The 262,472-nt window shown below is 36.2% G+C and overlaps 2 protein-coding genes across 2 annotated transcripts; one reads left to right on the top strand and one right to left on the bottom strand.

Moving 5' to 3' along the window:
• Positions 1–108,284: 108,284 nt before the first annotated feature.
• On the bottom strand, positions 108,285–203,164 carry METTL15 (methyltransferase 15, mitochondrial 12S rRNA N4-cytidine). The gene is made up of 6 exons (XM_082762272.1): positions 203,021–203,164; positions 202,326–202,605; positions 162,911–163,047; positions 120,499–120,690; positions 117,944–118,122; positions 108,285–109,817 (listed from the first exon to the last, which is right to left on the bottom strand). The coding sequence occupies exons 1-6, from the start codon at positions 203,131–203,133 to the stop codon at positions 109,372–109,374; spliced, it is 1,347 nt and encodes a 448-aa protein (XP_082618398.1). The 5' UTR covers positions 203,134–203,164; the 3' UTR covers positions 108,285–109,371.
• Positions 203,165–203,499: 335 nt separating this feature from the next.
• On the top strand, positions 203,500–238,698 carry KIF18A (kinesin family member 18A). The gene is made up of 17 exons (XM_082762450.1): positions 203,500–203,545; positions 203,689–204,069; positions 204,835–204,992; positions 206,121–206,225; positions 207,281–207,391; positions 210,872–211,069; positions 214,753–214,929; positions 215,822–215,896; positions 216,158–216,267; positions 219,284–219,446; positions 223,280–223,444; positions 224,606–224,727; positions 225,781–226,019; positions 233,416–233,896; positions 234,223–234,330; positions 236,326–236,435; positions 237,834–238,698. Exons 2-17 carry the CDS (start codon positions 203,742–203,744, stop codon positions 237,980–237,982), a joined length of 2,799 nt encoding a protein of 932 aa, XP_082618576.1. The 5' UTR covers positions 203,500–203,545; positions 203,689–203,741; the 3' UTR covers positions 237,983–238,698.
• The last annotated feature ends 23,774 nt before the right edge of the window (positions 238,699–262,472 follow it).

Raw genomic sequence — 262,472 nt, 5'->3', positions numbered from 1 at the left:
GTTTATGCAGACATTTGCTTCTGTTTTGGTCTCAGTTGGTTTAGACTCTTTGAACTTTATCCTCCAGTTGCTTTGCTTCCTGTTTTTTTTTTTTTCTTTACAAAACTTTAGATCATGTCTAACACTCAAACCCACAGTGACTAGCACTTTTGCAAATGTTGACCAGCTTTCTTTCATTTAAAAGATGTGCTGAATTTGTCTGGTTATTGATTAAAAGCAAACCTAGGCTGTATTTCAAGACTGTAACAATATCCAATGGAGTACTATGCTGTTTCCCATTTTGTGAATGTTTTGCACAGCTCAACTTACGATTCCTATCTTCCTGACCAGTGTTTTCCATTTCCTTGCTTAAATCTCCCATATCACCAATTTTCAATTCAGTTCAAGGTTCATAACAATTAACCTCCCAGAAGCAATTACCCCAACCCAGACTGTAATGTTTAAGAGAAAGAACTGAAAGCTACCTTTATATTCTAGCCAAAAATTTTAGAAATATTTCACTATGAAACCTCTAGGTGATTTCTAGAGTTCAAAATGCTTTGCTACCTTTTCCTACGATTATCACTAAATTCTTCCAAGTTGCTTAATGTTCAGCTCTGAGGACATGCTTGTAAGATAGGCTGAAAGTCAGCAGAGAAGACAGACAGCTCATGGATCGAACCTTGAAGTCCATTGTCTTCACTGATGTAACGGACTTAGTTTCTAATACAGTGAACTTCACCCCAGATATTCATTAAAGTCAAGACAAATGAAATCAGATGTTTCCAGTCCCCCCATAAATATGGACCCTAGATTCTTATCCTCAAAACAGGACAGGGACTGCATTTATGTAACCTGGTTATCAGTTAAAATGCATTAAGAGCACTGGAATTACAGATTATGATGCAAAAACAGCCCCGTGCACCCTTCATTTTTTAATAGTCTAATTTCAGATAAAGGGACCAACCTTGGATGTACAATAACCATTGAAATACATTGGAATATTCCTGGGCTGCAAGAGCTCTGAGCATGAATAGTCTCAGAATAACAGTGGCTAAGAACTCAGGTCTCCTCCTGAATGAGTATAATGATGACAAAAACATAACCACTTTCTTAACTGCACACCTGCCTTCAGAAGCAGGCATTCACTACAGGTCCCTAATGGCTGGAACTGGCTAGCACACAGCTCTGATTTAAGCATCTATATAGTCTAGAGCATCAGATATTCAGAACACTCCCTATCCATCACACACAGACCCTTATTCAGTAATGAAATAACAACAAACTGCTTTTTCTTCAGCGAATCTGTAAAGATCCTAAGTTGTTAGCTGGGAAACCTGGCACTCACATAATCAATCTGTTAACAGGAGAGGCAGGGTTGGAAAAAACAGGAAGACTGGCATGCCTCAGGATGCCCTGTGACAAGAACAGGCACCATGTACTTGCATATCAGTAACACTACTTTGTTTCTCCATCATGGCTCCGCAAGGAATACACATAGACTGGAAACAAAGACAAATGTCAAGAGCTAATTACCATCCCAGTAAATGGATGCCTCAAAAATTCCCATCCCATGCCTCCTCCAGCTCATGCTAGACTTTTAATGTATCCCAGCACTCACAGAATATGTTGAACATGGTGGACTGAATCTATTTTGAAATTTCATTCACATGATCTTTCTATTATCCAGTGGGAGCTTTTTAATGGAAATTAATTTATTGAAGTAAGACAAACAATTTCTGGTGTGGCTAGGTCTACACTGCAAGAGCTAGGAGCACTTCCCAGACCAATGTTAACTCCATGTCAGAACAGGGCAGGAGCTCTGAGCACCCCTGTGTTCTTCATATAGCCACACTGACTCTACTATCTCTGAAAGTAATAAACCATCTCTGCCAAACAGTCTAAACCACACAGAGATGTTACAGCATTTATGACTAAAATCAAACTCATTTACACCTGGATTTTGTTAAAGCCCCTAATACTGTGGCCTTACTGTGTAACAGTAAGGACAGTAAGAAAATGTTGCTATCTGCCACAGAACAAAAGTCTCCTGTGGATCGTTTTGTCACCTTGCACGTTCTTTTGATACAATCTAGACTTTCACAGTGAAACACGTGAATATAACATTCATTCTTTTTCATTATATTATTTATTATAATATTATTCATTAAGCCGAACAAATTTTGTGTATGGGATTTTTTAGACCCTCTAAAGTGTTAAGGCGTTAGCTAACAGTAACTTAAAAGAAATACAGTAAGTCAAACAAAACAGGGAAGTCTACAGCACCTGAGGACATGACAAAAATAATGTAAGGAAATTGTGGTTTTGAACCAAAGACCCTTTAGTAGTAAGCTGAAATCCTATTTTACAGGTGTAACTTTCAGTAAGGGTCAGGAAAATTCATTCATTAGAATTACGGGAGGTAAGAGTTTCTTATAAATATTACAGGGCCATTACAAATTGTCATCAGTTTAAAATGGGCTTAAATCATATTCATTAATTATTAAGCCTTACTTTGGCTTACTGATGTTTTTAATGGAATGAAGTTTCCTCAACTGCAGTAACGTCACTGCTCTCTATTGACAGCTCATCTTTAGGTATAGAAGTGCCTTTTCATGGTGGTATCAAAGCTGGTTTTCCCTCTGCAGCAAGACTTCTAATCTTAAATGAAAGTAATTCATTACTTGGTGAATGAAAGAGACAGAACTGAGTATACCTGTGAATTTAATAGCATCCCAGGTGCTCATTCACAATACTATTGATAAAACAAATTCAGGTTTATATTTTTTTTTTAATCTGCTAAAGAGAGAATACATTCTCTTTGTTTAAATTTGATAAGGCCTAAGAGATCTGAACAAATGATGTCCAGAAAAATAACCTGTTGCTCGCTGCCAATCTTTCCTCTCAATTCCTCTAGGCTATTGACTTTAAGCATTTGCAAGCGTCAAGTCCAGCTTCATGAATTTGTTCATTTTATTTTTCCTTCTCCTTTACCTTAAAAGAATGGTGCTTCCTGCTTATCTTATTCTTTCTAGTTGTTGGCTGTTTGTACCTTTACCAAGAACATTCCATCATATTCCTGAATTTCCCACTTGCCGAAATGGAAAGACCGATAATTTCCCCCCTCCTCTGCCCCCCAAAAGAGATTTCCTCTCTGAAATAACCTCAAAAACAGCCCAATAAAATGGCTACTAGACAACCTGCAGATAGTTTATATGATCACTATGAAACACTAAATAGAAGTGCTATCTTTCTGAGCAAATTATGATTTCTGTATCTCACTATTCCTACGTGTACAGAAGCAAGAACTGCAGCCTTATCAACTCCACCACTATCTATTCACAGCAGTCCAAACCATAGCCTAAAAATGTTACTTTCTAAGGATAGAAAGTCTTCCAAAGAAAATTCTCATTTCAGCACTGCAGTTAACATAGGGTTTGTTTAAAAGGATCTCAAAGTCACTGTATCATATTGCCCAAAGTTCTCCTCATCACCTGAAATGCTACTGCTTTCCAGAAACATCTACTATTAAGAAAGTTACCATGATGAAAAGAGGTAAAATTTAGAACTCACTCTCCAAGACAATGCATTTATCTAAAAAATCCAAGCAAAATGTATCTGTGGTCTTAGACCGAACAGTTCATTCTTTGGGGAGACTAAATACAGAGCTGTTATGTAAGAAAGTATATCAGAACAATTCTTCTGGATTACATGCACATCTAGAGGCTGAACTCTTTTTTCCATAGAACACCACAAACAGCAACCTGAAAATGAAAAAATAACAGCTACAGCAACATAAGGCAGCAACCGCAGCTTCAAAAAAACTGCCGGAGGTAAAGTCTCAGTTCCTTCAGCTTTATGCCATCTTCAGATAAAACAGCTTTCATTCTGACCTCAGCATTTGTGTGCGTCAGCTCTTCCAGTCCTATTTTTGGTTCACTCATCTAACAATATCAGTGTCCTAGAGAGTTCTGCCTGTTAAATCTAAGTGTACTCTCCTCGGTGTTTTAGCTTTTTGTAGTAAAGAATCCTCTTCATCATATGCAGATCTAGGGTGTAACCGTGGGTGTTGAATTGCACTAGGACAAGTTTTCAGTTAAATGTCTAGCTTTAATATTGTTATTCGCACCAATTCAGAATTAAATTGCCATTTAACATCATAGGACAAAAGATTTATTGTTTTCTGATAGAACAAACTGCCTGGAAAGCCCAACTTAATATTACGTGCTTTCATGAGCCTCAACCAGCTTGATTTAGGTTTTTCAATGGAAGAGACATTTGAATTTGTAATCCAATGTAGGACAATAGCAAAAGAGATAGCAAGTGTTTAATTCAGTTAAAGTAAAATACTAGTGGAAACTCATGCCCAGACTTGCAGTTATTTATTTCCCAAACCTAAATATTACCACACAACAGAAAGGTCAATGATTATCCAAAATAAGAAATAGAACTAGGCCGCCCTCTGTCAAGCAGTAAAATCTTCAAAATTCTTAAAATTACTACAGAAATCTTATTAGCCACCAGAAATAGATGGGACAGGAGGTCTTGTAATTGTTATGTGAAGCCTCCTACCTCCTTAGATCAGCAGTTACACCAAGCAACAGAGCATCCCAAAGGTCCCTTTCACAGCTACACTCCGTTGGTAAGTGGAAACCGCAATTCTTCCACTGCCAAATACACATGTGCACTCCCCTCGTGAGTCTTCCATTGCCAGAAAGTACTGCTGATAGTCAGATAGAAATTTCTGTGGACAGCTGTGTATTTTCAATTTTCTATTAGCCACTATGTTCTTTACGTAGACCATTCCTACCCACCAGGCTAGATGCCAATCTGCAGATTATAAATGCCTTAAAACATCTTCCAACTGCTTGTGAAATGCTATGGATCTCTAAAGACAAGAGATTGATCTGTCTCTTCTTTCAAATGAGGGAATGGTGTCTCTGAGGCTTAGCATAAACTCCAAATGGCTCCTTATCATACAGCTCCTGTATGATGGTACTCAAACTCCTGCAGATGGTACTCAGACTGAAGTTCTGCCCCACAGACTCTGAGGAAGCACCTTCAGGTCTGTTACCAGGCTGATGCAAAGGGATGAGGCGAAAGCCTGGAAACATTCTCCCACCAGACATACAGGAAGAGCTCTTTTCAAGGCCAGAAAGGGACATCTCCTGCCCCAGAGTGAACAATCTGATGCCGCAAAAACTAGCCCTTTAAAGCTAAGCATTTCTCACTTTTCCTTTTAATTCAGATTCACTTTGGAAAAAAATACTTCGCACGTTTTCTTTTAAACCATTGGAAATATAGGAGACTTAATTGGTCCTTTTAGTCTTGCAATGCAAGCTGTGCTGCTCAATATAAGAATACACATGCACAAAGCAGTGTGGTTTTAAGTTTTCACAGAATCACAGAATTTCTAGGTTGGAAGAGACCTCAAGATCATCGAGTCCAACCTCTGACCTAACGCTAACAGTCCCCACTAAACCATATCCCTAAGCTCTACATCTAAACGTCTTTTAAAGACTTCCAGGGATGGTGACTCCACCACTTCCCTGGGCAGCCTGTTCCAATGTCTAACAACCCTTTCAGTAAAGAAGTTCTTCCTAAGATCCAACCTAAAACTCCCCTGGCGCAACTTAAGCCCATTCCCCCTCGTCCTGTCACCAGGCACGTGGGAGAAGAGACCAACCCCCACCTCACTACAGCCTCCCTTGAGGTACCCATAGAGAGCGATAAGGTCGCCCCTGAGCCTCCTCTTCTCCAGGCTGAACAAGCCCAGCTCCCTCAGCCGCTCCTCGTAGGACTTGTTCTCCAGGCCCCTCACCAGCTTCGTCGCCCTTCTCTGCACCCGCTCAAGCACCTCCATGTCCTTCTTGTAGCGAGGGGCCCAAAACTGAACACAGTACTCGAGGTGCAGCCTCACCAGAGCTGAGTACAGGGGGACGATCACCTCCCTAGCCCTGCTGGCCACACTGTTTCTGATACAAGCCAGGATGCTGTTGGCCTTCTTGGCCACCTGAGCACACTGCTGGCTCATATTCAGCCGACTATCCACCATCACTCCCAGGTCCTTCTCTGCCTGGCAGCTTTCCAACCACTCATCTCCCAGCCTGTAGCTCTGCTTGGGGTTACTGCACCCCAGGTGCAGGACCCGGCACTTGGCCTTGTTGAACTTCATGCAGTTGACCTCAGCCCATCGGTGCAGCCTATCCAGATCCTCCTGCAGAGCCTTCCTACCCTCGATTTTGGTACAATATCGTTAAACTCCTATAATTGCTAGTATTTCATGACATCAACTACCAATAGACTGCACTGACATAAAGTGAACTTCTCTAAGACCATGGCTATTGCAATCGTTACACTATCTCCAATATATACAGAAGACAGAACTGATATACACAAGCAAACAAAACTTGTCTCCCAATATCTCACTTGACTGAAGTAACTCAAAGATTTGTAATTGTTCAACCCACCAGTTATTATGAATTCCTGTCATACAAAATCCACTGCAGAATGGTCTGTGAAACCTGAAGGAAGTGAACCTTTTCACATTAGTAGGATCATGAACAAGCGGCACATACTGGACCTTGAAGTAACCAGCCTTACCTGAACAGTGTGAATATAGCAGAACTGTGGATGGGCCCCAAATGGCCTAATATCAAATGCACATTTCTGAAGCTATCATATAAAGCAGAAATCAACTCTGCAACATAACTGGTCATATTCTGCCACAGTACTGTACTTTTTTTTTTTTAAGATAATTCTATTCCTATATCACCACAAGCTGATTTTATTCTTAGCAAACTTTTCTATAGAAAGGTAAACCAGGCCACTTTCCACACATCAGTGTGGAATTTCACCTGAATGGCAACAGCACATATAAATAAGAGTGCAAAACGTTATGTAGGAATCTATGACTAAATGAGTCAAGTTCTCCTTTCCAACTGGAATATACTCAGGTCAGAAAATATTTTAAGCTCTTGCTATATAACATTTGATAGTTATATCAAATCAGTTTCAAGTAAACTGTCTGTAGCCAGACGCAAGGTCTCCAGAAACTCTCAACTTTTTAAGTTGGTAACTTTTGAAACCTGAAGCTTAAAATCCCACTGAACTTCAATATGAAGCCCTAAAATTGAAAATTATCAAAAATTCCTAAATTCAGGAAGTTCTTTGGGAAGAATACTGTGGTTATCACATATCTTGTGATAACATCCTGAATGATTATTCATGGTGCCACCCATCCATGAATCTCATCATTAACATATGTAACACAAGATGGAAGAAATTCCTTAATGCTACACCAATTGCCCACGTAGCAAGATACCGATGACAGAATCATTACAACCACTTCAGCAATTTCTGAGCTAACACTGATGACCCAAAGTAACAACGTTGTTTAAATACAATTACACTCAGAGCTACCAAGTTAATGCAACAAATGAAATAGAACATTGGTAATGGAGGAGAAATAGCAAATTAAACTGCAGCTTGATGAAGTGAAACTTCCAGTTTCAAACCACAGATGTTTCCACTTGTAATTAGGACATATGTTTATATGACCTGTCCCACATAAACACAACTGGGAAGGCTCCCAGAGGCTCCATGGTAGTTTAGTCTTAGCAAAGTAGAATATCACTGTATGACTTGAAAAGCAGAATTAAATGTGTTTATTGAGCTGAAGACATAGTAATCTCCTCCAACAAGAACACAAACTGCAATTTATCCCCAGGCCTCTTTTAGGAAACATGCACGTTGGTAGAATTAGGCCTTACCATGTATATTCCATTTGGATATTTACACAGCAGAAAATGCACAATGCCGTTTTGACACCCATGTGATTGTCATAACCAATAAGGCACAGATTTCATTCGGTAATATTTCAGAACTTCCAGCTTAACACTCATCTGCAATTATTCCATACTTGCAATATACTGAAACATCACTTTTCATTGTAAAATGAAACAAGTATTTTCAACAGCTTCTAGCGACATGTAAGTAGCTCGTGTACTTACATTTTTTCTTTTGTCTTCTATCCCCATAGCCACCAGTTTATTTCAATTAATTTATTTCCTTTCTAAAGGTATATATGAAAAATTCTTCTAAAACACTTGCATAGCTGTGTGCCTAAAATAACGAAGCCTTGAAGGTTTGATCCACTTTCAGAATTTTCTCACACTGTCTAGCAAGGTAGAAACTACAAACATGCTAGCACTATTAGAAATATGCATGAAGCAGATAGGAAAGTTGAATTTGACAGCACACATTTATGAATCTCCAGGGGTGAACATCATTTCATCCACCTATTTTGTCTATTTTGTCTATATTTTTTTTTTTTGAAACAAGCAAGGCTATCTTAGGATGACATCAATTTGCTAACGCCAACAGTATCTCAGACTTAGCTCTTAAGAGGACACCTGGAAAAACTAAGGAGCTTATGTCTTTCCTAAGGCCGCAAGTATGTTACTGTGCTGGATCCATCTCTTAATCCCTCTTTTAGTTTAGACAGATCACAAACACCATGCCACATGTGTTGTAGTGCTTGCTTCTCTGATTGATGGCATCTATTAAGCTATCTGAAATTCCTCTATTGCCTCTCTATGCTTATCCAATTGTTTCTGTTCAGTCAGATTGCATATTTAGTTCTTTCACAACATCGGCTATTTTGTTTTTAAATACATCTTTTGGCAGACTACAGTGAATGGACCTCTCATTAAATTCATCATTAAAACTATCATGCAAATCTTATCAGAGAAGGAAACACTTAAAACAATGCAAGCTTCCAGTGACTAGGACAGTTAAATTTCCTGCTTTCATGCAGCATTCTGCCTTTAGAAAAATATTCTAAGAACACAGACTCTCAACTTACAGATATTACTACATAAATTTAATGAAGGACACCACAAGAAGCTAAACTTCAAAGAAAAGCAGCGACTTAAATGATTTACAGAAGATAAACAAACAAAAGAAAACACTCCCTAGACTTAGTTCTTTAACTGCAGGCTTGCTGCTTACTCATTGCTAACAGGCTAGGAGTTCTTAGCTCTGTTCCTTTATAAATTAAATGCTTTAGCCACTTGCTTGTATTTTTTTCCAGGAACTCTACTCAACATTACAGTTTGCATCTGCATTTGTTATGCTGACCAACCATAAGAATTGTATGAATTGCTATGAAAATGTGACAAGAACTGTTCAATTGCTAAGGTTTGGGACATGGAAGAGCACTCCACTATGATAAAATAGAGTGAGCGAGCAAGAAAAGTCATTGCAAAAGGTTTTCCATACTCAGATAGAGTTGATATTATAAGACGCAGAACTTTCTGAAACAGATTTAAAATAGCAAACCTTAAATTGTGAATTAAAATTAGCAATTTTTGAGAAATTACTGCCAAGTAATTATCTCTTTAAAAAAGGAAAAGAAATTCCAACAGCGACTTGTCCTTGCAACTGTGTTGTAGTTGTATACTTGTATTCATATGTTTTATACCTAACAAAATTTAAGGCTTCACATACATTTACCTTACAGTGGTTTTCATTATTTAAGAGCTACTAGAATGAAGATACCTAGTCTTTCATTGCATGTGGAAAATATGGAAGATCGTTTATCTTATTTCATCCAAACTAATATACATTGAAGAAGGCTTTATATACATCAAAGTATAGGGGGGGGGGGGGGGGGGGGAAAAAAAGTACATACTTTTTTAAAGCTTTACTGATTTACCAGGAGTTTATAAAGGAGCAATGATTCCAGATCATATCCATCTAGTTGACCCTTGCTCTGTTATATGAATAGTTCCAAGTGCTAGAGGAAGATGAGAACCCTGTGCATGGTCTGTATGAAACCCCTTTCTCCATTAGCTGCTAAATTTTTGTCGCTGCCATAATTCACGCTTTTCTCAAGAGCTCATCAATACCCAATCCCATTTCAAAGGTTGATTAATACTGGAATCTAGCACCTACCTATTGGTTAGGTGCCACTTGTGGTGAAAGGACACAAATCCAGTACATTTCACATGTACAAATACAAACACGCAATGGTAAACTTCCTGTTTTTCAGATTTTTTGAATGATAGGGTATTGGAAACTCCTGGTTAGAGGATAAGCTCTTCATTTACACAGTCTTGCTAGCCTAGCCCAGTACAGACTGCTAACTGGGTGCTTTGGACAAACAAATATTATTTTTGTTCTAATATCTTCACATCTAATAAAAAGTCTCATTTTCAGTCAGATTGTACTTAACTAAACACTAGCCTGGAGCTACAGATTTGAGTGCCAGCCAATGAAAATGAGACTGAATAGGAAATATAACAATAAAATTTCTTCTGAAATGGGGGGTTACAGAACAAGTATTTTCAGTTTTGTGGTGACCTTTAAGAACATATTGTATTTGCTGTTATAATTACCTCTCGTACCTTAAGGCAAAACTGCTCTTATGATCAAGCTGGCAAGCAGCTGCTTGTGTACAGTGTTTTCAGTAATAATTGCTATGTTTAGGAGTTTTTGTATACTTATTATTTAATACTACTAAGCTGATTAAAATTGTTTCAACATAAACCTGCATTTCAACATTTGTTTTAAATTCAAAACAATCCAAAATAATTATTTTTTTCATCTTCTATTTACAAAATGGTATCTATTTCTGAAGCACTCACGTAAGAATTCTTGTACTTTTTATTTTATTCATATTCCTTTGGGATATATCAAAAAATCAAAACTTCTAATTAAAAAAAAGGGGGGTTGGGTTTCTTTCCACAAAATAAAAGGTATCAATCAATATCCAACAACTAGTCTTATCCTTCAATGCTATAAGAAAAATGAGACTTTCTCTATTTAAATAACCATTAAAAAAGTTTAAAATGTAAAATACCAAGAGTACCAAAGCTTCAAAAATGATAGGTGTTACAAACATATTTTATACACATGCACAATGATCCAGTCTGTTGACCCATATCTCAATTTCAATTGGTGACTACAGAGTTATACTTAATCTTGTTCTTAAATTTTTTGGCACCATTATTGAGTTCTGTCCTAGACAGTGGCATAACTTCAATACTAGGTAACATGTATAACGCCTTGCTTTTTTTTGCAAAAGACAGGCTGGACTCATCTTTGCTCCTTGATATCATCTACACTGTAGGAAAAACTAGGAAAGCTCTCTGCATAGCCCATAGCACTGAGGTAACAGCTGCTTTCTGGCTTTCATATACCACAGAAAAGAGCAGCTCCTTGCCCACCTGCCTTCAACTCATCTCTCACCAACTGTAGCCTAGCTGGTTTTTCTTCTGGATTTTTCTTCTGCACATTCACGTGAGTTTAGGATTAACTGGCACATGGTCCTCCAACAATAGAACATATTCCCCACTCAGGGACTATTTTTGTCATACAGAATCATGGAGATAATTTACATTGCACAGACTGAGTGCAAGTCAACAGTGTCAGACATAAATCTCAAGGGGGAGGGATGATGGGATAGTCTGTTTCATTAGTTTGAGTTATTTGAACTTTATTTCAGTTTACAAACAGGTTGCTGGTCAAAACCAAAGCGTAGAAACACACTTTAGAATTCTTCCTTACTATAACCAACTTGAAAATTTAGTCTCAGAAAGTTGCTCAAACCTTAAGGGAAGCTCAAGTAACCAAGCCTTTCTGTTACAAGGCACAATTTCTTACCATCTGACAACGTGTAATTATTGTTATACTGGAAATTCAATTTTAAAATATTTTAAAGAAGCCTCAAGATTTTTTCTTCTAGATAAATCATTACTAAGTTAAATTGCAGCTTTCCTAGAAAATCAGCTTTCCAGAAATTCTACATAACTTAGAGAAAAACTATACCATGCCCTCTACTGCAACATAATTTTAACCAAACTAAAAAAAAAAGACACTTCACAATAAAAAATAAAAACCAAACTTACTTATCTCCCTTTTGCTGTTTTTCTTTTGTAGTAAATGACCATTACATGCAGACATAGCAACTTCCCAATTTCTGTCTGCCACTGGTGATTTCTACCAGGTGCAAGAAATTAATGATGCTTCATGAAAAACATGTGTGCGCTGTAGATTAGCAATGGGACTTGAAGGCAACTAGAATCTGTTGCAACACAGTAACAAAAAGGATCACATGTAAAATTAAATTAAACTTAATTATTATCAACTCATAGAAAATAAAATAATTCATACAAACACAATTATTTTATCACTATCAAGAGAAAATTTTTTTCCAACAGGTATTGTTCAGCATATGTAGAGGTATCATTCAAATACTGAGATTTTTTAAGTAAAAGTTTTTCTTTTGAATTTTTTGAAATATATGTACAGAGTGACAAAAATAGACAGAAATTGCCTGTTCCTAAGAAAGCACCCTCCTAAAAAAGGGGGGAAGGATAGAAAAAGGAATTCATAGTTTCTGATTTGCATTTAATATAAGAGTTTCAACCAAGTCCATTATTAACATTCTTTATCTGATTCTACAAATAAAGGTTCTTTTGTGTTAGCATATTTTGCTAGACTTCAACATTTGAAAGCAGATCAATTTGTGAATTAAGTTCTTGAAACAGATACTTTTCATGTCTAGGAATAGAACAAGATGAAGAACTGAAGTACCCAATTGCAAAAGATCTGTCAACAATTCTTTTTATAAAGCCCAGTTCTCAAGAGGTTACAATTATCACTGCATGACATTTTTCAGGAAAATAATTTTGCCCTAGATGGCTTTCTGTTGTATAGTTGTTGTTGTTTTTTTCCCCTTCTCTTTAAATGAATAATGACAGTTCCCATATCTGTAAGAGGAAAAGTACACATTACCTAACAATTTACACTTCTCTCAACAACCTGAAAGAGAAAGGACCTTAGGCTAGGTTTGGACTATACTCATTTCTGCTTCTCTGATGCTTGAACTGAAAGTTTCACAATCATAAAGTCTTAAAAAAAAACAAAACAAAACAAAACAAAAAAAAAAAAAAAAAAAAAAACCAGCCACAAGTAGCTTTAGAGTAGCTCTCCTAAACTAGTTAAATAAAATGTTGTTTGTTTTTTGTTGTTTGTTTTGTTTTTTTCACACATCCATATACTCTCTCAAAATTTTAATGCCAGTAATGCAAAGCATCCACTGTTTGGGGAAGGAAAGAAATGCTACTTGACCTCTTATTTCATGGCTTAAATCAAAATTGACAAGAGACAAAGATAAGCCATTTGCATATTTGCATTCTAAATTATCAAGGGAAACGTGGCAAAGCTTTCTTGTTGCATGTTATAACAACTATTTTTATAGACTTCTGCAAAGGTTAGAAATAATAACAATCAATTTTAAGTTGCTTGTCATTGGTGGAAATTTAAATAAACTGGCATATCAGTGGTGATATGCAACATTTTCCATGTTTCTGAAAGTTCCTATTTTCTAATTTGACTTTATCCTTTTACATTTATGGGGTTTTGCCATACGTTCTTTAGAAAAAAAAAAATAAATAGTTTTTCTAGTTTAAAAGAGGGGCCCATAGCAAATGGTAGAAATACTCTTGATCATCTGTGCTTATCTGAAAGGATTCAGAATATTAATTATTTACATCGTGAAACTATTGTACTTCTTTACAAACACAGCTTTTTAGACAATCTGGGGCTGAAGTACATAACAGGTTTAAAGAGTTACAATTTCTAGCAACTTCCTTAACTCACATCTTTTTTGTATGCTGTAGACAACTTAATCCATCCCATACATAATTCTCAAGGTCTTTTTAATATGCAACAGCCATGAAGCCATTTTTTCTTGTTATTTTCTCCTGAATCATAAGTGCACTTGGCAAGAACTCAAAGCATACATGGCTGCTGATGTTTCATATGCTGGCAGAGAAGGTGAAGGTTGAATCACTCTAACACTTAGGAATCGATTTGGAATAGCTCTTACAGGTTTGGAAACAGCTACTCACTCTCCCAGCTACAGAAATGTTACACTACACCCCTACAGACTGAAAGAGATACAGATATACAATTGACGGAGAAAGCTATTGTACTTCATCGTACACTCTATTCCCTGAACCTTGGCAACAAAGGAGGAGTTGAACCTCCATTGTGGGAGGATGATTATTGAATTGTGCACCTGGCATGCACAAGGCCTTTCTGTCCTTCATTGATTGCTGTGGGCATCAGAAGTGAACGAAGGGAGAAGATAAATTGTTCTAATACTCAGTTTCCCAGAAGATAAGCACTGAGCTGGGGCACTTTCCTGGCTTCAGGTAGACCTTCAGGTATTTTTTGAATTCTGGAAGAAGTTTATTTATATTCAGAGCCCTTAAAATAAACATTACCTCACTTTCAGCTGTCTTAGAGTAACTTCATCTCTCTTTCTGTAACAAAGCAGTAAATTCATTGTCTTGCCCGGGGCCATAAACTTCTCCCTTAGCCCAGGGGCTTTACAAACCTCCTGTTTTAACTATTATCTTGAACGACACCTTCCTCCCCCCTCAGAGCTGCTGCAGCCTGATCTGCAACCCCCTGCTGAGTCCCCACCTGCCCCCTCCTCTCAGTGTTCATACCGTCCAGCTTGCCCAGGGGCATCTCCTAACACCAAACATCTGGGTCTCAGCCAGCTGGGAGAGGAGCTCTGCCTAGCCCGCTCCTTCAGACTTCTACTCACAGGCCTGAAAGAAATAAGCAGTTGAGTGTGCTTTGGATTACTTATGGTGATATTAATTTCCCTTCTCTAAAGATTAAGGAGCTAAGAAACTAAAAGTTTGGGAGATTCATGTGCAGTTCGAAGTACTACAAAAAGGGCTTCAGCCATAGAGAAAACAATTCTTAGAAAACTAACAGAATTCCTAAACGTGTTTTCTGAGAAGATAAAAAAAAAAAAAAACAAACAGTATTTAGCTCACTACTTAGCTACTATAGGGAACTGACTGGTAGACATTGAATTTTTTGTTTTATTATTGGTTAAAAATGGCCTTCATTCAGAAAAGAAGCTGTTTGGAAAATAAAAACATGTATAGAATAAATAATAGAATCAGTTATAGAATCAGTTTAAACAATGATTTATTTTTTTTCCCCACTGGTGAACCTGTTTTTGCTATGACTTCTTTACCTGTTTCTGTATCATTCATTTTGCCCTTGGGAAATACCGTGGAGAGTATATAATGTGAAAAATGAGCACTTGACAGGTACTGTGATTTTGTTTTCTTTTACATATTTGGACAGTCAAAACCTGTGGAGGTTGTTGGGTTTTTTGTTTGTTTGTATTTGTCTGTTTGCTTTAAATCATATGCATACTAACTTCTGTCTAGCAACAATATCTGATCCAAGCAGCAAAGAACACCTTCTCCTGCACATCTCTGTCCATCTCAGCCCCATCCTCATCTGCTATTAGTCTGTAATATAGAGGGGGAGGAACAAAGCCTGCATTCCAGAGCTCCCAAGCTAAACTCGGTATTTTACGTGATTCAACTGCTTTAGATTTTTGCAGCTTGGGCACTTTTCTACCATAGAAATCTGAGATGTACTAAGGATACAAATTCACTTTTCTTAATTAGATACAGACAGTTGCTTTTAAATGTTCTCTTTGCTCCTCACAATTCAGAAGTGGTCAACTAAGTTGCAATGTATTTTATCATCAGTTAACAAACAGTAAACTGTAAAGGACAAACTTTAACTTGCATGACTGCTTTTGTTCACGTGCCTAACAAGTTATTGCCTGAAGAAAATCCATTCCTCATAGTTCAGTCAAAAAAAAAAAAAAAAAAGGAAAAAGAAAAACCAAAAAAGCCACCACTGTTCAGATTGTGAGGAGAGATGCTTGCCCTTTCTGTGGTGAGAATACCTGAACTATTCATACTGTCATACTATTAACACCTGCATGAAAAGCTCACTGTAAGTTTACTTTATAAGTAGAAGGACAGCAAGCTTCTGGGGAGGGCGGTATTCAGCTGCTACAGATCAACTCGCTACCCATAATTCTCCAAAATTTTCTTTATCTAATCTTTTCTACTTTGGCTGTGAAAACTGTATTAGAACACGCTTTTGAACAATTACATTTAAGCACATGGCTGCCAAGTTTTACTACCACTTTGGGTAGGATGGGGGGAAGAAGATTCTAGAAAAATGTTATGTAATGACTCACATGGAGTTGTTAATAATATGGAGGTCAAAATTAGGTCAACTGTCTCATCACAAGACCTTTAAATCTCACTTTTTTTTTTTTTTTTCAGGTAATTCAGCATTGCATTAAAGGCACGCAGCCTTCACACTGTTATGTTTTCTTGTTGTTGGTTGGTTGGTTTTTGTTTCTGAATTGAGAAGACTAAATAAGACACCATTTATTCAGGACGTAATTCTGAACAAGATCTTGCAGACTGGCCCTGGTATGTTCCCTTCTAGAAGGTACGGAAAAGCACAGCTGACAAGAATGTTTGTCAACAAGTACCATAGACACAGAACACTATCAGTTATAAACTTTTATTACGTGCTTTTTCAAGTACCCACAGCAGGCAACACAGCAAAACCAGTTTTGTTGAGATGGCCACAGATCTCAAGAGCAGTAATACCTTTGCCTGTTTTGTTAACCATGTCCCAATCATCTAGTGACTAATCTTTTTGTTTTGATATTTTGTCACTGTCCAGAAGCTCTACAAAAGCTTACAATAAAATACAAATACTAATAAAAAAATAAAATAAAATTTAAAAAGCCTGTTGCCACTGTGCTTTTTTCTCTAGCTGGATTGTAGATTATGGCTGTATTGTACAACTTGTTCACACTACTCCCCCTCTTCCCCCCCAAAAAAGTGAAGAAGAAAATGAAAACAAATACTGCTTAGCCAACAAAAGCGACCTAATTATTCTCCCCCTGTGCCACAGAAGTCTTTGTACCCAGCATGTGTCGCACAGTGTAATAAAACCACGGAGTTAACTTCTTGCCACAAAAGAGCTGTGACTGTCTGGGCTGTGTGTGAGTCACGGCACGATTTCCGCCCCCCTGGTTTGACCTAGGCTATGGAGTCCTCCAAGCTAACTTAGCAGCCTCAACCAAGGTATTGAAGAACTGGAAAGAAAAGAACTTGTGTCACCCTGTTCTCATCCAACTACCACCTGCAACACAGATTGACACGTAAGGAACTCTTTATCCTTAAAGAATCTTCTTGGGATTTGGTATGTGAGTGTGAAGTGCTTTCCCGGTAGGCACTGAGAGCTACCATTGTCGGACAGACTACTCAGACCTCCAATTACTTCTGTCTGTTCATTGACATTGGGTCATGAGATGGATGTAAAGAGAAAAAGTTTTACTGGTGGGAAAGGACCCAGGGAATGTGTTTCCTAGCAGGGCCCTTTGAATCTCTCCAGGCAATGAACTGAGGTGCTGGAGGTGGCATAACTCTGTCCCTAACGAGGCACAATGCGGCACATGATATTAGAGACATAAACAATGCGGCACATGATATTAGAGACATAAACAAAAAGTAAACCTTACTTTGAACAGGTAAATGATGGACAGCGACCTATTCCTTGAAGTCCTCCTTTTTTTTCTTCTGATAATCAAAGATGTTCGCTTGCATGTCACTCAATAGTCTGTAGTTTGCTGTTTGTTACATTTTGCATTCATAATCATTATAATAACATAAATTTTTATCTTGAACTCCAATCAGTTTTCTACAATTATAAAATGTAAACACCTGTTTATACAGTCACACAAAATTACAGAAATTAGAAGCTGTTAGTACCTTCCAATTAACTGTAATTGATATTGTCACCATTTTCCCACCTTACATAAAATTATTCTGCATCAGAAAATAGGAAAAATAATAATTTAGACAAAATGAGAGGAATATATTGTCTTGAAATGACAATTTAAATCAATGTGATATTAAGCTCAACAAGTGCATTGACTGTTTATCCCCCCATACACAAAATATGAACTTTATTCAAATCCTATGAAAACCTAACACGTAATAAATTTCCATCATTTTAGCTGATTATTCTGTAACAACATATAAAACGAACCAGATTTGTGAATAATCCTAACAACAATGGAGGGGAAAGAGCCTTTTAAGTATTATTATATCATTTGACTAACAATGTTTCCATATGGAAAGTGTTTCCACACTTAGAAAATACTTGAAGACAAATACTGTCAGATAAACAGTACTTGAGAAAGGAATCCTGACATCTTCCATGGTACCCCGCAGAAAAGTCCTGAAAAGCTCATTCCTGAAAACCATTTCAACAGAGCACAAATGTGATACTGACACCAGTTTAGTAGAGACAGCGCGGAGAACAAAAACCTGGGTTACTGAGAGGGCTTTGTGAACTTGTATAACACTGTAGATTTCACAGAATCATCTTGAAAAGGTGACGAATACTGAGTCTGTCACCATGCAAACTCCATGACATATGGTCAATAGATTGTTGGTAAATATTTAATAAAATGAAACGTTAGCCTCTGACACAAAGCCTCTAGTATTACAAAGAAGCAAAGGTACAGCAACAAAGCACGTGCTCTTTTTTGACAATGGTGCTGTGTTTCAGGTTGCCCCTATCTACAGACTAAAATTAAAACTCAGTCTGTTACCACAGAAGTGGTAACAAAAAGAGGCCTCTGTAGTCTTGCTTTTTAGTTAAACCTGGTTTCTATGCTTCAACAGCTTGACAGCAGTGTAAGAGTATATTGTTTTTGCTGGAACATCTGTCCTTTAAGAAACAACTATTCCTACCTTAAAATCTTTACGGTAAAGCCATTAGAGTCAGGGCGTATTTGGCTATTTTTTCCCCTTATTCTATTATCTTCTAGCTTGTAGCAGGTGTCAGATGGACACGTAAAGCAGGATTGGTGCTTCTGTGTTAACAGAAAATTATAAAACATCTGAATTTCCCAGTCACAACTGCTGGATTTTATAAAGGACTAATTATTTTTTTTCTTTTGGAGCTGTGACTTAAAATCAGAATCACAAGTAAAAATAGGTTTGGCAGCTTCAATTCCAGTGGAACTCCATCGGTAGAAAATAACATTTTTGGAAGCTCCATTTGCTGGAATGCAAAATGCCCACATTCAGATATACCTTGCCAGAGTTATGTGTGATATTGCCAGTACTGCCAATCCAAATCCCCAAATCCTTGACACATTTAAAAATCTTTACTTTTAAGAACAATGAACATTGAGTGCTTTTTTTCTCATGTTTTCCTTTTTTTTTTTTTTTTTTTTACGTATGCAGGGTCACACTTGTTTCAACACACCTAATTTAGCACCAAAAGGCTATAAATATAATTTCTTCAGTGAAAACCAAAACAAGAATGTCATTTCCTGATATCTACAGCTGAGATTTTAAGATACCAAGTTCCTTAACAAAAAGTTAAGAAGCGGCAGAAGATAAAAAATACAAGAGCTGTTATGAAGACTGACAAAGCCACATTGTACATGGAGAGCATATGCCTGCCAAATTTCTGTGATGGAACTAATCAGCCATCAGAAATTTTTATCTCGGCCCATTTGCTACAACTACTCCACTTCCCTCTAGAAGCAGGAACCTACTGCTGTACAGACCTACTATGGAATGGATGCATATGAGAATGGATAAGCTGGATAAATTAGTTTTAGTGACTGGCTAACAATAGGTGGAGCTCAGAACATATGCCTCAAAAGCTGTTATCCAATAACACTTTTTTTTTTTTTTTGGGGTGGGGGGGGGTGCAAATTAAATTAAGCAAAGGACCGCACATTTAATACCAGCATTTTATATTAAACATTTCTGAAATCTTAAAACTCTCCTTGTCCGAAGAAGAGGCAGAGTTTTTATTCCCATTAAAAGAAACAAACAACAAACAAAAAACAAACAAACAAAACACATCCTTTTTAAAAAAATAAATTCACCCTGCACGTCAACAACATTTCTTTAGGACAGTCAAATCCCCAAACTGCAATTATGCCTCTTTACATAATATTACAATCCTTAAACACTTCACCCAGTGTTATCTTGCTGCAAGTTATTTTCTGGTCAGCTTACTTATTTCAGTGCTTCATTATTCATAGTCAAAATTTCAGCCAAACTAAGAACAAACACATATGTAATACTGAAAAAAAACCCTGGCATCCATTCAAATTAGTAATAACATTTTGAACATTTGTTATTTAAGTTTGTTTAATTCGTTCCATCTCAAAGTGTGTAACAAGGCAACTTGTCCTATGCATCATCATGAGATCTTCCATTACCCAATCACATATCAAGAAAACATGAAAAAGTCATACTGGAATAGCATCTGTTATAGTGGTGAAAGTTCTGCAGTTATTAAAGCTGATACTGAGCACAAATAAAGTCCACTAGATGGCATAAAGCAATAGATATCATGATAAAAATCATAATGAAAACACTTTGTCATGACATTTATTGATTTTTTTATGATAAAAAATGCAGTGAGAGAACAAATTTATGTTTACTGGAACATTAATAAATATAAATAATTGGTTGCCTTCTACAACAAAAATACTATAAATGGAAATGCTGAGGACACAAGCTTACATACGGAAAAGTCAGGTAATATAATGAAGTCAGGTAATAATAATGAAGATTATAAATACAACCTTAACTCTGCCCTTTGAGATCACATATTCTAGTACAATAGTACAATATTATTACACGATCACATACTTCAAAAATAATACAACACAATAGTCTGTTTTTTTTATACACAGCTTTCTTCTCAAAGAAAAGAGAGAGAGAAAGATAAGAGAAAGAGAAAAGTAACAATTTTCTACTTTTCAATATTCAAAGTGACTATGCCTCATTTTTGTTAACCACTGTTAACAAGACATCATCTTTAAGAAGGAGACCTGGCCTGGAAAATTTCATCTGGAAAAGTGAGTACTTTGGTAAATTATGGGTACTTCTGAAAGGTAGGTTTAAAAATGTGTACATGTTTTTAATCATAACAGTCAGGAGTACTGTAACCTTTACTTAGAGGCTATTGCATGTTTCCTGCATGTAAAAGACTACAATTTAATGCTTCTCTTTTACACTTCTCCACAGCTCTGTGAAGCACAACACAAATATTTAGTGGTTTAATTTTCTGAACAGCTTTGCCAGATTGGTTGTTGTTCCCTACCTGACAAATGTGGAAACTGAGACAATGACCTGTTAAATGACTTTGATTCATGGTCATACAAGAGAAGACAAGAGAATTACAATACAAGAATTTTGGAATCATCCATCTACTTGCCTTTATGCTAGGTGTACGGCAGACTTCAGTGTTCTCTCAGAGAAGACAATAAACATGCCTTTAGTATTTCTGAAAGACTCATTTTAAATTCACAAAGGACATTTATATCTTCCAAGGCCCTACACGCAATGCTTTTTTCTAACATTCACTCAAATACATGTATTCAGTTACTAGATTCTAAATAACTTAAAAAATATCTAAGTTCTTCATTTACTTACATTATTGGAATTTAAATGCAAAATCAAGTGAAAGGTACAGTCCCACAGGAGAATGTCAGGTAGTTGTGAGGGGAGGCAGAAGGTTTACACCTCAGGGAGGCAAAGAGTAACCAAACAGTAACGTGCAGAAAAAGGACTTCATGTATAAATAAAAGTCACTTGCATATATTTCTTTTTCCTCAAATTAAGAGAGAAAAAACATTGTCTCCTGTATAGGCAAAGAGAGAATGTGCTTCTGCTTTTAAGACAAAAATTAAGAACAAAGGCTGGGCTCTGACTACCACTCATCATAAGGAAAGCAACGTGTGAGCTGAATCACAGAGTGGCTAAGGGTGGAGGTGGCCTCTGGAAATCACCAAGTCCCTGCTCAGAGCAGGTTAGGGTACAGCAGTTTGCTGAGGGCTGTGTCTGGTTGGGTCTGGAATCCCCAGGGGTGGAGACAACACTCCCTCTAGGTTACCTGTACTTTGAGTAAAAAACCTTTTTCATGTATCTGAACAGAATTTCCTGCATTTCATTCAGGCTGAGCCCATGACTTTTTGTCCTCTCACTTGGCACCAACCAGAAAAGTCTTCCCCCGTATTCTTTGTTCTACCAATCAAGTATTCATATGCACTGGGAACATCTCGCCCGAGCCTCATCATTTGCAGGGTGAACAGTGTCCCAGCTCCTTCAGCCTCTCCTCCTGACAGATGCTCCATCATTATGGTCCACCCTGCACTTGCTCATCCGTGTCTTCCTTAGGGAGGCCCAGAACTGGACTCAGCACTCCAGCTGTGTCACACCAGTGCTGAATAAAGAAGAATCCTCTTCCCTGACCTGCTGGCAATGCTCTTCCTAATGCAGCCCAGGAGGCTGCTGGGCTTCTTTGCTGCAAGGAGATATTGCTTGCTCATGGCCAGACTGCTGTCTGCCAGGACCTTCAGTCTTTTTCTGCAAAGCTGCTCTCCAGGTGGTTGGCCCCTAGGCTGTACAGCTGCATGGTTGTGTTTCTCTTCAGGCACAGGATTTTTCATTTCCCTTTGTTGAACTTCATGAGATTGCTCTTTGTCCATTTCCCACAGCCTGATGAGGTCCCTCTGATCAGCAACAGATCCACCTGGTCTATCAAGTACTCCTCCCAGTTTTGTATCATCTTCAAACTTGCTGAGAGTGCACTCTGTTCCATTGCCCATGTAATTAATGAAGATATTAAATGTTATGAGCCCCATTTTATCCACTTCTGGATGCACAAGAGGAAACAAAGATCAGGAAATTGATTTACAATCCAAAAAGATGTCATTTGCAGACAGTTGGATAAAGCCTTCTGCATTAAGGAATGCTACAAAGCAGGCCATTTGTCCTCAGCGTAGTGTTGATATCTATTGATAGTTTTTCTCTTCAGCTTTCCAACCAGACTGTTCCACAAATGGAAACCTATCACTACGTGGTGGCCAACAGACCCAAGCATTAGATGTTAATTACTGGTAGCAGCCAAATTGCTACACGATTTCAGACAGAAAGTAGTCTAACAAAAGATCATCTATGTCTTTGTTTCTTCTGCTGTCATGTTTCTAGCTGTGTAGATGCAGCAAGCTTTGCATGTTGTCCTTCACTGCTGTTTAATTAGCTATTCTATGTACCCTGCGAAGCCATTCACTGCGTGATTTCTCTGCATGCTTTTGCGTGCTTGTTCCTTACTTACCTTATGTTGAAGTGTTCTTTAACATCTTACGTAAGACTTTTCAGCAAAGGGGTACTGAAGATGTGACAACAGGATGACTTTCCTTGTGGATAATGAGTCAGATTTGGTACCTTTGCATTAGTCATTCAGGCTTAGTTTTCATAAGTGCCCCAGTCACCAGGATGGCTTATTTTTGTTCAGTACCTTCTTGATGTGCTTTTACACAACTTCCAAATTAATTTGAGCTTCTGAGAAGCATCAGTCTCTTTGACGACTGAAATTAAAGCCTATTTGCAATGGAGTATTCTTGGGCCATAAACATTTTTTAGCTAATTATTATTACAAAAATAGCATATGGCTGAGCTGTCATTCTGCCTCTAATGTGGTCACCTCAAAGACTGTGCCTAGAAAGCAAATTATTATATAATGATACACGGCCTTTCACAACTGCTACCCATAAGCCAGTCCAGTTATGAGCAGCAGTGGGACATCTATTTAGGAAGCATAAAAATGTTAAAATGTGTATATATTTATTCCTTCTAATACGATTTTAAAACAAATGTTGCTTCACAGTTAGTTGAATGTAAAGGAAAAAGCAGATGTTACTTTACTCATTTTAATCCTTACTGAGAAATATGTTATCTTATTAAAATCCTATTGGAATACTAGATGATACTCATTCTGCCTGAACTCATATCCCACAATAGCCTGAAGTTGTTTCAAGGGTTTGGTTTGATTTGATTGTATATTTTAATGCTTAAGCAGCAGGCTTATTTGTTCATGTAAAAAACATGTTTGGCTTTCCAACTTTAAAATTAAAATTCACTCTAATACAACTTGAATGCTGAGTTTCCAGCATAAGAAGGCTGAAAATAATATTTAAGCATTCCTAAAAAAGACAGGTTACATGGAGAAGCCAAAAGCTTACTAAGTTCAGTTATTTGTACTCTATCCTAACTAGTAACGTGTAACACAAGGATGAGAGTATGAGAGAATGCCAGTCTTTTTCAGTCTCTTTATAAAAATGAGGATCAATGATACAATTAAAAAAGCCCCTTGAAAAGTCAGGTGTCTGTTATGTATGCATGGCTGCCATTAAAAATAAAGGTTTTATTCTCTGCCAGAACAGAATACCTTTAAACATAAGCTTATGGCTTAGATAAATTATGCTAGAACAGTAAAGTTGGTCATAAAACAGAATTCTATCAGAAATTCTGAAATCTTTTTCAAACTTGTTATAAAGAATCTCTTTCTCGCCCTCTTTTTAATATTAATCAGAAAAGGACTTGTAACAAATGTTCCTAAAGCTTCTGGAAGCAACAAGTCAACTTATAGAGCCTGCACACTGGGAAGCCTGGAATCTGAGAAAGCTGAAGACAATGCGGTCTTCCTACAGGCTTCCCTGAGGCCTCATTATCACATAGCAATTTTTGTGAGGTATTCCATACAAAGATCACAGCGGATCAGTTTCAGTACTGAAACTACAGAGTCTACTATAAGACTTCTTTCTTCTTTTTTTAAAGTATTTTTAAGATCTACATCTTTAAGGTATTCTAATATGTCAAAGTGAAAGTTGCTCTAAGTTCACGTAGATAGTAAAGAAATGGAAGGAAGAGTTAATATTCCAAACAGAAAATATCCTTCCCTATCTTAAAACTCAGTATTTTCTACCACTCAGTATGTTCTACTACAAAAGTCTGCACGTGCCCTGGCATACCAATCTTCACACAGCATTATCAGTGCCATCCACAGCTATAGGACTGTAAGTAAATACTAAGGTGTTGCTTCTCTTGTATTATGTTTGGAAACTCAACGTCAAAACTGCACAGCATGAGAGACCTCATTCTCCCTCTCTGCTGTAGGTTCTCCCTTCTTGTTCCTTCTGGTCATAACTGACTCCAACATATAACATGGCATAGAAAATTACTTAGAAAATACCTTAGCATATATATCATAGCTATCAGGATGGTTTGTTTCACACTTTGCATATTTACAAGGGCTGAAACTGATTTGTTTTCAAGAGGCATGAGACCTACTTGAAATTAACAGGCTATTTACCAACTCTTGCTGTCCATAGTAGGACATAACTGTCACATGTCAGAATGACATAATGGAAACTATATTGTAATACATTGGAGGTACTGATCAATTAAGAAAGCTTGATTTGTATCACAATGCATTACTAAGCAGACACCACAATAAACATGGTGATTTTTTGTTAGTAAAACATTTTCTCAATAGAGTTGTTGGACAGTGCAAATGTCAGAACATGAAAACAATCTGCATAAAATTGGTAACAGTTATTTGATCTTCTCAGTTACACTGGCCAAAAATCAAGCATTACAAAGGAATGCTGGAAAACAGAAGATACACTACAGGTTAGCAAAGGCCATTCATATCTATCACATAGATGAACTACTTTCAGTCAGGGACTAAATTGAGCACTCATTCGCTACAGAAGTTGAAGATACTAATGAAGTACCAAGTCACTGCAGTATTAAAATTCAGAGATCTCATCCATGTCTATGATGAAAGCTATCCTGTTCTTAATAACCATAGATTACATTCTCAAGGGTATCTTTGTTGAAATCTCCCTTCTGATAATAGTTTTAAAAATAACTATGTAGAACTCTTCATATCAGTCAGCACCCATCAGCTGTGTCTGAAGCATCTCACAATAAGTATTTACTAAATTCTTGGATTAGACAACTGCTAGATTAGATTAGACAAAAGGTGGAAATTGTATCTCATGAAAGTATGTTGTGGAAACAGAGAATAGCAGTATTTGTTTACACTTGCTACTAACCATTTCGTTAATCTTAAGCAAATATTGTTCCTAACGTGATCAGAGCCTGCCAAACGAAGCACTACATCCAGCCTCATTAGGTAAAACCCAGTTTCTTCTTCAGGCAGTTCAACGAACAACTTCATTTGTTGCCAGGTTACTCCAGCTCTAATTGCATTTGCCAAAGGAAGGTCGGAATCGGCATGTATCTGAAGATGCCACAATGGAAACGGGCTGGCACTTTTTACTAAGAAACTGCTCCCATTTCATGATGAATTTATAAGTCAAAAATCAGTTTGGGACAAAAATCTGCTCATAACTAATATGGGGTTTCTCACGATACTCTGAGAAACAGTCCCACCAAAGTGCCAAAGTGCATGCTTTAAGAAGAGAAGAGAATACAGATGATCTTCTGAGCTTTCAATTTAATTGCTGTCACTGAATTGATAAGATTAATTAAGAAAACTAATTCTGAATTTCCACCTTCTCTGTCAGAACAGATTTCTGGTCAAGTCATAAAAGATCCAGTCCATGCTAGGGATATTAGTGGTACTAGAAAAGCATCTTTGAAAAGTATTACTTTCCAAGTATGTTGTAACTCTAGAAAAGTATGTAAAACTTTGGATTGAAAGGCAATCTTGGGCAAAATGTTACATTTTATTCTGACTCTATTTTTCTACTGACACTATTTTTGGTACAAAGAGTTCTTTCTATTGCAGAAAATATATTTCAGACCCTTTGTCCTTGCCAGACAGCAGTAGAGCAAACAGCTCCCCACCACCACTTTTTTTTTTTTTTTTTTTTTTTTAACTTAACAAACTAGGAACATACAGCAGGGAGATGAGTAAGCAGGCAACAAAGGTATGTTTTCAACTTCCCAAAGATATAGCAACTAAATCTACTTCATTAAAAGAGAACTGTTCCTTTATATTCTTCCTCCCTATCCTGGCCACTGGCAAAGTTGCATTATTATCCTATGAGTCATTCCTTCTTCAAAATCTCTCTCTGGGTAGTACTTGTTAATTAAACTTTCTCATCCTCTCTTTCTCTCTTACAGTTGTTGGCAACAGTCTTGTATCCTCTCTTTTGAATAGCCATCTATATGTAATCTCCCATTATTAGAGTGGTAGGAAGGAACTGACTATCTTTTACCATGTGTGCCTGTTGAGCATACAATTACTAATTATATCAAGTATGCCTCGTGAGTGCTACTGGTGATTTAAATAGTACATTTTCTTCATCTCTTTAGGACAATGTCATCTATTGTACAATGCTTCTATCTGATTCTTTGGTGGCATTTTAGCTACTGAACTTGAAAAGTTCTTCAATTGCATAAAGAAAAATGTGGAACATCTGTCCCTTTTCTGTGGATGTGACTCTGCAGTAGCAAAAGCAGCCTGCTGTTCAGAAATGCAGAGTAGGAAATTAAATGTCATTTGAATACGTGTGGTAATAATAGCCTGGTGGCAGTGCCACAGCCAAAACCAATACTCCTCAGTGTTGTATCTAGTAAAATTATATATATTGATTTCTTATTTCAATTTCATGAAATGACAGGAAAACATTTTTCACAAAAACTAGGAGGTTTCACTCCCAGCCATACAAACATACGTAGATATTTCATGATGTCTCTGTCCTATAAAATACACGGAGAAGTAACTGAGCATGAATGAATAACCTGGGTGCGAGTGAAAGGATAATATAGCTGTTATTTATACTCAGTGAAACAAATTCACAGGCTGGCTCTGTAGGTGTCCAAGAAGGTAGAGCTTATATCTTTACCCAGTCATTTATTGCATTGCTCTGTAACAGCTCTAGCTCTATCCATATGGCAGGGTAGTAAAGGTGAAAAACAATTGAAAAATAGCTGATTAATTGGAAGAGCAAGGTAAACAGAGAAGTAAAAAGGCCAGAATGAAGCCTAAAGATCATCAGCTGAAATCAGACCTCCACTTGGAGGCTACTGTGGAAATGAATAATTAGAGAGAATGAGAAATCTCAATTGGAAGGTATACAAATTTAGCGGTAGTGATTTAACCTAGGCCAAGGAAATCCTGGAGCAAAACCAGGGCAAGAATCTACCTCTTGGAAAATTCAGTCCAGACCTCATCCAGAAAACCATCCCCTCCATAAGCAGAGACAAAACAACACAGATTGCTGTGCCCTGGGTAGCTATGAATCTGCCTTAATGCTGATCTGGTAAATCCTTGAAGGTCCCTTTGAGACTTTCGTTTGTATGGATTTAACAGTAAGATAAAGATAAGGAGAATGGGCCATTATATGTGTGATGTTTGATCTTTTTATTTCTGTCATGTATGAACATCAAAAGCATTTGTTGGGACTGCAGTTGTCAAATTGTAAGCCAGCATGTGAAAACAGCTGTCTATCCTCAGCACCAACAAACATGAATAGATCTGTCATCATAATTACAGCTCAGAGCTGGATTGTCTTCAAATACCAACAACAGTCTGCACTGTGAGCGATGTCAAATAAGCCTGACTCAACTGGTTTAGGATCCATTTTTCTAGAAAACGTAATGACATTCTCTTCTACGAAAGGTTGCAAAAGTTTCTGTGTAACAAAGTCTGTTCTGTCTGTTAGTCTCTCACGCTAAATGTTTCATGACCTGCTAAAAGAAGTCATTCTAGAAATCATAAAATGATTTACACTTTTAATAAAATAATTATGCAGTTTATTTATGTGCACATAATTTTAACTTGATTACACTCCAACAGTATTATTTCCATATTACAGCAGTAACTGTCTTCTGATATTACTCTACAGATCTCTTACAAATGTTTATTTATATGGACACAGTAGCTGTAGGGGGTTATAACAGAATACTGAGACTCTCATCCCAAAACAGCTCTACTTTGGCAAGAAGTGACTGAGAGGTGTCTGAAAGTATCTTGTGACTTAGCAGTGATCTAGACAAAACTGAATTGGGAATCCTAGAAACAATAAAGTTCTGCAATGTAAATATCACACTGTCAATACAGCTGGTCAGCAGACATATCATGAATATTACACTTTTTAGTGACAACATGAGACAGAAATAGGCTTACTCCAGGCAAAGTGCTAGAGTCAGTCATTTCTCTTGGGACACATGAGAAAAAAGAACCAAAAACATGACTATGTGAATCAATCACCAGTTGCTGTTCTGAACCAAATGTTCAGAACCTATGTGACAGGCCTGCATACTGACTTTCCTCAGGAAAGCAGATTACAGTTTTCAGATGTGCAGATTATAACCTGACATTCTGTAATTACAACTTCTAATATCTTCCATTGCTCAGTAACAAACAAGCTAGGATACTCAGCTTTCCAGCACACATTACTCCTACATTCTGAATTATTTCAACTATCATAACAACCTACCATACAGTTAAAGTCTAAAAGTATTCCAGTGAAGTGAAACTACTGACAACTGGAATTACAGGTCACTAATATTATTATCCATATAAATCAGTCTGGCTATAAAGAGACGGCAAACACTTCTGCTTCTCAATCTTCTAGCCTGGGGGATTGCACATATTTGACATGAAGTTTTGTTAAATGTGCACTTTCATAGAAAGGGGTAGTATTTTCAATGTGGAAAGTAAACTTTTATTGAATTACTATATGGGGACATATTTCTAGAAGAAATAGACATATTTGTAAAAGAAGCAAACAGGGAAGAGGGAGAAGAATTCAAGAAATGAAAAAGAAGGGTCTCTTTAGTTGGCTGATAATTTACTAAAAGAATAAACTAAAAGAGGACTCAAGTCCATTGTCACAGGATCTAGATATTAAACCCTGTGCTTGATTTGAATCTATACATGAGGTTAATTATATAAAAATGATGCACAGAATCTTAGAATCATTTATGTTAGAAGGGGCTCCAGCAGCTTTTTTAGTCTATACTTCTGCTCAAAATCCTGGGAGCATCTCTTAATTTGATTCTATTTTTAATATGTGTATGTATTCCTGGAAATAAGAAGTATGTTCTGTTGAAAATTTTAATTAGAAAATACGTAGTCATTGTTTTATGAAGACAGGTCAACTTAAATTAGTGCTAAGCAATTTTCTGGAAAAAAAGAAAAAAAGAAAAGAAAAGAAAAAAAAAAAAGTAAAGGTCTTAAAAGTCAGTAACTATTTTAAAGCTCTCCCATCCTTAGAGAGTCAACAAGGTCACAATTTTTAAAAATGAAACTCTGGATTTTGGCTCTGTCATTAAACGTAGGCACATTGTATAGCACTTACTCATGTAAACTGAATAGCTGGAGAGCTATGACTTGTAAACTTGCCTACTGTAATAAATAACAAAGCTCAGGCAAAAAATTACAAGAAAGGTTGAGCCCTTTCTGAAAGCTTGTTTACCAAAACTTAGACCAGGTTGTAATTTAAGCAAATACTAATGGTATTATCTAATGGTATAAGCAATTACATAGTTTTAACTAGATAAAAAATACTTACATTTGAATACAAGCATTTTCCAACAGATATTTTAAAACCAAACAATGACTATTTGAACTTGACATTCGTTCAGGAACTTGGCCTGCTCAAGCTTGATTGAGGTTGTAATGATACAACCTAGGACGACAAAATATTTGAGGTTTTACAAAGACTAATTCATACCAGACTTAGTGCAGTAACACAGTTAAACTAGAAAAGTAGTGGTATCAAACTGAGAGTTACCAATGAGGGAATCTGACTGAAATAAAATCTGGTGATGATTGCTGTCTAAGCCACAGCTTGCATTGTATGAGTTCCAGCCTTACTTCCATATTACTGTTTGTGTGGTTTTTTTTTCCACTCCTTTATCCCTGGCAAGCCCAGCTATATATACACCATTGGTCACCGCACATGGGAACCAAAGACAGGTAAGGCAAGCTGTTGCCCATTTCATTTCATTTGTATGATACAGGTAGAGGGCTTCTCCCTCTGCCCCAGGACTCTCAGAATAGGATATGCACAGTTTGGTGTTTATAAATGCAAATATAACCATGCACACACCTAGATGTGCACACACATTATGTTGCATAATGTAACATAGAAAATATGGCACAAGGCATTAGCTTACATGTAGATTCAGATGAGCATTAAAGATGCGAGTGTACGTTAAGCAAGGATGTGCATCTAAAAAGAACTCACTGGTGCTCTTCAGGAGTGACTTCCACAGATTTTTGTAGTTGCTGTATATACACCTTGTAGATTGCATCAAAGAATTCACTGGAGCTTCTAAACACTTAGAAGACAATGCAATAATGATATACAAGAAGGAATAGAAGCAATGTAGGACTGTACACCTCTTGGCCTTCTGAATAATTAAATAATTTATTAATTGTTATTAGCTCATGCTTAAGGTGCCATCACTCTACAGAGATGATGAGTGAGATGACAGGAGTTAATTCATGTTTCTAAAGGCCTTTTTGCTGTTGTTGTTTTTGTTTCTGGGACATGTAGGATCTCAGAAAGATAAAACAATGTAAACTCAGCATAGGTTTACACAGTTCTTGTTGTTTTTAAGGTTTCTTCATAATTTATAGGTTACAAACAGCAAAACAATTTGTACCAGTTCAAGATCTACTGCCAAATGATGATGCAAAACCATCTCAAAGGCACCTGTATGCAACACATAACATGTTCATTTTTCATATTTGAAAAACTCAGGTAATGAATCCACAACAGAACTGAAAAGTCTGATTGGTTCAGTCAGAAGCTTGAAAACTCAGGAATGGGGAAAATGAGGTTTTCTATGAAATAGTAAATTCCTGTGTACCTTTACAGTACTCTAGAACCACAGTGACTGAGGGAAGGTGATTACTTTGTATGCCTGTATTCCAGAAAAGAGAACTTGCATTTCAAAGAGGCATTCTTGTATAATATGCTATTGTTCCCCATGACTAAGATTTGCAGAATCTTTTTCAGATTTCTCACAGGCGTATGTGAGCAATGTGCAAAGAACAAAGAACAAAATACACCATCAAATCTGCTAGTGATGATCTCAAAGTCAAGAAGTATCACATTACTTGTAGGTATGAAATGAGCCAAGGGAAGACCTTTGAAAAATCAAAGAAACCTATTGTCTGTGACATAATAGGCCACAATCATCACTTTGGACTATGCTACATAGCAAGAATAAATAGATATCCCTAAGAAAGAGCCCCTGAAACTCACTCATCTTTTCTGTGAGCCTGTAGAGGGAAAGAAAGAGAGGATATGTTTTAATTCCACCCTGACTAAATGGAAAATACTTCTGTAACAGTCACTAATGTTTCTTAGATATTCTCTTTAATCACACACACACTAATGTAATTAAAGGTGCAAAACACTGAAAAATTAAAGGCTTGTCTAAAGAAATGGTGATTCACAAAGAATTGAATATACAAAACTTGGTTTGAGTCTGAGTCATGTGGAGCTCAGTGTACTACTGATTTTTGCCAAAGGCAATTGTAATAATGTTGAAAAAGATTAAAATTTTAAATATGATTAAACTCATTAAGAACTTGTTTTGAAGCTTAAGTGGATATGGCAGTAGAGAAGAGGCTTGGATGCAAATGTGAATCATGCCAATTTCACTTTGAAAAACTGTTCTCCAAACACTTGAGTTGTATTCTGTGGTTAGGAAAATGAGCTAAACCATTTCCCCAATGTAGTATGCCTGTAAAAGTGAGAAAGTTCACTGACCCATAAATACTGTTTGGTATAGCGCCTTTGCAAGTCCTCTCTCCTGCCAACCGTGTAATAACCTGAGACTGTATTAGCAACTGGTAGGGAATGAAACTAAGGAGGAATGGTTGAACAAATTAAATAAGAAGTTTTTCAGTTTAGAAAGTTATCAGAAGCTTGTAAACAGGTATTAAAGATGTGGTATGAGCCACATTCTGGGAGTGCCATTTTCTCATTACCTTCTAGACAGCTTATTTAGATTATACAATTTCTAGACAGTTACATACAGATACAAGGATTCCCATTTCAATTAAATAAAAGAATTACAAAATTAGAGAAATTGATTATTGCTTGTACGAAATACCATTATGATTCTCCAGCACAGTTTCTACTTCCCCTGATAAAATTCATAAGCACTTCAACTAAAAAAAAAAAAAATCTAGTTTTCCTGCTTTTTTGTATTACAAGTGAACTATTCAGAATTATTCTTTCCTTTACTGCTGCTAAAGGAGTAGAAGCAACAAGTTGTCCATAGTTACGATAACCTGCATTTGCCTTTAATAATTACAACTGCATTTAAGGCTTCTATTAAAAATGCTGGTCACTGTCATTTACTTCCAAAAAGATTTAAAATTTAAAATATGAAAAGTATTTCCTTACACAACTGAAAAAATGGAACCTTTTTTAAACAAAATTGATTTAGGTTAGAAATAACCAATTACTTTCCTAAGCCAAACACAGTAAAAGAGAACAAGGCAAAGAGAACAAGGGAGGTCATAATGGAGCTGGATGACAGCCCCAAGGTTTAACTTTTCAAACTCAGGCATCCACATCTAAGAATGACACTTGGGAAATATTATTGCACATGAACAAGTTTCTATGTCCAAATTAGCTACTACTTTTGCTTCCCAAAATTGGCTTTGGCTCCCAGAAATAAAGGCTTAAACCCCATCATTTGTATTTTCATGTTTGAAATAAAAACATTTGTCCAGAGACTAAGATAAATATTCAGTGAAGCTGTAGTCAAAACATATCCACCTGGATACCAGAACAGTCTTGTGGAATTTCTTATCTCGTGTAATGAAAATAAAAAGGCAGAAACATAATATAGGAATTGTATCTGCCCAGGAAGATTTCTTTCCAATGTAGTTCCCATTGCAGATGAAGAATCAATAGAACATCACACACTTTTCAAATTATATATTTAAACTATCCTTCCTGTGAGCTTCTTTTGATACTTCAACAAAATAGCACAAAGACTACAATCTCTTTGTTATTTTCAGAAAGGCAGGGAATGATTGAGGACTCCAATGATTTATTTTTTTTTAGTGATTCAATTAGAAGAAATATTCAGGATGACTTTATTAGAAGTCCTCAGAAGTTATCTGCTTTCCATTGATCCTATTTGTGCCACAAATAACACAGTCCTTTTCAAACAACTTCCAAGATATATTAAATGAAATCATTTTGCTACATCTTTAGATAACTGTTAAAAAGAAACATCATTTTTTGTAGAGCTTTGTTTGCTGAGGGAACTGAAATTTCAGGAGATTCAACAGTTTTTTCTTGAATGCTCATTATTTTTTCATTACTTAAAAATTAAGGAAAATATACAGATGAGCAAATTTCATCAAATCCTCAAAAAGATCAGTTTGTTTTTTGGATATTATTTTGTCTAGGAAGAAAATCAGAAGATATGCATTGTTCCTCACATTTAATGTGTCAAAATATCAATATACCTGCAAACTTGTTATTCTGACCTTTCTAGTTTTTTAATAAGTATTATTACTAGGAAGTACCCCTTATTTTCACTAAGTTTATTAAGGAACGTCTCTTAGTAGATGAAATCCCCTTTTCAGAAGCCCAGATTGAGTTATATGCACCATTCAAACCCTACTTAAATTCAAAGGGTTATGGGGTTTTTTGTTTGTTTTTGTTAGTTTGTTTGTTTTAAAATGAACCTTGAAGTAGTAGGGCAACTATGCCACAGTTGTATAGAGTCAAAACTTTGGGCTTACATTGAACTGATGTATACACATTTCATACCAAGCTTTTTTCCCAAGGCAAAATTGATTTAAATGTCGAGCCCTGAGACATCACAAATTCTAAAGAGTATCTGTAATTTCTTAGTTACTATACCATTCATAAAGGAAAGAGTTCTGACCTAGCAAACTGTGGTGAAAAGAGTGCTGTTAGAAGTGGACAGTTTTGCATAACACTAGGGAAACTTTTTCTGTGAAATTGTGTAGGTTTGAGTCTAATTAATGGCTATCTTCTCATGGTTTTCATTGGAAATCAGATGAACACTCACTAGAACAAAGGAGCAGATCCAGCAGTTATATATCCAGTTGATTTCAAGTGACAAAATGTAGTGTAGAACAGAATATTTCTAGTATTGCAGTTGACTTTTTCTAGCTCAATTCAAATCTACCTGTACACTCTAGAAAGTATCCCATGCGTTTCAATGTGTTACACTGAACTTTCAGTGAAGGAATGAACTGTAAACATGTATTACTGAATTGGGGCCTGAAAATAAAAATAGAAAGATGCCCAATTATCTCAGGAATAGTAGTTTCATGGAAAAAAAATGTTAAACCATTTTAACTGAATAACTCTTTACTTAATTTCTAATAACCAACAATTTGGTATATGGAATAGACCTCAAAAGAGAGCCATTATGCTAATGCCAAACAAGCTGTGCACACCTGCAAAAGAAATTTCCACTTTCATACATAGTTCTATTCAGTATCTTAAAACTGATCTGATGCAAATGCACGTCTTTCCCTCAGCATCAACCAGCTCTGTATCAAGCTCCAGGTTTCCTAAATACCTTCAGGTAAAAACAAAAAGCAAAGAAAAGAAAGAAAAAAAAATCATCTTGCCAATAGATATTAAAATGATAATGCTTCTTTTTTTTTAAAAAATAGGATAAATCAGTGCTAAGAAAGATGATTATTTCTGAATCACAGAATACTGTAGCAACAACATGCTTGTCAAGAATACACTATTTATTTTCCCTTCAAGAAGTTTCCTTTGGTGACAGGAAACTTTGAAATGGAAGTATTGACTTCACCTACCCAGATGTGTTCCTACGCCTGCCTTCTCCTCCCAAACTAAAGTTACTACTGTGCAATTACTCAGTATTTTACCAGAAAGAAGTCTGGAAATAGAAGACATTGCACAGAGTGAAACCATTTCTGTGCAATTACATGTAAGTATAAAATAAATCCTGAACTGCCCGGTTAGAGGAGCTGTACGTGCCAAAATCTGACCTGTGTTCAGAAACAACACATTGGTGTATGTCAGGCCTGTGAAGAGCCAGGGCCTGCTAGCTTGGAGTGGTTCACTTTTCCTCTTGTAAAATGTATCCAAAATACAAGTAAGGAAAACTAATAACTTGAGATACCACAGCACTAAGTACACCTTGCCTACAGAGGTTTTCTATTCATTGTTTTTAGGACTGTCTTTGTATTTGTCCTGAAACTTCTTTCTCCAAGTGAATGTCCTTAACACTGCACTAAGCAGTCTCCTGGTTGAATACTTACTCTCTCTCATTTCTTCTCAAAGCTAAACAGATCTACAATTATAGGCCATTGGCATGATGCAGAGGAGCTCTATTGTCCAAAACAGATGATAACCAAGTTCTGACTGCCTGCTTTCCAGAAGCAGGACGTCCAGGCATCTTTCCACCTGAATGAGTGCACCATACAACGGACTTGTTTATAGGAGATGATCACCAGTTTAAAAGGAGGAAAAACTGTGAAAAGGATTCAGTTCTCTGAGATAAAGATGGTCAGTGTTTTACTTTTGGAACAAATTTACAATCCATGGATTCCTCTTTCAAGTGCTGAGAGAAACACTGCTGAAGAAGGAGGAGTTCAGAGCCTACAATGTCTTCCGTATTTCCTTTACAAGCTGAAGCAGGTCCCACACTGGGATCTCCTTCTTGTACTACTACTATACAAAATTTAATATTCTGCATACCATTTACACCTAAATGCTAGGGGCTGCAGTCATTAAATGCTTAAATCTCTATGCTTAAATGCTTAAATGCTTAAATCAGTTGCCCATCTGTAAAAAAATCTATTTTCCTTTTACTCTTTGTCTTCTCTGATGCTACCTCTGAAATTTCTTTGGGTCAGCCATTGACCATTACTACAAGCTCATTGCAATGCATTTGTAGGTACTGTCACATTACAGATAAGTAAAATAATACATAGTTGTCAGCAAACAAGTGGTGGTCCATACTGATGTCAATGCCTCCCTGATCAGGCAGAAAGCCTGAATCACCTTCATATTAAATATGACATTCTCTACCTCAATGTAGCAAAGGATTCATTTTCCTTACCTGCTCTCCAGTCCAACAGAGAACTTAGGAAGGACATGCAGCACATGATAACATAATAGAAATAAAAAGGCAGAATATATCAATGGAACCAGAAGCAAAAGCAATTCATGATGCTGACTCCTTCATAGTTGCAACAACTCAAAAAAGTTGCTGTATATGAGTTTGTAAAAGAAAAAAAAAGAAAAAAAAAAAAAAGTTGTCTATTCCACAAGCTGTTTTGGCCCCTGCCTCATGGCTGCATGACAGTAATTTAGTAATTCTTGATGTGAAAGTTTGTCAGATGCATATTCCAGGCAATACCTCCTCCCCCTCGTTGAATCATACAGGCTGTGTCCTAATCAAATTATATTTTTGAAGTGTTTCCTCACTGAATCCCACAAGATTGTTTCTCATATTTTCCCCCACACCTGCTTTTTAAACCAACTATCCTGAGGCTGCCAGCAGAGCCTCCTTTCTTCTCTCTCTCTCTCTCTCTTTCTCTCCCCCCAGCCCCCACTTTCCTTTTTTTGTAGGGGGGAGGCAGGAAGAGAGTCACGTAGTTATGTTCGTCATTTTTCAGTCCTGCACAATCTGCCCTGTCAGCTGATAACATCTAAAAATATCAAAAAGACCAGGGCTTATTTCTGTCCTTTCACGTTTATACTCATGTTTTCTATATGGCTGAGAAGGAGGAGACGCGATCTATTAATGGCAGGAGAACCGTTGTGTTTAGATCTATTGTGCCCTGCCAGTTGGACTGTCACTGACATTCCCTAGTACTCATGAGGAGGCTCCTTGATCTCCTTCAGCAAATACAACTGGATGGCTTCTGGGAGAAGCTGAGGATATGCTCCCACTCACAGGCCAGGGACAGAAGGCTTGCTGGAGAGCAGCACAGCAGGGACACAGGATGCTGACCAAGGTCAGACATGTGGCAAGTAACCTATATTTTGCCCACGCTGCAGCCGTCATCATTGCTCAGTGCTTATACACAAGGATAAAGCATCCCATCTTTGGCTGCCCACTTGGTACCCCTGCCTTTCCCTAGCTATCTCAAGCTAGTTGCATCATACCTGGTTTTTCATTTACAATGGTCTCATTGTTGTCTTTTGAACAGTGCATTGTAAAAACCGTGTGCCACCTGTTTCCTCACAAACTGACTTGCAAGGGGACATTTATTTCACTTGTGCCCAACCATTTGCTGAAGCAGGCCCTATTTCTGGGCTACAGCCTAGAGCTTTTCAGAACTCTTTCCAACACTGGCAGCATACAGCAGCTGATAACAGCTGGTTGTCCAGATTTGCACCCACAGTCCTCCCATAGATCCCGGCACAAAAGTACAAGGGGAGACAGGCTCAGAGGAGAGGTGATTAGGGAAGGAAGGCTGAAGTGCAGCTGTTAATAGTCTTGTGGGGTTTGGTGTGCAAGCACTTGGGTGTGTAACTCAAGTAGGACACATCCAGCACATTGAACACAGCGGGGAGAAGGTATTGCCAAGCCTCTAACTGTGCAGCACAGGGAACAGGTGACGTAAGTACAAATTAAAGCAAAGTTAAGAATGCCTTCATTAACCCTTGGGCTTGAACTATTTGCCACACACCCTGAGAAAAGTCAAAGGCAGACAGTTTCCATTGACTACTTCCCTAGCATAGGGCTGGTAACCAGTCTCTCAGTAAACATGCCTAAAACACCTACCACTACTGAGGGCTGCTCTGCAGCTGCCACTTCAGCTCAGGCTGGTTCCAGCTCCTACTCTTTCTTCTCACAAATTAGTATTGCTGAATAGAAATATGCCATACAAATGATTATCAGTTAATAGATCATATCATGCCAAGGAAACATGAAATCTCAGCTCCTGCACCTAGACCCTTAGAAATAATAGGGTGTCAGAGACAAGCTGAAAGAAAACATTTCTTTCCAAAGCAGAAATACCAGTGAATTATCTGAAAATCCTGATTGTCGTGGATCACAGGAAAACAATCCCATTCTGTTGGTGGAAATAAACTACCTCTCTGCGGCAAAGACAATGCAAACAAAGGAAGACAGACATACATCATATTAAAGACCCTGAAGATGGACTAGCAGCTTCATTGAAAACTTTGCATATTCTTTATCAGCTACTTAAAAACAAGCTGTACGCAAACTGAAGCAACCTGGAGATTTAATTGCCACATTTATTTTTAAAAGAATATCCATCTAAGATGACATATGAGACACAACACAACATCAATCATTATCTCAAACCAAAGGAACTAGATTTTAATAGGAATTGGCCAGGAGAAAATGGAAAGGAATTTTGAACAGAATCTGAAGCCTTTTTACAACATATATATAGCAAAAGGCATAAAACAAATCTATAAATGGCTATATTCATTCTCATTTCTGAATATTGTTGACTCTGGGTCAAAATCTGCAGTGACCTGTATTGGGCGCGCATTTCTCTTCGTTTGTTTTTCTACAGTTCTGGGTTTAGGACTGAGGGATGCAATTTTACAGGGCCTACTAAACCTGCTTCACCGTGGGATGAGCACCAATAATAATGATGGTTCTGGCTTCATGCTTAGGGGATAGCCTGATGGCGGACAACTAGTTTCCTTTACTTCAGAATTCTTTAGTAAGCAAAGCCCACTGTGTCAGGATCACACCAGTGTCAGGAAGAAGCAGAGTGCACGTATAATAGTTTTTTTAGCCTTTGCACTTCAAAAAGAGTTAGGCACATTTCTAGAGCTCATTTGAAAGTTACACTCTTGAGAAAAAGCCTTACGGGTTTGCCAAGTACTGAAGATGAACTGCCAGAACTTCTAGAGACTCTATTTTCTGATCTAGCAGTCAGCAGTGAACCCAGCTATGCTGTCCTGATTACTGGTAGAGAAACAGAGTAAACAGGTCAATGAAAAATTTGTCAAGCCAAATGTTTGTCTGGACATGATGGATAGTACTTGGGATACCTCAGCTAGACTTGTGGGCTGCCATATAGCCTCAGCAACAAATTCACTCCAGCCAGAGTACTACCTGAATCTATCTGTACAGGAGAGTAACAGCATTTTTCTCCTCCCAAGATTTTTAGAGATAAAAATCCAAAACCAGTACTAAGGAGTTCCTATGATAAATCAACAGTTACTAAATATCGCATATATGATAGCATTAGATGCATATCAACTGGACTTTTACCCTAGCTCAGCAGCATAACTGAGATTAAATGTCTGAACATTCTTCCATTTCATTTACCATGTCTTCAGGATCACCATGTCTCAGTTTGGTAGACATTTAGAATTACACACAGACAGAGGCCATCACACAGCCTTTGTCACAAATGTACACAGTTCATCTTCATACCAGTAATAGCTCTATGCCCTTTGACTGAGTTGAGTTTTGGTGCATCTCCCTCCCTCATATCTACTTCATGTCTGAGTCCTACCATGGACATCTCTTTTTCCAGTTAAACACAGAGCAGGTTAAGCCCTCCCAAAAATTCCAGGGACAGTCGCAATTACCATTGCGCGTGTACAAAAAAGACACAGATATGCCCCATACATTCATCCCGATTGTTGGCTAACACACTAACATTGAAGAAAAGGGAAAGTTGGTGAGACTGGTCAGTTTGTCAGCTACTTTTCACTGGTTCCTAAGCAGCTGAAATAGGGACCGGCAAGAAAGCAGCGTCAGGGATATTAGGTGGATGCTAAAGAGCCAGTTAGGCACATCCAGCCTAAACAGAGTCTGTGGGAGGATCCAATAGCAGTTGTATCATGGACAGAAGCTGAGAAGAAGGGAATACGTAATAGGGAGGCCAGACAGGGAAGGGAAAGTAACTGTTCAAATTACTGATCATTGTGTGTAATAGGAAACATCATCTGGCCTACTGAAGCTGCACCCCAACTAAGAAACAACCAAATAATTTGGAGAGATTGACAGCATTTGGATGGTCCGGCTTAGGGAAAAATCTGTGCATGTCCTAAAAAGAAAGAATATCTTATGACGAAAGGATTCAGAGGTCTAGTTTCAATAACAGAATACAGACTCCCTAACGACTAGAGTATACCCAATAATAGAAAGTAATGAGAAGAGCATCAACTTGACCAAGAAAAAAAAAGAAAAAACTATGATAAGGCAAAACAAACAAACAAAACACCAAACAACATTTAATCCTTATACATTTTTTTCTTCCTCCACTGCTACTGCCCACCTCCCTACAACCACTAGTCACTACAGATGTCATCATTTTTTCTTGACTGTACCACATTAAGTTACAAGTATATATGAAATATACTCCATACACTGTCCATCTGAATAAATATGTCCAGCCAAAACTAGAATAGAACACACGGTGTAGGGGAAATATTGGAAATACTACAGGTTATAAATCGGGTTTAAATACCATGTGTTCTTGTCTCACAGTTGCCATCCCCAGTCCACTCCACTATGCTGCCTCACTCAGTTATTACATCATTCTATCAACCCTTGAGTCAAGTTATCTCATTGAGTTAACATTTGCATATTTATATCTCATCTAAAAATACCTGTAAACATATGTATATAAATACTGTATCCCACCTGCCCATCAGCCCCAGTCACCTCCCACCTCCTGCTCACTAATAGCACAGTCCTGCATCACCTCCCACTCAGCCAAGCAATCCTGTGCTAGCTGCTTTCGACATACTCACAGCTATATATATTTATGAGCACGATAAAATCCTTCTGCAAAGATAACATTTTTTGCAAGAGTTACAATGCATTTTAGAGTCAGTGATGTTATTTTTTTACACCTTATTATGTGATACATTTACATATAGACATGTGTCTTAATAATACATCTAGTTATGGAAAAATATACCACAAACTATAAAAGTCAGCTGTATTTATGTAGGCAAAAATATTTTTGTTATCCCAATAATTAAATCCTTAATTTTGAATTACCAGTAGATCTTAGAAAGAAATGAACACAATGATGTTTTATTGTATTTCTAAGAGCAATTATAGTCTGGTGTGGAAAGACACTCTTCTGATTACTTTCATTTGACATGTTCTGTACCAGAATCTAAATGAAACCATGGTTAGGAATTCCTAGTGTTACTATGCCATCTATCCATTCCTAGTACAGTGCAGGTATTTTCCAAACCTATCACAGAATGATTTTGTCATGATGCAAATACTCAGTTTTCTCCTGCTTTTGTTGTGAGGCTCTTCAATTGCATAGTACTTGATTTCACTATAAAGAATTTTTCAGGATTCAAGCTGGGTTTTTTTTGTTTGTTTGTTGTTTTTTGTGTGTGTGTGTGTGTTTTGGTTGGTTGGTTGTTGTTTTTTTGTTGTTGTTTTTTTTTGGCTTCATTTCATCCTGTTACACTATTCCAATCATTCTAAAATAAAAATTCCCCTGTTTTGGTATTTACTTTTTCAAGTGCATGTTAACAAAATATCTTTTTGCTCTATTATTTTAATTTGGTCAAGTTATACATAGCAGTTTATATCCATGGTCAGTTAATTCCTTCTCTCTAGTGAGCTGAATCAGGGTCTAATGCATCAAGGTTTAGAAGCTACTCCACTCCTTCAAGTGAAAGAAGCAAGTACTCCCAATCCTTATGAATTTAAAAGATGTTCATAGTTCATGTGGGTAATATCTACACACATGAAAAGTTCATCAAATTCTCAGTGCAAGTTATACATTAGAGTCTCTCAGAAAAGTTTGCAAATACATGTGGGCTACAATATGGCTGTGTAATGCAGATTTACTTGATACAAAATTGCGCTGTTTATAGAGAGTTTAATGCTCCATGACCTATGGAACATCAGTAGTTACTTGCCTGATTGACTGTCAGATGAACATATAAATATATAAAATATATATGGGTATATTTATATATATGAAGTGCTATCACCATATTGATAAACACTCTTTGGAACCACTCTGATGGCAGGGGTAAGCACAGGAGTTGGCCTGTTAATACCTCAGCATTTGTGTTTCCAACCAATTAAAAAAAAAAAAAAAAAAAAAAAAAAAAAAAGAGGCCACAAGACTTCACGCTCACTCAAGTCTGGAACATCTCTTCTGGATCCCTGCACTACCTATGGAGTACCCAGAAAATTTCTTCAAGCTCTGGACTGAAATTTTCCAAGAGTATAACATTTATGTATACTTGCAAATTGACATAAAATACTTTTTGGTGTTTGGCAGAAGGCAGCAAGGAACTTCTTCCTCCTGGGGTCATTCACTTGCAGCAGTCCTTTTGGCAGTTTATGGCATGACATGCAGCATATTCTAGGCAGGAATGACTCCTTAAAAGATCTATTTTGTCTTACAAAGAGAAGTTTACAGAAACTTTTGACACACTATACCTAGTAACTTGAAAACACCTAGATGTTTTCTGAGAATGAGGCTGGAGCCAGTCTTTTTCCACTCCTGAAGAGTCAGCAGCACTGTTCAACTGAACATTATATACATTTATATAGGTTTTTTTTCATTTTTTATATTCATTTATATTCATTTTATATATACATTGTCAAAAACACTGCTTATTAGCTGTGTTCTCCTATTACTCACCAAAAGCTGGTTACCAACCAGAGAGCCTGTAATAAAGTTTTTGTTTGGAATGTTCAGGTGTTAAGCTTCTAGGTATTGGAAATTACCAAGAAAGCAAGCAAAAATGTAATGTGATAGTAACGCGTATAGTAATACTATAATAATACTATCTCCAGTAAAAGAAGAAATAAAATATCCATTTCCAAAATATCCAGGTCCTTATTTTAATCCTCTTCCTCCTTCTCCTTAGAGCTCTACTAATTAACTTCCTTTTGTAGGGGTCCAAGTGTATGTCTACAGGATACCAAACCTGATGAAACCAATGTTGTGGGGTACTTTTTTTTTTGTTGTTTTTGTTTTTCAATTTCCCCCAAAGATCTGAGCCTGAATCTTAATACAGATTGTCTTACAAAGTGGCATGAAAACAAAGTACACATTCCAACGTAGGAGGCAAAAAAAGTCTAGGAAAGCATTTTAATTATGTTTATGCTTTTCAGTGAGCATAATAATAAGTACAGACAAGCAAGTAGGCAGCAACAAAACTCATGGGGATTATTTGTAAACTGCTGTAAAGTTAAACTAATTAATTAAGTGCAATTGATATTCAGTTGCATTATCCTCAATAGGCTAGAAGCAGGATTTAGTTAACATGGACATTTGTTTGAAATGTATTTCTTTACTATATCAAAGGATCAAGACCTCTCTTAAAAATTAAAAGTCGTAGTTTATCTGCACAAAGGAGGCATTGCAATATAAAATAGTAAATAATGACACTTAGTTCATTTTTAGGCAAGTATGTTCACTCAGTTTTAGGCAAAGGAAAAATAATTGTTTAAACAAGTGAACCCACATTTCAATAGCTATAATGGCAAAAGGCAGAAAAGGCAGGTTTCAGAAATTATAGCCGGAGACAAAACCAAGGAAGACATTCTGTTAAAGGGGGATACTTAATTCTGCCACAGTGCAAAACAGCCTATTTTCTGTTGTAACATTTTGCACCTTCTCTTGGCACCAAAAAGTTCTTGTACATCCCAGAACATTCTACAATCACAGCAGATGACCAGAAACGCTGTGTTGTAGAGCAGCACTTTCCCCAGAGGTACTACAAAATGTTGTAGAATTCAGTGTACCAGAACTACTTTAAGAACATACATCATCCTTGACGTTTTTCAAGAGCCAAATGTTAACATTAATTAATTCTCCCAACACAGGGAGAGAACCATGATCGCCACTTGACTTTGCAAAAAACCCAGGTGCCACACTCATAATCAAGAATAAGTGACTCGAAGTTAATGGAAGCCCACGCGTACCAAGTGACAATAAATTTACAGACTTTGTCATTTCTTTATCAGGCCATATTTATACCTGCTGTTCTGAACGCCACATTATGCCCACTTTTGCTTTTCTTGGTTGCCATCCTTTAAAAGTCTCACTGAATGCCAAGATTAAGCTTATACATATCAAGAAATTCTGTCCATAAAGGATAGTGGGAGTTCCATCTGTAAGTCTTCACTAACTACTGTGGTAATCATTGCTAATCACCCATGTTTCCAATGTAGTCAATATAAATAATTCCACAAACAACATTTGCAAAGTTCTGACATGTGGCAAATGTTCAGTAGCTATGTTTAGCACATGCTGGATAATCCAAGTTCTTCATACACATTAAATTAGCAATTTTGACTCATGATAAAAAGAAAAAAATAAGATTTTTAGAATCTCTTTCAACTATAAGAGGAAGAATGTGTGTCATGCAAAAGTGATCATACTTGCAGGAAGAGGTGCCTCTTTAATATAACAAGCAAGATACTTTTTCTAGTGTTGTACAACCAATGTTATCACTAAAGCTATGCTGTTGTTCAGCACAGAGGAATCCTTTGGTAGCATATAGCTGCTATAGTTGTTCCTACATCATCGTCTCCTCAGCTAATATTCTGAATACTGAAACAGTAGAAAGGAAACTCATAAGTTGATATCCAACTGTCAGAATAGTCCCTTAGGGAGAGAGCAGACATGCTTAATGTTATTCCTTATGAAGGCTTCCATACTTTTTCCAAACTTCTGCAGCTTTTATTAGCAGAAATTCTGGTATTCGCGCCCTTTGGGGAGGAAATGCTCAGTTTTTTTCTCTTAGAGAAAGTATTATAGTTATATTTATCTTCTGTGGAGAAAGTAGAGTGGCTGGAAAATGGAACGTCTTCCTACTAAAACTTCAGATTTTGTCGCATAAATTTGAATATTTTATTTGCTAATGCTACTATGGTGCCTTACGTTTCCCAGCTCGGATGTTCTCTCCTTTTACACAACACAGCCACTCAAACACTAGAAGACCAGTGTATGATGAGAACTGTCACCTGCCAAAGATCACAGGGAATGTAGTTCAAGGAAAACTTCACTAAGGGCAGGAAGAATCTCCTCAGCAACACTACAGCAGAAGAGTCACATACAAATTTAAAAAGACTACAACCGCATTTGGCTGAAATACAATGGGTGTTAGTATGTTTTTTGGTTGGTTGGTTGGTTGGGTTTGTCTGCAATAAATAAATAAAAAAATAAAAAATAAAATAAAAAAAAGAATGCAGAGAGACTTTTGAAACTGTAAAAATCTGAGAAGTGAAAAAAGCTTTATTATTTTAAGATTCAGGTGCATGGTAGTCATATTATCTCTGTGATTACTAACGTGGCATTTGACAAAAGAAGAAACCAAGTAACTAAGAAGAGTACTACCTCAGGGTCAACCACTGAAGCAGTGACTAAATGGAAAGCTGAATCAAGTAAGAACATCATCAGAAGCACAGAAGAGGGATGGAGGGTTGGGTAGAGGAGAAGATTGTCTGAGCCACAGCTCTGATTGACCTCAAACAGCAAAAAAAATACATCATAAACTTCACCTCTAGAAAGAGCCACTTTACCTCTGCTCAGACTGTGGCAACTTTCCTTGCTGTTGTCACTTTTTACTCCCAAATAATACATTTATTCTGAAAGGAGAAACAGCATTATGTGTCTTTATTCCTCCAAAAAGTTTTTGTCTTGATCTTTCTTTTGTCCAGCTTCTATGCAGCTATTTAGATGAACAAAAGTGCTCAACAGAGACACAAGGCATACAAGATTAGCATTCATCATCATTATATATATACATATTATCACAAGACTCTTTCTAGATGACTACAAAAAGGCAGAAGAAATGCTAGGTCATACTACATCAAGGTAACTTTTTGTTCTGCAGTGGGGCAACCTAAATGTTCTATAAAAGATTGTCTTTCCTTTACATATAAGTTGGATACTGGTTCGGTTCCTTGTGTCTGATAAAATACAGATTCATTCCAGGGGTATTCAGCTGTGGAAGAAATTCCACAGATTCCCCTCTCCTGCAGGATCTCAGAGTGTTAGTAAACATAACAGACAACCAATCAGTCAGGCTACAGTAACACACACATCTCCAGAAGGCAGTGAGAAAGCCTTAAATAAAACATAGTACCAGCCTTCAGTAGAGTGCATTGAGACAAATGCCAGGGATGTGAAAGGTGGCGCTGGGATTACCAATGACGTGCTAATGGCTGTTCAAGCAATCTCTGTGCCTCCTTCTCTCTGACTCACTGTCTCCCTTTGGAGGCTCCTCTCACGTCATTAAGGGACTGCGGGTTATTCACAGATCACTGACTAAACGCAAGCTTTAGCTTCCCGCCTGCATTCCCCTGGTCATATGAAAAGGACTGAGGTCACTGCCAAGCAGCCTTTGAGCTTTTTATCAATAGAACCAATTGAAAAAACAACAACAACAACAACAAAAAACACCAACAACATACAAAACAAAAAACCCACACACAACAACAAAAACTTGGGTACCTTCTGCTCTCTTGTTTATCTTTTCTCCCTCTGAAAGCAAGACTTGTCTTTCTGTATTGTGCTGTTTTCCCCAAAGGGTTAAAAATTCCTCTGATCATGGCAAAAGTTGTTTTATATTTTCGAACTCTTTTTAGAGGCTTCTGACTAATAATGCAAGATGAAACGCATACGTGTATATAAAACTCCTAAATTTTATATGAGAATCCAGTTTCAGAAAAGTTACTAGAGAAATCTTTTGTTACTATTAGAAACAAATGAACCACAAGTCAACCTAAACATTTTTCTTGTACTTACACACCTGTTTCCAATTACTTTTTACAGGGTGCTGTGATGCCTTCTCACATGCTTTTTGTACTACCAGTACTTCAGTAGGAAGCGCTGCAGGCACTGCCAGCGCAATGCCTTTCACTCAAGCCCCTTCCAAGTCTCTATTATCACTCGCTTAAGTGTTATACTGTTGCTGATTTTTTTAAATTGGATTCCAGGAGTTAGTCATCATTTTTCTTATAACTGTTAGGTTAAGGCATTACATCCCTGAATGAGACAGGCACAACACAGTACTGCCCCAGTGCAGATACTGCGGTATTGCTTTAATGGTCGCTTACATCGCCCACGGTGCCTTTTCTCCTTTCCACGTGGGAATAGTCTGTACTACAAAAAGTATGTTTATACTAAGTTAACTGCAAGGGTATTATGAGAATGGAATTTGTAAGAGTATTATGAGAATGGAATGATTACAATTAGAATCTACACAGCAAAGTGGTATAACACTTGAGTGCAGAAAAAGCATCAGTAAGAAACAACTATTTTATAGAGGACAACAGAAATGAAGGACTCAGATCCCATGTTTCAGAGAACACGAGCTACCAAGCCAGTTCAGCACATACAAGCAGCAGCTCACAAGTGTGACCCACTCACAGGGCTTTTACACATCATCTTCCTGACAGCTTCAAGGGTAGTTGTCCCAAATCACCTACTCCCCATACATGTGCTCCTTCTGCTGCTTTTATCCAGGTACCAGTTTTTCACCACTAATCCTCGCCAGATGTTGTACCATTCCAAAAGTCAAGATGGCACCTTTTTCTGCCTACAGCCCTCTTAAACAGAAGTGAAGAAGCAGGTTTACTCCATCACCCTCTGATATTCCCAGACTGCTCAGCTAATTCATCAGAAAAACCTATTCCATCACACTTGGTATCACAAAACAAGATTATAATTTTTCTCCAGAGATAATTTCTGCTGGTTGCCAGGTTCAGGAGGCTTAAGCCTCTATTGTGCATAAGCACCTCACATCATAACAGTAAAATGGGTTGGAACGAGGCTGTATCAACCCAAAAATCAGGGAGAGCCTGGGAAGTAGGAAGTGTAAGGGTAGTAACAGACTTGATCTGCTTAAGCTTTTCTGTCTGCTAACACTGAAATGGAGACGGTAACCTAGAGATGAGACAGTCAGCAGAAAACACACTCGGGACTACAACATGTTAAACCACTAGAGCAAAATTTTCCAGACCGTATTTCTTCGCACCCCAGCATAGCCCATTAAACGTAGTCGTGGCAATGAAGCAGACTGGGGAGGATTCTATTTTTCATCTCCTCCCCAGCACTCTGCGGAAGGAAATACCGCGCCAAGTTCTCAGTTTACATTCTGTGACAGGGTGATGCTCTTAAAAATTAGCTGTACCCTCCACTGAAAGTATAGTTTTCTGCTGTCATGACTAAATCTCCTGAAATAACAAGTCAGTTTATTTTCACACCCCACAGTTCTCCGTGGTAAAGAAACTCCAATTTATTTTTGTCTCTCTTCTGCCTATTTTCAACATTTGTGACACTTTTACTTTATAAGATAAACATTTGAAAAGGAAGACGTCGCTGCACTACAGAAATGCACTTTTATCACATTGGCTTTTAAAATAAAAGTTCAGTTCTGAAGAGGGGGGGGGGGGGGGAATCACATCATCAGAAAATGACTTTGGATAGTTCTGTATATGAATAATTCATATTCTACTTTATAGTCCCCTTTATTCTCCAAGAAATATCAAATGATTCAGCAAGCCTATGATTTTCTGTTAATCAGATGTCTGACACTATAGTCAGGCCTGATGATGGGCCAAAAGAGAAAGAACTTCTTTATGTGAGCTAACTGTAAAGACTCCCGACGAATCCCACTCAGTTACATGTCTTCATGTAATAAGATGTCCAAATGCGACTTAATTATATTAGTGACAATGGCAGATTCCATCTAAAGATTTATAGCATGACCAGTAAGACATCAAAAAGACATCATGGCTGCTATTTTGCTATTTCCACCAGAACCACTACGTACAAAATGAACTACAGCTTTTTACAGGTTCTTTTTTTTTTTTTTTTGGTGGGGGGAAGGCAGGTAACAGGACTCACAGGAGACGTTCTTCTTTCATTCAAACCCATTAATATAGCTTACATGCCCTATAGTTTATTTTTCCAATGCATTTCAGGTATCATCACAATTTGTGGAAAAAGATATAGAAACACAAATACTCCTTTTATAGGCACATATTTGGAAATAAAATGCCTAGATTATCTTTCTAATCGTTCAGAAAAACAACCTAGACAACTTTCTCTTTAGTTTGATGAGGGTCCTCATCAAATTGATGTGATGTTTTACAAAATCTGCAGTAACACAGAAATGGAGAAAAATATAGCATATTTGTCTGGCTCAACACAGAAAAATTGTAGGATGGCCAACACTGCATCACTTCCAAACCTGCTAGTCTTAAGACCATTCTTTCTCTCTCATTTTGGCGGCTACAAGAAACTGTATCACCACCTCTGCCAATACCTTGTACTAATTCTTTAGCTCTGTTAGTAACAAGTTGTAAGCAATATTAGACCTTAAACTAATGAAGAAAAATTGCTATTCTTACCAACAGAAGCACAAAATCAGATAAAAACTATAATTCTGACCAGGGATTGTTTTTTCTGTGCCACACAGGAAGGTTTCCGATTAACAAGCAGAATGAAACCAGCACCCCCACATCAGAGTAAAAAAGCTCCATGTTAAAATTCAACTTATCTAAAGCTCAATGTGTTTAAGGAATGATGTTCTTCTCCAGGCCAGTTCGCCCTATGCACTTCTCTTGTTTTTCTTCCACCTGACCAAGCAGCAGCCAGGTAAGCCCACTCACCATTTTGATAATAGCACAGTTTTACATTAGCTCAGCTGTAGCACAAAACTGTAACCTTGAGTAGGTTTACACAGGAAGGCAGACTCCATAAAAGTGTTCAATCAGCTTAAAACTAGTGGTCTAGGTTTTATATAAATAAAAATATGTCCTTATAAAAACAGTGCTTTTCTAATATTGCTGTCAAATTTAACATTTTTACATGGTGAAAACTCTGATACATGTATGACAGATCATACACATTTTAAAACCCTGCTGAAAAAAAATATATCTCCCTTCGATCTGAATTTAACCCAAGTGCTGCAGTATATGAAGTTTCCCATATTCTATATGAGATAAAACAGCAATACAACAACCTTGCTATATTTGAAAAATAATAACCAAAGCAATGATGTATTACTGCAAAGGAAAAAAAAAAAAAAAAAAAAAAACACTATCCAGTGAGATTATCAAGTGGAGTTTTGTTGTTGTTGCAGAATTTGCTGGCTATTAAAAATAATTGTTGTGATTACATTTTTTTTTTTCAGATTAGGATTAAGATGTAGACTATAAAATACAAGATTAAAAGGAATAAAACATTTTCCATTGTTTTCAATAAAAATAGGCTCTTCAAATTTTCAGGGCCTCTGTGCAGATTCTATTTGATTTTATCATTATGATCTTTATGCACTATCAAACGTGCTTACAGAACTAAAAATTACCAAAGTAAGTCACCACATTAAATTTCTAAACTAACCCTTAAAATCTGACTAACCCGTAAAACACGATTATGGGGAGCAATGTAAGGTAGACATACGGACTGTCTGATCTAGACAGATTATACACCCACATGCAAGGGGTGGAAGAGGAAGACATGGAATACTATGTGGCAAGAATAAGCTACAATAAACTAGACTCTATTGTGCATACCTCAACTATAGCATTCTTACTTGTTTTGCATCTGAGATACTACTCCAGGAACGAGAAGAGCAGGAAAATCAGGCACTCTAAGAATAAGAGCCAGTCCATACTAAATCTTGTACATTAATTTTTGAATCTGCACCTTCTTCCTGTTCAGTGGCTGAGCTCTACACACAGCAACTGTTCCAGGACCATCCTAAATGGCAAATCTTCTATCACAGGCAGAGTAAAGCGAATAAGGAACTAAAATACAGTCAAAACCAATCACTTCCTTGCTTAACTTGCAAAGTTGGTACAACGGTTGCATTGCATTAGTTACTGATTCATTGCTGGCTGGAGGGCATCATGGTCTGGGCTAAAGCTGACAGAAAACAAACAAGTATGCTGTAGAACAAAAGTTTGCGTTAGTGGCTGGTAAGTGTGCCTCACAGCATTAATTACCTTTCAGTAGTATGCTATAGATGAAGAGGATGCACAGGATAGCATCATGATAGCATCATCAGTGATGAGCAAATCAAACATGATAACAAGTGGCAGTTGTGAAGGAGAATAATGAGAACACGAGATACGCATACAATATTTATTTTCTATAATCTTTTAAAACAATCACTTCTCTCCAATACTAGCTATATTATGTTAATTAATGTTACTAGAGCTCACAGCTATGGCATTCCTTGGCAAATTGTATGAAACAGATGTCTAAGCCTGAAGACACTGGCTTCTATTTTTCCCCCAAATAGTGAGCTGTTAACATTCTTTCTGCTACTAACATATTGAAATCTGCTGCCATTTTCTCTCCTGTTGTCTACTGTTAAATCAGAAAATACATTGTTGGTTGGGTGAGAGGGGGTAGGTATCTTATTCAAAATTGAGAAGAGATTTATTTAAAAAAAAATAAAAAATGAATAGATTCTATTTCACAGCATTGCCACCTCCAAAAGAATACACTGTGGGAGAGGATGCTGGAAGTATTTTCAGCAATCAATGAGGAAAAAAGGATAGTGCGTAGTAAGCGCATGTAATAGAGTCAGGAATACGTCAAAAGAGATGTTCTGTTCCCTGTCTTGTTAGTTTCTTTTGTTACTGCTAAAGCTAGTTAGAAATTGAAAGCCTGTATTCCAAAATTTTGATGTTAAAGATTGCTATTAGGAGTATCCTAAGGAAATCTTTTGATTATTTTTCCAAATAATTATGATTAATTATGATCCCCACCCCCCCCACCCCCTTTTCCTTTTTTTTTTTTTTTTTTTTTTTACATTCAGAAAACTGTATTTACTAGACATTAATTCTGTTTATTGAGATTTGGCATATACAACAAAAGCAAAACATGACAATTTTGATTTGTATATCAAATCTAATAATGGTAAGTCCTTGGTTCTATTCTGAAAGCTTAGGGATCATGAAAAACGAGTTTACAGAATGCTTTGAAAGAAAGGGCAGAGGGAGTGTAGATGATTTGAAGATAAAAACAGCTGGGTAGTATACATTAAATCCTCTGCACTATAATGCAAAAAAAGTTTATTTTTTGATATTATTTTAAAAAATATTTCATTTGGCATTTGGAAAAAATATTTCTGATGGCATTTCTCCAAGTAAAATCAACAATTGCCAATGAAATGTCTGTTTTATGAAATGTCTCTCAAGCTGAGAGGACTACATCATAGTGAGAATTAACCTCAGAAACAGTTAGTTCTGTCACCATTACCCTTATCCAGGTGGCAGTAACAGTAACTGTTCCTTATTGCCACTCATATCAGGTCTGTAAATGCAGGTCATCACTCCTTGATGAAAAGCATGTTCAGCAACTTCACACAGTGGTCAACTGCGGGGATCAAGCACAACATGGAAAAGCCATAAAATGACAATAAAAGAGCCAAATCTGAACTCACTCAGCTCAGCTTTTTCCTAGATCAGGTCTGAGGAAATTCAGCACACAAACTGGGTTCTCAGAATATACATTCCCAATTCAATTCTTATCCAGCTTTTCCAGACAGAATAACAAACATGATGTTGGTAAGCCCTTACTTCTCCATCAACTACCACAGAAAGAACATGCATAACACTGCCTATTTATTATTGAAATTACATTCTCAGATGTGTTTAATGAGGAACTTTTCTGTGTCTTAAAATCCAGCGTCAGACAAGAGATGATACAGATCACCATGTCCCAGAAAGAATCAACATCTTGCTAGAAAAGCCTAACAAACAAAATACATCAGCAAAACAAGACTCATCAGTAGTACTGAATAGATGCTTTCAACTATGTTGGCCAAAAAAATCAGAGGAAATACGTTTGTTTTTAAAAGTCTGCAAACTTGACATGCTAGTTTTATAACACTAAGCTGTTTGGAATCATGCTGCATTATTTTAGCTTAGATTGGCCTTACTGGTCTTTACAAGACAGAGAAATATTTGCAAAGAGAAATATTTTCGGTTACAGAATACGTGAGAAAATGATTACTTGGAAAAACTAAAGCTAAGTCAGTTGTTTTGTAGAACTTTGGCAGAACTGTCAGTAACACTGCATTCAATTCTGGGAATTTGGAATTAGAAAGATAAAGAAAGATATAGTGAACTCAGAGATGAGCCACTGGTAGAGAGAGGGAAAAAATAAAAGGAAAAAACAAATACAGTTTGGTGAACAATACGGGGCGATTTACAAAAAGTATGTTATCTGATGTCAAACATCTGGCTTCAGATGTTTGACTGTTCTAGTCAATGAGTAGGGCTATTTACTATTGGGAATTGCATAATTCAGAGTAATCTGGTGAAATTTATAAATCCCAAAAGAGGCAACAGATTAGAGAAAAAAAAAAATCTATTAGACAAATCCTCCCAGGTCAGCTGACTTCAGTCAATTCAAAGATAGGTTTCTAGGCTAGGCACAAGGCTAGAACACAGCAGTTTTGGACTTGCTTACCAGGTCTGCTACACATATCACATCAGCGTGTCCCAAAGTGGCTCATCTCTCCTTGCTCCAGTTGTGCATTACTAAAACAGGGATAGTGATACAGCCACTTCCTCTTTCTTTGTTTCATCTATTTAAACTGTAAACCCTTGAGGGGTAAAATTACTTCCTGCTATATGTTCATAGAAAACCTTGCACAGTGGGATCCTAATTTCAGTTGAGCTCTCCAATTGCTGCCATAACACAAATAATAAATGATAATGTATTAGACCACCAATGAGCAGCCCTCCAGTTTAATAAATATAAATCCTCACTTGAGATAGTTAAATCTACTTCGGACTTTAAAAATATATTTCAGGGAATAATCCTGTACCAGTAGGGGCATAGCTGACCTATTTTTATCTCTATCTCCATGAATCACAGAAGTTAAAATGGACGTATTACAGTATCAAATGTCTATTTTGAATGATATAATGGAAGGAGAAATCTTTTGAAGTTCCTTTTCTTTCAGGCACAGCTCTACATATTAAGCACAATGTAAGGTGCTTATCTTTGAAATATGGAATAAAAGCTGTTGACCTTTTAAACATGAAATCTTGGGGAGCTTTAGTATGGCTTGGTCTAATTATATTACAATGGTTAGAAGGTAATCTCTTATGTATGCTGTCTAGACACATCATCTCTTATCAGAAATCTCAGGGAAAAAATTGCACCTATAGCAAAGCAGTGATATAGCAATCTTTGTTGAAAGACCAGGATACCATGGCTTCACAACAGACAACAAGAGATGCATGACATTGCTAAGCAACGCTATGAGCTAGTGAGGTTTTCTCTGGCTTCATATGGTGTGGTAGTTAAGGAAGAAAGAGCAAGGAAAAAAAGGACAAAAACAACCAAATGAAGTGAATAGTGTAAGAAAGAAAGCAAAATAACAAATGGGGAAAAAGGCAAGAAAAATAAGTGTAAATTAGTAAAGTAATTGTATAATATCAAAACTGTTTTTCTAGGAAAATCACAATGTTATCACTTTCTAATGAAGAAGTCATAAAAATCAATATGTTCATCAATGGACCTCTCCAGCTAAACTTTTATCATCCTATTTTCCTCTAAAGTTTATAATCTCATACGGATTGGACAATGCTTCTTAAAGTAAACTATGATTTAAAGGAAATCACCTTTTCTTAAAGCTCTTCTCCTACAGGTAGGCTCAAGAATGTTTGAAAACTAAATAAGTGGGCTCAAAAGTGATTGACAAAAGGTTTAAGCATTTCAAAGAATAGAACAATCTGATAAATGGTGAAAATGTTCACCATTCTTCTGCAGCTCGACAAGTTATTTGCACTCCAGAAAGCAGAGCTTTTAATTTGTCCCCATCTTTTCCCTGTTTCAGGTTAATTCTCAGATGATGATAACAGGTTTGTGTCTATGAATAGACACTCCCAAGTTTTGTTCTTCTTTTAATAGAAATGTTTGCTACTGCTAGTTTAATCTCCATGCAGTCAGTGCTGTTAAAAGTGTTCCCACAAAAACAAAAATACAGCAAATAACTTTTGAAAGTATGGCTTGAATTGTTCCTAAATATAATCAAATGCATGTTCACTTGCAAGAGAATCTGTTCTAGAGCAAAGTTATTATACCATCATGCTTTCAACTGAATTACAGTAGTGCATAAATTCGATTTTCTAGATGAAGTCTTCCAAATCCCTTCCCCCACTCAGATTATTCCTCAGTTCTTTCTAAGATCCTTAGTCCTTGTGCAATTGTTGTTTTCTGCCAAAGAAATGCCATTTGACAAAAGATTAATGAACAATTCCAGTCATTTCTCTCTTATTCAACACTGAGCAGGTGTATTGTCACATTCTCTACATACAACTTCTTTCAGGAAAGTTGTATCTCAGGAGTTGGAAAAGAGTGGATACTCGAGATTTACGTTCAGACTTAATTTTCCGTTGACTAATTCCCAAATTAGTCAACTACAAGCTAGCACAAGAACTATAGAATTGTGATCTCTTTACAATAACTTGATAATATCATGCAAAAACTGATGAATGGTATTTCCCGTTGTGATCTAAAATTGGTAAAAGGACTATCCAAATTAAACTATTTAAGATGTCATTATAACTATTACATCTATAATCATTGCACCAGACAAAACAGAACCATGTCTCACAATTGCTCCCCCAGCTGACAAACATTTTTCAATAAATAAACAACTAAGCCATTTAAAAATAGAAACCACAAACTAGAAAGCAAAGTATCTATTTGACAGAAGAGTTCATGCCTTCCTATGCTATTTTAATTCAAAAGTCTAGAGTTTCTAGTTTTGTAGTGTTCTGTAAATGTAGGATAAGAACCACACAAAATTAACTTCCTCAAGGAAGAATATCAAGTGCAGACTAAATAAACCCCAATTTCAATGTCACTATACTTGCTTTTTGTCTGATTCATTAATAAGAGCAAAAGTAATCTTGGTAAACAAGCAAAAACCATAAGCAGACTCTGGGCTGCAAACCTGTAAAATAATACTGCTGATGAAATTGTCACTTCCTGACTATTATTTTTGTGTGGGAAGACTGTTTTTCTCCACAGTTTTCTAAGAATTTTCAGTCTTTATTAAGTGCCTACAATGAGTAGCTTATTTTGCAGTGTCTGTCAGCCCAGAAGTTGTTTAAATACTCTTTCCATCTTAATGAAAACATGCTTCTTATCTTGTTGTTAATGGCTAAGAAGCCTGTTCTGTTAGACTAAAGACTCTCCACTTACATATCTGGCATCATTATACACGATTTTAAATATGATGCAATTAGACAAGCTTCCGCATTATAGTGAGAATTGTTGTCAGTCCTGTCCCTCTTTCTGCCATGCTTCTAAACCTCTCCTTCCCCTAATACTGGGGGACATCAGGAAGTTATTCCTTAATAGAGTCCAAGAATTACATAAGAACCTTGCAAAATATTTTAGCCACTTTTTTAAAGGTACTCTCATTCAGTTTTGTGAATGAGAAGTGGCTTTCGACCACACGAGGGAGCTCATATTGTTCTGTTATGTGCAACTGCAACTGTGGAGTCTCACAAGATAATTGGCTTTAAATCCATTTGGTTTAGAAATGAGAAAGGTCATCAGATATATTTTAATAACCAAGTATAAATGAGAGTTTAAATTTAAATCAGTCTTAATTAGAGAATTTTTCAACAAAACCACAATTGTTCCAGATTTTGTTCAACAATACAAAATGCCACGTTTTAGCTATATTTTTGATAGGAAAAAGATTTATGGTTTATATCTGCTGCTCTTCTATGAGTAACTCTATAGTTTCAATGGGACTGTTAATGGAATGGTAGATCTCCACTGTTATGAATAATGGCTGTGAAATTCACCCTAGCTTTACATATAATAATAATATACAAATGCTAATGTTCCTAGAAGAAATCTCAGACTCCCCATCAAGCTCTACCTCGTACTAAATGCAATAGTATTGACAGAGTTCTTTGAAGGCTTAGAATACTCTGGAGCCTCTTACCATCAAAATGGAAAAAAAAAATACCAAAAGAGCAAGGTGAAGAAGAAAAATGAGCTTGGTCTTAAGACAGAAGGCATCAGTTGCTGTGTCTACAGCCAAAAAAGACCTACAATTGCAAAACCCAAAACAGAGAAGCTCCAGGAAACTGTGAAACAAAGATGCTGGAAACACATGAGAAGTTAATTATATTACCAGAATGTGTCCTCCATGACTGGACTATTTCCTGAAGACTTTTTACTAATACTTAGGCCTGTTGAGTTCTAAATGTCCTGAACTATGTGGCATTCATCAGTTCCAATGTTCTTCAACTCCATCATTTAAAACGTCAGAGATTTTTTTTTTCTGGAACTCAGTCTTCTCTCTTTCCTTTTTTTTTTTTCTTTTTCTTTTTCTTTCCATTTTCATCTCATTACTTACAGGCTCCATATCTTGACAAATAATCCCTCTCACTTCTTACTGCTTACCTCTTTCAAATAGTAAGCCTTGTTATTTTATCTGTGCACATCCACACAAAAATATACACACACACAGTTGAGGGGCCCTGGAGCTGACGATGATTACAGCCAGATATTATAGCCATGAAATGTCAAGAAACTGATTCAAGCACAGAATTAAGTAGGGGAAGGTTTTTTTTGTTGTTGTTTGTTTGTGGTTTTATTTGTTTGTGGTTTTGTTTGGTTTCTGTGGGTTGTTTTTTATTATTATTATTTTGGTGAAAGAAAGTATTTCATGGATGGCTTGAGGTTAAAAACTTTAAAATTTTATCTGAGATCTCAAGCATTGCTTATGTTTCACTGGCAATAGTTCCCCATGCAATCTAACCAGTTGCATATGTGTTCAGAACAAAACTGCAAACATGCATCCTTTACATCAGTATATTTTAGATACTTGCCTGTAACTACTCCTTTCTCACAACCATGTCAACCACTACTAGAGTTTTCAACACGATAATTTATAAAGAAGGAAAAATATCACTATATTAAAATAACTTTTTATATTGATGTATGCTTTACTTTGAAAAACAGAGAAAAATAACAAGACTGTGGTCTACTGTACACACAGGCTTAGCCACAAGTTGTTCCAACAACTTGCTATAACATAACAAACTTTCCTGAAGCATGTATGTAGATCATTAGTGGTTTAAACTAAGTGCTGTTTATTGATTTTAAAGACCAATCCTTTCTGCACACAGCTCTTGGCATATTCAACCACAATCCATTTTATCCCCGATAACTTCCCTGAAGAAAAGTGTACCACCTCCAAATTTGTACTATTACCATTATGGAATTGAAAAAATTATTAAAGACATGAAGATATGTAACTCCATGCAGATGACTTTGTGTGCATCAAATTTGTGCAGAACATTTTGCTACATTGCAAATCTATACACGTTACTTTGTTTTATTGTGATACAAATGAAATTAAACCCCTCAGCATACTTCTCAATGTTTTGTGCTAATTTACATTTCAATTCTGTTGATGTCTTCTCAGTAAACTGCAGAAAATCAGATTTGCTTTTTTTATAGCAATGTAAAACATCATTTGTAACTTAATAAAAGTGATGCACACATTAAAAAAAAAAAAAAAAAAAAAAAAAAAGAGGGAGAGGGAGCAATAAACTAGCAAAGAAGTCTCCACTTTCTCTTCACTCCAAATTAAAACAGTAGTTGAGGAGGAAAAAGAAAAATCTTATTAAGGTTAATGCTATACACATTTATGTAATAAAAGCATAGCTGACCTTTTCAAAGTCCCCAAAACTGCCAGCTACTGTAAGGCTTTCCATAAAGTGCCTGCCAAATTGACAGAAAAACTGGCCACCTTCCTACAGTTCACATCTGTGTTCAGTTTGCACGCAGCAAGAAGAATGTAAGACATCAAATATATTTGATTTGCGCCAATCTGTAACACTATTTCTGATGAGAAACCTACTTTATCATGGGAAAGCAACAAAACAGGTGATCAGTGTTCTTGATTGTTAAGGAATATTTTATGAATAGTAGAGCAGTTGAAAATAGAGCTCACTTCTGCATATTAAATTCAGTTAAATCACTTAACAATGTCTGACACAAATATTTTCAGTATAGCAAGACTAGAAAGTTTCACCTCCATTTTTTTACAGTCCTGCGGCTTGAAACCCAGTCCAAACATGGAAAACACTTGCAAGGCATGGCTTCATTATTAATTAGCATTTAATGACACAAGCAAACCACAGCATGAGCTGGCAAAAGAGAAAGTCTTCTAAAGTAAGGAACAATATTACATACAGTAGTCTACTGTGGAGTACAAATTTTGCAGTTTCTGTGTGAAATCTTCATTACAAGACATGATCTTGAAAAAAAAATCCTGATTTTTAAATGAATGCCTTTGTGTTAGCTAACCAGACCTTTTCCTATAACTACACAGCAGCAAAGAATCAGTTCAACCCAGCGTCTAAAGCCGTCATAATATTCCTGATTTGCTGTGAGACACAGCTGTTTAACACAACTACCATGACAGCCCTTTATGTCTTCTCAGAGTTCCCAATTCAAATCTAACTACATAGACAGTCTCAGGACTCCTTCATCACATCTGGCTTTAAATGTGAGTTTACTTTCTTGCAAAAGGAAAAATGCTTGTTGAATTTAGGTAAACTGCTGACTCAGGATGAAGAAGTTGCGTCATGGGTACAATGCAAAGACACGATTCAAATACATGATTCAAAACCCTTCTTATAGCCAAAAGAGCTATGTAAGAACATTTAAAGCATTCTTTTACATGTTTTAATAGTCTTAACTATTGCTATCTCTACAAAGACCATGTTTACTCTAAAATGTTTTCCGTATCTAAAAGAGTGCTTGAAGCTTGACCAACAGTAATACAAGACGATAAGCAGTGTAGAGTTGTTGACACTTGATTGTTTGACATAACCTTATGTTTACTAAAGTCAAAATTGCCAAAGAATTGTCAATTGCATTTAAGATACAGGGTTAATAAATAAATCAGCATATGAAGCCCTTACCTTCCCTGCCCTAGAGACACTCCATACCACATGTAACATCAGTACTCTAATCCCAGATGTCTTTGGCAAAGCTGAAGAAGTTGCACTCTTCCTTCTGGGTCTCTTCTGTCACCTGAAGAGAGAGACATAAAATGAAAAAGTATTTCTGGTTATGGGTTTTCCACTTGTGATATCCTAAACAAAATTTCCCACTATTGGGTAGGAAATCACCACTTTTTGAAAAATGAACTTCTCTTACCATTTCCCAAACTGAATACATTTACATGTACATTCACTAATTCCACATTTGGAGTCTAGCCACCACTACCAATGCTAGTGTTTAAATAAAACTATAACACTTTATTTATGTAGGTTTATCATGAGAATTAAATTTTCTATCTTTAGTGAAGTGATTGAAATATCAAAGTTCCAACAGCATTAAACAAATAAACATGAAATAAAAACAATGTAAATCTATCTTGATACCAGCCTTGACAATTGAAAACTGGAAAGATTTGTTTCAATGGTAATTTCTTGCCCTTTGTTTAAAAACTTGAATAGAATACACCCTGCTCTTGAAACCCATTCTTAAAAGATTTAACAACAACAAATGGAAAAGCACTAAATTAAAAATTAAGTATTTTCCTGAAATCTCTGTTTTCTTACTGCATCAAAAATGAATTAAGAATAACCCTTATCTGTGGAAAGAACAAAAAAAAAAATCAGCAAATTTTCATTGGAAAGTAATTCAAACACGAACGTGTCTGTATGCCAATAAAGGCTTTCATTGAACACTTTTTTTTTTTTTTTTTTTAATCCTTGTCCTAGCTTTAATAGTTTAATTGTTCTCAAATAAGTTTTGTCAAAGAACAAAATGAATGTCTACACTTGCCCTCACTTCAAAGGATAGCTGTATATTCTTGTTCCCATGATTTCAATGCTATTCTAGGCTAGTGTTTAATCTAGAAGAGAGTATGAACATAGTCAGGATATCTGACTAGTCTCATATGAACATAGTCAGGAGATATTCATGTTTTCATATGTCTTTAATGGAGAAAAAATGAAAAATACTGTTATGATTTACAGTTTGAGGATTTCATGTTGAACATGAAATCCTCAAACATGAACATGAAGCCGACAAGCTTTCTCATTGCAATTTAAATATTCCAAGGTAGGATTAATTTCCACACCTTGTTTATTTTCCATAAGGTTAGCCTCTACTGCTCTTTGACAAAGATTTTTTTTTCTTCATCTCCATACAAGAAAAAATAATAACCAAAGCCTCTGAAAGAAGTAGGAATATCAGTCTGTCTGTCTGGGACTCATATCTAGGCAGAGGATAGAACCAAAGCACATTAATGACAGCAAACTCAAGGCAGGACACCAAGAAGCCAGACAGGAGGAGTCTACCATACATCTAAAGAAAAGGAACAGAACAAGCACAGTTATTTTACTAGTTAAGGAAATGCAGATATTTTCCAACTTATATTTCTCTGACACAGTGGTCTTGCTCCCACAACAAACCTAATTAACTATCAGGGAAATATGAATCAGCTCACATTTTCTGTGACCCTCAAATAGATTGCAACATGAATCTGCCTAATGTTAAGTTTTTTCCCTGTGGCAGCATACATCTCTACATATCCTTGTTATGTTCCAGTGCTGAAGTAAAAGTGGTGTGAAAACGAACAAAATGAGTTCATTTCTGGCTCTGCCATTCTACTCTCCACTTGGGAGAAGCTTGAGGCTTTTTGCTTTGTCTGGTTGGGAGAGCTTACTTTCTATAAAGTAAAAACTGCTGCCAATTAATAACCAGGACAAAACTTCACAAAAGTAGATAGGTCAAATAATTTTTTTTTTTTCATTTCATCTCAATTATTCTCATCTCCTTCAGCTAACTCTCAGATCTTACAGGGTACTTCAGACTCAAATATTTGGTATGGAAGGGCAAAGAAAGAACTGAATGTGACCTACCAGCTTTTTCCAGACTCACTCCTGTCCTCACTCTTGACTCACTGCTCTTCCTATACGACAGTATTTTCACCTAGTTTTCCCATAAACTCTTGCACATAGGCACGACTGCAAGCTAGTGAGTTAGGAACTTAGGAAGCCACAGAAAATGAGGCTAGTGCCAACATTTGTGCTGGTTTTTAAATGCCAGAACACAGAGAGAGGCAGATTGCCATGTCAGGCAGAAAGCAAATAAGTCCCTGGGGAGTATTTGACAAACATTAACCTCGGTGAATTGGACTACTGAAACATACTTTTAAAGATTCTAGCATCTGTTTCAATGGATATTTGCATTTGTAATATGGATACCATCATAAACATAACATAGTCCATATCTGAAACAGCTAAATAGCTGTTTTTAGCTATTATTATTATTATTATTATTATTATTAGCTTCACTACAATCAATAAATACAAAAAAACTGTAAAAATACATAATAATATTTTTATTTTATAATTTTAATAACCAAAAGTAAAGTGGTTTTTTTTTGTTTGTTTGTTTTTTAATAATAATAAAATAAAAAAAAAAAAAAAAAAGAAACTAACGTTACTTCTGGTATGTGAGCGAATGATGTACAAAAAAGTAAGCTTCCTAGGCCTATACAGTACACCCAGCAGCACTGGCTTCGCAGTGCAGTCATATTGCTCTGGAGAGATTGGTTCTTAGTATGGGACAGGATCTGTCTCTGTGTTCACTCATGTTCACTCATGACCTGCAAGGTGAAATTAGGGATGGTAGGGCTGCCATCTGTGTGCAGCTGCCCTTCTTGGACTAAGAATAAAATGTGAATTTAGCAAAGAATAAAGATGTTTTGAAAAGGTTTTGCTGCATGAATTTGGTTCAGTTGCCTTCACTAAGACAGGGCTGCTTCACAAAGTCAATTTGACCAAAGACTATTTGCAAAAAGCGAATCTAAAATTTATCTTTTAAATATTTCCCATCATTTAAATTGTCTGATGCTCACCTGACACAGATGAACAGCACTTCATGGCTTAGGCTAATAACGAGCACAGTATGAACATAAATACTTTCTAGAGAAGTGGAAAGTCCTCCGTACCCCTAAAAAAATAAAATACATTCCTCTCCTCACACATAGACAATTGGCCAACTTAGAAACAACTTAATTTCTTTATCTTAAAAAAAAAAAAATCTTTTAAAGAGGCAAAAAAAAAAAAAAAAAAAAAAAAGATTAAAATGATTAGAGGTTAAAAATCTCAGCACACTTTCTCTGCTATTCTTTCCCCTTGCACCTCTCACTAAGAAACTTTAGAAAGCATAGGCTGGAGAAGGAGCATTGCCTCAAAGTGCAGTTACTGAGCAAAGATTCTGGAGAACTTTGATCATTTCCCAGGTATGCCACAAGGCTTTTGCATGTCCCTAAGTCAGTCACTGTGTTTCCACTGACTTCAGCTAAAAGCATTTCTCGTATTTTGACTCTACTCTTTATATATAAACTTGAACTACTACCTTCTCTATTTCTTTGCCTTTTCTCTGTTCTGCTATTTCTAGAACCAAAATTAATCAAGTTGGGTATTTCCATTATTGTCCTTTTGGATGTTTTCCAGTAACAAAGTATTGTGTATAAACACTCATTGGTGTTGGTGGCTCATAGTGTCACAGTTTAACACAAGGCCCCAGTTGCCATAAAATCCTGTTACAGAAAGCACTATATACACCAATAAAGGTGTCTAACACACTGTAACAAGTCAGCAAAAAAAAGGATATAAATAGCTCAAAGGATTAACAGAAATTTCTTGTATTAACCACAAATGCATACAAAAAACATATGATGCACGTCTCACATAGGGGGTGGCACGTGCACTCACTGACTGTTCATCGCTATCGCTTTCAGAGATGCTGTTGGTAGACTTGGCAGCAAGTCTACTAATTTTTCCTTTGGAAAGCTGACTTTGCTGGACACATTCTAGAAAGTTTCCTGGGTTTTTGGTTGTTCTAATCAGAGATTTCACTCCTAGACATGTTCACAAGCAGGTTCGTAAGCTGGAGACCATACCTGAAACAAGGCACTTTCTCACCATGACGTATCATCTCTTCACGTTTGCATCACATTTGTATTTTTAGCTTTATCCTAACATGCTCATTTAAAATCAGCTGTCATCTTTTCAGATTTAATATTATTCAGGTGCATAATTACCTATAGCGGATCAGGTCTCTGGAGTCCTCAACATATTTATCAACAATTTCCACAAGGCTTGGGTTGTTGTTTTAATTATATTTTATAATTAAAAATGTAGTAAATATTTATATTATATATGTACTTAAAGGCATGGAGGACATTTTGGCAGAAACCAAAGGTTTTTAATGAATATTTAACATTAATTTTGTACTTAAAAATACATGTATCTCTTAGTAGAGAAATCCATGCTTAACCAAACACACAGCATTCTAATTTACTAGAAAGTGTTTTGCTTCATTTTCTGTATGCGTGTACCAAAAGTGGTCAAAGAGCTCATAGAGAAAATAAAAATTATGTACCTATAGGATGAATACCTAACGTATAAAATTTACCTATTTACTCTGAATAACCATAAAAGAAATACACAAATGCATTCAGATGAACTAAAATTTGCAGCGGCAACCAAAATGGATAAATAGGCACTTAGGCACTGATTTTAACAATGACACTCTAACAGAAACATTTACCATGCCAAAAAAAAAAAAAAAAAAGTAATTTTGTTTTATGAAAGCTTAGTGTAATAGCTACTTGAAGAAGATAAATGGAAGGTGGCTAAAGAAAAGTCATGTTAGGCAGTACTGGAATGGATTGAATGTATTCAATTACTGTATCTATTGTTGAAGCAGCAATAATTTTTCTAAATTGATTAATGCAAACTCTAAAACCCAGTAATGTCTAGATAGCACCTGAACAGCTTTATTTATCTGTTTGTGCAAACATGTGAAGGCATGTTGCCAATATTAAAATATAAGCCTTAAAGAATATTCTCAGTTCAAACCGAATGATCACTAATACACACAGACTAAATATTGGACAAAATTGTTACAAAAGTTATTTTCTATGACTAGCTATGATGCACTATGAAGTTTCTATGAAGATTCAAACTCTTTCAGTTTGTGGGAGTCAGCAGCAATTTTGAAACACTGGGAATTGGATGTGCACAGGGGGGCTTGGATTATAACTACCTGCTTAACTTTTGCTCTGTGTAAACAGCGCACTGCATCTCTACTAATCCTTTGGTCACTTTGAAGTAATCCATTTCTTTTTGTTGCCCTTGAGATCTGGAAATACTTTTGACATAAATTTTCATGAGAAGTAGCGTAATTATTTTTTCAGTGCAGCGCATTGCATTTCAGCAAGCCTATTTACATTCTCAGAAGGTACCTGCATTTAAATCCTTTGCTATGTGTGGGCCTTGATCAGAATCATGTATCTAATTACTGTTGCTTCACAAACAGTTCTGTCACAAACCCAGCAGAGCAAGCATTGTCTCCCATCTGTTAATCACCATAACATCTTCATGCAATATGCTGAGGTAGGGTTTATGTCTGGAGATGACTCTAGCTCCCTTGTCATTTAAAGATTTAGGTTTTCAGAAACCTTCCAGGAGAGATGTTGCTTGGCCAATAATGTGTACCTGTCCTCAAAAATAAGGAAATGTATCGCCCACTGGGGTCTTTGCCAAGAGATTCTTTTTTCTATTTATTTAAATAGTTCTTATCACTAGATATGCAGGATGCACCCAAATGAGTACAAACAGAAGCCAGATATATTAGATTATTTTCTTGATAAACCACTGAACTTTTAGTTAGGTCCTTGGCTCTGTATTATTCTCTTGTGTAACCCTAGATGCAGAGCTTGAGTAACTCATGTGTAAAATAGAACAATACGCCCCTTTCTCAGCACTTAGCCTATGCCTGTTCACTTCAAAGAAGGAACTGTCTTCTGTTCAAAGCCTTCTTCTCCCTGTATTAATAGTGACCTGACTGTCTTAAAGAAAATATGTCAACAACATTCACTATCCATATTGCATTACACAGCACAAAAGTGAGAATCAAACTTCAATCACTAATGCATATATGGCTTTAATGTGCTTTACTTCTGTAGGTCAGAATTATTATCCTCATTTTACAGATGGAAAATCAAGATGAGGAAAGGGAATGTCATCTCCTTTGCAAGGTCACTCAATGTGTCAAACTTGGTATGAGCTCAGGATTTTTTTGGGTAGCACTCGCTACTCTATTAAAGAAGGCAGCACTGATTTTGATCATGTGAAGAATATCCTTAACAGAACTCATGAAAATCAAGATTCAGTGCTTTCCTAACCCAAAATTCTATCAAGAAACACTTATGTCACATGATAATAGCAACTAATCATGAAAATACCGAAGTGACAAAAATAGATTTTGTCATAGTAAAGAAAGTCAAGCTGTATTGTAACAATTGAGCACTTATTTTTGGAGACATTTCAAAAACTACTCTCCTTCTTACTGATGTCATTGCTTTTCTTGACTCGTGGGATGCCATGGTAGAAAAAAAGATAACTAACTGAAGCTTCAACTGTGATGGTGCCTTAAATTATTGATGCATGGTTCTTACTTCTCAAAGCTCCCAGCCAAAATAAACCACAATGGAATATATTTGTAACAATAGACAAAATACAAAAACTGTACTGTGCACATTAGAATTGCTTTGTACTCAAAAGAGACAAAATGCTTAAAATTAAGGATTTCACAGTCACAATATTTGTTTATTTCTTGGTATTCCTCTTACAAAGATACAAACAGATGAGAACATTCATGATTTCCCAATTCTACCATCAAACGCTTTGCAGAGACCTTTGACTATAAGCTTACGTGGGAGTAAACTGAAGAGTTACTTAAATAGCAGTGCTGAACTTAACAGCTCAGCGATGTGTGAACATTCTTTAATCTTGATCCAATAGTCAAATCATGGCCAAGATAATAGCAGCATGGGTTTATTTTGTATTCATTTAAGGTTTTACACTAGTACTGGAACAAAGCCACTTACAATACTCTACCGCAAACACATTCTTTTTCCCTCAGTCTCAACATTCACCTCTCCTACCTCTCTAAATTTTCACAGAAAAGCAGAACTTTCATTACATGCCAAGAATAGGGCTCCATGAACCTCCATCTTGTCCACCAGTGTCCTGTGAAAGACACCATGATGCTGTGGTCGTAACCACCAATACTAAAAGAAAATGGATTGAGAAGGAAAGCAAGGGAAAAAAAAAAAAAAAAAAAAAAGGAACACAAAGTTGCCATTTCACAGCAGGATTCCAGGCACTCCAGGTACCACTCAGCACATGCCATGTGGTAAGTGATAAACATACTTATGAAGGGCATAAATATGGATGGGGATTTGGAGAACAGTGTCATTAAATGTATTCTGCCAAACAAGTGATAGTCCAACTAGGGAAGAAAAAAAAAAAAAAAGAAAAAAAAAAAAAGGGAAATCTTTAATCTTTTTAGAAGTCCTGAGGAATAACTACAATTTGCCAAAAATCAGACTTCATGTGAATCAATTGTCAATCAATTACAACAATAACTGAATATGATAAAGCAGATGACTTTTTCTCAATCTATCATAAATTTGATACATAATTATCTTCTTATGAGAAAATGGTGAAAACATCAGTCTGTAGATAATTCAAAATGTGTCACATTCTCTCACCATGTTCATGTATAAGTATGCCCCGTAACAGTGTTTTTCAATAATGTTGGTGTGTCCAGCTTTATCAAAGAGAAAATACATACCCTTATAGTACACCCAGACAGGCCCCGCTTTGCATGCCAATGATTAACTCATACCCAAACTGAAAGAAATTCTGTTGTGAAAAAGCATGCCAAACTTTTTTTCTATTACATATACACAAGACTATAACAGAAGGAAAAAAGAAAAAAAGAAAAAAGAAAAAAAAAAAGGCTCCACTTCTTGAGAATGTACTGCCCTAGCTCTATTTAACAAATTATTAATTAAAAGTACTTAGTAAAAGTGCAGTGTTGTGCACTTTCCTTTCCCTCATGCTTTTTCTCCACAATATTGGAATAGTATCAGATTTATACTTGAATTTTTCTTACACAGAATAGATTCATTTATGAGATCACATTTTTTTCCATAGCAACCAACCTTCATGTGAGAGATTCAAGATGTGTGAGCTTAATGACAGGTGAATAGGAGCAGGAAATGTTAGCGATGTTGAGAAGGAGAGGATGGCATAGATCTGTCTAGTCCTCTAACCTAAAATTGCTGTGAAATTCTGTAAAATATCAGCTTTGGTAAATTGAGAAATAAAAGATACTTTTCTCATATTCATTATTCACATAATAAGCCAAAGCATGATACATGAAGACAGAAACCATCTCCCAGCTTCCAGAACATGAGGAAATTTGACATCTCATGTGTTTTCCTGTGGTGTCATTTTAGTCAGTGTTAAAAATCAAGCTGCATGTAAAACTACTTTACACAAGTGGAAGCCACAGACACATTTCAACCAAAGTAACCTTTAGTGACTTTTTAGTAAGCAGAAGGTCCCCCTGTGCACAGGGCCCTGGCTGGCAGATGAAGGCCTACATCTAAAAGAAGGTGACGTCTTACAGACCACACCAAAACAAGGAATACCAGGGAAATGCAACTACTCCTGAAACCCCAGTTTCTCATTTAGTAACTTTTATTCATGTGGGGCCTGTCTGGGTGCGTAAATGCTACAAGCTGAGCACAAACACCGGGCAGTGCCGCTGACATTTTGAGCACAACAGAACTCTTCTGGAAAGTTCAACAATGCAACAAACTAAAACAAGCCTGAAGAAAAGCTTCTAGATCAGTACCACTGATGAGACAGATATATAAACTGTGGAAATCAACAGCCAACAAACAGGAAGGAGGACTCCAAACTGTTAGATATGTAGAGAAATTCACTTACCATTAGGATGCCTGTCATGGCGCACGATCGGTGCTCCATACAGCAACAAGCCATTCCAAAGGACAAAATAAAAATTAAAAAGTATCTTGAATTACTCTAAAAATGTTTCCCCCAACGTACCATAACACTTCCTCAAGACCAAAGCTTCAACCTAGGCAGCGGCACTGAACGTCCTTGTGTGCCGCCAGCCCCAGGACACCTGCCTGCAGGTGAGGAGGGCGCCAAGATGGTGCCCGGCCGGCCATCTTCTGCCTCCTCAGTACCGGGCAGCATTTGTCTGAGCTGCAGGCCCAACAGCCTGCTCCATACATGGCCTCTGCACAAGCAGCTGGCAGGCCGCTTCCTCTTTTGTTTATTTATTGTAGTTTAGCGCATTTTTAGTGTATTCACTTTTTTTTTTTTTTTTTTTTTTTTTTGGCTTCCAGAACCGGAAGCACGGGATAATCACAGAATCACACAGAATTTCTATGTTGGAAGAGACCTCAAGATCATCGAGTCCAACCTCTGACCTAACGCTAACAATCCCCACTAAACCATATCCCTAAGCTCTACATCTAAACGTCTTTTGAAGACCTCCAGGGATGGTGACTCCACCACTTCCCTGGGCAGCCTGTTCCAATGCCTAACAACCCTTTCAGTGAAGAAGTTCTTCCTAACATCTAACCTAAAACTCCCCTGGCGCAACTTTAGCCCATTCCCCCTCGTCCTGTCACCAGGCACGTGGGAGAACAGACCAACCCCCACCTCGCTACAGCCTCCTTTAAGGTACCTGTAGAGAGCGATAAGGTCGCCCCTGAGCCTCCTTTTCTCCAGGCTGAACAAACCCAGCTCCCTCAGCCGCTCCTCGTAGGACTTGTTCTCCAGGCCCCTCACCAGCTTCGTCGCCCTTCTCTGGACCCGCTCAAGCACCTCGATGTCCTTCTTGTAGCGAGGGGCCCAAAACTGAACACAGTACTCGAGGTGCGGCCTCATCAGAGCCGAGTACAGGGGGACGATCACCTCCCTAGCCCTGCTGGCCACACTGTTTCTGATACAAGCCAGGATGCTGTTGGCCTTCTTGTTTTACTTCTGCAATTGTTCTTTTTCTTTGCAATGGGCTGAAAATTAAAAAAAACCCTGACACAAACAGAGCCAGTGTCAGCTCAGTTACCAACATTACCCTGCTGCAGTTTGAGGTCCCATACGTTAAAGAGGCTTATAATGTAGGAAGTTGGGATAAGATGAGCTCAATTTATGGCATGTTAATTTAATAAAGATTAAGTTTTCAGAAGCCTGGGTTGACCTACCCCTAATCTCGAGCTGGCCAGCATGAGCTGCTAGGGCCTGCTGCCACATTCACCAACCTTTCCAAAACAAACAAAGCCAAGTCTCATTCTAGTAGCACAAATGAATCAATGAAAACTACTGTGCTTTGTTGCTATTTCTTACAAAGGTGTTACAGATATGTTTTAATAAATATTGATGTATCCACCTTCCCTAAAACATAAATGGAAAAAATCCTTATAATCAGTCCCTTTAAATAAGCAACTAAATTCTAAAGCCAAATCACTGTTTTCCTTCCAGCCATAAGCAGAGCAACTGACACATTTCATTAAATAGACAGAAGGAGAAGAGAGGGTGAAGTGACAGATAAAATAAAATGAATAGTTTTCAAATTTATTTAAAACTTTTGCTCTTCTCTCATGCCTGTAGAAGGTGAAAATAAAGGAGATGTAAAAAGAAAGAAGCTGCTTAGTATCCTCCCCAACACTATAGGAAAATTACATGTTTCTTCCTGAAGAGGTATTTTAGCACAGTAGGATGTTCTTATGTTGTGACAAGATAATGTGTGTGTAAAGCACTCCTATAATTTAGCTGTCACACAGATGCGCCTACTCAAATGCATGTGTGTCAATGGAGAATTAGCTTTGATCTGTAAAATACATCAGATAGTTTCTATTCCTTACTCTGAATCAACTCAGTTTGATAAGAAATTAATCTGACCATCTTTCTTATAGCTATTGTCAGAATGTTTAATCTCTAGAACTGATGCTGTGACTGCATGCAGCTGTATATAGAGTAAAAACCTAATGTCAACACAGATAAAAATCACTTATTTATTTATATATTTATTTATTTATGATCTCAGCACTTCATCTTTAGAGCATACTTAGAGCATACTTTAGAGCATATTTAAGGGCCATCAGGGTAACAAACCATCCAGCAAATTTTGGGGCAGAGAAAAAGTGTAAAATTTAATCCTGAGCAGACACTGAACTGTGAAACTGAGAAATATATTTTCAGTAACTTTTGTAATTTCAGCATTACTGAACCAGATGTGAAAACTGAATGATTTTTATGACTATTCCTGCCAACACTATAAAGACTGACTTAAATTTGCAGTCATGCATCTATCTCCTCTCTCATCTAAACATCTGCAAGTTTAAAGAAGCAGGCAGGTATGTATGATGATATGGATCCTTAAGCACACCAGCAGAATGCAGCTTAAACTGCACCTGGTACCAAGCTTTTTCAATATAATGGTTTTTCTTGAAAATACAATTTAACTTCAGCCTGGACTTAAGTTCTTCAATATGTGCTTCTTCAGACAGTCAACATACAAACAGAAAGCAAAACTGACTAAAATTTCCAGGAATGAGATCACGAAGAAAGGAAAATGATATGCACACACTATAAAACTAGAGTGAAAATTTTCATCTATTTTGAAGAGTTAGTATCCTTTGAAGTTGACATTTGCTTTGAGGGACTGGAATCTGTCTTCTACTTTCCTCATTTACCTCCTGCACATGCTTGCTTAGATACTCAAAATGCTTACTTTAAGAAACTCCAGTGCTCTTTCTACATTGAGCATGCTTCAGTCTCTGAAGTTTAGCTGCTGATGAAATTCATCTGTAATTTTTCATTTGGCACATGGGAAAAAAAGGCTAAACATGAAATCTGATAAAAATATCTGCTTAAATAGAGTCTTAATCTCAAGTATTCCTCAATGCCATGTGCACTGTAGTACTCCAAAGTCTTACCTCTAGGCACAGATAAGTCCTTAATTAAGAATCTAGTGCCAGAGATAGCCTTCAGTCATTTAATGCAGCACAAGAAAAAAAAAAAAAAAAAGAGAGAGAGAGAACCCAGGATGACAAATGAAAAACATGCCCATACTTGCTTTTAAAGGTAAGCAAGTTACATGTTTGGTTCCTCCTGTCTGAGCATTTGCTTATTTTTAAAGAATATTTTTTAGAATGAAAACATCAATTTTGAGGAATATATAAGTCCTTACTGCTAGTACTCCACTTCTATAAATAAATACACCTATAGTCTCACTTAACAGATATTCTAGTATCAGTGAAGGAAAATTTAAAAAAAAAAAAAAAAGAGAGTGAGTGAGAGAGAGAATACCTACACATAGATGGGTTATTTCAAATTCTAGTGAAACCCAGGTGATAGGACAGAGAAAAATGAGGTAGTGATTAAAAAAAAAAAAAAAAAAAAAATTAAGCCTCAACTTATGGAGTGTAGAGAAGAACAAGAACTGAGTAACTGTGGTGAACAACCAGAGTGAAAGTCACTTGGACAGGAGACAGGGAAGCAAGCAACTGAGTCTCTTCTCAGCCTACCCATGTCCATGTATGAGTGTGGGTAGCTATTAATTGTACTTCTAAGCAACAGTTACATGTCTGAACATAAAAATAAATCTATTTCTGACATTTGCAAAATATCTTCTAAAAATGAATCTCAGACATGAAGAGGATGCAGACAGTTACGTCTATAGTTTCAGCCAGACAAGTGAAGGAAGAGCAGTGTTTCACGATACAGCCTTCAAGATTTGTTGCAAAGCCACAGGAATCAATAAGCTTTGTCATCAGCTCTTTGCTCAGGGAATCAGCTCTTCTCCACTGTTCTCAAGTCAGTTCACCTCTATTTTCCAAGTGATACCAGATTCTCCTAACTGCTTATCTGCTTTCCCTCAGGCATCTGTGTACTTCCTCCTTCACTTAGCTAGGAAAACCCTCCCTGCAGAAAATAAACTACTGCCCCCTTGTCTTCTTCAAGTCCCCCCTTCACCATCAGACAGGTGGCAAATGCATAGACTGTTGGTGGTTTGTTGACGACACTTCTCTCCCTCCTGGGAGGAAATAGCTATTTTACTTTTCTTGCCTTCTTTTTTTACCTAAAACCCCAATCTCCTTTGTTCCTTTGAAAACAAGGGAGGGAAAAAAAAAAAAAAAAAAAAGCAACTGGGGACAAAAATCCCAAGCTTTACCTTTTTTCTTTCTTTTTAAACTATCCTCCTGTTTCGGTGGTCTATCATCACTGCCTTTTCAGATTATTCTTCTGAGATCCTGGACCTCAGACATATGCTATCATTATTAAATGTAGTATTAAATTTATTATGTATAAAATACAGTAGATGGGATTTCAGCTTGATCTGTATTCCTGGTGGCAGTTGTTTTAAAGGACTAGTAGTAACAGGTGTACACAGAACTAAATTTGAGTAGGATGAGATTTGTTGTGAGAAAGAAAGTACCAAAGTGGAATGCAAACCTGATAAAGACTACATTTTTGGCTTAACCATGAACAACAAAAATAAGATGGCTAAAAATGCATGCACGGACTTTTGAGTCCATTAAAAATGCAGCACTGAAGTCTGCAGAAGTTTATTATATAGAAACTGTAGGTTTGTTTCTGGCTTGAAAAAATAGAAATTTGCAAAGCCAGAATGTGAGTAGGCAGAAAAAAATTAATAGATTTGTCCTCAGAATACATTCAGAAAGAAACTTGTATACCTTGTCATATAAAGAGTTTAATGGCTTTCAGATACACAGTGCTGTCCAATAATCAAATAGAATTAAAGTGCAATTAATTACACAGTTTGAAATGAATGTATTAGTTACTTGATGGTACCCTAGTAGACTTCAAGCTGTATAACCAAATTAGAAATTGGAACCACAGCACAGCACGACTTGCTGTATACACAGATAAAAGACAGGGGCCATTAACTGCCTTTGCTGGTTTACATAACAAGAATTCACTGAAGAAAGGGCTACAAGTATGTGAATAATATACTGCAATGAAGGTGAAAATAGGCATTCCTTACTCCCCGATGGAAAGGTAAGTGCAGTAGCTGAAGAACTAATTCCTAGGGCAAGAAAAATTGGGCTAACTACCAAAGTATAGAAAACATCAAATAAGCACTGTTCATTTGATGAATGTTTGAAGTAACCAGATGCAAAATGAGCCAGTCAATATTTTGCTTCAGAATGTGGAGTGTCCTGACACATTTTTGTTGCTTTAAGCAAAATAACATACACACTCGGCTATTTTATAGCCAATAGTGAGCAAAGAATGATGTTGACATTTCCAAATGTTTCATAGCATCTGATGTGCAGAGAAATGATGCACAATACCCATCCAGATGCCTCAAAATAAAGCAGACAGACATGCAGACTGTACAGAAAAGCTCCTCAGGACAGGGGAAAAGAATGAACTTCTGGGACACGACTTGAGAGCCTTACAACAGGCCACCACTTCTGTGCAGCCAGGAAGCAGCGTTCTGGTACTCATCACACTATTTATTTATTACTGTCATAAAATAGGATTCAGAGGATTTAAAATTTGACGGGGTTACATACCACAAATCTTTTACAAGCAGCAATATGGTCTATAAATTTCCTTTACTTACACAACTTTTCTAAAATAACACACAAACAACACCATTTCGATGTAACTTGGAGATTGCCACTCAAGAATGTCCTTCAAAACAAATGTTTTGAAAACAATTAGTGCATTAGAAATACTAATTTTTAGAAAAAGGGTAGACCTGTATCAAATGACTGAAAACATTAATAAACTAGATCAAAGTATATTCCTATCAAATTTAAATGGACAATGGTATAGAGACATCTCATGATATTGTCATAGTATTTGTGGAAGAAACATTACCGATTAACATGAAAGACCACAGTTTTCCTGTAAATGGATGACAACAAGACTATCCATTTCTAAAAGCTGACACCTAGAAGTGCACAAAGAAATAAATCTTCAGTCATCTTCTAGGCAAATTATCAAGGAATCAATTAGGTAGGCTAAAGCTATTCTTCATTAAGCATAATTAATTGCACAATTCCATGATACTCATAAGCAACATTAGCTAGTAAAATAAGACTGCTATGAAAGAAACTTCTGTTCAGCATCTAGCGTTGTGCTAGACATATCTGCAGTGCCAGCTATCTTAATTAATAATTATAATCTGACCTTAATTCACATCATTATAGATTTTTTTCATTAACATAAGAGATAGAGATTTCTTTCTGACAACTACCTTAATAAAATTACCATACTTATTGCTTTTATCCACTAGCTACACTATACACAAACATTACATCACATACTTGGCTTGTATCCAAGTCTTTATGCCATATCTTTATGTAAATGAGCTTTACTTATGTCAGTTATCATTACATTAATCATTTCTTAGGTTGAAAAAAAATAATCAACCAACAAAATCAGGTTGATGGAAAACAAAATGGAGAACCAACTACTGTGACTGCTACCCCTAAACCTCTGCTTGGCACCACTGCATGTTGTCCTGTGAAAACCACTGCTTAGACCTGATTGTACAATCAATAAAAAATGTGACAACCTGAAGTCATTAAAAACGCAATGTGAAACTCGCAGAATGTGTGAGGTTGCCAAAGATAGTCCAATCCTGTAAAATGATGCAGTTTTGGAAAGTCTGCCACACTGTTTGTGGAGCTGCTATAGATTTCAGACACTGGCTAACCTTGGTAAAGCCTGCCATTGCTGCACACGCTTCTGTGGTGCAAGTGCAGGTTGCTTGCCTCTCCCCCTTGGCATGAAAATACCGAATCAACTCATTAACAGTGTTGCTCTCTGGGTAAGAGTGCTGTGGTTTGCTTCATGAGGAAGGGATTTCCTAATTGGCCTTTGTAACTATCTTGGCTTGAAGACTGACCTTTGAAAAGTAATGTACACTGGTAATGTGTCTATGCCATAGCAAGCTACCATAAAAGCAGTGAGAATGCTCCTAGACACACTTGGAGAGAAAAAAAAAAGAGAACTGTGGCCTCTCTGACTGGACCCATGAGGTCGTTATGGTAGCCCCTGAGAGGACCACATAGATTGCTCTATGTCCCCTGTGAAGGTGGAAAAATAATTGAAAGAAAAGTTTTCATTCTTCACATCTTACCTTTAATGTACAGTATGTTCCTACTCAGGAACGAGTTTTCACTTTCTTTCAGCTGGCTCTGTTAATCTTGAAACTTAAGTACCAGAGTACAGGACACTGCTCAAACTGTAACACTGGGGTAGTGCTGTGCTGGGGAACACAAAGGGGCCAGAAACTTGTTACAATAGTGCATCAAAAAAGATTTACTGATGCTTTTTTTTCAACACGAATACCAGGAAGCAACATAAATTTCTTCTATCTTTAAATATAAGTATCAGGCTTAATGTCCTGTACAGTTTTTCCCTTCTGCAAACACAATGTACTAGTTCTAGGGCTTTTTACACACCCCCACCTATGAATCTATGTAATTCAGTGCCTTGGACAAGTGTGCCACTGGATCTAGCAATGGTGAAGTTAAAACATCTTTTTTTTGCAAGCTTTCTTTTGACCAGGTCTTCTGTTGTGAAAAGAGAAGGGCAATTCTATCTGTAGAGAGGATTATAAAGAGATCCTTCTATAATTTAGGAGTAAACTTTGCTGGCAAAATTGCATGTTTCTGCATAGCCCCAGTGAATCAGCTGAAAAGTAAATATACCCAGTGTAGTTCCAATGGTTTGAATTTGCCACAATTATTCTCTCCAAGTTTTAAAATCACACTGAGAAAAAATATTCATCCCAGCCATGTGCAAATAGGACAGATCTGAAGTGATAAATACATGTTCTAAAATACCAGTTGAGCATTGTTTTAGCAATTTACAGCTGAAGTACTGGGAAAGAATGACTTTTAAGCAAAGCAGAGATACAAACATCAGTGTCCCCTTACCATTTTCAGATTTGGTATCTACTGAAGTCAACAACAACTTGACCTTGGATTTCAGTTGGCATTGATCGGTTCTTTGCGACTTCATTCCAAGCTGGAGACTGTTTGTTGATTTTTTTAATAAAAAATTAAGAAAGAACAAAATGAATCACAGTGACGATGAGATAAAAGAAATAAGTAGCTTCCCAGTTCAAAAATATGATGAAACAATTAAAAATAAATTAACAATAAATTCTATTACTAAAGTTTTTTCATTATCAGCAACAAGCTTTAATAGCTAGAAATATTTATTTTATTCATCGTCTCAATTTAAGTTGTTTTACCTTGCCTATACTTCAGAAGATTCATATTTTATCAACAGTTTTATTGTGAATCAGTGAATAGCAGGACTCCCAGCTGGACTCTTGCCTCTTCTCTTCCTCTGGATTTGATCTGACTCTCATGAGCTCAGTGTTGCGTCATTCAGACAAAAAAACATTCAAATAACCTAGCCTTAAAGTGCTTTACTAAGAAGTCTTTTTTTTTTTTTTTCTTTCCCCCTCTTTACGCAGCGTATGAGCTGTGTTCTTATTAGCATAGTGTTCAGCCAGCTTCCTGTCTCCCCCCCACACCTCTTTTACATTTAGGGCCAAGGTCATTTTTACATTATCTGCTACAGCCTCATGTTTTAAACACACCAGCCAGATGTTATTTACTTTTTAAAAACATAGCTATAGAAAGTGTTTCAAGTAATAACAAAAGAAATCTGAGGATTTCAGAATAACTTTTAACTAATTCAAACTAGGAGGGGAGTTCACACGATGCTGCAAAAAAGCAGTTAATATATCATGTTAAAAGTACAGAACTCTAGAGAGCAGCAATCCTGCAAATTCTGCAAAAGCAGATTAAAGTCTTGTGAATGAATGAAATATGATGACTGCAATATTAACAGTGTTATTTATGACATTCTAAAATGTCTGTCCTAACAACAACTTCAGAAGCATCCCCCCCTCACTTGCAAGAAAATGTCTACCATAAGTTTGTAGCAAGATCTATCTCAATACAGTGAAAATCTTCTTTTGCTCAACAGTGACAGCTTGTCTCTTGGGAGATCGCTAATGTACACTATGTATTTACAGCTCACTTTAGCTGTCCTGGGAGATTCTGGGAAGCTAGTCACATACACCATCTCATACTTACTTAACCAACAACTTAAATAAAGAACTGAACTCACATTTTAATCTTCTGCCACAGGCAGCCCATCTCAAAGGTGCCCTGGTGAAACCATCTACATTTTAGTCTATCGAGTATGAATGGTATTTGCTTTCTTGCACCATACAGACACAACCTCACAAGTCCCTTTTTAATCGCACATTTTTTGACCATAAAAGTCCACCCCTAAAGAACCAATGGGCTGTAATCACAGCAACTCCCACAATACTCAAGCTAATGCCATGTGTTGAAACCTCAGCATCATGGAAAGCTTTGTTTTTCTCTGCAAGCTAAGAGGATAACTTTTCTCATTTCTTCCTTTCTGTTACTTGTCCTCCCTCCCTATTTAATGCAACTATATTTCAGGATGTTCATCTTAAGATCTTTTCAATGCTACGGTCTAAAAAAATTTTCAATTGCACTTTCTAAATGGTAGCAATTCTATCCAAAATTTAACACTTGAATTTCCTACTGGACAAAACCGTCCAATCCCAGGAACTGCTGAGAGCATTAATTCACTTAAAGGAGACTTAAAGGGGACTTTTATACAAGAGTCTTCCACAACTAGCTAAACTAAACACTAATAGAGCTTGTTTTCTTTCCCCATGGCCACTGGTCTTTCTGCATTTATACAATTATATTATCTTTTTCCAGAAAATGGATTGTTCCCAGCTGTCAGCTGGAGTGATCCCTGGCCCATACCAGCTTCTTTGTATCCAAGAAACTATAGGGGAAAACTCTATCTGACCAGGCCAAACAGAAGATGGAGGGCTATTCTAACAGGAAACAGCACAGGCAATCAAGATTCAGTGCTGGGAAATATTCCCTGTTACTGTTGGACAGGAATTACATCTTGGCACTGCCTATAAACCATAAAACCCTATTTAGTGCAATGCTAGCTATACACTAAGTATTTCAGGGCCAGATAAAAGCTCTTGTTCTTCTCCCTTCTCTTTCAAAAATGCTACATGCAGTGCTCTCTCCTTTCATTAAGATGGCAACAAACAAATACACAGGAAAAATATTACCTTCTTTTAAAGTTGACTTTTCTCTTGAGTCTAGAACTTCGGAAAGATCTGAAATAACTTCAATTTTGCTGTTGGCAGTCTTGTGTTATTCTCTGAGATAATACAGCAGGGCAGGTTGTTCCAGCTCATTCTTCTGTTCCAAGTTCTCTAAAATGACAGGAGAGTTGGGTTTTGTGATGGAATCACTGGGGACTGAATGGCAACATTACCAGCTCCCTGTGTGTAGTAACAGTGTAAGCTCCTTTCACTAAAGAAACAGTCACATAAAAGATATAAACACATCATGAAAACACATATCCTTGCACCAATGAGTTTTTTTAACACATGAAGCAGACGTGCACCTGGTTGTGAGGCCCACATGTTTTACGTTCAACATTTGGAATCTTCATTATCCCAGTGTACAGCCTAAACACAATCTCGTTTATGAAAGCCCTAATAAAAAGTCAGGAGGCTGCTCCTCTGAATCAGGTCTTCTACCTTTTATCCTTTCATTTTTCCTTTCACTGAAATCCAAGTAAAGGGCTGTGATTTCATATGTGCCTGCCCCTGGTGAGTTACCACCTGTTTTGCAACTGGTGGGTCTCTTTTTTTGCATGAGACTATCTTCAAAGCAGCCCTTCATTCCGACACCGTGGGGCAAATTTTGGTCCCACTAAAATCTATTGCCCGATTGTCTTCACATATCATACATAGCCACAGCCCATGCACTGCTGCAATGATTCCGAAAAGACAAAGCTCCATAGCAGTTTGGAAACATGCTTTATTCATCTGAGGTTTAATGACCTATTTGCTTTTTCCAGAAGACTACATGTTGTGACATTTTGCTCAGTCTAACAGATATTACAAACAACTCTTCTTAAAGCTGTGGCCCTTATTTTTGTTTGCTGTTTTTGCATAATGTGAAAAGACGTACTAACAGTCTGTCCACTAATAGTGACAATTACTGCAATGGATTTATTCTTTGTCTAAGTATTCTCTCCACATACATAAATTTCCCATGAATCTCATCTCTTTGTAATGAAAACTCACATAAAATCTTCTCTTACAAAACAATTGCTTATGCCCTCATATTCTTCCTGATTTGTATTTGGTTTCACTTTTATTGTTATTCTTGTCCTCTACCAGCAAATTTATTATATTTAAGAACCTGAGGGAGAAGTGAGTCTATGCAGAACAAAAGAATGAGGACATTTCAGAGATGATTTTTGTAGAGTAGCTATTGTCACTATGATTCATCTTTTACTTAAAAGTTAAATGGTAAACCAGTAGGTCAAATTCACAATGACGTATACTAAGGCATTATTTTCCACCATATTCATGGAACTTAAATAATACAGGTCTGCAGTTGCCCAGCTAAGTATGGAGGTTGTTTATGGTTTCATACATGATTTCTGAAGTTCACGGTTAAGTTTTTCTTCAACAGAGCAAAACCAAAATGTTAGCACTTCTTGGACTTCCCCTCCTATGACATTTTTCCTAGGATGGCAAATACATGTTCATTACATTAATGCAGTGCATTGCGATGTGTTGTACTGTTTAAAAGTGCTTTGTAACAATTACATATTCTGCCACATTCATCACATTCATTTCATACTTGTTGCAACAACTGAGATACTGTAATGAATGCCTTTGGAGTTATGTTGCTATGGCATGCTGATACATGATGAGAGAAGTTCACACAACTACTCATCTGTGACTGAGGGTAGCTGGTTATCTTCCTCACCACTTCCTCACAACGGTCTGGATGGATGCAATGAGGTGAAAGATGCATTCACTCTGCATTAGGAGACCAGAGCAAACAGCAAAATCCGACACGAATGTTTTTCCTAAAGATATCTGTGTTCACTCTACAGCTATAAATGTACCTCTCTCCCTCTTCATCTCTCTGTTTCTTCTGTCACTTCTATTTCTAAAAAGCATTATTTTGGAATGAATTCTGTATGAAAAGTTGCATTGTGCTCAGAGGAATAGATCACTGACCCACAAAACCTTCTGTATGGTTACCAATCAGCTTTTTTGTACATTCTTAGGGATTCACCAAAGTTATCTAGGCTGAAGAAATCTTATCAAAGTCTTTTGTATTATACCAACTGCAGAAGCATCAAGGGGAATTTTATGCTAATGATTCTCTTTAATCTCCATATAATTCAGGCCAGCTAAAAATAGATCTTTTACAAACAATGAATCATCATGACTTTAAGTGGATGCAGTTCTGCCACAATACAGTCAAAATCTCTGTTCCATAGCACCTTTCATTCCTCTCCATCTAATAACCACCCAACAAGCCAACTGACAAAACTGAATAGAATTATTTTTTCTTCATCCCTCCTAATTCAACTACTGATAGCATGACCAGAGTCCAGTAAATAAATAATTCCAAATACCATAATAATTTGAAGGATAAAACTGTACCAGAAAGGAAACAGCATTTACCAATGTTTTAGAACTAAGAAAATTAGATATGAGATTGTCAAACTTTGTGGCAGTAGAAAAAGTCAAGGTAATTTATTTTCGGGGGGGGGGGGGGGGGGGGAAGAGAGAGAGAGAGAGAAAAGAAACAAAAAAGCGCCTACTCCCAGGGAAGGCTGTAGACCTACATTCACTGCTGTTCCACCCTCCTGGAATGTGTGAGAAACCAGAGATACAAGCAGTGACTGAACCTATTTGTATGATTAATTAGCATCCATGTAACCTTGCAGATGAGATCTGTCTCACAAGATTTCACTCAGTGGTAATCTATATGCAAAGATTTCTCCCAGTATGTCACTATGAGCAGATAAGTAGCTTTGAAAACGTTCTAAAATAAGGCAGATCTGTGCAGGGAGGAGCTAGTTTTGTATCTCTCCTCAGCCCATTTACTCAAAGCTACCACCGCTGAAGAGAAGTAGAAACAGCCATGTTTAAATCCCAAACAGTAATTCATTTTGCAGCTGAAAAACAACTCACCTCTCAGTGACAATATAATTGTTTCCTAACACAGTTCTTCTGGATTCCTTGAATTTTACTACCACCCTTCTGAAATTCCCTTAAGACTAATATGTAAGATAAAGGTTTGTATGCGTTTTTCTTAGAGAGCAGGTGGAATAAATGAACAACTAAAGGGCAAAGGCCAACTATTAATATCATAGAGGTTTAGGGCTAAGCGAGATCCAGGTGCTGGCTGATGAAAAGTAACCACAAGACAAGCTGAAAGATTGTTTCCTGGACTTTTAAAAGCCTCCATGCTTGAACTTTTCTGACATTTGCTTTTGAATCTCATTATATTTTATTTCATACTTTCCAATGAAAGTTAGGAGTATTATTCCAGGGTTAAATTATGTATCTTATTGACTGTACAACTTACCTCTCAGTTTACCCAGATTTCAACCCATGGACCATCATGGTTCTAATGTGGTATGGTCCTATATGGATGTCAGTCTTGGATAGCATGAGGGCAGCAAATCCCCATAAGAAGCAATGCCCCAGCTGCTACGCAATCCTATGCAACCCCTGTAACCCCATGCACGATGAGGAATTATAGATATTTTAAAGACTACTGCATTTTAAAAAGTACTGTTTAAAGTAATTGCAATATATACTTACCATCCAAGTCAATGGGTACAAAGAGCTAACCAAAGTCCTGAGAAAGCATTAGGTGTAAAACAAAATAACATGCTAAGTGGTGTTTGACAGACCATGTGTTAAAAATAAGAGTTTGTCAATGAAACTGAGGGAAAAGTATTGTCTCAAATTCAAATATAAATGTATTCTAAGAAGAAGTTTGAGTACAGGAGCAGGAGTAATGTAAATAAGTGATAGAGACCCAACCCATCATTTCATGTGTTGAGTAACACCTTACTTCATAAATAAGCATCTTATTTTTTCTCTGATTTCCACTGTACCTGGGGAAGAAGCAAACTCATGAGAAATTATACTGGTATCTACTATACAGGTCGGAAGGCTTGTAACAAGATTTCCTTCATATATCTATGCTATTTTTCAACTAACTGCTGACTTCTTATCTCTTCTAGACTGTAATCTAGGCTTTGACCTGTACTATGGATATGCAGAAACAAAAGGAAAAAAAATTTAAAGTACTTTTGCTCAGGGTTAGTAGTTGAGTAAATTAATTGGGTAACTGCCACATGACAGGTGTAAGAATCCAGCTTCCAGACAAAGTATTTGAAAGCTTTTATCTTTCTTTTACCTTTATATTTATTTTAGCTTTCATCCGTATTTTCTTGTTCTTTAAACTACTTCTAGCTTCCTCTACCACCTTACAGCAGTCACCTTATTGTCAAGCACAGCCTCCCTCTGTGCTAATCATCATTGAGTTGCTACATTCATAGAAGAATCAACATTGAAGTTTGTCTCCACTTTTTGAGTTACTACTAAAAATTAGTGCAGCAAACACACAATTTCAAGGACACACAATTACATAACAGACTCTAAAGTCAACTGCAAGACATGCAGTAATCTGTGGTAAGCCAAAATAGACCACGCTACAGGATTCTTACTGGAGTTTATGAAGCCTTGGAATAGCCTGCTGATGAATGCTATTCCTGTGTGAAGTACGCACACATACATATTTAAGGACAAACTCTAATTGCAGTCAAAGAAAGGTGATAGTGAATTCCTTCCATATTTCTGAAGGAGTCTTTAAAAAGTGCAAACACATCTGGTGTTCCCTCTGCTCTGAAGCATTTGAAATATTTTCTGCCATATTTCACAGAATACTTAAGTGCCATGTAGAGCATTATTTCTCCCTGCTTACACCTCTCTTTGGGTAATTTCAGAGGCCTCAGAAATCCTCAGAAAGGTGAAAATCCTGAGGGCTTACTGTCATTGCCTAAGAATCTAGGATATCAATTTACAGAGCATGACCATGCAAATTATTCTTTAAACATTCTTGACTCAAAATAAGCATGAAATTTTTGAAACTTTTAGGCCTAATTACCCAAATGAGACAGAAATAGCCTATTTCAGGTGGGTTAATTCACCTTGCATGTGTTGCAAACCAAGCATGTCAGCTTGGTTAACTCGCATAGAAAATTCCTGTAAATTTCCATGTGACTTCACTTATGTTCTATACGCATGCATATTGTTATTCTTCAGAGTTTTCTTTCTCAGCACTGAAACACACAGATTATTTCCTTACATTACTTAAACTTGCTTACAAACTTAAACTTATGCCAGGAAATCTTCCTTGAAGATTTTCCCAAAAGCTTCCCAGATTTCTATACTTCATTATGTTCGTATCATGTTGTACATCATTTGAATACACTCGGAGCATGTTTGTAAAGACTGGTGGTACAACACCTTAAATTCTGAATCTACTGATTACTTTCAAGGTAAATGAACACTATATTTGCAATAGTCCCTTGGTAAATTAAAAAACATTGGTAAATGTTTTGTGCTGTGTTTCAGTAGCATAGCTACCCCAGACAAATACAAGTACAAAAAAGCTAGTTCTTTTGCTTTACACTTGCTTCCTGATTTTCTTTTATACCATTGGCTCTTCCATGAAAAATAGGATGCATGTTTTTTCACAATAAAAACTGTTTTTTAAGTTCTCTCTTTACAGAATGTCACATTGTGCAATGAGTTATAAGCAATCCTACTGCTATCTCAGGAGAGTTGGGGGAAAATCCTACAGTACAGTAGTCTCCTAACAAGACTATATATAATTGTGAAATCTGTGAATAAACTCCCTTAGGAAATATTAAAAATTGATCCAATTTGGTAAATTATTATTAATGCTTTCAACTAAATTAAATTGACGAAAAAAGTCATGCTTGCATGTTGCTTGCCTGATGGGCAAATAATACAACAATATCCTTACTTTGCTGTCATCTTCATTTTTCAGCTGCTGAAACCTTTCAGCTCTAAACAGAAAGATATGCTGAAAGTTCAGAAGAAAAATAATTGTTTTTTCATGTTGTTTTGTGATTTCTCTTTATGTTGTCTTATTGTTCTTTACCAGCAAGTCTGACGATGACACCAAGCTGAGTGGCATGGTCACAGAGGGACCCGGACAGGCCCAAGAAGTGGGCCTGTGCATACCTCATGAGGTTCAACAAGACAAAGATCCTACATCTGGGCTGGGGCAAACCCAAACACTAATACGGGCTGGGCAGAGAATGGACTGAGAGCAGCACAGATGAAAAAGACCTGGGGGTGTTAGTTGACAAGAAGCTCAACATGAGCTGGCAATGGGCGCTTGCAGCCCAGAGAGCCAACAGTATGCTGGGTCAACATCCTTAAACTGAAGGAACAGGTTCCTTTTGCTCCCTCTGCAGAGTGACAGCACAGTACCACTGGCAAAGAGACCAGCTGATGTGTTCCAACAGTCTTAGGGCGATCCATTTGTAACACTTCTTTGAATCAGTGGAAATGTCCACAGGAGTTTCTTTGGCTTTGTATTTCTAGGCACAACGCTCTGTCACTTAATAGTTTGGAAATTATTTATCAATACATTTCTCAGTTTATACATTTCATAGGCTAAAAATGTTACCAAAATGAAAGCAGATCTCCCAATAGAAAATTTTGCCAGACATTGTCATTGACTCTGTTATCTTGTAGAATACCACATTGCCAAAATAAATCGTAGCAAATCTGCCACTAAGGCATTTTCAGGGTGAATGCTGCGAAACAGCCAGCCGATGAACCATAAAGAATATGCTGCAATGCACATTTTGTAACATTCACCAGAACTGGGGAAATCATAAATCTCTGCCAATGCAAGTCTTTTTCATCAGCAACAACACAACAAATATCTGAAATTTCTCCTGTCATTTTGGCATTTCTTTTACACAAAAATTTAAAACAACAGATTAAAGGGCAGATGACAATCAAAAATTGCATAATTAGTTTTCCTCAATTTTGTGATTCAACTGATATCTCTGGAATGTGTCTCTTAGTATAGCCGTAGCTGTATGAAGTTATCAATTTTAATATTTTTCATAATTTTTTGTTCCTAAGGAAAAACACACTTTTAAACAAAAAGATAACAATATTTAAAACTGTAGGCTTCAGAAATCCATAGCATAAAAACAACTTACATAACATTAATGAAGTTTTTCAAGCACCTGACTGAAATTAAATAACTTAATTCTCTTTTTGAGGTGTTCTTACTATGTCAACAAAGTGCAAAAGTTAATATTGCCTTTCTGATTAAAAATCAGATTATTCCCTTTTTTCCAGAGCATTCCGATCTTAACAAGGTAATGTGTGCTCAGTAACACATAACTCAAGAACATGGTCCAAAAGCCATCTTCTGCCTCTGCTCACACAAAAAAATAGTAGTTGAACTTGTCTATTTGAGTTTATGTTGGTAATATACTGTGGCATGTGCATAAGTGTTGGGGGCCAGAGGCACACCAGTTACCAATATTATTTCATATCAAGATACTGCTGGATGTTTCAGATACTCCTGTTACAATGAGTTCTATACTTCAACATATCTTTATCTCCATGGCCTGCTAAAACAATGCTTTTTTTGGAAAAAAAAGCAATCTATTTTTCAAGTAACAGATGGATAAACAGATGGGTGGAAAAGTCCACTGAATAGTGTGTTGGCTGCCTGTCATTGCCTGTATGACTGCCAATAAATATCATATGGATTAAACCTGTAAACTAACACGTCCCTATTTAATGAATTCTTTCAGAATGCTATGTGTTTACTTGCCAATGCCACTATAAATGAAATGCCACTTTGGATAAGGTAAATTTTTGCAAGGAGACCAAACACCTAAGCACAGCTTGTTCTAAGATTAATAACCAAAAGCAAACAGGAAAGGAAGCCCTGTGGTAAAGTGTGTAGATTTCTACAGATTAACTATGATAAGACACATTTTGCACGCCTGGAACAAATTCCTGTAAATAACTTAAATGCAAGCATGTTTACACTTAGTATGTTTTCCTACTGCTTACATGTATTCTTGTTAACAGCTTTGTATTTTTGTTTTCAAGGTTTGCATGAAGGAAGAGTGTTTAATACAGTAACCAGCCATAAGATACCCACTCACATCCAACCAATGGCAGAATATATTTATCTCTTTTGAGATATTCTCCCTATTTGGGCTAACATAAAAATAATGAAACAAATATTGAGATGAGAGTATGAAATTCCATATTTACCAGCACTTAGGCCTTTCCATTTCACATGCATCTTCCATTACAAATAATTAAGACTTGCCTGTCTGCCAAAGCCAGCATGGCTGTGTGGAGTAAAAGGTCTCTACTTTCTTTAGGGTGTTTATTGGCACAGAGATCGTTACATTTAAAAAGGTAGTTCCTTCATTTTGCTTCCAACCTACTGTCTAATATTCCCTGAGTAATTCCTAGATTTTGCACTCAGAAACTGTGGATAATTTCTTCCTTCTTCTACAAGCCATTACAGATTTTACAGAGAGGTAGAACTACAGTCTCAGTTCCACAGGCTGTAAAATAAGATGGAGAGAGATTAAACAATTTCCCCCAGACTGCACTGAAAATCTGCTTTGAGGAGGTTCAGTTCTCCAGAGCAACAATCCAATGCTTTACTCCTGAATTTTTGAAGATACAAGAGCAAGTATTAAAGCTGAAATCATGACGTGAATTATGCGAATTAATTATTAAAATTGTTGTCCTTTTAATATTTTTTCACAGGTATTAGAAATAGATTTTCTGATTTGCAAAAATTTTGTTAAAAACAGTATTCCTACAAAGAAAATGCATTTGATGATGTCATAAATCAGAGTAAATGCCAGGATGCAAAAGAACAGAGGAAAGCAACAACAACATCAAATCGTTAAGAAAATATAGTCTGATAGCCCAGTACCAATAGATGATGCAAACATTTCTAAGAATGTATAGACAATTAAAAATGCTAAGAACATTTTGCAAAACAATCAGACATACCAATACGGATATGTGCAGCAGAACGGTGTGTCAGAACATGAAACCAGTTATAGTTTGAATGGGAAACAAACGGTGAGTTGAAAACTCCTGAATATGTTAGAAAAAACATCTGACCTAAAGAAGACACAACGAAGTATGGAATTCAGAAATAAGGTCTTCCGTATGTGTCTGAAGAAGAGAATAGCAAAGAGTTCGGAGAAGGACCCAGGCTGCAATGTTTGTCCAGTTCTCTTCACTGTTGAGACCAGACAAAGGCAGGCACTCGGGAGCACAGCAACAGACTACAGGTATAAACCACTCAGAGGTCAGCACATTCCCATTATCTACAGAACACCACGTAACAAAAGACAAAGTACTGGGGTGATGTAATGAGCAAAAATAAATAAGTAAATAAGAAACCAAGAGATTTCAGATTAGGTAGGACCCTACTCTGCTGTAGGAGCTGGTCCTAAGCAGAGATGGTGGACAAGATAAATTCAGAGCAACCTGTTGATGCAGGATAACACAAGTGTATGTGGTGCTGAATTCTTAGTGTAAACCAATTAGCTGATGCCTTCTTTGAAAGCATCACAGAAGCCTCTGAATATTCTTTTTATCTTCAGAGGCTTCCTTACAAGGTTCTAGTACAGCCAGCAAGACCATAACACCGAGCAGCCCTGAATCCATGCTGACAGCACTCTTAGTGCACCCAGAAACAGGCAAGCTTAGTTTTTTAAAAGCCAGTTATCATTGCTCCAGCCTCCCTGGGCATACGAGGCATTTGTTTGTGAAGAAATTACCTGGATTCAGTCTTGCCTAGGGCAGGAGAATTCCTGAATGGTTGGTTGAATTTTCTTATGCACCAGAACAGCCTTTTGAGTGACTGCATACCTCTAGTTCTGACTGAAGGGGTGAATTAAAAGTGGAATATTCTCTTTTAGGGTAATATTATGTGTCTATGCATCTTGCTGTACACGTAGTCATCCCTCCATGTGAATAAGCCTTCCTGTGAAAGAACTTCTCTTGGCATATTCCTGCATATTACTATGATTGACAGAATCTGTCAGAAACCACAGTGAGATATTTGCCCTCTTTTCCTTAACTCATGTAGAGCACAGAGGAAAAATTTTTAAAGAAAAAAATGATGTTCCTAAAACCACTAGAAATATAAATGAAATATAATTGAACTAAAGAAACAGAGGTAATTCATGTTTTTGTTTTTGTTTGTTTGTTTATTTTTACCCCTCAAAATGCATTTCAGATTTCAATAGAACTGGAAAGTTTCAAAATGAATTTTTGTCCAACTCCTAATTTATTTATTTTTTTAAACATAAGTCTCCCATTCCAAAAATAACTAAAAATTCCACAGGAGCTTAGATTAAAATTAAATGAGGCTTAGATGTGTATCTGAACTGATTTTTATTCTGTGGCTGGTTAATCTCTGGGGTTTTAGGAATTCTTGTGTCCCAGTTATTTAAGGCAATTCAAAGTCCCCAAATCTGACAGGATCCAGGACTTGAAAATACCACTGTACACTACTAATGTACTTCAATGAACATGAGCAACACAAATCATCTAAGTGTTCTCAGCCTTGTGGGTACATACAGATTGAAAGCTACTGCTGCCCGGATATTTTGGCATCCCAACAGGGATAGGTTATCCCATGGACTAACAGCCAAAGCAACACAGGAAGGAATTATTCACACAAAAGTAAATGCAAACACTGAAGGTTACTGCTGGCCTTTTCTTCTCCTATTCTCCTTTTTGACCATTTGATTTGTTCTCAATAGCAACAATCAGACTTCTTTTCCTCTGTCATCCGTAGAATTATAGGCAATGTGTATTGGACTCTTCAGTCTTATTTATTCAACACACATAGCATACATTTGCAGCTAGGTGCATCCATTTTCTTCACCTCTCTAGCTTCTGGCCTTATGCACCTGCCTCCAGCAGATTACACAAGATCTGTAGCAACTCCAGATATACTCCTCAGGCAGGTGATATTAGATTATTATACTGGTTGATGCCAACTTCAGCTGAGTTGACCTGAGAAATGATTTCGACAGACACACAGGGAGTTTCCCTGAAACACAGCCGCATTAAAGACAGCTAAACCCCAGCTCCCTCTTGTACTGCTAAGAGAGGATTATCTGTAGAGATTCCACACGCAACAATACTCCCTGGGTCAATTTATATAGATTTATCTGCACTGCACAACAGCTGACTAGTTTTGGAGGTCATCCAGGATACTCTGCCTCCTTAAGGCCTTGCTGCTCCCACAGACAACTGCAACTTTCAAGCTGTCCCCAGCGTTTAGGAAGGACTCTGGGCCATCTTGTCTGTGCAGACAAGTAAAGGTAGGTTACAAAGCTGCACGTAGGTGTTGTCATACCTCATCACTGGGACACAAAACAGATGTATTCTTGCTTCCAAAATACGGTCTGTTCATGTGTTTGTCCTTCAAACATCAAAGCTGAGTTGCTGCAGGGATGCTCTGGTAGCCAGATAGCAAAACAAGGAAAATTTTAAGGTCTACTTTAAAATACAGTATGTAGGAGGTCTATCAGATCCTTGACAAGATGCAAGAAGCTCTTATGATTTTAATGACCCTTAAAAATCCATATTGCAAGTGTGCTATTATTTGGAGAAAATGAAAGAAAATCCACAAAACATAAAATTCATGTGGTCTTGTTCTTGTGTTACTAAATTTGACACATTAATGCTGTATTTAAACCCTGAAGTGTTGAATCTCCTAAGAGCAACAGTAACACCAGAGAAAATAATAAATAAAAAACAAAAATCCTGACCAGTATCCTACTTTATAAACCTCCTTGTTAAAGGGTTCAACATCTAAAGTGACAGTAACCCCAAAGCACTTCTTTTACTTTATTTTTAAATCACTGATGTTTTCCTTTGTCTTTCTTTTTCCTTATGTCAAGCTATGCCAAGCTATTAAAACTATCTTTCTAGGACAAGAGCCTACAAGAAAATAGTTTGTACCATATGAGCAACGTGGGCTGATACAAATTTTATTTCTCTTATTTAATGTCTCGATGATTCACATTAAATCACCTTCTAAATCTATTGGCTGATAGACTAAAAACAAAAACTAACCAAACACCTGAAAAGAGTCTGCTAGTCACACACCTAAAAATGAAAACAAGAGCATGCAGGGGTTTTCAGGGTGTTTGATTTCTTTTCTTTCTTTCTTTTTCTTAAAAAAAAAAAAAAAAAAAAAAAAAAAAAAAAAAAATCTTCTATAAAAACGAACAAACAAACACATTCAGAAATCAAATTCTTCCTTCATTTGGCTTCAGCATTTTGGGTCTAATTAGAAATGATGAAAAGTCATGAATGGAAGGTTTACTACTTAGAGCTTCTGGACTCATACAAATTAGGGAAAGAGCCTATATAATTCTCAAACTTATTTTGTGGTTCCAAGTGGTTCAACAGAAGCTTTGAACTTTGGCATGTTTTTTAAGCTGAATCCCTAGACCTTTGATGAAATTTTCAGTGTATTAATTACAGAGATGTTTAAACAAAACTGCCATTTTAAGAATTGAACCTAATATTACAAGAACGTTAGAATTTGATCTTCCCAAACATGTACCCTAATAAATCCCTCCCAAACCTCCAAGCTGTGATTCAGAAAAAGAATAGTTCAGGGGCAGCAGTATGTTGAAGCCTTGAGTCACGCACACTTTGTGAAAAGAGTTGGTGTATCATTAAGTAATACAGGAGGAAAGAATAATTGATATGAGCCTAGTCAGCCAAGAGAGGACAAAGCCTGCATTTTTGATGTGTGACTCAATGTGCTCTTCAGCAGCAGCATTGCAGACAAACAGCTCTCTGCGGGTCCAAAAGAAGCGAGGTTTTCTGAGAGGAGAACATGGAACTTTTCTTGGGAAACTTCCTACAGCATCTCATTGCTCACATGTAAATATGAGTTGCAGTTATAGAAGAGAATTCAAAAACTACCATGGCCTCCTTGTTACTTTTGATGTACTACAGATACACCAAAAAAACAGAACTATATTAACTAAAAGATCCTCATGGAAATAAAAGAAACGTATTTTAAGTGTCACTCACAAAGAAAACAGAACTTAGTAACTTTGTCTGCCGTCTCAACTGTTATTTTGCTGCAGAATTTCATCTGCTTCACTACATCCCTGTTCATACAGGGTTCCTTCAAACAGTGGTCACATAACACAGCATTAGAAGTGCCAGCATAATAGCTGTTCTTTTTAATTCAACAGTAACACAGATGGAAAATACTCATTGGCATTCTGAGGAAGAAAATTGGTAACCATAAATGCCAGGGAAAAAAACAGAGCAGAGCAGGGAAAAAGCAGGTGACTACCAACATTTTCCATCTCCTTTCAGCTTCCTGTATATCAGGCACAAGTATGAGAGCTTAATTAAGTAGCTCCTGAACAATCAAGCAGCCTAAAATGAGAAATAGACTTCAATTCATTCCCCTACCAGTATAGAATAATTTCTTACATGATTGGTGTTATTCCTTCAACAAGTCTAATTTGAAACATCCTGACAAAAACACTTCCACATCTACTTTGGAAAATTACTGGGGTTTAGCATGAAGTTTTTCATTAAATTTGCCATTATTATTTATTTATTTATTGACCCCCTTCAGATCATCCCACGTTCCTCTCCTTCCTGCTCTTTCCGTGTTTCAAATATGCATAATTAAATATCACAGTTCTTTGCATTGGTCACTCATTAGCCAAACAACTTAGTTTTCAGATATGGACAGATGCAAGACCGTATCATAATACATGGATTAGCAAGTGCGATTCATTATTGTTGTTCACATTTTATAGTTTACAGCCTCGTATCTGAACCTACAGAGGTAGCACTTAGACCAATAAACTTCACTTTTGTACCACTTCTTATTTCAGCTGAGGATGTCATATGTTGCTAGGGACCTATGGCAGTAGGATGTGAAAACTGCATTTTGGTGAGATACAGAACAAGAAAACATATTTGTGAAGTGTGTGATAAATGGCAGGGATAAGACTGTGCTGTATTTATGCAAGCATCTTAATGCAAAGACAACATATTACCATTCACTAGCATGCCTTCTTCCTGCTTAAGTTACAGGCCTTATTTTCCTAAATACTGTATAAATGGTTGCAACGATTAATGGAGCATGATTTCCGTGTGTATGTGTGTACACACAAAACAGATGTATACCTACATATATATCTGCATCTACATAATTAATGTTGTTAAAACAATGCAGCTATATAAATTTTCTGCTGAGGTATTTGGGTACAGAATTCATCCAGAATACTACAGTATAAGATCTTCAACACAAGTAAATTCATAGCCTTCAGGTGTCACTTACCACTGTAGTGATTTTTGTATTGTCATTAATACTTCTGTAAAATGGAGGTTTGCTCTAACCTCCAGCAGAGCTGGTCCAAATTAAGAATAAATAAATACAACAGAGATGAAAAGTTGGCCAAAAGTGTCTTCACTGTTTTCTATATTTTCATTTGAAGTAAGGAAAAGCAGATTTTTCTTTGCTTCTACTTAATATCTCAGAAAGATTTGCTTGTTTTCAAATACACAATCTGTTGTATTTCCTTCAGCATTTTGAGTGAAAATGCTTTATGTTTTCCAATAGACATCATTCTGACAAGGTATAACATTCTCACTAGGAGTAAGGTAATTTCCAATAAACTCTACATTATTTCAGTAGCCTGAAGAGTAGAGAGGGACAGGACTTAGATAGGGGAAAGACGGAAGCTGAGAAGAAATACTTGAGCTCCTGGTAAGCAGCAACTGAAAGACACTACCATATGAAGGCTGATCTTTGTAACGAGGTGTTTATCCTTTCAGTCTACTACTAAAGATTTCAGCATCAATAAAGACCTTACAGTGGCAATTAGCACCATTTCAAACAAATTACATGACTTTGCAATTCATTGCTTAATTGATACTTCACTCAACAGAAGGTATTTAACACTCACATAAACCAGAATTTTATTAGAAATGTGGTGAATGTTTTATTTTATAGACGAAGTAGCATGCTAATAAAGACCAAGCTAGAAATATGATCCTATTTTGAGACTATGCTGGTGCAATGACAATTTTGCCACAGAAACTATATTGTAAGTATATTAACAAATGCTTTGGTTTCAGTCAGTTCTCTATATGTTTGACACTCAAATGATGTGACATATTTATAAGTGTTTATAAATATGTAAATCTAAAGATATTTATAATCTCTTTTCCCTGGTCATAAGTGGCTAAAAACTAGGACTACAATTTAATTTAAAAGATTAAAGAGTGCAACATAAACCACCTCTTTTGCCCCAAACTAACACTGGAAGGTGAGGAAATTTAAGGTACTGTATTTGGTATTTCAATTTAGTTGAAGTTTTTGTCTTCAACATTTCTCCAAAGCCAAGCAGGCGATGAAAAATGGATTTCAGCATTTAACTTTTAGCACCCATACTAGAACATCCCAGTTTAATTGACTTGCTGCTGGCCAGCAAGGAGACAGGAACTGAGCTAGGAACCAAGCCCAGAGCCCTGCCTGGCTGGCATCTTATCCTCTGGCCACTGCTGTCTGGTTAGCACCTAACTGTCTTTGAAGTTGATCAATATGCAACTTCACAGCAATTGCACGGTACTCTGCAACACTATATTCCCACTTCAGGTCTTTGAAATGTCAAGTAACCAGTTAACTGTGTAGCACAGATGAAGTACATATTTTTTCTGCCAACTCCAGCTCTGTGGAATAAACTGTACCACTTTTAGGAACGGCTTGCTTTTCTATAGGTTTTTTTCTTTTACCAAGAACCACACTTTTTTGATAAGAGGATAAGACTCATTATAATGTACTGGTAATATCTATGGCAGATGGATTGTTATTAATGGGAAGACGCAGGCAAGTTTATATAGGCAGGGAAACCATAACTATTTTTAAATACAGACATAATTCAATTAAATAAGGATACCTTGAGCTTTACAGAAAACAGACTGTTGAAACAGGTGATAACACTGTTATTTTTAAGCCTTGGGAAAGCTTAAATAAAGAAAATAAGATATAATTAATGAAACATGTTTTGTTCTCTGCCAAGATTATAAAAGAAAGCAATAGAATATTTTTGCAAGAAGATATTAAGCCCACTCATGAACTAATCTTGAAGGAAAGGAATCTTTCCCAAAACAGCTACTCAGGTTAAAAGGAAGGAAATTATTAAACTGAATCATGTATCTGTAGGGCTCATGTTCATATCAAAAAGTAAAATAATAGGACTCCATGTCTTCTGTGGTTGCTACTGCTTTTTTTTATTTTATTCCTTTTATTTATTTATTTGTTCTTTAAGGAAACTAAGCATGCAAAATTAAACTCTCCTGTTAATGAGAACATGTTGATTCCTGTGGGGGAAAAAAAAAAAAAAAAAAAAAAAAAAAGGCAAAAAAGGCAACTTCTCTCCATGGCTGTTCATTTCAGCTAATTTTCATTTATTACATAGGCCTGAGCATCCTGAACAATCATCTGAATATCCAACAAAAATGATCTGAAAAGATTTTAAATAAGCTTAAGCTTTCAAGTATTTTTAATTCTTTGGTGAGTGAAGCTTGCTAAGAAATAAACATTCCCTTTTCTAATTTATTGTTCACAAAATGCATTTTTGTGTTTAGTAAGAATCGTTGTAGCCAGCTACACACAGACAACAAATTTTATTTCATTAAACCCACCCACAGTGCTGGGCTTCACTTGAACATGAGCACCTACTAATCTGCCCCTCTGGCTGTAAACAGCACTGAATATAATAAAAGTGCACCTAGAGATGTCAGGAAAACATTTACCTTCATTTATAATTTGAGCAGAGAGAGAGAGAAAAAGTAGGACTTTCTCACAAGTCCCTTTCAAAACCTTATGTTAGCTGTGACAAAGTTTTCTATTTGTTTCCTTACTGATAACTCAAATAAGAAACAACGAACAAAATATCCACCAGAGTTTGACTCCTGTTTTGCAGGAAAATCACAGAATCGGGCGAGGACACAGAAGGAGGCTGGTGCCCCATCTCACCTGCTCACCCAGCCTTGCCTTGCAGGATAGTTTCATGCCTTCTGCTTCTACTGGTGCTGGTGATCTGCAAGTGCCAGCCATTTCTGAACAAAACGCACAACTCACCTTGTGCTTTATTCTGACTCTCTGACCGCTCACTCTCCAAACACAGAAGGCAATCTGCATCGGCCTCATGAAAGGAGCGCTTGAGAACAAATACACCTGTTTGCACAGCAACTTGAACTGCTGGGGGAGCTCAGAAGAGTGGCTCCCCCAGCAGCTGTGTCAGCATAGGACACCCGTGGTGACAGGTGAGTGGAGAAGGCGAGAACGTTTGGGTGAGCACTGTGGTTGCAGGGAGTCTGCAACGCAGAAAAGAGAGGTCACAGAAACACTAAGTAAAATATTTTAAATAATTTATGAAAATATTAAGTAATATGCTCATTTCTGCATGTGGGCACACACACACACTTCAGAAGCTCCTGGTTGAACATCAGAAAGAATTTCCTATGTGAATTTAATTAGATTCTGAATATTTTTATACACATCCTGATTATTTGGAACATTTCCAAAATATTAGGATTATAATTAAATGCATACATAAAATGTTGGGCATTTCTGTAACCAGGATTTACATCTTAGCTTTTGTGCATAGTGGGCCTTGTCATGGCCCACTAGCTGAACAGCTTCAGGTGAGAAGCCATACCATTCATTTACTGTTGCAACTTGAGCAGCTTATTCTAATGGTAAAATGAAGATGAGGGCTTTCAACCATCCATAACCCTATGTATTTTTTTAAGCCAGAGGCTAAATCCTTTCCAGAAATCTTGATACATCTTAGGGATCTGTACTTTGTCCCTTAGAAACAGCTTTTTAATTAACTTATTTATTTATTGATGAGAGTAGATGATAGGAAAGAAGCAAGGGTAATAAAGAAATCATACATTCCCAGCCTATTAACCTCTGCTATGCAATAACACACAAAAAAATCTCTTAACTTGCTTTTTTTTCCCCCTCTTTAGATAGATAAGGCAACATGTTTTACATTCTGCACACAGAAGTAAACATCCTTGCCAGCTACATTTCTGCAGAAAATGAGCCCTGGATCAATAGATTTGTGTATTTACAGACATCTGCCACAGATGATGAATCCTCCTGTAGATTAAACTCAGAAGAAATGACAAATAGTTGTTGGCATGCTGCTGGAGATTGGTTATGTAGCCATTTCCCATGAAAGAGTTCAGGATTCTAACAATCTTTAACCTCCTTGGATGCAAAAACAAAGCAAAACACTACACTATTTGCCAAAACTGTACTTGTCAACTTTTTTTTTTCTGATTTAATTTAATATTGCTTGTGTGCTCCCCTGTTGCTCATCACTAGCTATTTTAAATAATTCTAGAGAGAAGGATAATATAAAAAAAGTTATAGAAAGAATCACAGACATTGCAGAGAAAACAGTTAAAGACAGAAGATGAGATAGTATTTAATGACGCTTTAACATGCTCTTATGTCACCTGACATAGCATTAGGTAGAATATCATAGATAAAAAGCCAAGCTGCTACAGAGTTAAGTTAGTACGTTCAAGAAAAGGACAGCATGATAGACATAGTTACTTTGTTCTAAATGCAACACAGGCATTTTAACACACTGTCAGGCTAATTAATTTTGCTCAACAAGGATTAACAGTCCTGGTTTAACTACCCTGCTTTCATTTCCAGGACTAACATGTCATCTGCACAGGTTTAACGAAACTAGTTATTAAAAACAATTCATATTAAGTGATTATAGTCTGCGTTTAAAATAACTATTCAAAATGAAGGTACAACAAGGTCCCAATTCTCTTTTGATGCAAATCCTGTGCTTCTCATGCAGCATTTAGGCATCTAACAACTCTTCATGCCTGCATACACCTTGTCTAAGCATTTTGCTGAGACAAAGGAAAATTAAGTTTTTATGCTGTTACCACTTCTTGCTATAAATGTCTGGTATAGCATGAACTGGGGAGGCAACCACAATTCCCTTCTCCCTCTTTCCCCACTGGGCTTTGGTAAAACAGCAGAAGTGGTGGTGAATACTAATAGAGCTAATAATTATTATTAAAGGCAGCATCCAGTAGCACACCAGGTACTAGTCACACATTCTAATGCCTCTTCAGTTTTCTCACAGTGACGCTTTAAATCCTGAGAGCTTTTCGGCCTGTTGGACTTAACATTGGGTCAGACCCCATATATTTGCTAACTTCCTACCAGTGTAGCATAATCTGGGGTAAAAATGAAAACACGACTCGGGCAATTTACATTCTAACTATAATTTAATCACCAAAAGTGATAATCCTGAAGAACTCTCTTTGAAATTAGAAGATGTAATCCCCCAATGTAACCTGCCCAAGAAGAGTCATATGCAGTATTCGTCTCCTTGAGAACAATAAAATTTGTGAAAAAATAGTGACTCTCTACTAATAACCCTCAATCTTTATCATAGCTAAGGCAACTTTAAATTACACAATCACCAATTATGATGTGTACTGATAGAGGTATTCCTCAGTCTCTCAATATCGCTGAACAATCCTTATAGACTTCAGTCTACAGTCAGTCACATTCAAACATCCTATTGCTTTGTCACTCAGGATTGCTTTAGAGGGTCTTGGAATTTTTATTCAAAATCAGTTAAGGTAAAATATACTTAATCTTGTATTTGGTGCAAGGAAAAAAAAAGAAAAAGTTTATTTTATGCACATAATTTAAGGAAATAGAGAATGCCTATTATATTGCTTCAAAATACTCATATAAGGTTCATTCTGCTCTTCTTTATCCACAGACTATTAGCTAGTCAGTATGACCAGAGAGTTTAATGTGGCCTGAAAAAGAAAAACTGGGTGGCTGCTCTCTCACAAAAGGGAAATGACTAAAATTATAACTTTTTCTTTGAAACTGAAACAAACTGGATATCTCATTCTTCAACACAAAATAAGTGTGTGTGTCTTTCAACTCACCATGACAGAAAGAACAACGATCAAGATAATCTGAAGTACTCCACATAGGGCTTTAAGATGAAGCTATAGTTTATAGTTTTCCTTATTTTAACATTCAAAAAAAACCCTTTTCCTTTAGTCTCTCATCTTCATCTTCTGTGCTTTTTGATTGGAGTCCACTAAACTGAGGTAGCTGTGAAGATGGGGCCTTAAATTGTGTGATAGCAAGACCTTCTGTTTTAACAGAAATTTGGCAGCTTTCATAAATGAACAAAAGGTTACACTTTCCAAACACAAAGTTCATTAATTTCAATTTTTCATTTTGAAAAAGTTGAGGTAGATTGGTTTAAAAAAATGCTGGAAATGACACTACGGTCATGAAAGAGCAACTAATAGCCTACGAACCTCAAAGCTCTGGCTCCCTGAACTATTTGCGCTCATGTTCAGGGAAGTACCTTGTATATCTCAGGAAGTTCTGTTGGAAATGAACTAGCTCTGGCTATCAAGAATAAGGAAATTCCTCATTGGAAAGACTGTGTTTACAAAGTTGTACTTATAAACATTTTCTTCAAAGAATTTCATTCAACTATCTGTCATGTGAAGCAAAAGGAATGCTTTTAAGGAGCTATTTGTAAAGATAAAATTTAAAAGATTTTTACTCTTTCAAGAGTGTAAGAATTTGTGTAATTGAAGACTACCTGACTAGCTGATAAATCACGCATAAGACTCCTTTTCTTCCCCTCCAAACCAGTGCCATAGAGCTTTCTTTTGTCGTGGCTGGGATTTGTAAATACTAAAGATACACAACAACTATTACTAAAAGTTTGGCTCAGATTTCAATTTGGAGAACATTTAGGAGAAGCCCTAAATATAATCTCATGTTCTCAAAGTCTGTGCATTAATTGAAAAACACAGACATGTGATACCTGGCTATTGTCCTTACTAGACAGAAGCTAGAATTGTAGCTAGACAGCTGGCAGTGCACAACAAAAAAGCCGGATAATTATGTGAGCAAATGAAAAGCCATGAGGATCTCAAATGGTTGAGGGGCAATAATCTATGAAGGTAACATGCACTCAAAAATATTTAGGAGAATAATAGATGATTTCTGTGTATTTGCTTAACTACATGATTCCATAGCAATTCCTTGTAAACTGATAATTAACAGCATCCTCCAGTAATGTACGTGTCAGTACCATGAAAGAATGATGGCATGCAAGCAAGGTGACAAGTACAGAACTATTCTTGTACACCCTTCCACACTTCACTACACGCAGACCTTCGACAGTGGCAAACAGAGGGGAGAAAGTGAAAGAGCAGAGCTGAAAATAGCTAAATACCCAGGTAAAACAGGAATTCCCAAATAATTATTTTTTTTTTTTTTTTTAATCTCTACGGTCATCAAACCAAATTGTTAAAAAATTGGAAGTATGGCTCCAAAAATGATAAGGCAATCCTTAAAAAAAATGGACTACATTAAGTTATCATCGATTCTTACAGAAAAGAGATGGAGTTCCAATTCAAATGGTTTTCTCTGCAGACATGAAAGCTGGAAATCAACTTTAATGTTTCAGGAAAGCTGAGACTCTCATGCCCATGGGAAAACTTGGAATGCTACCGATGACAAGTAATAAGTGCTGTCAACAGTGAATCTGATGCAGTGATTTGAACATTTTTATATGCAAAAATAAATAAGATTACTAGTTTTAATAAAATTAAAATTAGTAATAAAATTACTGGATTTCACCTATAGAAAAGAAAACCTAACCTGAACATAGGCACTTTATACCTTGTTATTAAATGAAGAGGAACAAACGGAGAATGTGTGCTGAAAAGCACCTGTTATTCTGCAGGCTACAGGATGTGATTGGAAATCAGAGCAGTTAATGCGATACACTGCGTAAGAGGGAGCACGACAGCCAATTGCTCTGCTCAGTAGCCAACCTTAATGTTGTACTCCTAATACAAACAATGACTTCAAAGGAGAAATAATGAAATGATGGCAGAAGTGATTAGATCTGTATTACCTCAACAAAGTTAAAAACTAGAAAACAAACACAAAAAAGCAATGTTCTCTTAGTATAAGAATATATTTGAACAAAGGAATCAATCCTTTTTTTCAAAAAAAAAAAAAAAAAGGAATGATAATTTTATTTATTTTTTTACAAAACCTACTCAAATGAAGCAGAAACCTGAAAACTAAACTAAGACTTGGATAGGCTGCATAAAATATTTGCCAACTATAACTAAGGAAGTTGCTGAATTACAAAAGAGTATTTTTCAATATGTTGCTGAATTACTGGGCTATTGGGGAATGTGGTATTTATGGAGGACTTTGCTTCCATTGGGATATAATTGGATCTAACAGTCACTGTAATTAACTTCATTAATTATTTTTTGGTCACAGAAAAATGTTATCTGTTGCTGGTTCCAGGAAAGTTTCACTGAATTTTAAAAGAAAAATAAGGTAGCTTGTCCTGGGTCTATGTTGGGGAAAAAATACACACACATAAATTACCAAATTCAAGCAGCAAACAGAAAATACCCCCACAACCAGTTGTTTTCCAAAATAACTAGAGCTCTATTAATAAAGAATGAGCTAATATGTCATTGCTCTAAAAAGCAACATATTGTACCATTTTTAAGGGAAGGTTCAGATTTTAATCTAGGCATCAGTCACCACACCTTATCAGCTACAGAAGTGCTTCCACCCAGTTGTGGAGGGCGCAGCCCAATACCAATGTGTTTACCTACACAAGAAAAATTGGAAGGGTCCTGGCGTGAAGGCTAGTGTGACACATCCCTAATCATCTTAATTACTTTAGTTTTAAAATGCTATTAAGTGCAGTACAGCTATAGAGCATGGTATTTGCCAAGCACATTTAATTAATCTACTGATTTATAATTTTGCATCACCTGCTAGCTTTTAATAGGCGGGTTAATAGTCTGTACCGCAGTTAGTGACTGGTAACTACACTACGGGCACAGTTAAGGTCTTGACCCTGCATGTTTGAAATGAGGGCAAGCTTTTTAATACCTTTAACAGGGGCAGCAGCAATAGAGACTGAACCCCCTTTCCTCTCAAACAATATTTCTGTCACCCTCCTGCTCTTTCCAAGATGCATAGCAAAACCTTATATACCAGCTTCAATTTCAAGGATTTTTTTATTTTATTTTTTTCTAAATCTGAAACCCACTGTCACCTCTATTAAGCCCTTGTGAAATACAATGTAAGATACACCAGTGGAACTGCCTCTGCATCAAAAACTTTGTTAATTCATCATTATCATATTCAGTTATTATTGTGTTAATCCTGACAGCTAGCCCAGACTGTCCCACACTCAGTGGACCCCGTTTTGTGAAGTATTAAAAATTTTCAGCTTCCAAAGGAGCTCACCCACTAGTCTGTTGGACGCATCCCTGCACTGACATCTCTCATTGCCTAGCCCAAGATTTCAGCTCTCATTCCTATGACAACTTCAAGAAACAAGACATTTAGAAACAATATATGCTTTTAAAAAGATATTCCTGTAAGTAAAGGTTGCAAGATTAGGCTCTAGATTGTGCATGTATTAACAAGCATGTATGTGTCATTATTCTTGAAAATATGTATTTTGCACTGTATTAAAAAACAAGTTTTTATGATATACTCATTTTCAAATAGTTATCAGCCAGGACTGTCAATAATCCTTATTTTGGTTCTTTGTAAAGTCTATGAGAGATATTCTTAAGAATGAAATTACTTTTGATTAAAAGAAGAAAACTAAATAAAATTAAGGAAGGGTGTGAAGAAACAGGCATAAAATAACGTTTGAAATTAAAAAATAACTTTTCTAGCCTAAATTGCTTGTGAGTAAGTTGTTATTAAGTATTTCACACATTTTGGTATATGAGTTACAGCACTGTGCTTCAAGATTTTTTTTTATATATATTTATTTTATAATTACTGACTTGTGATATATAACCTTGTTAACGTTCTTAATATAATTACAGTTAAAATATGATGATGCTGAGATCATAAACCTGGCAGTGACTTATTCTGAGCTCTACTATATGTTCAGTGAAAATATGAACAGCAAACACCCTAAAAACCTGAAGCAGTATACATTCTCTTTGCCAGAATCACATCCACATATTCAAATTAACTTGATGTGCAAACAAATGACGAGGTACAATAAAACCTAAGTTTTCACTGAGGTGTTATAGCATGTATGAATTCTAAGATATGATTTATATAACATCATTTATTTTCATTTCACTATCTCTTGTAACCCCTAATGTTTTACTGTCTATGTAGATTTTTCCACCAACACAGAAATTTCTTTCATGAATGTCAACAAAAACATGAGGTACATTTGCCACTGCTACCTCTGTAGAAATTGTATGGGCACTAAAAAACATCTAGAAGTTTTGTTCATGTGTTCCATTCTAATAATAATTTGCATGTTTGAGAATAAGTTTTTTTTTTTCTACCTTTTAAATTAGGTATCTTGATTGAAGTATTTTCAGATAAGCAAATAACTCACTGTTTGACAGCTTTATTATTTTAAAATTGCAGTTAGTGTAATTTAAAACAACTACTTACCTGTAAGAAAGAGTTATCCACATCTTTTTGTCTTGCATCTCCATGTTGACAATAAACATGCTGTTACTATAATCATTTGCAGGTGCACTCCGAGGAAAACAAAGCATAGGTATTCCCAGGACAGACAGAGGGAGCTGTATCTCCAGTTTTACTCTTCAAAGATAGCTATAAACAAAGTGTCAAGTTTATATTTGCAATCATGGTAAAAATACATTTTAAAAAATCTCTAGCTTGTTTTTGACTGAATATTACAACCAAACAAATTAGTCTTTAAAAGCATCAGCCAAAATATAATTTTCTGAAACATTAAGGTACAATGAAAACAGTTTTTCTTATAGCTATATCTGTATAGTAAGAAATTCAGGCAGCCAAACACTTTATTTTTTTATTTTTTATTTTTTTTAGCTTAGACATCCCCATGAACAAATATTTGCCCCTCTTCCTAAGTATTGGAAAACATGGTATATCATCAACAAAGTATGTCTAAAAGTATTAAATATGATGTTTAATAAAGTTGGATGGACAAGTATTACAGTGTTCTAAAAAAAAGAAAAGCCCTTCTCTCTCATTTATCCTAGGATTCACAAAACCATACAATTCTAACTGCAGAGGAGAAGAGAAAACATACATAGCTAGATTAGAAGCATGTATGCCTTCCCTCTATTACTTTTGATTATGCGCTAAAAACCATGCTCTGCAACCATGTAGAGAGAATGAGCTATCTCACTATTGGTGCTTATCCTACATCAGGTAAAATTATATATATATATGCATATACATATATATGAAATTTTATTTAAAAAATGATGTTAATTTATTCAGCCTCACCATAAAGTGGATTTTTTTAAGGCGTTGACCTTTGCAGCTTATTTATTAGTTTGATTAAACACATTTGTTTCTTCTATCTTTCATGGGTTCTGTGAGAAGGTGAAGGGCAGAACTTGTTCTACATTCATTTAAATTATTTGTCACGTTCACTAGAGCATGGCAGTTTTAATTAATCCACAAAATCCTGCGTAATTCTACTACATGTCAGGTGTAAAAAGGCCTCCACATTTGGTTGTAATTCTGAAAGACTTATAAATATAAAAGCATATTATTCCAAGCTAGCCACTGACATAAAAAACTGCTATATGAAATAAAAATAAATAAATGCATGGATATATAAAGACAGAATCCCCCAGTCCACCCAACAGCATTCATGATCCTGGTGCAAAAGGCCCTAATTTTACTAAAAAGCTTTCCCTGGAGAGATTTTGGCTGCACAAGAAAAGCAGATATGAACTCTTTATTACTTTTGCTAGAGATAAAGACGTTGGGTAGAATGGACAGCAACAAATTGGCTTGAGTTCATTACTTTGCTGTTTATTCAAGGTCTTCTAATTTTTCACAAGTACTTATGTACTCTACACAATGATAGCTAATATCTAAGTTATTTTTAAACGTAAATTAATCAAATAAAACCACCAACAAGCTGTATCTCAGACGGCTTGCTGCAACCATCCTACCCCTGCATGTCTCCTTTCCTCAGGGCATACGTCCTCATGTTTCCACCCTCGTGGCACTGTTATACTCTTTAGAGCATAAACTCTGTAATTAATACCATGTCTTCTCCAATATAAAGAGCAATATCATAGCAATTATTGTATGAATCATTAATAATAGTAGAAATGCTACTCTAGAAAGCAGAATGCAAAGCCTTATACAACACTTGCTACTAAAGGATAGCCATTTGATAATAGTGGGTATATTGAAATAACTATTTTCTCCATTCACGCTACATTAAGACCCTTCTCCTTCAAAAATCTGTCAAATACCACAAAATGTATACAAAAACCGACATTTCCAACACACATCTTTCCCAGTCAATTGCCAATCTCAGTAGATGCAACTATAAAAGACTACTGAGAAATTACTCAACTACAGTAGATGTAAAAAGAAAATTAATTCCTTATATTACTTGAAGACAGTATGATTAGCCCTTCATATTCTTAAACAACGAAACTTAAAATAATTCTTAGGAAACAATACTGAAATAATAATTGTCAGAGGGCCCTCATACAGCTACACAGGTTTTAAATGCAGCTAATTTCTTAAACTTGATGCTTTTAAAAAGTACTTTTTATAGTGTTTGTACTATAAAAACCTCACAGCATAACTGTGTCTGGTTTTCAAGACATTATTCTACATAAATCTTTTCTTTCGGTAGGTACTTTAGACTGCATGTCAACTTTGTACATTCTCTTGAGTAACCCATTAAATCAGATTTTTAAAATAACTTTAATATAAAGTACATTTAGAATGCACAGGAATAGTCTCATAGTTGGTTTTTGATCTTTTATTTTTTTCCCACACACTTCTGAGTCCTAATAAGAAAAGAGATATTCTAGCAATAAGCTCCGCACATACACATTGCTTGGCAACACCACCATCTTTCCACAACTACTGCTTCATATTCTCTACAAATATTGAACATATTGGTCACTTCTGATCTTCCCATCACGTACAATATTATGGTATTGCCACATTTTCTGTAAACATAGGCTACAGTATTTTGTTTGATTGGTTTCAGATATATGATCTTGCATTTGATTGATTTCAAATTAATATTGCTCAGGTTTAATGGCAATTCTCAGAAATGATATATAATTTGTATCTTGATGGCATGATTTAGTTTTCATTAAGACTGTAATTTTCTACCAGATACCATCTCCTTCATACAAAAAATGTTTTTGGTTATGGTAAAAAAAAAAGAAAAGAAAAAAAAAGTTTAGTTCTCCTAACATGTGCAACTTACCACATTAGGAAAGTTCAACGTATGTTGGAAAAAAAACGAAGGCCTAATACCCTTCACGTAACAGAACTTCACCTACTAAACAGAAATGAAATGCCTAAAGATACAAGAATACTTTGTCTAAAAATAAACAGAAGTTTTTTTTTTCTGTGAAAAAAAAAAAAAAATCTGTTTTCTGTGAAGCAGAAATTAAATTCAAGGACTCTCCATATCTCAAGGCTGAAAGTGAGAAGACCCTGAGAAGAATGAAACAGATCCTGTACAGAGAAGAGCTCACTGATTGATGCACTTCCTTGGCTGTGCAACTCCAACCTAAAAGGATTTGCAACCTTCATCATCAAAGGTAAGGTCAGGTCTCCTACTCTTGAATCAGAAAATGAAGAAGTGCATTTACAACAACTGGTATACAGTAGTTTATCATAAGAATCTGTGTCTTTGAAATTAGATGTGGGAAGCGTGTTTTTTTAATATAGTTTTAAGCATAAGGAATTGTAATATCTTCACATAGTTTCTGCAGATATTTACTTCTACAACTGGATGTTCTTGTCCTCACACGTGTTCCTTAACAGCACATAGCCCTGCATTATAACTCTTTTAAGCGTATGGTAGAAGCACGATTTTTCCAACCTCCTATTGGAGTACATTTCAATATGGAATCTTAACTAAAAATAACTGTTGATATTTATATTTAATGCGTGAATGAAAAAATATCTATTTAAGGCAAGGGTTGTTGTCTCTACGGTGTCAGTAAATAATATTATTTGAAGTGGAATGCTGTATTTAATATTTAATAACATATATAATGAAAGCGGAGAGAATATTGAAATTTTGGAAGTGCCCAACATTCAACTGGTATTTCAGATTAGTGATCTATGTTATCATGATTTAGCTTTACCAATGAATTAAATAACAGTCAGGTATCAATATACTGTATATTATAGATGGTGAATTTAAATTTCAATTGTTTGTGTCAATATAATCCCAAACACTCCAGTGAAATAATCGACACGAAGAGGATGATGCTTGATGAAAATCAAGTCTGGAATGATCCAATCAGTGTTGTTTCAAAAGCTACTGAAGTAATCATTTAGCTCAAAGTCATAAGTTATGTTTTCTAATTCTATCAGCCAAGCTTCTGGTTCACCACAAACGAAGCCCTGCTACAGATCCGATTATCCAAATAAGGACTTTTTTTGTTTCCTTAAGAGGTAAGTCAGAGGTCAAAGAATATGAAACTTATGGCATTATCTGATCATCATTAACATACAAAAAAAAGCAAAACAATGGTCTTTTAAGACCTAAAGCTAAATTCAATTCATATTAACTTATATAACAAATATATTACAAAACTAAATTACAAATTTTACCGGCTAGGATGGCATACAAATAGGAAACTGGTGTTAGTAGGCCACTTATTTTATAGGTAACTAAGTAGCACCTCTTAGTGAAATTTCATCAGGAAAGGAGAATACCACAGAAGTCTCACAGTATCCTGTTTGTTGGGTTCATAGTAATTCCATCAACACACAGAAGTTCTACTGCATGGATGCACAGAAGCACAGGTTGCAGGAAGAAATCCAAATTATCTAGTACAAATCTTCACGGTGCTTACTCACTGCTTATAATGTCTAAATGCAATACAGCGACCTTTTACGTAGCTTTTTTTCCCAAGAACAATTCATTATTTAAAATCCATAAACACTAAATTACCAGGCTATCACTCAGATGTAAATATTTACTTATTAACAAAGGTAAGAGCTCATTCATAAATTCCTGGATTAGACATTACATAATGGTATCAGTTTATTGAAGACATAGCTCCTAGCTACAAACATTCATGCAACAAATCAACAGACACAGAAATTTAAATATCATGAATTCTTAGGCTAGTTTAAAAACTTACTCTAGACTAAACCAGTAATCTGACTTAGTTTTGTGAAACCAACACCCATAAAAACACGTCTTTCTTGTCTTTCTCAATCAACAATCAGAATTTAGTCTGTTATGTCAGAGTTCTGAATTTAATCTAAAGGGAATGTTTTAACTACATCAAAACCATAGTTAAAAAAAAAAAAAAAACTTTAGTTTTTACGCTCCTTTAAAAAATATGTCTTTTTGTTATAATTAGTGATACCCACTCATCTAACTTATTTTACCATTTGATATTACATCCCAATTAAAATGAAGCACAATGATAAGAAAAATGTTTTCTAACAGCCTTTTCCATTTTATTTTTTATTTTGATATTATCTGTCCAGGTAGCCTTCTGGAAAATGAAATTTTAGGAAATTATACAATTATATAATGATAAATTGTTTTAGAGTTTAATAGCAGCTCTTAGCTTGGCTGACCTCCCTCTTGGGTTTGTTTGATTATCTTTGGCCTGAGGGGTGAGAACTTTTTTCTGTATAAAAGTCCATTTTGAGTTGGGTTTTCCATGGGGAAATTCTTGTGAGTCATCTTCTTTGGAGGAATTTTTCAGAGCTTGTCTTATCTTCTGCCGTGAGCCAAGATTGTACTTTTCTGTCATGTCTATTCCATGAAGAAAACGTTTGATGATACGATCTTCTAGAGAATGAAATGAGAGGGCTACTAGGCGACCTCCAGGTTTTAGAAACTTCTCAGCTGTCTTCAGCCCTATAAAGAGCTCATGAAGCTCATCATTTACAAATATTCGCAGGCCTTGGAAAGTTTTGGTGGCAACATGTGTAGGTCTCTGAAGCAAGTCTTTTCGTGCATACAATGCTGATGCTGGAAAAGCACCTGTAATACATTTGAAAAGGTTAGCATTTCGTTATTTCTACACTGCTAATCTGACATTAATCCACTCGTGCATGATGAATTGAAAGGAAAGCATACTTACAAAAGAACCCTGAGTAGTGAGCTTCCTTCTTTAAAAGATATATTTCCTGCTTTGAATCACTTTTAAAACCCTATTAAACTGAGCTGGCTTGCATTGGAGTGTTGTTTTTTCCTATAGGAACTGCTTCCTGAAATGCTTCACAAAGTTAAAATGCAAAATGATAGCTGAAACCAAAGCAGGGAAAAATGAAGATGGGCTAGATAAATCCTATACCTTACAGCTCAGTATAATCAATGCCAATTAATTGTTTGAGGTGATTTGTTTTATGCTTTTAAGGCAAGAAAAAAAAAAGGTGGACACAAAATTTTAACTTTTGCCTTCTACATTATTATGCACTTGCAAAAATAAAATGTATGTTTTACATTCAGTTACGTACAAAATACAATGTTTATCTACTGGCAATTATCTTTCAATTAATTACTGAAAGCTTAAAAGAGATGTCTTAGTTTGGAGATAATAATTCTTGACCATTATACCTGTGTTCCTTCAAATGATCACAAAAGAACCTTGAGAAAAATAGAAAATGCAACCGATATTGTTGATTTCTCACATGTTTATATAGCACAATGTGTCAAGGTATGAGTTTTTTGAAGAAAAATCACCACCTTAAATAATTTTGACTGGTGGCACAAAATTCCCTCCTCCTCTTTCCCCAAAGTCCCTCCAAGTTATGCAAGTCTCTTTAGAGAAAGAAATTTTCATGGAAACTTCAACATAGCATTATTTTATGTATTTTGTGCTTGAATCTTCATTATCGGAGTACAGAGAAAAGAACTAGAGATTTGATGGATCAAAGAGACTAAAGTGCAAAAGCCTTACAAGATCTGTGAAACCCGAGTAAACTTGTAATCTATTACGTAAGTGAATGCAGACATTTTATAGTGGCACATAAATGGAAACAATTATTTTTCAAAAAAAGAGAACCCATTAGAGATAAGGCAATTCAACTGGCATGTGTGTATTAAAATGCCTTAATACCATGCCAGTGCTAAACTACAACATAATAAGGCAATGGGTTTGAAAGGAATGCAGTTCAAACTCAAGTTAATATTCAAGTCAATATTCTGCGTAGCGAAGTAAAAGAAAGGAGCATGATACCTCTGAAATAAGTTGATTAAATTCACATTTTAAAAAGTGATTGAAAAAAATAAAATAATAGAAATACCAAAGTTCTTCTATATTTTTGCCAATATACTGGGACAAAATATTGTATTGGTGGAATTATTCAGAATTTTAAAGGTGAGATTCTACTTATGTCAGAAAATACATGTTCAACATCACAAACACAAGTGATCATCACTGTTAAGCAAAGGGAGAAGCCACTAATAATATATAAAATTGAATAATTATCAACTAAGTTATTATCATGTATGCGATGCATCCAAGGTGCATTTCTGCATACTCTATTTTCCCAGCCATATTCCTTCTCCTCTGACTCTAATGACAAAAATGCCTGAATTAATTGAAAAACCTCACCATAGCTGTTTCCTTCTTACTGCTGTCTGAATCCTTCGAGACAGAAGTGGCAGCAGGATGCACTTCTCCCAATGCACATTACTGCACAGGGATGTGTGGCTTAAACTGTGCTTTACAACTAAAATAGATTTCATCTCTGGGCACTTAGCTCCTTTATCAGGTCTGGACTCTAGGAAAAGTTATGTTAGCTACCTACTGTCATTTCTGTCTTTGAGACCACCATGTTTTGTAACTTATATAAATCATAAAGGGATACTTACTGATGCCCTAAGAAACCAGCTTGTGCTACCTAGCACAATATCCATTTCCATATTTTTCGTATATCTAAAAACAGGCTCTGATTTGAAAATGAAACGCTTCAAACCACCACTGACTGCTATTTATATGTGAAGAAAATAGTCTCTTTATGCATAACATAATGGCATGCTGAGCAAAATAAACAATTTTCTTTATACACTTAACCAACACCTACAAATACAAGTAATTTGCTCAGAACAGCAGTGTTTAAAATTAGTATGTAAAGTATCAAAAGAATACCACAGGACATGCGTATTTCCATAGCATTCACTAAGTGACTAAATCTACATAGCTTCATATTCTCCTTAAGCCCTGTCTTAGGTTTCATTTAGAATCGAATTTTTCTTCAGGAGAACTTCAAGTGGACACATCAGATACTTGGGTATTGGTTGGATTCAACTACAAAAGCCAATGATTCTTGACTAAAAATGACAGTTTGTGAAAACAATACCACACGAGTCTCTTCCAAGCATACGTTTTCAAATAATGAAAACATACCTCTCCCTCCTTCCCCCTTCCAAAACCAAGCCTATTGCCACCATGTTCACTCTACTGAAAATACCTGTAACTGGAATAGAAAAGCAATGTTTCCATACAAAATATTTCCTACTAACAAGCTAGTGAATTAGAAAGCAGTATGGTTGTTGATTTGTTTTTTTCTCCCTCCACTTCAACTGGTATCGTTCTACCAGCTTTATGCAGAACCTCCATTCTCTTGCCACCTGCTGAAAAATTTAAAGTTGTGATGTCAAGAACATCAGTTTTACACTTTCAATTTTGGACTGTTACTATCGGGAGCTGGCGTTCACCTCTCAAAGCAGATCCACAGAGTTTTTAACTTATTAAAAATTCATATTTTTGCAGCCTAAGCATTTAAGCAGCCTAAGTACTTTCTAAAAAATAACGCTGTTTTTCTGTGGATAAGATATTTCTGATATTCTAAGAGTATTCCAGCTTCCAAAAGTATCACAGATACAAATAAAGCCAACCCACAAGAGTACAGCGTGAAATCTGGGTACAAAACTGACTGTGCTTATTTATTGATTGGAAGCCTAGAATGAGAATTGTTATTTAAATTTCCACGGCCAATCTCACTGGAACTTTAGTAAAATACTGAGTTTTATGTTGTATGTCATCAGAATATCTTTTACTAATCTGAATAGAGTTGATATAGATATCTGTTCTATTTCCAAAATGGTTTTGTAAAACCTAAATGCTAATACTGGTCTGATTTTTAGCAGTTCTGATCACACTGATATTTTGCAATTGAAATACTGAGTAAATAAACTAAATAAATTAGATACTCAGGCTACCAGCATGACTAGGACAGTGGCAAATCTTAAGAAAGTTCTTTCAGGTGTCTTGCCGTGGATGTTTAGCGTAAAGTCTTTCTCCAATACTCTTCTATGGCAATTAACCGTGCTTTGAAATATCTGTAAAGTAAACTGGAAAAGTGAGTCCTTGTAGCACACATTTATGAGAAACTCTGAAGAAAATTAAATAAAAACCATAATATATTCTGCAAGTATAATAAAACTTTACACGCCTCAGGTGAACGTGAGAAAACAGCACAGGACATATATAATGGTGCCGAATACTGGTAAAGGATACCTTACCACTGGTAAAGGATACACCAGGAAACTGGTATAGAAATTCAGACACTGCAGTTTTATGCAACCAAAAAGACTAACTAAAACCAAAATGTCTTCAAGTTCAATGGCCTATTGGTCTGTCTTTAGAGACTGCTATTAAGTACTAAATGTAATTTGTGATGGGGATTTCTGTTATACGGGCCTTCATCTTTTTAAAGTCAGTAGATATAACCTATGTGATAGGGGTGAAAAATATTTCTACCCCACTCTTAGCCCTCTGGTATAGTTAAATAGAAACCTACTTGTGCTTACTGATGAGGCACAAAATCCAGCCCCCTCCAATTGTTGCAACAGTAAAAGAAAATACTTCCTGGTAACAGGCTGTGCAATGTACAAAAACATATATATATAAATCTTTATTGGAAGCTTATAAAATGAATTTCATTCATAAAAACACCATGCTTCCGGCTAGATGACTGGTTTGAAATCCCAGAGAGAGAAATTATCATTTTTAGTTTTGGGATGCCCTTATGTTACTTACACTTTTAAAAATCTAATAGATTCACAAGTTAAAATGTATTGAAATTCTTAAGCTTGTGAATGAAATTAGCAACGTGCTGTGCCTGTCAATATGAACTATTAAAGTCTCCAGAGTGTACAAGAGTGGGAGAGTTTAAAAATTAATTCAGATCGTGCACCTGTTTGCAGGAATCCGTCTGTTGAATTAGCATTGCATTTAATAAGTTTCTGTGACGCAACTAATGTCCTTTTGTCTAGGCTCCCTCAGTACAGTGTTAATTCACACCCATCTGAATTTCAGGCAATATTACAAATTCCAAACTGATAATTAAAGTATATCAGTGTGGAACAATCTGAACAAGACTGACTTTACCCATTAAAGTTTTTTAAACTTTTCACGATTCTTTAGTATCTCACCATCAATTCCTTTCAAGTCCAAATGACTACATAATCTCAAAACGACCTGTTAACAGATAACATATTTCAATGCCATTGAGAAAAATTAAACTGTGAAAACAAATGAATAGATGACAAGGTATATTACCCACTAGAAGGAAAAATTGAGAAGCAGTACAGAAAAAAACAAAATTACAGTCTAAAGAATTTCACTATGTCTAACCAGTTTTCCTGCACATCCAGTTAATACTATCATTTCACAACAGAACTCAATGAGCTTCAGCAATAGCCATCAGGAAGTACTTCTTAATTGAATTCTACACATCTATTCACAGATCTTCAGTAGAGAAACACTGATCTTTAGTATTTACACAGTGTTCATCATTACAGATATCTGTGTGAAAATTGTAAACAGTGAGTAGAGTTTGACTGAGCTACAGGAAGAGACAATATTCGCATCAGTGAATTTAAAAAAAAATAAAAAAATCTCCTTTTCCCCTGTGTAAATTGCAGGATCCACAGCTTACTCAGAGATCTCCTTATTTAAATGCCTCAAAAGCATTTTGGAAAACATTTAGAAAAAAATAAGCCAAACTTTTTTTTTTTTTTAATTTTATTTTGTAGGACTTTATTCAATGGCACGGTAAATTGAGATGACTTTCAGGCTTTATGCCACGAGTTAGAAGGAATTATTTCATTGAATTGGAACAAAAGACTTTTGTTTAACTAAGAAATCACTTGGATACCTGAGTTAGCCCTAAGGTGTTGTAGGCAATCTTGACATACTAATCTATTTATAATTTTTTCAAGCTGTACCTTAAAACTTTAACTTTCTCCAATGCGAACTTTAGAAGTGTCTGAATGATCTCTAACTGTTGTAGAGCCTTTTGTTTTGCTTAGTTTTGTCATTCTTATCTCCCAATCAATTAACAGCAGCAATACACCTTCTAACTCCCTTTATTGTTTGTTTCCTGGATAGCATTTCCCTTTTCCATTCCAGGCTAGTCCAAATCTAACTTGGATTCATTGGGATTCTGGTTATCAGCCGGAACTTACCACAGAAGTTTGGAGTTCTGGAAAATCTTAAGCCATATTAAACCATAAGATTTTAGAGAAATATGGATAATATGTGAATTTTCAGATACTCACATCAGCAAAGAAAAAGATACAGATACCCAGTCTCATTGGCTAGATTGTTTACATGTTTTCTAGCTATCTAGCCACAGGCAAAAGAAATGATCCTGTTCTGGAGAAAAAAATTATGTTCTTATAGAGTCTGTAAAGTCTAAAATGCAAGATTTTATTTTTCTAATGAATATATATACATGTATACATATATTTTTAAGGACTTGACATTTAAGTAATAAGTCATGGAGTTTACTCTGCTTAAATCCTGAATTAGTCAGGGCTTTTTTGTTCTGTCCTACCAAGAGAATTCTGTAGCTGTGATCTCTGGCCCTGTAGCTATGACTTACCTCAATAACTTCATGGATATAAATTTGTAGTAGAAAATATACTGATGATAAATTGAACAAAATTTATTATATTTACCAGAAATTTTCTTAACATATTATCTGTTCAAGAACTAGCAAGGATCCACCCTTGAGCTCGTTTACAGAGAAATCAGATTAAAACTGTAAGAAGTTCTACCCAAACGGGGATAAGTATAATAGTCCTAAAATTGTTTTAACTACTTACATACTTCAAAAAAGCACACAAAATACATATTTACTGTCTTAGCAGATATATGTTGGATTCATTTTCTTTGGCATGTGTCTTATCTGATGCATTCCTGATTCACATATCAAGCTGCTCTTCAAATACATCAGAGTTTAAAGTGAGAACAAAAATCCCCTGTTGTTTTCACAGAAAGTGACCGTTAGGTGATGACTCACATGCAGCCCATTAAACGTGAAGGGATCTTTGATCAATCTCTTTTTTACACTAATAATTTTATTTTTCTTGAATCCAAGCTAGTTGGCAGAATTATTTTTGAGGTTACCATACTGCTTGTTTACAGCGTAGAACACATTACAACTTTAGCATAGCAACATGGCTGCTTCAATCTCAATAATGGTATATTTTTAATCAATAGTTGTTTCAAAGAGCAGGAGATACATCTGACAAAACTAAATTATTACTTCATAAAGTTGATGATAATGATCATTTTAGAAATGCAAATTCTCAGGTTTTATTAAAGACTCATATATTCTTTAATATTATTTATTCCCCACATTCATTACCCCTACTACACATTTACAACAGGGGCTTACAATAGCAAGCAGTGTCTTCAGGTCCTGTAATTGTATCAGCTAGACTTTGGGCCTGGTTTAAAGTGGACATTTTGCTTAAGTATCCTGGTTTATACAACTCAAAGCCTTTTAATTTCTTTGTGATCCTAAAGCCATTAAAAGTAAGTCCCTATTAAACTTCTTAAGCTCTTAAGGTAGGCAATTATCTATCACTAATTATCACAATTATTAATCACTGTTCTACTAGTTATCAATAATTATATTTTTTAAATTAAAGTTACAGTTTAAGTAGAATTTAATAGAATAGTTTAGTTGGAAGCACCCTACAAAGATCATCTAGTCCAACTGCTTGACCAGTTCAGTGCTAATCAAAAGTTAAGGCATATTGTTAAGGGCATTATCCAAATTCCTCTTGAATGCCAACAGGCACAGCATATTAACCACTTGACTAGGAAGCCTTTTCCAGTGTTTGACCACCCTCACGGTGAAGACATTTTTCCTAATGTTCAGTTTGAAGCTCCCCTGGAGCAGCTTTGTGTTGTTCTTGTGCTTCCTGTCATCGATCACCAGGGAGAAGAGATCGGCACCTCCCTCTCCATTTCCTCTCCCCAGGAAGAATACACAGTTTTATGAAAACAATATAGTTTTAAAGGCTTTTATGCAGATAGAACTTGTAACACTAATCTTTACTAAATGTTAAATTCGGATAGCCATTTTAAAGGTCTATAGTTAAAGGAGTCAACAATATAGGGCATTTTGTGACGAGACCCAGTCATTTTCATTTCTTGGTTAAAAATAAATAAATAAATAGATAAATAAATAAATAGATTAAAAACAGCCTTATATGTTATATTGTTAAGGCACAGTGAAAGTATCTTATTTTTTTGCTGGAAAATTTTCACTCGAGAACACAAATGTGAAGGTTCTCAATGTGAGCACAGCTCCTGTCTAACTAGATTTTGTTCAAGTTGTTTACAGTGAAGAGCAAGTAAGATGAAGTGTTTCAATAGGCGCTTCAGGCTGATCTAGTTGGCATTCACAAGGTGAAGCAAGCTACGTATTGCTTTACTTTTTGCTTCCTCATTCTTTAAGCAGAGAGATTGAATCTAATTTCATTCATAACTGGAAACTGCCATAGTACTTCCCCTCAAAATATTAAAATGTAGAAATTTAAAACAAAGAGATGCATATGACGTATCTATTTGAATGCTTATCAATAGCTGGGACAAAGAATTCCCTAGGCTGCTGTCATTCTGTGTTTCAACTTTGTTGACAAAATGATAAATCACTTCATGTAAAATCTATTATTAAGCTAATCGGTGAAATACAGTATAAGAAGTGGGATCTTACGGGGGGAAAAAAAGGAGAGCTGACATCAGAGCAGAATAGGCAGGATTAGATCCTGCATGATTTCAAGTACAAATAGATCCCTCTGGGACTTTGGGGATTAATATTTTTTCTCTCTCAGCCACTGTGAAGAATTAATGAGGGTACCTGCAACAATGCTTGCAAGCTGCTGAGTTCTGGTGATGGGATATATGCTGCGTGCCTGAACGATGGCTGAAGCGATTTTCTTGGCGTGCCTCTCCTCCCCGTATGTTCTCAGGATGGACGCAAGTGCCTGTTGATCTAAAGCATTCACAACATCAGCAGCAGTGGGCATGTCAGGGTACCTACGCACAAGAAGAGCCAATTAGTTCACTGACGTCAGTTTTCATTGACAAGAGGTGAAGCTTCATAGCATTGAGACATAAAGTCAAACACACACACTGCATACAAGTGCCTTTGAGGTTTTCAAGTAAGAGACAGCAACCCTATGAAAACAGATCTCGTTTGTACCTTTTAAATCCTATTTCTAGCAACTTTAAATAGTTTGTTCCTTAACATCAATTAAAACAGCTGAAACTTCTAAGTACAATCATAAACTATGCCTAATGAGTTGACAGGAATAAATACATGTCAGTATCACATTAAAATGGAAATGCTGTGTGACTGTTCCTATTTAGACATCTTTAGAATATAAACTTGCCCCTTATGGGTTTATTTAGTCACCTTGTATTACATGTCGTTTTTTATTTGGAACTGATTTCAAAGATATTTTCTTTCACATCTCCTGCTATGAAAACAACTGCTTATGAAAATAGTTTAACTTTACTTTTCACTAAAAGGTGTAAGAACTTATACCCAAACGTTGTTTTGAGAGAATTCAAATGAGATAATATTGCAAATGAAAGGAACTGTTAGAATTGAAATGGTATAAGTCGTACATATTAATTTATTTTTAAATTGTGTCATTATGCTATTGAAACAGTTCACAGAAGTGTTTCAGATCTGTGTTGTCACAGATCACAGAAGTGTTTACTAATGTGGAGAAAACATATAACCTACTTAATAAATTCTCTTCTAAAAAGGCACTAACGTGCAGAATATTTTTCAGGCATTCATTACTCTCCTGCAGTATCTTATAAAAGGTAACAAAACTTAGAAATCAGAGGCAAGGAGTACCATAGCAACAACTGTAGTGGAAGGTTTTTGTTATGCCACAGGTAGCCTTTGTTCTTATATACAGTTATACATATGTATCCTCATGATGCAAATACAAGCCGCGAGTTCAGACTTTGGAGATCAGAGGGCTCAATCCCAGTACGATCACATGAGTTTTTTATACAAAACTGGAAAAAGGCAGCATCATGAAATTTGCTGTGTTAAGACTGAAATTTTAATGTGTTAAGACAATTGCTTAGAAACAGAGGCTTCCACAGTCTTCACATAGGCTCTATGTGAACAACAAAAGTCCAAATGACATTTCTTCAGACTACAGGTTCATCAAAACACAAGGCAAAGAAATGTTCATTCTCTTAGTAATGCATTATACAATTACTGCCATCATCTATAAAACACAGATCTTTGTCTTTTCACATGAAAGCCACAATGCTATATTAGGCATATATTAGGCTGTTAAAAGATGAAAACTGCTGCATAAGTAGAAAATAACATTATGCCATTGAATTTCGTGCTTTTCAATGAACTCAACACCAATTCTGATCATTTAAATAGAGATTGTTTATTTAGCAATTGATAACTTGACAATTAAGTAAGCCTCATGTGCCTCATACACAATGTGAAAGGAAACTTCCAAGACTACTAAGGCAAGCTTGCAATACTTAACGGATTTTAATTGGCAGGTGTCATGAATGGTATTTCTGGTTGCTTTTTTGTTTTGTTTTGATTTTTTTTAAAGTTACTTTATATTTCTTTTACAGAGAAGTAACTGGGTCAGATGGCCATTGCAGAAAGGAGGGAAGTTGCTTCTTCCCTGACAGAGCAACCAAACACAGTCAAGCAGACATTCCACAAACAGAAAGTGCAGCAAAAAAAGAAAGTGATTGCAGTAAAGAATTGTCAGCCTGCAGATTACATAGTCAGAAGAACTGCAGAAATAGAAGGAAGACAACAGGCCTCAACTTAAAAAAGTCATGGAAGGTTTCATAGGAACCATGCAGACCATACAGGTCTTGGGGCAACCCAGCCAGACATTGAAGAGAGAAAAACTATATTTAACCATCTGCCTTTTGCACTCACTTCCCAATTAAGGGAAAAAGAAATTCTAATTAATATTCTATTTTATTTTTTTTAAGCCTCCAATCTTCCTTGTGAAATTCAATATGGAAAGAGAACTAGGAAATATACCTCAAGGCTCTAGGTAACTCGGTGTCCTGTCAACATATTTGGCAGCTTTTTTTGCTCTCCACAATGTTATCAGAAATCTATGTCTTACAGTAAAAACTGTCCCTGTAACTGTATACCATACACACCAAAAATGTAAAGTTTTAGTGATAGAGTTAAGAAAACATTTTTGGTTTAATTAATTTAATCACTGTAACATTCATCTTATCTAAAGAAGAAAAAGAACATAACCAGGATTTTAAGTTTAAGGCTGAAAAAAAACCACTTTTGTGGCATAAGATATATAGTATATTTGTGCAAAATTAGACATGGTTTTATAATGGCCATTCTCTAGCTTAAAAGGAAATGACATGCACATGTACCTGTCACCATCCATCCTCATGTCCAGAGGTCCATCCTTCTGCAGGGAAAAACCTCTTTCAGGTGTATCAAATTGCATAGAAGAACAGCCAGCATCCAAGAGAACTCCATCTAGAGTCCCTGGCTCAACTCCAGATGAGATTAACAAAGCCTCTGACTGGCTAAACTGTCCTAGAAGAGCTCGAATCTGTTTCCTGTAAGAAAATCACAAATAAAAAGCCTCAATTTTAACAGTGCAATGCTCTCCTCTTGTACAGCAGGAATTAGATAGTAATGCTCACTTGTCTCTTAAGGGGACTATTCCCAAAGTAATAGTTTAGGTACATTTCACATGCCAGCATGCAGAACCATCCAACCCACTTATCAGTAGCTACTTAAGTTTGTCTTCCTTCCTGCTTAATCTCAAAGTAGTCTAAATGCTCACAAGAAAATCATAGACCTGATTTCAGTTTCATTTCTCAACATGGGGGAAATCAAAGTGACATCTTCAACATTTGATGGGAATGCTCTGACCACCAGGGAATCTCCTGCTCTGGGCATGACCCTTAGTTAAGTGCAGAAAAGAAGGTACATTTCTTGGACCTACATGAAACACTGACAAGACTGAATATGACTGCCCAGCCTTGTGGTTAATGCTTATTTGCTAGGAAAAAATCCTTGGTTCTTGATGTGGGACAAACACTTGTTTTTAGGGAGCATGTTGATTCAAAAATAGTTGGGCAAAATTAGGTGCACTGGATCATAAGCAGATAAAACATTTCAGCATAGGCACCTGAACACTGGTTAGAGCAGAGCTTTATATATGTTTTTGTGCTTTGCATTCTTCTTTCATAACCTTTAAGGTGTTTCTTGCTTAATATTTCTGTACTGGAGAAAGTCAAAAGAAAAAATATCTCTGAGGTGCCCGCCTCTTTCTTGCAAGTGTGTCTAAGCATGTGCTTTTGATTCTGGTCTATTATAAGGTGACCTACAATTAAACCACTGCTTTACTCATACACTGTCAAAAAAAAACAATTTCACAAAGATTTAAGAATGTTAACCAGGATGCTGCTGCACTTTTAATCAGTACCAGGAAAAAAAAAAAAGGCGAAAAAAACAAACCAACCAACGCACTGACTGAATATATTTCTGCCCCTAAAAAGAAGCCACTGACTCCACATCAGAGTTTTGGTAATAGTTTGAGGACCTATTGTTCCTCAGCCCCATGGACTAGTGTTGCAATTATTATAAGGCCAGCTAAGTTAACTCATATCATTGTCAGAGTTCCATGGGCGGCAGAACGGATGGAGAGCTCAATTCTTTGCTACAAAAGAACAGCTGCCTGCATCTCTTTTGGGATGTCAACGTTACTGTTATTTTGGAAAACAAACAAACAAACAAAAACAACCAACACACTTTTTCAAAAAATCAGCTTCAGTCTAATCCTTCTTTCAGGTCAGTTTAAGATCAACACAACTGGCGTTATGACAACCTAGTTGACTCCAGAGACTACCGTTTTAAGAGAGTGCATGAACAGAGAATCAGAAGTACTTCTGCACACATCCAATTGGAATAAGTAAGAATATGCTATGAAGGAAAAAAAAAGAAAACATTTAACTCAAATGAAGAAGCTATGAGCACACAACCATATGGAAGAACGTTTAGGTATATAGTGGTATCCTCATTAGAGTAGAAGGAATTAACTTAACATAGAACATCAGCTGGGAAATACCTTGAATGAATGAATTTCTTGAGGGATATCATGATCACACATGCAAACGTCTGAATTGACTACTGCCCAGTACATAATTAAATTCAACTATTCAGCTGAACTGACAGTTCCTAAAAAGCACTACTATCTACTTAAAATAGTTTAATTTTGGCTAAATAGTTACAGCTTTGAGACTACATTTCCCTTCAATAAAATACAAGTAATTTTCTTGAAAATCTGCACTTTGTCCAACATGGCAGTGTTTCTAACTTTATAACTTGAATGAAGGAATGAACTTCACAATTCTGTATGTGAGAGATGAAAATGAATGAGATCTGGAAAAAAATATAAATTGCCATTGTCTAGTTCCTCTGACAGTAGTCCATATTGGCAGCTATGAAACAGTGCTGTATTGTGCTACTAAACATTCTGAAAAATTATTTTGAACTATATTCATATAGAAATGCTAGAAATTTGATTATATTTCTTTAAAGAAATCATGCATATGTGGACTGCCAATCCTTTGTGATTAGGAAAAGGTAATTAAACGGGCATATTTGATTTAAGTTGAAATTTACAATTTGGGAGATAGATGCTTCATCTGGAAAATGTTTTAGTGTTCACAAAGAAAGACAGGAAAAAAAAAAAAAGATTGACATTTTGATGTCAGCCTTCAGCTGCATGAAAATATACCCTCCTGTTTGTTATACACTTCATTTTGTATCAATAGTGGATAGAGGTCTCTTGGTTAATTTAAATCTTTACTAAAAGCAGATGCCTTTCATGAGATTATAATGACTATATTAAAACAACAGGTCAGTTCTCTGAATTCCTTTTACCTTGCAAATCCAAAGAAACAACTTTAAACACCTTGGGTATCCCAAAACATTTAATTACTCAAACCAAGTACACAGGTATGAGCAATCATTTATTACCTTATGAAAACAAATACAGATACCAACTCTTTTTATCCATAGGATGGTAACAATGATGATAGTAATGATAAGGACTAATCTATTAGATGATGAAAATGACATTTATTTAAAGAACAGTATTTCATCAAGCAATGAGAAGCATTTATGTGAACATCATAAAGTTCTTCCCTTGTCTACCATGCCTCTGTTCAAATCATAATTGTTATGCACAATTTTTTCCAAAAATATTTGAATTTGTCAACTCCTTCTACCTTCACATTTTTGTTTACATAGCCTGTAAGTTTTATTTCCAAAATAGCCTCAAATAAATATTCAAACAAATAAAACTGCATACCCTACTCTAAGAAGTGTTTCCTACAGTCATGGACCTTTGGCTCTCCCAAGGAATATGGAAATTCTTTACACTTTTTTTTTCTTCTTTTTTCTCCAGTGGTCCGATGTTTAGCTTGTGCATTAGTGGATTTATGTTCCATGATCACACTTACCTAGAGTGCAAATCTGTCCATTATCCCCTTTGTCTTAATATACTGCAAAAACAATGCTTACTGGAAATAGCAGGAAAGGTAAAGTAAGGAACATCCCTAAGTATCAGATGAAACAGCAAAGTTCATGCTTAAGAAGCCGGAGAAAAGTATGCATATCCAAACATTACAGACCAAGACTGAATCACACAATCATCTAGGTTGGAAGAGACCTCCAAGATCACCGAGTCCAACCTCTAACCTAACACTAATAAGTCCTCCACTGAACTATATCACTAAGCTCTACATCTAAACGCCTTTTAAAGACCTCTGGGGATGGTGACTCCACCACTGCCCTGGGCAGCCTATTCACCTAACAACCCTTTCAGTAAAGAAGTTCTTCCTAATACCCAACCTAACCTCCCCTGGTGCAACTTTAGCCCATTCCCCCTTGTCCTGTCACCAGGCATGTGAATGGAGTGGGGGAGATTGCAGGTAGTCTTGGGGATACTAAAAAAAACTGTCAAGACAACAAAGATCACAAAGAGAACATTTTAAGCATTGTAGGTGATCTTAGAAGGTTATAGTCTGACTAAAACCAATTGTCTCTTGCTTAAGAGAAAAATATTTAAACTTGGTACTTGAACACCACTTTACATATTCCAAGTGTTTTAGAAACATAAAACCACTATGAAGAGCTTGTTACCCCAACGTACGAATGGAGAAATAAGATGTAAAAGGTTTAACACTGAGTGACTTGAATATATTTAGAAAGCAGAGACAATTAGATTGTGGTTTGAGGATGTAAAAAGCAGACAATACTCATCATTTTTTTATTTTTTTAAGCATAATTGTAAATTTTGGTAAATTTTCAACTGTTGCCATCAAGCAGTCTTCTCAAAATATTCAGCATGCTCATTCTCCAAGAATGTAAAGGAACACTGGGGACACATGGACAACCTAAGTCAATTTAAAAAAAAATTAAAAAGTTATTTCATCTGCTACGTAAGTTCTTAGGGGCCCTAATGGATTTTGTTGCATAACAACCTCAAGAGCTTTCAGGTTTCTTGTACTGTGTGCAATAGTTTAAAAATAAGACACAACCTCAGGTTCAAGACCCTTTGTTCAGATCATAACACAGTATTTTATTATTATTTATACTATGACACATAGCATTGCAATTTTGACAGACGGTACTGGATTCACAGTTCTCATTTTTACGAAAGAACCAAATCAGAAAGAGAGAAGAGTTCAAAGACTAATGTATTCCAGGCTCTTTTGCTTTCAGTTAATCTCTGGAATTTTACAATTCTTCATAAAAATATTTCTTATTTCACTCAACTGAGAGGGATATACACAGAAGAAAAAGTAAAGCATGAATATAACTTTTACAAAATAAACAGAGAAAATCTTTTCTCATATCTAGTTTCTCTGAGTTGTCACAGAGGTTGCTGTGACATCAATCACAAGTAATTTCACAGAAAACCGTGATTACGCTTTCATGGTGCTTCAGCAGTTTTTTATGTGCATATAACAATACTTGCTCTTGATCTTTCACCATTGCTACCCTTACAAATTCTACATATGAATACACACAATGTCAGGAAGTGTTGAACCCTTGCCAGCAGCAAAAGCTACCGTCTACTCAACCAGAGTAAATGGTTTCTTTGAGAGAACTGAAAATAAATAAATAAATAGACTTTTCAGCTAACTCTTGTCAATGCACATCAGTTGAGAAGACCAGTCTGGTACTTTAATTTACTAATTCCACTGAGACTGTCAGCAGGGGTACCAATTAGCACCAGCTGTCATGAGGACATTGGTACAGACCTGGTTTGATAGCACTGACTCACTTCACCTAGGTCACTCAGCAGCTGTCAGACAACTTTGAGTGACTTCTCCTCACTGCTGCTCTGAACCAGACACAAAAGCAAAAGATGAAGCACAACATTTGTAAATACCTGGAACTTTCACCATCCCACCTAGGAATTGTTATGAGTGTTACTCTGCTTCAGTGCAACCCCCCTCTCTGTATATGTATCTCTATATTCTCTAAAAAAACTTTATATGTGTATTACCTTTAGCAAATGGAAGTTGTTCGTGTTTGCAAACAAAAAAAAATAGTAATAAAAAAATTACATATAGCAACTTATAAAGGAACCTTGTCGTTACATTTCCAGCTTTATTGTATATCTATTTGAGAACTAACAGTTCAGTCTAGGTTAGGTTTTGTATTACAAAATTACAAAACCAAATCACCACCACTGATCTAACAAAGACCTGAAGATGGGAAGAAGCATGTGTGAAAAACAACTTGCATAGAACCAAGGAAGTTCATATTTTCAAATTTCAGGGAGATAATCACAATTTTGTTGTGCATGTGGTGATCACAGAAATGTTACCTATAAGTTTTCAACACTTGGTGAACATTTATGTACCATTTGCTCTGACTTAAGATTTGGGAAAACAATAAAAGATATGCGTACATTATAGAAGTTAAATGCTTCTTTCCATATACATTGAAGACATCACACAGACAAAAGCAAACAAAAACCCCTTTTATGTTAACCTGCAGAACACTCAATATCTCACACTGTCAAAACTAGTATACCAAAGATGATTACACTTGCTTTTCTCTTTCTTCATGTCAGTTGCCCTTCTTCCACCTCTCATACAGCCTCCTATTCAATCCATTATGAAACTAGTTATTTGCTGCTTTAAATGCTCTCCTATAGCTTCCAACAAATCTCTCCTTCATACCCAACCAACAGATTCCATAAAATGATGTTATCATGGCTACTCACGTCTCATTTAATCCAGACACCGAAAATTGTGTCTAATGTCCTCTCAGACATACCCATAAGAAATTTCAGGATGCCTGAAAACAGATTGCTCATTATTTTAAGCTTCATTTTTGCTTCTATCTAAAGTAAATAGTAATAAAGGTAATAGTATCCACTATTGTGTCCAGCAACACATTTTTAGTCAAAAATAGTGCCCACTATTGAAGGAATTATAAATGCTGCTTTAATTAAAGGAAAACATAAACGTATTTAAACAAAAACATGTCAAAAATGATTTCCATACAATACGTGAGAAATCTTACCATAGTAGACTTTCTTTTTTTTTTTTTTTTTTTTTTTAATGAAAGATGATTATATTTAAGCCAGTCAAAATAAAATATGAAAAAGTAAGTTACTAATGAACTATGTTAATCTCTGGCTAAATTAAAGATTAAGGAAGTAATTTCTTTCAGGGCAAATGGAAAACTAATAGAATAGGACTGGTGATTATTGAAGCAATTTTCAAAACTATACGCCTCGCCAAAATTTGAGAAAAATATTTTTATGTTTCTTAAGTAACACAAAGTTTTGCTGAGTAATAGGAGAAAATTATACTATTTTATGCAATTTGCAGCTAGCCAGAGGTAAAATCTTTGTTATAAGATATGTAATTTTTTGTTATGCACGCCACCTTTATTACATAATATAAGTAAAATATGCAATATGCTGTCATCTTTCAGATGTGCCAAGGAAACCAAACCATTAGAACAATTTGCCTTTCATTCATGGGACCTGACAGTTCAAAGAATAAACTATCAGCCATCAGAAGAATCATAAATCTTTCTCTAACTTTACATTGCACTACCTGTGGATTTTGAGATATACTTCAGGTTACCCTTCACATCAATCAGACAGCCTATTTTACAAGGTTCACTGGACATAATGTAAAACCAGTTGAATACCGCTATCATCATCTCAGATCTACCAAACACTCATTGTGATCCTCAGCTTTATTAACATAGACTTTAAACCTAACCAGCTTCCTTTACACTTCTGGTGCATTTTGTACTAGTCTTCATTCCCTCTCCTGTTTACCTCACATAACCTCCATGGAACACAGTGCAGCACAAATAAAGAGACAGAACATGGACTTGAAGTTAGAAACCACTGGCTGGGCAAAACAGTGAATCAGGTGGCCAAAACACCAGATGAACTTTCAAAAATGCTCAACCACCATGGTTCTACTTCCATTCCAGCACAAGTGGACAGTATAAAGCATAATTCTGAAATAAGAAAAGACTTACCATAATAATTTTAATAGCCAACAAAACCACACCAGCCCATCAGATCCAATAGGTATTTATTACATAAAACAGTCAAGCTGACTCTTATTTCAGATCTCCTGATAACTATAATTACTTTAATAATTACTGCAAGAAGATTTGATGGTCTTGCAGCATTTCTACTAGCAGTTTACACAATCACTTTTAAAGGGTGAATATTCATCTCGTTACTCAGTTCTATTTCTACGAGCATTTTTTACTTAAACAACAACAAAAAAAAAGAAGGTAGTAAAGTAACATTTTAATTAATAAATCTTATACATTATTTCCCCATTCACTAGAACCTTAGAAAGATATTTTTATAAAACTCTCCTGGCCAGCCCCACAAACCCACACAAAAATTCATGCTTTCATTACAGACACAATACTGCTTAATTGAACCAAAACAAATTTTGCTACTGGCCTTAGAATGAAGAAAAGTTACATTTAATTCAGTTGCCAAAATCCTGCAGAACATGAAAAGAATTTCTGCGTATATTCCAGAATATCCTGTATTCTGGATAGGGTGATAGGTACAAATCGACCTTAGAAACATTAGAGCTGTGTAGAAACATTTTTTAGCTCATTAATATAAGAATATTTAAAACTGTAGCAAGAATAACTGTAGATACTTTTTTTTTTTTCCAAAATGCATGGAATGAACAGATCGTATCAACCAGCATTCCCAGTGCTAATGCCCTATTTCAGTGAAATCTGAACCTATATTCAAGGTTTGAGACTAGGGACACGGGACAGAAACAATTTTATCATTCAGTGAGGTTTACTGATCAGTTACTTACTGATCAGTTGGGATCAACTAAGGATAATGACCAAAATACCATATATTAAATGTTATGGTTTTATACAACAAGAACTTCTCTATGTTAAACAAGTTCTTCAGAAGTGTACTTTCCTTACTAGCTGCTTTGCCTCCATGCAATATTTTGGTTTGTGCTGTCTAAGTATACCTTACTTTTCAGTAACTAACTGTTCTCTGCGTAAAACGGATATTAATGAACAAGGCATTTTTACACAGAATATGAGATCAAGTTATTTTTTCTAGCAAAGAAAATTAAATCATTAGTGTTCAGTGCTTTCTCTTAATAACATGCTCATAATTTCAGAAATACATAGTAAACTGTTCATAAACAAAAGATTATAGAGAAAGTGCAGAACAATTGTGTAGTAAGTTTATAAGATTAAACTATGTCTATCCAGCTTCCAAGAGTATTCATTGAACAAAAGGTTTTATTTTTTGACTTTTATTTGCATATAAAACATGAACTTTAAGTTAACAGGATGTACAGTGATGATTTAAAAAGCAACATGCAATTAACTGTCAAAAAGGCTACTCCTACCTACACCCATGCATTCAATTGTTTTAAAACAACTCCTATTGCAATTTGATTTACATTTTGTGAGACTGTTATAAAAACAGAGACATACAGCATGTAAAAAGTATCTTTATCCTCCCTGCAGAACCAAATCATAAATGTAACTATCGTTAAATTTTCTTTAGCTAACAAAGCAAATTTACACATTTTTTTTTCCACATCATAAATTCTGGCGTTCATGGAGAGAGCTTGCTCAAGATTGTGCATAATTGTTGCTTTGACAGACCTGCTGCTACTGATACTTGGAATATATTTGCATAGCCTTTGCCTTGTTAACAAAATATAAGTCTAGACCTTGAGACTCCATAGTAATACTATGACATAATAAATGGAAAAACAATCTAAGCCACAGAAGCTTTTTTTTTTTTTTCTTAATTGTTCAGCAGCTGACAGTATTGGAGTGACCTGATAAAACCTTACAGAATTTTTTTCTTTTGACAAACTATTTCTTTGTTTAAACCCTAGAACACTAACGGTGAATACATCTGGCATCAAGAATTTATTACAAATGAAACAAGTAACTTTTTCTTCCCACCTGTCAGTCTTATCTAAGCTATCTCATATAAAAAGCATGTCTGCATTCCTAATTGACTCCCTCCTTAAGAATTAAACTGTTTGCGCATCATCCAAGCACTTGGACAGTGAGTGTCACATCTCCTCACTATATATGCCTAATCGTGGGAAGGAGAAGTATGAGGAGCATAACCCAAGAAGAATGCAAATAAGTACAGAAGTGAAGCAGGGGCATCATTCAACTGGGAATCACAGAAGTCACAAAGCCTTGCTCTTTCATATTTTTGCATGTACCAGGTCTTAACCTTTTTGAGACAGGGGAACTACAATTGTGCTTAAGAATAAAAATACAATCATATGATTAAAATGCTGTCTTAAAATACAGCTTGGCAGCAGTTCATTTTCCCAGAACCTCAACCTTTTCCCCCAGTTTAAGAATTTCAATTGCAGAATGTGATCATAAAAATATAACTAGTTTGTTTAGGAACTTAAGATCTTATTGCTCTGACGATAACACTTGGCTAGCATCCGTGTAGAATCTTAACAACAATTCTGTGGTAAATTCTAATTCTGTTATGTCATGTAGGAAATATCTTGTAAAAGATCTGGCAAATTCAACTAGTGCATTTCGCTAGTGACAATCTTGTCTGGCAATTGCTGTTCCATGTATTGACATTTTCCCTTCACAGAAGATGCTGTATTCAAATGGACTTCCCTCTTACACAATGAAGAATCAGAAATTCTGTAAATTATCTTTTAACTGAATATAGGAAATAAGAATACCTCAAGTCTTTGGTGAAATTTCACAGTTTCAATCACTTTGTATGTACAGGAACTACATGCACAGTCTAGTTACTCACAGCTTCAGATGACTACACAAAGTCCAAAGTTGTGAGTATTTGGAGAAATATGAGAATATTCAAACTGAATGATATTTAGTCCTGAAAGTACACATGCAATTTTAAATTACCGCTCAGTTTCTCCTTAATGGGAAAATATGTGCAGTTGAGTTTTAATAAAAAAAAAAAAAATTGCATCATTTGTGAAACAGAAGACATACAGAGGTATATGAAAGCAGTGTATTACCATACACCAAGTGTAACAAGGTAACTAAACAATTACACAATCAACAAAGATTTTTTAAGCAGCCAAAATTTATAGCTTAAATTTTAAAAGTACCCCAAAAAAGAACCTGATGTGGAGTTATACAAATGTGGTGACCAGAAGCTGTTGCATAAACCCATTTATACTATCATGAAATATGATCCTTAAAAATGAAAAACCAAGGAAGTAATTTTAGTCAAGTTTCAATTAACCTAGAAATACTATATCAACTTAATTAAATTCATTATAAGTATCCCAGTAAAGGATGACCAAGTTCACAGGGAAACGACCAAAGAGAAATGGATGAGTTGAACAGAGTAGCATGCGAAACCATGTACTGAATTGACAGAAGAGAAAGCTTGTATGAGCTGAAGCTTGTCATCTGGGCATGACCACGAGGACAAGGAATGTGAAGTTTTATTTGACCATAAAACGAACAGTAAACAGCAGTGTGAACATAACCATAAAAAGGGAAACAAGAACATACAAGTCAAAAGTACCTTCACTAGAAATAGAAAAGTATTAGCTGTAAGACTTCATCTGGAGTATTGAATGCCATTACGGGAGCCTTACCAAAAAGAGAGCAACTCAAAGTGGAACTGGCACAGAGAAGCTCTAATAGGACAAGTAGAATGAATGAGAGCTATGATTATAAGATGAAACTAAAAAAAAAAAAAAAAAAAAACCTTTTTTGTATGCAAAACAAGTCTAGAAGGCCAAGAATAGACATTAATATTCTCCATTGAGTATTTTAAGTGCCAGGGAGAGAAAAGAACTAATAGATATTAATCAACTATTAGTTAATTTATTTAACTAAAATGAAATTAGGTAACTACTATAACCGGAAATTTAAAGAAAGTTTCATATCATGAAAAATTAGACTCTGGAATAGCTGGAGCACTGCATATAGAACTCCTAATTACATTTTAAGATAGAGCACAGTGAAGGAGATTAAATTATGCAATGGCCTGTAATACCAAGCAATTGGATTCATTGATCTAAGAGTCTCTTACAGCATGTTTATATTTGAACAGTTATTGTAATACTCCATTGTAAAGTTCATCCCAAAAGTGTTTAAGATTATCAGAATACATACATATCACATATTTTACATGTGTACAAACACACTCCAACATAACAATAAAGCACCCCTTAGGCATGAACTTCTCATTTTATATTTAGAGAAATGCATAAATACAACACTGACGGTGAAAAGGCTTCTTTCTATTTATTTTTCCCAATCAAAGTGATGACCAGGGATTTTTGAACAAAGCATAAAGTAGATATTGACTGGAAACTCCTATTTTCTGATAACAAACTCAAAAAGACACTGATTCCAGATAAAATGATTTTCAGTGTTTTTAAATTCAGAAAAGAAAGCAACTCCCAGAGCCCTTTGTTGCTAAAAAGGATGATTAAAACCCCAAGGTCACCCACTTCTGTTCATTATTGAAGGAAAACCTCAGTATCTATTTCTCCATAGAGAGCAATAAAATAGTTTAAAGGCATTAACTTAACATGATATAAAAAGAAAATTCTGCAACACTCAAAACCACCACCAACAAAAATAATACCCAAAAGCAAACAAAAAGGAGCACCAAAACAAAACCACCTCACTCCAGAAGTAGTTTAACTAGATTTCTTTCCAACTAGAATTAAGGAGGATTGGCTGATCTATAAAAGAACACTTGCAGCTTCAGGTTGATGGCTTCATTTTTTGTACGCTGTACTTCTCTATGTTTTTAAATACATCTCCGTGTATTTCATGTAGTCGCCTGTTCTCCAATTTGACTAATTTTCTTTTGCACTACTAGCTTTACTAGAGGCTAAGATCTTAAAGGTAAAAAGATTACTGGTAATTTCCATGTGAAACAGAACGCCCTTTGAGACTGCCAGAAAACACACAGAATGATCTTGGCAGGCTTCATAAAACAAGTACAGCCTACTTTGGTATTTATTTAAACTGAAGCTATTCAAAACTGGAATTACATAAGAATTCGTTTCATACGCAGATGTTCAGACTGTTATGGAGAACTTTTTTCGAGGGTGTCATTGTTTTACCTGAGAACCACAGAATCTGAGAGCGATATGTCAGAAGAGACCTCCAGATGCCATCTAGTCCAAACCCCTGCTCAAAGCAGTCTAATCAGATAGGATTGCTTAAGGACATGTCCACTTGAGCCTTGAACACCACCAAATACAGAGATTCCACACCCTCTCTGGGCAACTTGCTCCAGTACTGCCAACCTTATGGCATTTTTTTCCCTAATAACTAATGGGAATTTCCTGCCTTTTAACTTGTGTCCCAGAAACTCTAAAGGACTCCAGCTACATGGTGGCCCTTCAGGCAGGTGAAAAGATTTAATGCGTATTGTGCATAAAGTTGGTAAAGGAACTTAAATTATTTAAGTCTTCGAGAATACTATAGATCACTGATCCTGTTTTGTGAATATTTTTCTCAGATATTTAAAGATAAACTCAGAATTAAGATAAAGCAATGTTTAGCATCTTTATTCCAATTATAAAGTAAGTGTAGTTTGACACATCCTCTGGAATACTAACTGTTAGCAATGTGTTGTCACTTACACAGCTGAAAAGCTAGTCCTGAATCATTTACATGTATCTTTCAAGCAGGTTCTTTTTCCATATCTGTGTACTAAGTAATAGAAGAGTTTTTGGTTTTTGATGTGGAATTCTTGTCAGGATATTGCTCATCATTACCTGAGGACATGAAAATATTAAGAATCAAACTGTACAAGGTCTTACAACCTGTATTTTTGCGTATTCTCAAAAGAACTGAATTTTGCTTACATGGTTTATCTTTGGAAGTTTCAGTAAATGGAGTTTCATTGCTCTCCATGTGCTACAATACTCTTTTAGCGAAAAATTTGTTACCAGGTAGCACAATTCCCACTGGGGAAAAAAAAAAAAATAAAACTTTCATTTTTGATATTATACAAATATATTTCTGTTCCTGTTCACAAGCTGAGCTACTGACTCCAATATAACTACAAATACTTGCACTTCAAGGGAAAAAATACACACACACACCTTTTTTTTTTTTTTTTTTTTGAATAAATTTACCTGTGCCTTGGCAAAACCATGGGTAATCCATTATGTTCTTTAAAAGACACTAGATGGCTCCACTGGTGTTCCTACAGTGTGCTCTGGTACTATTCCAAATATCCCTTAGGAAATGCTGAATACCTTACTATTTTGTTTCTGCAGTATAATCTATTACTTATTCTCCCCTGAGGTTACATACCATAACATTAAGTATAGCTCCATTTGAAAAACTTCCACAAAAGAAACTTAAAAGACACAGTATTTCCAGTAATGAAACATCAAAGGAAACTAAATAAATTTTAAGTGAATCATCAAGCAGATTTCTTGAACATTAGGACAAGCATACCTGTGATTTTACTCTACAAAAGTCATAAACTTGGCATAGTAAATTCCATCCCCACCACATATGTTCTGCAATAACAATGACTTGTGTTATATTTACATTATGGATATTAGATTTGTTATGAGGCTTATAGTTTCATTTAATTTATAGAAGTACCCCCCAAGCAATCTAGAAGCTATTGTTCTGTCTTACAAAAGATTATAAAAAATGTTGCCCAAAGAATTTCCTCTACAAGGCCGACTGCTCAGCATTCATGTATGTGGACAGACTTTGTACAAAAAGCAGTGCTGATGCCAGGCTGCTTTTGTCCATAAAACCAATGAGTTATCTGAAAGGTGGATTAATAACATATCACTATGAAAGATGCTGTCTTGTGAAATGCAGCTAGGAGGAAATTCTTCACTCAGAAAGCGGTGAGGCACTGCCCAGAGACAGGTTGCCCAGAGAAGCTGTGGATGCCCCATCCCTGGAGGTGTTCAAAACCACATTGGACAAGGCCCTGGGCAACCTGATCTAGTGGGTGGCATCCCTGGGGGTTGGAGCTAGATGATCTTGAAGGACTCTTCCAACCCAACCTGTTCTATGATTCTGTGATTCTATCAGATGGGTAGGTAAAACACATGCACGTTTTTTTTTTACAAAAAAATAAAAAAAATAATCATTCTTCATATACAGGAGGAGCCAGGAAAGCAAATTAAGCCAGACGATGGCTTAAATCATGTCAAAAATGCCTTGGCGTCTTCCCAAAATAAGAGACTTTACCATTTATCTTTATTGCTGGTTTGCCTGATACCACCTGTTTGTGGATCACTCATAGGAATACTAAGATCTTGTCTAAAGTTAAGTGATGAAGAACAGTAGAATGATGCTCCGCACAGTAAGAATCTGGCCCATTTTCAATATATATGTATCTTTTATATGCTATATTAGCTGACTTCTTTTGTTTTGTTTTGTGAATCTTCTGAATTAAATGGGAAGGTTTCTGCTGATGAAGTCAGGGATCTGAACCAAATTTCTCTCATAGCTAGGAAGCTGTTACTCCAAGCCCCCTTATCAGGGGCATATGCATGTGGCAGTTACATACAAGTGGTTTAGACAGGAAAGAAATGATCATTTTAGACATTCATCTGATCACCTTCACTTACTGGACTTTGGTTTGCATCACAGAATGGTTTCAGAGCACATGATTTGAATTCTTGTCCAAAGACTGTAAACATGAAGATGAGTGCTTGATATGCTCTGAGCACTAAGGAGCATACAGTCCTAATCATAAAAGTATTTGACAGCAAAGATTGTGAAATGAACAAGGTCTGGATGCCAGCTTGAAAGCACCTCCAGTGCTGTTGTATCACAACACAGCTAACACAGACATGGCTTACCCATCTCTGAAATGTGGATCTGGGAAATCATATGAATAAAGATTTCGCCATCAAAATGATGGTGATAATCTAAGACTCGAGTTTCCAATAGTACGTGGCTCACTTTATGAAACACCTCAAGAAAAGGAGATTTTGAGAGTGCATCCTTAATGCTTCCTTGAAGTATACCAATATATAAGGATCAAAAAAATAATGAAAATATGTACATAGGAACTTTGCTAGAAAAAGTCTCATGAAGCCTGTATTTTAACTAAGAGATTTTTTGCTTTTTACTTTCTGACAAAATTTTAAGTATTGAATATAGAGCATAGTTAGTGTTAGACCTTGACTGTTCTACTGAACTATATAGCAAACTAGGAAATTATGGAGATAATTTCTGTAAGCTGCACAAATGGTTTAAGAAACATCAAAACAGTCTGTTGCCAAACTAGACAGAAACCCAACAGGATTTTTAGAGGTACCAATCCTGGGCCTGATACAACTGAATCTCTTGTACTTATGAAACAGGAATTCTATTTTGTTTTTGTTTTTTAAGTGCCAGGTGGCTCTGTGCCACAGGATACCCTACATCAGAACATGCTGCTGTTAGGAAAAAGGCAAATATTTCGCAGTATAATGAACAAAAGTCAGATAAGCAAAACTAAGAGTCAATTATTCCACACTATGCAGAACTAATTAGGTCTCACCTGAAGTACTGGGCTAAGCTTCACAGCGGTTTAAAAAAAAAAAAAAAAAAAGTATTACACAAACTGACAAAGATCCAGAGACCAACACAAAGGTGGTTAGAAAACATGACTCATATGGAAACACTGAACGTCGTACTTTGTTTTTTTCTTTCTATAAAAAGAAAGCTGGAGGGGATGAGGATACTTATCTGTAAGAAGTTGTTAAAAAGATGGCAGTGTTCAGTCATTCTGCACACCAGAGTGAGACCAATTCAAGCAATACTTCACTAAAACTAGCAGCAAAGCAACTCTGAACTAGATATTAGGATAAATTCTTCATGTGTAAAACAAGCAAAGTCACCATTACTGACTATTTATGCAATTCCTGTTACTTTAAGAAGATTTCTAAGAAAGGGAAAGGAAAACATAATTTTAGGAATTCCATCAGTATATTTGATTTTGCTTTATATCAAGAAAATCAACTAGATAGTTTCTAAACATTGTTTGAAACCCATGTTTTTAACATCTATCATTTATGTGCTCCAACTTTCGTTTTGGACATCACTCAGGGTTCAGGTTATTTCATTTCTCTGTTTGCTTAGGAAACCTGCATTTAAATTTAAAATTGGTAACATCTGTTTTCATGTCTTAGAAAAAATGACTGATCAAATGTTTGCCTATATCATTCCATTCTCTTTTCTGTCGTATTTCCTGACACTTCTGCTCAGAGTACATCATGGGGGGGGGGTCTTTCTTTTGATTTATCCCAGATTTCTCTGGACTAATATAAGCAGAAGAGACCTCTTAGTGCCCGTATCTCCTATCCTTGTAGTCAACAAGTATGATTTGTAAAAGGCAGAGATCACACTGCCCATTCTTTTCAGTCTATTTATTAGTAAAGTGGTACTTTGCATTAATAAACTGGATTTTGGATACATAGAAAAATTTCTGCTCAAGTCTATAAAGTCTTCTTTGACTCCCTTTTCTTCAATCTCATGAATGCCAAAGTATTCTTGGTTGCTCTAATAAACTGAGGTTTATAAAAAACATACATATAAAACCACCTCAGGAAATCACAAGGAATATTAAATAATTATTTAATCTTGGTTTTCATTTTTAAAGAGCTGTAACTTGCAGAACCCACATTTCTTTTTTTTTTTGAGAGCGTTATTTCATTACTTGTCACAAAACTACTTCCTGAGAAGTAGTTATCACAAGTTACTCCAAGTTATTACCCACAGGACTTGAAACATCCTTGTTTCTTTTCCTGTGTGCACACAAAGTACCATGGGACTTTTTTCAGAAAATCTTGTCTGGTCAAATACAACTGGAAGAGTTACACAAGTTCTTGTAAATGAAAATAGTCGTATGAAAATTTTTAATGTTATCAGACATAGGCAACTATTTCCCATTTCAAATAAGAAACTAAAAACTTCATCCCAAAGCTGGACACAGATGTTAACAAAAACAAACAAACACCCCTCCCTCAGATCCCTTCCCCAATAAAAAGGGTGGCTCATTTGCAGGAGACTCTGGCCTGTGCAGAAGAGCCAAGGCTGAAGTGGATTGCGTATGCTGAGAAGTGTTTTCAGTGATCGATTTCATGCTGAAGCGGACAAAGAGGTGTAAAGCTACAGTACTTTCCATGGCAACTGTAAGAGATGGCACATATATTTTGCTGTAGAGCAAAAAATGAAGCAAGACAGAATTGCACTATCATGGAAACAATTTTTTAATTTTTTCCCCTCTCTAAAAAACAAACAAACTTATCTTTCACTCAATATTTCCACCCAGAACTAGATATCCTGCAGACGTATCCTGTGGGCTCTCTAAAGCATCTTCTTGGCTATCCCCTACTTCCCCACAAATTTTAGCTAGTGATGTTGAATGGTCAATCAATATTTAACTTCTGTTCTTTGCCATTTTGCCTGTCACGTTCCACATTTATATCTTTTCCATTAATTTCACCTCTGACTCATATTACTCCTCCTAAAAATGTCCTACCCCCTTCAATCGTGAATTATTCAACACACTTGAGTTTCAGTATACTTATGACTTTGCATTTTTCTCACCAAACCTTGCACACAGTTTTTGTCTTCTAGACTTCCTTTTCATCCTTTGATTGCTGTATTTTTTCAATTGTCCTTATATTCGTTATTTTACTGCTTTATGTCATTTTCTTCCCCAGTTGATACCAAGCCTATAGGTATTCTCTACAAATTGCAATTTCCGTGTTCCCTGAACAAGGAATGGATGTTTACAACAGAAAAAAAATCACTTTCAAATTTTCTAAGGGAAGGAAGTCTCTTTTAGGACCCATTTTTTGACTTCATTTTTCATTTACCAAGAGGTATAAACCAAAGAGTTATGAGCCATACTTCTTTTCCAGTACATCATTACAGATAGAGACTAAATTAAACACTGTCATGTTCAGTACACACACATTCCGTTTAACTACTATGAAATCAGTGCAGTTTCACAATTCTGCACAAATGAAAATCAACAGATGAAGCTAATTACCCTTAAATTACAGTTTTCTCAAACTGCAATTGAAGTTAGAGGGCTGAAATACTGAATTGTGGGTATGACTCAGTTCTTCACGAAAACCTACCACAACAGTGCCTCACCAATCAGACTTTAAATAAATAATCATTTATGGATCTTGCTTGTGTAGTCAATCAAATTCATGATGAAACTGAGAATGTTAAGAAAATAAAAAACTGAAATTAATTTGTGAACCCTGAATATTCTTCTGTTACCTACTTTGTTGATTTCTGTGACAATCTGAAGACTATACTGTGACTGAATTACAGACATTCAGTTACAAAGGTTAATCTAGGTGAATATTCTCAAGCAGACTGATCTAAAATCCTAATGTACCTGATGTTTTTTGCAAATAGAATACAGGGAAAAAATGAATTACAACTGTAGTGAAACTTTGCAGCTATCACCTCTATTATAACAGCGTCTGAGCAAGGAACACAAATATATATATTATAGATAGGGCAATTTCTTTGTGGATTTTTTTTTTTTTAAATGAAGAACTTTATCCCATAATTAATAAAAACCTGCATATCATGGATATCCACCTTGCAGGCATCTAACTTTAGTGGGTTGTAACAGCCTAAATACGAATTCATTTTCAAAAGTTAATCAAAGTTACATTAGTGCTTTTCAAAACATTAATTTCCTTATTACCTGGAAGTTCTCAAACGGACAATCTTGTTCCTGAATCTCACATGTGAAAGTAGAAAGAGAAATTCTACAATCATTATTCAAAAGTGACTGTTTCAAATATTTAAATTAAAATATTTGTAAATGACTAGCACTCAGAAAAGAGCGGTTTGTTGTAAATTTAAAGATGGATTAACATTACAGTGTAATTCTTAAATTTGAAAATTAAAGTAGTTTTCCATCTTGTAAAAGAAGTCAACTGAAGTCAACTTGCTACATAGTGAAGATGGGATTGCAATTAGTATGTCTGCCTAACCTCATGGACTTTTTTTTTTTTTTTTTTTTTTTAGGTAAACTAAGGCTGCAAATCTTTCTTTTAAAGCTAAGTGCTCACATTTATAGCCATCTGTATAGAAACAACTAGCTATCAAATGGCTTCAAAATGCATATATCCCAATGAAGATAGTAAGACTTAACCACCTTCATGAAGCACACAAGCATGAACAAGTGACCTTGTCCACCACAAAAATGCTTAGAAGAAAAAAAAATGAAAGGATCGTAAAGGAAAACAACCGTGTTCTTTGATGGCTCTCTTTCAAGCTTCAAAGTGTGGATTCTCTTACCTCATGTCAGAGTGTGCACAGTTCATAGGAAACATTCAGACTGATGCAAACAACACGCACACAGGAATAGCCAAGAAGGCTGCTCATTTTCTGGCAGACTTAATGTCTGCTTTATACAGCTGCCTGGGCAACAAAACCCTTTCTCCCTCTATAATTGCAAGCTTGCCTTCCACAAGGTAACTGGAAACATCTCATGCAGCTTGCCTTCTCTTCCAGCCTCTGGTGTAGCTCTTCTCCTTTTTGCATTGATGGCCTCCAAATCCCTCCACCTCTTAGGCAGTCTTTTTGTCCAGTCCCTTGGGCAAAGAAACCACTTCTTTATCAGTCCTCACAACTACTTTCTTCTAGCCTGTACGTTTCAATGATTTTCTCAGTCACTACACTGAAAGAAGGTTTGTCTCCATTAACTTAATAAGGTCACTAAAGCGGAGATTGATACAAGACAGCAGAGCCTCTGACACGCTGCCTGCTCTCCAGCTGCGCAGCACCCAGGACACTCACCCAAGACACAGCAGACAGCAGGCAGGCCTGGCAGCAGCTCCACACCTGGCCAGTACATCTGCTGCAAGCAGAACTTGCAAAATCCTCCTTTTCCCCCTTGGCTGCTCCTGAGATGGCTGTTCATCCACAGTATTACCCACATTACAAGTTGAAAATGCAGATGCCTGATACTTTAAGATAAAGCAACCTCAACTCACTTGGAAAACTGGGATGTAGCTACCGAGGTTATGGAATTTGAATTTGCAACCACAAGCACTTATCCAACATATTAAAATCGGTCTTTTAAAAATAAAAAGCTTCAGGTAAGTATTTTTACAGGGAACTTACAACAGAAGCACACAATATTTCTACTACTGACCTAAAGGATACAAAATCATTAATAAAGTGCAACAGCAATTTCTTATATAAAAGAGCATTCCCTTCAAAGTTCACAAATGTCGTGTGCTAGTAAAGCAGCACATATAAACAGGTGTTTCTCAACTCTTGCGGACAGATGACTTCAATGCCCAAACAGCCAGTGCACATTACCAAGGCCCAGGAGATCAGCAAAAATGACACAGCAAGACAACTTGTCTGCTGTAGAGGAAGTTTGGACACAATGCCATTTCCTACTTCTGAACATGGACAGTGATATTTACAACCAACGAGGAATATGATGAGATACTATAACACCCTCTTACCTAGTTGTGCCATGACACTGTATGTAGTCCATGCAAGCACCCTGAAGTCTATTGTTGCCAAACCTTGATTTTTTGGGAAAAAAAGCCAGCAACAGAAGCCACGACTGAAATTCCCCCCCCCCCCCTTTTTTTTTTTTTTTTGTGCCCCTTTTCCCCCAGTTTTCTTCCATTCCCCTTTTATCTCCCTAATTTTCTCTACCTTAAGTTTTCAGCCCCTTTTCACATCCTGCTGAAGCTGCCAGAAGGACCTGCAAGCATGACTCAGCTGTAATTGCATTAAATTCTAATAAAGGCTCACACATTTGACAGGGCAGCCTAGCTTAACCCCTGACTCTGAAATACACACGTACAGCAAGCAGTCAATCTGAAGTGCGGCTCAATAGTATGTTTTGTGAACTCTGAATGCAGTAATTCATATTTTTATGCTGTTGTTTTTGGAAAGCTACATTTAGTAAGATATAAAAAAGATCTCTTCCCTTATTTCTATATTGAGAAAGAATCCTAATTGGCCAGAACCAGTCATAAAAATTTAACCATGTTTCTGAAAACACGAGTGCCAAAGGGTAATGCATCGCTAATGGTTGCCAGTGGAATAAATAGCAGTTCTGACGTCAAAACTTTGTTACACTCCAATAACTGGCTCACTTGGGGTTTCAGGTACAGCAAGTTACATGTCAGTTTTAAATAAAGTTATAAAAATAGAATACATGGTGAACCATATTGTCACTATGCAACCCAAAACTACATGATTTATGTCTAATAAAATGTTAACAAAGGTGATAGATGGCATAAAAATAGTATTTTCTGCCTCATAATATCCTCTTACTTCGATATGAGAGAGCAAAACAAGGCAGATATTATTTCTCTTGCGTTCTTCAAATGTATGGCCAAAACCAGAGCATGCAATTTCAAGTAAAGTGACATTTTTTAAACATTTACAGTACCTTTACCCAGAAGACAGTCTAGTAAAACTCAAGTTGTAAAATCCCGCACTACAATAGATCTTTGTATTCCTTCTCTAATAACCACTCTAAGTAGCAACTGGCTTTTCCTTGCCTTTCAACTCCTTCTACAGAGCAAATACTTAATAAAATACCCTCTCTACATTTAATTTTGTAAAGGATGCAAATCATGGGCCACACTAGTACAACTAATGGTTTATAGATTGAATGATGCAGCCACCTAGATGAGAGACAAGACCACGGAGCACATGCAGAGCTTAACTGAATGAGCAGAAGCTGGAGTTTGCAAACCATGGTTGCATTCACAGACCAGAATGGATAATGTGCTTAAGGCAAAACACAAGGCTAGAGATGGAAAGACTGACCTGAGAGCAGGTTCCCCAAACTTCTACCTGGGGCCCACACAGATAAAGCTAGCCCAGCCTGATGGCTTAAACTTGACTCATCTTTTCCTTTCTAAACCAAAGTCTGATCATACAACCTTGCCAAAATATAACCATAAATGACAACATTTTTCATTTCCGCTGAAATGCTTTGAGGGACTTCCCCAAAAGACATCTATCGTATCCAAAACTAGTTTGAAGAAATATGCTGTTTTACCAAAAAACTTAAGGATCATCTGATGGAGCACATCCATCAGTTCATAGTTCTGGGGCTGGAACTAGATGTGTGATGACAGTTTTGACGACTACTTGGAAGGAGGTAAAAGCTGTCCAGCAGTTAAAACCTGGATACAAAATGAATGCTATGCTGAGTTCTGCTAGGAGGCCTTTGGCCTCACCTAGAGGGAACGTGCAGTTTCCCTCTTGTGCACATGGTTCAGTTGTGGCTTACAGAATTAAACTGGAGGGACAGGGTTGTGTTATCTTTCCCAAGCATATTCTGAACTAGAAAGGGAAAGGATTTTTCCTGCCATTATTCCTCATGGGTGTTGGTGGTCAGTCTATGGTCCCATCCAAATGAACAAGGAGGCTGGTCATCAAGAACCACTGACGTGGTGCCTCCCCTGCCCCTGTCTGGCAGAACCCCATCAACTGTTCGTCTAGTCACAAGTAACTGTTTTCACATGAGCAGCAGGTCTTCTTATCTTTTAAGACGAAAAGCTACTCTATGCTACTTCTCTTTCTATGCTAGTAGGTACTCTATATACTCTACACTTCTGTGCTACTTTGCTACTTCTATTTTCCCTCAGAAAATTTTGGCAACCAATCTTTTATTATAAGGTTTAAGAAACAGAGTTTTAAACTCAGCATATGCAATCATTTGAACATTAATTTAGATGACAGTAAATAAAAATTGGTAACCATGTTAGCATTTAACTCCTGTTCCATGTGAAAACAAAACACATTAGGACTGTTTAATGCCAATCTGAAAAAACTAACCTGCAAAAACCTGCCAAAGGGAATCCTTACATATTGATTATCATGAGCCCCCAAGGGGTGGCAAAAATAGCTTACTACATATTCTTGAACATTTTCACTGCTCAGTTGTCTAATCCATTTTCAGTACTTGATCCTGAGTGGAAGAAAGCTACTGAGAGCAAAAATTGTCTCCAAGTACCTTTTAAATAGTAAATGGTGTCCTATTTATATATCACAAACGCTTTTTTTTTTTTTCAGCTGCAAAATAGTCTTAATTTTCCAGTAAATTTTTCCCCTCCAGTAAGTAGAAGCAAATGATAAAGAGAAAATGAACAAAAAGCAACAACTATCCTTTCAAAGTGTAATGGACTACAAACACTAAATTTCTTTTGTAAAGATAGGGCAGCTGTTAATCTTTCCAATAAAGTTCATCATTTTACTTGCCTTACTTATCTAAATTGCAGCACACAGGACTTTCTAACCTTGTTTTATTTTCTGACACCGCAGAATAACCATTACATTTTAAAACAGCATTTTCCAAAACCAGGGACCTAATGTTTTTTTTCTTTGTTTGTTTTTATGAAATCAGCTGGTGCACCTGTCTAGGCTGGCAAAACAAAATTCATCTCCGGGGGGAACAAGTGTGTTTCAGCCACAAGTTTTTGTGAAGAATAAACAGCCAGACTGGTGACACAGTCATCTAAGATTTAGCTTGCCAGGGGCAATGATGAAGCAATGCACATTTGCTGCTTTGGCTATGTCCCCATTTCTTTAATCTTGTGCTGCATTGAGATTTCTACTTTTTGTCTTCTCACAGGGGAAATACATGTTTAAATTCCTTTCTTATATGGCAGAAGTGGCAAAATATCCTGTCACTATGAATGACATGGCAAATACTTCACCTGGTTAAAAGCCACTACACAGTTACCATTAGAGGGAGCAGAGGAAAGAGAACTCAAGAGAAGCACATGGGCAGGAAAGGGAAGACGTGAGTGGCAGCCCTGCATGACGCATGTCCTTCCACTGCCCAATTTTTGGCATCTTTCATGCCACAGTGTGATGCCATCATGTGATGCCCTCTTGCCATCACCTGGCGCAGCCCAGCGAGAACTTCCTGCAAGCAACGCGAGGCTCAAGAGTAAGAGATTGGCAGTTTCAATCAATGCTTTCAACTCCCCCCAAGTACTTTCCAACAAGAGCCAAAGAAAATGTGTAACAACTTGGGACACTCACTCCTTGATTCATTCACATAAGACAAATACTTACAACTGAAAATAAAAGTGTATCTTAAAACTCGAAGTGACTCCACAAATTAGACCATAAACAGAATTAAGGAGTATAAAAGTTGAAATAACATCAACATGCTGAAAAAAGGGACAGTCCTCTTCCAAGCTGCCCCACTTCAGTCTGAGTTCAAGTAAAGATCTTATGCAAGTAGTCCATATTCTGTTCAGTACATACAATTGTATAAAAACGAGGTTTATTTCTGATATATGAAACAAGAACATCTGCCCAGTAGTGTCTGCAGAAGGTTACAAAATTTTGCGGACAACTTCCTGGCTTTTGCAACTTTTCCACATGATACATGCTATAACTTTCTATCATAAATGTACTTTGTTCGCAATAGTGTATTGTCCCAGACTTATAGTATCTTTTAACTATACTTAGCAACTACAGATTCTGTGGATGGGAAATAGTCCTCTCACAATTTCTTTCACATTTTTTGTGAACATTTTACTAACAAAAACAGAATAGAAACACCACTCATTATATATATAATTTTCATTTTATATCTTAAAGAACTTTCACTAGATAGGAAAAAAAAAAAAAAAAAAAACATTAATTTTATTAATAAGATAGCAACATTTCAGTATCTTACCATGTTAGATTTAAGTCAAAGATTCTTACATTTTACAAAGCACATCTTGCATCAAGAATTCCCACAAAGTTGTTTTTTTTTGTTGTTGTTGTTGTTTTGTTTTGTTTTTCCTTTTTCTGGTAAAAAAATCCTTTAAAAATATTGACCAAGTTTTCAATACTTCAACACGTTATCAATGTAAACATTTACTTATAAAGGTATTCTAATCTTCAAAGCTAAACAGAATTTATTTTTTGTTTTGTTTTTGTATGTATGTTATTTTAGAGGCCCTACCTTTAGGATAAAACAGAAAAAACATTATTTGTATACTCTCTTCCCAAAATCTGTTCATACATATAAATATTAAGTGCAGCCCACATCTCTGTAATATTTGAGGACAGATGACCATGGAAGTTGATATACTCAATTCCAGCACTTTCCTTAGACTCCCCCCCTTCCAGTGTTATAACCCAATAAATTTCTTTACATCTTTATATAACATCTTTTAATGCTATACTAAGAGGAGAAAGATGTCTGAGCAATTAGAAGTACGATACAGGCACGACAGTACGAAGTATAAAGGGTAATTGACTCATCTCTTGCTTCCTCACTGGGAAAATATTTAAAGAGACACAGGACATTAAAAGATAATATGAAAAGTTATAAAAGACTGCCTCTAAAATTAACAGTGACTTGAAATCCACATCCATCCAGGCAACCTATTTCATGTTTCAACGTCATTATTATTTTGAGAGGTCTTTATGTGATCCTCAGAGCAAAAATAGCATTACACAATCTTAATTAAATGGTTGTAAGATAATTATTTTTCCAAGTATAGAATTTATGACATTTTACCACTGTGTCTGCACAAGGCCTTAAAAAGAGAAAAAAAAAAAGAAAAAAAAAATTCTGAAATGAAAACAGAATTATTATTACATGCAAAGTGTTTTTCAAAGCAGGAAACACTAGAAAAAATGGAGAATTTTCTGCTTTACAATTCTGAATGCCAGTATAACAAGAATCATGAGCAATTCCTTAGAGTGCAAACAAGAAGATGGACCAGAACTTGGTAAAGAAAAGAAGACTTAGCACTCTCTCCTGGAACTGTTTTCACGGCTCAAACAGCAAGGATGGAGAACTTCAACAACAAATTAAGAGATGAAGTTTACAAAAACTGAGGAAGGCTAACATCAGATTCAGATGAAGAAATTAAGTGACTAAACTCAAAAGATAAACTCAGATAAAGGCAATAAAGGAAGATCTTGATTAATAAATTTAACATAAAATTCAGTTTTCTGCATTGTGCTTTTCTTTGGTAACTACTTGTGCTGTTGGAAAACTCCGTTATGACCCTGATGTTAATATGACAAAATAATGTGTTTACTTTAAAATCCAATCAAGTAATGCAACTAATTTTCTGAGGGAGGTGAAGTCTTGCTGTTCCATTTCTAAGGGGCAAACTTAAGTGTCTTGCAGTTATTTTTCCATCAACAGACCTCCCATACAAGTGTAGGCCCTCAAGGTCTGAAATTATGATTTGAGTCTACTAATGTAAGTGCTGGGTTAGTGAAAAGAATGGCTTCTTTGCAAGCAACAGGAAAATAGGGAAAGATTCTCTCAATTTGTTGAACCTACAAGACTCCTAAAACTCTTGAGCAAAATCCATGATTGACAACATTGTTCTTCTGCACAACAGCATAAAAAAATAAAAAAATAATAATAATAAAAAATAATAATAAAAAAAAAACATAATTTTGCTCATGCTGAAGAGTGACAGACTTTGGTGAAAATTTCAGGACCAATGAATCCACATAAATACACAACAATAAGCCTATGTTTAATGCACCTTTCCCAATATTCAATAAAATGTAAAATGGGACAAAATAGTCTATTACACCAGTTTATCCATGATGGATAAAGATGATTCATCAATGGAAGTTACCTGAGCAAAGTGCATTCATTTTACAGTGATAAGCCATAGCATAAGTAAAGAACAGAAGAAACCTTGCAAACAAAGCTCACAGGTGAGCCAATCCAGCTAAGAAATGGGAACTCCTTTAACTCCTAACTGTATTCCACATTTTAGCATGACACCAGAATGAAGAACAAGAAATTACTTTGCTATGCATTCACTTGACACAAAAACAAATCATTCAATATACTGAAAAGATAAAATTTGAAATGTATTTTTTACTAGAAAATTACACAATGTATGATCATGATATATTTGGAAGATTATGTGAAATCATAATATATACTGCATACACATTGAGTACTAGTCATTGCATGCAAACTCTATTAGACAGTTCCCATTTGTTTAGTATAGCATGCATCACATTAACAATGTATGCATTCTGTATTAGAGCCACAAGAGCAATGTTTGAAAAACAATGATTGCAATCAGAGGTCATTTAACTGCTATACTTTTAACTCTTTCTCTTTATACTTTTTATACTTTACTCTTTCTCTTTATACTTTTAACTCTTTACTTTTAACTCCTTCTCCTAACTGAGAAAAAAAAAAAAAAAAAGAACAAAATACCCACTGGTTTAGCATTTCGATCATCGAGACTTGCAACAAGTATAGCCTTCAAAGAACTTTAAGATCAATCAGCATGAGGATATGCATTTCCAGCGTGACAAAATCACATCAATTTGACCCTACTTTAGGAATAATGATAGTTGTCATTTTGACCTGTAGGCTATCCAAAGTTTAGTTCTAGAATGTTAAGACATTCATACCCTTACATACCCTTACCCTTATACATACCCATACCATTCATACCCTTACATACATCTCCCAAAGCAAAAGAAATTCAGCTGCCTTGCAGCACTGTGGATTAAGGCTCACATACATGAAAACTTCACCCTTGTAAGAAGCTGGTGAACGGCTTACAAGACACCTGCACTGCAATTAAACTTCAAGCAGAAAACACTTAAGCAGTATAGGAGCCTGTAAAAGCATGGGAGAAAACTCAGCCCCAACTGCAAAAATCAATATTTATAATCAAATTATATAAGCAACACTATAGGAAATCTGTGGGAAAATTTTGTAGTAAGAGGAATATTTGTCAAAGTTTTGTTCAGGAAAACAGGAACTGCCTATGTAGGGGCATTCTTGGGGGATGGGGGAGAGGAGGAGTGGTGGGGTGATGAAAATAATGAAAATATATCCCACCATTTCATAATTATCAACATTTTGCCTGTTTAGAAGGATTCAGCTTTCATTATTTAAAAGGTTAACAAAATAATCTTATTGTTAAGGATCCCGAGGTTTAAAAGGAACATAACAAGAACACAAGAAATTATACTCTTCAGACAGAAACCTTCAACATGGCCACAGAAATTGTGTTGCTTTGTTGCTCATCTAGTTTTTACAATATTTGAAGATACAGTGCCTTCCTGCTCTGATGACTTCCTTCAAAGAGACTTGTAACAGATAAAAAAAATGAAAAAATGATATATTAAGACTGATAACCACTTTAGTGTATGGTCTTGAGAAAAAGCCATACAGCAACACTTGATAAATTGAGTAATCACTGCATTATATAAAGAGGTAAGTTTAGGTTCTACATAAAATTGCAACAGAAAAATCATTATTCGAATTGGCTCTTTGTATTCCTTACAATAAAACAAATTTGTATAGTATGAAGTGCAACCAATAAAATAATACTTATTTTGACTTCTATAATTTATTTTTGTTCATCAACATCAATTACACTACAGGCTCCTGCTGTTTATTGTCCTGGTCGATTTTAAGCCCTTAGGTGACTTGTTAGCAAATGATTTGGAAATAAAAAGTGACGCAAAAAGCTGTGTAAATCCTTATTAATTGTTAACTCACTCTACCTTCAAGCCACCTGCAGTACCTCTTAAAGTTGATTATGGGATAGAAAGACGTCAGAAAGCCAAAACACTGAGAACATTCTGGTTCTAGTTAAAGGGTGCACATTTTTTCATATAAAGCTCTACTGAAATTGTTGTTCAAGCTTAAAATATTCAAAGAGTTTGGCTGAAGCACTTTAGAGATGTGTTAAATCTGTAACATATTGTGACTGAAATGAGCATTGCAACAGGGAAGAACAAACAAAATATCTTATAAAAGATTTTGTTAAATGTAAAACTGATAAAGAAGCACTAGTCTAATAACTTCCTTCCCCTCCATCCTGAATATCATCTACTAAGGGTATGACCTAAAGCAACCAAGGTCCACTTGACTTTTTTCTTTAAATCACGTAATTCTAAAATAAAGTAAAACTTGAATATCCAGTCCTCTCTTACTCACACAGCAAACTATCCAAAACCACATGCTACTTTAGACAGGGACTTCACTTCCCAATATAGCACTGAACCTTGAACCACTATTTTTTTTCTCTGAATCCTGAAAAAAATAATTAAAAAATCTCAGAATTTGCTGTTTGAAAAAAAAAAAAAAAAAAAAAAAAAAAAACTTATAATAATGTTGTTTAATATTTAAAGGACAGGGATTTTGTTTTGTTTTTAAATAAGGACATTCAAAATCACTTGAAATCTGTCATAGTCATTTGAGAATTTGCTATCATTTAAGACCATAATGCAGCCAACATTTGTTAAAAAATAGAATAATTTCAGAGTCCAATGCCAACAAAAACAAGTATAATGCTTACTGTTGAGTTAAAGCAAAGTTGTCAAGACACAGTTGACTTTAATTAAACTTAATAGATCATTTTAGTAACTCATATGTTATGCAGGTCACACCGCTTCTCCTCAGCAATAGCTTTTAAAGACAAAAACATAAACTACAACTCAGATTTATCAAAGGCAATTTAAATGTTTCAGTTTTAACTATCAGAAATTGCATCAGGCTACTGGTACAATAGATCAACATGTGACTTGCACCTCCAAGTCTGGCAACTTTTTCTCTGGTTGCACTGGAGCTTCCTATCAGAGGGAAAGCTATGCCAAAGCAATGGCCTGACAGAAGTCTGGTCAAAGATAAATATGAAGTCTTGGACCTGGGATGGGACGACACCATACACTGGTACCACTCATTCCAGATTTGAGGAATGACTGCTCAGGTGGCAACTCTTCAGAAGAGGACCGAGGGCCCGGGTCGATAATGTAAACATGGGTAAGCAATGAATCCTGGCAACATTAAAGACTAACTTCATACTGGGCTGCATTGTGAAGGCAGGCTGACGAAGTGATTATCTCCCTCTCTTTACTCAACACTTGTGGAAGCCACATCTGGAATATAGTGTAGAGCACTAGACTCCTAAATGCACAAGAATGAAATGGGACAGAGCTCAGCAACAGCCACTGAGATGGGTAGGTAATGACCCATGTGAGATGAACCTAAGGGAATCAGGTTTGTTAGCACACAAAAGAAAAAGCTGAGGGGGTATCTAAATGTAGTCATAAGAAGTTGCTCTTTATATCCTCGGAGCCATTATCCATGACTCCCCCTATTCTCTCTAACTGAAACAAGCTTTCTTCCAGTGCAAAGTTTGACAAAGTGACAGCACACATTTTTTTTGTACTTGCTAGCTGGAAAAATAGACTTCACATTCAATTCTGTTGCGACACTTACTCTCTCCCCCCCCCCAATGTACTAGCACAACAGCACAATTTTGTACATAATTAGTTTTTGGATTAAATATTATTCAAATGACCAGAGGGTCACATTTTAATACAGAGCTCCTCAAGCATTAACATCCACTTCTTGTGTCAGACTGCTGAACTGCATGTAAGCATGCTCTTCTGTTCCATACTGGGAAGGTCAAACATTACTTCCCCTACCTTAAGGTGTACTGCAATAATTCACAAAGAGTCAAAACTCATTCTGATGCTCAGTCAAATAAGTTAAATTTTTCTCTTCACTTTAATGGCATATTATTGTTCATCAGGAACAGCCTGTAGTCATGAATAAGTTGAAGGTTGATGAGTTACCACCTCAAACAAGCAGAAAATATGGTAACATGCAGCAAATCTTAGGAAAGGGTGGGAATAGACAATGGAGAAATGGATTAGGCTTTCCCTGGTAAAAGGACAGAAAAAAAAAAAAAAAAAAAAAAAAAAACAGAAAAGATTTTTAATGACTGCTCCCTCCATTTCACAGGAAATAGGTTTCTAGTTTCTTATGAGGAGCATAGGTACAGGTTTTCAGATCTCCATGTAACCACTGGAATTATAAAAATAAAATAAAATAAAATAAAATAAAATAAAATAAAATAAAATAAAATAAAATAAAATAAAATAAAATAAAATAAAATAAAATAAAATAAAATAAAATAAAATAAAATAAAATAAAATAAAGCTTTCTCATAGATTAAAAAAAATATAGATAGATACATAATCGTTTTGGGAAATGGAATGCTTCTTCTCCTCTTTCCTTCACCAGCCTGCTTCAAGCCAAGCGTAGGTAATAGGAGGTAGGCACTGTCTACCTTGAAGATTAATGACTAACAGGATTGTCATTATCAGAAAGAATTTGGTTCTGTTTTCTGACTCAAATTTTAAAAAATTAAGATTCAGAAGCCTCTAACTTTCTGAGAAAAATCAATGAAATACTGTAAACAATACTGATGTTATAGATAGCTTCTGCTGTCAAGACATGACATTTATAATAGTTCTTAAAAATCTGTGTGCATCAAGAATTAAAGCCATGTAACAGTCAGTGTTGGTCTCAAACATCTGCACCATTTGGTGGTCACAAGGCCACAGGTAACCTGCGTCTTACGTTTTCTTCACCAAGATTTTTAACAGAAATTCTGAAATCTCCCTATCTAATTCTTTACTGCTTGATCAAGCAAAGTTGCTGTATTTTTCAGGCAACCAAAAACAAAGCCAACAATTAAACGTCTGATTTTACTTTCAGGCCTTTGAATATTCTGTTCAACACTTGGAACAGCTGAGTCACAAAGGCCAAAATCAAATTAAAATGCAAATTATGTTTATTATTATGACAAGAAAAGAGTAGAAGTACGTAGTCAATCTCAAAAGTAATTTGTTTTAATGGTCTATGTCACTTATATGCATGATCCTAATCTAAGGTAAGAATAATAGTATTTAAAGTACAATGACTCAAACAGAAAAATAATCCCAAGTACAAATAATTTCTCCACATGTATTTCATACTTGGTTAACTGTAGACCTCAATACTGACACAGAAATGTGTCAGCAGATATTTTCACTTAGTTACCCATTTTCCTTTTTCTTTATTAAATTAGAAGAAAAAATCATGAATTCCAGACTATCAGTTCTGTTGTTGTTGCTGTCATTACTTAATAAATGACATGCTTAGCTTAAGTATCAAGAGAAAGACAAGACTGATTACTAACAAGAATCTTTTTGTCCATACATGCATATCATCTCCAGCTTTATAAGAAAGCGCTGGAATCTTCTGCTCTCAAAAATTATAATCTATCTACCAATAAAATATATCTTGTTGTTTTGCCATCCGATACAAAAAGAAGTATGTCAATACAGTTTGTGTCCTCTAGTTTTGTAGAAGTGCCTCAAGGCTTCCTATTGTAAATATCAAGAAAACCAAGATAATTATACAGCTCTTGACAATTAACAAGCTAAAATACTGCTGCTGATAAATCTGAAGATACCATCGTCTCAATAGGATAAAAAGATCTGTAGACAACTAATTACCAGGTGCACAAAACTTCAGATCAGTATCTATGTTTTCTTCCCTTCCTATCACTCATTAAAAAATAGAGAGAATCTGGAGTTTGCTGTTATAAAGAACAAAATAGTTAGTTAATTAAAAATTAATGGAATACTCATACTATCAGTTTCCTTTGTGAGAAACTATTTTAATAAACACCAAACTGGCTTGTTACTCTAAAGAAAACATGCCTGATACAGAACTGTTCAGCTAAAATGCTTTAAATGTTTATAAAAGGTATTTCTAAATGTATTTGCTTTGACACACAGTTCAAAATGTTGAAATGAGAATTTAAGTTCAGCAAACAGAAAATGTTTTACATGTATGTTAGTAATGCACTCATTACAAAAAATAATAGAAAGGTACCCTAAGTCATCTAAACATCTATCAGAAACTTTCTCATCAAAACCAAGAAGACGGAAAACTGGCTGAAAGGAAAAGTCCATGTCTACTTCATAGATCATGTAAACTCAAAAATTATTTCAGCATCATAATGATTTAGTTAAAATACATATACATTTGTTCCTTTCAGAAAAAAATTACAACCCAAATACAGCTGCACAGAACTGTCCTCAGAAACACTCTATGCATAAGAGCTGTAACATTAAACTTTAAAGATGTTCTGAACACTTTCATATCACACTGATATAAATGAATTAAGAAGAACAATATAATGTACGTCTGAAACTGTTGCTGGTTAAAGTAACAACTGGCATTGTACTTTATATGAAGTTGAGCTAGCAGATAGATATGTCCATAAAAAATAAATATATGCATATTTTGTACTGCAAAGAAATACAATTTACTTATATCCAGCTCTGTATCCTTAACCAATACATATATACATGTGCTTAGTTTTGTTTTGTTTTTTCAAAAGCTTCTTATCCCTCTTAACCTAAGAAATAAAGACCCTTTCCCTCTATAAGAACACTTAGCATTTAATAGTATTCCTAGAAACACTGATGAAAAACTGTGATGGAAGAAAATTTACATTCAGCAGAATGTCTCTTGGTTTCTTGATCACTATCTGTGGTCCAGAAACTGTTGTTCCTCTGGCCAGAAGCATAGGCTGCTTGGCCTATACTTGTGCTATCTAAAAATGTCTAACATGATTCAGATTCATCTGCAAGTGATCATATTGACTGCCCCGACCTAGCAATACCTAGAGCACAGAGTATGAAAACCGATAAAGGGAAGCAGGAATGAATCACCAAAACAGAATCGTTTCCAATACATTTTGGATGAGGATCCACCATCAAGAACTTTGAGGGAGATGACAAGATGATGCATTTCTCAATTTTAATTTAAATTCTGTGAACACAAAAATTATTTTAAATTCTGTGAAACAACATAAAACAGTATTTTATGGGATGTGACATCATGACCTACCTTTGAATACTCACTACTGCCCACTACTTTGTTGGCATACAAATTTTTCATTTACTATTATAACATCATAGAACAATAAAATCAGAAAGTAATTGTATTTCAGAATCCTATTGTGCTTCAGAAATATTCAAGACCACCCACTCATATCAGATTACAATCTGCAATCTAAAAATTCTTTCTATTGACTCTGCCTGAAGCAGGAGGCAGAACTAGATGACCTCCTAAAACCCCTTACAATGGGAATGATTTTGACATTGTGCAAAAAATTGACTGAACCAAAACTGCCATCCAAATTGATAATTATCAACTAGTCACAAAACTTTAATTTCTGCTTAATGTTGAAATGTAAAATGATTCAAAAATACTATCAGGGGAAAACAAAACAAACAAACAAAACAAAACAAAACAACAACAACAAAAAAAAAACAAACACACATGAGAATAAAGTAGTTCATCATTTTAAACCTGAAGCTTAGAAACTTTCTTTCAAAGTTTCAAATTGGCCAACATCTCTTCTAACATTTTCCTACTAAATTAATACGATTCTGCTTCTCTCAAGATTACTCAGATTAAAGTGGCATCAACTTGTCCTAAACTAAGAAGATATAAAAGGAGTGTCCTGACTTATTTGACTGGAAATCACAAAGTCTAGCACTGGCACATCAGATGTTAAAGATCAAAGACAAAAACCCAAGTTTATTAAATTACATTGAAAATCTTATTAATAATTAATACAAACATCAGATAATTTTGCCAGGCTAAAAGAAATAAGCATATAGGGCATGAAATGGATTAATAGAATGTAGTAAATAGAATGAACATTTTCGAGTCATTCTCAACCTCTCCTATGAAGAAATGCTGAAAGAGCTGGGGATGTTCAGCCTGGAGAAGTCCCTGAGGAGACCTCATTGCAGCCTTTCAGTACTTAGAGGGGGCTTACAAAAAGATGGAGAGTGACTTTTTGCTCCGACAGGTTGGACAAGGGGTAATGGTTATAAATGGTTATAAACTAAAAGAGAAGAGATTTTAAATTAGATGTTAAGGAGGAAATTCTTCACTCAGAGGTGAGGCCCTGGAACACATTGACCAGAGAAGCTGTGGATGCCCCAGTCCTGGAGATGTTCAAGGCCAGCTTGGATGGGGCTCTGGGCAACCTGGTCTAGTGGGTGGCATCCCTGCTCATGGCAGGGGGTTTGGACTAGGTGATCTTTCAGGTAGGGACCCAAGCTGTTCTATGATTGTACGATTCTCCAAATGTTTTTATTGCTAAATCTGTGCTTCAGAGGAAACAGCAACATAACTACAGGCCTCAAAATAGTGCCATTTTACATAAAAATAAAGGTAGCACTTGGACATAGTCACATTCTTAAAAGACACTTTATTCCTTTTAAGATTTCAACAGTGCAAATAAGGACTTCGCTTATATAACCAGTATGTGAAATTTAAACTCAGCTACTAATGTTGGAAATGGCCCGTAGCCATCCCACCTCAATGTGAGACAGATCTTGCAAATTAAGTAAGAGTCAGGTCAGGACAGTATTTGGTTGTAACTGAGGCAGAAAAAAAAAAAATAGAGCTCTGAAGTGTTTTTGGTAAAATTTATAGTGTTTAATTCCAGCAGATAGAGAGCATTTTCTGTCATTCAGCATTAAAAATCCGGTGTGATACAGTGCTAAAAGATTTCTGTTATGTATAGATGGGAATCTATCCTTATCTATCTATCCTAATCTATCCTTAACATCCTATAACTTGAGCATAAAAAGCTCTGCTCCAGCCTTCCAAACACACACATTACCTGTTTCAGTCAATACGTCCTGCTCTTGCTGACAGTTAAAGGAAGAGCTGTCTGGCTTCCCATGCAGAAAACAGTTAACAACTCCTCCTACTGCCAGTTCTGTTACTGACCTACATGGACAATACTGGCACACAGCAAAAAAAATAAAAAAAAAAATTAGTTTAGCACCCCATTCTGGTATTCCCCAAATGATGCAGTGGCAACTCACACTTCCATGCACATGACTGCTCTGTAAGTTTCAGTGTATGAGCTATTAACGTTATCTCTTTTGAGGAAAAGGAAAAACACACTGGAAGCTAAATCTGGCCAAAGAGCCGCAGTAAAACATCACCACAGCAAAAGTATGCTTACTACAACCTGCTGGACAAGGACATGTTTCAGAAGGAAAACTATCTAAAGTTTCCTCACTTCACTTAATCTAGAAACAATTTTTCCTTACGTCAGAAAACTCATGAACTTGCTTTCCCTTGGGCTTTCCGTTCCTCCGTTTCCGTTTCCTGTTTTCTCGTTTCCGTTTCCTGTTTTTTGTTTTTCCCAGAAGTAAATACACTCTACCATACTTTTGTATTGTAATGCTCATGTTTTCTGCTATATGTTTTTACCTGATAATTTGGATTTCCTATTTTCTTGCTGTTGTCTCAATTAACATTGAAGAAGAGTTGATGGTAACTGAGGGCAGTGGTATGAGCATGCCAGCACCTTAAGTTACTCAGTGTATTTTTTTTTTCATGCATGCATATTGTTTTTAATATAAAATTTCAGATACAAATTTTTAGAAGTTTTATAAACTATTTATATTCACAGCAAACAAATTATTCTGCTAAGAGACTAATTAAGAATATGGTTTTGGTGAAGAAGCATCAGCATTTGTTCCATTATCTCTTGATTTAGCCAGGAAATAACCAACAAAATATTAACGAACCAGTCTTATCATTGCGCAGCATGTTAGTCACTCCATCTCAGCTCCCTGATCTAAGATCCCTAATGAAAACAATAAACTTGTATTTCACAATTCCTTGGCTGAGAAGTATTACTGTTCACTGTGAGTATGACTGCAATAACAATTCAGAGTATTACCACAGGAATGGTAAGTAAATTAAGAAAACAATCCAGTACTGTCTAGTATAGCTAGTTAACACCTTCAATTACATAAGAACTTGATGCTGAGCATACAAAAGAGAAACACACATTGTGATGAACATTTAAAATAAACATTGAACATTGTACTATGTGTTTCTTAGGGAAATGGTTGTAAAAAAAATCCAAAATGTACCCAATTTTATATATATATGTATCTATATATACACCAAATACCTGTATATATAGATACATATATATTATACATATTTGGTATACATATATATACACCTGTGTATATGTATATATATACATATATATATACACATCAAAATCCTATATTATATATATATATATATATATACACACACACACACACACACACACCAAATACCTGTATACCAAAGCTGCCAGGAAAAGAGTTCCCCACTTTTCTTTTTTGTATTATTTACTACTTTGTATTGTGTACCCAAAAAATAAGAGATACTGTCATTGTTTAGCTTACAAGGAACAGACTCAGATACGTTAACTAACAAGTTGCTTCAATGGGAGAAAAAGAAAGAATTCCCTTCACTACAAGAAATTTCCCTTAACATCAGCCAACCTGTTTTCCTCCTTTGCTTGATTTTAGGGAATATTTACAGGAAAACTGGCACTTCTCTTAAGAAGTGGGATTCCACTATTCTGGCTCAGCTGGCTTCTTCTGCCAGTTTGGTTTTATTTTTGCCACAGTACAACCCAGTGCCATTGGCCAGTTCTGGATACAGGGTTTGAGATGCATAGCATTACTTTTCTGCTGGGACCACTGAGAAGGAGTTTATCTGCGACAGCAGTACTTACCCTTACATAACAAAGACTTTATGAACTATCCGAAAGATCAGACCGCAGTCTGAACCTGGTAAAGATCTTGCAGACCATAAAATGATTTGAAGCACCATCATGTCTGCAAGGCAAGAAAAATTAAGAAGTGCACACAAAAAAAGATTTACCTGCAGTGATGTGATATTGGTAGTAAAGTATCTGTAATTATGCTACATGAGAAAAGATTGACACTCAACCTGACAAGAAAGGCCTAAAAAGCCAAGTTTTAAAAGACTGCAAAGAATAAAAAGGGGAGGAGGGGAGGGGAAGGAACTGTTAAAAAGAGACTGCTGCAAGTGATTTTATATGTCAGGGTAACTTTGAATTGGGCCCAAACTTAAACCAAGAACTCAATGTATTGAAGGATCAGAACATTGGTATGAAAGCAAAGGTCGTTCTGAAACCTGGGCAGCTTGAGCTTCAGCAACAAGAAAAGGAATTTTTATTCCTTGTGCTTTTGCAAGGAAATGTATGTGTTATCCAAACCAACCTCTTAGGGAACAAGCTAAATGACAAAAATGCACTATTCGAATGCAATGGGATCTAAAGGTCTTTTTAGCTCTCTCAACGACATTTCTCCATCTCCTACTTCAGACAACTCATTTATCTCCATTGCCTGCGTTTGAGAGGCAGCCACATGTTGACATACATAGAGAAATCTTTAGAAAAAATTACAGCTATAGATAGCATTTTCTTGCTTATATACAGTTAAGGCATAGTTATAGTGAATATGCCTTGATTGCACGCTTAATTGTATTCCCCTGATGTACCACAGTCAAAGTTAAATAGTAACCTATAAAAATAATACATAACTGTAAAAACAATGTATTATAGACTCAGTTACAATTCACAAGCACTTAAATAAGTTTATTGCAACTAAAGAAAGTTTTATTTTCCCTAGAACTTAATGAAATCAATTCTATTTTTCCCAGAACAAAGATACAGTTGATGATGCTATCCCACTTTATCTGTAAACTTAGTGTAACCCTGAAAGCAAAATCCACAAGCACCAATTCAAAATTACTTTAGAACTACAGTAAAATATATTACAGTTTAATTATATAAGTTTTTTTTATTTTATTTTACGATTTATCCCTACTTATGGGACATGATTGCTTATTCCGTGCAGAGAATTACAAAGAGCATATCGTCTCTTCTGTGTAGGCTTTGCGTAGGTTTCTCATACCTAAAAGCTTGCAATGATATTGGTTAATTGCTAGATTTCAGCCACCTCTCTAACCTCTCCCTTTCAGTGGGTGTGAAAGGGTTTACTTGTAATATATATTGCTACCGACTGAATTTTATCTTGTTCTCCTGGATTCTCAGCAGCAATTCCCAAGTTAGAGGCTTCCCCAGAAAGCACGTCAAAGGATTCCCACCCACACACTGAATATCTAACAGGCCCTGACCTATTTTCTCCTTATTAAAGCAGCACTACATGCTTTAAAAAATAAAAAAAATAAACAGAGAAGCTAAATGAATGCCAGAATTGCAGTGGGAACACTATCCTCTTTGGATTTTAGTTCTGACAAAATCACTACCAAGAAGCAAAGAGACATTTAAAATACAAACATCAAATATATTTTTCCAGTGTTCTCATTCAGTGACTTATTACTCCAACTGGCTTTCAGCAAAGTACAAGGGGGACTTCATTTATTAGTTACAAACATAGAAAAATCTCCTAATTTAGCTATCATTATGTTTTCCAGCCATTTCTCTGGGCATATTTCTTGCAACTTGAGCTTTAATAATCTTGTAACTCAGTGACATAAGACATAGGATATTTTTAAAAAATTAAGCCCCAAAGAGAGTAACAGTTGAAACTATATAATTTTACTAAGATTCACGATATTGCCTAACCAGAGTAAGCAAGAGCAATTATTTCTGTATATTTATAATTAAAGGTTTTTATTTTTCTTTAAGTAGGATGGACTATAGTAAATGCTACAAGACCAAAGATAGATCATGCAGTTGATATGTTGGAATTTATTAACATCCTCAAAAGATCAAACAAATATGATACTGTATTTGAAGTAGTAACAAAATGACAGCAGAAAATTCAACTGATGCACAACTCAAATTGCCCACTGCACTCACAATTTCAGACATACTGGAGATCTGATTTTACTGGTTACAGTTGCATAACAGCCTTTTTTTTTTTTTTTTTCCCTCTTGTGCTGTCAGCTCCAAAGGAAGTAAAGCACTTGACTAAGTCAAATAACCTCTCCCAAAACAGAAACTAAAAACAACCGTAGATAAGACAAACAATGGAGAAGCTCATACTTCTGTGCTGCAGGTCTTCAGTCAGTTATATCTTTGGCTGTACTTCTTACAAAAGGGACAGCCCTACTTTTCTCTCAGCTTGCAGCTGCATGCAGCCATTACCATCTTCATGATAGCAAAACTATTTTTGTGTCTGCCTGGTAAACCAAATGAGAGAACTCAACTGACAGTAAACCTGACCAGATAAAGATTTCATTTGGATGAATTCCCTGACCCTTGGTGCCAACACAGACTTGAATTAATCCTCTTATCAGAATTTTATCAATTTCTAAAATAGTGCAGAAAATACACAATAATAATAAAAAAAAAAAAAAAAAAAAAAGATTAACCATCATTTAATGAATACCAAAAAATTAAAGCTCTGAATCTTGTAATACAATTACAATTGATTTGTTACCAGACCCTAACTTAAAACTCTTATTTGTCACTAGTATACTTATTCCCGCTCCTGCCCTCTTAATTTTTTATGTAACTGACATCTCAGGGAAAGCAAATTAATAATTAGAACATATTTCAGATAGGAACATTCTTTATCTTAAGATGGCTAATTTAACTTTCAACATTAGCTATCGTAAGAAAGATATATTCACCTTTTGAAAATCAACCCACCTGTTCTTTCCAATGGGAAAGATGTAAGATGATGGAAAACAAGAATACAGCTCTGTATCTTACAAGACACATTCAAGTAGCATGGATTCATCTTTCAGTCATTAATTTTTTTTTCTATCAACAATTTAACACTCATTTAAGAATCCACTGCCCTTTAAGGATAACTTGCATCTCTAAAAGTAGATAACATTTATATGACTGAGTATGTTTAACATGAGTGTACGAATAAAAGCAGGAAATTGAAGTACTGCTTTGTTTATACCATAGTAAGTTATATCAAATGTAATAATATATCAAGTAAAGTTCATTTTGCAGGTAGAGAATTAATGATGCCAGACATTGGCAGAAAAACATCCAACATGTGAAAAATCTCTTCATCTATCTGGAAAATACACTTCCTTCACATCAGGTTCACATAGAACACTTTAAAAATACATATATTTAGAGACAGGGGACTGTTCAATATTGTATTATGTTGTGTGGATGTTTCTGAAAATTTTTACATACAGTATTAGCTTTAATCTGGATTCTTACTTTTATTTTTCTGTGACAAAATGAAAAAGGAGGCTTATTAGAGAAAATGTTACAATTTCAATAGCATCCAGTGGAATCTATTTGCTGGCTTATTTTTTTTTTTTTAAAGAAGGACTTTTCCTTGCCTATAATCTCCACACAAATCTGTCAAAAACAGCATTCTCCTGTAATGGAGAAATTACAGTTGGAAGAGTAATTCCACAAATATATAAGTAAAAGCTATATGTCACTTCAGCCCACAAAGAATTGCAAATTTGGAGAAATATATATAAGTGGTTTTACAAAGTCAGATAAAACTATCTATGCTTTCTTGTCACATGCTTCAACTTCTCCCAGTGGGCATCTGACAATGGCACATGAAGAAAGGAATGCACAGTTAAACCATTCTTAAGAGAAAGTAAAAAATACCTTCTACATTGTTTACATAGTATTGCTGCCTTTGAGCTCCTTTTCATGCTGGGAAACATGACTAACCATGTGTTTCTTTATCCATGTCTTTCGCTTTTCACCTTGTTGGAAAGATTTCCCTCTCCTTATGAAAAATCTCTTTTGATATAAATAGTCCCATTAGTACTCTCCCTAAACCAAAGTATTAATTATTCTATATTATGTAGTATCTACATATTTCTATTTCTTGGTGAAATTTAAACAACAGAACTTCCTGAAAAGTATATTCATCTCTACATGTAGCATACTTGTACATAAGTGCATGCTCTGACTGGGTTGTTTCTTGAACAAAATAACGAAACAAGACCTTTGTATAACTAGAACTAAAAATTGGAATTTAGTCAATGTTCCTTTAGCAAATTAAGCACTATTTAACAAGAAAATTGAAGTGTGAACTAAGGTCTTTATACAGAAACAGTAGCGTAGTAAATTGGTTAGTAGCTTTGAAGTCAGTAGTACAATTGACACAATATTCAGCAGGCCTAAAACTGAAATGTCATTTAAAAAAAATAATATTCATAGTGATCTATATAGAAATTACAACAGTAATTAATTGTAAAGTATATTATTCCCTCCTCTGTTGTATAATATTTATTAGCAAAATCATGAAATATGTTTTTGCACAATTTTGCCATCAGAATAATCTCAAAGGAAGCAGAGCATATGAATTCCTTTTAAAATATAAATTTTATATTTAAAATGAGCTACTAGAACCACACTTAAAATTAACAGAGTACAAAATATGCATTTAACTCCAAAAAACTCACAAAGACTTGTATATAAACATTATAAATAAATCCAACTGGACCACACAGACATAATGTAATGCTACAATAAGGGGTTACAAACTATCTATTAAAACTGTAAGAATATTATATTGTATATATAATATGACAACACGGTAAGTGTCAAGCTTATCTCAACCATATTTAAGGCAGGAAAGACAACTTACGGGTAAGATTCTGAAAGCTGCTGAGCTATTTTATAAGCTGTGGGGTCCCTGTCTAGTGCATACACGGTAATGTCGCTGGCTTTCTCAAGAAGAGCTGTTGTATGACCTCCGGCTCCAAATGTCATATCAAGGAAACACTGTGGAACACAAAAGACAACACCATTACCTTAGAATAGAACCATAATAAACTGATGATTTAAAGCTTCTTTTGTTCATCTTTCTCATATGCTCGAGGAAAATATACCTTTCAATAGTCCCAAAATGTCTTTTTGGAAATACCTGCAATTCTGCTCAAAATATGAAATCATTTCAAAATAACCTTTCTGGTTGGTTGGGACCCCCCTCTCCAACTATAACAGAAGAACAATAATTTGGTACAACCAACTACAACTTCATATTCTTTGCACTTATTTCCAGTCCTTCTGTCCAGCTATTTATTTCAATGCTTCATTGAACTTGCTTGTACTGAAGCATATAAAGCTAGGTAAGACATGGGGCTATAGGAAGCCATCAGCACCATCTGCTTTGTAAGTCTATCTGAAAAGAGGACTTACAGATTTGTGTATCGATAAAAAAAATTACACTGCCATAGTTTTATACCACAGATTAAAGTGTGATGGCAGCACAGGCACACATATATACTGACTGGGACTGACCTGACCAGTGCAGAAAATGTAAGTTTTGAAGGCAGTATCACTGATTTCAGGTTCACTGTGCAAGGACGGGGCTATGTATTTAGGTTACCAAAATACACTGAAGCCCCAACCTGCTTTAACTTGACTACCATCATGACATGCGTTAACTAAACACAGAGTAGGACAGGAATGCTTGCCACATTTCAGTTGTCAGATGTGAAATACTCTGAGGGCTTAAGTTACACCTTTTGATAAACAATGTCCATTACTGTGCTTCTGAGGAATAGCTATCATATACCACAGTCTTTTTTTTTTTTTTTTTGTAACTTTGACTGCGCTCAAACAAAATGATGCACAGGTACACAGAGTCCCAAGTTCCCAGAGAGAAATACAAATTTCATATTCCCACCATCAAAATTTGATGAAAACCAGCAACAAGAGACTTGGTTTCATATTTGAGAAGGGTGATGCTGTCATCAAATCTCACACAGAGATAAGATGACTTCAAAGAACTGGCTGACTCTCAGCCACACTCACGGAAGAGGACATCTGGAGAAAATCATTTGCAAGGAAGGGAGACTGCCCTACAGTTTCAGTAGACTCACTCCAGAGAGGTTCCTGAAGTCAGAGTCCATTTGACCACTAGGCTGACCAGGACGCTTTTGCAGCCATCCTGTAGCAAGGTGGGCTGGGCTATCGGACCCTGCTGAAGTGAGAAATACAAGAAAGCAAACTAGAATTCAATGGTGTTTTAAGTTTTTTTGATCTGTAAAACAGCAGTACTCTTTTTAGCAGCTGCCCCATATGCTTTACTCCTTTAGGCTGACAACACTGCTACTTAACTACTTAGAAGTCAAGAACGATTTTGTCGACAGAAATTGCTGGCTCTTCACTTAGCAATTCAGAGGTTGTATGACTGCACTTCCACTTCAGATGTATTTATTTCCTTTCTAAATTACTAGGAAAGTATCTATAATTCTATAGTCTAGGGAAAACATACTGGAGTTCAGAAAAGAAAAAGATTTTTATCGTTTTGTAACAGTGTATTTTAACCCAAGTAAAAATGAGAATAAAAACATCTTCCCTGGCTTTTCCATCTCTGAATTCCCATAACTGTCTCCTCTCAGTTGATTTAACTGACCTCTGCTGAAAAGGGCAGAAATCCGACTCCATGGAACTAAACTAAACTAGAATAGATTCTCCATATCCTCCAATATGAATTATGGATTTTTTTCACCTCAAATTATTTTTGAATATGAAACAGTTTTTAAAACTACTTGTCAAACAAAATCATATTAAATTACATAGAATTCATGTTAACTAAACTTATTTACAAAAATTACATACTCCAAAGCCTTTAAGGGAAATTTTGCATCCTTTCATAACAAGATTCAACCACAAAGTCCCTTTGGATACAAAGGGAAATTCAAAGGCAATGAAGACCAGAATGAGGAAAAGCACAAACGCTAGAAACAGTTTTTAGAAAACATACAGAAAAGCTTCGTTTAAGGAAATCCCTTGATCTTTTTATGGAAATCCCATAACAATAAAATTGACTATTCATGAAATTGTATATATATATATATCTATACATATATATTTGTGTGTGTGTGTGAAACTAATGACCAATATTAAATTGCATCATTCATACGAAAAACCAAAGAATTGACACAGAATATAATATTTTTTTTTTCTGTGAGCAGTATGTATAAGACAGTTCTGTTACTCAAACACATCATTTAATCCCTAAATTTATTGCCATAAGAATTTCAATATCTGTCTTTAAATGTTGCTCCATTAGAAATAAGAGTAACAGGTTAAAAAATATATCTATTAAAGCACTAAAAACACACAGACAAAAAGTCAAAAAACCCTTCAACATAATATGTACATGCAACCCCCAGTAATTTCAGGTGCAGGCTGTGGAAATCAACACTGACTTTGCATTACACCGAAACTATTCTCCCAAAGGCAAGCACCATGGTATGCAGAAATATTAACGAAGTCCACTCCTTTCCAGAGGCAATCAAAGAAGTTGTCACAAACAACTTCTTGAAGTTGTTACTCTGGCACCCAGTGCAGGAATAGTCTGACCCCAATTCTCTCTCTGATCAGCTGTGACTAAGGATTACTGCTGCCTTTGCACAGTTTCCAAAGTCTTTGCATGCAAAAAAAAAATCCCGGTGGTATGTGACAAATTTTTCTTGTGCAAATATGTGCTATGACTACATCTGGCTGCCCGGAGAGGTTGTGGATGCCCTGTCCCTGGTGTTCAAGACCAGATTAGATGAGGCCCTGACCAACCTGATCCAGTGGGTGGCGTCCCTGCCTATGGGGGAGTGGGACTGGATGATGTTTAGGGTCCCTTCCAACCCGAGCCATTCTATCACCAAGCGGTGAAGCAAGAGCAAGAGCAGCTTGCCTTTTGAGCAAAACACCCAGTGCCAACAACGTAATGCCCCTACTGTCTCCACAATCTATGTAAGTATTCACAAAACTGAAACCGACAGAAAAATGCAATTGTTGTGGGTTTTTTTGTTTGTTTTTGTTTTTGTTTTTAAATACATAACTACGTACAAGAGTTCAGCTAGATTTTGAAAATATTTGCATACATTAACTCCAAGCTATCAAAAACATCATTTATCATTATTGATCAGCTTCAGGGAACTCTTCTTTCTCTTACAGGGGAAGAGAAATGTTTTTTTTTTGTTTGTTTTGTTTTGTTTTTTGCACTGTACTGTTACTTGTAAGATCTTGGTGAAGTCCAGTACTGGATATTGAGTAGGATATTGAGCTAATTAACAAAATATTATTACCCCTTTTAAATGGAAATTATTAATATAGAAGTATCGTTGTTAACTCTGCATTTAGCTTAGGGAATTGCAAACAAATAACATGAATTCAAAGAAATATCAAAGAAAATCCTGCAAGGTGAAAACTCAAAAACAACCTAATTTGCATCATAATTCCTCTTGGAAAATATAAGTTTAAACAACATGAATAACATCATCTCAATTGAGTGTGTTTTTTTGTTGTTGTTGTTGTTATTGTTGTTTCTTGTTTGCTTTTTGTTAAGAAAAAAAAAAGAAGAAAAGAAGAAAAAGAAGAAGAAGAAAAAGAAATACTCTTATTTGAAATCATAAGCTAGAAGTTCACCACACGAGTCTGTGAAAACCTCAGCATTGCCTTCCTAAAAGGGAATTATAGTGCTGTCAAGGAAGGCATAGGAAGTGATAAAAGCAAGTAGATGTTTATGTCTTCTTTAAAAAAAATTAAATAAAAATAAAAAAATTGAAACAACAATTTTATTCCACTCAAAGTCACAAGTAAGGTGAAGTTTGAAAACATACTCTTTCATAGTCTTTTCACTGATGGGCTTACCAGTTTGCTTGTTGTTTGCACATCTGTTCTTTTTCCAAATATCAAACTGTTCTTAGGTGAACCCTAGAAAGTATTATATCAGTTTGATCCTTTGTGTCTTTTCTTTCACTGGAATGTCTCAAGGTCCATTATTTTATCAAGTCTGAATAGCAGAAAGCATGACAAGTTGGAGTTAGGGACTTTTCTGGCAACTATATATTGAGATAACTTAATTATTCTCCCAAAGGAATTTTTGAAGATTGTGTGGATCTTGTGTCAATTAAGAATACTTATCTTTATTATTTTGCTTAACAATCTCACCTTTCCTCAGCAATATCTGCCTCTGCTTTCCCTAATTTTAATTTGATTAACTTTAAGCTCAGTAAACCCCTTACACATGCTGAATATTAATGAACCATACAGAAGGTCTTATACAGAAACAGAAAATGAATATTGGCAGTGCAAAGGAGAAGAAAAGAGAGGATATGGACTGTTGTACAATGACACAGTGACAAGCTCTCAATATTGTGACAGCATCTGAAAGCTTTAGTTAAGAATTCGTGCAAGCATTCACTGCGAATGAACACATGCTCAAATTATACTGCCCTTTCTTGAAAAAAAATAAATAAATAAATAAATAATGGAAACAAAACCAAAACCAAAGAAAAAGGAAGAAAAAAAGAGACGGGGGAAGCAAAGGGAGACAAAACACAAACCTTTTAGAGGCAACAGCTGAAAACAGTAACAATCTTTAAACTGAGATCAGGACATAAAAAAGGAAACAGCTCTGAATCAAGTGAAGTGAGTGCAGGACTGAATACACAATGTTAGATAAAACTCTGCATCACCAGCATTAATAGAATAGGCTCAAGAATTTTTGGCATCCCAGCAAACCTAGGTAAGGCTAAATTAAGTACAGCTTGGCATAACTTTTCAAGGTAAATAAAAACCTTCTATGGATAATCTTTGAACGGTGACATATATATGCCTACACTGGCAAGCTAGAATTCACGAAGATGCCTCAGTCTAGTTGTTCCACTCAAAAGCAACATTTTGCATCTAGAAACTAAAACTACAAATAAATCACATTAAATAATCAAATAAATTAATTTTACTAGTAACACAAATATTTTGAAGCATTGATCAGATTTTAATCACTATAGTATATTGCTTGATAATTATTTTTTTAAATATATTCCAGTCATCTTTCATGCCTGAGACAGAAGAAAAATGCTTCATTTTTTTCTTCTCCTTTCTCACCTAGTAGTTTTTAATCAAATAAAATTAAATGACATTTTATCCTCATGGTCCTATAAATACCAGAAAAGATTATTACATGAATTCCTCCAGCAGTGACTCACCATTCCATTGTTAAGTTATGATAGCCCCATCAGAGTTCCCCTTGGGAATTTTATAATCAGTTTGTGACTGTACATTTTAGAAACCATTCGGCTCCTTCATGACACACACATAACAACAAACAAAAACTTTATAGCCCTCATTTTACAACTAGCTAGCTCGCTCTTGGATAGCTACATAAATACAAGAAGTTCATCTTCCTTATTCTCCATACAAAAACTTTTCACTGACAAGCTATCTCCTAATAAATATCTTTTAAGCACTTCATTTTCCTATGACTGATGTAATCTGCAATTGGGCTTCTGATTATGTGCCGATTCTAATAAAATGTACTCCATTACATCTGATAGCCTTTCCAACTACTTTTCTTTTACTGTGCAGCAAAATGAGACTGGAAAAATATTAGGAAATCTAAACTCAAACATGACATTCATAAATTGAAACTACATGAGAGTTCCCTTAAGAATATGTAAAATACTGGAACTAGTGAGAAAGCTTGTAACTTTTAGTCTGTTTTATGTTTTTTTTTAAGGGAAAGAGCTTTGTCATGTTCTAAAAGTCATCTGCTCCTTTAGATGTATAATTTGTATTTACTGCTACTAACTTTAATTCTTTCAGGCAGTTCGTGTTGATGCTGATCTTTCAAAAAATGTTTTGTTTTGTTTTGTTTTTCTTTTTCTTCCAACACTGAAATGATCTCAAAGGGATTTGGACAAATGGTACAAAATATCCAAGATGAGTTGAAATATCGTACAGGAAGTACTATGTCAATAAGTCTTCTATCCCAGGTATGAGCTCTTCATTGTTAATCTCTCTTTTTCACCGACATGGCACACCAGTCATTTGCCTTTCAGCCCAAACTCTCACCTTGTCACTTGATGTGTAGATACCACAGGAAAAAGCTACAATTAACTGGTACACATAGGGCCTTCTCCATTACTGTTTCCAACAGATGAGTTTCTTCTAAAAACTGAAAGCCCGTTATTCCCAAAAGAATGATCTTGCACTGCATAATTTTTTCTTTAACCCTCCAGCCCTGTTTATCCACTTATTTTAATCTAAAAAACATCTCTGCCACCTAATGACAAGGACCGTCCTCTCTGCCATCAGCAAGTGTTATTACTTGAACATCTTAACGCCAAGATCACCGATAATAAAATTCCAATCTCAAATCCACCTTCCTGGGAAAATGCAGGTTTTTTCCTCCAGCGCTGTTCTGCACTTTCTCTGAAGACCAACATACTCACAGAAGGGACAATTGTACATTTACTTCTCTCTGGTATTCTTATATCATATTGTTGGCACTTTTCACTGTTATCTGAAGTAATTTTTCCTTAAGTGGCAGCCATTCAGATAGAGCTGGATAAGGTGCTTAGCAGAACATTTCAAACTTAGAACGCTTTGGGTTGGGAGGGACCTTAAAGACCACTTGGTTCCAACCTCCATGGGCAGGGACACCTCTCATCAGACCAGGTTGCTCAAAGCCCCATCCAACCTGGCCTTGAACACTTCCAGGGATGGGGCATTGTCGTGGTTCCGCTCGAGTGGGCAGCCGAGCTCCACCACAGCCGCTCTCTCACTCCCCCTCCTCAAAGAGGAATGGGGAGAAAATATGTGAAAAGGGCTCAAGGGTTGAGATAAGGACGAAAAAATCACGCAATAATTATTGTAACGGGTAAAACAGACTCAGCATAAGAAGATAGAAGCACCTTCCCCCCCCATCCACCCTCTTCCACCTCCTCCCCCGGAGCGGCGCAGGGGAATGGGGGAATGGGGGAATGGGGGTTAGGGTCAGTCTACAGCGCTTCTTCTCTGCCGCTCCTTCTTGGTTACTCTCGTTCCCTGTGCTGTGGGGTCCCACCCACGGGATGCAGTCCTTGATGGACTGATCCAGCGTGGGCTTCCCACCAGCAGCTCTTCCAGAACTGCTCCAGATATGGGTCCGTACCACGGGGTCCATTCCTCAGGAGAAAACTGCTCCAACCTGGCTCCCCCACAGGCAGCAGCTCCTGCCGGTCACCTGCTCCTGTGTGGTCTCCTCTCCACGGGCTGCAGCGTGGATCCCTGCTCCACCGTGGTACTCCATGGGCTGCAGGGGGACATCCTGCTTCACCATGGTCCTCACCACAGGCCGCAGGGGACTTCTGCTCCGGCGCCTGGAGCACCTCTCCCCCTCCTTCTGCACTGACCTTGGCACCTGCAAGGCTGTTCCTCACTCCCTTGACTCTCCCGGCTGCTGTGTGTCACAGCGTTTTTTTCCCTGTCTTAAATATGCTCTCACAGAGGTGCAAAACAACATCGCTTATTGGCTCAGCTCTGGAAAACAATGGGGCCCTTCCCAAACATGGGGCAGCTTCTAGATCTTTCTCACAGAAACCACCCTTATGGCCCCCTGCTACCAAAACCTTGCCACGTAAACCCACTACAGGCATCCACAGCTTCTCTGGGCAACCTGTTCCAGAGCCTCACCGCCCTCACAGGAAAGAATTTCTTCCTTATACCTCAACTAAACCTACCTTCTTATAGTAAAGCCATTCCCCTTGTGCTGTCGCTGCGCTCCCTGAGTCCCTCCCCAGCTTCCTGTAGGCCTCCCTGAGGTACCGGAAGGCTGCTATGAGGTCTCCCTAGAACAATTCAGAGCACGTGTTGTAGTACCCTCCTCACAAATTAAATGCTCTTAAAACTCAAACACAGCTTCAACATATCACTTGGAAGATAGTGAAGAAAGCTATCATGTCAATAAGAACGGTAGGCCATGCATGGGAAGGCATGCTGCTATTACATGTTATTACTGTGCATGATCGCTATACAGAACCATATGCCATCTTTGCCACTTGCATTGCACAGACCACAGAATGCTACTCACTGGTAATCCAAAAGAAGGCAAAAGAATCCCATGTAAGTCAACTCTTTAAGCTAACAGAAGAATATACTTCCTGATATATAAAAAAGTAAGCCAAGACTACTTGTTTTCAGAACAGAAAACAAACAAGATGAACAGAAGTTTATAACATGACCAGAAGAAGAAATAACTTGGAAGCAATACATACTTTACGGGTTCGTATCAATGTTATATATGAATATAGTAGTTTAACAAGGATACAAGTCTGCTGTAGGACTTAGCACCCACAACCGAGCTTCAAAAATAATAAACAAAAATCACCGAAGTAACCTGTGTGAGGTACAGAAGCGAAATAGATCCACAATTCCTACTGCCACAGCTGGGACCATACCCCTAGCCATAACAGTCCCTCACTCTACATCCAGAAGAAAGAATAACAGTTATCAAATGAGCATCTTTTTAATGCTTATACAACATGTGTGTTCTGAAAGTAAAGGACACTCTCTCCACTTCTTACAGTCTTGAAACAAACAGATACTACAAAAAATACCAGAGTACTGATTTATTTGAAACAAACTATGCAAAGAAAAAGAGAAGAACAATAACTCTCTAGCATCCAAACTATGCTACCTGACTTGTCAGACAAAAAGAAAATGCCTGGTATCAACAGGGTGAAGGAAGAAAAATAAAATGAATGAAGTCTTCCATGCAATTGAGACATCAAATGTCAAAATCTCAATAATTTTTCTTGACATATTGTTATACTGGCTATTATAACAAAAGTAAGTTCACAAGAACAAATGGTTATCTGACGAGCAGTGACATTTGTCCGATACGAAGGCCACCGTTCACTAGTATATTCCAAACCAGTCATGACTGGGTCACAACACCTCTCTCGGCTTCCACCCATCTTCCCCAGAGGGATGACAAGCCAGCATTTGTCACAATAATACAGTTTCTATATTTGAAATGAATGCTAGTGTTTTCTTTTAAATAAGAAAAAAAGGTCAAGCTCCTAGTATGCCTGTATTTTGAACCGAGATGCTTGTTATGCCTAACAATAAATATTCAATTTATTATTGCATTGGCAGGCACTGTTAGTAGGTATCTAAGTAAGTACCTGCTCTTCTTTTATTTGCATCTACTCGATCACTTTATGAAAAAAAGAAGGGGGGGGTGGGGGGGGGGGTGAGGAAAAATAATATCATAAACAAAATAACCACCACATTGCAAGACATTTTTGCCTCTTCATTCTCCCAGTATTTCTATGATGAGTCATGTTCTCTAAACCTGTAGTTTTCTGAATTTCCCTGTTATTCACAATAGAAATCGTTCATTGCCACAACACAACTTGTTTTCCACTCTGCTTTATTTTTCAAATATCAAACCTAAGTACATTAAAGTACAAATATATCTGACCTCTTGTTCAAACATCTTGAGTTTTCCACAGCTTACAATTTCAATACACTGTCAGAATACAAGAACTATTTCATATACATGTAAGGAGAAAGAAGTGAGGAGCAATGAGAAAGAAATCTACAGGTATGTCTTGTTTTAGCAGTTTTTTGTTTTTTGTTTTTTGTTTTTTTCAAGGAATAGCTGATCTATTTTATGCTTTCATTACATTTTTTAAAACTAATCACTGTGAAAATATGATTAATATATTAAAAGTAATCTCGGGAGTAAATGCTTCTTGATATAAAGCATACAGACAACTGTTTGGGCACCAGTTGTAAAGAACACAGTGGGACAAGGAAGATGCTTTTCTCAGTTCCTTAAGCTTTTCCTTCCCTTCCACTAAGTTCGAAATACACCTCAACAAATCCAGCTCAAAATTGAGAATTGTTTCTCAGTTCTGATGTTTGTTAATAGCAAACTTGTTGAACCTGCAGTTGCAATAAACACAGAAAGAAAATGATTCAGAAATACAAATCTACAAAATTATGCTAAAAGGAAGAAAAATATATATCTAAACTTTACTGTATTCCCTTCCAAGCCTCTAAAAGGAAGGATTCTGTGAAACTACAGCAGAACTTAATCATTCTGGGGAAAAGGATGGAGACCCATCATAGAGATACAAGTTCTATTGCAGCAGGCTGGACTGAGAGAATGCAAAATCCTCAGTGGGCTTCTGCCAGGATCCTGTGGCAAATGTTGCTTTTAGAAAGCAGCTTTCCCAAAATGACAGCTCACTCTACATCCAGTCTCTACTTACACAGAATTAGAAGAAGTCGTAAGGCTGGCACAGAGAATGAATGGGAACCTCTGACTGTGAAAGTATCTGTCCTGATTGCAACAGGGCAGCTGGAGCAAGCTCACACATAAATGTACCTCTCTAATAACAGGATTAAGTACCATTTAAAAAATTACACTGTTTAATGAAACAACTTAAACACATTCATCTTAAAACTATTCTGCTTTGTAGCTTCCTTCTTCCAAGCCTTCTTCCAAGTATTAGCTGATGAGAACAAACACATACAGCTAATCCAATTCTAAATCATTTTCTGATTGTTAATTAAAGACCAATTAAAACTTCAGTGAATGGGCATACATTTTCAAATGCAAAATGCAGCTGGTCAGTATTTCAGAACATGGGAGAAAAGGCTCTCTTCCTTTCAAATCTGTAATACATGTACTTACTGAAATTAAGGAGCAAACACTTCACTCAGACCTTTTTAGAAAGCTATTGACACATTCTTTGAGATACAATAAAAAAAATCATCACTTGTAAATTGTTGAGGTTTTTGTTTAATTCTAGTTCATTTCTGTATGATTTCTGCTATGCAACACGCAATTACCATGCACCTTCAAAAACCAGTAATTTATGGGTATGTTCAAGTGCCTTAATTTCAAGGCAACTGTCCAACTGGATCAAGAAACAAAAATGTATTCAGAAAATATATAAAACCTATCCTAACTGAAATCAACCTCTCATGTTACAACATGCAGAAAAATACTGCACGGTAATTCCAGGAACGGAAATATATTATGACTTTCCCATCCAGCTAACACCATTTCCTAGAAACATGTACATACAGCAATGAACTACTGAAAAGATAGAGTTAAATAATTTTATGTAAAATTATCACAGTAGTGATAAAACTAGCCCTCCCAGTCAATAAAGAACAATTAATCCATTCTATCCAAATTAATTTACAATCATCTCCAAAAATTGAAGTTAACAGTTTTCTCCCATGAACATGCCCACTCTTTACTGTGTACATATATATATTCTACATTGTATAGCGAGAATTAATTCATGCAGCCAAAGCAGTATCATGGAGTGCCTTAGCATGGCAAGGAGTTAGTTTCATAGGTAATAGTTGAGCTGTTTCTGGGGCCAACACAATTCAAAGTATTCCCACACTGTCAGAACCACATATTTGTTACAGAATGTGATTTTTAATCAACAAAAAATATAATTACTCTGACACATTATGCTCAAATTCAGATGTTTTTGTAAGAAACCCATTGAAAGGGGAAAAAATCTGTTCCATGCAGCAAGGCATTTTAGAAGAAGGATAAAAAAGTTTTATTTTCTCTCTCACAGCAGTGTCTGTTCTGAATCTTAATGGCTGCTGAAACTGTTCATCAACAGGAGAACGTAATCAGTACAATTCTCCTACTCTCTTTCTCCATGTCACCACCTAAACACATACAACACAGGTCTATCATAAAGATTTCCACAAACCATTAATATTGAATGAACTTATGTCAGTAAACAACCACGTTTAAAAATTTGTTTTGATACGCTGACTGCAGTAACTCAAAAGGCAAGCCAGCCATGTTTTCACATTCTCTTTTGTATTGATTTTTTTTTTTTTTTAACATTACAGAAGGAAACACCTCTCCTAAACATTTATCACGTATTCAACATTTTTACAGCACCTACCTTTAAACCACTAAATATCTGTGTTGTTTTTTTTTTATACTAAAGCAGACAATCATCATGTCATCTTCTTTCCCATGTGGGCTGTGATATCTCTCAAAGAACTTATTTTCTGTGAAGTACAACAAAACTTTGAACATGAAACTTAAAAAATGTTATTTGAGGTATATGCAGAAAATCTTTGCTCTGCAACTCATCAAGTTTGAAGCTGGATGTCAACATCTGTTTGAGTAGTTTTGATAGATTGTGTTTACGAGCAAATATAATGGAAAAGCAAAATGAAATTTAGGACTGTCTTTTCCTAATACACATTCTGAACAACAGTCTAAAAAATTGTAATAAACACCAGGAAGCTAAACTTTAATTTTGAATAATTTAAAAGGCACTATTGAGGTATAAGATTGTAATTGAGAATGAAGAAGGAATTCCAAATCTCTTCATATAGAGATTATCGCAAGTAGCTTTTGGCATTTTAATTTATTATTACAATTATGTCTGAAAAAGTTCTGAAGATCAACACGTGAAAGAAATAAGAAAATATTGCTCAAATGAACTTTGACCTACTTCCCTTAATTCACTATGAAAATATGAATTAAAACAAAACATGTTTCTTTAAAAACTTATTAAGATTGACATGTACAAACAGGAAAAAAGAACTATCAATAGCAGTGCTCTTGCACATCTACCCATCACACATAGGTAAAGTCACTTACACCAGCTCAGTTACACGAAACAATCTGAAATGTCGGTGTTGACTTTGGAACATCTTATTATGGTAACAAACAATCTATTTAAAAGAGACTAATGGAAGATGGATCACTTTTCGTCTGAAAGACAGATGGGGTCTCTTTCCTGTCAACTGAAGTTCATGGCAGGACTCAATTTACAACTCCGTTTGGAGTAACATGCTTAAAAACATGCAGCATGTAGAAATCTCACAGATATCTCCTATAAATAGATAATAGGTATGTAGCTTTGTAACACTAAAAAATAATAAGCATTGGTAACAGTCCGTCTATTAAATTATACCATTATATCAAAGTAGCTTAACGTAAACACATACTCAACTTGATGGTACTACAGTGGTAAATGTCAAAAAAAACACACCACGCTATTCTCAGGGAAAAAAAAAAAAAAAAAAGTATATTGAAAAATGAAGTATTTATTCACTCATCTTAGGCGGAAGTGTAAATATGAGATCATGAATTGTACACAGCTACCAATTCAACTACACTAACAAAGAAAGCGTTTTTTATTTTCAACAGCGTTTCATTCAGTATTATTTCATGTACTATTCCCTACTGATTAAGTAATGGGTATTTCAAAAGAAATTATACCTTTTCAAATCCATTTCAAATGCATATTATTTTCTGTAAGAGGAATTCAAAAGGCAGTGATCTGAGCATAATCTCCCATTCATTTTTAACATTATTCATGCAATAAGCTCATTAACTATTTTGTCAATAACTAACTCAGAAAGTTCTCTGCTCTCCCTCTATGAACTATTGCTTAATTTCATCTGTTGTAGCTTCTATCTGAGGATATTAAAATCAGGTTTCTGAAACTCAGTACTAAAAGCTTTATGTTACATAAGCAGAAACCCTAAGTAACATAGCATTTGCAATCTCCTAAGGATGGTTAGCCCCCAGCTCCATGAAGCGCTGTTTTCTACAAAGCATATCACTAAAAGTCCATTTGATAAGAAAAGCTTAAAAACAAAACACCTGTGTCCCATACACTCCCTGTCCAGAGAAATCCACCGTACTGTGGTATTAGGAAAGTATCTAAACTGCAAACATGCAAAGCACATTGAAACACTGTGAACAAACCTATCATGAGTCTTAGTCAGAGTATGCATTCTGGAAAGACTATATTGTTTGTCCTGCCACCTTGATGCTTTCATTTTCCCATTTCCAATGATTTCATGTGCGTAAACTTCAAACTCCTTAGGGTGTTTTTAATTTTTAAAATGCACACACATGATGGAATTGGGGAAAAGGAAATCAATATGAGTCACGATTAATTCTGGTCCTCAGGATAGTGAAGCTCAGCTGACTTGCAAATGAAACATTATATACTCCGTGGCTATTTTTCTTCTCTTGTTAAAAAATTACACAGTTTGCCCAGCAAACTCAAACTATTCATCATACTTCTTACTCCACGGGCACCTTAACAACAACACCTGTGTCCTTCATTTTTAGCAGAGCAGTGCTCTAGAACCGTGGATTTGGGGCACGTGCAATAAAGCATGACACATTACCAGCTTTCTTTTTGTTGTTAGTGAGCATGGGTTCCAGCTTTAGGATCAGTATTTCCTTGAAAAGGTCACACCTGTAGACTTCTTGCCTGCACAGGATACGTACTGTTCTGTACTACGCCAGACTGGGATACAGCACACAGAGGTGCCCAAGGTGGCCTCTAATGGTAGATGCCTCTCTCCTTGTAGCTGTGTTGATGATTTGAAGGGATCATTAGATGCAGTGTTTGAGCCTCACCATGCCAGCTCACGTTAACCTACAGCAGGTTTTGCATAAGGGGAGCAAGCAGCATTTGCTCCCCTTACAGACTTGTTGAATAATGAGTTCATGCTGCCCACTTGAGATCATGCAAGGAGGTGGACGAAATGGTATGACAAGAGATGTTCTACCAAGATGCACATACCACTGCAGAGGTTGCATTGTCCAGGGACAGGCTCTAGCAATAACAAGGTGTTGCAGACTGGCATGCCCTAAGAGGCACAGGAGTGCTGGTAACTCCAGACAGTAGGTGATGCTCTGCATCTTTGCACTATGCTAATTATGTCTGCTAATATTGTGACTTAGTAGAAGTTTTGTTATGCCATTATGATAAACTGTTTCTGCACATCATTTTTGTACCATGTTGGTCAACCACACCATGTTTTGGTCATTTGAAGATCTACCATTATCCACAAATAGATATCTGAGTAGAGAATTAAAATATCATCAGAAGTCATATTCTGTCAATTCAACTATCAGCATTACTTACACTGCTTTCAGAAAGAGGAAACTGTGCTGCCTCAAATTACTACTTTATATCACAGCCATACTTGCAGCATGGTAGCAAGAGTGCTAATAAAGTTCATCATTTAGCTGTCACCACTAAACAGCAGTGAGTTTTTGTGTAAGACTTACAACTGGCAACCTAACCACGGTAAAGGATATTTTCTGAAAACATCTTGTAGAATTGCAACAAATTTTACAGCACTTTTAGCAGAAATAATCTGCCTGAAGAGAGAAAAGGGAAGGTGGAAGAGACAATGGAAGAACAGAAAATGCCAGCTGATTTGTGATTGAATGCTGGTTACGTTAGTGATCTTTTCATGATAGCAATACAATATTTTTTTTGGAACCAGAATAGAACTCAGATGTGTATTTATGAACTACAAAAATATTCTTAAGTTATTATAATGTTTGATTTTGTATTAAGACATCTCAATTTTTTGCAATGATGGGCTCTTAAAAACACTTGTAATTTTATGTATATTTTATGGCAATTGCATTCCATACTTTCAAAATCCCTATGGAGTTGCTTACAAAGCTAGAGTTGTCTTTCTGTAGCTGAACACAGCTACAACAAGCAGCACAAACATAGTACATTTTTCGAGTAATTAGAAATGCAGTGCTACTAAACTTCATAGAGCAGAGAAGATTTAATGACCTCCAATACAATGTAACTTGAGATGCTCCCATTCTCATCTAGTATGCAGGTACAATACTCTAATACATAATTAAAGAACAGGCAGTTACTGATTTATATTTATGTGATATCAGCTTTACAAAAAGGAACATACTTCAAACTCATGGGCAATTAAAACCAGATTAATTTCCTACCACAAATATGAGTTCAAATTCCTAGTGAGAATAGTATGACTTACCATTTACTTTAATACTCTTTACTACATTAATACAGCAATCAAAACACAATACAGATGCTGAGAAAACTTCTGTCATTCTCCACTGGCAAAAATAATGAGTTTAAAAACCTTGTATAAATATACCAATTTCATACAATCCATTGACTATTCATACAATCCATTGATTACAGAAGGCACCTACTCTGCTCTTCAGAGCATATAATCGAACACCAGGAACTTCCAACATTTTGTTGCAACTCTGCAGCTGGTTCAATACTAGTAAGAGTCTTAATAAGCATCATGTCACTACAGAAATAAAACATGATTCGAGTGTTTGCAGCATTGACATCAGTCACTGAAAAAGAACATGTATCCATAATTTGTGTTCTGAATAACCATCAATTCCTTTTTTTAATGCAAAAAGCACTCTCGATTGTATTATTGAGTTATTTTAACATAACACGCAATGCTGGAAATCTCAGCATAAAATGTCATAACTAAGCTAGGCAAATTTGTTTTAGTTTTTCTATTTTTTTTTCTTTAGAATAGACTTTCAGATGTTAATTACAAAAAGAATAAACAAGAACATTAACTATAAACTGTATTTTACATTAAAAGTTGTTAAACTAATTGCTTGCTTTTCAACATGACAGTATAGATACTATCACAAGTTCTTGCCAAAAGCTGGAAAGAAGAGAAGCAACATACCAGACTTCACATCCTGACAGAAATGTATGAGCTAAGTACTACCTGTGCTAGAATGTTACAAGAGTAGGAGCTGATTTGTCTCACCTCTGTTGGTTCTTTTTGACTGAATCATAATGCATAGAGCGACTCCATATAATTTAATTAGTTCTAATGCAGTATTAGTTCAAAACACAATAAAAAAAAAAAAAAAAAAAAAAAAAGTAGTGCTACTTCACATGCTATTATCTATTTTTTAAGAAAGACCTAAAATACACACAGGAGATAAAATGAATTTCATCACTAACAGAGTGTAAATACAGCAAATACAGCAGACTTTATTGCTCCCCCTTATCTCTGGTTGCCTGCAAACAAATTGTTTTACTCCATTTGGCTGTAACAATGCTTGCATGCCATGATCATGTGTTAGAGGCCAAAGGAATAACCATTATCAAAACTTCTTTGTTTTACAGACTTTACATACATACAGTTCTTTGCCAAAAAAAAAAAAAAACACATCTTATTATGAAGTTAAGACAAGATCAAACAAATGAGCGTGACAGGAAAAAGTAGCAAAGACCATACAGATTTCATGTAATTACACAGATTAGTAGTCATCTCCCTCAGAGCAAAGCAATTAAACATGTTTATCTCTAGTTCATTGACCTCCAAAAGACTACTCATGGGTTTAATGACAGAATCACAGACTGGTTAGGGTCGGACCTCTGGAGACTATCTGGCCCGACCCTCTTGCCTTGGCACTGGGCACCACTGAAAGGAGTCTGGCTCTGTCTTCTTGGCATCCTCCCTTCAGGTATACATAGTGACGAGATCCCCTTGAGCCTCCTTTTCTTCAGGCTGACCAGTCCCAGCTCCCTCAGCACGTCATAGGAGAGGAGCTCCAGGCCCTTGATCATCTTTGTAGTCCCTCTGCCGGACTCTCTGCCATATGTCCAGGTCTCTTTTGTACTGGGGGGGCCAGAACTGGGCACAGTATTCCATGCACACCTTCACCAATGCTGAGTAGAGGACAAACATCTTCCTTGATGTGCTGGTGATGCCTTGTCTCATGCAGCCAGGAATACCTTTAGCCTCTTGGCAGCAAAAGCACAGTGCTGACTCATGTTCACCTTGGTCCTTTGCTGCAGAGCTACTTTTTGGCCAGCATATACTAGTGCCTGGTGCTGTCCCACCCCACATGTAAGACTCTGCACTTCTTGTTGAACTTCATGAGATGTTTTTCAGCCCACATCTCCAGCCTGTCAAGGTCCCTCTGGTGACTCAGTCACCTCCCCACCCCAGTTTCATGTCATTAGCAAATTTACTGAGAGTACGCTCTACTTCATTGTCCAGACTGTTAATGAAAATGGTAAACAGGACTAGACTCAGTATTGACCCAGCACTAACGTTATCAACATGCCAGGAGTGCTCAGCTTTCTCAGAATCCATGTGCACAACTAGATGGTTCTCTAAGTTTGACAGCTGTTAGTTTTACCACACACTCCTATCAAGAGGTTTGCTGCACAAGAAAAATAGTAAAGCAATTATTTTGAATCCTCTCTTCCACAAGCAGGATTTGAGCCAAAGCCTCTTTTTGGATCTTGCCAAAGGGAAGAACTCATTCTTTTATACAGAATATCCTGCTAGACCTCACTTGTTTTGTTCCTTATGCAGAAAGGCACCAAGTGTGTATACTCTGAACACAGTACCAAGGAAAGATCGAGTCAGTTCCTGTATCATGTAACACCCAGGTCAGGATTACGTAGTCTAAACTGGACAGAAGCAGAAATGTCTAGAAATCCTGACTGTCACGTGAGAGGCTTTTCCAGCAATAATCAAATACTCAGCATTCAGGCTGTGAATATAGCAACACTAGGTGAAGACACAACATGCTGCTGAAACAACTGGATGATTTTCAAAACTCCAGTTATTTTCTCCAGTGTTTATTGGCGTTGCAATTTTCTTAACATGACTGATCAATGCACTTAGCATGGTCCAATTTGCACCAAACATTGAATCACTCAAACAGAAACAGAAGTAAAAATAAAAAGAATATGTTACAATTTATTTTTTCCAGATACCCTCTATATGAAATCTTATGTAAATCTTCAAGCTATTAAGCTTATTTTAAACAGGGAGAATTCTTCTCTTTTGAAAATGTGCTATATTTAGCCAGATGCCATCTTAACCTAGGCTGATACACCTCATTATTCTATCACAATACAAACCCCAAAATGCAAATGAGAGCACGCTAAGCTGCATAGCTGGCCAATCTGTCTTCCATTTTTTCCAAAGAATGGAATCATTGAAGAATTGTAGTATCTCCTCTAAATACCATAGCTATGTCATCACCCTAAAAATCATTATATGGAAGAGTTCAACACCTTAATGCAAACCTCAGCCCAGTTATTTCCTTTCTGTCCAATGTTATGACGAATCATTCACGCTACCTTGTATGCCTTATTCAGTAGCACTGTGATCTTGCTAGTTGCATCAGGGATATTGGGGAGGTCAATTGTACAACACAAGTTTAGAAACATCTCAGAAGTTGTACCGAAAGTTATCAAAAAAAAAAAAAAAAAAAAAAAAAAAAAAAAAGCAAAGTGCTATCAGGAAATAGAAGGGGGCTATAGCAGATCACAAGATCAAGTAAATGCATTTATCCACAGGTAAAGTCAAATGATAACAGCTACAGGTCCATTGACTAAGTCAAACTCTGTGCGTGAGCTTTTCTAAAAAGCAACACAAAAAATAAAGATGCTTTTGTCACTACTGCACAGTCATGACCGTCAGTTTACAGGAAACACTGGCCATATAAATAATTTATATGCCCACTTTTCCTAGCAATATAATACTTCTACACACTTCTTTGAACATAGTTTATTTAAGGAAGATGGAGAATAACCCAGTTCTTAAACAGTGAGGAGTAGTATTATGTGCACAAGTGTTTGAAAAATATACTTCATTGTGTCCATTTTGACACAAACTCTTACATTTCTGGAATTTCTGATGACTGCATTAATCAGTGTTTTGATACAAGCATGCATTTGGCAAAAACTTCATTGCTGTGCAAGATTTTATATTCCACTAATGAGTAACATAATTAAAATATATATATATTTTCCATTTTCCAATACCAATTCGCTTCCTAAAAATCTGAAAAGCAAATATAGCAACAGAAAAGTTTGAAAAAAAAAATTGAAAATTTTGTTATGATGACACTATTGACATTTACACCAGAAAGCATTAAATAATATTTTAGTTAAAAAGTAGTGGATTGCAGGACCTATTTCCTCAGGTTTAAAATATGACAATGTACAGAATATAAGGTAAGAAAACTGGATAAAGACTATCAGAATGCTGTACAGAACACAGCATGGAAGGGAAGTAGCTTGTCAATGTCACATGGATGTCTTGACATTGTACACATGACTATCAAGGATTATTACTGGTAATAATTCTTCGGAAGAAGTCATGTCACACTACCAGAAAGAATCCACATCCCGGATCACCCCAAACTGCAACTGATTTTTGACAGCATCACCCATCAGAAATTTTATTCTTAACTACCTGTTTGAAAGCGTCTCAGTGACAACAGAATGAAGAGAAGACAGTTTCGCCCTACTCCATTCAACAGATATTATACTTCTCCTGAGAAAGTACTGAGTTCTGTGCCACAATGCAGGATAAGAAGCAGCAGAGACCACCTAGAAAATCCAAACAATTTGATACAAAATCTGTTTAAGAAATCAGGGAAATTAATTTTAAAGCTATTAGGTAACAACAAAGACCTCAGATCTCTATACTTAAGTAATATAGAAAATGTGCCTTGCTTTGATGGAGAAATAGGATGTACAGGCACTGCAACTTTAAACATCTTCCTTGGGTGGGACAGACTGGTACACTTCCTTAGCTGGTAGATAAGCACAAATACCTTCTTCAAGTCTTCTGGTCAAGATGAACAGACTTTTAAGCTAAGTATATAAATAGCAATATGCAGTCAGAAAGGAACATCTCTAAACAAACAAAGTCTGTCAAACTCCTAAAATATCACTGCATATAATATCCTTTCAAAAAAGATAAAAAAAAGATCAGAAAACCTCTGAAACAACTGGTAACAGAAAATTCAGGAAGGCATAGAATGCAATGGGTAAATATTTTACACCAAAGGTTGTCAGCCAAAGAATTTACTCAATGTCACCAATAAAATTAAGAAACTGAAAGGCATTTACAAAGTAAATTTGTTTGAAAAGAAACATTAATTTTAGTCTTTCTACTCTTCCAACATTAAGATCTGCTCTAATTTCAACAGACACCAAACTTGAGTAGTTTATACAGGTAAGATATAATGGTTGCTTCCAAAAGCAAGTTAAAAAGACAGCATGTTCTCACACGTGTCTGGTGATAGACATCTCTGGTTTTGATGTTCAGACCTGGGTGCCTCAAGTTCTGTAGGAGTCTGACCAAAAAAACAATTGTCATTGCCATCATTTACAATTATTTATATTCTGTTATCCTTTTTTTTTTTTGGTCATTAAAAATATCCTATAAACATCTTAAGGTGTAGTATGGCATGGTAGCTAGTAACTACAAACTCAAACTTCTAAAATGACACGGATATATATTTATTGTGATAATAATAATCACTCTTCTACGGAATTCTTAATACTTGCTTTGAATAACTGGATGGTTGATTTTTCTAACTCATGCCTTGCATTCCACTATCTTGCTGTTAGCACATATTTTAATATACTATTCCAATCAATGGAACCTATTGCAAACCATCTGACTGAGCTAGGAAAGCTCTTTACAAAACCTTAAAGACCACTGGGCTGAAAGCATGTTTCCAAGTGTACTTAGTGAACTGTTTGTTATATTATTTTAGCTACTATAGCCTCCAAAATTATTCTAAAATTGGTACCTTAATTGTTTGTTTCATGGCTCAGTAGATGCTAAATTTAATCTTCTGGATTTTCTAAATGCCAGCTCTACCAGGTTCTGAGAACTTACCCTTGCCCACTCAATATAGTCAGAAGAACAAGAGAGAACTTTTGCATAACATTTGCTGAAATCATATCCTTATTCTAATATCCTAATTCTCCAAAGATACTGTACCAGCAGTCAAGAGATTAACAAATACTTCAAGACTGGTATTTCTGATGCCATTTAATGATTTTTTTTATTTTTGCCTGCCTGGAAGAATTAAGTTTTCTGGAGGAACTTTTTTACAACAGTTGTAAAGAATAACCTTAACCTTAATCTACCATAGCAAGACAAAACCTTCAGCTGTTACATGCAACATGCCAATGCATACACAAGAAAATCCACAAATATTTCACTTCCAAGTTACGAAGGAAGCATCGCATCCTACATTAAAAAAGGCATGACTTTATATTAAACAGCATATGAAAATATTCCTGAATATTTTCTTTACCAAAAGCAAATCAAATCCCCACTACTGGTACAATGTTCTGGACTTCTGTACTGAGAAGCAGGAATCCCATTAACAGGTCATAAATCTCGTGTCTTCACCTCCACTTCATCAGTTTAGAGTAGAGAGATTTTGACTAGCAATATTCTAGCCCAAAGTCTGAGTAACTAAAAACCAAAAACATTAGTACATTTGTATATACAAACAGCCTGTGGGAAACAGGAAGAGAATAAATTGGAAACTATCACCACCCCTAACTCTATAGCCAAGACTGTATGAAGAGCAACACACTTGTCCGAGAACAAGCCATTAACATTTAACAGATATCACACCATACGTCTTTGTCACTGAAGATGCTACAACCACTGTTAATATACAAAGAGTATGATAATTCCCAAGTTAAATCCAAGTAACAAGACTCCACAACAGAAAACTTTTCTCAAGTCTTCTGCATGGCGCAAGAAAAGTTTAGCTGAAATGGAAGACGTATCTGATGACATTTATCTAGAAATAAGGTACCTCCGAGCTGAGGTTTATTCTCTTCAGTAACTTGAAGGTGCTTCTCTGAAATTGAAAAGATGTTTTAAAATATGCTGTACTTTCCCTAAAAAATTAATTATATTCTGAGTTTCTAGGATAAATAATTTGGTGACCATATTCAAAATATCTAAGCATATTCATAAAATGATGAAATACAACAAATAACTTCATTAAAAAAAATACATTTACAAACCTATTAAGAATGTACTTATTAAAAAAATACATTTTTTTAACACTCAAGCAAAACCAAATCAGTAGATACTTAGGCATAGATTAAGAGTACGACTTGGGGAACAGGAAGAGCTGCTAGAGAGGGAGCAGAACTGGATAAAAGCCAAGAAATGAAGGAAGGAAGTAATCCTTTAAAAAAAAAAAAAAAAAAAAAAAAAAAAAATGAAGACGGCTGAGATTGACCTGCACTCCGAGTCTTGCACTCCAAGGAGAAAGTTGATGCAAGGGGAATTTACAACACAGAAAAAGAAGAAAATAACAGTCAAAGAACAAATTTCAGAGCTAACTGTATGATCATTTCAGAAGAGCACAGAACACCTTCAGTTGCTGTCGCTTCATAAGAAACTGGGCTTACACGAGGACAAGAAGATAGGAAATGAGCAAAAGGAGTCCCTTAGGACACATCTCTCTGGACCAATACAACATTCAAAGGCTGCAGCTATTTTCTGTGGCGGACTATTAACATTGCTTTTATACAGCTGTAGCAGATGGTGTGATTCACTTATCTCAAAATACAAGAGCTCAGGGAACCTGGTGATATTATCAGGCATCAAGTTAGAACAAATAAAAGAAAGTGCTTTTCATGCAAATATTGGAACTATGGGTATAACGCTGAAGGGAGAGGGGTAAAATTTAACTTTTTAAAAAATAAAAAAATAAAAAAAGATCTAACATGGAAAAAAGACTTTGCCAGTGATACTATACGAGTGCAACCCTCAACTCTTCTCTTCCCACATGGAACTCCTTAAACTGCTGTCAAAAGCTAAAAGGTGCAGGGTGGGAAAAATTATTTGTTACTGTGCCTTTCTCTAAGACTTGCATTCGCGCCTCCTTTTGATGGTTCTACACTGCAGGTCTACTGTTGAACATTGCAGGTCTACTTTGGAGGTGAACCAGTACCGTACTACTGACAGTCTTGTGGTTTAACAAGACCTTCAAAACTAAGAGATAGGAAAAACTGGTCCAGACAAAAAGAACTAATATGAAATCAAAACATCTTCTACCTCCTCCTCTGTCTCTGGAAATAAAACTTCTTCACCATCCTAGCTTTTTCTAAAAACGGGTTTAAGAACAACAAGCTCAGTTGCACTGATCGGCACAAGTCATTCAAGTTTTCCCTCCACAGTTCTCAGCTGGAGAAAGCAGGAGCTGTACAGAAAAACAGCAACATTTCATATTTTAACAGCGCAAATGGTGAAAAATAATATGAAATAAAAAAAAATAAATAAATAAAATCTGCTTTTCTCCCGAGACCCTGAACTTTTTTTCACTTAATGAAAAACAGCTTCAGGACACCACTCCTGTCCCCCCAACAAAGCTCTTTCCATGATGCTTATCAAAGAGGCAAAACAACTGAAGGATGGAGAAAGGCTCCAGTGATCATCTGGGGGTGATGGCAGGCACTGGGATAGAGAAGCCAATTTTTATTACAAAGCAGGGTACAACAGAAGATCAACATTAGGAATGAAAACTATCAAAATTGAATATAAAATCTGCTAGTCAACACAAAAATAGTACCTTTTAAAAAATTTTTGCATCGTGCTTACAAAAGCTTGAGAAGAGGAAAAGTGAGAAAAAAATATTCATCTGTGCTAATTCGACAGTTCTTAATGATGAAAACAAAAAACCTCAAAGGACTCTAAACATCTGTAAATTCACAGGCATGATAAAGAGCATAATTACCGAATACGTGACCTAACGAGAAAAAAAACTTAAAGTCAGTAGTATAAAAACCATAAAGAGCATGGATGCTAACAGCAATGGCAGGTCTATTCAACAGAAACAAGATCTTAAAACACACAAATTCTAACAGCAGAGAACAATTAATATAAGTTGCCAAAAACAAAATACTTTACCGGGATGTCAATCAGTAACACAGAGCTGACAACAGTGCTTTAATTAAATTTGAGACTGTTACCAATTAGTTAGTCTAGAGCACTACAGGCTTCATGCTGCCTATGACTCAGTGCACTGACTCATCCAGTAAAACTTTTCTTACACAAGAACTATCCAGGCACCCACAAGGATGCAAGATCAAAAGCAAAGTAGTTTCATTGACCTTCTTAGAGAAAGTCTTGTTTTAAATTTAGATGACCAGAGGATATACTGACACAACTGTTCAATAAGTTTACCAATGAGAGAATTTCAGGACTAGTGTTTTAATTCCATTTTGAATGAACGGCTCAAAAAGCAAACTACAATAAATGCTTTGCGCAGGTTGAAGCTGAAGCAGCAGATTTTAAATTTGCTTTTTTATAAGCTCCTCTAGTAGCACTATTTATTATTCATAAAATATCTATCATTTTTCATTGAAAGATCCTGTTTTCTGCCACATGAAAGTCCTGAACAGTCGGAGGCTGAATTTTTTCCGATGTCAGAAGTAATGTCTTCAGCCAATGGGGGATGGGAGAGGGGGTGACAAGAAGTCCTCAGCCAATTCCCTGGGTAGGAAAAACACAGGATTGTTCAGATTTTGAAACTCCTACAGGAGTTCTACCATTGCATTAAGTAGTACTGGTATTTTCCAGTTCTAAAAAATAAAAAAATAAAAAAGAGTAAACTAAGGGAAGATCATCCTAGGAGAAATAGCCACTCTATGGCTATTCTTGTGAACATCCAAAAAATTAAGCTAGATTTAAAAACAAGACTTCCCGACAGTTCTTTCTGAAATCTTGGCTACGATGTCCAACCTGCTAAGCCCAGAGCCTCAGAAAAGACCAGCTCCATTGCTCTCTCATATCATACTCGAATAGCATTAATACAAAGGGAGTAATCTGTTTATACATGCTGAAGAGCAGATGAGAAGCATCCTGAACCAATGCATGCAACTTGCTGAGAAGCCCTAGAGTACATTTCTATAAACAAACTGACAAACCTACTGCTGATGAACAACATGCTGTTCACTATCATCTCCAGCTGTAGCTGCACGTTCATGACACTGTCTTTGCATCGGCCCTGTTGTCATAGGCTATATCAGCTCACTTATTCACCTGAAAACAACTTACAAGTAAAATAAGTTTTGGTGTCAGCACACTCCGTGGCTGCACAATCAGCAGAGCAAGAGAGGAAGTGAGACCATACAGCCAGCAGCAAGCACTGCATGGCTGTTTGAGGTCTGCCAAGCTGTAAGAGAGGCAGTACCAGCCAAAGGTTAGATTTTTAGGACTGGAACACAGTCTGGAAAAAGTATGGTTCCAGCAGGTTAGAACAAGCATGATTCTTGCAATTCAGTAGAAGAGAGTCTTAAAGTATGTTTTCCCCAGACACTACACTAGGATCTAGAAGTCCTAAGACTGAACATGTATTTTTACCTACTGGAAAAGGCTCTAACTCCATGGGGAACAGGCACTCTTCATCTCCTTCTCCAAGTTAAGTCAGAATGACAACCTACCAAAGATCTGTACTAAGGGTACGGTTTCACAGGACGTTAAGTACCAGGGTCAGTGGGAAGGAGTTCTACAGTAATTTCTCATAAGCAAGTCTGTGTGCTGTTGGTGCATTTCTCCCAGAATTGGTGTTTACATCCATAAGCCAATTTAACTTAACAGCACAGCACAGAAAAATAACTCCAAAGAAACGCTGTGTTTTATGCCATGTCACTGTCAAAAGCAGGACAGGAACACACAGGGAGATGGGGATGCATGTGGAACAATGAAGCAAGACTTGAGTGGCAGCAAGCCATTTTGGGTGGCTTACCCCTTTGTGCAACCGTGACCTAGACAGCCTGGCTCTTCTAGCAAACCCTGTAGCAATCGACTCGCTTGATTTGAGGTTTATCTTCAAAAGCTAAGTGACACTGGAAGCTGCAATACTAATACCAGTATTTAAGGCATGCATTCAGCTGACAGATGAGCATTGGAACCTACCACACAGTACCTGTACAACGCTCAAGAGGTCACTGCACCAAGCAGACAGGGCACGTTACTGGCTCTCATTTTTCTGTCTGTCCAACACACACTAAATCTGCTTTCCAGACATGCTGTGGCTTAACAACTGTATGTGGATGTGACTCCAAAGCAATAAACCAAATACTGAAATTGAGATGTTAACCTCTTCGAAAAAGCAGCAAAAGGGCACTTTTGCTTGGGCACCTGAAGATCCTTGCATAATTTTGATATTGATGCTTCGGTAACTAAGTTCTTACATAAGAAGTAATAATACTCTTACTTTAAAGGAAGCTATAAAAATAAATCCTCAGTAATGAATTTGAATAAATATATCATTGAAGATGTATGCAATCACTATCTATGAGGAACTCAAATATTGCAGGGACGTAATTCACAAAGCAAAACAAAACTCCGCATTCAAAGCAGCTTTTGAATAGCGAACAGCAAATAAAGACGTGTGGCCTTGTGCAAGAACAGAACAACATAAATAGCTTATTCATTCAGCATCCTCTGGCCATGCCTACTTTAGCAGGCCACTAGAAGATTCTCAAATGGCAAAACAACTCTTTTGTCTGAGATGCTACACACATGCCAATGCAATTTACTTCAGATCAAATCTACTTCGGTTCTTTAGGCTGAACATTTGTTAACAGTTGGAGAATGAGGCGCCCTCCTGGAATACATCTTCTGGCTTCATCTGAAAGAAACACGGTTTATATACAGCCACGTGAACCAAACTACTTCAGACGGGAAAAATCACTACACTCTCTCAAAAACAGAACTTTATTAAAGAACTAAAACGGTAATGCAGGTAGACCCTCTATTGTACTAAAGAAATTATTTTAACCTGTAATATTGTTATATATGAATTTAGAGACAGCAACCCTCAGTATCTGTTGTCTTCAAGTATTTTCTAAGGGGATCACACAAAATATAGAAACAACTGATGCAACCTGGAAAACCTCTCGATGCCACATTTACAACTGACAGAAATTAAAGAAGTTAGTTATCCTCTATTGCATTATTTAAACCCCACAGATGGGAAAAAAAAAAAAAAAAAAAAAAAAACAGAAAGAAAGACAGTTTCATTACCAGATTCGAACTTTGCTCACATTTAGAATTAAATTAAGACATAAAATGTGCCTGTAATTCTCTGAAAAAAAAAAAAAAAAAGAGAATCATGAAATAGTGCAAAGGACTGTATATACTAATTCTTGACAAAGTACAATGCAGAATTATCACCACTTCACCACTCTCAAAGGAACCATTTGTTCAGCAGATCCTCTGACAACTTTTGCAAAGTCAGTCATTTGGAAAATTGTCATATCATCATGGAAGAATCTGTTTTTCAATATATCTATCCCAAGTCAACCAGACTCAATTTCTTGAAACTCCTTCACCAGTATCAAACATGTATGCTTCATCATTTAGAGAATGGTTTACGTATAATTGATCCATCTGAAATGATCAGCAGTTTTTCTGTGCAATTATTGCTCCTGTCAACTCACGACTTTTTTTTTCCAGACTACAATTTTTATTTTATTTTTTTCCCTAATATAGTGGTACTCTGACATAGGTAAGTCAGAGGACATAAATTATATCTTCTGTGCTAAGACACATTTTTTATATACTTAATTTAATATGTCTTTTGTAATACTTATATTACAGTCATTACAGTATGGCTGTATTACTCTGGTCAAGTTTGCGTCTCTTGAAAGAGTTAAGATCAGAAATAAAATACAGGCCAATGTGTAATTTAACTTTTTTGTTTCCTTTAAGTCCGCATCTGTACAAGTCATACCTATTCAACTGGAAACCAATGGCTAGACCAGCCCTGATTTTTTTTATTTTTTTTTTTTTTTAAAAAAAGGTTGGTTTGTTTGTTTGTTTTAAAACATTTGTTTGAAAAGATATACTTAATATCTCAGTATACCAACTACAGAAATTCCAAAATACTGCAGAAAGTCACGTTACTAATCACTGTGTTTTACTATAGGCCAAGAAAACTCAACCTAGTTTATCAACCTAGTGCACTGTTGATGCTTTTATTGTACTAGATCAAATCTGCCTGCAATCAGTAACAATAACCTATACTAAAGCCAAGCTCAAAATCAACGAATAAATTCATAAAGAAAATTATTTATGAAAAACAAGGTAAACTTTTTAATATCTCTCACCAAGAAGTAATTAAGGAAGTACAGCAGAACTTAATTATCTGACAGCGTTTGCAAAATTCCTCAAGACAGGAAATACAACCTGATCATGTCACCACAATGAAATAATCTAGATGAGCCTGCAAAACTTCTATACTGCCTTAAAACATTACAATGAATCACATCTTGGACATAGCCCCTAAATGATCTATGCAACATGAAGGAACCCCACTCGTGTTACTAAAAATGTGTTTATTAGAAAGCTCTCAAAAGAACTATAAGATTCAGAGAGAACAAAAAAACAACTAATTAAGTGGGAGTTCTGACCAAGTAGGAGTTTAGTACTTCAGAACTAAGTGGTTTACATTCTACTAATAAGAGCTTTTCAACAAGATACAATTTCCCACTTAGAAGAGTTCACTTTGTCATCTGTATACCTTCCCTAGAAAACTGTCTGCTTATAAATTCAAGGCCAGCAAAGAGGTCTGCATTCAGTCCTGCTGAACAGTTACTCATCTGCGACTTTTTTTTTTTTGAAAATAAACGTTCTATACTCAAACAAAATATACACCGTCTCCACGTATTTCATAACTTTAATGATTTCAGAGAACGGCATCTCAAAATTTAAAAAATGTTTAATCAGATCATATTTCTAGAACTACCAGAAACTTAGAGCTATTTTTGGTTAAAAAAAAATAATAATAAAATAAAAAGTATCAATAAAACAGATTTATCAATTTGAGATCCTTTTTTTCTCAATAATGTTAGCAGTTCAGTCACCAAAATACTAGCAGGTAGCAATTACCCATGAGAAAACAGAAGACTTCTATGAATGTTTCCTCTCTTCTCCTGTCAGTGGGTACACCTACTGCTAGCAAGAGTGACATCTGTTATATACATACCTCATATAAGCAGAAAGATATACAGCATCTCAAAGCAAGAACTTCAGATGAAACTTGAAATGTGAAGTACAGAAGTCTAGCTGTCTACCCATGATTAATCCCAAAGCAAATATCCATAACCTTTGGGTTTTTTTTTCAGTTCTATTGAAAAAACTACTCTTCAGTTGATTCAAGTTTTAGCTTAAGATGGATAAGGCTCTTCCATCCTCCTAATTTACCCTAAATTTGTTTACTTCACCTACCACTAATATACACATAGCAAAGATTATCTCATTTTGCACAACGAATCTAAGAACTTATGTCCTCAATTCCTGTTAAATATACAAAAATTAAAGAGGCATACTTGTTTTATATGACTGCCAAAAGGCAGGGCTTTTAACATTATTTTAAATAAAATGGATTGTTAAAAAAACATTGGCACAGTGAGACATGCTATAAAAGTTGGTTACTCATGGGATCATAAAGATTTGTTAGTAGAGAAATTTACTTTTAGAGAAATGCTAGAAGGGTTTTAGTATTTCCCTAAATAAATTAAGAGAATACACATGCTTAAAATCACAGCTGAAAAAAAAATTATTAAAACATACATTTCCCTGTTATCCACATGCAAATAAGAAAAATTACCCTAGAACTAAGAAAATGAGAGGTCAAACACTCCTGCATTTTTATCAGGATCTTTTTATACCACTACAATTTACTGGGAAGTTTTATTTAATCTTTAGCATACTAATAATCTTTCCTTCATCTTATGAGAATATAAAACATTTCACAAAGATATTCTGTTTCATAAGGTAAATCAGCCATTTGTTTTTAACCTAGACAGCATATATTTTGATTCTTAATTTTTGTTTCAAAACCTGCATCGGCATACATGAGGGAAAACATTATTACAAAGCTAGAGAACCACACAAAACATAAAGACACAAATAATCTGAAGACCTGAGCCCCAGTCCTGAAAAAGCTGCACTTTGCATTTGCATTCTTTTACTCCTATGGGGTAAGAATGAAACATGACTTAGTACTTGAGTTCTAACATCATCTCATCTTCAATAAGAAAAAAAAGAAAAAAAAAAAAAAGAAAAAAAAAGTTGTCGTGTCTTTATATAAAGTTATTCAACAAAAAGTGAGAAAAAACAGCTTCTGAAAAATAAAAATATATGAGACAAAAAGTGGTCAAGGTCACCCTCTAGAGTAAAGCAGTCATTCAAATTTTCCCTGCAGCTGCAGTTCAAATTTTTAAAAACATATGCAAGATAAACCAAGTTCTCCAAACCTTTGCATGCACTAACATGAAAGTGATGTTGATGACACTGATATGAAATGTATGTGCAGCTACCTTCTATACACTAACCCACAGATCAGCACAGGCACAATTTGCACTCCAACCAAATCTTGCTCAAGTACAGAAGAGCTGAACTTGACAGTGAAAATAATATAGAGGGTAGAAAAGGTTTTATGCTTCATGGCATCACCTGTTGGAAAATAAAGATGACCAAAAAAGATTACCATTCTGTAATCTTGCAAATGGCAATATACTATACCATACACACCATTTTTTCAGGTATCTACTGGGGAGAGGAGAAAGAAGCGAATGAAGTACACAGCAAACATGAATTTTAGTTAGTAGCAAGAAACAACTATCGGTTCTACCTAGCCCAAGTCTTTCATCTATGTACAATGTTACAAGGAACTTCAAAAATGTAAGAACTGATACAACTGGACTGCAACTTTCTTTTTTCCAAAACCACATTATATGATGGCACCTATGAGAGAATATATGAAATGATAACAAGTGGTTTATACTGCAGAACTAGCAATTTACACTACAAAAAGAAATCCAAACAAATAATTGGCATGTTGCAGGAAAACAACGTTCTCACATAATACATCTCACTAACTGCAATATAAAATGATTTTCCAGTACTGGTCTATTCAACAGCTCAACTCAATGCTGCCATTATGAGTCATTGTTTAAATTCCTCCATTTGGTACATTAACAGAGGATACTACTAAGCTGTCCTAGTATACAGTTGAGACATCTGCAAGATCACAGGCTAGGTCTGTAGCACTTCAGTAACTTGCACTTTCTATCAACAACATTCCAGCTACATCATTCCACATGGAAAGGAAAAAAGAGTATTAAAAATACAGCATTTTGAAGCACTCAATCAATCATTCAATATCCTCAAAAATAATTTCAAATACATTTTCTTCGTAAGGGTCCAATCTTCTGATCGCTAAATAGGAAACAGCAATTTCATGGGCAAGACAATCCCTTCTTCACTTATGAACGTTATGTATTAAAATGAGAAGAGGCAGTTCACCTCCTCTTGGTTATTGTTTAACCTTCTTTACTAATTTTAAAGACTATACCTTTACTTCTGATCTCAATTCCACAGAACATACCGGAGTATTCCACACGCAAATATCAACAATTTATCTTACAATACATTATGGCTTTCACAGTCAGCAGCCGCAGGTCCTTTGTAGAAGCCCAAGAAGCGCCTGTTAAGTGGTAAACCATGCTGATCCTCAGAGGCTGAGAAGCAAAGGGAGCTGTGCCGCAGACCCTCTGTTGCACACCAAGAGGCATTCCTTGCACAGGGGGAAACTTAACAGCCAAATGCTATGTTTCACATAACTAAGTCAAACATCCAGCAAGCAATCAGATCTAGTGGAAGATATCCTTGGCTTGGGTTGGAACTAGACAGTCTTGAAGGTCCCTTCCAACCCAAGTCATTCTGTGATTCTATTACAGAACCACAGAATCCAGTAGGTTGGAAGAGACCTCTAAGATCACCGAATCCAACCTCTGACCTAACACTAACAGTCCCCACTAAACCATATCCCTAAGTTCAACATCTAAACGTCTTTTAAAGACCTCCAGGGATGGTGACTCCACCACTTCGCTAGGCAGCCCATTCCAATGCTTAACAACCCTCTTGGTAAAGAAGTTCTTCATAACATCCAACCTAAAACACCCCTGGCGCAACTTTAGCCCATTCCCCCTCTCCTGTCACCAGGCACACGGGAGAATAGACCAAAAATATTACTGGCAGGATTTTTTTTTCCCCAGTGTTGGGAGAAAAACAAAACAAAACAAAACAAAACAAAACAAAAAAAAAAAAAAAAAAAAAAAAGAGCCCTTCCCCCTTAAATTTGGGATGAACCAAGCAAACACAAACCACCACCACCTGCCTTTGTCACCTGTTTTTCGAGAGCTCAACTAGGCCTCACTTCAGTATGCATTATTTACTTTACTCGTTTTCCTAAGAGTAATGCTGTCTGGAATGAGATTTAATGACATTATGACTCAAGCACACCATTATTAACATTTCCATATGAAATTAAAATTTCAATCTCTGAATGACTTGAGCTAATCACTCGACTTAGCAAGGCAGAGTTGATTTCCTCAGCTATCTTGGAAAAAAACTTCTTTCCTCAATTATAACAAAGGACGTATTTAAGATGCAATGAAAATTTTACAACAGCTCAACAGCAAATCTAATCTGTTCTTTAATATTTATGGTCAGTGAATCCAAAAAAGTCATGTAGATGTTTTGGATACATCTTGGCTGCCAGGTGCCTACGGCAATTTTACCATAGATAATATTAGATAACACAACTTGTTATGAAGAGGGACCCTGGAGCAATATTAGTTGATTTCAGTGTTTTTAAGTATATACTTTTAAAAATACTTTTAAAAATATTCTTCCAAGGTGCTGAGTACCAGCAAACACCACTTGAATAAACAGAGATGTGCTCAAACTCTGGGAAGAAGAAAAAAATAGTAAGAAACAGACCACACATATTCAGATGATTTAAGATACCCATTAATTTTACACATCAAATTTGGTAGTTTAACCTTTGAATTATTTCTTTATGCAGAACAAGCCTGCACAAACCTAATCAAAACAGAATTATCTTAAATAGAAATACAAGAGAAAAAAAAATGCAAGTCTTTCCCATACTACAATTATGATCTTAAACCCCTAGTAATATTTTGTGGTAGAAAGTCTGTATTCCTGTTTGCAAACCAGAATTCAAATGTTTAATAAGAAAGCTTAGCCAAAAGGCTGACTAAATAAGGCACACAGTACTAGATGGGGAGGAAATGAGTAGCTACATATATTAATTATCACCCTTTCTGGGATCACAGGCTCACTCAAGTTAAAATTTAAAGGGCTTAGATTACTTTCTGGTGAATTTTATTAGTTTTCCCCAAGAGGTGCAAAGACTAATGCTGTCACAACAGAAAAGGAGAGCATACACAGCGTCATTACAAGCTGAGTCACCCCAAAGCATTGAATCTTGCTTTATTATAACACAGACTCTTAAATAGTCTCCTGAAACACTATCATTCGTTATGCGATAGAGTGATAACAGCAAGCTAACTCAGTATTACAATAAAATGAAATCTGGCGCATCTGTGGAGTTGATCTCAGTAGGCAGACCAAGTTCCCTTGCTGGTCTCTTTGGAGATAGCAGCTGCAGGCTTCCCTTCCCCTACTGCAATAGAGAAAGATGCACAACAAAGTTGGTGAGAACTGTCTTTTTGTTGTTGCTGATGATACCATTTAGATTTGCCTGCTGAGAGCCATGCTGCAGGTGGGAAGAAGAGGTGGTTGGGCGGACATCCAAGAATTATAACCAAAAGACTTCCCTGTGCAGCTGTAGCCATCAACCTACTCTTCCCACCCTACCTCCCTCAAGTTTTTGAATTAGTTTCTCTCTGCAGTGCAAAATCTTCAAGTCCTATAGAAACTAAACTCTGAGGAGACTTTCTTGACTGTGCTTTGTTCATACCTTGCCATTTTTTAGATCCAGTGCAGGAGCACTTTTCACTTCCTGATATCAAGGGTCTAAGCACACAGCAGTACCAGCTTCAAAACAGAACAGGTGTGCAGCCCTCCTGAACAAATCATGTGTTTTAATTTGCCCGTCGTTAGGCAAGTTACGATCCCTGTATTTTTTTCAGGACCCACTATAGAAGACAGCAAAGCAAGGAACTCCAGATAATTAAGGGTATGACTGGATTTTCTCCACCCCCTCAACTAACAAGCTACTCATAAATACCAACTCCCAACTTGTTTTCTTCCCTGTCCCCATTTTTCCTCTCGGGATGGAACTCACCCAGATCCAGATACTGCAAAAATTGTATGACATCTGCTGCCACTACATTTTTAATAGTCCTTCCATTGTCTTACTGCCTTCTTTAAACTGCTCTTCACAGCAACGTGAAACACACTTGCATCAGTTAAATTTACGCAAATGAGGTCTGTTATTTCAAATCCTTCTGTAAACACTTGCTCTATAAGGACAGGCATTATTATTATGCAATAACAGGTATTTGGAGAGACTACCTTGTGCTTATCTTTGCTGAAAGTCTTGGAAACTATTTTCCATTTTCATACACTACCTTCAAAAGTGTTGCTGTGGTTTTATTTTGGGTGAAAAGAATATTTTCAGTGAAAAGAATATTTTCAAGTATTTTTTTTTACTTCTTCAAGTATGATTTTAGTCAAATATTTTCAACAGTACTCTGGACCCGATACAGAGATTCATTTATCAAGTTTCCTATTACACATTACAGAAAATGTTTCACAAACATACATGGTCTACCAACTTTTTATTACACATTTCCTTACACAGCTTTGATCCAAAACCTGGCTAGTCTTTTTTGTAAATTCACAATAAACACAACCAGGAAATCAGGCAAGATAAAAGTGACTGAAATAGTAGATGGTACATAGAACTCCATGGTCTGCTGAAATTAATCTCAATACCCACAGTAACACTAAAGGACCACAGAAAAAGCACAGCCTGTAATTTTAAGAATATTTTCAGAATATCTCATTACATTTGTTGTCTTTTGCAAATTTCAGTGCCTTTTTTCCTGTTTTACAGAAACTTGTCTATATAATCACTATATACATCATTGTGCTGTTGCCACAGAAAAATTAACCACACAATTTGCATGTGGCAAGATACTTTAAGCATGCTTCCCATGAAGAAGATATAGTAGGTCTACTGCTTTTTGTCAGTAGGCCTACGTTCATTTCACAATTCAAGGGAAAAATGGGTTTAAATGATAGAAACAGTTACTTAGTACGTGGAATGTTGTACTTCTCCTAAACAAGCATTTAAGCATTTATCTCATGATGTAATGAATATTTTACGCCAAGCTTGGTATTTTGGCTGCACCCTACAAACTGCCTCATACAACTTGAGAACTCAGATTTTATTTTTCCAGGTCTCTTTTCAAATTCCTATTTATCTTGGAGGCACTGTGGAACACTTGAATTTTGGGAGCCTTTACTGTAAATGCATTGTTCCAGCCAAATCATTTGCAGATGGCTTTGGAAGTACTACGTAAGTTCGCTGGCCACCAACGTAGCCACGGAACTATTTATACACCACGACACTTGGAAACCCTTTGAACAGAATAGAAGTCCACGCTGCAGGGTGCTGTACAGAGAAAGGTTCTTTTTTGTCCTTAAGAGCTTAAATTCAGTGTAAGGCAAAAAAAAAAAAAAAAAAAAAAAAAAAAAAAAAAAAAAGTCATATGGACATGGATATAAAGAAACTAAGAGGACAACTTCAGAATGATAGATTCTGCTTTTGCACACCAGCAGTCCATCTCACCTTCATCTGATTGACTGTGTCACCCATTATTTGGCTAACTAGCTCCATGCAATAGGAAGGAAACAACAATGCTCTGGCAACATCCAACAGTGGCAACAGAACTTCAGGAAGTGAGACTACTGTCTTCAAACCAATTGCAAACAACACTTCAGCGATAAAAGATCAATATAAGACTGTCAGCAGTATTTGATATTTCCTTCTTTACTTTAGAAGGCCATGCTCACACTCGTTCTCAGCTGAAAAAATATTTTGACATTTCTGTGTATGAAAATAGTAGCTGTCACAGGAACAATGATATACAGACCTGAAAGACTGAAAGGAAAGCTCATGGCAAAGCTGGATGTTTAAGAAATATCTGTCCCTTTCTAGAAGCTAGATGTCCCTAATACATTATTTCAACAACAACAACAAAGATAGCCCTTCCATGCAAGCTGGGTAGTAAAAAAGTAAAAATCAAAGAGGGTACCTCTGGCAACATGTGGCAGCTAACTTAAGAAGGTGAAAGCCAAGATCTGTTTGAGGAATAATAATACGTTTTGTTTAAAGGTAAAAAAAGTAAAATATGCTAAAAAGATCATCTGATATTAACTGTTTCTGGTGAGTCACTGAAAGACTGCAGAAAAGGGAACAGTCTCATTCATTCTTTCTCACCACCAGTTTGATCACCATTTACAGACATAAAAAGGAAAAACTTCCAGAATTGTCGTAACTTCAATGATACTCCTAGAGCTTACCATACCTCCATTCTAGACTATTCGATAAATTATATTTAATGTAACATAATAGATGTCAGCAGATTACAAGTTTTGCCATTAAATCCAAGTAGGGTACCATGTTTAGTTTTGTTCTAGCTGAAGTTTAAATATTATACATAGTGAGCTGTTTGTGCTGGACTACCAAATTAGTTTCCTAGAGTTTTGCAGTTTGTAAGAACCCTTCTTAGAAGACACTTATAAGGATAATGAAAATTTTGAAGTTTCATACTAAAACTCACTACCGTTGAAATTGTCTTATCACTACAGCTTTATGATGTGAAAGACAGTAGCCAGTGACTAATAGGAAAAAGTAAGGTGAAAATGACAATAACATACTTGCAGATGTCCAAAGACGTTCATTTAGAAAAGGTACGTTCAGCTCTTTGCTGCCTTTAAAGCTCAAGAGAACAGGGAATACTCGATCTGCCCCAAAAACTGCAAGACCTGTGGTCAAGTATGTGTGAAGAATACCAACAGACTGAGAAGGCTAAAACATAGTTTAGTAAGCTTAAGAGGGAAATTACTGGTGTGTGGATTTACTGCAACAGACTTTTCATTGAAAAGTGAGGTAGATCAGTAAAAACTAATTTGTACAATGTGTTTCCAAGAAAGGACTACCAAAGGGACTTTGTAGAAACAAGATCTAAAGCAGTAAAAGGAGACGCAATGCTAAGTGGAACTACTATTGTTTAAATCTCTGACAAACAAATTCCACAAAGATGTCAGTCGACAGGAATATTCAGTAGGAGGGTACTATCTTGATCTCACTTGTGACTCACTCTTAAAGTAACATTTACCTTCTTAGCAACCCCTGGAACTAAAATGAAAAACCAATTCACTGATCGAAAGCATAGGGAAAATGTTATCTTTCTAACTGGATTGGCAACTCCTTGCCTTAGGACATTACAAGAACTAAAGGCCCAAATCAACTTCTCATAACAGAGAATATAACTATGTTAAAACTGAGTAAAGGAAACCTTTGTGTACATAGGAGAGAAGGTAGAAAACCAAAATCCAGCATATGAACATTATGTTCCCTGTTCAAAACAGCAAAAACACATTCACAGCATTCCTAGTCATGACTTCAACTATAAAACTGAAATTGATGCAACAGTCCCAGTTCTACACCCATGTCAACATAAACTGTACCACCATTCATGCAATGAAAATCAGTCTCCATCTTGGCTTAGAATTGCTCCAACGATGCTTGCTTTAGCAAAACTCAGTTGACACACTGTGCCCTTTTGCACACTACTTATCTGCAAAATTTTACTCTTCAGAAAGAGCCGCAAATACATCATTTACTATCTTTTTAAAAAAAAAAAAAAAAAAAAAAAAAAATTGAAGTTATGTTTTCATTTTCATTTATGCTTAAAAGGTTAGTCATATATCTGTTCAAGATAACACACTGGTGTTCTTATGTCTGGCATTAGTGGTTAACCACTAGCACAGGAATCTCTGCAAAGAAACATATGTACATGTGAAAAAATCCCACCCCAATAATAAGGTATTTTACGTTCATAAATATTTAAACACTCAAAAAGCCTTCAGAGACCAGTGCTCTCTAGAGTTTATAAACAGGAATAGTTTCTGTTTTAAGTTCCACTTGAAAAAAAAAAAAAAGGCTTTTGTATCAACAACTAAAGTGGAATAAATAGTCCCTCCATTAGCCTTAATTCTTATTTAAGTACAAACTTACACAACTGAAAGAACCTTTACATGTAACATCACAATTTATACATTCCTTGTGTGAAAATTTCATCATAGTTCTAAAGTTTAGTGATGGGACTCGATAAGTCAGTTTGATTGTTGTATTCATTGATCTTGAAGGTCTCTTTCCCAACCTAAATAATTCTATTGTGATTTTTTTTTAATACCTACACACTTATGGTATCTCTTATACAAAAATAAAAGAGCAACAAGTTGATGATATAAGAACTCCTTGCTACTGTTACTAGTTAACACAACCCTCAAAAAGCACAAAAACAACCTAGAAAGATTGCTTATTTGGCCCTATTGGATAAATTCAGGCACGCAGATAACAGATTTCTATTAATTTAAACAGAAAAACATCATTCAAATCGCAAAACAATTTAGATACTTCAAAAGGTGGAGCAGAGTCTTAAAGAGCACCTCTTTATTTCTCTAAACAAGTTATCACTGCACTGCACAGACCTTTCTGCTGGATAACTACTGAATCACAGATGCCAATCAATTATTTAACTCACCTGGCCTGACTGGGGGGATAAACAATTAACAACCTCCTCCAGCATCACTGGTGTGTGTAATCTTCCAAAATGTTTGCTTTCTGTGCTTTGAGACAACTCTTCAGTTTCATGTTTCTGTACGGCTTGGTCCTTTAGCTCACAGTCTGAAAAACGTTCTGCTGAAGAATGGATCCTTCTGGGCAAAGTAGCTACCTGTACCGGATTCGTTTTTACACCGTGCAGAAACAAACATTTGTGAACTTGGCGCAGCCGCCGGGATAACATTTTGGAGTTGATCAACCTAGAAAAACAGTAGACGGTGGGAATTACTTCCAAACAAATATTTAAAAAAAGAGGCAATGCTACAAGGAACCACTCCTCTCCCCTGACACTGCCAGGACTCTAGCGGTGTCCAAACACCCCAGAGATGCCCACGTTAAGTGACTGAGCACATCCCAGCGCAACCAAAGCTGGCTTTGCTGTCACTGCTCCCAGCGAGGCACCGGCTCCACAGGAGCACTCCGGCTGCCGAGCCCAATGCGTTTGTGGTTAGAAGAGGCGCAGAGGAACCAAAGAGCAGCGCTCCCAGACGTGTTTTAGTTACTGCACGCGGTAAATAATAAAGGTATGAACCGGGACACGTTAAAAACCGTTTGAAAGTTGAGCACGGGTAACAATCAGGCTTTATTTACAACACATCTCCTGCGGTAACACACTTCACGCCCTCACTTGCTGGGCGGAACACCAAACTTTGACGTGAGACCTTCTGAGGGGAGATAAAAAAAAAAAAGAGAAAAAACACAAAGTTGCAGCCCCGTGCTTGCACCATTAACACTGTAACCGCGGGCACGGGACACAATGTGACCCTGAAGGGACGAACCGGAGCCTTGGGGCTTTACTTTAGCCTCTCTAAAAAACTGCGTGGACGGGGAGGAGCCCAGCAGGGCTCCCCTCACACCGCTTGGGGCTGAGGGAGCCCCCCCCGGGCGTCCCCCTCTCGGCTGCCCCCCTGCAGCCAGGACCCCCCCTCCCCTCCCCTCCCCTCCCGCGCAGCGCGCGCCCGTGGGGAGGAGCCGGGCCCGGCCCCGCGCGCAGCGCGCGCCCCCGCCACGCGCTTACCGTTGTCGCCGTCGCCCCGCTGGCGTCACGGCGGCGGCGGCCAATCAGCAGGCGGGGGGGAGCGGGCCGCTCGGGTTTGAATTCGGTCGGCCGGGCAGGGCGGCCGTTGGCGCGGGGCGGAGGTGAGGGGAGGTGAGGGGCGGCCGGCGGGGGACGGGGCGGGCGGGGTGGGGGGAGGCCGCGCTGCCGGGCCGCGGCTGGCTCCGGGCGGTCTCGCCTCGGCCCCGTGTGCGCGTTTCCCCTTCAACCGGTTTGTCGGTTGCAGGAAAGGTCCCGCTGAGGAGGCCTGGAAGGGAAAGGAAGGGCCGGCCAACCGGGATGTCTGCTGCGAGGGAGGACGATGTCTGCAGCCACGTCAAGGTGGTGGTCCGCGTCCGCCCCGAGTCGCAGAAGGAAAAAGAGGGCAACTTCAGCAAGGTTGTGCACGTCGTCGACCAGCACATCCTGGTCTTCGATCCCAAAGAAGAAGAAGTGGGCTTCTTTCACAGGAAGAAGCTGGTCCACAGGGACATTAACAAGAGGGTGAAGAAAGACCTGAAATTCGTGTTCGACGCTGTTTTTGCGGAAAGCTCGTCCCAGGTGGAAGTCTTTGAGCATACAACTAAAAGCGTCCTTGATGGCTTCCTAAATGGCTATAACTGTACAGGTAACTTTGCTATTTATTGCTTTCAATTCAAAAAATGCACTGTCTTCCTTAAAGATTCTACCATTGTATCTATTTACCGTTGTATCTATCTGCTGCAGAGGCCTTAAAAAGACTGACATTTAAATAATGTATTTTGTTTTAATTAGTAGATGAGAGAGGTTGACCCTGCTTATGGAATTTAAGATACCTACACTCTCTTTTGAAAGAGTCTTCTTGTTAGGGTTATAACAGACTTCAGAACTAGATCTGAAGTACGTGTGCTTACAAGAGGACTCTCCAGGAAAGAGTTATTCAACCATAAATTGTTTAATTGTTTTACTGAGTATGTTCATCTCTTTTATGAACTTCTCTCATCAAGAGTTTGTCTTCTTAATTGGTAAATAAAATATTGCAAGGGAAACACAAGGGAAACACAAGGTACCTGCAGTAAGTTCATGGCTTAGTGTCAAGACAGTAAAGAATTTATTCGTCATTTAAGTTGCCTGTGATAGAACTTTGAACTGAAAATGAAAAAACAAATGACATTGGAATAGTTTTCTGATGACTATAGAATCATTAAGGTTGGAAAGGACATCCAAGATCATCTGGTCCAACCATTCTCCTACCACCAGTATGACAGCTGTAAAAGGCAAAGCCCAAGTGAGAGATTGGGTTTATGAAAACAGTTGTACAATGTAATAGATACGTGAATTTTCACTTGGAGTTCATGTTCCTGATTGGCTTGACTTATTGGTACAAAGTCTGTGTTTTTCTCTTAAAATTCAGTGCTTGCATATGGTGCAACAGGAGCTGGAAAGACTCACACGATGCTAGGTTCTCCGGAAGATCCTGGAGTCATGTATTTAACCATGATGGCACTTTATAATTGCATGGACCAAATAAAAGAAGATAAAATATGCAATGTTGCTGTGTCTTATTTAGAGGTAAGCCAGTTCCTGGATTTGGTATCTTGCATTTAATAGGGTGTATTTTTGTAAATAAGACTTTTTTTCTTATTCCCTTGCTGCCTTCACCCTTCTTATAAACCATTCTGGAAGTTCACAAAATCTGTCCCTGATAGGCCTGGAACTGAACTGCGGTCTGCAGATAAGATATCATTTATAGGTACCTGTTACTGTCTTACAGAAGCCTTGCCAAAAAAGCTAATCTCTTCTAGCATACTAATTAAACCCTAATGATTCCTGTCTCGCTGATAAGTTGAGTTGCTTTGAGCTTCTGTTAACGTGTACAAAGAAAATCTTGTCAGGGCTATATTTCAGGACTTAAAGATAAAATCTTATAGACGCTGTAACTGTGCAAGTAAATAATATCTAATACTTCTTCAATAATGTTAATTTCTGTAAAGATTTCAGGTCAGTTTTACTGTATCCCATATGAATAAAGTTTTTCAATTAGACCTGCTATGCCACTGCTTAGCTTTCTACAAATATTCCTGTTGTTCTTAGCTGTCAGCTTTTTTTTTTTCCTGTCTCCATCTTTTTTTGCATCACGGTTCTGTTTTTACAAGCACCTGTCTTGGCACTGCTATAAAGCAGCAGTAGCAAAATTATTCCTATATTTTAGCTCCCACAAAGTCATAGTGGAGGAATAGTTAGTAATGGGGGGGGGGAGGGAAGGTGGGAAAAAATGTGCTATTTCAAGTGCTTCCACAGACTAAGAATTAAAGCAATTAAGTGCTTTAACAGAACTATTTTTGGATTAAGTCTCACTGAAGTATATATACTATGAAGTGTAGTAGGTGATAATCAACGCTTTATATTCACACTTGGTGCAAAAGTGTTTTTTGTAAGAACAAACTTTGTTCTTTTGCAAATAAAAACTAAAGATTATTTACTAAGGAGGAGTCCCACTTCAGTGGCCAAAAAAAATTCATGGGAAATGAATAAACAGAATATTCCAAGCTCAATGCAGGAAAGGTGTCTAGCGATAATTCTAAAGAATTAATGTTACTTGATCTTGAAGACGTATTAAAAACATGATTTCTGTTCCAACTTAATCCCGGCAATTAGAGCAGGATAGTTTTTTAAAATACTTTAAATTCCTTTCTAAAGGTCTACAATGAACAGATCCGCGATCTCCTGGTGAACTCAGGACCTCTAGCTGTTCGTGAAGATACCCAGAAAGGGGTGGTAGTTCAAGGGCTAACGTTACATCAGGTATGTAAATAGGTATTGAAATTCTGGAAGCCCCGTAATATGTGAGGTGAAATAATGAAGTTGTTATTGTGGATTGAAAGCTGTATGAAATTTAGCAACTTTCTTGTGTTTTATTTTTTCTGTGGCAATAATCACTAGTAACTTTGCCTGCAAGCCTAATAAATGAATTATTCAAAATCATGTTGTTAAAAAACCACTTGGATCAATTTCTTGGATAGAAAATGATAAACCATTTTTCAAAATCATGGCTTTATCAAACAGGCACTCTTGATTTGATATTTATCTTCAGCTTGTTTAATTAATACGCCTTGGTGATGTCCTTTAAGAAATACTATCTTCAGTGCTGTCTGAGTACTCAATACCTCAGAAAACCTTGTGCCTACCTCTCAGGATTTTTCTTCTTAAATAATATACATAATTCATTTCCATAAATATTTTTTTCCAGGCAAGCACAGCATTTCTTTTTTTTTTTTTTTTTTTTTTGGCAGTTAGTGACACAACTTAGTTGATCAATCTGTTAACTAACTCTTGTAGGCTTTTCCTCTTGCAGGTGTTTAGTGCCCATTATATGTGCTGTAGCTTTCTAGATTTCATGTGTGTAGATTAATGATTGAAAAGCAAACAGTCACATTAGTTTGGCTCATTCTTAGAAAGCTTTCGTTTGAAAAGCTGGAAAAAGAAAACTATGTTGCTGTTTGATGCAAGTACAAGAAAGATTGTAGCCTTCTTAAGACTTTTTTTGCTAAGTGTAGGGAACACTTGCTAGTTTGTTTAAATTGTTGTTTTCTGGAAAAAAAAAAGTCATTTAAATTTTTACAGCCATTAGGTACTTGCTTTTCGTGACTTACTGTTTTTAGCTGAGTATTTGAAGAGCTTCAATTCTAAAACAGGAATTTCCGAGTAACTATACCTTCAAGTACATCTGCTGGTTTTGGTTGTCGTTCTTAGTGTTCTTTTTTTAAGATGCATGTTGATATATCTTAAAATCAATACAAAATCTTGTATAGTTCAGATAAACATACTTTTCTCTTTTTCACTATGCTCTACCTTTAAAGCCTAAATCAGCAGAGGAAATCCTTCAAATGTTGGATTATGGAAATAAAAATAGAACACAGCATCCCACAGATGTAAATGCGTCCTCTTCTCGGTCCCATGCTGTATTTCAGGTGAGATGATATAGCAGATATACTCAAGTATTACTATAAGCTTTACTTACTGTCAAAACTTGAATAAAGCAGAGGCTTTTTTGAAACTGTATCAAACCTTAATTTTGACACACAGAGTTAACTGTTCTTGTTGAATTCTTATCCCATGTAAATGTTCCAGAGTGATTACATTTGAAGAAGTAAATTCAATGAAAAGCTCTCCAATTGCAATAATTCAAACTGCAGACCTTGGAAAAAATACCTTTTCTCTAAAACTGTTGTTTTGAGCCTTGAATGTACTTTTCTATTATAATTTTTATACATCAAAAAGCCATCTATCCTTTTTTTGCTCAGAATTTTTTATACAGTGAATATCTTACAGAATATCACTATACATCTGACTATAAACTGAGTGTCTCAAGCAGTACTTAGCAATCCTACTTATTTTGGTTAATGGTGATTTTTCATACTACAAGTTTACTAAATGTTTCAGTCTGCATCAAATTTTAGAACAAGTGAAGTGTTTTTTATACACAAAATATTTGAGTGACATATTCTTGGGTGATCAAAATCAAATGTATATTTCGTTGAATTCTGTAGATGAGGGTTTTGCAGGTGTTCTACAAAAGTGCTAGAATTGAAGATATCTCTAAATATTGCTGTTTGCAAACCATCACCTTTGTCATTTTGACTTGTCTTAAATACAAACCATTGTAGAATAATGCTTTAGAAATGGGTCCTGTTAGCTAAAAGCTCTTGATCCTTTGATCCTCTTGCCTACTGCAAAATACACTGTCATCTATCATTTATATGTTGCTCTTCTTATAATATTCTGTGTTGCTGAATATTATAAGCAAATTTGAGATCTGGTAGTTGCATTACAGCTCAAATAGAATCTAACTGTTAGGCAGGCCCTAACCATACCTGGAAACTGAGGCAATGTGTAGTAACTATAGTCAAAAGTTTATATTTTGATGTAGAAATGGTAATGCAAATAGCTGTAAAATAAGTATTCCAGAGCTTTTGTGTCAATACTAATGAAAAAAATCTTAGTAAGAGCCAGTAAATGTTCTACATAGTTCAGAATTAATGCAGCAAAAGTCATTACCACTCTAAAAGCTTCTGTTTTCCTATATATGTTAGGCTTCTCTTTGAAATTGTCTTTTCTGTTAATTTTCTCTGAGGTCTTGCCTGTGGTCGTAAATTTAAGGCAATGATTTCTCACCAAATTTAGGTCAATAGCTGCATGGCACACCTGCGTGTGCCATCTTTAATAAGGCACAAAGTGCAGTGCCACAGAAAGATCAGAGCATGAACTGCTGATTTGTCTCTTTGCTTTGGGCTGAAGTGTCTTGCCTCTCTCACCTTCACTTGGCAGCACACAGTTGATAGTTGTATCTGGCAGGCTTTGGATTCTTCTCAGTTTGTTTCTAAAAATAGCAGGCAATTAAATAAAGTAGATGTTGCGGCTTAGTTGTATTTTAACAAGAAGGCAAGCAATTAGGTGAATAGGGATTGTTGGAGAATTCATCTTCTCCAGCCTACATTCTGTTTACTCTGGCAAATAGATCTCAGTGTAGATGTATTTACTTGTTAGCAAAATCTGCTTATTCACCAAATAAAACAAGCTATATTGACAGAATTAGTGTATTTGTATTTTGCCACAACTTTGTTTGAATGTATGACCAAAAAAAATGCATTGGTATGCTTAAGCAGACTTTTTTTAATTTCATTATTACAAACTAATTCTGGCTTAGAGAGCAAATATGAAGAAAATATATATGCTTGCAGATGAATTGATCGTTTACTAGTTGGTAGGTAATAAGTCAAAACACAACAATCTTTGTTTTGATTATATCTAGATATTGTATGAACAGCAAATATTTCAGTGTATGTATACATAAAAAATATTTAGCAAGTGGCTTGTTCGTAATACATTGAACAAAAGTGGTGTGTTCATTGATTTTTTTTTTTTTTTTTTTTTTTTTTTGTAATACCACTCAGAAGTTCTGAAGTAGCTTCAATTTCTTGTGTATAATAAATACACTATAAACTGGTGTGGTACACCAGAAAACAAATAATTCTTCAAATGTTTACAAAATACTGTTAAAGCATCTGACTTGAAAAAGCAAAAAGAAACACAGGTCTTCTCAGGTTCAAACTCTGTCATGAGGTAAAAGGGGTTTCATCATAAAAAATTGGTATCGCCATGTACTTAGCATTCATCCTGATGCACAGTTCATTCACAAAAACATTCAGACTGATTTTGTTCAAGGCTGGCACCAACAGATTAGTGTAGCTAGCAGAAACTTTCTTTGGTGTTCATTGCTGTATTTCTCATCCAATTAATTATTGTAATGAGATAATGCTTGTTTTGTTTATTCTGCCTTTTGAGATAGTCTAGCTGTCAACAAAGGTATTTAATTGTTTTCTCTTAAATGTTCCTTTCTGTCAAGTGATTAAGTTATTGCTCGAAGTCATGATTTCTTTTGTTAGGTAATTGTATCCTAAATGTATGAGTTATATAAATATCTACTAATGTGAGTCTTCAAAGTAAAAAATAAGCTGGTGCAGCCTTTGAGTACAGCTCACTTAACAAGGAATGGGGTGCCTTTAAAAAATGAACACCTTTCAGAGTTGAAAGCATATTAGTGTGGTATACAAAGTGACGAAGAATAAAGCTGTTTTAGTTACCTAATTAATTTGAAGCTCACCAATCTGCCACTGTTGTAAGGCCACAGCCAGTCATTTGCTTATTCCCCCACAGTGGAATATAGGAGAGAATCAGAAGGGCAAAGGCAAAAAAGAAAGGGCAGGCCACCTTGTGGTTTGAGATAAAGTCATTTAGGTAACAAATGCAAAAAAAGCAAAGTAAAAGCAGTCAGGTTCCACCAACAGACTGCTGTCCAAGTACTCCTAAAGCACTGACTATTTTGGAGAAACACACTATTTCATCACTGAGAGTGACATTGTATGGCATGGAATATCTTGCCGGTTGCTTCAGGTTGGCTGTTCTCGCTATGTTCCTTTCCAGGTTCTTGAACACCCCAAACCAACTAGCAGGGCTGTGCAGACAGAGAAGGCCTTGCTTTTGCTGAACAAAACATTGGTGTTAACCATTGGTGTGTTAGCAACATGGTTATAGTTGATCAGCTTTCCCAGATTTGAAAGAAAACAATTTTCTTCACAGCAGACCATGCATTAACTATGTCCCAGACAAGCCCAGTGCAACCACACTCAGCTTTTCTTTTTCTTACTAGTACCTGAAGCAGATGAATGCAAGGTTAGTCTTAGAAATAGTTTTGCTATGTTCTGTTCTATTGTTCTGTTAGGCCAAACTGCCAGTTGCTGAGTACAGAAAGGTTTAACTTATGTTCTTAAAAGTATTTCAGAGGTTGTTTCTGAAGACAGCTGTTGGATTGTAAAACCAACTTACTGCTTAGAGTAATAAGACTGGTTAGTGGTTACTTCTTAATTTGATCTTTTTTTTTTCCCTTGTAGATTTATCTAAGGCAGCAAGACAAAACAGCTAGTATTAGTCAAAACGTTCGCATTGCCAAAATGTCCCTCATTGACCTGGCAGGATCTGAACGTGCCAGTGCTACAAAAGCCAAGGGGGCTCGCTTTAGAGAAGGAGCAAATATTAACCGCTCCCTTCTAGCTCTTGGAAATGTCATTAATGCCTTGGCTGATCCAAAGGTATGTACCAATATCCTGTGCAGTCTTCACTTCCTAGTGTTTTGAAAACCCTTAATGCTTACTATGTTTAAAAACATGACCCTTTGTGGTATCTTCTTTGACTCCTACTGTATCTTCAGAGTTTCTTAGTAGGATATCCTCATGAAATATATCAGGAAATGTACATGTAAGGTATATATTAGTCTTTCTACTTGTAAGAATCTGTGTAGTTGGGGGGTGGGGAGGTTACATATTTTAAGACACAGAAGTGTCTTAAAATACCTAGTTGCTGAATCATCTGATGCAACTTAACTTGTTCCAGTAGTTCCAATGCCAACAGTAACTTCCACTTGAAAGAGAAGCAATATGTTCTAAGTATCCTTATGCATTTCCCTTCTGCTGATAGTGATGGTTGGAACAAGCATACTTTTAATTAATGGATAATTGATAAGTCAGAAGCTTACTTACGTGTAGTAAACTACAGGGAGATTTTTCATGGATAAGAATATGGGAAAATGTCTTGGTTGCTTACACTCAGAACAGCAATACTAAGGCTTTACATAAATTTGGATTCTGTGGATTCTGAGGCTGTAGTGCTGTGAATAGGTACTTCAGTATTTTATAATCTGGTCTAGCAAAATTCTTCAGTTTATCAATTTGTTTAAAGAATATTTAACATCTTAAGATAACTCAAGATTATGCATTGCTCAATTATGAAAATAGAAACCTTCTAAAGCCTGAAATCCAGGGAAGCTGTCCTTGAATATTAGGGATTATTTGGTTGATATTTCTCACTTGATCATTTCCCTTCAAGATTTCCTTGTGGATTTTCAACTTTTTCTGGATAGCTGAATGAAGAAAGCCCTGATGGGAAAGCATTCTCAAAAACAGTTTCCTTAAGATAGTTGAACATACCTGCTTTCCTTACCCACATTTTCCAAAATCTAGTATGTGTAGAGAAGCTTGCATAAGTAAATCCTGGAAAAGACAGATTTTCCAGAGGCTTATGCTTCTAGTTTTAGGGCAATCTGCTGTGTTGGTGAAATTTAGCAGTATGTTGTGATAACTAAAAGTTTGTTTCATGCAGTGTTTTTTGCTCTCTTACTGGCAATTTAAACATAAGATCTCTTTGGTTTCTTGTTTAAATTCTCTTACCTCTTAATTCTTTCTGTTATGTAAAACACAATCACATGATAATATGAATTAATGAGTAGCTTCCTAAGCAATTCTTCAACATACTGCTAATTCATTTGAGAATTGACTTTGTAAACTTGGCAGAAGGGAGGTATGTTTTGTGTATGGGTGTCAACCTCTTTAACTTCCAATTTCCAACTTTTAACATAAAATAATCAGAAGTATCCTTTTTTTGGGGGGGGGGATGGAAGGAACACCTGAGACTTTGGCAAATGTATTTTTGGGAAAAATTCCTTCTTTTTCCTCACCTCTATTTATAATTGAACACTTTGACTTAATGTGCATAGTACTGTCAGCAGCATGAGAAATGAAAAAACTGAAATGTTGATACATAGCTGTCACATGTTTCTACCGAGACGCATACATGTGCCAGGAAGAGGCTTCATAGACATGCTTGCTTTCCTGTTGCTCCAGTACTCACTTCTGTCATTCTGTATACTTGGATTACTGTAAGCAGTTTCTCCTATTTGTTTTAGGATTGCTTCACTACAGTATATTTTAATACTGCTGCTAATGTTCTTACCTGTCAGTTAAAGTATGCCTTTCTTTCCAGTATTCTCATCCTTGTATACTTCTGTACTTTTTTGTACCTTGCCTAGTTTTTCCTTGTATTAGGGAGAGCCTTGAATTCTCTTTACTTATTCTGTAGAACATGCTATGTTCTTTTCATCTTCATTTTCCCTCTTAGTTGCTTCTGGTTATAAACTGCCTTGCAGCGTGAGTCCACGCTGAATCTTTATATTTCCTTTTGTCTCCCTAAATTTCCTGTTTTCAACAAAACTTTTTGAAGTGTCCTTATTGTAATATCCTTTTGGGCAGGATCTGGGAAGTACAAGTCATTATTTTAAGCAGAAGAAAAGCAACATGCAAATAAAAAATATGCAGAATATTACCTGTTCAGTACAAATAAATATTTAGTACAAAAAATTATAGGCATTCAAAATATTTAAAGGTAGCGATAAGGTTATCTTAGCAGAATTAAAATGAAAATGGTTAAGGGGGATGCTCACGGAAGTTATTTTACTGGTTGCAGTTGCTTTCCATTTTGGTCATTCAAGCCAAGGAAAAAAAAGAATTGGAGGGTGTGTGTTACTGCTGGGGCTAGGGAACAAATCTGCTGTCTAGCCAACTGGACAGGAATCTTCCAGATAAACTGCCTTCATTTCTTCCTCAAAATGCAATCCTTTATCGAAATTTTGATGTATGTACAGGAAAGCTTTCTTTGCTATTGTGGAATGGTTTCCAAAGTTATGGGTCATACTGTACACCAAGATCTAAGTTAATAGAGGGTTTCAAGAGAACTTGTTCTGTTGTCTGCTGGATTAGTTAAATGTGAGAGCTACTAGCAGAGGTATGAAGACCAGAGTAGGATGTCCCTTTAGGTGATAGTGAGTTGTTAAATCAACTTAAACTTCCTCAACAGTACAGTCCAGTCAAAGGGGTAGTCCTCTCAGGTCTTCCTGCCTTCAGATAGTTCTTAACACTTCCTTGCTGGCGTTAGCAGTCATGAAGCCACACAATTAAATTAGGAAATGACGTTTTCATTTTGGGTTCTGTTTGTTGGCGTTTGTTTTGAAGGGGTGGAGGCGGTACTCACTGTAGATTTGATTTTTGTGTTCTTCTACCTGCTTTGTTCATGGTAGTGAATTAGACTCTCTTGATCTGGATCACCAGCTCAAGGGAAAGAGTGGGAATAATTGTGTGGGAGGATGACAAAACATCATGAACTTTTACTAAACTCAAGTTCAGTGTTTACAGCTTACACCCCTTGGTCAGCTAGCAATTTCTACTCTCAAATATGCCAGGGAAAATGATCAAAGCTTTTATTTCCCTTATTGCTGCCAGGAAAAGCTGAAGGTTCTCCTCGCTACCCTGTTGGAGTGGGAGGAAGAATTTAGGGCCTGTACCGATGGCATGTTGACTTAGTTGATGTAGGTGGCTGCTCCTTACCAACCTTCACTGTGAGATGGTTATTCTGTAAATGTGACTTCAAAAAAAAAAAAAAAAAAAAAGCCTTATAAGGCAAACTTTGGGTTGCCTGGAGATGTTGTAGATTCTCTATCCTTGTAGATAATCAAAACCTAACTGGGCATAGACCTTGGTAGCTTGCTCTAGCTGATCCTGCTTTGAGCAGCAGGGTCTTGAAAGATCATTCCAACCTCAATCATTGTGAAATGAAATTACGTGAACTGAAAATAGTTTTGCATAGCCTTCTAGCGTAGCCTACCTTTTCTGTTGGTTTCTTACATCACAGAAACTGTTATGGATCCAGATACTAGAAAGTAACCTGGCTAATACTTGTGTTATAAAGGTATTAAACAGTTTCAACAGGAGATTACACTCAAACAATCCACTTGAAAGGTAATTTCGAAGAAGATGACTTATGTAAAAGGAAAGTTCCAAGGCTGTTTGTTGTATTTAATGGTGTTGATGACATTGTAAACAAACATTCGAACAGATGGATATGTAAAATACAATTGTTTAATCCATAAAAAATCATTTCTTTCTAGAGCAAAAAACAGCATATTCCTTATCGAAACAGCAAGCTCACACGTTTATTGAAAGATTCCCTTGGAGGAAATTGCCGAACGATAATGATAGCTGCTGTTAGTCCATCTTCTATGTTCTATGATGATACTTACAATACTCTTAAGTATGCAAACCGAGCAAAGGATATTAAATCTTCCGTGAGTATATTGATATTTATTGATCCTATGTCAAAGTATTATGTATTCTTGAGGGAGGGAGAGTTATTTCTTTCAAAAAGTAATTTTAATTGACTTAATTTTTGTCTCAAAATTTTGTTGCATTAGGTTGTTGCTGCAGTCTACTCCTCATTATCTGGGTGTTCATTACTGAGGCAGCTGCTAGTTTGCGAGATCTTGTCTTGTGAGCCTCAAACCTAAAAATAATAGTCATATGGTAAAGTTGACAGCCAATTTCAGTATAGTACTATTATGTTCTTGAACTGTAAAGCACATGCAAGATGTGCTAGCAGTTGTACAAGAGCAAGTCCAGTTTTGCCACAACTAGAATTCAGCTGGAGCTAAGAAGCTCAATGAGGTAGTATTGATAAATGAAAAGCTGCTGCAGCATCATGTCTTCTGGTCTGTAGTACCACAGACAAACACTTCTGGTCTATATGTTTTGTCTTTTTTCATAATCCCTTGTATTGTAACACCTGAATTTGCTTTACATAATATAGTCTTGACTGCAGTTTCCATCTATTTCATCTCTTCTCCGGTTTGTTGCCTAATAACGTAAAGGTAACTTGTATAATGAAATTCACAAGGCATGTATGAAATGATAAAACTAGTCTAAATAAATGCAAAATGTGCTTGCATCTGTAAATGTAATTATTACTGCTGTTCTGAGGGAAATTGCTGCCACGGGTATGCAGCCAATTAGTACAAAAGCTAAGAGGCTCATAGTTCTCTTGAGCAAGTCAGGAATGTTTTCATCCCTTTTCTCATAGTATACTACAAATATAATTATGTAGCATTTAAACATAATGTATTTGTTTTACAGGGAAGCATGAAGGCACCTTCATAAATTCTAATTCTTTCCTTTCTTTAACAGTTGAAGAGCAACATTGTTAGTTTTGACAGCCACATAAGCCAATACGTTAAAATTTGCAATGAACAGAAGAAAGAGGTATGTCAAAAATTATTGTTAAAAGGTTGAAATACTAATTATTATGAGTTAGAATTTAAAAAAAAAAAAAAAGTCATGGTTTTAAACCTATAAGGTAAGTATTGTCCTAATGTTCCCGTTTAGGCTTTTGAGGTAAGGGATGTTCTATTTTTCAAAAAGAATAAAACTTAATGCTATTTATAAAGTGTTTCAAGATAAATGTGTAGAAAGATGGTCTTAAAATCAGAAAAATTCTAACTAAGAGGTACCTTTTTGTTTAAGATCATAATGTTGAAAGAGAAACTGAGAGCATATGAAGAAAAGAAAGCAAGTGTTCTTGAAAATTCCAATGCTGCAGTACTTTCAAACCATCAGCAAGAGGAAATAAAAAGGTAAACTGATCGCATTAAGATCACTTTAAAACTGGAGTTGGCATGACTTATAGAACTATTTGTAGAATAAATGTTTGTCTTAAGTCTTAGCCTATTTTGAGTCAATACTTAGCAGTATTACCATGGAACGATTTTAAGTTATCTTGAGCTCCGATCTAATTTCTGCTGTTTTTCTTGCATTTTTGGAAAGACCCTCATCTGAAAGTACTATCTTTCTAAAAGAGAGCTAGTAAAAACTGAATTGTGTACGTATGCACATATGGTTGTGTCCTACTAGAGATAATTTAGTGTTCGGGAAAGTTTTGGTAGCAAAAATATTAACGGTGATTCTTGTCTGTATCTGTGGGAGATTTGCATATCCTTAAATTCAGAGTACTTGAAAAAATTTGTTAGAGCATAGTAAGCAGTAGAACTGCATGATGAGGATTTTATTGTTAAGCCTAACAAAATTATAATTATTTCGTCAAGTAATGACATCATATCAATTTGGGGCAGTGTAAGAAGGGACTGAAGTCAATTTTCTTCCATGTGTCAGACTTGGTTTCCTAGCAGTTCTCTTCTGGGCAAAAGGCTTTCTAACTGAGGTTAGTACTACACGCACTCCAAGGTGTCAAACCTCTCATTCAGGTTATGAAAACTACATTCTCAAAGAGTTCCTTTCAAAGTTTCAAAGTCAGGTTGATGCTTCTGACAGTTTTTCTGCATATTTCTGTGTAGTATGAGTCTTTAAGGTTAATTTAATTTCTGGCTATTTGAGCTTTATTTCATCCTATGTGAGATGAGAAATAGTTGAGGGCAAGGTCTCGACAACGTTTCTTGAATGTTCTGGATATGTTCCATGCCAAGATATGTTAATAAGTGGATATTTCAAAACATTACAAAAATCACAGAGACACATGCAAGAAATTGGCAATAAAGTGGATTTGTACACTCTTTTCCTCACAAGGATCTTTTCACGTTGGTCCTACTCAGAGTGTGAATGATCAGTTGATTACCCCACATTGATTTACAGGTTCTGACAGTATTCTGCTACTTTCTCCCTTCTGTTTGGCACAGAGTAGAAAGACTTACTGCAGCTTAGTGTTTCAGTATGTCTTTCTATGACTTCTGCTTCCAGTGTGATCTGGACAAGATGAACTAATTAGTTGCTTCTCCAAACCCAGATGTCTTTCCCACTCCACCTGGGTAGAGCTTGGAGATTTGTTGTCTGCCAGACCTTCAAGTCTTGAGCCTGTTGAGGTAGGCAATGCACACTGGTTTTGGAGCTGCCACCTACAGGCCTGTGAGCTCTCCAAAACTAGGTAGTCCAGAGATGTACTCTTATCCTGGATGTTCTTACAGGATCATTCTGTGATTTTGAAGTGAAGAAGGGGAAAGATAATTCCATGAAAATTAGGATTATTGAGAAAGTGAATCCAGGTCAAGGCAGGAGCTTTGCAAAGGCTTCTGTACCTGATACTCCATCTGGGACACAAAGAGTTTATTGACTGGTAATAGTTCGTAACAATGACAGAGTATGGATTGTGAGCCTATTCTGCAGCCTCTCTTAAATTATGCCTAGGATTTTACTGTGATGGAAGTAGAGGATTTAACATCACTTCTCAATTACTGTGTTTCCCAAGCAGATGGGAGCAACCATGTTTCTATGGATACTATAGAGGGGGAAAAAAATTCTCCAGCCACTTGTGCAAGTATTCACTCACAGCATGAATGCTTGTATCGATGGTGAAAGTGTAGGGTAAGAACTCCGTAATTCTCTGCACCAAGAGTATTTTAGTCCTTAAAGAAATAAACAAACATACATGCAGTGAATTTTAACATGCGTGTGTTAGTACAGATCTTTTATGCCAATACAATAGACACTTTGGGGCAAAACTGTTAGTTTCCTGAAACTACAGAGAAGAATGATTTTTTTTTTTTGAATGCAAGCAATAAAATAACAGAATAAAACACCTGGTGTTATTCAGACATTTTATTATGACATAAATTGCTACTTCTGAAACACATTGGCAAGAAGTATATGGCAAGAATGTATCTTCAACTTGCTTTCTACTCGAGTCTGTGCTGTTTTATGGTATTTCATACTAAACGCTACATAACAATCTCAAATTTTGCACATCTTGAGAACATATGCGTGTCAAGTGGTGCCTTCTTATGTAAGAATTCTTACAGTGTCATTTCTGAGGCATATGATATCTTTTTGGACTACTCTGGACTGTACTGTCAGTATTCAGGAGTAAAGCAAAAAAGTACCACTGCTGAAACTAACATTACAATATGGTAATGGTTCTAGGCTTTCTCCTTATGCTTGTTACTCTCACTTAAATTGAAATAAGAAGATCTAAAGATCTTAAAATAAATAAGAAATAAGCAGATTTTGAGACCATTTAAACATCAGCCTTAAACATCAGTCTCTTTGGAATACCTAACTACCATCTATCACTTTTCCCGCTATTAGCCTAGTGAATGTTAAAATATGATGCATGTTCTGAATTTTGTTATCCTTTTGTGACTAAAATTGTACAGTGGAGCTCGAGGAAAAACTGAGCAAATGAAGATCCTGTGTGTTGTTTTTTTTTTTTTGAGGGAGAGTAGGGTTTTGGTTTTTTTTTTTTTTTTTTGAAGGGGATCGTAGGTGTCTATGGCAACAGTAGTCTAATAAATCACTACACAAAGTAGAGAACGCAGCTTTTTTTGTATCTTTTGGAGGTAGAGCTAATACTTGTGTGAAGAGGTTGGAGAAGTCTTTGTTTTGAAGCTCAGTGTTGTCTTCATAAATAAAAGGTTTATTTTTAGTGACCCCCTTATACATGTCACAGGGTGTTTCTAGTTGGAGTATATGAAACATTTAGTGAAGCACAAACTCTTTAGTGGTATAACAAACTTTGATTTGTCTTTATTTCCTTTATTTTTTTAGCTAGGACTTGCAACTTTACATCCAATGTAGAGGATGGTCTGCAAAAGAGTCTAAGCAGCTAATTGGATATTCTTCATAGTGATATTTTGCTTTTAACAGATACCAAGAAATCCTTAAAAATGTGTTTGCAAACCGTGAAGAAATCAGAAAAGAACACCTAAAGCTGGAAATGCAACTGAAAGTAAACGCACTGAAAACACATTACGAGAAACAATATCATGAACAAATCCAACTAATGTGCTCTGAAGAAAGAGTTGAAAAGGTGAGTTGTTTGCATCTTTGGTTTTGCTATACTAATATATGGATTTTGCTGAAGTATTTATGTAACTTAGTGCTTCTCTATACTATTGAAATGGGGCACATGGGCAATCACTTGGAAAAGATTTTGAACATCAATAAAGAAAGTATATTAGTGTCACGTATACCTTTTTCCTTTCCATATCACACAAAAAAGGTTGATGTGCTTTTCACTGTTAGTTGTGAAAACTTTTTCAACTTAGCTATGACAAATCTATATAAGGCTACTTAGTACCTGACTTGGGAGACTCATCATGCCTGTGTCCAAAACCAGTGTTCAAGTTAAGAAATAAGTTTTGTTGTGACTGATCCTTTCCATAAGGAAAAACAAAGCTCATGCTAAACGAGGCAGGTCCTTATTGTTAATGTTTTCAGTAGTCACCACTTTTGGCTGTCTGCTTGAGGGCATGTGAATCAAAATCATGTTTCATTGCCTTGAAAAGAATTTGGAACTAAGTACTAACTATTGCTGTTATACATGAGCATTCAATGCTGTACTTCTCAAAGAGGAAGGTATATACAGTCCCTTATTTTTTCATGTAGAATGTATGTTTTATGTAGGTATGAATTTGAGGGTGGGGCTGATTTTGCTTAATCATAGTAACAGTCTGCATTTGGCTGAAAGTGATGGTTTGCCATATGACTATTTTTTTCCATGGTGATTCACATGAAATTTGGTCCTTAGATAAATGTCAAAGTGAAAATATGTCACATTTTTTGCTTGTCATTAATGAAGATATTTCAAGTGACTAATGTGTTCTAGAACTCTACTTTCAGAGTTTCTGTGGCATAAAATGTTTGGTCTGTGCTGCATTAAGTGCTGCTTACAGTGCAGCACAGTTACGTATTTGTTAGGAGGGTTATGCCTTCACATTTAAATACAAATGTTTCTTATGAGCTGATAAAACTAGTGCTGAATGCTAGTGTGCTACACTCAAATGTTGTTGGTTTTTCCATCAGTTAGCTTATAGATGCAATGTACTAAGAGTCAAGTGTCACTGTACAGTACATGAATTATTAACAAGAGTAAGCTGCTGTAATGGTAAAACTTGATGTCCTTTTGAGACTACTTTTGTTGGAACAAATTGGATTTTAATTTGGAATCCAGTCATTTGATTATCAGAGTGACTGCTCATGTTTCCCTTGTGCCCTATAATGCTTCTGTTCTTCCATGCATTTTTACACATGTGCTGTTTTCCTAAATGCCCCTGGGCTCTCTTGCTAAAATACACTGAGGCTACAGGGGTATTTCTCAAATACTAATTTTTAAAGGACGAGTTTTACTTCTAAAGCATTTTGAAGTTTACACTTAATGGTTCGTGTTCAGTAACTAGATATAATAGTGATGATAGGCAAGTCAACACAAAGCAAGCTCTTTCTTACACTTGAAACACATCAGTTGAATACTTTATCTTAAATGGCAATTTTAGAAGAAAAAAACAATATATGAGTTGCCTTCATCTCCTTTTTTCCAAATATTCTTTTGATACAAAAAGTTGGTTAAAACTGCCTTGTAAAGTTCAGTTTTGCACCAATAATGGACGACCATTCTATTTCCCACATACATGCACCTAGTTTCAGCTTTTTTGGAACTTGGGCACTGAGTACTCAAAACACTGCTTACATACTGCTGCCTAATTCCTCTGTTGCATCTTTTGATGTTTGTTGTCATTCTCTTCCCTGCTAGGTATATGGTAGTGTTGTCCAGAAAGCCTTTGTACCAGTAGCAGAATATGCAAACAATGTCTCTCAGCACGTAAACATATAAACTTGTGCCCCTGTGTTTTAACTATTTCACTGAGTTTAAGCAGGTCTTTGCTCAGTTTTGACCTAGTTTATCTTGATGCTTTCTGCATGGGTCTTGCAATCTGTTTTCTTTCTAGTCTTTCTTTATAAAGGCATGGCAAAAACTGCTACAGTGAGAGGCTTTAAAAAAAAAAAAAAAAGATTTAAAATCGCTTCTGACACTCTATTGTGATTTTAACTGTCATGAACAAGAGTATTCCTGGAAAGTAGTCAGTCTGTCCTGATTTCAATTTTTCTACTCGCTGCAGTTGTGCATGCTGAACCTAAAACTACTTGTTGAATATATCCCAGTTCTTCAGTCTGGAGAGAATTTTCTTCTCTCATGTGACTTAGGCAATTGTGAATCTGAGTAAGAGCCAAGTGTCTGGGCCAGGAGAATGTGTTTTAGAGGCTGTGCTCTGGCTCAGATACAGCTAATATGCTTAACCATTTTTTTCTCTTTCAGCTCAGTAATATAATGTCTTTTATTGATGGGAACTTATTGGAAGGGTTTATCAAGTGGTGGGATATCATAAATACCACCTTCATTCATAATACCTCTCCTGCACCATGTAAAAGCTGAAGACAAGTATGCAAAACAATGCATTTGGATTTTTCTTTCAGTCGTCTTGAAAGCTTTCCGCTGGCCTTGCTGGACAGAGGGAACTGTCCAGTGGTCATTGGCAACTTTAGTCTGGCACTCTAATTCTTCTTCCGGGCAGCTTCACTAAAGGAGCTGACCCCTTACTAAGTGACTTCATCTTCTTTGGATCCTCCATCTTTTTTTTGTTTGTTTTTTAGACTGCTTATCTTCTAAATGAAATTCTGCCTGGAGTCTAGTCTTGATCTTGATGTTCACACATAGTTCAGGTATCTTTACCATGCTGGTTCTGTCTTCGGCACACCAGCTGTTGAAGTAAGCATTTCAAAAAAAAAAAAAAAAAATAGTTTAGGAAATGCATTCTGCATCTCCCCATATATTTTTGCTGTTTTCAACTGTATGTTCAGAAGGACATCAGAGCAACTGATGTTTTGTGCAACATGAAGTTATGTTCATATTTTTTTTGACACCTACCATGGAACCAGTTTGACCTGCTATTGTAAAGAAGTAGAACTATTCTAGTCAATGAAGTTACCACTTACAGACTTAATTTTGGAACTATATGGTTGCAGATACATAGCTGGTATAGGTGTTTAAAAAAAATTAATTGGCTTCTGTATATTCACTTTGATTTGGAGTAGCAAATGTACTTTAAATGCATTTTTTTTAACTGAAGTTTACTGAACTGCTTTTTTTTAATTGAGGTTGAACTCTGAATGCTAGCTGAGGTGGTTATTCTCTACAACTACTTCAGGTAAAGTGACCTAATTTAGAAAGTATACCAGAAGTTAAAACTGCCCTCACAAATTGGAGTGATTCTCCTCTGTTGTATTTAGGATTTAATTCATATCCAGGCTGCTTTTCTGTTTCTGTACCTTTCTGTTGACAGGTTTCAGAGAAGCATCAGAATAATTCTGATGCTCAAAGATAAAATATTTGGCAAATGGAAAACCCTTTATCTTTCAGTGGGCTTCTTTTAGATCATATTGCATTAGGAAAACAAAGCAGATAAAATTCCTTCATCATATTGATGCTTGAGTTACTAAAACTTATTTGGTTATCTTGTATCTAGAATTCTGTTTATGTGCATGTGCAGTTTTCCAGTCTCTCGGGTTTGAGATAAACATGGCCTAGAAAAGATAATGATTAAAAACTATGTATTACTCTTGAAAAGAATAATAAATGTACTCTCTATATTGTCAGGTTTTCAGGGAGAAAAAGTGTGGAAACCTTTAAACATAATTAAAGCCCATAAGGAGAATGTACTACTTAACTTGCATTAAGCAGGTCAAATATGTAACATGTTTATGTACCATGAAGTATGTATGTACATAATTGGTTTTATGTATAGAGAAGTTACACAGGATCATTTGAAAGGTGGTGCCATAAACACAGTTTTTATTTGTTTTTAGGCCACTTGTAAGCGGGATCATAGGCTTGCAAGACTTAAAACCTACTGTGCACACATGCAGAAGAAGAAAGAGGAGGAGATGGAACGCTTTGAGGAAAATTGCAATTGGCTGCATCGAGTTGAAAACGAAATGCGCCTCCTGGGTCAAGACGGGAGTATTCCGAAGGTAAAATGCCTTCATTTTAAGAGCAGATCTCATGTGTTGTAGTGAACGTGTGACTTGTGCTAAGAATTTTTTTGATCTTTTTCTTCTCTCTCAATCACATTTATGACTTTAGCTTTAACGTATTCTTATGTGGTGGTTTCAAGTTCTAGTGGTAACTGGTTTGGTTCTTCTGCACTAAAAGTACTTTGATGAACAAGGAATGTTTGTATGAGCAAAGTGTACAAGTACCTACAAAAATGCATGTTAAAGGTAAACAGCCATGATATGGCTGAGTGTTTCAGACAGCTGCTACAAAGTTGATTCTGCTTCTGGCCCTGCAGTTCTATTCTAAGCTCCTGAGGCTGTCCAAGCATATGACAACCTAACTTTTAGCCTGGGTAAAAAGAGTTGGTTTTTGACTTTTTTTAGGGTGCAAGACAGTAAGGCAGAAAGAAGTGAGAAGCTGTGTTAAGTTCTCTGCCAGGTTTTAGTAAGTAGAGAGAGTCAGTTTGGTGCAGCCTCACAAGAGCACCAAAGCCGGTAGAAGTGAAGAGATAGAAGTATGTGGAAGAGAAAAGGTGAAGAAAGGCAGTGGGTTGTTCGTCCCTACATTTTGGTTTCAACTGTGAAGTACATTGGCTCAAATGGTGGTGTGCAATGAACACTTTGAGTCATATAATGGAGCATACATGTATAGACATACACATTAATGCCTGTAATTAACTTGGAAATGCTAAAATATGTTGGTACGTTAAAATAAGTGAACTTGTAAGGTATTTCAAACAAGATACTGGCGTCAGAAAGGTGACTGAATATAGTAAAGACTTGCCCCATACAACATCACTGAAATATGGATATGCAGCAAGTACACAGGGAAAGAGGCAAGCCTGTCTTTGTTAATGCACACAATAAGAATCCAACAAGCATATATGGTTTTTTAAGGTAATTACAGTACACCCATTGATTTGTCAAAGGAAATCTTCAAAGCAATACTGATGTATGTAAATAAAAATCAAACAGTTTGTACTTAATACCATAAGAATAGATAATAATGCAGATCCATTCTATCTTTCCTTTTCAGTATAGGAACTTTAATATGATTATTTGAAGGTAAAATTTGAGTTTCTCATTTGAAAGACGATATCTAGTTGTTTATTGTTTGTTTCTTGCTATCTTCCTAAGGAACTATCTAAAGATCTTCAGTGTTGCCATTTAAACCTAGAAGCAAAGGACCTGAAGGCACAAATTGAGCATATGTTATCACTAGTGTCCCTTCAAGATCAGCATTATAAGCAGACAGAAAAGTAAGTATGGTTTCACAGCAGGTCTGGTAAAACCTGCAGTTTGACATCTGTAACCTCTGAATGCACATCTCGAGAATTTAGTTTTAGTTAGAAGCAGAATTTTTCTAAAACTTTTTTCTTTCAGCTAGCATTGTAGTGTTTTTTTTTCTTGTATAGAAAGATACAGAAAACAATGGCTTGAAAAATCTTGGGCTCAATCCACTCTAGTTTAACAGAAGCTACAACTATTCTCCTTCACTTAGTATTTCTATTTTGTTTCTTTTTCTGTGTAGTTTTTACAAATTGTTAATAGGCTAATTGTGTCTAATATTTTCCACTTCTGTGTTGAACAGTATTCATTTTTTATTCGTTTTAATTTTCTGCATTATAGACATTAATTACTTTTACTTATATTGAAACATTTACTATTAAACTGGTGCATAGGTAGTAAGACTGAAAAAAAAAAAAAAAAACCTGGCAAGTAAACATCAGCTCTGTTTCTATCAGTCTCTTCAGACTGTTTGAGCCTACCTTCCAGGGTGCAAGATACGGAAGGGGAAACAATCACATAAGTTAAGTAAATATATGTATTAGTGTTATAACAATCATTACAAAATGAAACAACCATCTTTTAGTCATAGTTGGGACAAAAGGCTGTTGCCATAAACATTACAAAAACAAATACACAAACATGAAAAATTGAAAACAAAACTCTGAAAACCCCATTTTGTTTGTAGTTAAATTGTTTTTTTGTTGTTTTTTTTTTTTTTTACATAGACATCTCCTTGGCTATAGTATGAACCTATGGTTTAGTCTTGTAATGGAGTCTACTGATAAATTCCTGTGCATGGATTGGAATTTGTAAACTTTTTGCTGAGGAGAAAAATTGGTCTACCTAGTCAAGACTATCTCCTCTTAGTATTACAGTATGCCCCAAATGTAAACTACACAGCAGAGCCTGAGGGCAGGGGAGCACAGTAAAAACATCTGTATTACTAATACTGGCAGCAGTACTCATAAAGATCAGATGAGTTGGATTTATTCATGTTTGTCTTGCCTCTTGTTGTTTTACAGAGTACTAAATAGTTTGCTTCCAGTTCTTCGCAAGCAATATCTGATTTTGAAAGAAGCTGGGTTGTCAAATGCTTTAATTGAGACAGAATATGGTGAGGTGGAGCAACTGATTCAAAGGCAAAAATCAGTAGTTTGGGCTGACCAGACTGGAGAAGAGGAACACAGTCAAAACCAGGAGCTAGAAGTGTCAACCATTTTTGCATTCCCACAACTTGTGAACAAACCAAACACCCCGTGCTGTAAGTATATAATTTGTTCTCTTCTGGAAATGCTTTAAAGTATTCCTGAAAAAGCTGCATGCCATTCTTAGGTATGGTGGGTGCAAATTTTTGCAAATATTCAAGATAAATGTAAAATTGAAATTAAGGCACGCTTTATATAAAATACACCATTCTTCACTGGAAGTGGGGAACAAGTTCACTGTTTCAAAGTGTTTCAAAGGTATTTTTCAATACCTAGACTCTAACAGAAAACTTCTTTATTCTCTTGTTGTAACCTGCTGCATACAACAATGTTCCTAGATCATGTAAGTGTTATTAATTGGTGAATCTTTCACGTGACCCAGATGGAAAAGCAGTCATGGTGTCAATAGCATTATAATTCTGTCAAAGTGATTCAAAAAGTTGAGCACCTATCACAGTTTCTCAGTTTGAAGTAATACCTTTGAAGGGAGTGAGCTTTCCTCAAAAGTATGAGTTTACCTAGAATCAACTTAGTGCAGTATTTCTTAATTTTAATTTGTCTCATTGGCAGCTTAAGGTGCTGAGCTAACTTGAAACAAGTTTTAACAGATTTTAACTTGAATGCTACTTATTAGTGTAAGACTTTCTGATCAGCAGGTATCCATTGTTCTACAAAAATATCTAGGCATAAGTAATAGTAAAGAATAAGACACATTGCAACTAAGTACTAGTTTATCAAGAATATGATATTTGAAGCTGATTTGGGATTGAATTGACAATTGACTTTGCATACTGGAAGAATTTCAAAAAATGAAGTTCTAAAAAGGATTAATTGGGCATTCAATTACTTAATTGCAAAGGTGATATAGCAGTTAAATAAAAACAGTAATAGCTCTGCTAGGAAAAAAAGAAACACTTAAACAATATTTTTACATCATCATTTTAACCTTGATGTGTTCTTTCCTACAATATTACTGATGTTGGCACAATAATTCCTACATGTTGGGAGGTGGGGGTGGATAAAAGTGATCCATTTACCTTTGGGAAAGAAAATGTGTTAAATTTTTTTCAGTAGAGCACAAAATATATGTAATAGCTCTTCAATTTTGTTTGAATTCCCTTTTAAAATATTTTAAACTCATAGTTGATATTCTATGCGATAGTATTTCTCTTGTGCAGAATGTAACAAAACTATTAGGGGGGAAAAAAACACCATTAAGCAGAAAAAAATACAGTAGCATGGGGAAAATGTGAAGTAATAGAAGGGCAACATCCCAATCAGAAGTAGGAAGGATGTAGTAATTTCTTTTTTCCTTTAAAGATGAAATAAATTATTCAGGAATCCAATTCCTTCTCCCTAAAGTCATCTCAGAAGTATGCTTCGCAAATGTTAGCAAGAGCTGACCTAAGATCTTAGTGAACAAATAAAAAGGAAGATTTATACAGATCTCCTCACACCTTCAGCACATTGATATTTTATTATTTAGAATTTGTTCAAGATGTTGGGAAGTAATATTTTGCACCAAGACCAAACAAAATAGTGCTACACAGTGGTAATTTGTATGTTATATAAAAACCTGTATTTTGCATATAGTGATTGCGTTGGACTTAAGCTCGTCAGCAGGAAAGAGCAAAACTTTCCTGTTATTTCTTGTGATTTTATTCTTAATTCTCACTTAAGTTGAGAGCGGTGATTTTTTTTTGTCTTCTGTTCTGTGTAATTGTGTTATCTTGTGACAAAAGTTTATTTTCCATATAATTTGGGGGAGAAGGGTGGAAAAGTTACTAGGTATCAATGAAACGACTCATTCTTATGAGTCTAGAGAGTTTAAGAGGAAGTGCAGTGTACTAGGTCAGCTGGTAACAGTGGTGAATTGCTCTTGAACTTATGTTAAGACATTGGCTATTTGCCAATATTGATTTTTTTTCTGTATGAATGAGATGCTACTCATGGAAATAAATACATTCTGTAGAACAAGATGGGGACGATATCAATTCTTCAGTGTAAACTTTAAAGTCCATAATACAACTTTTGCTGAAGTATCTAAGGATGTATGTAGGATCCATTCAAATAGATTTGCAAAATACAAATATGCACAAACATCAGTGCTTGAAGGAAATCATTAAATGGTGCATGTCATGAAAAGTGAGGCACTAAAGGAGGAACTCCTGTTTCTAGTGATACAGTAACGTTTTGCTGGCAATTTTTAGATTATATCACAACATTGTTCAAATGCAACTTAATTGTTGTTGGGTGTTTTCACCTAAAAATCAGAACGCTTTAGGTCAAATAAAAAATTCTTCTGCTTGTAGGCACTGCCTCCAGAAGTCCGAAGGAGTTGAATCACTTTGATAGGTGAAGAAAAGCTATGAAAGCAGGGCCTTAACTTTTCATGTGTTACCTCATTAACTATGTTCTGTTACTTGATCCTGAAGAAGGAACTCAAGCAAGTGACTTAAAAAGACTCTAAAGAGAATAATGGGAGTAAAGGTCGCAGTAGGGATTTTTATTCCAGATCTTGTTGAAAATCTCACAGAAATGAGTCATGAAAATAAATTCAAAATTTGGTTACTTAAACATTAAAATTATCTAGTAACACTTCAAAGTGTTTTTGAGATTATCTTATAAGATCCTGTTATCTGTCAAGAGTTTGAAATTACTGTAGAATTTGAGCTGAACTTGAGTGATGCATGAAATGTTTTTCTAAAAGATTTTCTTACATGGAAAAGCTCTCTGATGTATTAAATACTATAAAGTAGTAGCGGGAGAGAAAAAGATTGAGACTGTCTGACCATTCATTCAAAATGTAAGAAAACACCTGAATTATAAGTATCTGATTCTTACCTGGTTGTGTTTTTCTTCTTTCGCCCTAGGATTTTAGGAAATAAAACTAGATGAAATACCTTCAAATTTGATCTCATGTGGAACATTTGAATCATCTTAAATTTCAGATTGTTGATTTTAAATAATTTAATACTGAAAAATATTTACCGCACTGAATTTACTTGTTATACATTGCTTTGTAATTATGCATCCTTGGTAGTAATTTTTCGTAAGGGGAAAAAAAAAAAAAAAAAACATTCTTACACCATGACTAGAAACTTGTCCATTTCAGAACCTCTACTCTTGCTTAGCTTAATTATGAAGCCTTAATGCAGAGTTCCAGTAAGACCTAAACAATACTTTGTACTCTAATAGTTATTTCTGAACAATTTTCCGAATGTATATTCCTACTGAAGTGTTTACCCATACTATCTTTATAACCTTAATTATGTGTTGGAAATGTGCTGTGCACCTAAAAAGTGCAACCTCGTGAACAACTCAACCATCAAATGAAGCACAAGTTACAAAAACAACATAAGTTAACTTAAAACCAGATTTAGGCCCGTTTTGGGGCTGTTCCTCAATGGAGAGCCATACAGGATTCAGAGAGCATGGACTGATGGGTGGAAAGCTATGACTGCTATTTGCGAGTATTTCTGTGAATGGGAGAGTTCTTGGCATTGTTTCAGGCATCCCATTTCCGGAAGCCTTACTGTGCATTAGCAATGAGAGAATGGAATTGATTTACAGGAAGAAAGAGGAGGGGGAGGGCATCCATTACTTTCTGTAGTGACAAATATCCGAAAGTAAAGTCAATTTATTTTGAATGGCAGGAAAAATTGGGGTGTAGTTCTATGTAGCAGATAACTTGATTAATAATAGGAAAAGTGTGCTGTTTGTATATAGGAAAGATTTGTCATATGCTGAGCTGCTTTTTCATACTGTGCTGTATGACTGAGTGTTTTTCTCATGCTGTATAAAATAGTACTGACTACTGGGACCCACTGGAATGCAGACTGGATTTTAGCGTTTCCAGTTGATAGTTTGCTTTTTGCAGAACTGTTGTTAAACTCACCTTTGCAGGAGTGTGAAGGTTCACATTCACCTTCACAGTGAATATGAAATGAATGAAAAGGATTCACTAGACCTCATTTGTAATGTGGAATTCCATGAGTCAGATGTTACAATAAAAATGTACGATTAGTAATGGGATCAGTCACTGGTCACCCAAAAAATGTTGATTGAAATGAGTATGGACCATTTAGTGCTGTTTCTAGAAATAATCGTCTTCTAGAACTGATGTTACTACGTGTGTAAGAGAAGTCTTAGCCGTTACAAGTTGTCTTGTCACGAGCTCTTCTCTTCGTGGCTCGTGCAAATACTGCTTTTCATGGTAATTCTCATTGCTGTAAATACCTGATACTGCAGTTTCTCTCCTGATAAATCTGAGTACTCTTTTGGAACAGGTAATAAAACAAACCTCATGCTGCTTGGGTGGTTGTTGCTCAGTAGAGGATGACTTCAGTTCTTGAATTGAGTGGATCTGGGAAGAAAAAACGATAGCTAAGAAAATCACTGTCAATTATCTATTATCAGAATGATCCTGAAATTAAAGATCATTAAATATACATGTATGTGATCTGTTCTCTACAATCTATTGGGAATTAGCATTTTCTAAAGAGAAGTTTTAACAAAGTACTAGCTAAAGAAATGCAACTTCTAAATTGATCTTTTACGCTAATTCATGAGGTTAACTGCAGATTTTTGTGCAACATACATAGTGATTTGCTTTTGGATAAGAAGTGATCTTAGTATCACTGAATCATGAGGTTCATCTGATGGAAAATATTGAACTGGCCATAAAATTTGAAGCAAATACAAACCATGAACATAATCACCCTTTTTTATTATGAAGTAGGTTTGGAGATTTTCTTTGGAGGTCAAAAGTGCTGTTTTAAGACAGGTTATTTTTGTTCATTTGCAGTACTACATTTTCTTTGAATGCAAGTTTTTATGTCTATGAATCTTAACATATGCCTTGGAATATCACTTTTTAATAGTATTGAATGAACTTTGAAGGTATTATGAAGTAGAATCTCAAAAAAAGCTGAAAGTGATGTGTTTTTTTTAAAGGTGAAATGTCTGTTGAAATGACTACTTGAAGCAGTCAAAAATCTATAGGATTGTTGTGTTTGTAACATCTATTGTTGTCAGATGCCATTTTATTTTGATTTTCTTTATTAAGGCAGAAATTGAAACACTGCCATTTTCTTATTTTGTGGGTTTTAAAGTTGTTTGTCTTGCTGCATTCATATTTACTTCAGATCGCAATTGCTTGAATCCATGTGCTGTAAAACAGTGAGTTAGGGAAGGAGGAAGTGTTTTTTGTTTGTTTGTTTTTTTAAACGCTAATGACACACTTATGGGGTTAAGTGGAACTAAGTTAAATATGATGTTGCTGGTGATGTCTTCGTTTACTTGTTTACTGCGTTAGGAACAACTTAATGCTTTCACGGAAAGCTTTGAGAAGGGACGTTTCTTGAATATTTTATATGCTTTCCACTACTTAACTGGAAGGAAAAGCTAGCGGGGTGTTTTTTTTTTTTTTTGAACTTGTTCTTATGAGTTTTGTTCCAGAAATAAGATTTTTAAAATAGGTCTGGATTTTTACTAACAGCTGATGTTTGCCCTACATAGAACTGTTGCAAATGTCTTTTTATAAATGCTATGTGTATTACAGTATGAAATGCAGTTCATTATGATGAAATTCAACAAATTATTAATGTTGGCAATACTTTTATGTTCTTTACCTATCTCATTCATGGTTTAAATGCTTGCATTTACAGTTAATTTAAAAATGCTTCCAGTATTTGGTCCTGGAGAAGCTTCTAAAACTTGGCACTCTCACCAAAATGTTTCTCCATCAGACTTCCTTCTTAGTAACTTCAGGACATTAGCAAAACCTCAGTGTCTTACAGTAAGCAAACTTTCTGAAACTGGAAGCTCCCTGTCATAATGCAACAACAGACAAATAGAATTCTAACCGTTATTTTTCCCGAAACACACGCTTTCAAATGCATATAAGCAGAAGGAAAACGGAATAAATTAATATTTTAAAGTGTCTTAAAATGTTTAATGGATAGTTACTTCAATGACTAGATTGGAATCATTAGATAAAGCTTTTTCTTTTATTTAAGAATATAAAGTGTTATACAAGAAAGCTGTGGTCTCAATTGTTGCTTGTGATGACAACTTTTTTTTAAAGAAATATGAGTTCGTCTTTTACATAGGAGAAGAATATTGCACACTCTCAGAAAACCAAAATTAAAGAGTGAGCAAAATAATGAAGCTTAGCATTGTTGATAGTGTAACAAGGGTGTAGACATAGAAAATAGCTCATAAATGAGTTTCTTGCTTGTTTCCAATGAACCCTGCTGAGTTTTGAAGGGAAAACAGTTATCAGCGTAAGTTTGTAGTATTTCTGGTGGTTGCGAGTTATTTAGGGAATGTGCAGGTTCTGTCCATGTAAGAACAATGTTCTGTGACTGGAATGAAAAGGGGAACTGTGATACTGTGACTATAGGCTGAAAGGAGGCCAGTCCATCGGAATGTTTAAGGATACTAGCCTCTTCTTATTCTCTTTGTTTGCAGAGCAAGTTGAATATAGAAGTACTTTGGATTTTGACAAACTTCAACCCTTGATTTGTTTGTGATAACTCCATCTCCCTCCATCCCTTAATTTTTTGCATTAAACTACTGGTGGTTGACTTAAGTCACCACTGGCCTAGACATTTGAACAGTGGTCTGTGATTTTAAGACTATTCTCTTGAAATCTGAAAGCCTGAAAGTAAAGGACCTTTTCTCTTTTACTTTAGAGATCATTTTTTATTGCCATCTACGTGAAAATAAAAATGACACATCAAGATAAAACATAAATCAGGATGAGTTTTGGCAATGGCCAATTGCTGCTGTATTGTATAGTTTATTAGAATGTTTCAGTTTTTTTAAGCGTATGGTTTTGTTTTCCATAGTTGATGTATCAAGATGAACATGATCGAGGCAGCCGCTGCCTTCCCATTTTGTAAGACACTGTCTCATTTACAATGTCAAAAGATTTTTATTTTTGTCGTCTGTAACAGTCTCTATCCTTCTCCTGTGTGGTACTTGCTAGGGAAAAAAGGACATGATGACGAGACAGCTGTAGATTACTGTGATGGTACCATCTTAATTTAAGAGTTGTCATGATAATGTGATCATTTTCAATACTCTTACTCTTCCATTCCCTGTTGTAATATCTCATATCTTAGTTGTGATGACTTATAATATCTCTGGGATTAACTATATCAATCTATGCATATTTATAATATTCTGAATGCCACAGAACAAATGGTGCCATCTGGACAATGCTGCAAAAGAAATAATATAAGTTATATGATGAAATTAATGTGTAAATGAATAGAATCACAGAATCATTCTGGTTGGAAAAGACCTGTAAGATCCAACCTTTAATAAACAGCATTTTCAATATCATAGCTAATAAATGTATTTCAGAAGCGAACAGGAGGGAAAAAGCAGTGTTGAGGTAGTAAATGTAAGTAAATGTGCTAACGACTATTGACTGTTGCACAGGTACAACTTCTGGTACACCATCACAAGAAATGAAGAAAAATACACAACTGGTGGAACTTGAGGTACCACAACAGAAGAGAACCAGGCGGAAGCTAATGGACTCTCCGGTTACAACTCCAAGTCCTGCTGCATCCAAGCGCTACAGCCTCCTTCATCTGGAGGATTCTCTAAGCAAGGAGGTTCGCCCCATCATCTATACACCAGAATCTTGCAGAAAACCAGTACAAAGCTGCAGCATGCAGACTGTGGTAAAGCAAGACTTACACCTTTCAGGCCCTCCGGCAGCAAATGAATGCAATGCAAATATGCAGCTGAAAAAGGCCAGTGTTATGGACTTGACATGTGATGTTATCCCAGAGTGCGATGAAGGTGACATGGACTCAACAGTAATTCTATATGAAAGGACAGGTGAAACAAATGAAGCTTCTGTTGACTCATCTGTAGAACAGTCACAGCCATGCAGCAGTAGCATTCTGCAAAGGTATTTTCCATCGATGTACAAAAGGACTGTTACCCAGTCTTGTCCCATTTCTATTTTCCAAACACTTTAATTCCGTTTATTCTCAAAGAGGTGGTTTTTGTCATTGATGTTAATTGAACTTTTAACACCTACTAATATTTTCAAAATCAAACCTTGAATTATAACAGGTATCAGATTCAATTCTGCCATTATTTGAAATCAGTGTTACTGGTGACAGGCAAAGGTTTGTTTTTTTCTTTTTTTTTTTAAAAAAAAAAAAAAAAAAAGCTATTTTATCTGACTTCAGTCCAAAACAGATTTTACTAAATATATTTGTTTGATTTCAGACTTGGTCTCCCTTCATTGAAAAGCAAAAATACTACTACCTCAGTACTTGAGAAGCCCTCATATATGGCAATGACTTCTGCTGCTGAGAGAAAACGAAAGGTATTAAGGTAAGGTTAAATTAACTGTGCTAATTCTATGTAAATTGGTTTGTATTCATTTCTCACATTCTTACTTCAGTTTTGTTTCAAATCTGAAAACTTGTTACACAAGTCATCTGAAACAACATACGAGATGTTTTGATTCATATGTTCAACAATTCACATGCTTCTTTTCTTCTTGGTAGAATGTCGTAAGCTTTATTTTGGTTTAGGGGCTCTGTTATTGAACAAGTACAAACGAACATTGTCTTCCATATTTACTGTCTATTCAGAATGGGAAGATGTCATACAATTATGAAAAAAGTTTCATTATCAACTGAAGATAAAACTTGAAAATGTTAGGCTTTTGATGGAAGGCATTAGACTACTGAAACAGAATGTACAGAAAACGTTTGACAACATTTTTGTAGCTGGTGCCTTTTTTTCTGATAACTCATTTGCAGTCCCAGTTATTATGACTTCTCTTTTGTGATGTGCTCTTGGAAAAACTCCCATTTTGTCATATCTCTATTTAGATCCTGAAGACCTGAAAGGCATTTGTAAGGAGCAGCAGAAAAGCTAGAACTGAATAGACATTAAATGGAGTTGTACTACTTTTTGGTTGTTCACTGTTGTGGTGTTTTTCATTAGTTTGGACTTTTAGTGTATTCGAGGATAAGATATCAGGTCAGTACTGATGAAAGAGGTCCTTTTGGTTTCAAAATCAAAAATACATACAACATTTTTTTTATTAAATGAATCATAGTACAACTCACATGTTGCTGCTTAGTGAGTGGAGCTGCCCCTTAATAGGTCTTGTTTCAAGAATGTTTCAAAACTATTAGAATCAATTTGCGTAGGTACGTGTATGTCACGGGCCATGGAAGAAACTTCAATTCTTGGTGACTTTGTATTGCTGTTTATGAGGAAGTAAGAGGGAATGAAAGTTCAGTACTTGGGAAGGAAAAAAAGATGCTTGTACCTTTTTACAGAGGATGCCTTCTTTCACTTCCTATTCTTTTCTTTTCTTACTCTTTGGGTCTTTGGTGCTTTCCTTGTTTTAAAGTAGTTCACTCCAGGCATTCGTCTCCTACTAATGTTAGAATAAAAATAGAAATATCAGACACTTTGTATGCAGTTAATATGATTGGATATGGTCCTACTGTTAGAGAGGAGACAGTCTGTCGTCATACAGAGTCTGCTTTTACCAATTAGCATTATATTCTTATAAGTGTATGTTCTCCAAAAAAAGCATCGAAGACAGTATTTTAGGACTTGTACAAGACAGGCATGTCTTTGCTTGCTATCTATTTCTGGTTAGACAGAAAGCTATTTGGAAAAGTAGAAAAACTAGAAGTTAGAGGACTGAAAAGTGAGATAATACAATATATTAGGGGAATGGGAAAAGCATAGTTACTTGGATGTAAATAGAATTAGCTTGTTTATGAGGCTGTCTTACAAAGCGACACCAGGGAAGTAAGCAAGAGAGGTGTGTAAGGCTGAGATGACTGACGGGTTCATATTTTTCAGTGCAGATCATCAGTGCATCACGTGAAAGGGTATAAAATACAAAGATGATTTTCTCAGTGACTTTGAAGCTATAACAACTTTTTGCAGCTTAGCTGAAAAGCATCGTCCACTATGAAGCAACCCAGTCCAACTCTGTTGGAGCCTATAGAAAAATACTACAGTGATTTTTTAAAAAAAAAAAAAATATATATATATATATACACTTCTTTCAATGAACCCAACTTGGTCGTTTCAAGGATTTCATACCTACATAAGTTAGTGTGCAATGACCATCAAACTGCTTTCTGTAGTCTCCCAAAAAGGAAGGGGTGGGATGGAGAATACTATATACATATACACACACATACATCATAGAGAAATGAGTTTATTTCTTTCTGTTGTGAATAACTAATACCAGCTAATATAATTAGATGTATTTTGCATATTGCAACGCATACATTTGTGGTATTGCTGATCACTTGACTGATGTCAAACTTTTTCTGGCTATTTTTCCAGTTCTGTGTCAAACACTGACTTAGGTAGCCTGAAAGAAGAAGTTTCTGCAAAACGTGTTCGACAGGAGATTGTGTTAAGCAATCGAGTTTTGAGAGTACCCAAAATAGCAGGTAAGTGTCAAAATTTGAATATGTAACCCTGTGTTGGCAATTATGTTTGTACAGGAGGTCCAAAATTGGAGTTAATGCTTATGGTTTGTGCAATTTAACAGCATTTTTGCTTTGATTAGGATCAGCACGCTAAGCCATTGGTTTCAATAGTATATCCGTTCACTTAAAATAAAATTCTGAATATTGTCTAATCAGTTATCTGGATAGCACCTAATCAAAACTCAATATTATTACAAGCTTGGTGAGGAACACCTTGTTCCAGGAATTGAGGACTTGGAGCAAAAATGTTTGCCTGTTGAGATATTTATCGGGTACCAATTTTATTTGCCACTTTTGTTTGTTTGTTTCTCAGAGATTTACTCAGTATACTTTAACACTACTTTGGGTCAACGCAGAATTTGAAGAAAATAAAGCAATATTTCAGAATTACTTCTGAACTTGTTTGGCACTATCAGATGGTATTCTGTGGAACTTTATAACAATTGTGTGACTATAAATACATGATTTGTGCTTGAGGTATAGAAATGTACTATAACAAGATAATTTTTTTTAAAAAAGACGGACTTTTCAGCTAAGGGGCACAAAGCTCTTCAAAACTTGAAGTTTGCGCCTTCAGAGTTCTTGATGCTAAGTTGCTTGGCACCTGCAGTAGACCAATCATGTGAGAGGAAAAAGTATAGATGAATACATACTACTGTTGATTCATGGAAAAATTAGGTGGATGTATTAATGTCTATAAAAAGTGTAAATCTGATGCGAAGCTTTGCCTAACTAATAGTTACTTATTTGGCAAAGTGCATTCACAGTTACATCAGTATCAATTTCTTCTGCTAAAGATTGGGTTATAAGCCTAGCAAAACCACTCTCTACACTGGTACTATTAAAAAAAAAAAAAATACATAGTGACATACCAAATTCTGAAATAGGGAAGAGATCTTTAATTTTTGAAGTTTAACTGATCATAAAATAGATCTTATTTTCAAAAGTATACATTATAGGAGAAGAGTGAAACATCAAATCCCTAACAGGAAGAGTGACGTTCAAATTGAATTTAAAAAAAGTTTCTTCAATGATGTAATGTTCATTTTTTGGTACAGCTCTGTACGTAATCAGGATTAATAAAACTTTAATATCTCTGCATTTTTAGATAGACTGTGCCATTTTTATAACATCTCATGTGTCAGCTGAGAGTCCTATTGTTGGACTTCATAGGTAATTAGCACACTGCATTACTGAGCTGAGTGATTACACTTGTATCAAAAATAGGCTTTCAATAAGGGAAAGAAGCGTGTGCAAAAGTTCTTAGGCGTGCTCTGAAAAAGAGATCGAGATATGAGACATTCGTCCAATGAACATAAGCACAATTTGACCTATTTGTAATAACACTTTCTTCACTAGGAATTGGAAGGAGGAGTTGGAAGGAAGAACGGGATGTGTCAAGAAACCTTGCTAGAAGCCTTTCTGAAGGAAATGTAGCACTTGGTGCTAAATCAAGGACATCAAAAAATCTTCTACTTCATGTTTGCAAGAAAAAAAATAGGATTTAGGTTCATCGGTAATTCAAGCAGGATTAATGTAAAGCAAGTGAGAACAGAGTGACTTTGTTTTCCCTCTTGTGAATTATTTTGTGTTAAAGATGTCTCAGTAATACAGAACTTTAAAAAAAATCCAGTTACCGGAAATAAGATTTTCATCAATTCTAAAACAGAATAAACTCATTTGTCTCCTGTTTGAAAATTTACAAGTATTCTCAGTATATTAACAAATAAATATGAAATTTTATTTCAAGTTGTGAATGGAGAAGTGCCTGGGATATCTTCTACCACAGTTTTAGAGTTTTTCCCTGTGTGTATGACTAATAATACTTCATACAGTGCAAGTCTTAAAGGCAATCAGAGGTACTGTAACTTTTTGAAATGACTCTACATTGCTCACCTATACTCAGTCTTAATTTTGTAATAATTGTGTCATACAAAAGTAGAAAAATTCTTTGGACCTGCTAAATTTTTATTGTGATTTCATAATGTTACCATGGGTTTTCATTTGGAAGCATGTGAAAGACATTAATATTGAAGTGTATTCATGCTGAGCATTAGAATGCTATTTTAATATTAGGTAACATTTTTGTTGTGGATAGGTAATACCAGTGTAGTGCCAGGAGACAGAAAAATCTTTACAAAAAGGGTTTTAATGATGTATGATGTCTTAAAGTTTAGCCTGTGTTTCTAACCTTTTACTTGGTTGTAAATGTTCCTGTTTTGTATTTCAGTTTTGAGTTCATTTGTAAATAGGATAATTATGTTAATAACTCTGAATAAATTTTGAGTTATAACTAAAAGCGTTACATGAATTGAAAAATGTACTACTTTATGAGTCAGAATTAATTTTGACAAATATTGCATTAGTGCATACTGTATGTCTTGATGGCTATTCACAGACAAGTAGGTTTATAGTTATGTTGTAACCCTGACAGCCTGCCCACCCTTAACAGTATATTTCTGGTCTATTTGGTCTATATAAGTGTAGGTGTATACATAAACTTCCCCAAGCTGATTGGAACTAGAGGAAGAAGTCCAGTAACCAGTTACAGTGGAGTTAAACATCTGTCTGAATTCAGCAAGCATCTTGCAATCCAATACGTTAAGCAGCATGAAGTATGCTGTGGAAGAAGGTTCTGGCTTTCAGCAATAGTAATGGACCTAAAAGAGCTTTGCAGGTGGTGGTTGTTGCTGTTGTTTAATCACAAGTTTTCCTTTGATAGCAGAGAACTGGGTTATGTGATGTAATAGCTTTTATCAAATTCGTTCCTAAAAATATTTCAGTATTACCACAAGTTTATGGTTTTATACACGTATTTTTGCTCTCTGTGGTCTTTGATATTTAGGCAAACTAATACAACCTTCTCAGATCTCTTCCTAGCTTTTATGTGTTGACATGGTTATTGTTGGAGCATTTTCAGAAGACTTAAGAAGGAAACGGTAACCGCATGTATAAGCGTTCAGGACCACTTGTGGGAGGAACAGACAACATTGCAGAGGCTTTCTTCATCAGGGAAGTTCAAAGAAAGAATAATTGCTTGAAACAGCATTGCTAGTTAAAAATTGAGGTGAGAAATTAAATCCTCTTATACATCCCTTTAGAATGCAAATATAGGTACGATAAAGTCATTGTGGTGAGCACAGGTTCATACTGATTGCATAATGAGAACTGAGGAAATGCTGGCTGTTTAAAAGGCTGTTATGAACAGTATCCTAAACATAAGATAAGCAGTAAAAGAGTTTAGGACTTGACCACATCCCAGCCAGATGTTTTAATAAATTTCAGTAGAATGAAGGGGGTGGTGAGGAAGTCCATTTTAATAGTTCTATACCATGATGAACAACAAGATTTTGGGATTAATTTTAACTTATGGTTCTGGCACCAAGTACAGCTGGAATTGTGGAGACCAATATGTTTTTGATTTGAGTTTTTTTCCCAAGTGGTATCTAATACAAAATGTGCATGGGGGGCTCTTATTCACACTGCTTCACATCTGCAAGAGGCATGTTGGGCTTTGCTTATAAATATAGTTGTAATGCACTTTGCTTTTATGATATGTAAGGCTCAAAATAGGCACTTTGAAAGGTTTTTAGACAAGCTTGTGCATGCAACATCTTGATGCTCACTCAGAACATAACTGATGAGATCTTCCTTGTTGGTTGTGTTTTGTGTGTGTTTTTTTTTTTTTTTGCATACCCCTGAGTGGAATTGATTTGATCAGCTTGCAATGCTTCCAGGGACTTTAAAAAGAAAAAATAATAATAAATATATAAGGTGTTGAGAAAATTAGCACACAGACGTGAGTTGACTCCCATTCCTGATCAGGAGTATGTAGTCAACACATCAAATAGATATGTTGACTAAAATAGCTGGGTATGAATTTATATTTTATAACTAACAAAATGGTTTCCAGCAATTAGAAGACTGAAGCAGGATTTTTATTATTCAGATGGCTGTTGATTACACTTCTCCATTATTAGTCATACAATTATGTTGTTACATACTATGAACACATCTAGACTTCGTGAGCAGAAGGTGCCTAAGAGTACATTCCACATAAATCGCTGGTACAGGACTTCTGTGTGCTTAATAAGTTTTCTGTAAGACTGCCAATCTTTTCTTAAGTAGGAAGCGAAGAGTATTTGGGGAGCAGAGAAGCTAGCACATAATTCACTTTATTTCCTTGCCTATCTGCATCGCTTGTTACCTGTTAGCTTGCCTTTACAAACTAAATAGAGTAATAGTTCTTCAGGTGACATTTATCTGAAGTATACATTTAATTTCATTCTGTAGCATCCATTGTTAAATCATGCCAAATGGGAGGTAAAGGAATATTATGCAACATACATGTAGCATGACCCAGGCTGAATCAAAATTCGAATTACGTAAGTAAATTTAATCTTGTTTAGTGGTCAAAAAAATAAATGACAGTAGTTTAGTTTAACATAAATTCACTGGAAAATGTGCTCCTGACATCTTAGATACCTAATACACCACAGGTAACGAGTGAATCACCTTACTTGCTGTGAGATAAATGACAACTTCAGTATGTTTGGACATATATACACAGCAATACTACCTCTGATCTTGGATGATCTTGTTTTCTTATTTAATATCAATACATAGACTAAGTAAAAATATCTTGAAATATACTAATGTAAAATCAAAAATTCATGGTTCTGTCTTAATGGATCCTTCATGAGTTCAGTGTAGGAAATCGTTGTAAACCATTGTGTATAAAGGACCGCTTTCTACAAATACCTTGTTCTAGCATTTCTAAAAGTTCATGTGATGAACGAATGAAAGATAAAACTTAGAAAATCTGTAGATATACTATATTCCACATCATTGCAATTTATTTGGAGGAAGGGCAAGAACAAAAATGTTACACCACTACTTACTTGTAGAAGGTTTTCTCTTAAATATTTGAGGTTACAAGCCACACCTCAAGTGTACTTTGAAAAGAAGTACATACGTCATTACTGTCCCATCCTCTGTACATGTATGTGTAATTGGTGGTGAATAGTATTGACTCTAATATGGTAGCCTTCATGTTGGTTTCATAAATACTTTTGCATAACTCCAAAATGAGTACCAAAATTGTGTGCTTGTAAAATATTCAGTATTAAAATACTCATTCGTCTTTCCATCAAACTAAAGCAGTCATGAAACACTCAAAATGCCTGAGAAGATTATTGTGCACCCAGAAGTATATTGCTGAGGCTTTCTTAACAGAAAAAGTTTCCTTCTGTGGTCTACACTGGGAATATGTGATACTACAGTTTTGTGTTTGTTTGTTTTTTTTCTGTCCTGAATATGATTGCAATCAACAGGAAGCACAATGTTTTACATCTTGCCACTGCTTGTTAGTTTAGTCTCTGCTAGTACAAGCTGGGAGCCCTAGTAACTCATTTTGAGGGCACTGTCCAGGATTTTAGGACATCTTGCTATTGCTGGCTTTGCAATGAGGTTATTTTTGAAAACTTTTCCCAAGAGGTGAAGACTTCGCATGGCCACAGGGCTGAGATGTTTATGGAAATCAATTGGTTGCAAATGTGAAAAGGAAGTCTAAGATCTAGTCCCATCACAGAATTCTTAGGAAAAAATACAAAGGCTGTAGTGTGAGGTTTGTATTGTGGCTCAGTTATTTGTTGTTTCAGGAAAGTGAATTTAGAGGAGGTATCTGAAGCATAGCAGGATGCTTGCTAAACAAGCTTGGGAAGCTATGAATACTTGTTACTGGATGGAGTTGGTTACAGGTGAAAGAAATGCACAGAAGAATGAGAACAATGTGGTTAGTGGGGCTATAGACTGCTGAGCCATTTATAATGGACTCATTACATCTTCATACACATTTTGCAAAACAGTTTCTATAACATTCTACACAGGTAGTAAACTTAGTGTGAATTCAGTCTTTTTTTTCTAGTAATTACCTCTAATCTTCTCAATGCTTCAGTGTATTTGTGCCAAGTGCCCAGGCATTTTGAAAGGTAATCATGTCCATTGATTTTGCAGAAATTTACAAGGTTTGTTACCCTTTATAGTAAACCAAGAGTTAGATAACCTTATATCCAGACACCTATAGATTTTTAAAGATTATTTGAAGAAGGCTATTTCCTTCTTACTTACACCAAAACAAAATCTGCTGTCCTGTCAATTTGGCTAAGCACAAAAACATGCTTGGGTTATTAGGAAAAGTCACTTTTGCAGTAGTGGTGGAAGTCTCTGAGCCTGAAGCTGGGTGAAGAGATGTACTCACTGGGACAAATATTTAGTGAGTTAGTCCTACATTTAAAGACTGATTATCTGCTGCTGAAGGAAGTCTCTTGCACCTGCAAGTTTCAGTACTCTGACTGCAGAAGATAATAGGTAGAACAGGTACCGGGAAGTCTGACAGCATAATATAAAAATCAAGATTTAAGTTAGCGGAGTGGTCCATCTTGAAAATCATTTGGACTTGAAGGTAGCTATATTTCACTTGGATTAGCCTTTTTAAAATGTTTGTAAATAGGCATGAGAGATAATTTTAACAACTTAAACAAAGTAAATGTTCCTAGAAAATTTATCTGCTGGAACTGTAAAATGTGTTCTTCTCTGCAGGAATTTGTAAGAGCCTTCTTAATAGAGAGAGGATGTGTAATGGTAAATGGCCCATTTTATTTCTCTGCTGTGTAGTGCTCTTGGGAAAATTATTCCTGATTTCCCCATTGCATTAAGTTTAATTGTGCCATATGTATTAGGTATTAAGGTTTTATGTAGCATGACTATAGTACATTGAAGTACTACAAGGGAGTGAATTAAATATACATATAATTCAGTATTAGAAGCTACAGTAGGGCAAATCAAGTTTTAAAACCACAGACAATAGAATGGTTTGGGTTGGAAGGGACCGTAAAGATAATGTAACTCCAACCCCCCTGCCCTGGGCAAGGACACCTCCCGCTACATGTGCAAGCCCCTATCAAGCCTGGTCTTAAATCTCTCCAGGGGCAGGGCCTCCACAGCTTCCCAGAAGTGAAGAATTTTTACTTAATACCTAAACTAAATCAACCCTCTTGTTTAAGCAGTTTCTCCTTGTTTTATCACCTTCACAAAGAGTCCCTTCCCAGCTTTTCTGTAGGCCCCATTTAGGTACTGAAAGGCTGCTGTATAAGGCCTTCCTGGAGCCTTCTCCCTACTGAACAATCCCAACTCCATAGGAGAGGTGCTTCAGCCCTATGATCATCCTTCTGGCCTCCGGACTCTCTTTAAATAGAAGGACATGGACCTTATGCTGGGGCCCCCCAGAGCTCAATGCACTGCTCCAGGTGGGTTCTCAGCAGAGCAAAGGAGGGACAACTGCTTCCATCACTCTCCTGGACATGCTGCTTTTGATTCAGCCCAGGATTTGGTTGGCTTCCTAAACTGCAAGTACACATTGCTAACTCATGTTGAGCTTCTCAACAACCACCATCCCCAGCTTATTCATTATTCACTTCAGGGCATCTCTCAATTCATTCTCCACCTAGCTTTTGTTTGGGATTCCCCCAGCCCAGATTCTGGACTTTGCCCTTGGACTTGTTGAGCTTCATGAGGTTTGTGTGGGCCAACCTCTCACAGTCCCTGTGGATGCCATCCTTTCCCTCCAGTGTGTCGACTGCACCACACAGCTTGATTACATCAGCAAACTTGTGGAGGGTGCACTCAATCCCGCTGTCCATGTTGCTGACAAAAACGTTATTAAATAGCACCAGTCCCAATACCAACCCCTGAGGAACAGCACTTGACACTGGTCACTGTCTGGACACTGGCCCTTTGATTGCCTGCAGCTCTTTGAGTGTGACCATCCAGCCTTTTCCTTATCCCCTGTATGGTCCATCAATCAAATCTGTGTTGCGCAGGACACTATCAAATGTGAAATTGCAGGCTGCATCTGTCCGTCTTACTCAATTGATTCATTTTACCTCACTAGATATCTGTGGTAAAAATCTCAGACCCTTAAAATAGAACACAAATTAGTGTTCTGAAATCTGTGACATCTATTCATTGTTTTCTGATGGTGAAGGAGTCGCAATAAATATGGAAATAGTGACCTTCGTATCTCTTGTCAGAATACTAGGAATCTTCTCTGTTCTCCCTTCTGTCCAAATGGGAATGATTATAACCAAACTGTTTCCACTTTGTGCCTTTTCCAGATGTGGATGACAGAGGATGAAAGACTGACTAAAGCAATTTTCACTTTGTGGTTGAAATTTTGGAATACCATCATTGCTGACATTGTTTAAATCTGAATACCTGTAGTTAAATTTTACAGGGCATTCTAATAAATAAGATGATGAAAACATTATTTTCACAGCTGTATAGCAAATGCATTTACAGGCTACCCTACTGTGGGTTTTGTTGACGCAGTTGGCTCATTTGCTTAAAGATACGTTTAAAAAAAAAAATATATATATATATATACTAACTGGTATTATAGCTGTTTCTGTGTAGAGTCATTATCCAGAGCTGGGTGCTGAAAGAATTGAAAACTCCTAGTGAATGACTTAAGCATATGAGGAATGTGGAATATATTTACATGGAAATTCCGTAACTAACTTCCTATTGTTTTAATCCAACCTTCATTGTGACACTGTCGTAAGAGAAAACAGTCTGTAAAGAGCAGAGAACGCAATGGGCATTAGACTTGACACTCTCTTACCTACCTGTGGTTAAGAGGGACGTGGTGCAGGTTACACTTTAAGATGCCAAAAATAAGATTTGCCCGAGGCCTCAGTAGCACGTGGGTGATACCTCAGAGTTTATCTATCACTCTGTAATATGCTCACATGGAGCATCCTTAGTAAGAGAAAAAATCTCAGAATAGTCACTATGCTATTTAACTAAGGAAGGGAATACTAGAGCTGAAGTACATCTGTTAGAAATAAACTGTGAAAGGTGCAGGTAAATAGTGGAGCTGTTCATCTCAGGCAGCTGTCAATGCAGCTTTGGAGGGGCAGGAGAGACAAAGCAGAAATACTTAAAAGACCAAATGATGGAGGTAATTAAAAATGAAAATGTGTACATTTCACTTCTGGAAGTAAGAGTACGGAAGTTATGTTTACATGAGGAAAAACAAAAAAAAAAAATAAAAATCAGAAGTTTTAGAATAACTTGATGAAGATTGGTATTTAGTACTTTTCTTATCTCTTCCCCAGTTTTTCAGTAAAAAGAGCAGACAAATAAGAAAAGGCCCCGGTGGAGTTGTTAAATGAGCTTGTGAGATAGGTTCCATGAGACTTGTTTGTCAGAGATTTTTTTTGATATGGTGCACTGTCATTTGAGGTGGAAGAGGTTCAAGACACCTGTTAAGTTTGCAGAGGCTATGGGGTTGTGGGAGGTGCAGTGGATAGGCTTGAGGGCAGGGCCGCCTTTCAGACCAACCTTTGGGGTCAGTGTTGCGGGGCTGGAGTGCAACAGTACAGGCCGAAGCAGTAGAGCGTGCTTTTAGTTTGACAAGGAGAAGGCCCGATGGCAGCCTTGCAGCGTGTCAGAGGAAGTTAATGAGAAGGCAGGGCAAGGCTCTCCACTGAGGTGCGTGGTAGAAGGACAAGAAACAGCGCTCATAAATTAAATTAAAGGTGTTTCTAAGGGTAAGGATAGCTAAGTGCTGGTATAGGTTGTCCTGTTGGCTGTGGAATCTCTGTCCTTAGAGGTTTTAAAAACTGACAGACAAAGCCCTGACCAACTTAGTCTGAAATCAGTGTTGACCCTGTTATGAACGGGTGGCTGGAGAAGATGACCTTCCAAGCTCCTTTCCAACCTGAATGATCCTACAGTACATGGGAATAAGATGAATCGTCTCAAACTGAAGAGCCAATAGAAGGTATGTTATAAGCAAGTATTTAAAATAGTACTAGTAGATCTATCTTGTTAGCTGAAAACACTGAGGGTCAAATGTGGAGCAGCTGAATGTGTGACCTGAGATCTATCACTTCAGTTGTCTTTACTATTTTACTATCAATGACTTGGAAAGAGACAAATGTAACTTTTTTTTTTTTAGTTTAAGGGATCTACACAAAAGTTTAATGAATGTAAAAAGCAATTTGTCATAACTATATTACAGTCAAAATGGGGAATAGCTAGACCTATGGGCAGATAAAATGCTAATATCTTTCTGTAGAGGAAAGTCATGTCTCATAGATCCATTAGATTACTTGACAAACTCCGAGCTTATAATGAAGATAGAATTGTTTGGTGTAGTCCACTTCCAAAAGGCTGTTAGCAGCTACCTCCTGGAAAACTGTTAAAGTAACAAAGATGTCTCTGGACAAAGGAGTTCTTCTAGGGGATTGTTAAGTGTTTAAATGTCAGAAAACAAAGGGCAGGAATAAATGGTCAGTTTCCAGAATAGAAGATTACTGATATAATTGCGCTAGTTCTGTACGGTTTAATAAATTCACGAATAATTTAAACAAGAGTACAGTAAACTGACAAAATTATTGATACTGAATTATTCAGGAAGTTAAAACAAAGCCTAGGTACAAAGACTTTCAGGAGCATCTCAGTTACTGAGAGTCTGGGCAATAAAATAACAGATGAAATTGAATGTCAATGAATGCAAAACAATGCACAAGAAGGAAAACAACCCAAACTGTACATACATGGCAATGGGTTCTTGTAATAGATACTATGACTCAGGGAAGGGACTTTGGAAATAGGGTAAAAATACCATGAAAACATCAGCTCTCTGGTGAAAATAGCAAGAAAAGGAATTGCAAACAAGTCATTGTATAAATCCTTGGCATGCCTGTATATTATGAACTGTTGTCCCACAAGTTTCAAATAAACATAGTAGAACTACAAAAGGTATGAAAAGGATAAGTGATTAAAGAACTGAACAACCTAAATGCAAGGAATAATTAAATACTTTGGGATACTTCAGCCAGAAAGATAGCTGTTTGAGGAGTTATGATAAAGACGTATGAAATTGAGTCATGGAAAAATGTACTAGGTAACAATTTTTCACTCTTTTTTATGGTACAAGAATTAAAGTGCATGTTTAAGACACGTGAAAGTTCTTAACTACTGTAGTGGGTTTATGTGGCAAGGTTTTGGTAGCAGGGGGCCATAGGGGTGGTTTCTGTGAGAAAGATCTAGAAGCTGCCCCATGTTTGGGAAGGGCCCCATTGTTTTCCAGAGCTGAGCCAATAAGCGATGTTGTTTTGCACCTCTGTGAGAGCATATTTAAGACAGGGAAAAAAAATGCTGCGACACACAGCAGCTGGGAGAGTCAAGGGAGTGAGAAACAGCCTTGCAGGTGCCAAGGTCAGTGTAGAGGGAGGGGGAGAGGTGCTCCAGGCGCCGGAGCAGAAGTCCCCTGCGGCCTGTGGTGAGGACCATGGTGAAGCAGGATGTCCCCCTGCAGCCCATGGAGTACCACGGTGGAGCAGGGTTCCACGCTGCAGCCCGTGGAGGAGACCACGGTGGAGCAGGTGGCCCTGCACCGACGGAGGCTGCCGCCTGTGGAAGACCCCTGCCGGAGCAGATTCCGGGCCGGACCTGTAGCCCGTGGAGAGGAGCCCACGCAGGAGCAGGTGACCTGGCAGGAGCTGCTGCCCGTGGGAGAGCCAGGTTGGAGCAGTTTGCTCCTGAGGAATGGATCCCGTGGTACGGACCCATATCTGGAGCAGTTCTGGAAGAGCTGCTGCCTGTGGGAAGCCCATGCTGGATCAGTTCATCAAGGACAGCATCCCGTGGGTGGGACCCCACAGCACAGGGGACGAGAGTGACCGAGAAGGAGCGGCAGAGAAGAAGTGCTGTAGACTGACCATAACCCCCATTCCCCGTTCCCCTGCGCCGCTCGGGGGGAGGAGGTGGAAGAGGGTGGATGGGGGGGGGAAAGTGCTTTTGGTTTCTTTCCTTTGTTTCTCACTTCTCTAGCTTGTTAGTAATGAGCAATAAATCTTACTATCTTCTTATGCTGAGTCTGTTTTGCCCATTACAATAATTGTTGCATGATTTTCTCGTCCTTATCTCAACCCTTGAGCCCTTTTCATATATTTTCTCCCCATTCCTCTTTGAGGAGGGGGAGTGAGAGAGCAGCTGTGGTGGAGCTCGGCTGCCCACTCGGGCAGAACCACGACAACTACATAACATATTTTATGATAGCACGTTCTGTAATTTAAAACTGGTGGGTACCAGAAGTTTTGAGTTCAAAGCAGTTGGGGAATCCAATGAAACAAATGGTTACCAGGACCTATTGAACACAGAGACTGTTTTAGCAGATGGGAAGGTAGAAGGGCAAGTATGGTGTCCTTAGTATGTTTGGTTCTGATATTTCCATTAGTGTCTGCTAAAGGCACTACCAGAAAGAAGAAATTGGGTTCACTGGACTTGTAAATTTAATTAGACTGTTCTGAGTTCTTTTTCCTATCATAGGTGTTATTCAATGCGAAGAGGCTAGGTTTTCCCTATGTAGTCAACAGAGGCCTAGAGAGGGAGGAAGAAACATCCAGAATGGGAACCAAATTTCAAGTCCTTTGGCAATACGTTCGCCTGGTAGGCAAGTCTTGTTCCTTAAGGACCTTCAAGTTTGTCCCTAAATATATCTCTTCTTCCAAGTTTATATTTACTCTACAGACTCTGCATAAATCAAGATTGCACACCAATGAAGAAAAGAGATAATGAGGTTTTCAATCTTTTACCTCACTTTTCAATAATCTCTTGAAAAGTTGAAGCCTTTTGTGAGAGTCTACCCTAGCAAAGACAGAGGTCTAGGAATATATTGGCCACCAATTGACCTAATATCTAACCTCAGCACTGCAATGACTTAATATAAATCAGGATTTCACTATGGGGGGTGGAAAGAGAGAAGGGTTTGGGGTGATGGAAATGCAGACTGCAGTGAAGAATCCACATATCCACATGCCAAATAATGCAACAAAGTTCGGAAATAGTCATTTTCACACAACCATATTGCATACTCTGGCTTTTTTTTTTTTTTTTTGGGGGGGGGTGGGGTGGGAGGGGAGAGAGGGGTCTGGTTCTGAGTTCTTCCTCCTGTTGACCTTAAATCATTCTTATCCTTAATATTTTGTGACACTTTGGCTCTTGTTGACGTATTACAGAAAACTGAGAAGTAAAAGTGTATGTTGGACATTGTGAAAGATACAGTGAGATTGATTTTATAATTGGTTTAGGATATTTAATCTGAGACTCAGTGAGACATTGAAGATGAAGAGTTTAAGATTCAAGAATGAATTATGTAGCAAGTATCTTGAAACGCTGAAAATTCCACTGGGAAATGTAAAGATTTTTTTTGCCTCCTCACAGCTTTTACATCTGGAGATGGGGAGTACTATGGAAGTTTATGTATTGCGTACGATAAAATGGTAAAATATTTTATTGATAAAACAACTCCATTGTACAAGGAAACTGTTTTGCTCCTAAATGGGAAAAGTGTTGTCTCTTCAAATTATTCTGAAACACAGAGAGGTTTGTTTTATTGGAATATTTCCCACAGCTTCATATACTTTATACTTTTTCTCTCTTCTTGAAAAGGATCACTTCTACAGGGTCTTACATTTGCTTGAAAATCTGTTTAAAGACTTTTCAGTCACCTTGGCTATGTTTAAATTCATGATCTATTTTCTTCTGTTAGTTATTTCCAGAATCTTTATTTTTCTCTTCACCCCCTTCATCCTTCTGCTAATAACAGCTCCGCACCACCATGTTTGTTCAATTCTTCATTAGGAATTGCAGAAGCTTAAGGAATCAACACTGGAAGCAAGATGTCATCATTTCAAATCAATACAGTACTCCCTACTAAATCTTAAAATGAGCAAAATGCTTTGTCAGGATCAATAGAAGCTTGACAAGCTGAGTTTGTCAGAATAACATGATATTGTTAAAAGCTTTTTAACTGTCTCCAACTTTGCTGTATGCAGTAAATTTAGCTTAAAATACGGAATAGTCCATTTAGTTCTTCTTTCTCATGTATTAACCTGTCTTGCAGTGTGTCCATGATACCTTTCCACTGGGTGGGTTTATGTTTAAAAAACAAAATTACATGTGTCAGTATGTTCTAAAATCCTGTAACTTAGCATAGTTACTTTGTACTCTGGATATGGTCATTTTAGGACTGTATACAAAGCAGAAAATAAGCTTGATTAGGTAAATAAACCTAGGTGAAATAAATACTCATTTTCAAAGTTATCCTTTAAATCTGTGGTTGAAATCTTTGGTTGAACATCACTGGTCGTCAGATTCCTTAGTTACTCTCTTGTGTTTTGGTGGTAGGAATTGGGCTACTTTAAAACCCTGTTGAATAGCTTTGTAAAGAAGAATTGTATAAAAATAGAAACTAAGCAAGAATTAAATTATTAATTTGATTTCTCTTGCACAGGATTACTCTTCTGTGTAAACTCCCTGAATGCATGCATGTTACGTTGCTTAGAGATGGTTCTTACAGGTTCCTTTTGCACAGTCACGATGCACCTGTGAAGAATGTAAATTAGCTCTCCTCTTTGCTGCCTAATCAGATTTGCTTTTCTTCTGTAGTCAAGTTCAGCTCTTCATTTTACATTTCCTAGTGAAACAGGGTGGGGGCATGGCAGCCACTATGAGTCTTTTTGATAATGAAGCTTGCTACTGTGATGGCGGTACAGTTTTTCTTGCTCGATTGGTTTTGGTTGTTTTGTGGCAATTTATTGGAAAATAAACATTGTGTCTGTTTGAGATGACTAAGCTTGGGCTTGGATTTAAGATTCATAGCAGTTATAGCTAAAAGACAAAGTAAAAATTGCAAATCTGAGCTAAACATAAAACTGTACACTTTGATAGAGAAGTGAGAGACTGAATGTGAAGTATTCCTTGTTATATCTCAAAAAAAAAAAAAAAAAAAGGTAAAGACCAAATTTCCCAGTTCAATGTTTTTTTGTTTGTTGTTCTGTTTTTGTTTTGTTTTGTTTTGGGGGGGATGGGGAAGAAGAAGCAGAAAAAAATACTTGTCTTAGCTTGAAAAAAAATAAATGTTCTTTAACTTCTCAGTTTAGCCAATGAATGAAAAGTTGTTTTAAATTCCTTTCATTTCTGCATATTATTAAATTCATATCCTGGACTAATGCAGAACTCAGTATTTTGTAGGGATGAATACCAATATCTTTCCACTTACAGATAGGAAAAATCATGCCGAGACAAGTGAGGTAACGTGTGAGGCAAATCATCCTTTTGGTGACAGGCCAAGGTTTAGAACTAAACTTTCCAGGCTCTCCCCTTTGTGTTTTTATCTGCTAGGCATCTTAGAGCAGTATATGCCTGAATGAGTTGTGAATAGAAAAATCCATTGTGACGTTTCTTGAGGAATCCAGCTGTTCAGGACAGTGAATCTGATGCTCCATTGTCTTGTAGTCGGAGGGAAGTAGCTTGTGAACTGCTTGCTATACCTCATGTTAAAAACAACAACAACAAAAAAAGTTACTTTAGATTGAAAACATCAGTTTTAGGTTCTTTATATCAAGGTTACTAAACAAAGATTTTAAAATATTTAATAATTTCCCAGCCATAAGACTTTCTCTTGGTACCTTATCCAGAAGGCTTACCCTCTGGGTAAGGTATTTATAAGGGAAGATATAATAGCTTAGCAGATTTGAAAACAGGATTTCAGGGAAACTTTCAACAAGGAGAATTCAGGCAGCTTGCCTCCAGGAAGCTGACAGGGAAAGCTGAGGAGTGGTTGGTATAACCCGCTTTGGGTTATCATCACTGCCATAGGGCAGAAGAGATTTATGTGTTGAGGACAAGCTGGAAGCTGCACTGGAGGAGAAAAATCAGCAAATACAGAAACTTCAGTGTCTTTATTCTCATTTGTTACTGTGCATATAACGTGAATTCAAGTGGAAATACAGCTCCTACTGCAGATAATAGAAAAACCCGCGTGTATTTCACAGAGATCAATTTTTTTTTTAGTCTGTGTTTTCAGGTGACAGCTTTTTCCTTTAGGAGCGTCATTCTATTGTCATGCCTTAGTAAACATGTCTATTAGCCATTGCTGATTATTATGGTTTGCCATAGAAAACTATGCCAAAAAAATTCCTTTTTACTTGATCCTGGCAGATGTGTTTTGCTTTTTTTGTGCATTGTACGTGCCTGTCCAGGAGCTGCATGAGCGTGGTATAACATTTTACTTCCTCTTTGGTTTCCTCTTAACATCATAGCCCAGTTTCTTTCAGTGAGACCTGTGAAGGCATTACTGACAAAACACCAAAATGACAAGTGAAATGAGACATAGAAAGTTAGCTTGCAGAAAGATCAATGAACTTCTCTTTAAGTATTTTTAAATAAAAGTTCTTTAGGAATTGCACTGTCTGAAAATGTAGCCTGATTTTCAGAGCTTCCCTGTAATTTCTTCCCTCTGCATCTGAGAATGTATGAGATGCATACAGTTCTCATACAATATACAGAAACGCAATAGCAACATTGTTGGTGTGTATAATGATTTTGATGCATGTACTCAGGTAGATAACAGCATGTACATGTCTAAGTGGATAAAGCTCCTTTGTTCAATCTTGCATGCATAAGAATTTGCCAGATCAGAATGGAATTGCTAAGTTTGAAATTTAGGCATTGGGAAAATCTCTTGCAGTGGAATAGCTTTTCAAATTTAGTTATAATGGAAGCATTTTGGCAGGAAAAGATCAGTATATTTGCAATTAAACTGTAATTTTGTCTGGCAGCTTCTCTTTGATGCTGACATATCTGTAAGTTTTCTTCAGTCCCTGCTCTAAGACTTTTCAGTGATAAACAGAATGTTAACGTGTTAATTTGTGCCACCATATCTCTTAAACATTGCACACAAGCATCTAATGTAGTTTTCAGTTGAAACAAATCATACATATATTTTTTTTCAACTTCTAGCTCTTTTGGACTTGATTTAGTCATCAGTCACTCGTGGAAGACAATGGAGTGCTGCAGGAAATTCATTTCTTATGTATGGTGGAAGTGATATTGTGAATGATGCAAAGGAATATAAAGAAGACTTTTGTGATTTTGGCAAAAGAGAAATATGGACTTCAAGCCACAGGGTTACTGTAACGCAATAGGCAGCTCATTCAAAACAAACTTTTGCAAGTCGCTTCATTTTCTGAGTTCTCCATTTGAGAAAACTGATGTTTGATCTTAGTGTTGAACATGTCCAACATTTTGTGTTCATAGCAATAACTGATGTAACCAGGCTCTTCACTCTGAACACATGAAAAGGCTTTAAATAATCTTAGCTATTGGAAAATTCAGGTCCTAGGTTTTCAAAATCAGCAAACAAAATTAGCTGAAACTTCTGAATGTTTTGGCTTTTATCTTAAATATCCCATTCCCCTTGTGTAAAATGATGGTAAAAAATATCCTTACTTCAAAAGGGTGTTGAGAGGACCAGTTCATTGATGTTTTCACAGAACTCAGATACTGTAGTGAAAGCACCATACAAAATCCCATAAGGAAATGAATAATTTTGTACTCATTGAGGCTTTGGGTGATAAGTCAACGAGACACAAGATTATGTGGAAGTACAAGAGTTATACAGAAGCAAGAATGGTAGCAGTCATTCATTCAGTGAATGCTGTCCGCTCAAGACAGCGTGCTAGGAACTGTGCTAAGTGGAGGAAAGGAAGGAGTCCATGTCACAGGGAATGAGCAATGAATTTATAGAGATGAATTTATGGTGTGTAGGCAGCCATAGGAATGCAAGTTCTTACCTTCTGAGAGTTGACCTTCAAGTGTTCTCTTAGTATAAAATTTAGTTAATGCTGTTAATGTGAATTGTCAAGCAATTGAAATAGAGAGAGCTGTTTAATGATGCAGTGAGAGGATCAATAGGATTCTCTCAGGGACTCTAGATCCATCTATGGACTTAAGAGTAGTCCTATGTTTTTTGAACTGAACACATTGTATTTCCAGTATCTGCCAGAGAGAGCTTTACACAGTGCAAAACAATAGCAGGAAAAAAAAAAAAAAAAAAGGAAGCTGGAAAACAATGAGAGGTTCAGGTATTGCTGTGTGTTTGTGAACACTGGGAGGCATCGGGGAAAAAAAAAGAGATGATCTTGTGTGGAGGTTCAGGTATTGCTGTGTGTTTGTGAACACTGGGAGGCATTGGGGAAAAAAAAAGAGATGATCTTGGGTGGATGATGGCATGTCATGGGTGGAACAGATGGATTTTTCATCTGTAAGGTGCTGAGGCTTGTGAAGTGATATTTGCACCTGTAAAATTTCGATAATTGAGAAGTCCAAAAAAAAAGAAAAGGAAACTAAGGGAAGCTTTTTGGTGTTACAATATTTATTTTTTAATAGTTAGGCTGCTTCTAATGAACATTAAGTATGCTTACCTATAAACTGTACGCTCAGCAAGAAAAATATGTACATAATGCATCCTTGTCAAAAAAAAAAAAAATGGGTATAGGTTTGAATGAGTAAAATTGAAGTGAGTTTTTAATTTAAATTCCTTGTTGGGGGCTTCAATTTTTGTTTCAATAAGTTAGTTCTTACCAAACTGTCTTAGAAAATGCCTAGGAAAAAAAAAAGTCTCTTAATGTGTGTTTTTTTTTTTTTTTTTTTTTTTTTTTTTTTTTACTAACGGGAATCCAGGAACAAAAAAGGAACACTTTCACTCACTGTAACAAATAGAATTAAATCATGTAAGACTCTGCTCCTACAGACTTACTTATTCCTAAGTTATCTCTTTGCTATCATCATTGTCATTTAAGAACCTTTTTCTGCACTAGATGATTTCTTAGTTACTCAGACTATTTTTAAGGTAGCCTTTACATCAAATAATTCACATAAAGACACATTAAATAACAAATAAGCACGCACTATAACACCCAATAAATTCACATTTAAAAGTTTATGAAATTGGTAGAAAAGATGATCATAGTAAAAAAAATGTTTAAAATTATGTGCAAGAAGTTAGTGGCTATCCATAGCTAAGCACTACTGCAAATGTTTAGGTGTAACCTTAAGAGTAGGCTTGGAATGATGACAATCTGCTACTGAAATTCATAGAGGAAAAAAACATATATTTATATATCATTACTTGATACAATTATATCCATGTGGTAATGAAGCAAGACATTAAAAAGACTACCAGACTGTCACTATTTTTTTCAATGCATAATTTACAAAAAGGATGGGTGGTAAAACAAAGAAATAATGCAGGCAGTTGGATGGGGCTGCTGGGAAGAGTTGTGGTGATAAACTGCACAACTGTTCCTGCAGCCCACAGCTACACCAAAAGGAACAATGCTGCTGCTGTTGACAGATACCACTCCAAGATGGTTTTAATACTTTCATACATAAGCTAAGCTATTAATTCAATGCTGCTTCCTTTTTTTTTTTTTTTTTTTTTTTCCTTTAGAAATTCACAGGAAAGTCTCTGGCATGTTATGGCAGCAGAATCTACTTTCTTCTTTAATTAAACTCATTGTTTGTTTGAAAACAAACTAATTGTTACTGGGGGAACACATCTTACATTCCTGTTCCTGCTAATAAATCAAAGACATACTGTCAAAACTTCGTTTTGGTCTCTGAGAGGAGATTTCTTCATGCAAGCAATTAGGAATCCTCGGCTGCTCTGCAGCTCAGTTGATTTTCTCTGTAAATACAAGTTAACAAAGGTTAGTTAAGGCCACTGTGGCTTTTTGCTTGCTGTTGTCGCAGCATGTGTTGAACCATGAGCAAAGCTGTTTTCTGATCTCTCTTACGTCTAGACAGATATTCATAATGAAATAGATGTCTGGATAATGAAGTAGACTTTCACAGTCCTAATGGGATTGAAGCCTACAAAGGATGGAAAAAGAGCAACTTGCATTGCACACTCCAGGGCCACTGAATTTCACAGGTAAGATGAGCACCAGTAGTCAGACTGGTTTTGTCTTATAGCCTCACATTCTCCCCACATGCTCAGCCCCGCTTGACCTGACTTGTACTCTCAAAGCTCAGCTTTTGCAGGGCTGCACAAGCACACTGACTGAAACAATAAAAAGAAGCTTATACGATGCTTAATCTAGTTCCAAATTCTCCAAAGTATAGGGCTTTTTCAAAATTTAATTTCAGTCTTTAGATATTGTGCACAGGCGTGATCTTCTAGTGAATGATGGAGCATGTTTTTACTGGTATATTTTTATGCTTCTTAGCATGTGGAAATCATTCCCAACCAAAATAAGCGACTGTAACTCCCAAGGATTATTATTTTACATATCAACAGTTTCTTGAAATAGTAAATCAGATTGGAAGATGCTCGTGTGATTGGTAGTAGAGGTAAGAAGCAGTGGGAGACATAGACAATTGTTTTATGTTCTTAATAAAGTTTTAGAGCTAAAGAAAACATTACACTGATGTCATAAACAAGCTACTAGGCATCTGTTGTTTTTGAGCTTTAGAGTATGACAAAGTTGCTACAGAACCAAATTCCAGTGAGAGAGCAGAAGTCAGGGGCTTTGACCTTTCTCATTTATGTGTGAAATTTTTATTTTGTTCTTGGCGTTTGAAGAGATCCTGAAAGCTTTAGGAGGTAGAAAAATATTAAAAGAATTACAGAAAACTTTAAGTATTTCCTTAGTGGTCTTACAAGGAGGTATCTTCAAGGTACCTGGGTTTTATTTTCACTGGATCATCCTGAGCAGAGCGCAGGCACAGACTGTGCATAACTCCGCATGTGCCAAATGTGACCTCCAAGTAACTCCACAAAGTTAAGTAATGTTTGTAGGTCTCTCATTCAAAGGTTCATGGCTCAGTGTTGCCCAACTAGTTACTCTGTATGAGCGTAGTAAACTTGCATATGTATTCAGCAACCATCCATTATGCATTTTCCCTTGTTACTGATGACCTTTCATAACATACCTGTGTGTTGGGCATTCATCAGTTGTAATGTGATCTATAACTCATGTAAATGTATCTCTGCAAAGCCCATTAAATAATATATGGACCTATTCAAAAAAGTACAACAAAAGGAGGGGGTACAGATTAATGGTCTCTTCCTTCGTTTTGATAAAGGTAAAATTCTAATTTGTCAACATTTCAAACATTCATTTCTAAAATTATTTTTGGAAGGAAAAGTTTATAGTATTAATTTGCTAAAAAGTACACTTCTACTGTCATTTCATTAAAAGTATTTTTAATATTTATAAATATGGGTGTAGCTTTAAAAAAATAAAATGGAGGAAACAACGGAATAGAATGCAGACATCTCAGATGCCTTGGATTTAAATGATAATAATAATAATTCAAAAATTAATCAGCATCCACATGTAAAGAAATATGCATCGCCCACAGCATTTACCATAGGCATGTGTGTAAAGACAGGAACCTTTTGAAATCTTCAGCTTTACTAATAGCATTTCAGTCAATAGAACTGTTTACACTAGCTGAAATATGTTCTGTGATTAATAGGGCATACAGTGACATGAATTTTCTGATAAGATATATCACTAAAAATCATATGAAATAATATTTACATTTTAGGTTACTTTTAGAGGCAAGAAAATATGTCATCTTGGACAGGTAGGCATGAATTTCATACATTTGGCTTTAGAAAAGAATGCAGAAGTGAAACTTAGGAATTTGCATTAACTGTGATTTCGTTCTTTACTCTGAATAGCTCCTTGGTATGCAGTGGTTCTGTGATAGAATAACTGATCTGAGCTTTTATGGTCTGCTTTTTCTGAAATTGTGTAGGTGTTGTTACAGTATACTTGTATAATAAACTGAATGATATGTATTTAGGCTTTAGCAACGTGTAATTTGTTCCAAGATACAATGCTCACGTAAAATTTTTGAATGAGCATTCTGCCAAGAATGTTATCATGGAAGTTATTAAAAGCAGGAATGCATTTAGTTCATTTAGGGAGAATAAAACGAACCTCAAGGAAGTCTAGAAATTCAAACTTCTATTTGTTTTTAAAATCAGAAACATGCTTTGTAATGCACGAGAGAAGGACATGGCAAGGCTAAGCAAGATGCATAACCTATAGAACAATACCGTATATTGAGTAATGTTTAGGGGGCAAATATGTATAGATGGAAACTGTGGCTGAATGAAGTGCTGATCCATACCCAACTAGGCCAGTTACTTCAGGTTTGTGGAAATCTTGCAGTGTTTTGGTATGCATATAAATGACTGATAGGGTCTAAGTACTCTGCTTCTGGTCTAATAGCATTTATCACCTATTTTAATCAGAATGTTTGATAATCATCAATAAATTCTTGAAAGGGTGTCAACAAAATAAATACGTTATTGTATCTGTATCCTAACATTCTTACGGATAAACAACCTTTAACAGTGTTACTGGGTCAGCCTTGATTATTTTTAACTTTGAGGGGAGTTGAACTAATTCAAGCTGAAAAGGGGATTTTACAGTAGCTGTTGTTTACAGATGGGAGATGGGCAATTTATGTAGTTGTCCAAAGTCCTATGCAATAATACCCTTTCTTCCCGTTGGAAGGATGCAGCTCATACACTTTTTACTGTGTAACTTTGTTGAATTTAGTGCATAACAGCTATACACTACAAACTGCAATGGTTATGCAAAAGCCGCTGTAATGTTAAAGGATGCTTCTGTTTCCTTCTTATGAGGAACAAGTTTCAAAATACTGAATTTTTAAATAATTGGAAGATTGAATCTCTTTTCTCAGTGGACAGAGCAGCAGCTGTGAACACATCTGATGGGATTTCTCCTCCTGGGTGTTCTTCTAGACTATGTGATTTTGGGGCAAAAATCACAAGCTTCCTTAATGACCTCCTTATTTTGGGTTATCTTGTTGAGGTGTTTCATTTTGGTTTGAGAGGAAGGAAACATGTAACTTAGGCTGATATATTCTACCTGAATCACAATGTATGTTAGGTTCTACAAGCCTCTTAAAAAATAAAATAAGAAGTTTGTTTCCCTTATGTGGATTCCATGTTAATGTAAGTAAACCAAGATATGAATGCTGTTATTTTTGGAGGTGAAACATGCCATAGAAAAGCTATGAAAATTCAGTAAGAAACTGAACTTTTAATGTATCACCTATGAATTTCTAGAGTTTATTTAGAGGGGGAAAAAATAAAGTTGTTATTCTGATCCTTTTAGTTGTAATTAGAGATCTATCACCTGTTTGACAAAAGCTGAATAGTTGCTGTTCACTTACTGGCATTTTCTTGTGGTTAGTTAGTTATGTGATGGCCCATGCAAGAATGTCATGTTGGTGCCTACCAACACCAGAAACAGCACTATAGGAAAGAAGCACTGTAGCATTTGTTGGCCAAATACAGGTAGGGTTTCTCTTGCCTTTTGTAAGGCCAAGGTAGGAATAGGGGATATACTAAGGGAAAGGAGATACTTGATAGAAATTGAAGTGTGCAACAAAGATACCTGCTGTTACAAAATATATTAGGAATCCCCCTAGGAGGAAAAAACTTTCTTCACAATGCATATATTGTTCCTTTTACTGCTGTAATTTGTTGTGTTAAACAATTATTATTTCTTGTAATTTACTTGTATTAAAGCTTAGGATACATTTCAGAATAGCAAATGTATAAATTCTGTTTTAAACAATCTGTTATCTGTAAACAGTGCCTAGTGTAGTGGACAGATACCTGATTTAGATTTAAGTAAGCTATACTGGGCATCTTCACAGTTTGGTGCACATCATAATTCAACTTAATATTCTGTAACTAGGCTTCTGTTTTTGTTTTTTTGTTTTTGTTTTAATAAAAAAAAAAAGCCTAAGAAAAAATAATATCTAATGTTCTTATTAGGCAAATATTTTACATAATGAATTTATGTACAGCATGAATTTTACAGCATGAGAATAAAACTAAAAATTAGTGTGTTTCTACATTGATAATAAGGATTATATATTAAAAAAAAAAAAAAAGAGAGAGAGAGAGAGAAATGTCTGAGTGAAAGGAAACTGGCTCTTTTCTCCTACAATGTCTTTTTAATGCTAGGAAAGGTATACTCAGCTTTAGTTTTAGACATGAAATATAATTTCAGTCTTTCTAACCTGTGTAAGAGAGGTCAGATAGGCCTTGTTATCCTGAAATTTATCATGCATCTCACGGAGATGTTTAAAACCCTGATCTTTGTCTCAAGCAGTATGCGTAGAAGCATGATGCAGGAGAATCTCATTTCTAGTATCCCAATTAATAATTAAATAACTTGCTGAAAGGCTAATCCAGTATATTATGTGTTTACTGTTAAGTTAGATTCAGTGGCTAAAAAAAGACTCATTCCCACTTGAAGGAAGATGTCTCAGCTCCCTCATTTGGAGGCCGAGTTTCCCAAATGCTGGAGCATTTTACCTATTACCATTAAAGGGCAAAATGAAGGACAATTGCAGCATTTGAAGCTTTTTGTTCACTGGCAGAGTGGCCTTAGGAAATTAAAAATCACTAGGGGAAAAAAAAAAAAAAAGGCATTTTAAAGGAACTTTCTTGGAATTTTTATTTATTTATTTATTATTTGTTTATTTTCTGAGAGAGACTAGTAAGCATAAGTTTCAATTAACCCTCAAATAATAATCACAGTTTAATGTGCAACTCATATACCAATTGAAGCCATGCACAAGTAATCAACTTAATCTATCAGAGAAAAGCAAAAGCATAATGATTAGTAAAATAAATCCTTTGTGGCCCTCAATTACTATATGCATTCCTTCTAAAATTTAATCAATGCAAACCATTCCAGTTAGCATTTCTATCAATAAGTGCCATCTTTTGATAAGCCATTTACTTAGTTGCTTTCTCTGTGTAAAAAGATGTCACTCTGTAATAAGTAGACACAACTGAGGACTTGTTATTTATTTATTTATTTATTTTGCAATTGAAATTACTGGACTGGCAATGTGCTATTGCAGAAAAAAAAAAAATGCTATTTCTTTTTCCTTCCTTTTTTTTTTTTTTTTTTTTTTTTTTTTTAATTTGACTTTTCATAAGGCCTGATCTCCACTTGAGGTCCTGCTTTTCTCATTGCCTCAAGATTGCGTGTGGTCATTCCTTCTCTGGATCATGCCAGTTATATTTAATTATTCAAACTGTCACAAGTTCAGATTTTTAATATTGCATGAAAGACGCAATAGGTCACTATTTATACCTGAATGTCTGTCCCTAACTATTCGAATACACATTAACGATGTTGGGGTCTTTTCAGTGTATAGTTATGTTTTAAGGTAGAAATCTGTTCTTTCTACAACTCTCTTGATATTTTTAATGACATACTATTATGCCTAAGTGATGGCAGTGCCATGCCATATGCAAAATCTTTGTGGTCTTTATCTAACGTAGTTCAGTGATTCAGTGTCCATCAGACTTGCCCCATCATCTCCTGCCAGGATTACTTAGTGCTGTCTAATTTTCCTGTTACTCAGAGAAGGAGGAAGAGAGTAAAGAAAAAAGCTGTGACTGCTGAGTTGGCAGAGGTCTGCACACTCTGCACTTCAACCTGGGCTATAATCTATCTGCTCTTTTTATGGTGATTGCAAATGAATTTGCTAGCACTTCATCAATGAGCAGGAATTCTCATTTATATGGCAGTTCTTTTCTGGTTCAGAAAGCTATGAAGATGGGAGAGGGGCAAATGATTTTCAGCCCAGAGCAGAGTAGGCTGAGAGGAGGCCTCATGGCAACCTGCAGCTCCCTCACAGGGGAGCGAAGGGGCAGGTGCTGAGCTCTGCTCTCTGGGGACAGCAACAGGACCCGAGGGAACGGCATGGAGCTGGGACAAGGGAGGGTCAGGCTGGGGGTTAGGGAAAGGTTCTGCACCCAGAGGTGGTCGGGCACTGGGACGGGCTCCCCAGGGCAGTGGGCACGGCGCTGAGCCTAACACATTTCCAGAAGTGTTTGGACAGCACTGTCAGACACATGGTTTCATTTTTGGGTGTTCCTGTGCAAGGCCAGGAGTTGGACTCAATGGTGCTCATGGGTCCCTTCCAACACAGGATATTCTAACATTTCCAGCAAAGTCCTAACAGCTAAACTTATGGAGTCAGCTATAGGACATCTGAGATAGT

This window comes from Aythya marila (assembly GCF_965140915.1).
Source record: "Aythya marila genome assembly, chromosome: 5".
NCBI classification, from domain to species: Eukaryota; Metazoa; Chordata; class Aves; order Anseriformes; family Anatidae; genus Aythya; species Aythya marila.
This window is presented reverse-complemented; position numbering and strand designations above follow the sequence as displayed.

What these genes read in the sequence shown, in the direction of transcription:
- METTL15 (XM_082762272.1), bottom strand. Translation starts at nt 203,133, where the DNA reads ATGGTGCAAGCACGGGGCTGCAACTTTGTGTTTTTTCTCTTTTTTTTT. An exon ending in TATCCCCCCAGTCAGGCCAG is followed by an intron (nt 163,048 to 202,325) that starts GTGAGTTAAATA and finishes TGTGTTCCACAG; the next exon opens with TGTTTCCTTGATATGACATT. An exon ending in GCTTGCAAGCATTGTTGCAG is followed by an intron (nt 109,818 to 117,943) that starts GTACCCTCATTA and finishes AATGTATTACAG; the next exon opens with GTGCTTTTCCAGCATCAGCA.
- KIF18A (XM_082762450.1), top strand. Translation starts at nt 203,742, where the DNA reads ATGTCTGCTGCGAGGGAGGACGATGTCTGCAGCCACGTCAAGGTGGTG. An exon ending in CAGCAAGAGGAAATAAAAAG is followed by an intron (nt 216,268 to 219,283) that starts GTAAACTGATCG and finishes TGCTTTTAACAG; the next exon opens with ATACCAAGAAATCCTTAAAA. An exon ending in GAGAGTACCCAAAATAGCAG is followed by an intron (nt 236,436 to 237,833) that starts GTAAGTGTCAAA and finishes TTTCTTCACTAG; the next exon opens with GAATTGGAAGGAGGAGTTGG.